The 288,358-nt window shown below is 36.3% G+C and overlaps 1 long non-coding RNA gene and 1 pseudogene across 1 annotated transcript; one reads left to right on the top strand and one right to left on the bottom strand.

Annotated features, from left to right (window-relative positions):
- The first annotated feature begins 76,768 nt into the window (after positions 1-76,768).
- On the top strand, positions 76,769-77,608 carry LOC101021824 (annotated as a pseudogene).
- A 23,057-nt stretch (positions 77,609-100,665) lies between these two features.
- LOC110742792 lies at positions 100,666-244,656 on the bottom strand. The gene is made up of 3 exons (XR_002520874.2): positions 243,082-244,656; positions 204,019-204,097; positions 100,666-100,739 (listed from the first exon to the last, which is right to left on the bottom strand). It is a non-coding gene; the product is annotated as an uncharacterized LOC110742792 (long non-coding RNA).
- Positions 244,657-288,358: the final 43,702 nt, after the last annotated feature.

Here is a 288,358-nt window from a genome sequence, read left to right as displayed (position 1 = left end):
ATTTGGATTTATGTTTATAGGTACAATTAACATTTATTATAGAAACATAAACAGAGCTAGAAAACATCCTAAATATATAACGTTAAACTCTACATTTAACAAGTAATGCCTAGGAAGATAAAGTCACTTATTTCAATGATACACAGCAAAGTAGTAGCAGAGAAAGAGCTAAATATACCTAATCTCATGTTATTTTTTCCCAACAAGCAGCCTCTCACCTGGATATGAGGGTACTTAAATGTTCTTATGCAGATCATTTGAGTTGTTAAAAATAAATATACAGATGAACTAATTCTATACAAGTCCTTCATTAACACAATCACTTTTCTAAGCAGCACTGAAGTTACAGAGAAAAGTTTACTAATCACCACAACATGTTACTACTGCCCCTTGAGTGCCAATGCATTACTGAAACCATGGCCACTATTACAAATCATTTATGCCTAAAACAAAGAGCATAAACAGGAAAACTCTTTACTAACATGAAGATATTGCAACTCTCATTTTCTTTACTAACTCACTGTAATGGAAGACTTCAAAATCTAAATTAAAGGCAATTATTAATAGGTAAATCTTACCATAAATATAATTACTACTCCTGAAAAGAAATGGATTCATCTTAAAATATTCACAGAAAAGGTAAATTTGTGTATATTCCTTACCATAACAGCTTTACACACACACACACACACACACACACACACAGTCATCTGGGTGATGCTTATTGACAGCTCTTTATTCTGTGAACTCATTTCTCACAATCTTCTTAAGTCATCTTCATAATACAGAGATGTGAATGAGTTGAAAACATGGACTCTATGAGAAGACTACCTGATAGTCTAATAGGTATATCCCCAATATGCCTTTGTGTACTTTTCTCAGTTGCGATACTTATCAGAAACTTCCGAATCAGTAAAACAGATGATTATTTAAATTTCATATGAGGATAAACATTGCATTTGTAACTCCTAGGGTCCTCAAGTTTCTCTTTTATGGAAAGAGAGTGCATCTCCTTGGCAGGAGCAGTTCAGATTGGTTCGTTTGTTTTTCATATGTGGCTAAGCAGCTAACGTAAAGGTGAGAATCTGAAGATAGGGCTCTTCGTTACAAGTTTTCTCTAAACAGTTTTTATAACTTTGAATAAAAGACTGTACCTTTCTGAGCATTACTTTACTTATTTATACCTATTACGGTGTTTGGGATGTGATAATTTCTAATTCTCCTTCGAAGTATTCATATTCTGAATAATATTTTACCTCTAAATGGCATTTATGTACTACACACTTTGTAGTTTACTTAGTGCCACTTTAAAATTACCTAATTCATATCAGAATGAGGATAAGTTTTACCTAGTTATCCAAATCCAAAATTTACTTTTCCACTTTTCCAATGGTCCATAAGCATACTAAAGAATATAAAAAATTTAAAGAGCAATTCTTTGAGTTACAGAATACTGATACAAGAATTTAAGGATTTTCTGATATTATGAACTAGTTTATTGCACAAGAAAATGTTATTCAATGAAAAAACACTCTATTAATTTACCTTATATTTTAAAAACTAAGATTTTCTCTGCTAGCTAATTCACTTAAAATAATGAAAAAAATTAAGTTGACACTTCTTAGTTATCTAACGGGGTTAGATAATTTCCTGGAATTTCATGTCAGTTCCCCTTCTGTCCTAACTCCTTTTTCTATCCACAGGAATGGGTCCCCACAAGCAAGTGACACTCTTTCCTCTAATATCTGCTAACTTGATGTAGCTGAATCAATCACACTCTTTCCCCCAAAGAATGTAGAATTAAAATTGAGAAACTCTTTTTCAGCTTCATTCAAGTCTTTGGAAATAGATGTAAACTCATAAATGTGGAGGAACCCTAGTCCAGCTTCTCTGAGTACTGGAATCAACAGCTGGCACAGAAACAAAGATGAGATAGACACATAGGGAGAAGCAGAGATCGAAGACAGAGAAAAGATTTCAGCAGACGTTAAGGATCCAGTTTCTGTCTCTCCTAAAGAACAAGCCTTTTTTTTTTTTTACTATTAGATGACATGAGATAATCCAGCAGCTGTTTAATACATATAAAGAAGTTTCAGAATCACCAACGTGAAATAAGTTGGCACTAAAAGTATGATTTATACTGATTATAAAACTATGCTCATAATATATAACACAAATGAATCTCTCTAAGGTAGAATTATCAGTAATATCATCAAAGTAACATTTAAAGTAAAATTTTAAAATATGTTTTATTATAGTTTGTTTCACCAAATTTTTGCAGCTTTACTCACTTTAAACACAGTTCACTTTTAATTTTCACTATGTTATAAAGAAGATTAATTTACATTTTACATTTTGCTTCCTAATGTTTTCTAGAATAATAGACTTTCTACTCTCAGCCCCTTGGTAGATATAATAAGAGTGTTTCACTGCCTATGTTTTAAGGCAATGTTCAAATTAGCTTACCTACTCTTTTCATCACATCTTATGTTTTAAGAGCTCTGTGAAGCAATGAAAAGAGTATAATGGAACCATAGATCAAGGCACCTCATTCATTAACTTTTAAAATATCACCTCATTTATTTAGTCTTCCTCTGGAGTTTCTCTTTTAATATGTAGCAATTTTATTAAACCTCCATTTAAGCTAAATGAGAAAGAATGACATACTTTGCTACAATACCTATAAAGACGATATTCTTACATCTAAATTTACTTTAGGCAGGACCATTACAGTGTAATCACGACATCTGTTTTTGTGTGTGGGGGAAGAATACTACTTGCTTTGAAATTTATAGCACACCAAATAGCTAATACAGATTCTGGCCATGTGAGAAAACTTTGATGAAATTACTCCATCTAAGGGAACAAAATGGGTGAAATTAATGGATTAATGGCAGGCCAGCGTATTTGAAAGGTGAAAGCATGCTTTAAGAAGTCTGAAGGAAGAAAATCCTGGTATCAAATATAATTCATTAAAAGTAACACTGCATGTTGTCCTGTAATTGGGTATGTTTGAGGCTCCAGACAAAAATCAGTAACACCATATCCTCTAAATTAAAGAATAACTATCATAGGATGCAATACATCACCTTGCAAATATAATCTCTTTTGTCATGAAAATATACATGTACTCCCAGAACTTTGGGAGGCCGAGGCAGGTAGATCACGAGGTTAAGAGATCGAGACCATCCTGGCCAACATGGTGAAATCCCGTCTCTACTAAAAATACCCAAAAAATTAGCTGGGTACAGTGGCAGGCGCCTGTAGTCCCAGCTACTCGGGAGGCTGAGGCAGGAGAATCGCTTGAACCCGGGAGGCACAGGTTACAGTGGGCCGAGATTGCGCTACTACACTCTAGCCTGGTGACAAAGTAAGACTCCCTCTCAGAAAGAAAAAGAAAAAGAAAAAGAAAAAAGAAAATATACATGTACTCTGGGAGAGAGTTTGAGAAAGCAGTAGCTTAAGAAAGAATGCTACAATAGCATCCCCTTATCTGTGAAGGAAATGTTCCAGACCACCAGCGAGTACCTGAAACCGCGGATAGTATCAAACCCTATATATGCGATAACTACTAATAAAATAGAAGAATTAAAACAATATGCTGTAATATAAGGTATGTAAATGTAGTCTCTTTTTCAAAATATCTTATTTTACTGTAGTAACTTATTTTCAAACTCTGGTTGATGGTGAGTAGCTGAAACCTTGGTGAGTGAAGCCATGGGATAATGGGAGACTACTATATAAATCTTTAGACTTTTACTAGGATATTCCTAGTAAAATATCCACTTCACAAAGAATGGAAAAATCAATGGCCTATAGGATTTACAAGAAAAGTCTGAAGGGGAAAAAACACTTTCTATTATGACATATTAAAAAAAAACCCATAAATACTAAAGTAATCCAGTGAATATTATCTACTATCTTATTCAATAGTAGGAAACAAAATTGACAATCAGAAATTCAACTCTACTCTCCCCCCAAGCCCCACCCCCAAATTTTTATATAATGATCTCTTCCTTTTACTAGCGACTAGATCATGTCTTTTCATGTTAAAATTCTATGAATTTTCTACTACATAACTTCTCAGAAGTATACACATGAAAAATTATATTTAAGGACAAAGTAGCCCCAATTTCTGATGACAACCATCTTTTCCTTATGCTAGAAAGCCCCCATTTCTTCTTTAACAGGACACAGGAGAGTTTTTACCCACTGAGCTACTTTCTACAGCTGGATAAAAACTTCTCCAAACTACTACATTTTACTTTTTAGTTCACCCATAAATAATAATGAGCTATTCAATCATAAGGAAGAAAAACCTGCCAGCTCCACCCACATTCTGAGATTGTCTTTCGAATTACAACTCACTTGCCCACTTTTGCATGTGGTTAGTTTGTTTCACTGAAAGTGTGTGTGGAAGTTTTACAGTTTGCTATGCTGTGAGTGGAGAATGATCACTCACAGAATTTAATGCTCAACTCAGATTACATTCTAACCACTTCAGAGAGGGGCATTCTGTGTTTACATGGACAAGGGTCAGGTACAAACCAGTAACAAAACATGTTTCTTCCTGCAGTCAATTCCCTACCTACCACAGAAACATCACACTGAAAATCCGAAGCAAGCTATGAACTTCTCTCCCCAACACTCCAAAATGTAGACTGAAACTTTCCACCCAATATGATTTCTTTTACTGAGAATTTATTCTTTTCACATCAAATATAAAAACAAAGAATTTTTATTTTAGAGTTTGGTTTTCAATGCAAAATTTAACAACATGGATACTTCCAGAAAAGCATACTGAAATAAACTCTAATTGGAAAAAAAAATGAACAAAAACTAGATAATTGTTTCTTTCCCAGGAGCAGTGTTTCTCAAGCTTGGCTGCACATTGGAGTTACCTGGGGAGCTTTAAAAAATACTGTGGCCTGGGCCCTACCGTCAAATATTTATATTTAATTGGTCTGTGGTGTCTTTGGCATTCGAATTTTGTAAATCTCCCCAGGTGATTCTAATGTGCAGTCAAGATTAAAAAGCATTGTGCTAGAATGCAGATGAGTGCAAGATTATATTAATCTTTCAAGTAATTGGAAAAGTTTTATTGGAAATAAACAAGACTAAAGGTTATCTGATGCCATTCTACAGTTACTGACATGCTCATCATTAAAAATAAGAAAAAAGCAGTAAAATATGGTTCAAGTAAGATTATAATAATCAATCTATATAAATCCCTTTAATGTTATAATATGGAATAAGATATTTAGTAAGACTATGTATCCATGGGTGAACAACCCAAATTTCAGAAACATGCCTACATTTAAATTGCACTAATTCTCCTTTGCTACCTATGGAAGATTATGAAAGAAAAATCCCAGGTTTATTTTTGACAATAATATTGTCCCACATATTAACTTTTTCCAGAGAATTACCAGGAATTGTCTGGTGTCAACTAAAAAAATACTTTTCAGAATTATAGGATGAGCAATGGCATTTGAGATGCCCAGATTATTATCTACTTTATTATAATTCAGAAAAAAATTAAGATGATTAATAATCCTGGATTCTGAAAGGAGTTTAGTCAGAATTAGGAGCTATCAGGGTAGCATTAATTTTATAGAAAAAAAATGAATTGGCCAGGCACCTGTAATTCAAACATTTCGGGAGGCCAAGGTGGGTGAATCATCTGAGGTCAGAAGTTCGAGACCAGCCTGGCCAACATGGTGAAACCGAATGTCTACTAAAAATACAAAAATTAGCTGGGCACGGTGGTGCATACCTGTAATCCCAGCTACTCGAGAGGCTGAGGCAGGAGAATCACTTGAACCTGGGAGGCGGAGGTGCAGTGAGCCGATATCGCACCGCTGCACTCCAGCCTGGGTGACAGAGCAAGACTCTGTCTCAAAAAAGAAAAAGAAAAAAAAAGAAGACAGAAGAAAATTACATTGTACCTTATCCAAATGAATCTGGCAGATAGTACAGTATTGTACAGAAGATTAGTCTCCTCCACGCAGTGAATACTATGTGCCAGAAAAAAATATATATATATACGTTTTATATATACATTATAAATTATAAAAATTTTATATACACATATATATTTACTAATGTGGAAGGAGCTGCGGGATGTATTACACCATTTCTTTTAAAAATACAGAAAAATATTTATAGTTTGCTACCCCTGTTAAAAAGGTGAGAAACCAATACACTGCATATTCACATTTGCTTGTATTTGTTTCACAAAATGTTGGAAATATACCGAATAAACCAAGAAAAATCATGGAAAGGGGCTGGGCACAGTGGCTCACGCCTGTAATCCTAGCACTCCTAGCACTTTGGGAGGCCGAGACAGGTGGATCACCTGAGGTCAGGAGTTGAAAACCAGCCTGGCCAACGTGGTGAAACCCCATCTCTACTAAAAATACAAAAATTAGCCATGCGCGGTGGCTGTTGCGTGTAATCCCAGCTACTCCAGAGGCTGAGGCAGGAGAATCACTTGAATCCGGGAGGCAAAGAGATCGTGCCATTGCACTCAAGCCTGGGAGACAGAGTGAGACTCTGTCTCAATAAATAAATAAATAAAAATGGTGGAAAGGGAACATCTCAGTATACATTTGTATATAGTCTGGGTTTTGAAAAATTAAAAAGTATCATTGTTATAATTACATATTAAAATTAACAAATAAAATAACGTGAATCCTCATGCTGATATTTTAGGGTTTTATTCTAAGTATTCATGGGAAAATATTAAAAAGAGTCTGGTAAAAAAAAAAAAAATGAAGGCAATAAATACAGAAGATGGTTTTTATAGGCATCTTGTACAACAAGAGAATATAGGTTGAACACCCCTAATCTGAAGATTCCAAATCTGAAATGCTCCAAAATTTGAAATTTTGAGTGCTGACACAATGCCACAGGTAGAAAATTCCACATATAAGTACTTGACACAAACTTTGTTTAATGAACAAAATTATTTAAAATATTGGATAAAATTAACCTTGGACTATGTATATAAGGTGCATATGAAACATAAATGAAATTTGTGCTTATAATTGGGTTCCATCTGGAAGATAGCTCATTGTGCATAGGCAAATATTCCAAAATCCAAAATCCAAATCACTGTTGGTTCCTAGTATTTCGTATAACAAATACTCAATCTATACTGTGAAGGCTTAGAAAAAGGAAGAGGAGGAGGAAAGAAGGAGGAAGAAGAAGGAAAAGAAGAAGGAAGAAGAGGAAGTAGAAGACGAAGAAAAGGTTTGTGACCTAAAAAATGTTTGTCTGTCTCCCAGGCTGGAGTGCGGTCCCGCGATCTTGGTTCATTGAAACCTCCACCTCTCGGGTTCAAGGGATTCTCCTGCGTCAGCCTCCTGGGTAGCTGGGACTACAGGTGCACGTCACCATGCCTGGCTAATTTTTGTGTTTTTAATAGAGACGCAGTTACACCATGTTGGCCAGGCTGGTCTTGAACTCTCCACCTCAGGTGACCCGCCCACCTCAGGCTCCCAAAGTGCTGGGATTATAAGTGTGAGCCACCAGGCCCAGCCTGTCATAAATTTTTAAATAAAAAAAAAGCAGGTTCAAAAGAAATATGAGATACGATCTCTGTGTAAAAAAGTAAAGGTACATACAAAGTGATAAATAACGGTAAGCTTTGTTCATTGAAATTTCATAAACACTTTTCCCTGGGACATGGCAATAGATTTAAGTTTCATATTCTTTTAGCTTAATGTCCTTGGCTCCACCCACCACATCCTTGGCTGGTGTTCTATCTGTTGGACTTTACTGAGCATCCCTCTTTCTTCAGGGGCCATGACTTTCCCTCACTTTTTTTTCCCACTCACTTGGATTCTGGAAAAAGCCTCAGGCCACAAGAGCACTAGACAGAAAACGTCAGGAAACACAGATATGAGATACATCTAGGATTTGGAGAAAAACCAAGATTATTCCCCCTCTGTGTCTTCTGTTTTGCAAAAAATGGGTGTCATCCTGGACAGTTTGCCACAAAATGATGATGAGACATGATGAGCCACAAGACGAGACGTGGACTAGCTTGAAGTTGGTAGTTAAGTCCTCAGGATGGAATGCTGGTAATGTGTGAGACAGTAGGAACAAGTAGGATTGACTGTTAGGATTCAGCTCCCTTGTTCCTGTGTTACCCTTCTCATCTTGGGCTTCCCAACCACCATAATTGCTCTGGAACAAGATGAGACTTGACTATGAATTAGGAATTTGAGAGAGAATCTCATAGCAGCAGAGAAATTAGTAGCTGAATTTGCTGGGGCAATAAGGTGGACATATATAAGGTTTTGCTTTTGAGTTCTCTTGGCCAAAAGTAGGTTTTACTCAGGCAAGCGCTTGACTCCTAGTCTCCTTCCAAAGCTAACTCTACTGTGAATCAGGAGGTAGGAAAGTCAAATAAACAAAGCAGTAACCATGTTAACTTTTCTGACCAAAGGCAATCTAAGGAGAGTTAGAAGCTAAACAATATTATGGTGGAGAATGTCGTAGAAGTTCCAAAAGTAGTCTATCAAAGGCTTTTGAATAAATATTAGGCTTTCAATAAAATTTTGTGACTGCATCTCCTGATGACTAATCATTCCAAATGTGAAAACGTTTCATAGGTTTTGTTTACAGTGCAGGGCAAAGTCAAACCTGAGTTTCATACAAACACGCTCAGCAACTGCTTAATGAGATTTGACTGTACAATAGTGAAACTGAACTTCTCTTTAGTTACAGACTGGCTCTGAGACAAATTCTTTAAAAGGAATTGAAATATCAGCAGTCCCACTCAACTGAGGACATGTTTCCTAAGGTAAACGTAGGACGGTGCTCATTTGGTGTGGAATGACTGAAAAAGAGTCAGCCTCATTGTGTGGTTTGCAAACTTGAGCACATCAGAATCGCCTGAAGAGCTTCTTCAAATACAGTAGACTGGGCCCCATCCTCCACATCTCCTGCTTCAGTAAACCTGGAGTGGGTCACAAGAATTAGCTCTCCATGAGTTTCTAGATGACACTGATCTACTGCCCTGGGGAACACATTTTGGGAATCATTGCTTTAGAATAATATTACCTTATTGTCTACATAGATATATTTTTAGAGGATTTCAAATTTTTATGGGAATTATTGGATTGTATTGTTTTTATTTTGATCATCTGCTAAAAGACATATTAACATTAGCAGCTTTTCATCCCCTAGCCAGGTTACATCCAAGTTTTTCTACGGAGTTTAAGTTGCAAGAATTTATATTTGTATGTGTAATCATATGTGCACAAAACTATTACTAGTGTTAATGTCTAGAACAACATTTCTCAAACTGGGTCATTAAATGTATTTTGAGGGAACTATTAGTCTCTTTTAGAAACACTAGCAAGGGTATAAATCAATGTAATTGATAAAGAAAACACATGAACATTATTTTTCATACATCTATAGCTCATTGTTTTAGCCAGTACAGATAGTAAAGTGGCATTTAAGAGTATGCTTTCCAACTATTTCATGTCAAGGTACACAGAGAAATTTAAATTTATTTAGGACCGTTTTGGGGGAAGTGAATGGAGCTGCTGAGGTCAGAGGAGCTAGCCTAAGGGCTCTCACTGTCCTGTCCTGACTAGCCCACAGGGAATAGAGGAAATTTCTCAATGTCTTAGAGTATTTTTATCCTATTTTGTGTGGGTCGGGTAACTTTTGTTCCAGAATTACATAATAAGGATGCCATATCTAGACTTAGGTATTTAAGATTCGATGGCCATTGCAGAAGTAATACATCACAACACGTAAAGGCGGACAATTTTTCAGGATCTCTTCAGATTTTACCACCCGCCCCACATTCTGTCCTTGAAAAGTGGGAGTACCTTCCTGTCGTCATGCCCCCAGCCCTGCATCTATCCACGTGGTGTAATAAACCTTAGTCATTGGCCAGGCGTCGCGGTTCACACCTGTAATCCCAGCACTTTGGGAGGGCAAGATGGGTGGATTACAAGGTCCTGAGTTCGAGACCAGCAGGACCAACATGGTGAAACCCCTTCTCTACTAAGAATGCAAAAAATAGCGGGGCATGGTGGCGCACGCCTGTAATCCCAGCTACTAAGGAAGCTGAGGCAGGAGAATCGCTTGAATCTGGGAGGCAGAGGTTGCAGTGAGCCAAGATCACACCATTGCACTGTAGCCTGGGTGACAGAGTGATACTCAGTCTCAAAAAGAAAACAAAAACAAGTTAGTCATTGATAAGACTGTCCTCTATTCCTTGTAAATGTTAAAAGAGAAAATAAAAGATGCAAAATATTAAACTAGTTGCTACTGTCCAATGGTGATTTTTCTCCAAATGGTTCAGTGTATAGTGTGTCTAGAAATAACTATTAATCTCTTCTCTAACCAACATGGTTTGAGAATTGAATTGTGTAGGATAACATGCATTTTCACATGAAAATATTCCAAAGTATGCATACACATTGCAGCGAAATGTTTAGTTTGCAAGTAAATTTTTATAGCAATAAAATTTAGCTAATTCAAAGGAATAACATAATTTATCTTTGATGATTTGGGAGAAATGCCAAGATTTTACATAGCCTCAAGCTAATGCTTCCTGAGTAAACATCATAGACCAGAAACCAGTCTCCAAAGCTTTATGTTGTCTTAATATCTTTCTGTGCTCAACAATCCTGTCAGGTAGATACTCTTTACTATCATCATTTCATAAATGAAAGAAAAAAAACTTGTGATACAGTAAGGTTATGTAACTTGTTCACAGTCACACAGCTTGTAGATGGCAGGGCTGTAATTCAGACCTAAAAACCAAGTCAGGCTCCTGTCATTTTTAATCGTCACCCAAACACTCCAGGGACAGCAAACAAGAAGGTGCTGATTGAAGGCATTTTTATTATCTATATTTACAAAAAATACTTAAGATACCGGGGGTGACTACGTAAATTATGGACGACTGTGGAGCATGAAGCGTGATGAAGACACCAACATCAGTTGGTATATCCGTATTTATTGATGGAAAGATGGCAATGAACTGACAGTAAAAAAAATAAATAGATAAAGTAGAACAGGTTATCAATCAATTTACAGAATGGGTTCATATAATTAACTTATAATATAAACACTTAAAATATAGCAAGTTTTTAAATACGGATTTTCTTTCTTTTTTCTTTATTTAATTTAATTTTTTTTTTTGAGGCAGGATCTTTGTCACCCAGGCTGGAGTGCAGTGGTGTGATCTCGGCTCACTGCAACCTCCACCTCCCAGATTCAAGCAGTCCTCCTGCTTCAGCCCCCCAAGTAGCTGAGACTACAGGAACATGCCACCACGCCTGGCTCATTTTTGTATTTTTTGTAGAGATGAGGTTTTGCCATGTTGGCCAGGCTGTTCTTGGACTCCTGAGCTCAAGCAATCTGTCCCACCTCATCTCCCCAAAGAGCAGGCATTACAGGTGTAAGCCACCACACCCAGCCTGAATGGGATCATGTTAATAAAAGCATCTGATAGCTATACTGATAGTGGACAGATACAGTCAGATAGTAAGGTAACACTGGATTCTTATTTTCTAAATAGGATTTATTTCTATAGTTCTATTTTTCTGAATTTTTGGTAATAGTTACATGAATTATTTTATATTTAGGAATAAGCATAATTTTTTTAAAAAGGTGCTCCAGTCATCAGTATGCAATATTAATTGCAAACATTTATTGAGCACTTACTATGGGCCAGGGAATGATCAGACAGTTGTTCATAGGAAATCTCATTTAATCTACCTTTAAGAAAACAAAAATGTTGGCCCAGTGCAGTGGCTCACTCCTGTAATCCCAACACTTTGGGTGGCCGAGGCAGGTGGATCACTTGAGGTCAGGACTTCGAGACCAGCCTGGACAACATGATAAAACCCCATCTCTACTAAAAAAAACCCAAAATTAGCTAGTTGTGATGGCTCATGCCTGTAGTCCCAGCTGCACAGGGAGGCTGAGGCAGGAGAATAGCTTGAACCTGAGGGGTGGAGGTTGCAGTCAGTAGAGATCACGCCACTGCACTCCAACCTGGGCAACACAGCCAGACTCTGTCAAAAAATAAATAAAATTGTTGAAGTAGGTATTATTAGCCTTTCCATTTTACAGATGAAGCAGCTGAGGCCTAGAGAGATTCCACAATTCCTCAGTGTTCAAATGCTAGCAGCCTGAATCCTGAGTAAATGTTCTCAGTGACCACAGTGCAAGGATCTGCAGTTCTTGGGATATGGTTCACAAAAGCCTTCTATTGCAACATTTCTCCTCAGGATGCTCAGTATTATACGCCAGGTATCAGGCAGGACCTTGGAATTTTAAAATAAAATCATTCATTCGACCTGTCGCCCCCCAAATACATTAATTCTAATGAAATCAATCTATATTTATACAGTATTTGAAATATTGGTGATTAATAAGGATTGAACAAAAAGAAAAAAAATAGTACGAATGAAAGAACTCAAGTCTGGAAGCCAAAAACAGAAAGCTGTTTCCAAGCACTTAGGAAACTAATTTGGCTGGGTTGTTTGCATCCAAACAAGGAATGTGTTCATTTACAAATGACTGGTCTCTAGTTTGTTTAACACCTAAAAATTTAGAAAATATATCTAATCCCATTTTCTGACTTCCTTCCTTTGTCTGTTACATATTTTCATGCAATAAAAATAAATGAAACTTCATTTCTGTAAGGTGTTTATCATTCAGATCTGTCACTGACAGGCTGATATGCAAAATCTCTCTCTCAGTGCTCTCTCACTGTGAATTTTCTCTCTTCCTTTGCCCATTATGGCTCAGTGGGAGGCTGGGCTGTAATTGCAGGAAAGCTATGCGGTACCTAAAACACATTCCGGCATTTCAGGTTCCGATAATAAGCTAATAAAATCATTAAACTTTTCTTTCTACATTTCTACAATAAAAAAATCCATTTCAAAAGAAATATTCCACTCCAAAACCATTTATTTATTTATTTATTTCATTTACTGTTTCTCTGCTAAGATTTGGCTGGCTTCACTGAACTTTCTCCCTTCCTTTTCTTTTTGCACCCTGGTCACTGTGGGTAAGCGGGCAACACGGAGCAGGAACCCAAGATTGACCCATACTATTCACAGAAGGTATATGATGAACAACTGGGCCCATATTCAAAGCATCCTAGCTTTCCCTCCATCTTTCCCTGAATCTGATTTCAATATAAATATGTAAAAAAATAATAGTCATCTTTAATGCCACTGCAGGTAAAATCACTCAAAAGTACAAATTTTGTGTAAAGTTTTTCAGTGATTTTTTTTTTTTTAACGTGAAGTACTGTAGATTCTGGGAAGGTGCGCAGTAAAGCTGGCTTTGGTGGGATACAATTGTTTCAAACACTTGCCTCTGACTTCATTCTTTAATGAACATCTCTGGAATCAGTAATTACTGTGGGAACACATCTTTAGAGCTATTCTCAAAGAGCAAAATTGGCAGAGGTTGGTTTTATAAAGTTCACAAAATGAATGGTGCCTTATTGCCATAAACAAAGGGATTTTTAACAGCCAGTTTTAAAATACCGAGCGAATTACTGATAAGTGAATCAGTGAATAAAGATAAGTCTTTAATTGACAAGAAAATGAAGGATTAGTCTAATAGTGCATTATAGCAATATGCCATGAATTCAAACTTAGGCCTTCTTCTGTATTTGAACTCAGTAATTTAAAAGCTCTTTAAAAAAAATAAATAAATAAAGACTATTTCTTCTAAAGCATTTCTGCTTAAAATTTTCTAAAATGTGTGGTCCTAGTATTCAATCCCAGCATGAATCCTCCAAGTGACTATCATATCCTCATAACTTTGTACACTATTTAAGGTGACATTATAGTATAGAAAATGTTATCTATCATATCCAAATACTTCTTATATTCAGGTATTTTACTAAGTACTTTCTACTTTCTTGTTTTCCATGTTGAATTAATTAATTTAATAAATAGGGATATAAACCCTGTGTCATAATGTTTTTGTTTTTATTTCTTCTCTTACACCCTAAAGATTTGATTACTTTTAAAAAATTAGTCATATCAATATTTAGTATATTTCTTTAAAAGGGTAACAAAATACATGTTTTTCAAAAGCATTTTTTCAAACATAAGATTTTCACTATTATTAACATTAAGGGATTTAAGCTTTTTAAGAACGTTCTCAAAGTAAGATAAATCATTTATTGAACAACTACAATTGAGGTACCAGGTATACATAGTAAGACACTCAAGGAACGTTTAAAAATGAGGCATTTATTTATGTGCAGATGTCTTTTAGTTTCTTTTACTCAGCCAATATCCTTAAAATGGAAAATAAAAAGACAACAGGGAAGGGAAAAAAAAAGGAAGCAAAATAATAAAAACAACAATGGGCAGTTACTGAGTGCTTACGAGGTCCCAGCCCTGTGTTTAGCACTCAAGAGAGCTACGATTGTGTTTAGTTCCCGCTACAATTCCAGAAGGCAGTTATTATTCCCATTTTACGCACAAGAAAACTGAGAGCGTAAGATTCCCAGCAAATTTTGTGAAGTCTGGTTTTAAATCCAGGTGTATTTAACTGCCCCACTCAGTGCTAGATACTCCCGCTAGGCATAACCACATGGTCACTTATTTACTGAAGAACGAAAACAAAATCTGCCTTCTCAGATTTCACATCTCATCAGAACTCAAGGGAGACCACAACAAAGCACTAGAGTGAAGTGATTTACCCAGGTATCTGGGAGTGCTGCTGTCATCGCTGCCACACTAAGAAATAAGAAGCATTTCAAGGAGAAGATAGGTCCCAACACGAGACAGGTTTGCTGAGAAAAGGGTATCATATTCTTGATTTTGTCCTTTCTCAAAGGGTAAATGTAAACAGGAAATATCAGAACAGCTAAATGTAAACAAATATTTGAGGAATTCTAAAGTTGTTCTAATAACTATGGAAAAACATTTTTTAAAACATTCATGTTAGTAAAAATACAGAATATTGTTATGGTTATTATAGCCAGAATGTATCATGGCTCCACTTTTATAAATACTATTAAAAAGTGGCATTTATATCACACTTCTTATAATATTTCAAACATCACATTTGCTGCAGTGTTTTGTCATTCTTTGTAGCACAATTTAAAATCCACTCCAAAATGGACATGTGACTTTTCTCTTCCATGTATAACTGAGAACTTTTTCCATTTAAGATAATTTGTGAAGCAAAAGTAAGCTGTCACACTATGCAAACAATATATAATAATTTAACACAATCACATAACATTTAATAGGCAATAAAATATCCTAAAACTTGACCAATATTTCTAATATTTATAAATTGCAGGAGGGTGACTACCTCAGCAGGCTACACAACACTAAAATAATTAATTCTTTCTTTTCACTGAAAATTCCAAATGTTCTTCTTAAATAAGAGATATGATAAATGCATTTCAATATAAATAACTTGTTGTATCAAATGTGTAAGATCTTATCACAAATAAAGATAAACGATAGGCATACCTCGGAGATATTGTCAATTGGGTGCCAGACAATTGCAATAAAGCAAATATCACAATAAAGCAAGTTCCATGAATGTTTTGGTTTCCCAGTGCACAAAAAAAGTTATGTTTACACTATGCTGTAGTCTATTAAGTGTGCAATAGCATTATATCTAAAAAAAAAAAATGCACACACCTTAATTAAAAATATTTTATTGCTAACATATTCAAACAATCATGTGAGCCTTCAACAAGTTATAATCTTTTTGCCGGTGAAAAAGATGGATACCAGAAGCAGTGGGTTTTGGCTTCCCGCTCCCTTCCTCTTTCCCTGCGTCATTATGGTTCCCAACCGCCCCCGACTCTTCTGTTCCACTTTTCCACCAGCCTGCACCCCTGCCACAGCCTGGGACCTCCTCACGGGGGCCTCAGTGCTGATGGCTGCTGACTGAACAGCTTAGTGGTTGCCAAAGGTTAAGGTGTCTGTGGCAAATCCTAAAATAAGACCATGAAGTTTGCCACTTAGATTGACTCTTCTCTTCATGACAGATTTCTCTGTAATGTTTAATGTTGTTTGATAACATTATACCCACAGTGAAACTTCTTCCAAAAATGAGAATTAATCCTCTTAAACTGTTGCTACTTTATCAACTAAGTTTATATCATATTTTAAATCTTTTGGTGTCATTTCAGTAATGTTTACAGCATCTTTCCCAGGAGTAGATTTCATCTCAAGGAATGACTTTCTTTGCATTCATAGGAAGCAACACCTTATTCATTCAAATTGTGTCATAAAATTGTGCAATTCTGTCACAGCTTCATGCTCCACTTCTACTTCCAGTTTTCTTGCTATTTCTACCATATCTGCAGTTATTTCCTCCACCGAAGTTTTGAACCCCTCCAAGTCATCTATGAGGATTGGAATCAACTTCTCCCAAACTCCAGTTATGTGGATATTTTGACTTCCTACCATGAATCATGAATGTTTTTAGTGGCATCTAGGAGAGTGAATCCTTTCCAGAAGGTTTTCAATTTACTTTGCCCAGATTCATCAGAGGAATCATGATATATGCCAACTGTAGCATTGTAAAATGTATTTCTTATGTAATAAGATTTGAAACTTGAAATTACTCTTTCATCCATGGGCTGCAGAATGGATGTTGTGTTAGCAGGCAGGAAAATAACATTAATTTCCTCATACATCTCCATCAGAGCTCTTGGGTGACCAGGTGTATTGTCAATGAGTAGAAATATTTTGAATGGAATCTTTTCTCTGTGTGTGAGCAGTGGGTCTCAACAGTGGGCTTAACATATTCAGTAAACCATGCTGTAAACAGATGTGCTGTCATTCAGACTTTGTTGTTCCATTTACAGAGCACAGGCAGAGTGGATTTAGCATAATTCTAAATGGCACTAAGACTTTTCAGAATGGTCAATGAGCACTGGCTTCAACTTAAAGTTACCAGCTGCATTCGTCCTTACCAAGAGGGTCAGCCTGTCCTTTGAAGCTTTGAAGCCGGGTATTGACTTCTCCTCTCTAGTTATAAACATCCTAGATGTCATCTTCTTCCAAAAGAAGACTGTTTCATCTACATTGAAAATCTGATGTTTAATGTAGCCACCTTCGGCAATGCTCTTAGCTAGATCTTTTGGATAAGTTACTGCAGCATCTCCACTAGCACTTGCTACTTCAGCTTGCACTTTTATAAAGATGGTTTCTTGCCTTAAACCTCAGGAATCACTCTCTGCCAGCTTTCACCTTTTTTTCTGCAGTTTTTTCACCTCTCTCATTCTTCAAAACGTTGAAGAGTTGGGGCCTTGCTCTAGATTAGACTTTGGTTTAAGGGAATGTTGTGCCTGGTTTGATCGATCCAGAGTACTAAAGTTCCTCCATATCAGCAATATGTCTGTTTCACTTTATCATTCATGCCATCACTGGAGTATCACTTCTAACTTTCTTTAAGAACTTTTTCGTTGCACTCACAACTTGGCACACTGTTTGGTCAAGAGGCCTAGCTTTTGGTCTGTTTCAGCTTTTGACATGTCTTCCTCATTACCATTAATCTAGCTTAATCTAGCTCTTTAAGTGAGAGATGTGTGACTCGTCCTTTAACTCAAACACGTGGAGGGGATTGTAGGGTTATCAACTGCCCTAATTTCAATATTGTTGTGTCTCAGGGAATAGAGAGGTGCAAAGAAAGAGAACGAGATAAGGGAACGACCAGGCTGTGGAGCAATCAGAACAATTATTGATTAAGTTTGCCCTCTTAACGTGTCTGCGGTTCGTGGTGCCCCAAACCAATTCCAATAATAATATCAAAGATCAGTTATCAAAGACCACCATAGCAGATATAATAATAATAAAAAGGTTTGAAATATTGAGGAAATTACCACAGTGTGGCACAGACACACAAAGTAAGCACATGTTGTTAGAAAAATAATACCAAGAAAGGAGGGAGGGCAGGATGGCTGACTAGATGCAGCCAGGTGAAACAGCTCCCACCTAGGGACTGAGACAGATATCTTCCTAACAGATCTGCAGAGTGAAGGCACCAAGAGTGGAGAGAAGACACAGAAGCTGAGCTGAAGGGAAAGAAAACTGGAAACCTTGCACGGGGATCCCGTGCACCGGGACTGATTCTTGGCTCACAATGGCTCCAAGGAAATGGATGAGTTGAACTGGCCAAGAGCAACCCACTCTCCCCACAGGGCTCTGGGGCTCCAGCATGAGGAGATCCCTCCACCATCATGGGCACTTGAGCTGGCAGGGAGAGCTGCTTAGAGAAGTGGTAGGGGCAACAAGCCAGCTGATGTGGAGCCCAGAGAGTTTGATGGGAGAGCATCTATAACGTAGCACAGCCAGGGACAGTCATCCCCCTAGATTCGACTTGTTCCTTTAGGAGACTTCAGCCCTAGAGGAACTGTCAGACCTGAACTCTGCAGGGCAGTCTTGACCATCAGACAGACCCAGGACAACCTGAGCATGCCTTGGTTTGCTGCCCTCCTTCAGGGCCCCAGTCTGGCCATGCCTCCTGGCACAGCAGTCTCGATTGCCCTGGGGACTCACAGCATAGCTTCTGTGCTGGCGGGCCATGCCTGACTGGTGGAGAGTTCCAATGGAGTGGCCCCTGCAGACACACACCAGCCCACAGGCTCCGCCACCCACATACTGTAGATTCCCCTAGGCCCAAGCAGCTCCTCACATTGCTTTGCTGGCTCACGTCCGTGCGAGCAGATTTTGCTTTCCTTGCCCTGCCAGTACATGGGAGTACAGACCATCTCACCTCCCCCCACGGACCACCATTGCAGATGGAACATTTGCAGGCACAGAGCCAGCCATCCCTGCCCCTGCCAGCTCCCTGCCCTTGCACTAACACTGAACAGGGAACAGCAGAATTCTCCCGTGCCCTGAGGGATCACTCTGGCTTGCGGGGCACAGAAAAGGCACCTAGACCTGTGCCTGGAGGCACCCTGTCCCCAAGCCAATACCACCTACAGCAGGACCTTGCACACAGTCACCAGCAGGGGCTCCATCCCCTCCCCAGTTGCACTGCCTTTGCCACTGTGGTAAACATGCACAGGAAGGCAGGCACCCCAATACCCACTAGTACTCTGCCACAGCTATTGCTACTGCTGCTGTGGACATTTACAAAGGAGGATGAATCCCACTGTTCCCACACTTCGAAACACTTTGGCTGACACCACTCACTGGAGTGTAGTGACTACTGGTCTTAGGACACCTCAGCCCCTCCAGCGCAGTGGATTCCTAACCTCAAGGAGCCGGAGAACAAAGTCAGGGCCCAACACAAGTCCCCCAAAGTTAGCACACAGTCCAGTAGTTGGGAGCTGACCACTGGTCCCCTAGAATCTTCCAGAAATGAAGCAAGTTGGCGGAATCCACCCTACACCACAATCAAACCCTCAAGGTCATAAAATATAATAAAAGAAAAAGAAAATAATCCAAAGTTCAGCAGTTTCAAAGACTGAGGGAACGTCATGCACCCAACACAGCAGCACCCAGATTGATGGGGCAAGTTCTTAGACACCTTCAAAGAGAATTAGACTCCCACACAATAACAGTGGGAGACTTTAACATCCCATTGACGATACTAGACAGATCATCAAGACAGAAAATTCACAAAGATATTCAGACCGGAACTCAGCACTGGATGAGATGGACCTGATAAACATCTACAGAACTCTCCATCTAAAACAACAAAATAAACATTCTTCTCCTTGACACATGACACATACTCTTAATGATCACATAATTGGAAATAAAACACTCCTCAACTAATGCAAAAGAACTGAAATCATAACAAACAATCTCTTGAACCACAGTGCAATCAAATTAGAAATCAAAGATAAGAAATTCACTCAAAACCATACAGTTACATGGAAATCGAATAACCTGCTTCTGAATGACTTTTGGGAAAATAATGAAATTAAGGTATACATCAAGAAATTTTTGAAACCAATGAGAACAAAGATAGAACATAGCAGAATCTCTGGGACACAGTTAAAGCGGTGTTAAGAGGAAATTTTATAGCACCAAATGGCCACATCAAAACGTAAGAAAGATTTTAAGTTAACAACCTAACATCACAAAACAACTAGAGGAACAAGAGCAAACAAACCCCAAAGCTGGCAAAAGACAAGAAATAACCAAAATCAGAGCTGAACTGAAGGACATAGACACCCAAAAAACCATTTGAAAGATCAATTAATCCAGCAGCTGTTTTAAAAAACAAATCATTGGCGGAGCAAGATGGCCGAATAGGAACAGCTCCAGTCTCCAACTCCCAGCGCGTGCGACACAGAAGACGGTGATTCTGCATTTCAGCTGAGGTACTGGGTTCATCTCACTAGGGAGTGCGGGACAATCGGTGCTGGTCAGCTGCAGCCGACCGAGGCTGAAAGCAGGGCGGGCAGCATGCCTCACCTAGGAAGCACAGGGGGAAGGAAATCACGCACCTAGCCAGGAAATGAGACCCACACAACTTACCTGGAGAAAATCAATTAACTCCCACCCCAATACTGTGCTTTAAGCAAATGGGCACACCAGGAGATATTATCCCACACCTGGCCGGGAGGTCCCACGCCCACAGAGCCTCACCATTGCTAGCACAGCAGTCTAGCGATCTAACCTCCAAGGCAGCAGCTGAGGCTGGGGAGAGGCGCCCGCCATTGCTGAGGTTTAAGTAGGTGGCAAAGCCGCTGGGAAGCTCAGGCTGGGTGGAGCTCACAGTAGCTCAAAGGAAACCTGCCTGTCATAGCCAGACTCCACCTCTGGGGACAGGGCACAACTAAACAACAGCAAAAGCAGCAGAAACCTCTGCAGAGGCGCCAAGCGACTGTCCTGAGCGGCTTTAGAGAGCAGTGGATCTCCCCAGCACGGAGGTTGAGATCTGAGAAGACAGACTGCCTGTTCAAGTGGGTCCCTGACCCCTGAGTAGCTAACCGGGGAGACATCCCCACTAGGAGGCAGTCTGATTCCCACACCTCTCCACAGGGTGGAGTACACCCCTGAGAGGAAGCCTCCAAAGCAAGAATCAGACAGGTACACACTCGCTGTTCAGCAGTGACTTCTATCTTCTGCAGCCTCTGCTGCTGATACCCAGGCAAACGGGGTCTGAGTGGACTCCAAGCAATCTCCAACAGACCTACAGCTGGGGTCCTGGCTGGCCAGAAGAGAAAACCATCAAACAGGAAGAACACCCACACCAAAACCCCATCAGTACGTCACCATCATCAAAGACCAGGGCAGATAAAACCCACAAAGATGGGGAAAAAGCAGGGGGCAAGAAAGAAGCTGGAAATTCAAAAATAGGCGTCTCCCGGCAAGGAGTGCAGCTCATACGTAGCGGATCAAGCTGGATGGAGAATGACTTTGAGATGAGAGAAGAAGGCTTCAGTCCCATCCAGGAAACTTCTCCAGAACTAAAGGAGGAGTGCATTACCAGTCTAAAAGAAACTAAAAATCTTAAAACAAAGTGGAAGAATTGATAGCTAGGTAGTGTGCAGAGAGGTCATAGCGAAAGAATGAAAGAGATGAAAACCACTTGATACGAGAAATGCATGACAAATGCAAGCTTCAGTAACCACGACTCGATCAACTGGAAGAAAGAGTATCAGCGATTGAGGATCAAATGAATGGAAATGAAGCAAGAAGAGAAACAAAAGGAAAAAAGAAAAATGAACAAAGACACAGAAGTATGGGACTATAGAACCAAATCCCGTCTGATTAGAGATTACCGCAAAGTGAGATGGAACCAGTTGGGAAAACACTCTTTCAGGATGTCATCAGGAAGAACTTCCCCAGCCCTAGTAGAGACGAGGCCAACAGTTCAAATCCAGGAATACAGAGAGCATACAAGGCCTCTCGAGGAAAAACAACTCCAAGACACATAGTGCCCGATTCACCAAAAGTTGAAATGAAGGAAAAAATCTTAAGGGCAGCCAGAGAAAAGGTCAGGTTACCCACAAAGGAAACCCATCAGACTAACAGCAGATCTCGGCAGAAACTCTACAAACTAGAAGAGAGAGTGGGGGCCGATATTCAACATTCTTAAAGAAAAGAATTTTTCAACCCAAATTTCGCATATCAGCAGCCAAACTAAGTTTTCATAAGTGAAATAAAATCCTTTACAGATAAGCAAATGCTTGAGATTTTGTCACCACTAGGCCTGCCTTGAAGAGACCCTGAAGGAAGCACTAAATGTGCAAAGGAACAACCAATTACCAGCCATTGCAAAAACAAACCAAAATGTAAAGACCATTGAGGAGAAATTTCGGAGAAACTGCATCAATAACGAGCAAAATAACCAGTTAATAATATCATAATGGCGGGATCAAGTTCACACATAACAATGTGGCAATAAATGTCAATGGACTAAATGGTACAATTAAAAGACACAGACTGGCAAACTGGATGAAGTCAAAGACCCATCAGTCTGCTGTATTCAGGAGACCCATCTCACATGCAGAACATACATAGGCTGAAAATAAAGGGATGGAGGAAGATTTACCAAACAAATGGAGAACAAAAAGCAGGGTTGTAATACTAGTCACCCTCACAGTAAAATAGGCTTTAAACCATCAAATATCAAAAGAGACAAGAGGAGGCCATTGCATGGGGATCAATTCAACAGGAAGAGCTAGCTTCGTATATATACTTAATGCAAATCCAGATTCATAAAGCAAGTCCTTAGAGACTTACAAAGAGACTTAGACACCCATACAATGTGGGAGACTTCAGCCTCTGTCAACGTGAACAGACCAACTTGAGACAGAAAGTTAACAAGGATATCCAGGAATTAGACTCATCTCTGCAGCAGAAACCCAGACCCTAATAGACATCTATGGAACTCTCACCCCAAATCAACAAATATACATTCTTCCTCCAGCACCACATTGCACTTATTCCAAATTGACCACATAATTAGATAAAAGCACTCCTCAACCAAATGTACAGAGCAAGAAATTATAACAAACTGTCTCTCAGACCACAGTGCAATCAAACTAGAACTCAGGATTGAGAAACTCAATCAGGAAACCACTCAACTACATGGAAGCAGAACAACCTGCTCTTGAATGACTACTGGAATTTATAGCAAAATGAAGGCAGAAATGAGTACTCTTGCAAAGAAACAAAATGAGAACAAAAGATACAACATACCAGAATCTCTGGGACACATTTAAAAGCAGTGTGTAAGGAAAGTTATAGCACTAAATGCCCACAAGAGAAAATAGGAAAAGATCTAAAATTGACACTCTAACATCACAATTAAAAGAACTAGAGAAACAAGAGCAAACACATTCGAAAGCTACCAGAAGGCAAAGGAAATAACTGAATAGACAGAACTGAAGGAGATAGAGACACAAAACCCTCAAAATCAATGAATCCAGGAGTTGGTTTTGAAAAGATCAACAAAATTGTTGACAGACTACTATGAACTAATAAAGAAAAGAGAGAGAAGAAATCAAATGACGCCAATAAAAATGATAAAAGGAGATATCACCACCGACCCCACAGAAATACAAACTACCATCGGAGAATGCCCTATAAACACCTCTCATAAAATAAACCCCAAGAAAATCTAGAAGAAATGGATAATTTCCTGGACACTTACACTCTTCCAAGACTAAACTAGGAAGAGAAGTTGAATCTCTGAATAGACCAATAGCAGGCTCTGAGAGTGAGGCAATAATTAATAACCCTACCAGCAAAAGTCCAGGACCAGATGGATTCACAGCTAGCAATTCTACCAGAGATACAAAGGAGGGAGGAGCTAGTACCATTCAGCTACCAGAAACTATTCAATCAATAGAAAAAGAGGAATCCTCCTAACTCATTTTATGAGGGCCAACATCATCCTGTGCAAAGCCACCAAGAGACACAACAAAAAAGAGAAATTTTTAGATCAATATCCCTGATGAACATCGATGCAAAATCCTCAATAAAATACCCAGCAAGCAGTTCAGCAGCACATCAAAAGCATCCACCATGATCAAGGTGACTTCATCCCTGGGATGCAAGGCTGGTTCAACATTCACAAAATCAATAAACATAATCCAGCATATAAACAGAGACCAAAGACAGAACCACATGATATCTCAATAGATGCAGAAAGGCTTTTGTGAAATTTAATAGCCCTCCATGCTAAAATGCTCAATAAATTCCGGTATTGATGGAATGTATACAAAATAATAGAAGCTATTGTAATAAGCCACAGCCAATATCATACTGAATGGGCAAAACTGGAAAAATTCCCTTTGAAAACTGGCACAGACAGGGATGCCCTCTCTCACCACTCCTATTCAACATAGTGTTGGAAGTTCTGGCTAAGAGGCGATCAAGGCAGAGCAAAAATAAAGGGTATTCCACAGAGATTAGGAAAACAAGAAGTCAAATTGTGTCCCTGTTTGCAGATGAGCATGATTGTATATTTAGAAAACCCCATTGTCTCGGCCCAAATCTCCTTGGCTGAGAAAGTAGCAACTTCAGCAAAGTCTCAGGATACAAAATTAATGTGCAAAATCACAAAGCATTCTTATACACCAATAACAGACAAACAGAGCCAAATCATGAATAATTCCATTACAATGCGGCACAAGGATAAAATATCAGGAATCCAACACACTAGGGATGTAAAGGACCTCTTCAAGGAGAACTACAAACCACTGCTCAGTGGAAATAAAAGAGGAGACTTCACAAACAAATGGAAGAACATTCCATGCTCATGGATATAAAGGAAGAATCAATATCCTGAAAATGGCCGTACTGCCCAGGTAATTTATAGATTCAATGCCATCCCCATCAAGCTACCAATGAGTTTCTTCACAGGGAATTTGAAAAAACTGCTTTAAAGTTCATATGGAACCAAAAAAGGAGCCCACATCTCCAAGACAATCCTAAGTCAAAGGAGAACAAAGCTGGAGGCATCAGCTACCTGACTTCAAACTATGCTACAAGGCTACAGTAAACCAAAACAGCATGGTACTGGTGCCAAAACAAGGAGATGGACCAGTGGAACAGAACAGAGTCCTCAGGGAAATAATACCACACATCCTACAGCCATCTGATCTTTGACAAACCTGAGAGAAACAAAGAAATGGGGAAAAGTTTCCTGAAGCTAATAAATGGTGCCTGGGAGAAAATTGGCTAGCCATAAAGAAGTAGAAGCTGAAACTGGATCAGCCTCATATGAAAATTAATTCAAGATGGATTAGGGGACAAATGTTAAGACCTAATACATAAAATCCTGAAGAAACCTGGTAGTACCATTCAGGACATAGAGCATGGGCAAAGACTTCATGTCTAAAACACCAAAAAGCAGCAAAGCCAAAGTCCCGACCAAATGGGATCTAATTAAACTAAAGAGCTTCTGCTTTTGTAAAGAAACCTGCATCCAGGTGGTGGGCAACCTACAGAGAATGGGAGAAAATTTTTTGCAATCTACTCATCTGACAAAGGGCTAATATCCAGAACCTGCAAGAACTCAAACAAATTTACAAAGAAAACAACTATGAAAGTGGGCAAAGGATATGAACAGACCCATTTCTCAAAAAAGAAGACATTCATGCAGCAACAGACACATGAAAAATGCTCATCATAAAGCTAGCCATCAGAGAAATGGAAATCAAACCACAATGAATACCATCTCACACCAGTTAGAATGGCCGATCATTAAAAGTCAGGAAACAACAGGTGCTGGAAAGGATGTGGAGAAATAGGAACACTTACACTGTTGGTGGGATTGCTGAAACTGGATTCAACCATTATGGAAGACAGTATAGGCGATTCCTCAAGATCTAGAACTAGATGTACCATATGATAGCCATCCCATTGCACAGGTATACCCAAAGTTACTAAATCATATATATAGAACACATGCACGCGTATGTTTTATTGCGGCACTATTCATAATAGCAAGAGACTTGGAATCAACCCAAATGTCCATCAGTGACAGACTGGATTAAGAAATGTAGCACATATACACCATGGAATGCTATGCAGCCATAAAAGGATGAGTTTGTGTCCGGCTGTAGGGACATGGATGCAGCTGAAACCATCATTCTCAGCAAACTATCACAAGAACAGAAAACCAAACACACGTATTTCTCACTCATGGGTGGGAACTGAACAATGAATCACTTGGACTCGGGAAGGGAACATCACACACCCAGGGCCTATCATGGGGGAGGGAGGGAGGGATTGCGTGAGGAAGTTATACCTGATGTAAATAGCGAGTTGGTGCTGACAGAGTTGTTGGTGCAGCACACCAACATAGCACAGTATATGTAACAAGCCTGCGTACCTAGGAGCTTAAAGTATGTAATAATAATAATAAAAACAAATCAATAAAATAGATTGCTAACTAGACTAATAAAGAAAAGAGAGAAAATTCAAATAAACACAATCAGAAACAACAAGGGGATATTACGACTGTCCTCACAGAAATACAAACAACCATCAGAGAACATTATGAACACCTCTATGGAAATAAACTAGAAAACCTAGAAGAAATGGATAAACTCCTGGACACATACATCCTCCCAACACTGAACCAGCAAGAAACTGAATCTCTGAACAGACCGAAAATGAGCTCTGAAATTGAATCGGTAATAAATAGCCCACCAACCAAAAGAAGCCCAGGACCATACAGATTCACAACTGAATTCCACTAGATGTACAAAGAAGACCTGGTACCATTCCTGCTAAAACTATTCCAAAACACCGAGGAGAAGGAACTCCTCCCTAACTCATTCTATGAGGCGAGCGCCATCCTGATACCAAAACCTGGCAGAGGCATAACAGAAAAGCAAACTTCAGGCCAATAACCTTGATGAACATCAATGCAAAATCCTCCAAAAAACACTGGCAAACCAAATACAGCAGCACATCAAAAAGCTTATCCTCCATGATCAAGTAAGCTTTAGCCTTGGGATGCAAGGTTTTTCAACATACACAGATCAATATATATGATTCATCACATAAATAGAACTAAAGATAGAAACCACATGATTATCCCAATAGATGCAGAAAAGACTTTTGATAAAATTCAACGCCCCTTCGTGTTAAAAACTCTCAGTAAACTAGGTATTAAAGGAACATACTTCAAAACAATAAGAAACACCTATGAGAAACCCATAGCAAACATCATACGGAATGGGCAAAAGCTGGAAGCATTCCCCTTGAAAACGTGCACAAGATGAGGATGTCCTCTCTCATCATTCCTATTCAATATAATATTAGAAGTCCAGTCAGGGTTATCATGCAGAACAAAGAAATAAAGGGCATGTAAATAGGAAGAGAGGAAATCAAACTATCCCTGTTTTCAGACGACATACTCCTACATCTACAAAGCCCCATAGTCTCAGCACAAATACTCCTTAAACTGATAAACAATTTTAGCAAAGTCTCAGGATACAAAATCAATGTGCAAAAAGCACTAACATTTCTATACACCAACAACAGTCAAGTGGAGAACCAAATCAGAAACACAATCCCTTTCACATCTACCACAAAAAGAATAAAATATCTAGGAATACAGCTAACCAGGGAAGTGAAGGATCTCTATGAGAACTACAAAACATGTTGAAAGAAATCAGAAATGACACAAACAAATGAAATAATCTTCCATGCTCATGGATAGGAAGAATCAGTATCGTTTAAATGGCCATACTGCCCAAAGCAGTTTTTAGATACAATCCTATTTCTATTAAACTACCATTGACATTCTTAAAAGAACCAGAAGGAATTATTTTAACATTTGTATGGAACCAAAAAATAGCTCAAATAGCCAGAGCAATCCTAAGCAAAAAGAATAAAGCTGGAGACATAACGTTACCTGACTTCAAACTACACTACAGGGCTACAGTAACCAAAGCAGCATGGTACGGTATAAAAACACATATATAGACCAATGGAACAGAATAGAGGATGCAGAAATAAGGCCACAAACCTACAACTATCTGATCTTCAACAAACCTGGTAAAAACAAGCCATTGGGAAAAAACGTCCTATTCAATAAATGGTGCTGGGATAACTGGCTAGCAATATGCAGAAGACTGAAACTGGATCCCGTCCTTAAAAACAAATGTAAAAGTCAACTGAAGATGGATTAAAGACTTAAATGTAAAACCCAAAACTATAAAAACCCTGGAAGCCAACCTAGACAATACCTTACTGGACATAGGAATGGGCAAAGATTTCATGATGAAGATGCCAAAAGAATTGCAACAAAAGCAAAAATTGATAAATGGTGTCTAATTAAGCTAAAGAGCTTCCAGGCAGCAAAGGAAACTAATCAACAGAGTGAACAGAAAACCTACAGAATAGGAGAAAATTTTACGAACTACGTATCTGAAAAAGCATAGTTTTTAACACCCAGAATCTATAAGGAGCTTAAACAAATTTACAAGAAAACAAAACAAAAAATCTCATTAAAAAGTAGGCAAAGCATATTAACAGACAATTCTCAAAGGACAACATAATGTGCAGTCAGCAATCATTAAAAAATTCAACTTTGGGAGGCAGAGGCGGGTGGATCATGAGGTCAGGAGATTGAGATCATCCTGGCCAACATGGTGAAACCCCGTTTCTACTAAAAATACAGAAGTTAGTTGGGTGTGGTGGTGTGCACCTGCAAGCCCAGCTACTTGAGCAGCTGAGGCAGGAGAATCATTTGAAGCCGGAAGGAGGAGATTGCAGTGAGCAGAGATCGCACCACTGCACTCCAGCCTAGTGACAGAGCGAGACTCCATCAAAAGAAAGAAAGAAAGAAAGAAATGCAAATCAAAACTACAATTAGAAACCATCCCACATGAGTCAGAATGGCTATTATTAAAAAGTAAAAAAAATAACAGATGCTGACAAGGTTGCAAAGAAAAAAGAATGCTTACACTATTGATTAAAGTATAAATTAGTTCAGCCATTATGGAAAACAGTGTGGTGATTCTTTTAAGACCTAAAGACAGAAACATTGTTCAACCCAGCAATCCCATTACTGGGTATATACCCAAAGGAATATAAATCATTCTCGTATAAAGACACTTGCACACATATATTCACTGCAGCACTATTCACAATAGCAAAGACATGAAGTCAACCTAAATGCCCATCAATGGTAGACTGGATAAAGAAAATGTGGTTCATATACACCATAAAACAGAATGAGACCATGTCCTTTACAGGAACATGGATAGAGCTGGAGGCCATTATCCTTAGCAAACTAACACAGGGACAGAACACCAAATACTACATGCTTTCACTTTTAAGTGGGAGCTAAATGGTGAGAACACATGGACACATAGAAGGGAACAGCACACACTGGGTCCTATTGGAGGACCCAGTAAGCCGGAAGGAGAGAGTGGATCAGCAAAAATAATAAATGGGTACTAGGCTTAATTTCTGGGTGATTAAATAATCTGTACAACAACCCCCCGTGGCACAATTTGACTTAGCAAACTTGCACATGTACATGTACTCCTGAACTTAAAAGTTACATTTAAAAAAGAAGTAATGACACTACACTTGCTTGACAGAAGGTCACCACAAACCTTCAATGTGAAAAAGATAATCCACAAGATCTGCTAATTGATAGAGCAAAGTGCAATAAAACAAGAAATGCCTATATTGGAGGGGAAAAGAAAATTTCATCTTGAAGAAAGAGGTATGTCCCCAAAATGCCAAAGACACTAAGAAAATTATTTTGAATGTTGAGTAAAATGGGCTAAATACATGACACACCAAAGTAAATAGCCATTTCATGAGACAGCGGAACCCAGTTGGAAATACAAAACTTACTCAATAGGACAATAAACAGTATACATAGAATAATCTTAACAATAAATGATCTTGATATGGTTTACATTTTAGCTTTATACTTATCATCTCTCAAAGTGAAAAACATCCTGAGTTACTGAGTAAAAAGTTTATTTGTGGAAATATTGTGTTTCTTCCCCATCACTTAGTCATGGTGCTAATGGTTGTGCAAAGTAGCCAGAAGCTGGATATACGTTGAAGATAGTCCCAGAGGAATTTTCTGTTGAATTCTATCTATGTAGAATGTGAGAGAGGAAGTTGTCAAGGATGATCTAAAAATTTTGAACTGAAGAACTGCAAGGAAGAAGAAGATTGCAGAGGGAATAGATTAGAGGGTGAAAATAAGGAGTTTGATTTTGTATGCTGCAAGTTTGGGTCTCTATTAGGGACCTACGGGAAGAAGTTGAGGATGTATATTCTCAACTTTGTCCATCAAGAGAGACAGATGAAAACAGAAAAGTTCCTCTATTGTTAGTATATTTGATTCTAAAAATTTATTCCTAATTCTATTTAACAACTATGAATTAACACTGAAATTGAGCTCTGCTCTGGCTCCCAGCTCAAAAAGCTTGTTAGTTAAACAATTAAAAATTGAATCCTTTCAGATGAGCAAGAGAAATAAAGTGCAAATTCAGGGCTACAGAGACTGAGTATGTGTAAGTTGGGGAAGAAAAGGCAAAATTGCCTGATGGGATCAAATTTGTGTTAACCATCAGTCAGATCAGGGGTCAGCAAAGTATGACTGATGGGCCAAAGCCAGCCTAAGCCTGTTTTTGTAAATAAAGTTTTATTGACCAAAATCATGCCAATTTGTTTATACATTATCTATAATGACTTTTGCTACACAATGGCAGGGTTGTTTAGGTGTCCTACAAAGCCTTAAATATTTACTATCTGACCTGTCATAGAAAAAGTTTACAGACCTCTGAACTATAATCAAAGTACTATGACGTACAGTCAGCCCTCCTTATCAGAAGGTTGTGTATTCACAAATTCAACCAACTGTGGATCAAAAATACTTGGAAAAATGAAGGCATTAAAAAAAAAAGATACAACAGTAAAAATAATACAAATTTTAAAAACAATACAGTACAACAACTACAATCATGCATAGAGACTTAAAGACAGAGACATGTTCTAAGAAATGCGTGATCAGGTGATGTTTTCACAGTGAAATTATCATAGAGTGTATTAATACAAGCTTACATAGTAGCCCACTACATATCTAGGCCATACAGTATAGCCTATTTCTCACAGGCCACACACCTGTACAGCATGTTACTGTACTGAATACAATAAGCAATTGTAACACATGGTAAGGATTTGTGTATCTAAACATAGAAAAGGAACAGTAAAAATAAGTGGATATGTGTCCCCATCTAACTCTCATTGTAATCCCCAGTGCTGGAAGTGAGGCCTGGTGGGAAGAGTTTGGGTCATGGGGCAGGTCCCTCATGGCTTGGTGCTGTCTTTGCCATAGTGAGTGAGTTCTTGTGAGATCTGATTGTTTAAAAGTGTGTGCACCCCCCTCTCATTCACTCTGTCTCTTTATCTCTGTCTCTGTCTCTTTCTCTTGCTGTCTCTTGCTCCTGCTTTTGCCGAGTGACATGCCTGTTCTCCCTTGAAAGCTCCATGCAGATGCCAGCACCATGCTTCCTGTAAAGCCTGCAGAATTGTGGGCCATTTAAACCTCTTTTCTTTATAAATTACTCAGTCTCAGATATTTCCTTATAGCAATACAAGAACAGCGTAATACAGGCATTTACCATGAATGGAGCATGCAAGCCTAGAAGTTGCTCTGCGTGAGTCAGTGAGTGAGCAGTGAGTGAATGTGAAGGCCTAGGACATTTCTGTACAGTACTGTAGACTTTGTAAACACTCTGCACCTAGGCTATGCTAAATTCATTTCATTTTTTTCTTCGACAATAAATTAAACCTAGTTTACTGTAACTCTTTTATGTTACAAACTTTTTAATTTTTCAGCTTTTTTACTCTTTTGTATCAACACTTAGCTTAAAGCACAAACACATTTTATAGCCATACAAAAATATTTTTTCTTCGTTTACTTGTTTTATGATTTTAATTTTTTATGTTTTAAATGTTTTTCTTAAAAACTAAGACATCAACAAACACATTAGCCTAGCCCTGCACAAGGTCAGGATCATCAATATCACTCTCTTCCACCTCCACATCTTTTCTCACTGGAAGGTTTTCAGGGACAATAACAACAATGAAACTATCATCTCCTATGGTAAGAATGTCTTCTTCTGGAATATCTCCTGAAGGACCTGCCTGAGGCTGTTTTACAGTTAACTTTTTTTTTTCATTTAAGTAAAAAGAGTACACTCAAAAATAACCATAAAAGGTTTAGTACTCTAAACACATAAACCAGTAACATAGTCGTTTACTATCATTACTAAGTATTATGTACTGTATATAATCGTATGTGTAGGTTTATACCAGCATCACCACTAATACATGAATAATGCATATGGCTACAAGGTCACTAGAGAATAGAAATTTTTTAGCTATATTATTATCTTATGGGGCCTACATCATATATGTGGTCTGTTATTGAGTGAAAAATTTTGTGTAGCACCTGACTGTATTTACACAGTATTTACATTGTATCAGTTATTATAAGTAATCCAGAGATGATTTATGGTATATGGGAGGATGTGCATAGGTTATATACAAATACTATGCCATTTGATAGGAGGGACTTGAGCAAGCTTTATTTCGAACCTCCATTACAATCTGAAAGAAAAAGCGCATATAAAAATATTTCTCACTATCACCATATGAGGAAGATCCAATTGCTTCCCCAATTTTTTACTGTGAAAACCGCACCACGAAGAGTTAAGTAATTGTCAGTGATAACATAGGCAAAATAGGGCACAATGAAGCTTCAAACTAGGTAGAATAGCTTGAGAGTCCATGCCTTTAATCCCTATTCTATATGCACATTATTCTCTCTCCTTTTACCCAAAAGGAAAATGAGGATCAGGGAGATTAAATATGTTGTTCAGTATTACGTGGGTACCAAGTAGTAAAGCTAGACTTCAAAAGTAAAGCTAACATGCCTTCCATTTTCCCACGTAATTATTTCACTATATTAACCCTAAGGAGATAAAGAATTTTGAAGGTTAATGGAAGAACATTATAATCATATATGGGTTGGAAAAACACACAAACTTGCAAGAAAAAGGAGCTCATTTCAGTCCCAGGAAATAGATGATTTGTCTTATCTTAAAACAATGGCAAGTGGTTTCAGTTGTTAATAATAGCAATGCATACAATAGAGTCTAATTTAGAATCTTTAAATAGAGTCTTTTAAAAAACTTTAATTTTTAAAATAAGGCAAATACACAATCTGAGGAGTATCTGTGACACTATGGATGAGATCATATCTAGAGTATAATGGTGGCAGGATACTCCTTAACAAAAACAAAGCAAAAATGAGATTTCTTAGAAGTAATGTAGAAGAAGGGATTGGAATTAAGATTCACCTGTGAAACACAGAGAAGTAGAATGACATAATTTCCAATAAATGATCAAAAGAACAGAAGTGACATAATGGTGTGAGCAAACTGCAAGCTCCATAGTGATCAAACCAAGGTATCTGATGTTTTCCTAATGCAGAAAACCAAAATGTCCCAAAACAAGATATGGCAGTGATAAGAGTTTTCAAACGTTTGACAGTCTATTAAAGTCCAAATGCTTCTATAAGTGACTCATTTGAACCTGCCTCCTTCTAGCAACTGTACAGTCAACAAATATTCACCATGTGCCTGGCCTTGTCTTTAAGATGGTTGGTGTAACACACTTCAGCCACTAGGAAAAAAGCTTCAAAAAGGTCAGAGAAAAAGCAAATGTGAAACCATGATAAAATGCTAGCACAGATTATTAAATTGCTGAATATATAATAATTAAGTTTATTAAATAAGTGTATTTGAATAATAAATGCTGCTCACCCAGAGGGAAGTTGCCTGAGCTCTAGATCTTGGCTGAAGTGATTCCTACTCTGCAGAAACTTTACAGTGGAACTTGTGGGCTACCATGCTCAAATCACATGGCACTGCTACTCCTTAGTAGGCACTCCTAGTAATCAGTAGTAGGCACTCCTACTAATAATGGAGACGGTGATATAAAAGGCCGCCTAGGAAAGATTATGAACTTCCTAGGCAGATAGTGAAGGACACTGACAACTTTGTAAACTTGGGTAAACCTCTTAACTCCTCTTAGCCTGTTTCCTTATTTTTAATTGAGATAATGACGGGTTCTAAGTAAAAATATTTTACCATGTAATACAAAATCATATTTCCTAGCACAAAAATACGGTTGACATATTTTTGTCAAAAAATTGGATGACATGCATCTGGGGCTCTATAAGAGGAAAATGAAAGGGGATGTCAACTAGATCCTAGCTCGCAGTGTCTCATGATCCATCATAATCACCTTTCTTTGTGTCATTTAATAATCACCTGTAGACTGTTAATTCTATGCCAGGCTCTGTCCTAGGGACTTTACAGATATTAACTCATTTTAGCCTCATCAATATTTGTTTATGTGTACTACATTTTACATTTTGACACCTGACAATCGTGAGGACAATTATATCCATCCGGTATGCCAGAGACAAGAAACTACCAGGTAGTTACAAATGCATTAATTCAGCAGTCCCCAACCTTACTGGCACCCGGGATCAATTTCACAGAAGACAACTTTTCCATGGACTGGGACTGAGGGGATGTTTTCGGGACGATTCAAGAGCATTACATTCACTGCAAACTTTATTTCTATTATTATTACATTGTAATATATAAAGAAAGAATACGACTCACCTTCATGCAGAATCAGTGGGAGCCCGAGCTTACTTTTCTGCAACTAGATGGTCCCATGTAGAGGTGACAGGAGATAGTGACAATCACCAAGCGTTAGATTCTCATAAGGAGTGTGCAGCCCAGATCCTTCACATGTGCGGTTCACAATCGGGTTCACACTCCTATGAGGATCTAATGCTGCCTGTGATCTGACAGGAGGCAGAGCTCACGTGGCATTGCCAGTGATGAGGAGCAGCTGTAAATACAGATGAACCTTCCTTTGCTTGCTCATCACTCACCTCCTGCTGTGTGGCCAGTTCCTAACAGACCAAGGACCAGTACCAGTCCATGGCCCAAGGGTTGGGGACCCCTGCATTACATTTCTAAATTCAAGTTTTGTGAAAATAGCTTTGGGGTCTATCATAAGGTACTTGTTCCATAACTATCTCAAAACTAAACAGAGAGGTAGAATTTTTCCCCAATTGAAAATAGACATAATATGTATACTATCAGACTCCATAATCTGATAGATAAGTCTCTGGTATTAAGGCCAGGATTCTGAATGCTGTGTTATCCGTTGCATCACAGAATTACATCATGTCTAAGTGAACAAAACCTAGTAGACAGGAACAGTCAATCTGGTATTTTGTTAATGGTCAATTTGAATAATCCCACAGTTAATTTCTTAGGTTGTGGAGAAATAGACCTGGGAAAAATGAATCTGCAGGGTCCCAGAGAGACACACCATGCAGTATGGCCACAAACTTACTTTGTGACTTTAGTCAGTTATCTCCAAACTTCTCTGTTCCTTCTTTTGTAAAATGAAAGTCATATGCCCAAAGACAATTTCAGGAATACAAACTGGAACAGAATTAAGAAGTCTCCGGCCTGGCACAGTGGCTCACGCCTGTAATCCCAACACTTTGGGAGGCAGAGGCTGGCAGATCACGAGGTCAGGAGGTCAAGACCATCCTGGCTAACACGGTGAAACCCCGTCTCTACTAAAAATACAAAAACTTAGGAGGGCTTGGTGGCGGGGGCCTGTAGTCCCAGCTACTTGGGAGGCTGAGGCAAGAGAATGGCATGAACATGGGAGGCGGAGCTTGCAGTGAGCCGAGATCCCGCCACTGAACTCCAGCCTGGGCGACAGAGTGAGATTCTGTCTCAAAAAAAAAAAAAAAAAAAAAAGTCTCCAAACTTCTCAGTTTGTGATGACTCCTGGAGAGATGCTAGACAACATAGGATTTGCTATGCTGTGGCACAAAACAACCCCCAGATTCGAGTAGCTTGATACAGCAAATGTTTCTTTCTTTTTCATGTCACAATGAACAAATGGCTCTCCTCTTCCTTTTACAACTCAGAGATCTCCTTGCTTCTATCTTGCAACTTGACCATTTTAAAACCTTTGTTTGCTGCTTTGCAGATGACAAAGATTACTGAAAATTTATCCTGGTTCACTTAACTCCTTCATACTGGACGACAAACATCCCTTGGATTTATGTCCTGCATTTGTCACATAACCCCAACATAGCCACAGCGGATGCTTGCAAATAATGATGAACACAAGGAATATTTGATTAGCACTCATGATCTCTTCCAGGACAGATGAATGAATATGCTCAAATTAATATCAGTAGCACATGCCAGTTTCAAGACCAGAACTCAGGAATTCTGGCTGCCAGTTCAATGCTCCCTTCAGATAATATGTGGTTAATACACTAATATCTCCAAAGGCTTTAAAATTGGTGAAGGAACAATTCTTTCTCATTATAATAGCTTGCATTTCATAGAAATTTCTTAAAGGAAAAAATAAAACTTCTTCAACCAATACAGAAATATGTACCATTAATTAGCTTACTAGCAGGGTTACAAAAATCTGCCTACATTTCACTATTTTACGCTATTCCAGAAACTATATCCCAAAAACTGTTGTACTGTGGTTCTTCTTTGAAAAGGTCCAATCAAAGCCCCAATCCAGAGTACACCTACTTGGTATTCCATCCTCTGCAAGTCAGAGTGTTTAGAGTGGAGAATCTCCTCGTGTGAATGCAATAGACTAATAAGTTGAGCCACAAAGTATGCAGATTCCTCAGAGGTATTTGAAAGGTTTCTAAAGCTTTCTAGGCTAAAATGTTGGATTTTTAAGATCCTTTCTTTAAACCCGTAATGAAGGAATAAATCCCATTGTGTCTTGGTGGATGGCTGCTTTCCCTCAAGCATTCTTGGCTCCAGCGGTTCACGTTAGAAGCCAGAGGTGCAATTAAGACTACTGCACATTTCAAGAAAATGTGGTTATCCAAAATCTGGGTTATAATAAAATCCTGAGTTGATCCCATGACTTGGCCAAACATTTATTATTATTTTTTTTTGAAGAGTAAAGCTTTTTACATAACTACAATAAAGGATAAGAGAGGACAAGAAATGGGTAGTTGTTTTTCATTTCACCATACTAGTATGTTGGGAAGATCTTTCTGCCTTAAAAAAATAAAAAATAGGGCCGGGCGCGGTGGCTCAAGCCTGTAATCCCAGCACTTTGGGAGGCCGAGACGGGCGGATCACGAGGTCAGGAGATCGAGACCATCCTGGCTAACACGTTGAAACCCCGTCTCTACTAAAAAATACAAAAAACTAGCCGGGCGAGGTGGCGGGCGCCTGTAGTCCCGGCTGCTCGGGAGGCTGAGGCAGGAGAATGGCGTAAAAACCCGGGAGGCGGAGCTTGCAGTGAGCTGAGATCCGGCCACCGCACTCCACCCTGGGTGACACAGCGAGACTCCGTCTCAAAAAAAAATAAAAAATAAAAATAAAAAAATAAAAAATAAAAATAGTTTCCTCATCCTTTCATTAATCCAGTCAAGAAAATAAGTGGAAAAGTGTATACCTGTGGTGAATGCCATCAACACATTCCATCTCCCACAGTTAACTACTAGTTCATTTTCTGCATTTTTTGACCATAGCAACTCTTGAAGTCAACATGCAAGTAGTTTACGAGAGGCACCTCTGATATTCTAGTAAAAATGCTCGTCACTACCTCCTCATTTCTTTCAAGACAAGGAAATTCAATATAAAGACTGAGCTTTTTCTGTTCAATTTTGTTCCTCTATATGCAAAGAGCAATAGTTCTATTAACCTATCTTCTAATGGATATCCTGAAATCTCTAACACATGTTCACTTTCTAAATAGATTGTTTCCACTTTTAAGCATGGAAAAAAGTACCATTGCGGGCTCCCGGGCAAAATGGCCGAACAGGAAGAGTTCTGGTCTGCAGCTCCCAGAGACACCAACACAGAAGACCGGTGATTTCAGCATTTCCAACTGAGGTACCAGGTTCATTTCACTGAGACTGGTTAGACGGTGGGTGTAGCCCATGGAGGGTGAGCAGAAGCAGGGTGGGGTGTCACCTCACAGGGGAAGCACAAGGGGTTGGGGAATTCCCTCCCCTACCCAAAAGAAGCCTTGAGGGACAGTGCCAGGAGGAACGGTGCTATCCGGCCCAGATATTATGCTTTTCCTGCGGTCTTCGCAATCCACAGACCAGGAGATTCCCTCAGGTGCCTACACCATGAGGGCCCTGGGTTTCAGCACAAAACTAGGCGGCCTTTGGGCAGACACCAAGCTAGCTGCAAGAAGTTTATTTCATACCCCAGTCGAGCCTGGAACACCAGCAAGACAGAAACATCCACTTCCCTAGAAAGGGGGCTGACACCAGGGAGCAACAAATCCCAACCCCACGGAGCCCAGCAAGCGAAGATCCACTGGCTTGAAATTCTCACTGCCAGCACAGCAGTCTGAAGTCAACCTGGGACACTAGAGCTTAGTTGGGGGGAGATGGGCGTCTGCCATTACTGAGGCTTGAGTAGGCGGTTTTCCCCTCACAGTGGATACAAAGCCTCAGGGAAGTTTGAACTGGGCAGAGGCCACCGCAGCTTGGGAAAACCACTGTAGCCAGACTGCCTCTAGGCAGGGCATCTCTGAAAGAAAGGCAGCTGCCCCAGTCAGGGGCTTATAGATAAAATTCCCATCTCCCTGGGACAGAGCACCTGGGGGAAGGGGCGGCTCTGGGTGCAGCTTCAGCAGACTTAAATGTTTCTGTCTGCTGGCTCTGAAGACAGCAGAGAATCTCCCAGAACAGTGCTCGAGCTCTGCTAAAGGACAGACTGCCTCCTCAAGTGGGTCCCTGACCCCCATGCCTCCTGACTGGGAGACATCTCCCAGCAGGGGTCGAAAGACACCCCATACAGGAGAGCTCTGGTTGGCATCTGATGGGTGCCCCTTTGGGACAAAGCTTCCAGAGGAAGGAGCGGGCAGCAGTCTTTGCCGTTCAGCACCCTCTGCTGGTGATACCCAGGCAAACAGGGTCTGGAGTGGACTGCCAGCAAATTCGAGCAGACCTGCAGAAGAGGGCCCTGACTATTAAAAGAAAAACTAACGAACAGAAAGCAATAGCATCAACATCAACAAAAAGGACGACCACGCAAAACTCCATCCAAAGGTCACCAACATCAAAGACTAAAGGTAGATAAATCCACGAAGATGAGGATAAACCAGCACAAAAAGGCTGAAAATTCCAAAAACCAGAATGCCTCTTCTTCTCCAAAAGATCGCAACTCCTTGCCAGCAAGGGGACAAAACAGTATGGAGAATGAGTCTGATGAATTGACAGAAGTAGGCTTTAGAAGGTGGGTAATAATAAACTCCTCCCAGCTAAAGACACATGTTCTAACCCAATGTAAGGAAGCTAAGAACCTTGATAAAAAGTTAGAGGAATTGATAACTAGAATAACCAGTTTAAAGAAGAACTGAAACGACCTGATGAAGCTGAAAAACACAGCACGAGAACATCATGAACCATTCACAAGTATCAATAGCCAAATTGGTCAAGTGAAAGAAAGGATATCAGAGATTGAACATTGACTTAATGAAATAAAGCATGAAGACAAGATTAGAGAAGAAAGAAATATCGGACTATGTGAGAAGACCAAACTTGCGTTTGATTGGTGTACCTGAAAGTGACAGAGAGAATAGATCCAAGTTGGAAAACACACTTTGGGATATTATCCAGGAGAACTTTCCCAACCTAGCAAGACAAGCCAACATTCAAATTGAGGAAATACAGAAAACACCACAAAGATACTCCTCGAAAAGAGCAACCCCAAGACACATAATCATAAGATTCACCAAGGTTGAAATGAAGGAAGAATGTTAAGGGCAGCCAGAGAAAAAGGTCAGGTTACCCACAAAGGGAAGCCCATCAGACTAACAGCAAGTCTCTCTGCAGAAACCCTACAAGTCAGAAGAGAGTGGGTGCCAATATTTGGCCTTCTTAAAGAAAAGAATTTTCAACCCAGAATTTCATATCCAGCCAAACTAAGCTTCATAAGCAAAGGAGAAATAAAATTCTTTACAGACAAGCAAATGCTGAGAGATTTTGTCACCACCAGACCTCCCTTACAAGAACTCCTGAAGGAAGCACTAAATATGGAAGGGAAAAACTGGTACCAGCCACTGCAAAAACAAACCAAAATGTAAAGACCATCGACACTATGAGGAAACTGCATCAACTAATGGGGCAAAATAAACAGTTAGCATTATAATGAGAGAATAAAATTCACACACAACAATATTAACCTTAAATGTAAATGGGCTAAATGCCCCAATTAAAAGGCACAGACAGACAAATTAAATAGAGTCAAGACCCAGCAGTGTCCTGTATTCCGGAGACCCATCTCATGTGCAAAGACACACATAGGTTCAAAATAAAGGGATGGAGGAAGATTTACCAAGCAAATGGAAAGGAAAAAAAAAAAAGCAGGGATTGCAATTTCAGTCTCTGATAAAACAGACTTTAAACTAACCAAGATCAAAAAGACAAAGAAGGGCATTGCATAATGGTAAAGGAATTAACGCAACGAGAAGAGCTAACTATCCTAAATACATAAGCACCCAATACAGGAATATTCAGATTCATAAAGCAAGTTCTTGGAGACCTACAAAGAGACTTAGACTCCCACACAATAATAGTGGGAGACTTTAACACCCCACTGTCAATATTAGACAGATCACTGAGGCAGAAAATGAACAGAGATATTCAGTACTTGAACTCAGCTCTGGACCAAGCATATCTACAGACTGTCAATAGACATCTACAGAACTGTCCACCCCAAATCAACAGAATATACAATCTTCTCAGCACCACATAGCACTTCTTCTAAAATCAACCACACAATTGTAAGTAAAATACTCCTCAGCAATTGCAAAAGAATGGAAATCATAACAGTCTCTCTAATCACAGTGCAATCAAATTAGAACTCAGGATTAAGAAACTCACTCAAAACTGCACAACTACATGGAAACTGAACAACCTGCTCCTGAATGACTACTGGATAAATAATGAAATTAAGATAGAAATAAATAAGTTCTTTGAAACCAATGGGAAAAAAGAAACAATGAACCAAAACCTCTGGGACACAACTAAAGCAATGTTTAGAGGGAAATTTATAGCACTAAATGCCCACAGGAGAAAGCAGGAAAGATCTAAAATTGACACCCTAACATCACAATTAAAAGAACTAGAGAAGCAAGAGCAAACAAAGTCAAAAGCTAGCAGAAGACAAGAAATAACTAAGATTGGAGCAGAACTGAAGGAGATATAGACATGAAAAACCCTTAAAAAGTTCAACGAATCCAGGAGCAGATTTTTTGAAAAGATTAACAAAACAGACCACTAGCTAGACTAATAAATAAGAAAAGAGAGAAGAATCAAATAGACACAATAAAAGGTGATAAAGGGGAGATCACCACTGATCCCACATAAATGCAACCTACCATCAAACAATACAATAAATGCCTCTATGCAAATAAGCTAAAAAATCTAGAAGAAATGAATAAATTCCTGGACAAATACACCCTTCCAAGACTAAACAAGGAAGTAGTCAAATACCTGAATAGACCAATTACAAGTTCTGAAATTGAGGCAGTAATTAATAACCTACCAACCAAAAAAGCCCAGAACCAGATGCATTCACAGCCGAATTCTATCAGAGGTACAAAGAGAAGTTGGTACCATTCCTTCCGAAACTACTTCAAACCATAGAAAAAGAGGGAATTCTCCCTAATTCATTTTAGGAGGCAAGCATCATCCTGATACCAAAACCGAGCAGAGACACAGCAAAATAAAGAGAATTTTAGACCAATATCCCTGATGAGCATCGATGCAAAAATCCTCAATAAAATACTGGCAAACCGAATCCAGCAGCACATCAAAAAGCTTATCCACCATGATCAAGTGGGCTTCATCCCTGGGATGCAAGGTTGGTTCAACTTACACAAATCAATAAACGTAACCCATCACATAAACAGAACCAAAGTCAAAAACCACATGATTATCTCAATAGATGTAGAAAAGGCCTTTGACAAAATTCAACAGCACTTCATGCTAAAAACTCTCAATAAATTAGGTATTGATGGGATGTATCTCAAAATAATAAGAGCTATTTATGACAAACCCACAGCCAATATCATACTGAATGGGCAAAAACTGGAAGCATTCCCTTTGAAAACTGGCACAAGATAGGGATGCTCTCTCTCACCACTCCTATTCAACATAGTGTTGGAAGTTCTGGCCAGGGCAATCAGGCAGGAGAAATAAATAAAGGGTATTCAAATAGGAAGACAGGAAGTCAAATTGTCTCTGTTTGCCGATGACACGATTGTATATTTAGAATAACCCATCATCTCAGTCCAAAGTCTCCTTAAGCAAATGAACAACTTCAGCAAAGTCTCAGGATACAAAATCCAGTTGCAAAAATCACAATCATTCCTATATACCAATAATAGACAAACAGAGAGACAAATGGGTGAACTCCCATTCACAACTGCTACAAAGAGAATAAAATACCTAGGAATCCTATTTACAAGGGATGTGAAGGACCTCTTCAAGGAGAACTATAAACCACTGCTGAAGGAAATAAGGGAGGACAAAAACCAATGGAAAAACATTCCATGCTCATGTATAGGAAGAATCAACATTGCGAAAATGGCCATACTGTCCAAAGTAATTCATAGATTCAATGCTAGTTCCATCAAGCTATCATTGGCTTTCTTCACAGAATTAGAAAAAAACTACTTTAAGTTTCATATGGAGCCAAAAAAGAGCCTGCATAGCCAAGACAATCCTAAGCAAAAAGAACAAAGTTGGAGGCTAAAGATTTAAATGTAAGACCTAAAACCACAAAAATCCTAGAAGAAAACCTAGGCAATACTATTCAGGACATAGACATGGGCAAAGGCTTCATGATTAAAACACCAAAAGTAACTGCAACAAAAGTCAAAATTGACAAATGGGATCTAATTAAACTAAAGAGCTACTGCATAGCAAAAGAAACTATCATCAGAGTGAACAGGCAACCTACAGAATGGGAGAAAATTTTTGCAATCTATCTATCTGACAAAGGGCTAATATCCAGAATCTACAAGGAACTTCAACAACTTTACAAGAAAACAATAAACAACCCCATTAAAAAGTTGGTGAAAGACATGAACAGACACTCTTCAAAAGAAGACATTTATGCAGCCAACAAACAAAAGAAAAAAAAGCTCATCATCACTGGTCATTAGAGTAATGCAAATCAAAACCACAATGAGATACCATCTCATGCCAGTTAGAATGGTGATCATTAAAAAGGCAGGGAACAACAGATGCTGAAGAGGATGTGGAAAAATAGGAACCCTTTTACACTGTTGGTGGAAGTGTCAATTAGTTCAGCCATTATGGAAGACAGTGTGGTGATTCCTCAAGGATCTAGAAGTAGAAATACCATTTGACCTATCAATCCTATTACTGGGTATATATACCCAAAGGATTATAAATCTTTCTACTATAAAGACACAAGCACACATACATTTATTGCAGCACTATTCCAAGAAAAGACTTGGAACCAACCCAAAGGCCCACCCATAATACACTGTATAAAGAAAATGTGGCACATATATACCATGGAATACTATGCAACCATAAAAAGAATGAGTTCATGTCCTTTGCAGGGACATGGATGAAGTTGGAAACCATCATTCTCAGCAAACTAACACAGGAACAGGAAACCAAATGCCCCATGTTCTTACTCATAATTGGGAGTTGAACAGTGAGAACATATGGGCACAGGGAGGGGAACATCACCCACCAGGGTCTGTTGGGGCATGGGGTGCAAGGGGAGGGATAATATTAGGAGAAATACCTAACGTAGATGATGGGTTGATGAGTGCAGCAAACCACCATGGTACGTGTATACCTATGTAACAAACCTGCACATTCTGCACATGTATCCCAGAACTTAAAGTATAATTTTAAAAAAGAGAAAAAGAAAAAAGTACCACCACTTAGTTTTGTTAATCTGAGATAATTCTGTGTCAATAAAATTGGGATTTGCTGGTAATAAAAACTCGAACTGATAAACTTAAAGTTTGATCACATTTTATTTTATTTGCTTACTTACATTTCAATATCACACGGCCAAATTTTATTTCTTATTTATCTTTGAATTTTGTGTCCCTAGCACCCTGGGATCAGTTTTGAGGAAATATACTTTAATAGATTAATAGACAGTTCTTGGTCTATAGAGAAAATAATGTGTGTTCATTCAGAAGTAATAGTGTAATAGTGAATGACCATGTCTACCAATGTAACTAGTTCTACTTCCTTCATGATAAATTTAAATTTACAAGGTAAAAAAATAATTTTTAATTACTAGAGATATAAAGCACATATAATTACATAGCCTATATATAAACATATAGCCTATGCTAACCAAACTAAATGTTTTTAATTTGTAAATAACCAATAGAATGTTAAAGGTAGAAAAAACCATTGAGAGCTTCTAGTTCTTTCCATTTAATGAAAGGTAAGCCCAGAAAGGAAAAGATCCCAAAGGCACACAATGAATTCACAGCAGAATCTAAATCCAAACTTGGGTAGTATGAATACAAAGTCAGTGCTTTGTTTTTCATTCTATTTATTTAAATATGATAAAATATGTGAAGAATTTATTCACATGTATACCAGATGTCATTAATTTTAATTTATGTGACCACATAAGGTATTAATAAAGGACTCTCAACAAAAATATTTGAAGGGGTCATTAATCTTATTTAAATCTTGGATCATAATACATGGAGAATTCTATTTTTTAAATTGTCAATATAAAATATTTGCTGTGTTAGAAACAAAATTAGAAGACACTTATTCAAGAGATGATCTGCTCTTGTTTTCAGAGTGGTAAATGTTAAATTCTACATTTTTGAGCAAATTTATTTATCAGTTTTAAATTCTACAGACATATTTACAAGCAGAATATTCACATATTTATTAATATTTTTGTTTCATGCTGAGAATGCAGAAGAGCATTATGATAATATCCTTAACTTGATACATCTAATTTTTATACATGTGCCCTATGTTTATAACTGCAATATTTTTGGCATAATCTTAAACAGATGGTGGGGTATTTAATGATGCCTCTGGGTAAAAATCAATAATATCTGAAGCCAGGCTTTATGAATTCATAGAAAGAGAAATGTGCATCTTCTATCACTTCAAACACTACTTTTGAGTTTGTTTTCTATTTATTTTTATTACCCAACAAGGAATTTTTTTTAATAAGGATTAATAAAGGATTTTGTTTAGGATCAAAAAAACATTTGTAATACAAAAGGAACTTACATCTGAGATTTTTCTCTAAGGACTACAAACCACAGTTTTCTTTGTTTAGGGTGTATAATATATTTATAGCTTTATGCCTCTCCTTCTACCTTTGCATATAAATTCTATGCATGATTTTCAACTCATATCCAGTGATAAGATGCTGCAACGGTTTTTAAGTAATAAGGGACTTGCGACTCAGGAAAATCATTTCATTTAAACACGACCTAAGACCATGTAATACTGAAAGAAAGCCTTTTACAAAAATAAATGAATTAAAATATATCTGGAATTCACCAGAATAGCTGCTTATTTTAAAATCAAATTAACAATAGGCAGTTAAATATAAAAGGTTGTTGTATTTATATAATTAAATATGTCTTCTTATTGCTTTGGAAGCATATGCAGTGATTTTCATTTTGCCATTTAAGAATACAAGATAATTTTTTAAAAACATAATACAAGACAGTTCGATGTATAAAAATCTCCTTGCAATGTGTTTATAAAATCTTCTAAAATTACCTTTGAGTAGATGTTTTCTTTCAGTGAAGAAAACATTACACTAGTCCACACAAAAGAATTATTTTCTAACTTGGGAAACACACATGTTTCATGAAAGTCACTAGCCTGTCTCAAGGTTTAATTGAAACCAAATGAAGTCTAGTAAAACTAATCAAAACCAAACAAGCCTTGGGCTACGTGAAGAGCTTACTGCTGGCAGGTTTCACCTCGAGTTATAGCTCTTGAAGATTTGGTTAGAATACTCCAAAATCAAATTTTAAATGTTGCCATGCCTTCTGAACTAGACACAAAATTTCTCCCAGAAGTTCTATGAATAGGTAAATTACAAATGCCACCTTATTACCTCAGAGTTATACTATGACCAGGAAGAAAGGCAAACTATGTTAAATTAATTAATTGAAAGTAGTGGATGATAAAGAACGAAGTTTTCCAGGTAATAAAATCTATATGTTATATTAATACCACTCATTAAACAGAAATTTCAAGAAATCTCAAAAATCTCAATGCATAATTTGCAGAAATGAGGTCACAAGAGCTGAAATCTGAAAAGTAATGCATGGGTGGGATAGGAATCAGTAAAAATTAGGAGAAAAAACAAACTAGGGTTACTGGGGGGAGTACCAGATCTGAAGCTGAACAGGGCCATGTGACTCTCAGAGTCTTGCACTTGAGTTTTGCTACTACTAAACGAGAGTAGTGTTTCTAACTCTTACCGTATACTTCTCTCAGATGTAGTCATGTAAAGAGTAATGCAAACGGAAGTTATCGTGAAAGCATAAAGCAGATACCAGCAAGTATCTGTGAACTAAGGAACAGAAAAGATGATCACTCCCAAATTACTGGTTCATTAATTACATTTTCCTCTTTGTATTTGAAGGCATACAAAGAACTGATAGAGAAGCAGTGATTTTAGCTTTGATAAATAAAAATACAAGTATTTTGATGCATTGTGCTGCATGTTAAATAATAAGAAATTTATTATCCTCTGAGTAATGCATGTCTTAAGCGAATACCTATGCAATGTTTCAACAGAATAGTAAGTAATATGACCATTTGCTGAATAGAATACAAATGTTACATATAAAAGTGATTTAAGAGACTTGGTGTTGCAATATGGAATAGGTCCAAGAACCATTTTTCATTCCATGCACTTGGGCTCCTGCCAGGTTACTTTAAAAATTATGGAGTGTTAAAAAAACAAATTGACATAAAATAAAACAGGACTGTCCTAAGGGAAAATAATAAAATTTTCCTTTCAAGCAGTTAGATAGATAATCTACATTTTTGACAGTGAAGGAACAAAGAAATATGATTGAGACATATAGTAAAGTTTATTACCAATAATTTGATATGCTTATCCAAGCTTTCTGGTTAACTGAGGACATACTATGCCACTGTCACTTTTATTTATAATTTTAAACTGATGACAATCTAAATAATTTAATAATACATTTTATCACTTTCTTTATACTAGTATAATGCACTAATAGTTATACTACTAAGTTAGTAATTTAATTTTGGGTAACTTAGAATATGGTCTTTAGCTAAATGCCATTGTATGTACCTTAGGGCCAGATTTTCACTAGTTACTTTCCAATTGCTAATGCGTTATATAAATTTAAAATTGCTAAACAGTCACTCTAATTATGTACTCAAACTCAACTGCATTTGTCCATAATAAGTTCTCTGGCCTTGTAGTATGCATTGAACAAGAAAAAACAGAAAAAAAAAAAAAAATCTCCAAATAGTTCACTGGAAAGAGTACACAAAAAACTCATAAAATGTGCTCTTTTGGGTGTAAGCAGAATACTTACTTATTAACAGCCTTCATTTGATCTTAAATGAATAGATTTCAAAGTTAATGTGTTTTCTGAATTCACTGTCATTGGTGACATTAGGCCTATCTCCCGGTGTGTACAGGGACTAAGGAAAATGATGATGTGTTGTATCCTCGTTACTCCAACAACTTCTATTAAAGTGAAATTACACTGAAAAGAGAATATCACGAGCTTCTCCCGATGGTAGGCTAGGTATTCAGATCAGTCCTCCTGCTAAGAACAACTAAAAATAGCTTGATAAGCTATTAAAAAGAATTATTTTTTAATGTATCAAATAACTTATAAATTCAAGATGAAATATGGGATGAGATCCAGGAAAGGATGAGAACTCATAAAACCACACCCAGGACTTAAGGCTACTTTTGCATTGAGGCTACTTATCAATATAAATAAAGAGCTGAGCAACCAGTAGCGAAAATGCCTTGCAGGGGTCAAAATACAAACTGAGGTGTCCAAAATCCTCAAAGACTGGCTCTATTAGGTTTAGAAGCACTCCTAAAGCATACAAGGATTACAACTCCAAAGGATTGCTTCCTAAGAGGATAAATGAACCAGAAATAAACCACCCAATGTGCATACTTACAGCTCAGGTTTGCATTATAAAGGCCTAGAAAATGTTAAGCCTTGAAATGGGATTACAGGCGTCTAGGTTTTCTAGCACCTCTAAACATGTAGCAAAAGCAAACCGAAATCCTCTGTGTAGAAACATAATATTATACTGGGCCTCAATACTTTTCTAAAATGTTTTCTCTAATACAATGTCTAGCCCACAGTCAAAGATAACTAGGTACTCAAGAGAAAGGCACCATTTATAAAACCCAACAGAAACGTATACAAACACTTTACATATTGGAATTATCATATAATAATTGTAAAAGAATCATTCTCAGAATTTAAAAGAAAATAAAAGCCAAGCTGGAAAAATGTAACAGAGCATTTTCAAATGACGTAGCATATTTGAAAAAGAACCAAATAGAATGTATAGAACTGAAAAGTATGGTAACCAAAATAAGAAACTAGATGGATTTGAGAACAAATTAGATCCAATTGAAGAAACCTAGTGAAATGCGAAATAGTTAAGAAAAAAACTATCAAGAATATCAAGAATAAAGCTCAGAAAGACAAAAATATAAAACTGTTGGGGAAAGGATCTGATACATTAAGGATACAATAATAAAATCTAACATATATTTTATTGGAGTTTTCAGAAAGAGAGAGAAAGAACAATGTATAAGCAATATTTAAGTAGACAGTGACTGAGAATTCTCCAGAATTAAAAAATATATCAATCCACAAATTCAAAAACCTAATGAAACCCAAGCAAATAAAAAGCTGACAAATCATAGTGAAATTCAGAAAACTACAAAGAGGAACTCTTAAAGATATATCTATTTATATGATATGCTTCTATTTATGTATATAAATAGATATGTCTATTTATAAATTATATACACATGGAGAGAGGAAAGAGAGGCATAAATAAAAGACAAATTGCTTTCCAAAGATTAATGGCTGACTTATTTACTGGAATCCAGAAGACATTTGGAAGGGTTTTTTCAATGTACTAAAACAAAAAAATATTTCAATTGATTATTTCATAAAATATCTAATGAAAAAGTCTTTCAAGAATGAAGGTGCAAGAAACATTTTCAAAGAAACAAAAACCAAGAGACTTTACAACCATCAAGCCTTTATTAAAGGAAATTCTGAATGATAGACTTCAAGCATAAGAAAAACACGGCTGACTCTTGAACAGCAGAAGTTTGAACTGTGCGGTCCACTTACAGGTAGATTTTTCTCAACAAACACAGTTGTTCCTCTTATCGATATTCCAGGGTTCCTCAGCTACAGGATTTGATTATTCTGGGATTTGGGTATCCACGTAGGGGAGAAGGGAGTGGTGTTCCTGGAACCAGTGCCCTACCAGTACCAAGGATGAATGTAATCCCGAAGCCCAAACAGAAGCTCAAGAGAGGCAAAGAGAAAGGGAGCACAAGAAAAGGGATGAAGGTGAGAATTTTTAAAAAACTACCCATCAGAACTATGTTCCTTACCTAGGTGAGGAAGTAATCTGTCCACCAAACCCCAGCGACACACAATCTACCCATGTGACTAATCTGCATAGGCACTCCCTGAATCTAAAATAAAACTTCAAAAGGAAAAAAAAGAAAAAGAAAATAAAGAGGGATGGAAATGTGAATAAATATAATTAAACATTGACCTTGTAAAACAATAATAAAGGTGTTTTATGTAATTTATTTTTAAAAAATACGAAATTAGTCTCAGGTTCTTGCTTTCAAGATGACAAAGAAAAGAAGGAACCATGTCATGCCAAAAAGAGGCACAGCCACATGCAACCTATTAGCTGCAGACACTGCGCAATGTATACCCAAGGACAAGGCTACTAACAAGTTCGTCATTCAAAACAGTAGAGGCTGCAGCTATCAGAAATTTCCAAAGGGAGTGTCTTCAACTCCTGTGTGCTTCCCAAGGTATATGTGAAGCTACATTAATGCCTGAGTTGTGCCATTCATAGCAGGTTAGTTGGCAATGGATCTCATGAAGTACTGAACACACCCACCATGATTTAGACCTCCTGGTGCTGCCCCATGACCTCCAGCAAAACCCACGTAAGGAGCTGAATCCTTAGGGATTGAAGAAAAACAGTCCTCTGGAAAAAAATAAAATGGAAATTATAGTTTATATATAATTTACATATATATGTATATTTATAATTTTTATATATACATATATAATATACATATGTATGAAACGAAATATTTCCATTTCACACCATATAGATGAATTCCAGACTGATTATATATGTAAATTTAAAAGGAAGAACAATAAATGTTCTAAAAGATATAGAAGAGTATCACTAGGACCTCAGAGTAAGAAAAGACCTCAGCCAGGTGTGGCCGCTCACGCCTGTAATCCCAGCATTTTGGAAGGCCCAGGCGGGTGCATCACTTGAGGTCAGGAGCTCGAGATCAGCCTGGCCAACATAGTGAAAACTCGTCTCTACATAAAACACAAAAATTAGCCAGGAGTGGTAGCGGGCGCCTATAATCCCAGCTACTTCGATAGCTGAGACAGGAGAATCACTTGAACCTGAGAGGCGGAGGGTTACAGTGAGTCAGGATCGCGCCACTGCACTCCAGCCTGGGGACGACAGAGTGAGACTGGAAAGAAAGAGAAAGAAAAGAAAGAAAGAAAGAAAGAAAGAGAGAGAGAGAGAGAGAGAGAGAGAGAGAGAGAGAGAGAAAGAAAGAAAGAAAGAAAGAAAGAAAGAAAGAAAGAAAGAGAGAGAGAGAAAGAAAGAGAGAAAGAAAGAGAGAGAGAAAGAAAGAGAGAGAGAGAGAAAGAAAGAAAGAAAGAAAGAAAGAAAGAAAGAAAGAAAGAAAGAAAGAAAGAACTTCTTAAACATTACCAGAAAAACTAACCATTAATTTAAAAATTGAGTAACTTCATTACATTAAAATTAAGTAACATTTTCCAGAAGGCGTCCTTAACAAATGAGAAGTCAAGCCTGCTGTCAAGGAGAAGATATTTGTAACTCAAATAACCGACAAAGGCTTACGTCAGGAATATATAGTGAGCATCTATAAATCAATAAGGTCAGGCAACCTGATTTTGTAAAAAGGGAGAAGGGACTTGAACAGGCATTTTATGGATATCCAAATAGCCAATAAGCATACTAAAAGAAAGATACTCAACTTCACTCATAATGGGGAAAATTCTAGTTAAAAAAAAAGCAATGAGCTACTACACTCACCAATACAGTTGGCTCATGTTGAAAAATCAATCATTAAAATCTGGCACGTAAACATTTTAAAGGGAAGAGATATTATTGAAATTTGACATCCATTTATGATTTTTTAAAAACTCAACAAATTAAAAACAAACAGGCACATTCTTCCATCCAACAAAAGGTAGCTACAAAAGGAATTTTCTGCAATTACTTAATGCTAAATCTGCAATAGTAAGACATTAAGACAAGACAAAGACATTCATACCACCATTTCTAGTCAACATGTCAGTATTGATAGCTGTCAATATTTGCAGATGATGTAGCTTTTTGAAATAGAAAATAGAAATAATCTACAAATTGATGGAATTAATAAGAGTTTAGCAAGGCCTTTTTTAATAAAACCAGTATACCATAATCAATTTTAGTTTTAAACATCAGTAACAAAATATAAGGTACAACTTATCACAGTGTAAAAAAAATTAGGCAATAAGAAGAAAATCCAAGAAAAGATATGCACTAATTCTATGGGATAAAGTTTATGGGGAGAAATTAATTATGTAAGTGGAGATATACATCATGTTTGTGAATTACAGACAATACAGATAGTCAGTCCTTCACAAATTGATCTGCAGACTCAATGCAATACCAACCAACATCACAACAGATTTTTTGACTACACAGCTGATTCTAAAATGGAATGAAATTGAAAGAGCCATGAAGAGGTAAGCACGCTTGCATGCAAATAAAAATGGGAGAGCTAGCTCAACTGATATCAAAACTTACAATAAAATATATTAATATTAAGATACTGCAGTATTAGCACAGGGAACAGTACGAAGACCAAGAGAAAGCAATAAAGATCCTGGGGAACAAACTGATACGTACATCGACCTTTTATTTAGGTGCCTGCATAATAATAAGGAAATAACTGCCTTCTCAGGGTACACTGTTGGCACAATTTTTAGAGCTTACACTAATATTTGGGGAATCTTTTTGTGTCTTAATGAAAATGGTCTTTAAAGACTCTCCTTAGCAAATGCCTATATTACAATTATGCTCATTCTCCTAAAACAGCTCTTTTGCTGTGCTGTTAAAATCAGGTAAATACTCTAAGTTATAATAACACTATCAACAAAAATCAGGTATGTAATTTTGAAAGGGTAGAAAGTTTAGAAAGTCATGATGATGCCATCTGGTATAGATTATTGCTATAAAAGTATTTATCGCCATAAAGATATTTTATAGGTGCAGCCTAAATAATGTTCAATAAATAAAAAACTATTTCAAAATGATTTTATTTTTTACCCACTACCTAGATTCTTACCAAAGGAAGAGCAGCATTAAAAATTAGATGCTGTACCCCTCTTTCTAATATGTAATTGGAAAGCAGACTGAAATAATGCCTCAAGGTTAACCTTCAAAAAAATCTATTTTAATACTTTCTTTATAAAATTTTGTAATACGTTTCTTTCAAATTACTATTAATATCATTAGTTCTTATTAAAAATGTAATATACTGAGTGTTAAAGTGAATACAAGGTATTAAAAACAGATAAAAATTTTTAAAATTGTATTTTTATCATATTGGCATTAATTTCCATATTTGGTGACTCAAAAACTAGTACTGTAGTTTTGAATTGAATATATGTAGTATATAATATAAATACACTTTTGTTTCAATTTAGTCTTTTCCACTAAATTTTCATCATATTAAAATGTTAAAAACTTGATAAATTTTTTAAACTTAGAGAAAACTTAAAGAAACAGACTTTTTGTCTTTCACATTCAGGCAGAATGTGGACTTTGACTTTATAATACGAACGGCTTCATTTTTTTAATTCATTAGATATGATCCACTTTTATCTTTTCTAAAAACAAAACACCCAGTGTACTTAATTATCAGTTATTAAATAATTTTAATTATTTATACACTTAACTATTAATTAAGTATATTAAAACCATATGAGGCAATAATTCTACTGAAAACTCTTGAAAATTTCTAAGTCACAATGAAAATTTCTAAGTCGGATATTGTTAAGGAGTTGTTGATGTTAGAAGTGGTCACTGCAAATATATGTCCTACTTTTAGGAAAGAAATACTGTTAGAGCTCTCTTCACGTTACAGAATTAGCACAGAAATCTGCTTCCAATTAAAGAAACTGTGGGAGAACCCAGCTGTATTTAAAATTTGGCAAACGTATTAAACTGTGCTCCAAATGCTTTGGTTTCAGCAAAGCCTATAAAGTATTTTTTCATGTCTTTTCCTCCTTAACTTTAAAACACATGTCCAGAGAATGGATCTGTCAGCCTCTCCTTCCAGTTACAATGATTAGAAAAAATTTCAATATTCAATGCCTGTAGTGTTTTCTCTCTCTAACACACTCAAAGAGTGGAAAAGAATATTCATGAGGTCACCTGTGTAAACCAAAGGATTTATATCTTGGTTGTCAGAGTGTTTACAAAATGATTCACTTTTACATAGAACCAAGAAGCTAAGTTTTGCCAACAGCTGATGGTACTCAAACCATGAGTGGTTTGGATTTAATCTGAAAAATAAAATCCAAGCAAACAAGAAGATTGTTTCAGGATAGTTTTAAAGTCGCCACAACTACTTTTTATGACCCATGCAATAACATTTTGAAAACTATGATTCTACATCAATTTGGTTATGGAGAAAATGTTTTCTAGGGATACTAATGCAAATATACAAATTAGAAGGGTTTTTGAAATTAGAATGAACAGAATGAAAATAGTGTGAAAAAACCACTAAAAGTAATCTAGAGGATTTTTTTAAAAAGTCATAGAGATCTATCTTCAGAACTTACATCATCCATTTCCCTTTTAAAAGTAGAAGAAATCAGCATGTTTCTCTTTCATTAGCTCACTCAGTAACAATTCTTCCATGTTCAAGCTTTAGTAATAGAAAGTTCTAGAAAAGCAAGAGTTTTTAAAGTGCAAGTAGACGTCACACCTTTAAGGTCATATTTCCTAGCTTTAAAAGACCATCCATAAGCAGAAGCAATATCTTTTCTCCCTTAGAACAGATGGAGCACAAAGTAATACAATTAGAAATTACTAACACATCTATAGAACTTACTGTATGTCAAGCACTATTCAAAATATTTTACATACATTAACATATTTAATCCTTCCAACAATCCTATGAAGTAGATACTGCTGTTATATTACCAATATTCTACACACAGAGACAAATAAAGGTTAGACACAGACAAATTAAGTAGAATGTGAAACCAAGTTACTGCATTGTACAACTGGAATTCAAACCCAGGCACAAGTTCTTGAGCCTTTAAACACTGTATTATGATATAAGGAAGCATGACAAAATCAGGCATAAATAGATTGTTATTATTAAGCTCTTGGACCTCCAGGATATGATTTAATCTATTGGAATTTCAGTTTTTTTCATGTGAAAATACCACGTATGGCATAGAATTATTTATATTTTAAAGAATGTGAGTTCCCAGAATATATTGAATACATAGTACATATCAGTTCTTACCAATACAAATTTTTCACATGCCTATTATTCACAGTTCAGTCATAAAACAATGCAGGATTCCTGGTTTAACCTGGAGTAGTAAACATGTTTTTTTGCTTTTTTTGTTTTTTACCTCCTTTCCCTTTAAAAATTCTACTAAAATGTCTGTCAAAGGGTTTAAAACAAAAGAGTGAGGGTCCCGTGGAGGACAAGAAAATGCCAGAGAAGAAGGCAACAAATAGGAAATTTTAATAAAATAATGAAGCTGAAAAGAAGGTAGCCAAGTGGTGAAAGGCAACATATAGAAGAAACCTCAAATCTAAACATCCAAAAGTATAAAGAAAACCAAAGGAAATCATCATAAACTACATGCCCAAAAAAGGCTCAAAATATGAGACAGGGTGAACCCTGAAAACAGAGAATAAATATGTGAAATAGAAAATAGGGAAACTAGTTGAAAATCTGTGCAAAAAGCAACTAGATTCTTTGGTGATCAGCTCTCACTAGTCTCTTCTTTTTCAAAAATGGAGGACTGCTCGATGGCAGGGCTGAACTAAAAGGACACTAGACTCAGAACCAGTGCACAGAGAGGAAGTCTTGGGTGCCATCTGAAAACAGAGAAATTAAATACAACCTTATGCAGATTGGTGGACCTCCACACCACCAAACTCGCTTATTACTAGGATCTGAGAAAAGTGGCAGCCATGCTTATTATACCAGAAAAAAAAAAAAAAGTAAAGAATCATCTGTTCCAACATGGACCTTCAAGGAATGTTATGTAGTTTCTGATAGTTAAATTCCAACAAAACCAATGCACCCCTGGCCAATTATTCTAAAGTAAAGATCTTAACTTAGTATTTTCAGCTGAAAAGCTGGAAAAAGCTAGTAACTATGCCATGGTAAGCATCTAGTAAAAGTTAAAAGGAAAATTGTATGATTATTGAGTGTATAACTTTAGGTTACTGCTGTCTAATAGAATCTTACATCAATATAGGAAAAGATGGAAATTTTTTTGAATCTGTGCTGTTTGATAGTATTGAGCAGTTGAACTGTGGCTACTGCAACCGAGGTACTGAATATCAAACTTCGTTTAATTTGCATAATTTACATCTAAGTAACCACAACTAGTTACTGCTTACCATATTAGACAGCACAGCTCTAGTCAAGGATACCGGAAAAAGTCAAAATGGCGGTGCTTCTTGGCTGCTTGTTGCCGCTTTAAAAAAGGTCTCAAAGAAATACATTTTGCAAGACTTACTTCATTTGAAAGGAGAGACAAAAGAGAATACAACTTTGCTAAAAAGTATGTCTTTCATCCTGTTACCTTCAATTTATATTGGCTGAAGACAACTTCATTTGGCGCCTCTCTTAGAAAACTAGCCAGCTTCTGTATCTCAAACAGCAAAAGATGAGATGGGACTCCCAAGTGCCTCTCAGTCACATTGCAATTTGTTCTCACAAGGAAAGATTTCAGCTGAAAGATAATTAAAAAGACTGTTCTCTGTTTCAGGTGGTTTCAGAGTGTAACTTTCATTAAGTTGATCTTTTGAGTGTGTTACACACATCTCTTTTGTCATTTTTATTTCATTTTTAGTTTTTCCTCTCTAGATGATTTTGTTTTGATGGTTTCTGTTGAAATATATTCTATTTTATGATTTTCTCCATTTGCTATTAAAACTATTTATTGATTTTTAATTTCAGTATTGCATTTTTTCAGCTCTTGAATGTCCATCCGAATCTTTTCATTGACAGATTTTTTTCTTTTTCTCTTTTTTTTCTTTTATTTATTTACTTACTTACTTATTTTTATTTATTTTATTTTTTTTTGAAACGGAGTCTCACCTTGTCACCCAGGCTGGAGTGCAGTGGTGCAATCTCAGCTCACTGCAGCCTCCACCTTCTGGGTTCAAGTAATTCTCATGCCTCAGCCTCCTGAGTACCTGGGATTACAGGTGTGCAACACCATGCCTCACTAATTTTTTATGTTTTTAGTAGAGATAGGGTTTCACCATCATATACAGCATTTGTATATTAAAAGTCTACATCCTTCACTTATTTTCCACCCTTTCCTCAATTTTTATTAACATTTTATGTTTGTATTTATTTATTTTGAGATGGGGTATTGCTCTGTTGCCCAGGCTGATCTGGAACTCCAAGGCTTAAGTGATCCTTCCTCCTCAGCCTCCTGAGTAGTTGGGACTACAGGCATGTGCCACCATGCCTGGCTAATTTTTTTAAAAAATTTTTGTAGAGATGGGGTCTCCATGTGTTGCCCAGGCTGGTCTTAAACTCTTGGGCTCAAGCCATCCTCCTGTCTTGGCCTCTGATAGAGTTTGGCTGTGTCCTCACTCAAATCTCATCTTGAATTCCCACATTGTGTGAGAGACTCAGTGGGAGGCAATTGAATCATGGGGGCAGATTTTTCCCATGCTGTTTTAATGATCATGAGTAAGTCTCATGAGATCTGATGGTTTTAAAATGGAGAGTTTCTTTGGGAGGCCAAGGAAGGTGGATCATGAGGTCAGGAGATCGAGACCATCCTGACTAACACAGTGAAACCCCACCTCAACTAAAAATACAAAAAATTAACCATGCATGGTGGCTGGTGCCTGTAGTCCCAGCTACTTGGGAGGCTGAGGCAGGAAAATGGCACCAACCCAGGAGGTAGAGCTTGCAGTGAGCCGAGATTGTGCCACTGCACTCCAGCCTGGGGTGCAGAGAGCGAGACTCCCATAAAAAAAAAAAAAAAAAGCAGGGAAGTTTCCCTGCATAAGCTCTCTTCTCTTGTCTGCTGCCATGTGAGATGTGCCTTTCATCTTCCGCCATGATTGTGAGGCCTCCCCAGCCATGTGGAACTGTGAACCCAGTTAAACCTCTTTCTTTTGTAATTTGCTCAGTCTTGGATATGCCTTTATCAGCAACATGAAAATGGACTAATACAATCTCCAAAAGATTACAGGCATAAGCTGCCATACCTGGCCAACATTTTAAGTATAATTAAAATAATTATATGTTCTTAATTAATTTCAAGTTCCTGTTTGTTACCTCCAATATCTAGATCATCTATGGGTCGGCTCGGATTATATTTTTTTCTCTTTATCATCAGTCATATTTTCCTACCTTTTTACATATCTAGTAATTGTTATTATATGTTGGAAATTGTCAAGAAAGAACCACAGAGGCTCCATATGATGTTATCTTCCATTAGAGAGGGTTCCCCGTTTCCTTTGTTAGACAAATGTAAGAAGGAACTGATGATCACAACTAATTAGAGACTGAACACTTTTGGGATTTGGTAATAGTTTTGCTAAGACTCTGTTTACATCTGATTAAATCCTACTCCTCAGCCATGGTGTCCTGAGCTTTTGATAAATAGTTTACCAAGTATTCTTCTCTTCATCCCTGGAAGATTTTAAGACCAAGCTCTGCTGTCACAGGTTCCAAGGTCAGCTCTTCAGCCACTTGACCTTCAATCCTGGCACTTCTATTCAGAGGGAGATTAGCTGTGTGCTTGAGTAAGCCACTCTCGCTCTTTGGTGATTTTTTTTTTCCTTAATATTCACAGATCTGTAGAAAATTTTGTTTTCCCTTTTGGTCTGGCTCCTTGACCTCTTGAGTAGCCCCAGAACTCAGCCATGTGTTAGAATCCTCTCAAGTTTATAACTTGTCAGTCAGCTTTCCATGACAACTAACAGCTTTGTTGATTTCTTTTTCCTTAATCGTAGCCTTGGCTGGCATTGAGCTTATTCCCTGCCCTGATTCAGAATTGGCCAACGCCTCTAGGAAGTTTTAAGCAGCTGGTGATCTTCAGATCACTTCGGAATGGTTCTGCCCTCTCTGATGTTGAGTCCTCACTGTTGTATTATATCTTTACAAATGTTATTTTTGCAATTTGTCATTCTTTTCCTGGCAGCTGTAATGTCGGCTGTGCGTTGGTAGCTGGACAGGACTAGTGAATAAACAAGAGATTACAGACTTAATATCTATGGTTAAATAAAATCTTTGCTTGTGCTTACCTGCACATGGATCTGACTGAAACTATTACATTTTGATGGAAATTGCCTTTTCAAAGAAACCACAAGGGAAATTTTCGAAAAGCCTGTGTCTTTTAAACTTTCAAAGCAATCTCTAGATCTCCAAATCTGTACTAGCAGGAAATGGACTGTGAAATTTGTCTTTTCCAAAGAAGGGGATATATTCTAACACTCACCTAACAGGAATCCATAGAGACTAGTAGAAAAAACAAACAAACAAACAAAAACTTCCCAAATGGAAAATCCAGGAGCCATGGAAAAAACTAAAACAAAAGAGTTACCCCACAAAGGCAGAATAATGATGGTCGGTTTAGGAAGAGCTAGAACTGACTGCTCAGCAGGACTTGATAACTCTAATGAACCAAGGACTTTAGTTTGTATCATATTCTTGGCTTTTCTGAAAAGAAGTATCTTTGTGGTATTCTGTCCCACTATACAAGTGACTGTGTGTAAGTCAGGGGAGGAGTGATTAATAACTCACCTTTTAGTTTATACGTTGCCAGAAAACAATTAGATTTAACTGGCCCAAAAGAGAGAATTGTACATTCTTGGAGCTGTATCAAGTAATATAAAAATATTTTGGATTACTGTATGTCCAAAAGTATGTTTTAAATGTATCAAAAAAATAAATAAATGACTCATTTGTGTATGAGTGATCAGGCTAGGAGATAACGGTATTCATCAACCAATACTCATTCGCTCATTCTACTCTTTGAGTAACAGAACCCCTAAATATTTATTGAATGCAGGGCAGCTAGGAAAAGCTATGCAGATAAGGAACATCCTCCTGGATGTGGGGCAGAAGAGGTCTGTGTCACTGCTGGTAACTTTGACTTCTTCCTCCCTTCCCTTGTGTTGGACTGTGGTTGTAGGGATGAGTTTTGACTATTCAGACAAGGAAAACACTTGGTGAAGCAACAACATAGAAGAAATTTGGGATCTTGGGTGACCTCAAGGGGCAGAGCTTCCCTCTCTATCCCTTCCCTCCCCTGTCGCATGCAGCCACAGCAGGTTCTCATCTTGCACTTTTACATGAGGGAGACATAAGATTTGTTTAATCCATCACCCCCTTATTCTCTTTTAAAATAATGTAAACCAATATTCCACTTAATATATAAGCTTCGTAGAATTATGTCTTGTTAAGGTATGTGTGATTTATTTTGATATAAACCAAAATTATATTTTATAAGAAAATAAATGCTGGCCTGAAATAATTTTGAAGGCATCAAATATTTCTCAATTATATCTAATTATATTAATGCTACTTTACTAGACTAAATATTAATATGCTGTGTATACATAGACATAATTCACAAAGCCCTTTCACAGATGCCTACATTAATGTACATAGTATTATTTATTAAGAATTATATTCATGGTTATACTAAAGACTGATAATCTTGCAAGTATTGTTGATTGCAGAATACCTAAGCTTCAATTGCCTACAAAGGTAATAGGATGGTAGTGGAAAGAGCCCAAGACTTGGAAGGGAGAAGCACTGGGTGATTCCTCAGTCCACCCGTGCCACCTCCATCAGCTGTGTGCCTAAAGTAAGTCATAGAATCTCTTTGAACCTCAGTCTTATTATCTACATATTGAAGATGATAATCTCCCATTTATTTCACAGGATGAAATCAATCAGGTTCCAATGAAATAATATATATGAAAGTAATTTATAAAGTGTTGCTAACTAAACATGTAAATATCAGAAGAGAAATGAATAATAACTCAATAGACAGTAAGTCTTTCAAGAAAAAGCTACTTCTAGAACAGAAATAAAACTTAATCTCTGGCAGAAAAAGAGCAAAAACAAGGGGTAAAAAAGCTAGCTGTAAGAGTGAAAAGTAGATGTCTAAATTCAGATAAAAGATTTTAAAAAATAAAAATTCTAAAAGTAACATTTAGCTGCATGAAATCAAGCAGCTCGTTTCTCAAAATAACATCGATCAGAAATTCTAACTGATATCATTGACTATCAATTAAATATTTTAAGATTTTGAAAATATTTAAATACTTTCAAGATTTAGGACTTGCTGGGAGCTGTAAGAGATACTTGATAACTTATGAAAAGAATTAAGGAAGAAGAATTTGTTAGAAAACAACTATTCTGCAGCTAAAAATGTTAATTAGCCAAGGTAATTTTAGGTTTAGAGACTTAGACACTTCAGATTTTTTTCCTCACTATAAAAGCAATGGAATACTATGAAACAAATACAAAATATATGAACATGAAGAGAATACAGCCTTAGAATGTGGGCAATTGTTATGAAAAGAATATTTTACAGTAGCCACATAATCCACTTAATAGAAATAAGAACCACAATGAAAATTGGAGATAAGGAAACAAAAGCAAAGTTAAGACTCTATTTGGTTCCTTATTAAAGTAAAACATGTAGATTGCATTTAAAAACAAAAAAGTATAAATTGAATGTAAGAAAACGTCTTTCTCTTAAAAGTTGCCCCAAGATACTATCTCACAAAAATATATCTTTATTACATTAAAATGTTAATCCAAATAATGAAATTGAACACTAATGGCAGAAATAAAATGCACAGAAATTACTTTTCCAAGTACATTTTTCTAAGTATGTAATTGTTATTGATCTTTTATAATACTTTAAAAACAGTAAGGTTTAATCCACAACACAAAGAAAGTCTTTGCATATTTATTTTCAATGCTTTTGTTCCCTAAAACAGTCTTTATATCCAATAATCAATTTGCTTTCAGATAATTCTGTCATGGGTAGAGTAAATATGTCATTAGATCTTAAAACTTATTCATTTACTCATTTACTCTTGAATTTAATTATAGTTTATGCAGTTAAGTTTGATTTCTTCTTATTAGAGAACCATGGGAAATAATATTAATAAAAAATAAGAAATCATTTTTCCTTGCAAATATTTCTAACTCTTCAAAACTAAAGTGTTTTAAAATTAAATTTTTAAAAATTGAACCCTGAACAACTATATTTACATTGTCACAAACAACCCTATCATATTTCCTAAAACACATCATGCCTTTACTGATTTCACTGGAAAAGTTTCAGTGATATGACTAGGGTGGTCAGTCTGTTTACCCTCATGTCATAAGATTTTTTCCTTTCTTAGTTGTTTTTCTTTGGAAAAAAAATGGTGCATCATGTGAATAGAAAGAACAAAATAGGAATACATTTTCTCATGAATGCAAACTTCTGTTTTTATCTAATAAGTTATATCCAATTCTTCAGAAAATCCCCTTAGCTCCTCTTTCAAAATATACGCAAATTTAATCGTGTCTCATAAACTTCACACCACCACCATAAAACATACGGCTGTTCCATGACACCAGCGTGATTTGCCTGATGTTGCCTTAGTGTGCTAGGGCTGCCATAATAAAATATCACAGACGAGGTGAATAAAATCAATCTATTTTCTCACAGTCATTGAAGCTGGAAGTTCAAGACCAAGGTGTTGGCAGAGTTGGGTTCTTCTCAGGCCTCTCTCTCTGGCTCACAGATGGCCAACCCTCACATGGTCATTTCTATATGTGTGTGCCCCTCTGATGTCTCTTTTGTGTGTCCGAATCTCTTCTTATAAGGACACCAGTCAGATTGGATTAGGGCCAATCCTAAGGGCCTCCTTTTAACTTAATTGTCTCTTTAAATTAATATCTCTAAATACAGTCTCATTCTGACGTACTGGGGATTAGGGTTTTAACATATGAATTTGGTTAGGGGCTGGTGAAACAATTGAGTCCAAAACACACATATACAAAAATATATATGTTTAGATACAGTTGATTCTCATTAGTTGCTGTAGTCATGCACTAAAAAGTTATTGCAAATGCTGAATGAACAAATATAGAGCCATTGCTTCTAGGGAAAATACAGGGTTAGGTTTCAGTAGCTGGTCACATTTTTGTCAAACAATCAATTCATAACCTTGTTTTGTGTGTGCTTCTGTTTAAAGACACCTTATTTAATATATATTTCTCACAAATAATTCATGGCATGGCCTTTGAATGATTTAAAGCCTGAGCTTTAGGGGCCATTTGCATTATATAGGTTTGTTTGCTGATGTCATCATAAAACAAGCAGTCTGATCAGCGTTATGAACCTGTTATTTCACATGACCCTTTTATTGCGTAACACAAAGCAGGTATTTTTTAATTCTTAAGCCTCCTTATCTGCAGAACCTGAATCTCATGCAAGTTTAACATTTTCTGAAATCTGTGAGTCAGCCAGCACTAGCCCAGAAGAATTTAACATTCTCCTGACCCCGGGTAATGCGACGATAAATTTCGATAGCCTTTAGCCTCACAACAATGTTGTTCCATATGCTTTTCTACTGGTCATCATCTTACGAATTCACAAATTTAGTTTTTTTCCATAGCTTCACTACATAATATAAGTGTTAATTTATCACTTACGTGGTCTGATGTGCATATTAGTGAATTTCCTCTATTTTTTGGACACACTGCATTGTTGATTCATTAACATTAAACTCATAATCAACAGTTCTATCACTCATATCTGAATGAAATTGACCTAACACACATAGTTTCGCTGTAAGGCACATCACAGCTTCTTGCACTTAGCAACACTAGACAGCACTTCAGCACTTTGCATCAGGGCAATTTTAAATAGCTAAAGCCCATGAAAATGCAAAAAAAAAAAAAAAAAATGTGGCACCAGATAGACTGCGATAAGGACACTTGTTTACTGCATGAGAGCTAAAACCAGAAAGCAAGGCAGAGAATCACTTTGTTTGAACATGTGCATTGTGTATCTCACATTTTTCAACACTTTGTACACGCACGTATTGTAATGCATATATGAGGTATAGATTTGGGGGTTATTACCAAGTAGGGAAATTCACAAATATGAAACTTGCAAATATTGACAATCAACTGTGTGTGTGTGTGTCTCCCTAGTTTTACCCTCACTTCTGCTTCTGTGGTCTACACTCAGTGCAACAGCCAGAATGACTCTTCTAAAATATGTCAGATAATGTCACTTCTTCAGATCCTCAGAATAAAAGTCAATGTGCTGACAGTGGTCTCCAGGACTCTCCGCAGTTTGGTTATTTCTTTGAGTCCGTCTCGGCAGCTCTTCCTCACAACCATGTTGGCCATTTTGCTGTTACTTAAACTTGCCAAGCCCTGTTTGGTGTCAGGGCCTGCCCTTGCTATTCTCTTTCATGCAAAGCCTTCCTCCGGAGAACTGCATCACTCTCTCACCTCTGTTAAGTCTCTACTCAAGTGTTTCCAAACCAACCTGTTTGAAATAGCCCTTCATTCCAATCCCTTTTCTCTCTTTCTTGCTCAATTTTTCTCCATTGTACTTATCAGCATATCTCTTTATATGTTTTACTGGTACATATGGTGATCATCGTTCTTCCTCCTGTTTGCTTCATAAGGGCAAAGAGCTTTTTCTTATTTGGATTCACAGTGTCTAGAATATTGTGAAATCTCAGTAAATATTTGTTGAACAAATTATTGAAAGAAAGAGATGTATTATTTAAGTTAAAAGTGAATGGAAGAAGGGAAGAAGAAATACAACCTTGTAGAAAATATGCAAACACTCATAAATTTTGTTCAAATTCACTTTGTGTTTTAAGGTTTGTTTGGATCAATCCCTTTCTGGTTAAGATGTAAAATTGAAAAGTCAGAAAAAAATGGCCAAAATAAAGTTAGTGAATTGGTGGAAATGTTTTGGTCTGACTTTCTAACTGAATACAAATGAATTCAGATTTTACTTGAATACACTATGGTTTGAATGTGTCCCCCAGAGTTCACGTGTTGTACAGTGAATCCCCAGTGCAACAGTGTTGGGAGGTGAGGCTTTTAATTGGTAATTAGGTCATGAGCGCTCTGCCCTCATGAATAGATTAATGCCCTTATCATGGGATTGGGTCCACTATCACAGGAGTGAGTTCCTGATAAAAGGATGAGTTTGGCTTCCTTCCTCTCTCTCATGAGAACTTATGCTCTTCTGCTGTTCTGCCTTCCACCGTGAGATGACACAGCAAGAAGGCCCTCCCCAACGCCAACACCTGGCTATTGGACTCCCACCCTCCAGATTGTAAAAAATAAATGTCTTTCCTTTATATGTTACCCAGTCTTTGATATTCTGTTATAGCAACACAAAACAGGAAAGATGTATTCCCCCATCTTCCCTTTCTTTTCTGTTGTTTTAGAAAGATAACACCTTGCAAAGGTCTTTGTTTTAAAACCAGTAAATCAAACAAAGAATCTCCCAGTTTATAGCTATAACTGATAAATACAATACTATTTTTAACTTATCAAAACACAAATCCGTAATGAATTAATTCACTAGACTTTAGAAAAAAATATTTTGCAAAGATAGTTTCTAGAATGACATATCTATTATGGTTTATCCTGATATTGTACTTCCAAAAACCATCATGTTAAACAAAACAACTGTAGTGTCTCTTCAATCAAATTGATAAATATATCTCAGTCAACCACTGTCTTCAATCTCATTCTGCTTTCTCTATTTCTGATCCTGTAAGAATCATGGCAATCTCTTTGCTTGAGCTCTATTTGAAAACAAACAAAATGGGGTTCTATTTTATAAATTTAAAACAAAAAATAGAGTACGCTGAAAAGTGCTTCATGCAAAAGAGCATATTTAAAGGGGTTCTTAATCATACGTTTGTAGGAACTTAATCTGAAAACCAATGTCTATATCTCATATTGTTTGGTCAATATATAAGAAACTGACAGACTAAATTCCCAAGGTCCAATTGTTTTAACTAAAGTCTCAGTTTGGGAAAGCAACAAAGTTAGCAGATTATCTTCTTCATTTTTATGTTGTTTTCCCCTCCTTTTACAGTTTAGTGATTTCCAAGACCACTAGATATTTCTGGTCTAGCATAATAAAATTTTATTTTATTTTGCTAGGAGGAGAGGGGTGGAGGTTCTATGGCAAAGAGTGAGATTTATTTTCATTGTATGTCTGTTCATATATTAATTTTTCAATAATAAAATAATTATAAAATAAATAAGGCTATGAGGTTAGGTGCCTTGGGATTTTCAGTTAATAATCAATTGCTGTATGATAAGAAAGTGAGTAAAAGTTTTGAAAGAAAAAATATATTTTCAATATTTTTGTTTCATGTTGGTGTAAAGAAATGCAACTGATTTTTTCTACGTTGATTTTGAATTCTGCAAATTTACTGAATTCATGTATTAGTTCTAACAGTTTTGTGGAGTCATCAAAGATTTCTACCTACAGGGCTATGTCGTCTGCCAAAAGGGATAATTTTGCTTCTTCCTTTTCACTTTGGACAAGATTGGAAAAATCAGTATTGTTAAAATATTGGTACTACCTAGGGCTATCTACAGGTTCAATACAATCTCTATCAAAATTTCCATAATATTTTTCACAGAAATAGAAAAAGATGCTAATATTGTATAGAAGTGCAAAAGGCATTGAATAGTCAAAGCAAACTTGAGAAATAAAAACAAAGTTGGAGGCATTAAACTGCCTGATTTTAAACTATATTACAAAACTATAGTATGTAAAACAATATGGGCTGGGCACTGTGGCTCACATCTGTAATCCCAACATTCTGGGAGGCCAAGGTGGGCATTTTGCCTGAGGCCAGGAGTTCAAGACCAGCCTGGCCAACATGGTGAAACCCTGTCTTTACTGAAAATACAAAAATTAACCGGCTGTGGTGGTGCACACCTGTAGTCCCAGCTACTCAGGATGCTGAGGCAGGAGACTCTCTTGAACCCAGGAGGCAGAGGTTGCAATGAGCTGAGATTGCACCACTCTACTCCAGCCTGGGTGACAGAGCAAGACTCCATCTAGAAAAAAAAAAAAAAAAAAAAAAACAGTATGGTGCTAGCATAAAAGCAGGCACACAGATCAATGGACAGCATACAGAGTGCAAAAATAAACCCAAGCAACATATGATTAACTAATTTTCGACAAGATGACACGATAGGAAAAGGATAGTTTCTTCAATAAATAGTGATGAAAAAACTGGATATCCACATGCAAAACACTAAAATTGGACCCTTATATTATATCATATACAAAAAATCAAATCAACATAAATAACAGATCTAAATGTAAAACCTGAAATTATAAAACAAGAAGAAAATTAGGAAAAAGCTCCTTGTGACTGGCCTTGGCAACGACTTTTTGGATATTACACCAAAAGCTTAGGCAACAAAAACAAACAAAACAAGACAAAACAGGTAGGATGGCATCAAACTAGAAAGCTCTTCTGTATGGCAAAGTAAATAACTAAAAAAATGAAAAGGTAGCCTACAGATTGGGAGAAAATACCTGTTAAGGGGTTAATATCCAAAATTTATAAAGAACTCACACAACTCAATTTAAAAAATGGGCAAAGGACCTGAATAAACATTTATTCAAAGAAGACATTCAGATGATCAACAAATATATGAAAAGGTGTTCAACATCGCTAATCATCAGGGCAATGCAAATCAAAATCACAATGAGATGTCACCTTACACCTGTCACTGTTGGAGAAAATATAAATTGGTGTAGCCATTTTGGAAAACAGTATGAAGATTTCTCAAGAAGTCAGAAAGAAAACCACCATATGATCCAGTAATCCCTCTGCTGGGAATATACTCAAATAAATGAATACTCAGTATCTCGTAGAGACAACTGCACTTCCATGTTTATCATAGCACTATTCACAATAGCCAAAATACAGAAATAACCTAAGTGTCCATGGACAGATGAATGTACTAAAAAATTGTAATGCACACACACACACACACGCAGAATTGAATATTATTTCATCTTAAAAAGGGGGATCTTGCCGGGTTTGTGACAACATGGACAAACCTGAAGGATACTATGCTACATGAAATAAGTCAGACATAGAAAGAAACATATTGCATGATGTCACTTACATACGGAATCTTTTTTAAGTCGATGACATAAAAACAGAGTAGAATGGTGGTTATCAGTGAGGAGGCTAGGGAGGAATGGGGCGATGTAGATCAAAGGGTACAAAATTACAGTTATGTAGGGTGAATGAAGATAGAGATGTAGTGTACAGAATGAGAATTATAGTTAACAATATCGTATTTTGAAAATTGGCTAAAAAGGATTTTAGATGCTCTTCATATACATCCCCCCAACACACACGGTAATTATGTGAGATGATGAATATGTTATTTGTTTGATGTAGTAATGCTTTCATTATATATATATATATCTCAAAACATTATGTTATAAACTTTATATAATAAAAAAGAAGGTAAAGTGAGAAATGAGAACTTAAATTCATAAGACATTTAATATATATTAGGGATTATTTTGCTAACTTATTTTATTCAATCCTAATAGCATTTCAAGCTTATGGTATGACTCCACTTTAAAAAGAGAGAAAAAATGCTGTAGCAAATATACACAAGGGAATCACACAGAAGTTCATTCACTCAGTGGGAATACTACTTTACACCAGTAAATGTATAAATGACAGAATGGTCATTCTTATGTACAAATGGCTGAACAATGAATGTATAAATGTCTAGAGGATCATTCCTATGAGTGTGGGATTTTGACAGGCAGTCAGTGAAACATTTCCGGTGTCTGCTGCCAGATTTAGTCTTCCATTTTGATACTCATTAGTCTCATGAATTAGAGTAGAGAAGAGTGTAAAGAAGACAACAAGGGAAATCAAAAATTGCTTATGTGACAAAAGAGTCGGGGATTACTTAGATTCAATAGTCATAAAAATGACCCAATCTAACAAGATAAAATTTAATAGAAAAAAGTAAAATTGAGCTATTAGAATTTAAAAAATAAGATTTCAAGTATGCAGAAAGGCACAATTGAGTAAGTACCAATGACAAGATTTTTAGTAAATTTCAAGTTCATTATTGGTCAATAATATGATGTGTGGATAAAAGGGCAACAATATCTAGTGAAAACTTCAAGCCATGCAAATAAAGATGGAATGGCCACAACAAAGAAGGTAAAAACTTCATGTTCATAGGCCTTAGTAAATCACAAATAAAATATATGTTCCATTTGGAGAGATTTTGACAAATTGGAATGAACTTTGCTGTTATGTAAGAGATTCATACATTCTAAGAATTGTCAATATTTATGATTTCTGAGCTTTCTTGCAACTCATAATCGTTTGAAACTTTCACCCTATGCAAAATTATCTTTTGTTACTATTATGATCATCAAAATTTAAAGTATTACTTCTATAACTGTAACCTAATGGTCTTTACTTAATGCCTTATCAGTTTCAACCTACTTTTCAATTGCTCTGGCTCTATATGAGATATAAGAAAGGAAAATCTCACAACCTGATAATCTGTACAAATGAATTTGGACAGACTTGTATTAAAACTTACATATCAATTAATCTGAAGAAGACGAATGATGACACTTGACAAATATGAGACCAATATGAAATTTTTTAATGTTATATAGGATTATTATAGATAAAATATTAAAGAGAAACTAAAGTTTCATCTTCAAGCTTGTATAATGAAACAATATTGAAATAACAATACAAAATATCCTTCAATTGAGTCTTTGCTCAGATGTCACCTACCCTGACCACCTTATTTAAAACTACAGATATACTTTCCACTTCTTCCTTCTTAGCTCTTACTACCTTTTCACATGATATATTATGTACTTATTATTTTCTATTTATTCCTTATTGTCTGTCTTATTTCACTAGCTTGTAAATTCCATGAGGGCATTGTCTGTTTACCAATGACTCTCAAGCATGTATGAATGAATAAATATATAGTATTACCTTATAGTTTTCTAAATGCTATAATTACTGTATTTGTTAAAGTTCAGTTTCAGAGAAAAGAATCCACGGTTGGTATTTTCAGCCCCAACTTATGTATCACAGGGTGTTAAATGACTTAGAGAACCACTGGGAGAAATGAAGAAAAATATTCGAGGCAGAACCGTCAGGAAGAACTCCTAAAGTCACAATTCAGAATTGCACCTTGGAGGAAACTACTGCCTCTTCTATGATAGAAAGCTGTCTGGAAAATTGGAAAGTTTCAGTTTAACAGCTGGCTTCAGGATCACAACATCACTGACATAATTTGTTAGCCACCAAGATTAGTAAGCTGACAGCACAGCGCCATTAGCAACAGGAAGCTACTTCTACTATTTCTGGATTCAGAAACCTCTCATGTTTTCTAGATTATATACATGCCTTTCAAGAGGAATTAACATAGTCATAGGGAACAGTGAAACCAGCAACTCATTCTGTCTTTCTGAATTTGTAATATTGCTCACTTTTTTCTACTTATCTGCTCTGTTTGTCTTTGCCAAAGACTGACTTTTCTGTCTCCGGTCCACCTATAAGAAACTAGAGCTTTTGCCCAGGATAAACCACATATTAAGCCACAAGACAAAGTCTCAAAAAAATTTTAAACATCTAAATCATATCAAGTATCTTCTCAGATCACAATGAAACAAAATAGAAATTAATAACATGATGAAATTTTGAAACTGTACAAATGTGTGTAAATTAAGCAACATAATCCTGAACAACAATTGATCAATGAAGAAATTAAGAAGGAAATTTAAACATTTTTTAAAACATATGGAAACACAACGTACCAAAACCTATGAGATGCAACAAAAGCAATGCTACAAGGGAAGCTTGTAGCAATAAACACCTACATCAATAAAGTAGACAGATTTCAAATAAACAACCTAATCATGCACCTCAAGAAGCTAGAAAAGCAAGAAAAAACTAATCTCAAAATTAGTAGAAGAAAAGAAATAATAAAGATCAGAGCAGAACTAAACAAAGTACAGACTAAAAAAAAAAAGAAAAGATAAAGTGAAAAGTTGTTTTTTTAAAAAAGGTAAATAAAATTGATAAACTGCTAGCTAGACTAAGAAAAGAGAAAGAAGATTCAAATAAGGTCAGAAACAAAAAGTACATTACATCTGATGCCACAGAAATAGGAAATATTATTAGAGACTATTATAAACAACTATATGGCAACAAACTGGAAAACCTAGAGGAAATGGATGTGTTCCTGAACACATAGAACCTACCAATATTGAACCAGGAAGAAATAGAAAACCTGAACAAACCTTTAATGCGTAGCAAGATTGAATGAGTATTAGTCTCCCAACAAAGAAAAGCCCATGACTGATAGCTTTATTGCTGAATTCCCTCTATGAGGCCAATATTAGCCTGAAAACAAAACCAGACAAAGACACACACGTGTAAAAAATCACAGGCCAATATCCCTGATGAATATAGATGCAAAAATCCTAAACAAAATACTAGCAAACTAAATCTTTCAACATGTTAAAAAGATAATGCACCAAAATCTAGAGGGATATATCCCAGGGATGCAAGGATGGTTCAACATAGGCACATGAGTAAATCTGATACATCAAATCAATAAAATAAAGGACAAAAACATATGATCATCCCAATAGATGCAGGAAAAAGCATTTGATAAAATTAAACATAAATTCCTGATAAAAACTTTCAATAAATTAAGCATAGAAGGAAAATATCTCAACATAATAAAGGCCATATATGAAGAACCCATACCTAACATTATGCTGAATAGGAAAAAGCCAAAAGCCTTTCCTCAAGAACTGGAAACAAAATAAGAATGCACACTTTAACCACTCCTATTCAATGTAGTACTGAAAGTCCTAGACAGAGCAATCAAGCAAGAGAAAAATCACAAAGCATACAAATTGGAAAAGAGGAAGTCAAAGTGTCCCTCTTTGCAGACAACATGATCTTATATCTAGAAAAACCTGAAGACTGCACCAAAATCCCTTAGAACTGATAACAAAATCAGTACAATTGTAGGATACAAAATCAAAACACAAAAATCAGTAGGATTCCTTAAAATCAATAATAAACTAGCTGAAAAAGAATCTGGAAAGCAATCTCATTTATAACAGCTACCAAAAAAAAAATACCTACGAATACATTTATCCAAGAAGATGAGAGAACTCTATCAGAAAAAGTAGAAAACACTGACGAAAGTGATTGAAGAGGACACAAACAAATGGAAAGATAGCCCATGATTATGGACCACAATAATTAATATCATGAAAATGACAATCCTACCCAAAGCAATCTACAGATTCAATTCAATTCCTATTAAAATACCAATGATATTCTTCACAGAAATAGAGAAAACAATCCTAAAATATGCACGTAACTACAAAAGACCCTCAACAGCCAAAGCAACCATAAGCAAGAAGAACATAGCTAGAGGCAATACGCTATCTGTAGGGTGGGAGAAAATATTTGCAAACTGTGTGTCCAACAAGGGACTAATATCAAGAATATGCAAAGAACTCAAATAATTCAACAGCAAAAAGTAAACAAATAATCCTACTACAAAGTGGGCAAAGGATCTGAGTGGACATTTCTCAAAAGAGGACATAAAGATGGCCACTAGGCATATGAAAAAATGCTCAATGTTTCTAATCATCAGAGAACTGCAAATAGAATGGCTACCAAAAAGACAAAAAATAATAATAATAAATAACAAATGCTGGCAAGCTCTTATATACTGGGTATATATTATACTCTTATTCAACTGTTTTTCTTAAGATTAGGTGTTGCCTTGTCCTTTTTCTAAGTGACTTTATCCAAGATTACCTCCTGACATTAAGTGACCAAGGTTTTTTACATGATTCCCAGGATAGTATTAACAACATACCCTAGCACAGCTGGTCAGGGAAGGATCACAAATATAAAGATCATAACTGGAATAAACAATTATCATCTGCATATCTTGCTGAGAAAGAAAAATAATACCATCACCGCCAAATAAACTTTAAAGGCTGGGCAGGAAATAGAAAAGCATGCAATAAATTATTTTAATTTACCTGGATAATTTTTAAAGTAACTGTTTTCAAGAATTCTTTCAAATTTCCATATTTTAAAAATCTCTTCATTGCAGCTTAGTCAATTCCCAACTAGTAAATCATTGTAAGAAGAACATGTCATCCATATCATATATGAGTTCAAGATTTAATAGAAAAATGCAAAAATTGGACCCCAACTACTATCAATTTTTGAGTCTGTTTTCCTTTTGTTTTTTTAATTATAAAAAAGCAGTAAGAACCCTATTCTTCCTTTAAATAACTTTAGAAGAGACAATAACCACAGCTGATATTAAGAAATGCAAATAAGAGATGACTTTAGGAAATCTATCAATCACCATACCCGATATATGTCGGTATCTGAATATTAGAACAATGCACTTTTGCCCCATTCAAATCCTGGTATAAAGTTGGACTGTATAAAGACTCACAAATAGTCAACACATGAAACTACTTGGTTTTGGTGCTTGAGACTAATATAAATTTTATCCAACATTGAAAGCTGAAAGGCTCAATAGCCAGCTCAAATACCTTAGAAAGGAAGTTTATCAATGCAATCCCACACCAATTACATATGCTAGGTGGTTTTATTAACCATCATAATGAATCTCCCTTAAGGCTGACTCCTGCATGCCCCCAAATTAAATGGATCCTACCTGTGCAGCTCAGATTCCCATTTCATCAGTTTTCCAAACATCCTCTAAACACCTAAAGCTTTTAGGTACTGAGTGCCTACTTAATGGATTCTACAATGATGAATCTTCTCTAGTAAATGAAAATGTATCTCTGCCTAAAGCCAAACATATCAGAACAAAATGAATGTAATGTTCTACCTTAAACAAAGCAACACATAAAATTTTTAATGTGGTTTGTTTTACTATGTTGTATAGTGTATGTTAAAATGTGCAATATGTGAAACTCTATCACTGAAACAGTTACTATTATTCATTTCAAAGAAAAATTATTATGTATGACTTTTAGTTAACACATAAAATCACATCAATAAATAAAAATAGAAAATATTTTCTTAGATTGCTTTTCCTACAGAAAACTATTTTATTGGAAACTCCTGAGCATGAAACACTTACATAGCATTCTTTCATAAAGATTATTTTAGCTTATGGCTTCTTAACATAGCATTCTTTTATAAAGGTTATTTTAGCTTATGAGTTCTTAACAACAAATATATCCTGAGTACCTATTCTGTACTGGGAAAAATTCTAAATGTTGGCCGTAAGTACCCAAATAGGACAAACATATTCCTGGTTCCATGTAATGGGGAGTACTCATACATATATTATACATCTATGTCACATAGGTACATGGATATGTGTGTGTAGAAAACGTAGGTATTTTTGTGAAACTTTTGTTGTAGGCAGGTGTGTGTATGTATGTGTATGTGTACTGATTGATAACACAAATATCTTACTATAATGATAGCCAAAAACACACCAAATCTGATTATCTAGTAAATGAATGTGGCTAGAGAATATTTTCAGGAACATAACCATGAAGATTAGAAATATTAAGGATTTGAGGCAGCCACCAAATATGTTTAAGCAACAGGGATGCTCAAATTTTCATTCGTAAAACATCTTTTAAACAGTGTGTGGTGAATCAACAATAGGGAAACAGAACACAAGTGGAGACACCAATTAGGAGGTTATAGTTCAGGCTGGGAATGATAGAAGCTAGGAGAGAAAGCAGAGGCAGAGAGGGGTGGACGCCCTGCAGATACATCAGGGAACTTGAGATGAAAAGACTTTTTAAGAGACACACCAAAGTGTACATACACACAAACACACACACACATACACACACACACACACAGCCCAGAAAGAAAAGGAGAGAGGAAAGCAGAAAATTAGAAAGTAAAAAAGGAAAACATGGCATATCTCAAGCATCATCATACTTCCCAAATTTGTTTAGGATGTATCGTTGCCAAAGTCATGCACAGTAAAGGCCTCTGGTTATGGAGGTGTAATATTAATATTCGTCACTAGCTATGGAATAAGCACAGCAAGAGACTTCTTTTTATTTCTGCCAGAAATTACTTATTTTGAATCACAATGAAAAGTATCTATCCCTCCATCCGATGTAAAAATGGTGGCAACCACAGTTTTTGTTGTAGCTCTCTCCATCACAGACAAACCCAAGCAGTGAAAAATGTTGTTCCCAGAAGGTTAGAAGGAAACAATGGCAATGTGAATCACCATTGTCACTTCCACAGTTATTGATATCCTTACTACAGACAACCACATCACAACTCAGGAACACACTGGACAAAGACCAAAGGTGCTTCTTTTCTATTACATTTAAAAAGAGAATCCAAAAAAGTGCAAGGACCCAGACTTTACTAACTGGAAAGAAGATGAGCATTAGGAGGATTGATCACTCCAAGAGTTGAGCCTAAAAGATATAAACCAGTTCTTTTTCTTAAAGACAACTCATTGACTTTAGAATTTGAGATGGAGAGATGGCACGTTTGGGAAAATATAAGCATGCTAATCACTATAACAATTCTAATGAAAAGTAATATATGTGCAAAAAAATTTTTCAGTCATATACAACTAAACTATGTGTACCAGATGTTTTAGCCAAGAAGGTTACTAAATTTATTTGTTCATGAGTGGCTAAAATAAAGGCACAGTAGATAGTGATTCAGACTGGATTCTGGAGACAAGCTCTCTGGGTCAATCTTCTGATCAGTTGTTTAACTTCAGGCAAGTTGCTTCATGTTTCTAAGCCTCAGTTTCCTTATCATTTTTCCATCACAATTCTTTGTGAGAACTAAATGAGGTTCAATCATAAAAACATAGTCTAGAGTTTGGTACTTACTAAACACTCAGTAACAGTTATTAGTAGAAATATAGCTATTATTATTGGAAAAGAATGTGACATTTGTTCATTCAACAAATATTTATCAAGAATTTACTACTAGAAATAAGGCTAATGTGATGGTTAATTTTACATGTCAACTTGACTGGGTTAAGGGATACCCAGGTAGCTGGTAAAATATTATTTCCGGTGTGTCTGAGGGTGTTTCTTGAAGAGCTTCTCGTTTGAATCAGTAGACTAAGTAGAGAAGATCTGCCGCTACCGGTATGGATATGCATCATCCAATCCTTTGTAGGCCCAGATAGAACAAAATAAGCAGAGGAAGGGAAGAATTTAGCTCTCTTTCCTTAAGCTGGGACATCCAGGTTATGCTGTCCTTGGGCATCGGAGCTTCTGATTCTCAGGCCTTTGGGCATGGAATTTATACCAAGGAGGCCCCTGGTTCTCAGTCATTTGGCCGTGGACTAAGATTTACATAATCAGTCCCTCCAACTCAAGCTGAATTACAACAATGACTTTCCTAGTTCTCCAGGTTTCAGATGAAACATCATGGGACTTCGCCTCCATAACTGTGTGGGCCAATTTCCATAATGCATTTCATTTTATCTTTTTTTTTTTTTTTTTTTTTTTTTTGAGACAGGAGTTTCACTCTGTCACCCAGGCTGGAGTGCAACGGCATGATCTCAGTTCACTGCAACCTCTGCCTCCCAGGTTCAAGCGATTCTCCTGCTTCAGCCTCATGAGTAGCTGGGATTACAGGCATGCACCACCATGCCCGCCTAATTTTTAGTAGAGATTCAGTTTCACCATATTGGTCAGGCTGGTCTCTAACTCCTGACCTCATGATCCTCCTACCTCGGCCTCCCAAAGTGCTGGGATTACAGGTGTGAGCCACTGCGGCTGGCTCATTTTGTCTTCTATCTATCTATCTATCTATCTATCTATCTATCTATCTATCTATCTTACTGCTATTTATCATATTGATTCTGTTTCTAAGGAAAGCACTAATACAGCTCAAAAATATTTTTACATTTTAAAAACATTCGGACTGCAAGTGGAATGGTGCCTCCACTTTGTCCTCCAGCTGAGGCAGCTGTGACCCCATGGCAGGCAAACCCAGTGGCCTCAGCTGTGAGCACAGCAGTGGGAGCACCCCCATCCGGAGACCACCAGATTATCTCTTCCCAAGACTTCACCATGGTGACCTACAGACAGACCTGAGTGTGGCCAGTGTATTCCTCCATTGTATGCTGACCTTGGCATAGCTGTCAGAGATACTTTCCACAAAGGAGTTGGCTCAGGGTTGGTGAAACTGGATGTGAAAAAAAAAAGTCATGCAGTGGCACGGAATTCTCAACATCTGCTTTATCTAATACAGACACTGGTAAAATTACTGGGATGTTGGAGGCCAAATATAAATGGTGTGATATGATCTGACTTTCACAGAAAAGTAGAACACTCTGGGAACAGAAATCACAGTTAAAGACCAGGTGTTTCAAGGTTGAAACTGACATTAGATACTACCTTCTTACCAAACACAGGAGAGAAAAGTGATAAGATCAAGTCCTCCTGTTACAACGAGAATGTATACACTTTGGTTGTGATGTTGACTTTCATTTTTCAGGACTTGAAATCCATGGTTTGGCTGTCTTTGGTGATGAGGCTGGCTTGCTGGGTACCAGATGACCTTTGACAGTGTCAAAGCTGACAAGGAATAACTTCTCAGTGGGCTTTATAGGACTGGAGGCTTCCAACTACACATGAATGTCAGTGATGGGACAGAATTTGGAGAATCAATTTATCAGAAAGAATGTGAAAATCTTGACACTTCAGTGCATCTTACTTGGACATCAGGTACCAAGTGAACTCACTTTCGTATTGCAGCTAAGTATCGGTTGGATCTCACTGCTTCCATTTCTGCAAAAGTCAACAACTCTAGTTAATTGGAGTGAGCTGCTCTCAGACACTGAACTGAATAAATACGGTCGACTCTGGGAGATAGGAAGAGCATTAATATGGGAGGCCACAAACTTGGGCTTGCCTGGAGTTAAGAGCTTAATCCAGCTGAAAGAAACCTTCAGGATATCAGAAGATTCGACCTGAGTAGATTTTCAAAGTGACCAGCAGGGCTCCCCACCACCCAACAGAAAAAGGTCATCACAACTAAGAAAGATCTAAACAAGAGCTGTGTTTTAAATATTTAGACAGTTACTTGATCCCTGGTTTATAGATGAATTGATTATCTATCTAGATACCAATGCTGCAATTGTGCAGTCACATATACATTATTTAAAGATATGCAGGCCTGGTGCGGTGACTTATGCCCGTAATCCCAGCACTGTGGGAGGCCAAGGCGGGCAGATCTCTTGGGGCCAGGAGTTCAAGACCAGCTGGCCAACATAGCAAAACCCTGTCTCTACTAAAAATTACAAATATTAGCCAGGCATGGTGGCATGTGCCTGTAGTCCCAGCTACTTGGGAGGCTGAGGCACAAGAATTGCTTGAACCAGGGAGGTGGAGGTTGCAGTGACCTGAGATTGCGCCACTGCACTCCAGCCTGGGTGACAGAGTGAAACTCTGTCTCAAATAAATGAATAAATAAACATTTAGGCCAAGCGCAATGGCTCATGCCTGTAATCTCATCACTTTGGGAGACCAACATGGGTGGATCATCTGAGGCCAGGAGTTGGAGATAGCCTGACTTTAGTAGAGCCAACCAGTCTCTACCAAAACTGCAAAAATTAGCCAGATATTACAGGTGGTGTGCACTTGTAATCCAAACTACTCAAGAGGCTGAGGCAAAAGAGTCACTTGAATCTGGGAAGCAGTGGTTGCAGTAAGCCAAGATTGAGGATAAGATTAATAGCTGATTACACATTGCAGACAAAGAAGGTCAATGAAATTGAAGACATTATATAGAAATTATTCAACATAAAGCAAGCACAGAGGAAAAAGTCTGGGAACTAAAGTGAACAGAAAATACATGACCTGTAAGACAATATTGTATAGTCTAACTTACATATAATTGGAGTACCAAAAGGAGAAGAGTTAGAAGGAACAAAAAACAGATTTTTGAAGAAATAAAGGCTAAGAAATTATCAAACTACAGATACAAGCAGTTCAACAAGTCCCAAGCAGAATGAAACTGAAGAAAAGCACATTGAGACATGACAAAATTAAATTGCTGAAAATTACTGCTAAAGTTAACATCTTAAAAGCAGTCAGAAGAAAAAAAGACACATTGCATACTGAAGACTGAAGATAAGAATTACGGCAGACTCCTCAGAAAGTACTTAAAACTAACACAATAAAGAAAAACCTTTAAAATACTGAATGAGAAAAAGAAACTGCCAACCTACAAGTTTTACCTAGTGAAATTTTTTCAAAACTGAGGGGAAATTAACACTTTTTTTTTTTTTTTTCAGAAAAAACAACCACTGAGAGAATTAACCCTCAACAGAGCTGCACTACAAGAAATGTCAAAGTACATCCTTTAGACAGAAGGAAAATAAAATCAGACAAAAATCTGTATCTGTACAAATGAAGGAAGAGCACTAGAAATGGAAGTAAAGTGGGTAAATGTAAACATTTTTAATCTATAAAATTAATTGTGTGCTTTAAAAATATATTGTGGTGTTTGTAGTATACAGAGAAATAAAATTTTCACCACGAATAGTAGAAATGATGGAAAGTTTGAAAATAGAAGTATATTGTTATAAGGGTCTTACTGTACACATGAACTGGTATAATATTAGGAAAAGTACAACTGCAAGGTAAAGATGTATAGTATAAACCCTAGAGTATCCAATAAAAAACACAAAAGTAAAACTAATGGTAAAAATAAAATAAATTTTAAAATCTTAATCAAAAATAAGGGAAAAAGAAAAAAAGGAACAGGAATGGATGAGACAAGTAGAAAACAACTGCAATATCATGAATGCAAACACAACTATACTGAAAATAATGATACATTTAAATTGTCTGAACATCTCAATTAAAAACAATGAAAAAGCAGAGCTTGTCAGATTGAATCAAAAAGCAATACCTAAGACATTATCTAGAAAAAATCTATTTTAAATATAAAGACATATAGGTTAAAAGCAAAAGAATTAAAATAAATACGCAAAGCAAACATTTTTAAAAAGAAGCTAGAGTGCTCATATTTATATAAGACAAAGTAGAGTTTATAACAAGAAATGTAACATAAGGGGTACAAACTTTAAGTTATAAGATGAACAATTTCAACAAATGTAATATACGGCTTGGATGGTAATAGATGTGTTAACTAATTTCATTGTGGTAATCACTATATCATGTATACATATATAATAATTGTGTTGTACACTTTGAATATTTACTATCTTGGTTGATTAAATACTTTTTTAAAGAGAATGATATTCATAATTTTGAGGGGATCAATTCATCAGTATACATAAAAAACCTTAATGTGGGTACACTAACACCAGAGGTTTAAAACTGATAGAAATTGAAAAAGAACTACACATATCCAAAATCATAATTGAAGATATGAACACTTCTCCCTCAGTAATTGATAGAAAGAGAAGGCGGAAAATTAGCAAGGGTATAAAATGCCTGAACAAAAAGATTGACCAATCTCAATAAATTTAAGAAAATTGAAACCGTATGAAGTTCTGTGGTCACTAAAGAATTAATCTAAAAATCAATAATATTTGGAAAATCATCAGGTCTGAAAATTAAACAACACATCTATAAATAAACCATAGGTAAGAATAAATTAGATAAAATGTAAGCTGAATGAAAACATGCTGTATGAAATTTGTAGGATGCAGCTAAAGCAGTGCTTTAAAGGAACTATATAGCATTAATAAAGATCTAAAAATCAGTGAGCTAAGATTTCACTGTAAGAAACAAAAATAGAAAAATTAAACCTGACGTAATTAGAAGGAAAAAAATAATAAAGTTGAGTGAAAAAATCAAGAAAAAGAGAAAAAAAAAGTAAAGCAATGAAACTAAAATTTGGTTTCTTGAACAGAGGAAAAAAATGCTAAAGCATTAATTGGATTAATCAGAAAATAAAAGAAAACACATAAATAACCAACATCAATAATGAACAAATGGACGTAAATACAGATTTTACAGACATCAAAATGATTAAAGGTAATATTATGAGCAAACTATAGGCTTATCGAAATCTTGGATGTAATGGGCTAACTCCTTGAAATACATACACTGACAAAGTATTCCTCAACAAGTCACAGATAACTGGATAGATAGCCTTACAACTACTAAACAAATTGAATTTATAATTGATATTCTTCTTACAAAGAAAGCTCCATGCCTAGATGACACTGGTGAATTGTAAACATTTAAGGAAAAATAATATCAATTTTGCACACATGGTTCCAAAAAATAAAAATAAAATACTTCTCAACTTACTTTATCAGTCCAAATTACCTGATTTGAAAACCAACCAAAGGCAATATTTGAATAAATGAATAAACACATAAATACATGCATACATATTTACATGAAATGGACCTATAAGTCACCTAAACATAGTTGTAAAAATCCCAAACAAAATTTTAGTAAACAATATCCAAAAATGCAAAAAAAGAAAAAAAAAAGCACATTATCTCAGCCCTATGAAGGTTGATTTAATATCCAGTAATCAATATAATCCACCATATTATTATACAAAATAGGAAAAACATATGCTCATCTCAACAGATAAAGAATAAAGCATTTGATAAATTCACAATTCGATCATAATAAAATTTACCTGCAAACTATGAATCGAAAGAAACTTCTTCAACCTGATAAAAACATCCACCAAAACTGGCTAACATCACTTTTGTGAAAGACTGAATGATTTCCTCTAAGATCAGGGGCAATGTGAAGAGATTTGTTCTTACCAGGTTTTTTCAAAATTATATTGGGAGTCCCAATTCGTGCAATAGGGCAAAAATAATATGATTAAAAGTAAGATAAATAAATAAAATGTCGTACATGTTGGAAAGGAAAAAATGAAACTGACATTATTTACAGATGAGATGATCATTTATGTTGAAAATGCAAAGACACCCATAAAAAGTGTTACCTGGAACTGAGCATAGTAAAGCCAAAGAATCCAACATGAAAACACAAAAATCAGTTATGTTTCTATATAGTAGCAAGGCTCAACTAAATTTTAAATTAAAATGTCTTTTAAAATAGAATGAACAAACAAGAAGCCTACAGGGATAGTATACTTACTAAGCTTCATGCTAGACCTGCATATTAAAATCTCCAAAATATTGCTTGGCAGAATTAAGGGACAGCTAAAAAAAACAAAAAAACAAAAAACAAAAAACAAACAAAAAAAAAGTGTGAGAGGGATATCATGTCCATGAATTACAAGATGCAACACTAGAAAAGGTTTTAATTTTCTCCATATATATCTATGGCTTATGAAATCCCAATGAAAAGTTCAGCAAGCGTTTATGCAGAAATTAACAAGGTGATTCTAAAATTAAATGGCAAGGCATAGATCCAAAATAGGCTTAATCTCTTAAAAGAACAGTGTTGGAAAATTTACACCACTTCATTCTAAGATGTATTATAAAGCTAGAATTATCAAAGCAATGTGGTGTAACAATTGACATAAGATCAATACAACAGAATAGGTAGTCCACAGATATTATCCATTTATGTATTTATTTTGATTTGATTTGATTTTTTTATTTTTTGAGACAGAGTCTCACTCTGTCACCCAGGCTAGAGTACAGAGGCACCATCTCGGCTCACTGCAGCCTCTCCCTCCTGGGTTGGTTCAAGTGATTCTCGTGCCTCAGCATTCTGAGTAGCTGGGATTACAGGCATGTACCACCAGGCCTGGCTAATTTTTGTATTTTTAGTAGAGATGGAGTTTCACCATGTTGGCCAGGCTGGTCTTGAACTCCTGACCTCAAATGATCTTCCTGCCTCGGCTTCCCATCAATTTATTTTTTGAAAAACATGTCTAGGTTATGCAACAAAGGACACATAGTCATTTCAACAAAGAATAGTCTAACGAGTATTTATGCACAAATACAATGAACATTGACCCCGACTTCACATCGTATACATAAATTAACCTGAAATGGTTCATAGAACTAAACATAATAGATTACACAACATGTTGAAGGAAATATAAGAGAAAATCTTGGTGATGTTGGCTTAGGCAAAAAATCCTTGGACAGGACACAAAAAGTGCAAATTATGAAATATCAATTGTTAAACTGGACGTCATCAATATTGAAGGTTTTCCTTTTTCAAAAAACACTGTTAAGGTAATAAAAAGTCATGCCACAGACCAGGAACAGCAGCCGCAGACATATATATGACAAAGGATTTAAGTCATATATATTTAAAGAATTCTTAAAACCCAACAGAAAGAAAAAAGATGCAGTAAAAATGGGCATCCTGAAGAAGATTCTCGAATGGACAATAAGCATGAGGAAACATGCTGAAAGTATTAGTCTAGAAAGTATTAGCCTAGACGACACTGGTGAATTCTAGCAAAGATTTAAGGAAAAATAATATCAATTTTGCACACATGCTTCCAAAAAGTAGAAAATAAAATACTTCTCAACCTACTTTATCAGTCCAAATTACCTGATTTGAAAACCAAACAAATGCACATTAAAGCTACAATGAGATACCACTACATACGCATTTTAGAAGGGATAATTTTTTTTAATGACCGATACCAGTGGTTGGTGAGGTGTGAAGCAAGTGGTATGTGGTTGAGGGAATTGCAAATGGAAGCCAATTTAAAGAAAAAACACCTTGTAAGTTACTTAAAAAGTTTAGCATGAACTTAACACGCAACCCAGCAATCCCATTTCTACACAAGTAGCTATGATAAGTAAGAGCTTTATCCACAAAAGCCTTATGCTGTAATGTTCACAGAACGTTATTCATAACAGTCCCAAACTGGAAGCCATCTCAATGTCCACCCACTTGTCATATATGCAGTTAATACAGGAGACTGCTCAGCAGTAAATCAGATGAGCTACTGATACCCTCAAGGATCTGAGTAAATCTCAAAAGCATTACGCTAAATAGAAAAAGCCAGACACAAAAGTCTGTACACTGTGTTATTCCATTTACATGAAATTCCAGAAAATGCAAAACCGTAATGACAGAATGCAAATCAGTAGTTGCAGAAGCTGAGGGTGGGTGGAGCCGATTGACCACAAAGGGACTCAAGGGAACTTTCCGGGTGATTGAAATGTTTTCCATCATGATTATGATGTTGGCTACATGACTATATGTATTTGTCAAGGATGCAAATTGTACACTTAAAATTTGAGTATTTTTATTATGCATAAACATGAAAATAGAGTTGATTTTAAAAATATTTACCAAGACAGTTCTAGTTAATCCTTGCAGTCCCTTTATAGGTTAAATTACTATCATTACATAATAAGAGAAGCAAGGTTTAATCTTGGTTATATGGTTGCTGAGTGGTGAAAACAGAGCTATCCCCTTAAATATGTTTCTTACTCCTGCACTGTAATCTAAATCAAATGCCTAAATTAAGTTAATGCCATCTATATCCATTGATATAAGGAGCCAAAAAAAGACCAGTGATTCAATTAAGATAAGCTCTAACTCTAATGTCCTCCTTCTTCAATAAACCATATTAGCTCTACCATCTTAATCATTTTACATCATTTACATACAAATAAAAAATCTATATGTATATAGATAGTAAGTTCCAGGAAATTGGTACCATACATAAACAATATGTTGCAACCTTCCAAATTTCTCTAATTTTACTACAAATATAACCTGTACCAAGGTTTCCTCTCTTTTTTCTTTCAATTTTATATTTGATAAATTTTAAAAATTTTGTTTGGCTTTCTCTTTTCATACAAATCAGAAATGTGTTTTAATTATTTTCTGAAGTATAAAACAAAGGGAATAATTTTCCTTTCTTATAAATCCAGTTAAGTTTATTAAAAGATGACATAGGAATGTTTTAGCACAAAGAAAACAGAATTTGTTTGTAACATGATGTTCCTAGTCTCAATAAACAGGCCAATAAAAGGTATTTTTTAGTGTTTTTAACATTCGCCCCATAAATTCCATTTATTAGAATTACATTCTTGAAGTTAACCTGTCAATCTAAAGTATTCACCTCTTGGAAGAGCAGGCTATTTGCTTCCCAGGAAAGCTAAGCTGTACTGTTATCTGAAGTGTCAGAGCAAAGAATTTCAAAGGGAGACAGCTGCAGAATCCATTTCAGAGCTCCTTGATCTCTGGATTGGAGCGTATACATACACTTCTAAATTGTCTAAAGGGAAATTTAGAGTTTACGTTTGGAATATTTAAAGGTAATTTGTTCTGATAAAGGTGATATCGGGAAGCTGTTAGTCCAAGAGATAATATCTATTTAATGTGGGTAAATGCTGACATGTTAAACTTCAACCCAAATTTGTTTTGACAAATATTTGTTCAACATATGCTATTATATAGAAACTACATAAAACTATGTCTACCAAAGTGTCCATCTTGTTGGGGACAAATGCTAAAATATGTAAAAATAATATGATATGATGTCTGGATTTACTTCAAAATAACATAGGGGGAAAATGGATAGGACAGAACTCACAATTGGTTAATGTCTATTTGGACTGGTTAATAGCTGCAGAGTAGTTTGATATACTATTATGTAATTTTGGCATTTTTCAAAATCCTCCATAATAAAAAATAAAATACCAACACAATTAATACAACTGAAAGCTGCATTTGGAAACCACTGCTTATGCTGAAATGACAAACACAGTTATGTCCTAAAGCTCTTTGGCAAGTTAATTATTGAAAACCAGACTGCACTTTTCATTTGATTTAATGTTTTACATACATGATGATTAGGTTCCTGAGTCCATCCACAGAAACCTAGAAATGTTTATTTTAGATGTACTCATCACAACACTTTCACTAAGTTATGGATTCAAAAATATTTTGTGGGCCGATCCCATTACATGGGGATGTGGTAGCTAACATCCTCATATAATGATATTTTCATGCCGTATTATGTTCCACAGAACTGAAAAACAAAAAAGAAATTTAGTTGCACCAGATAGGTGTTTTCCAAACTGTCACTGATCCTTCTAGCCTGATAGACACATGATACAAGATATCATCTAATTCAGCATAATATGTGAATGAAAAGATACACTATAAAGAATTGTAATGAAACAAAAGATATAAGCTGAGACTGCCCCAAATAAACCAGGACCTGTCATCACCGTTTCTACAAGGTGAATATTTACATGTTCTTATGCTGAAAGAGTTAATGTGTCACAGAAACTTAATGATAATTTGCTAGTTCCACAACACTATTACTTTACAAATAAAATCTGAGAACTCTAAGATTGTACACTGATTTTTTAAAATCACAAACTACAAAATATTACTGCCTTTTTCCTTCTCTTACTGTATGGATTTACAGCTTACATTTGCCTACAGGTTCTATATGTTCTAAATGATTTCTCATATTTTAGGCAGGTTAAAAATGATTTGGATGATAATCTCAATTCACATCTTTTGTACTGTTTACCAAATCTCATATTATTTTCCTTCTCCGGAGTACAAGGAAAGAGTAGATTTCTTAGCCCCTAAACAGTTAGGTGGCGCCATGTGACTAATTCTGGCTCATGAAGTGTGACTAATTCTGGCTCACAACATTTAGCTGCACCAGATACATGTTTTTCAAACTGTCCCGATCAGTCTGGTCACATAAACATATGATACAAGATATCACCCAATTCAGTGTAGTATTTGAATGAACATTTAAGTAATGAACACTTAAGTAATGGCCCATCTCACTACTTGCTTGAAAGAATGTCAGCTATGGCAAAGACTAGCTAAGTCAGAAAAATAAAATTAAATTATAAAACCAAACTTCAGGGCCAGGAGCGATGACTCACGCCTGTAATCCCAGCACTTTGGGAGGCCGAGACGGGCGGATCACGAGGTCAGGAGATCGAGACCATCCTGGCTAACACGGTGAAAACCCGTCTCTACTAAAAATACAAAAAATTAGCCGGGCGAGGTGGCGGGCGCCTGTAGTCCCAGCTACTCGGGAGGCTGAGGCAGGAGAATGGCGGGAACCCGGGAGGCGGAGCTTGCAGTGAGCTGAGATCGCGCCACTGCACTCCAGCCTGAGCGACAGAGCGAGACTCCGTCTCAAAAAAAACAAAAAGCAAAAACAAACTTCATATATTTTCTATGGTAGTCAGGAGAGTCCAGGTTATGCAATGGTAACAAATGGATCATGAAATTGTTCTAAACAAAATGTCTTAAATTATAATATCATCTCTCTTTCTGGTGTCGTGCATTGAGATAAGCAAAACTTTCATCACAGCCCTCTCTGAAATAAACTACATTCTGAGGAATGATACCAGTGAGTCTGGCTCCTCTTCCTCAGGTTAAACGTTTCAGTCACTCTGATGCTTTTTGATCAAATTTCATTAGCCAGAATCTAGTCACATGAGGGCAACAAAATAGAAAGGGCTTTAGAATCTATGATTCACTGTATTAACTATACTCATTATAAGATGTAATATGAGTGAACATGAGCTAATGTGGGAGAAAGACATAGTAGGTTTAAAATCTAAAAAGCGGGTATGACTATACTTTAAAGAATTTGGGATACAGTAATATTTGTATGACTATAATGGCTGCTGCCCTCCAACTCAGCATTTGGTGGCATGTGAATTATTATAAAGAGTGATAATTAAAAGATTCAGTCTACTACTTATATATAACAGATTGTGACTAACCATCTCTAAAGTTCTAATTTGGGAATTTTTCTCTGATATTTACAATGTAATACAGGCAAGTCACTTAATTTCTTTTTTAGCTTTATACTGTCCTTAATAATGAAAATAATACTCTTTTCCACAATGCATTAGAAATAGATAGTATCTCATGGATAAAATTGAACCAGTGAGGTAGGAATTTGAGTTTAAAGTTAGCTTTCGTCTTTAATTTCTCTTTTTATTTTCTTCTAAGGACTACATAATTGGCAGTTTGTATAACTCTAAATACCTGTGCCTCACAGCTCCTTCCTAGGAAAGTTGCCGCAGACAATTCTTTTTCACTAGACAAGTCTTGTGTCACAGGACTCTGGCTTGAAGATCAGACTTAGTTCTCAAGGTAAAGATGATTGTGTGGTCAGATAATCATATCATCGAGCATTTGAATTGGGGTCACTTTGAGAGTAAAATGGGGAGCTAGAGCTATCACTAGTTTCACCTGGAAAACAGGCATAAACTTTGACCTTTTATGTTGACTATTTGATATGGTTTGGCTGTGTCTCCATCCAAATCTCACCTTGAATTGTAGCTTCCATCATTCCCAAGTGTTGTGGGAGGGACTCGATGGGAGGTAATTGAATCATGGGGGTGAGTCTTTCCTGTGCCATTCTCATGATAGAGAATAGGTCTCACGGGATCTGATGGTTTTATAAAGAGGAGTTCCCTTGCACAAACTCCCTTGCCTGCCACCATATAGGACGTCCCTTTGCTCTTCCTTCATTTTCCGCCATGATTTTGAGGCCTCCCCAGCCATGTGGAACTGTGCATCTATTCAACCTCTTTCCTTGATAAATTACCCAGTCTCAGGTATGTCTTTTTAGCAGCATGAGACAGACTAATACACTATTTAAAGAATAAGCTGTCTTCAGTGGGATCTAACCAACTCAGGGGACTTAGCAAGAGACAGACCTTAAGGGGTGATCTGTGTACAACTACAACAAATTGACTCAACCAGTTCTTCTTTCCTGGGGAGTATAAATAAGTGGTATCCAAAAAGAGGAGCTGAGGCAACTTCTGGGAGGCTCATTGTTGGCATGAGGGTACCAGAGCTGTTGGGTTCCTGGAGGACCTGCTAATCCCAAAGGATGGTGTTGCTCTGTGCCTCCATGAAGCTACTATACCTTTAACCTTAGGATTATGAAGCAGCTTCCTGAGATACCTCACTTCCCTAGCTATCCTTATCACAAATTCCCATCATCTAATATAATTAGAAAGCATCCCCTCTCTGCAAAGTTAAGAGTATACACAATGCAGACTATCATTGGAATTTCATTGCTGCGGAAGGGAGTGGGTGTTATGGGATAGAGAAATGAATGACCAGGTCATTGTAACTTTTGGGTAAAAAATTAGACTTCCAGTGAAGCTGTAAAATCAAGACTGTATGAATAATAAATTTAGATGCTCATGAAAATGTGTTCATTTGAACATTATGCAATTTTTAAAAATTTCTATAATCAGAGCAAGTAATATTTTTTTACCATGCACCATAAAGACTGGACTAACCAATAGTAATGTCTTGAAAACAGAATACCAAGTGAAAATTCAGAGGTTGAAAAAAAATTTTAAGTTTAAAATATAAGACAATAGAATTCTTCTAAAATTTGTGTAAGTAGTCCAAATACATGCTTTTAAATATTAGACTAAAGATTGTCAATATCAAAGATTTGATCTACTGCCATCTAGTGGAAGTTTAATTTGTATTAATTTATTAATGGCTGAACAAAAGAAGCAAAACCAAAACAAAACGAAAACAACAACAACAAAAACAGTCTCGCTTTCAAACTCTAGGCAATGTAAACAATTATCTACTCTAGTGGCTTTATTCTCATGGAGTTATGAGGCTGTAATGAGGGCATCTTAGGCATCACCTAAAGTGCATGAGGAGTACAAGAATACAGCTCTGAGGTTCCCAACCCTAATCCAAACAGGGTCATTGCACTTTCTAAAAATATTTTGGGATTCTGAGTCTATTTTATTTAAGAGAGAATTCTACTTTAAAAAAAGTTGTTGAAAGTCCTGATCTGGTCTCCTGTCCATCATATAAATTGATAAACCAATAAACACTGGTTTTCCATTGTCACACAAATGACTAGTGGCATAGCTAGCAATAGAAATGAGATCACCTGATTCCTATTCTCATTGAAGTAATTTTGGAGTAACAAATAGACTTCAAGTCCAGTGATCTTTCTTCAATAGCACAAAGAGCTTATTTCCTTTAAAAATAGATTTTTCCTTGGTCGTTATTTAAAATACTTTGACCCAACTACCTCCCCTGCACCATTAGAACCCTGAGTGGGAACAGAATCTCAAAATAAATGAATGGAAATGAGATCATGGCTGTAAATGGTAATTATATTCAGTCAAAAACACCTTTAGAGTTAGTTTAGCACTCCCTAAAAATAACAATTAAAAAATAGCTTATGGAGGATATTTCCTCTCTTCTCCTTTAAATTTATGTGATGTCCAAGGTGGACAAAGTACTTTTGGAAAAAAAGAAAAACTATAGCTTTTTAACATCATTTTATATTTTATGAAACATAAAATTATCAATTCTGCTGGACTGCAAAGAAGTTACCCTACTTGTCCCAAGTGAGTTTGAGTCTTTTCCCAGCTCTCCTGACTTCCTGTCCAGCAACAGAATGGTTAAGTAAGAGATACAAGAGGAAACAGGTTTATGGGAGGTGGCTATTATTGTTTTCTTCATCTGTTTGCTTAGGATGAGTGAAAGTTGGTCATTTTTGAGTGCTGGGAAGGAACAGCTTGTTGAAAGGAAGGTGATGATACAGGAGAAAGATCATCGACGGAACAAATTCCATGAGGATTTAAGAGAGGGTATAACCCAGAGTATGTGTGGAGGGAAGAGATACTACTTCCCAGGAACAAGAAAGGGCATCCGCATCTATGACAGCATTGTCACTTTGACATATCTCACTTCAATGTACCACAAAACATTTTTAAGAAATGACATTGACGTATTCATATTCACTTCTACATATATCCTATATCGCCTCATATAATTTGCGAAGTTGTAATTCAAAAATATCTAAGTTTTTAAATGCTGTCTTATCAATTCTTTCTTCCTTTATTTTTCATCTAAATGTACATCCCTTATATCATACCACATAATATTTTCTCTCTTCATGTTTAAAAACAAGATATAAAATTATTTATATAGTGAAACTTCAATATTATTCAAAAAATATATATTTTTAGAATTTGTGTAACTATGGTAATTTATAAAGAGCAAAATAACTAAATATTTCAATTTTCTTTCATATAACTCTTAAATTTTTCAAATTTAGAGCAGAGAAAATATTTTTATAATCAAAACTTTAAAAATTCAAATTTTAAAAAATCTTGTTTTTTTTCTGAGTCTATCACAAACTGCTGTGTAAATCTGAGCAAGTTGAATACCATTTCTTTACACATTTCCTGGGCACATTTAGAAAATAAAGGAATTAATTGTCTTAAGTCTATGTCAAACTCCAAACAGTCCTGGTTTTATGATACAATTGTTCTCATTTTAAATATGTACTCTTAACATATAAATTGCTTAAATATGTATTCTTAATATATAAATTGCTTATTATTTTTATGCACATAAGTCATTTATAATTTTAAAATATTCGTGGGCTTTATGAAAAGCCAAATAACAAGAGAAGGTGCTTCCACACGAGAGAAATCACTTGAAAAGCTCCAGGATACATTTAAAAAGATGAATTTTATATATATAGGCAAAAATGACAATAACCTGTTCTCAGAGAGAAAAAAAAAAGTTTCCAAAAACAAATAAGATAATAAATTTTCCATGTACATCTGTGTGTTAGCTAGAACATAAGAAGATCTCAAGGTATTAGAAATTTGGATTTCTGAGCTGCTTTTTGACTAAATAGAAACATAAAAATCATGGGCAGCTGGCACCATCAACTCCAGGAGGGCCTAAGATCTCAGGTAAGCTACTGAGTGAGAGAAAGAAAAACGTACCAGTAGGAATTCATGGTATAAAGTTAGCCTACATCATGGAGCAGTCGAATGAAAACAGGCTGGGTTTTAAATGAAGCCTTCCTTTTGTCAAAGCAATTTGTATGAGAGAGCAAAATGTCATTGGTATAACTTAATAAATATGTGTTATTACCCTATAAAGGACCTCAGAACACAAGCGTTATGAGCACATCGGACTTTGTCTATTTGCTTTACTGCTGTGTCCCTCAGTGCTTATAGCAATGATTGGCACATAGTGCTCAACTAGTATTTGTTAAATGAATTGACATGCTGGACTTCTTCCTGCTGTTAGTCTAGACTAGAGTACTAATGAAATCTGATGCTCAAATCTGATGAGTTTAGATCAACAATTACTCATTGCTTGTCTAACACATATCAACAAAATTATCTATCCTTGTAGTGACCACATTTGCAAAACCTAAACTCACGTTGCACAATCTGCAAAGTACAAATACTTTCATGATAACAACAGATTCGCATATCTGAAAATATAATTTTTACCAAAACATTCAGAAATTAACTTTGTATTATAGAATGGCCACATAATTTCTAATGAAAAATGGGTCACTGTTGAAAATGAAAGAGGGCACCATCAATAATTACCCTGGTACGGTAGGCATAAACTAGACATACGCCTGGAGAAACGGGTTATATGGCCTCTCCAACAGCCCCCATGCTGAAGCCTATCCCTAGAGAAGTGATATGTTAAAAACCCACTTTCTCAGCCCTAGAAAAATCAAGTAACTAACAAAGGGGGAAAAAAAACTAAAATAAGTTTAATAAAAAATTTTTAAAGACTCCTAGACCATCATGCCAGGAAGGTAATAGAAAAGCTTAACTCCACTGCAAAATGAATATCTTGTAAGAACTGAAAAGCTAAATAGATCTTATTGCACCGTAATGACATGCAAGACTATCTCCATTGACGTTTAATAGGATGTTAGCTAATTGCTGTTAAATCAAAGGAGAAACAGGGTTTATTAAAAGGCAATGTTACTATAAGATACCCAAACAGAATGTGTAATTTCTCTGCTTTACTATTTATATACATAGTTCAAACAACAGGTACACCTACAAAATAAAATATCATGGCAAAATTCATTTGATCATCATCTTCATTATTAGCACCATGAGAAAGCATGGATAAAACTTGAAGGGAGTAATAACAAATTGTAATAGATTAGATGAAATTGTAAAAGCATGGTAAAATTGGCACATAGGTGTTCAAATATGATGCTATTTCTAGTATATTATTTTTCACCTTAATGAGACACCTGAAAATTAGTTACATCGTTACTATTAATCTAAACATCTTCATGCCTTTGAACAGCCCTCTGCCTCAATCACTGGAAACCCTTACTGATGCTCTTCACTACCCAAATACGTCAGTTTCTCTCAGAGGTGGGGAAAGACAGAGATAGAGATGGGGGTGGAGAGAGGGAGAGAGCTCATGAACCTCTTTTTAAAATGAAACTATTTTTAGTCTCAGTCATTCCCAGGTTAAGATGAGAAAGAATTCTGATTTAATTAACTTGCATTCACAATTCCCTGAAATCATTTGAACTAACGGGGGTATTAATGAGAAATATTTTTAAAGAATCTTGTCATTCTCTATTCTATAGAATACATCATACTAGAGTTTGTCTCCTCAGAAGCTTGCATTTTATTGAAGTCCTGTTGCTCTCACTGACTTTGAAACACACACTTGAACAGACTTCACAAAACCTACAGAAGAGAAAACCTAACAGTACTCCACAGGTCCTCTTATTTAGCCCATACAATTATCTTTCCAGTAAGTCATTACTATCCCCATTTCATAATAAGAAAACTGAGGCTTGAGCACTTACAAAGGGTTTTAGGTCAGGTCTTCTAATTAGAGTCTATTATTTTCTTCCTGAGTACAATGGATATTGTTAAAGGAAAATCTATGTGTATCAAGTATCTGATTCTTGAACATTAGACACTTGCACTGTGGATTAATTGTCTTTACAGAATGCCACTAACTAGGAACCTAACCTCTGATCATTCTAGGGTATCATGGTCTAAAATATTAGCTCTACCATGGAGCTTTGCAAAAATCAGAATAAATGGTGTCGTGCATTTTTACATGTGACTTAGGGCATTTGTATTTTCTGATATATGCACCAAGCAATGAAGGAAAAAGTAGAATCAATGAATTGAATATTATTAGTTGCCTGAAATTATAAACTTACATAGATATTATTAAAATAACAATCTTTTTAAACAACTTTTTAAATGAAACCAATATTTGATGGGATAAAACTGATGATTATAACAATGGTTGACAACTTGTTCAAATAAAAGAAAAACCTGGTTAAAGAGGTGGAGTAAAATTAAACTTTAAAAGTATTTATGCAAGCATAAATACATCTCTGGTATAGCACTTTACACTGTATTAACATGTATTTAAATGTATACAAACACATACTCTCTAACTACATTCTATACTTTGAAGAGCAAAGAACATGAATTTATACATCTTTATAACACCATCCTTTGCAAAAATGCACTAGAATCCTCACAGTCTTTTAAGGTAGGTACTACTGCACAGATGAGAAAACTGGGGCCCAAGGAAGTTATGCAACTTGTCCAAGGTTATATATCTACTCAGTCATGAAGTTCAGAATCAGAATCAGGCATTTATCCAGAGATGTTATGCTCCTAACCACTTCTCATAGGGCCTCATGGAGTTCAGTGATCACTAAGTAGTCATTGACACTATTATCTCTAGTTTTCACTGTGTAAAAATTAACATTCTGAAAATAAATGCTTTAAGTACTTTACCGGTACTTAAGTACTATACTTTAAGTGCTTTCCCAGTAAGCTCATAAGCAATGAAAGGAACTGCTATGTTAACTTTGAATCTTTCCCACAAAGGTAATTATTAGTAATGAGAACATCAAGGAATCTTGGGGGAAAAAATAATATCAAATTCTAACTGTACCAGAGATTAGTATAAGGCACAGACAAAATCAGAATATGATCCTTAAACCTGCTATTGAGGTCTTTACACCACATCCATGGGCCTAGGGGCCCCCAGACACAGAGATGACAGTCCTCCTTCACCCTGCATTCCTTAAACCTTCCATGGAGCACTGCATTGAGTTCTAGGTATCAGGATCATAGAAGAGGCACAGACACAGTGGAGTGCCGTGGAGTGGAGTTTCATTCAAATGAGAATCATAGGGGTCAAAACTTTTGCTTTTCTGGCTCTTTTGAAAAGAGGGTACCATAAATTATGTAACCAAACTAAACACTTCAATTATACATGAACATATATTGACATAGTGTTTTCATTACGAACATTAATAACAATGTTGCAGTTGGAGCTCACAAGAGGCTCATTTTATTGCCTGCACAGTTTCTGGCATATGGTAAGTGCACAACATTGTTCAAGAAAGAAATAGAAAATTGAGAAAAAAAAAACTGGACAATGTTTCATCAGGAAGGTAAGAAACTACACAATTCTGTTTTCTCCTCTCCTTTCCCCAAATTAAGCTGATTCTCTGAAAGTCAACTACTTTCAGCTATGCCCTCTAGTCTTGACCACTATAGATAAAAACTAGAATATCTAGCATTAGGCATAAAACGTATTACTATATATTCAGTAACTGTAAGATTCTTTTAACGTCCTGTGGATTGCCGTGGGTTGTAGATACAAGATGTGTAACCAAGAGTGAGAAACTGAACTACCTTAAATGTCTGGATAGTCAGGGTCTAAATGAGCCAAAGTGACATTCTGCAACTGTCAAATTAATAAGAATTAATTTTCTCATAAAATAGGTGATATATTTAATAAGTAAAATATCTAGGAAAAAGAGGAAATGGAAACATTTAGTCTAATACTTATTTTTAGTAATTCAGACTTACAAAGACATTTAGTAGTAACATGATCTTACATTTATCTGGTATGTCACTGTTCAGAAATTGTTTCGGTATGTATTACCTAAATGATCTGGTTGGGTGCAGAAATACCAAAATATAAAGAAAATATTAATGTAGATATTATTGCAAAGTCAATAGCTTTCAAACTGAGCTATAAAATACTAAGATAAAAATATATGTGAACATTTAAAAAAACTGAACCAGATACACCATTTATGAATGCAATATATATAAAAAATCTGTTTCTACAGCAAACAGCAAAATCACAGGTACTGATTCTTCAGTTTGGAGTGATTAGGAATGCGTGCTCTCAAGTCAGAATCCTTCGTTCAAATCCCTCTTTTGCTGCTTGCTAGTCATGTGACTTTGAGGAGTGGCTTCGCCTTTTTGAAACTCAATTTTCTCATTTTTGTAAAATGAGGATAGTAATAACACCAAAGGATTGATTTGAGAATTGAATGAAAGAACGTGTGCATAGTACATAGCGTAGCATACGGCATATAGCGCAAATATTAGGCCCCAGCAAATATTAACCATTAACTCATAGCCTTTTGTTCCTCCTCCTAGTTCAGCAACCAGTTACAGAGCGACCTCACTGATTAATAACAAGATGTGTTATCTTCAGTTCATGGAAATCCTCAGTAAACACCTAAATATACTGATACTGCTTTTAAATCATGTTGTAAGGGCTAAGCAGGAAAAAAAGGCAGAATATGCAAATGTTTTAGGCCAGTTTTATCTATTTCTTTGCCATCTTACAAATAAACAATTCTTAATCACAAACTTACTAGTTTTGCTGTATAAGCCTAGGCCCTAATATTTACTCCCACTTTCCTAATTCAATCATTTTGGAATAAGGATCATGCAATTATGATATCAATAAGTACCAGTATGGGAGGGGGTGTTTCATTATTTCTATCTTGTTTATCGTTACTTTAATAAATTTAGAAAAATAAAATAGTATTCAAATGCAAATGGCTGTTAGTTACCATGTCTCAAATTATGATGTGAAGTAACATTTTCTTTAAGATGCTTTACATTTTCTCAGTCACTCTCTGAACTCTTAACTGGAATTTTCTAAATAGAAGATGCTGAACAGAGTCCTACTCTTTATATTGTCTTTGAGAAACATTCATTTCTAAGTGGGTACAATTCATCTCTCAGTATTTATAAGGTCCAGAATTATATTTTTAAATAATTGGCTAAATGCAAATATCTCATCTTTGGGTAACTGGAGACTTAAGCAGAATAAAAAAGATTAAGAATAACAGTATAATTCATTGGTTAAAAATGTTCAAACTGACCCACCCAAATCTATTTAACCAATCCTGCCATTAAGATACAGTATCTGTGTTGGCCGAATTCAAAGCTAGCAAAGTGAACCCAGATATCATTTCCAATTCTACTTCATCATAACCATAATTATTTTTAAAGAACACTAATACAAATGATTATTTATTGGAACCAATCGCATTATTGTAGGATAGTGGAAAAATACAGCTCAATAAGGTCCAGTCTCCCTTTTTTCCCTATGATATGTGAATTCTACATACAGTATTGGATTACATAAGTGAGTGTAATTTAATTTATGTTAGTACTATAAAATTGTATAATCCTATCTTGCTAGTTTTTAACATGAAGTTTATTTGGTAGAGTAAAAAAATACTGACCCTGTCTTTCTGAATTCTTGATACCAGTCTCAGCTGTCCCGGGAACTTGAAAGTACGCACTTTTAAGCAAGATACTTTTCCTCTCTAATACTTTTACAAAATAAAGACTTCAGATGATTTCAAGCTCTGAAATTTCTATTTTTCCAGATACAAAAGTAAAAATATATGTATTTTCTAATTATTTCATTCTCTTCTCATAAAATGTAGCGAAAAATATTTTAAAATATATTTTTAAATCTAAAAACAATTTCAAACATTAACAAAAATATCATTGTTTGCCAAAACATTAATTTCCCCTTAGCAGTAGTACAATAACCAAAAGTATAAACTTAAAGAGATAACTAACATAAAATCAATCATGTTTCGGCATCATGTTATCAGATTATATCAAAAACATCTAGAAATCACTCAAGATTATTCTACTAGTTTACAGATTTAAAATATATACATTACTGATAACACTGACGTAGGATTCTATATTTCCTGATTTATTATTCTTTGTAAAGCATTTCAACATTCCATGTTAATTGCTTACCTTTTCCAAGTAATTTTTCGTATCATTAACAGTAGAGCTGGATACTGTAATTTGCTTATCATGGTTGCTTGAATCTACATAAATTTCACCTATTTTTAAGTTTTTAAACACCAACTAAGTTGGCTTAATTTTATATTTAATAAACAAAATGATTTGCATTTTCCTTACGACTGGCTATTTAAGAAAAATAATACAGAGACCATTTAATCTGAGCTTTATTATGAAGGGCCAGTGAAATAAAAGGCTTAACATTGATGAGGTAAAGCTGACATCAACTGGTACATAGTGGTAATAGTTGACAACAATAATCGTAACCCTGAAATTTGTATGACCCTCCCTCTGCAATCTGTAACGTACTTATAATTCATTAATTAAAACATGGATTTAAACCTTAGGAGCATCATTCATTATTCTTAGAGCTGGGGGTGGAAGAATTCAATGTGGTCTCTGTCCCCAAGGGGCTTTCAGTCTACTGGCAAAGATATATACACATGTGGCCCCACAGCAATACTGACTGGCATACAGGCAATAAAATGGGTGAAGAGGGGTGGAGAAGTGAGAGATTCTGGTCATGGTGATTCGGAAAGATTTCACAGAAGAGGAGACATTTAACCTGGTCCTTGAAGCAAAAAAGGATCTAGACTCTTAAAAAGTGGGAAGGCATTTCACACAAAGAGAAAATCTCTATGCTGGCATTGTCTTTAATTTTTGAATGTAGGAGAAAAATGGAAAGAAATTAAGTGACCTGATCAAGGTGATAACAAGAGAAAGCATCAGAGGCACACTATAATTTTTAACTCTGGGGTCAGAACGGTTCCTGTGATATTACATTGCTTCCTTCTCGAGGTGACACAATTTCTCTGCTTTCACAGTCACCTTCGCCCCCCGTTTATTTCTCCACGTTGCTGCGCCCTTTACAGGACCTTGCTAGGATGTCCACAGAAAAACACAGAGGCAGCCACATCTTCATAAAACACATTACATTTCGGCTGTGTCTAAAAATCAAATGAACACATGTAGGTATATTTTTGGCCCCCTTTCCTCACCATTCTCCATCATTTCAAAGGAATGGGAATTTGCGCTGTCGCCACATGGCACACTCAATAAAATGTTGATCCATTCCTTTAAACCTTCCATTTTTCTACTTCAGTTTGTCAAGTGATCCCAATTCCAAGAAATCATAATTCACACTGTGCGGGAGGTTGCAGATTTTTGGCTCTGGAGGTTGTGCAGATGTTATTCCTTAAGGAAGACGATCGTGATTGCCTATGTGAGTAATGGCTGTGAGTCGGCTAGAAGCCAAAAGTTCTCTTATAGCAGAATGTATAAACCATTCTCCTACTGAAAGAAGGCCCCCAGTAGGATAATATATTATTACACATGATTCAAATTACAGGATCTGCAGCAGGGGAGCTCGTGACTGATTCGGGACTGTCGCCCCCTGAATACTGATGATGGGATGATGGAATGCTTCATGAATTAAAAGGGCCATGGTTTCCCATCTAAATCCTTCATATGCTTTAAAAAGTGACTATGCCTATCATTGCACTCTCTAAGCTTCTTAAACGAATCATGCACTATTATGAAACCCTTGTCAATATTTTTTAAATTCCATGTTTTTGATTAATTATATTCAAAACATCCTTTTAAAAGAAAGACAACGAAACTTCACCTTCTCTGCTAGAAAACAGTGTGCCTTTAACGCAAATATGCAATAAAGATATGACTTAATAGAAATTGCATTGAAGTGTGACCCAGTTTTGCTCTCTGGGATTTTATAAAGCAACCTGAAATCTTCACATGCCACATGTTCCAGCCTCTTTAAGTTATCTATAGAACAAATGACTTTATCCCTGACAGCTAAATATAAATGTGCAACGCAAAATTGTATTTCCAAAGGTTTTCTGCAGATAAATGAACTCGTTTGTGAACATTATTTCATTTGATCTACTTTGGTTATGTAACAATCCCATAAATTCGCTAAAGGCATTACATTGCGAATGGAGACCAGGCATTTTTATAGAAATACTAAGGCAAATGTTAAATATTATACATTTTAAAAAACAAACTGTATTACGGCAATAAATTCTGAAATAATATGTAAGCTGGTCCCTTAACTTCTTTTCAAGCTGGTTCTTGTATTCAGTTTTTCTAGTAAATGGATGCAAATCAGGTGCATTGTGCTGGGGTGGGAAGGGGGAGATTTGTCCAGAAATGACCTCAGTTCTATTCATTAATAAAATGACAATGTTGGCCGAGAGCAGTGGAGAATGAAATATAACAAGAGTGAACTTTCCTCCATGTGACAGATGCACATCAGTGCTTTTTGGATAAAGCACTGTATGTAAAATGGCCACTGCAGCATAAAATCTGGAAACGTTAAAGGATGTTCTGAGACACAGATTGTTTGAAAAACCTGCAACTTCCATGGCAATGCACCCCTTATTCTCTGTTACCTTGTACAATTCTGAACCCCAACTTGGAGAAGCATGTATTCATTCATAAGAAGAGGGATCAGACAACACAAACAGAGGTTTGATGTTGTTAAGAATTTTTTTTTTAAGAAAGAGAAGATAATTTTTGCAAATTCAAAACAAAATAGAATTGTAACCAGAATCACTTTCAGTGACGGCAGACACCAATGGGGTAAAAAAAAAAAAAAAAAAAAAAAAAAAAGGTAAAAGCCATCGGACAGAATGTAGCCACATTTTTGCATAGCGGTTTAAATTATGCCAGCAGAATAATTAATGGAAGGACCTAATATGGAAAGGGGGGGGGTGACAGGAAAGGGGGAAGGCTATGTTAAACAAAGTTCATTACTGCATGATGTAAATGAGTTTCTCACCAGTGATGTCACTGATTGGCTGAGCTGCAGAGCTGGCTTCGAGCATGGCCGGATTGGCTGCTAGCTCTTCTGGTGCCTGCCTGCTCGGGCAGCGGTTGAACCAGATACTTTCTGTCTCTCTTGTTGTCGTTTGAAGCAAATCTTGTTCAGCCCAGCTGTGTCTCCATAGTAGTGGCACCCTAAGAGAGAGTCTCCCTCCTGCTTCCCACAGCTCGTCTGTGAGGCGGTCGCTGCTGTGAAATACCAGCCCTTGGCACCAAGCCCAGACAGCGTTCTCAGATCCATCTATAACACACATACAAAAAGAAAAATAGGAAAAAAAGCAGTTCTTTCATCTGAATTGCATCCTAAGGAGGATTAAGAAGGCTTCTATTGCTACTGATGTGTGTTGCTTCAATTTGATGGTTAAAATAGTTTTTGAAATACAGTATCTTCTCATCTGCAGTAGAACACCATTGGTTAAAATTGGTTAAAAAGACGGGGGGAACCCCCCTCTCCCATGTTTACCTTGATTACAGAAAAATAATTCTTCATTTTCTTCCTAAGCACCGTAACTGATGTTTTTGGTCCCCTACCAGAATTTTAAACTCTCACCGGATTTCTAATTACAGCCGAGTCATTATTTTTCAGGTTAAGACAAGGGATCTTAATTAGCATTCTTTTTTAGCTATGCGAAATGAGACAGGGCATGAAACAGAAACGATCTATGGAGAGGCAGAGAGAGAGAAAGAAAAAAATCTGTGCAGCTTTTACAGTTGAGCTGACACCCCCTCCTTCCCCGCTCTCCCTCCACCCGCCTTGCAAAAAAGAATGCAGTCATATGAACTTTACCAGACAATGGAGTACCTACAGGCTCTCCCCTAGACAAGTCCTTTATAACCAGCCAGTGCTATGTGCTGCAGACAGTGGCCAATCGGCAGGCTCCTTTCTGCAGCCGGGACACAATAGGTGCATTGGCCACACTGTCCTCCTAGACCCTGACAGCAGTTCAGGTTCATTTATTGTACACTGGAAGGCACATATGTCTTTAATATTCACTGCGAAATTATCAGTGCGACTGCCTTTATTTCACCATAATTACATCAACCTAATTACCGCGCCCAAGCTGCAATAGCACTGTTTGCACAGAGTGGTGCATAGCCATGCATGCCGTAAAAATATGCATGGACATGCATGCTTATTTCAATAATAAAATCCGCCAATTTTCTTCCCACAGCTTCCTCCAGAATACTTCAGTGGAATATAGCCATCGCTTTTCCCCTTCAAAAGAAAAAAAGCATGTGTGTGTGTATTTTATATATATATATATACACACGTACATACATATACAAATAATACATATTATTTAAACATTTTCTTCGTCATTTATTGGAGTGAAGTATGGGAGTAGAATCTAGTCACTACATACAAGGTCATTAAAGACCTAAGGCATTTCCCCCCATTACCAGGCATCAGAGTGAAGGAGTAAGTGAATCTGCACGAATCATTATAGCCATGACTACAAGCCCAAGCCGATTTATTTAGAGTCTAACCGTCATGCACATCTGCATATGCCTAATTTATGTATTTTCATATTACATAATTATGTCATGCCTTGAAACATTGACTCAAAATGCTTGAAAAATTAAATCTTAGCTTTTTGTGTATTAGTTCAGCAGAGTTAGGCACGGTCTGTGGTAGAAACTGTCTGCTTTTTAATTTTATTTTATGCATGTTGCATTTACATATTCATGAACACAAAAGCTCTTATGACCGCTGACTCTGCAGCAGGGGATGAAAAGGCACGATCCCGCATACAGACGTATTAATTTCTAGGGGAAGAATGGCAGCCTATGATGACCAGAAAGAGAAGATGTTTGGGGGTTTCATTTGGGGGTTACCTCATTATATAATAAATGATGTCGCTAACTCGCCAACGAATGTTGAAGGATAATAAACTTGGAAAGTAAAGCCAATTTGTATTATTCGTGGCCATTCATCCACACTGTAAAAAATAAAAATAAAAAATAAGCATTTTGAAATGCAGGCTTCTGACTCAGGTCTTTGCAGGTAACATAAAGGGGGTGTGCTCAGAAGCTGCTCATGATTTCATAATTTACATATTTCTTGCTCCAAATCAGAATGCTAAGCTTTAAGCTTTGATTATTTTCTAAGTCAGAATTTTACCAGCGTTTACCTATATCTGTTGGTGTATTTTGATTTCTAGCTCATGATTCTGTAATAAGGATCGGAATTCATCATGAACGTAGGCACTTTAGGAGAAACAGTAACCTATTTATACTCATAGGGCTGTATGTATATAACATATACTCATTCCACAGAGAAAGAATCCCAACCATTTTTTATACATTTATATTTTGTAGTCCTGGTTTTAAATATATGTAAAATTTGTATCATAAAATGTATTCAAGTTGCTTTTGAATTTTATTAGCATTTTAAAAGAAAAGCACAGCTCTTCTATCTATACTTTCCAAAAATCAAGTTTTAATAGGAGGGATGGGGAAGGCAAATTCCTAACTAAACCAAAAGATCATAAGGCTCAATCATAAACACACAAATAATATAAGAAATACAACATTTTTATTCCTGAACTGCTACACACATTGAAATCAAAATACCTGAGATCAAATATGTAAATTAGTTACTTGATAGATAATGTGAAATCCTTTTTTCTCTAAGGGAATGCAGGAAATTTCAGAAAAAAGCAAAACTTATGCAACTACTTGCCTTGCCTTTTTGGTGATTTTCCTATTAAAGGCAAATTTGTCTAAATATTTGAATTAATCATACAAATTTACTAGTAATCAAATTAAATTATGTGGACCTCATTCCTCTCTCCCCCCTCCCTTTCACACACACATATATACACACATATGTGCACACACACATATATGTCATACATGTAAATACACATATGTATAAAATTGTGGCTGTCCTTTTTATTTCATAAGAATGTGCAACTTTTCCACCCACTCATCTCAAGTCTTCGATCTGACACTGAACAAGAAAAAGCTTAGGAAAATCAAAGAGGTCATACTTAACTGTGAGTTGACCATTTTGCTAAGTAAAAATCAAAACAGAGTTCAAACTATCATAATATCACATAGATTTAGATCCCACTAACACATAAGTTGTGTTTGGAAACTACTGTTAATCAAAGAATTTTACGGAATATATTAATTTCATAAACAAGATTAGTGGATGATTCATATCTGACTTGCTTAACAAAATAGCATTTGTAAACAAACACTAAAAGTATGGGAGGCCTTTCTTAAGTACTACAATTCATTAAACCAGACAAGCTAGGCTTCCTACTTAGAAACAGTCTGCCATTGAGTTGCTAGACATACTTGAAAAAAAAATGCATTTCTTATGGTATTCTACTATCCAGTTTTTACTAGCCCTCCAAGACTCCAAACATAAATTGCAATGATGAGATTTTAATATACTACTCAAATTTGAAATAATTTTGCAATAAAATTGCATTTGGAATCACTTTACTAGATAAGTTAAACAAAAAGTAGACCTTAGAAATTTAAACCATCAATTTTATACAGGACTTCCAAAGAAAATTAGTAACTAGTTAGCGTATTTCCACCCTATCATGCTGCCATCCTTTATTAAAATACGATTCTGATCCGCTGCTGCCAGGATATTTTTAATTGGTTGAGTTTTACTATAGATAAGGAATTTATGACCTCCTCCCATAAGATCAAAGACATGCATTTATAAAATAACTGTATGGAGAATATGAGCATCATCTGTGTTCCCAGGATGAAGGAAAGCAAACTTCTTTACAAAGATCAAAAGCCCAACCTGAGACGTACAATCATGATGATCTCACCAAAAGAGTGAAGTCTGCACAAATTGGCTGTAAGAATGTGAAATAGCAGCCAATCGCATTAACTTTATGAATAATACAATGCATTCTATAAGAAGAGTGAACTTGAAACGAGACATAAAAATAATAAAAAGCAACGTGTCTGTCTACTCATTGACTTATTCTTAGAAAAAAAAAAGAAAACTTAGTTTTAGTAAGTATGGAAAACATTCATCAACATGAAGAGACCACTGTTTATCCCCCGTCTACAAAATGACAAGCATTCAGATGACAGAACAAGATGCAGCTCATCATCATAATGGCTCTACCCCACTGGGTACTTAGGGATAAGGAGAAGAAATTAAATTTACCAATTAATTTATCTCATTGCTTTTTGGATTTCAACTAGCACTACTTTTGAAGTCTATTAATCCTCTTTATAGTGACATGATAGATGGTCCTCCAAAATTTTCCACATCCTGATCCCTCGAAACTACACGTGTTACATTATGTAGCAAAGGAAAATTAAGGATCCTGATGGAATTAAGGTTGCTAATCAGTTGACATTAAAATAAAGAGATTTTCCTAGATTATCTAAATGGATGAACTATGATAAAAGTATTGCTTTGGTGGGAAACTGGTGAAAGTACTAAATTCAGGTAGACCAGAAAGAATGTCAGAGATGATATCATGAAATGTAGGATAATGTCTAAAATAATAATGTAACAATTTATTACTATGAGGCTAATAACAAGATAAATAAAATTTAAAAATTGATTAATCAGCTAACAAGAAATAGCAAATTAGAAGAAAACAATCACAGGTGGAATCAACTAAAAGACTTGAATCACAAGAGTGTATGATTACTAAGAGTTCCATTCTTATATACAAGTAACCACATTAAATATATTCATAAATATTCAACTCAAAGGTTTTTAGACTGAGTAGTAAACATCAAGTATCTAGGACTGTGTGCTGTGTCTATAAGTAGACAAACTTCATGCAAATATAAATTGTATTTAGAGATCCAGACTGAAAGTAAAAAAGATGAAGAAAAAAATCCCCAAACACTACATTTAGAAAAAAGAAACAGATTATAATGATATGAGACAAAGAATTGAAGGAAAAAAAGATGGTAGAAAACAAACAGGGCATTTTGTAACAACAAATACATCAATTAAATAGGAAGATATGACAGTTTACATTTATATTAATCTAATATCATAATTTTATAATATTTTAGAAAAAGCTGGACATCTCCTAGAAGGATTATTTTAAGAACAAAATTAACCAATATGACCTTATCACCTTTTTATAATTACATGCAGAATATTATTTTCACAAATACTTAATTGAAAAAGATGTTGGACCATAATGCAAACACCAGCAAATTTCAAAGGATTGTAATTATACCATATATTTTATCGGACCAAAGTAGAATTAAAAAGATAAACAGTTACAAAGATAATTCAAAAGTAAAACTATAAAGATAATTTGAAAATAACAGTTATAAAGATAACTCAAAAATGTCTACATAATTGAAAGTTATGTAACATATTGTAACTAACCCATGTGTCAAAGAAGAAAACAAAATGAAAATTAGAAAATGTTTTTAGCTGCATAGTAATAAAATAAAACCTGCCAAATTTGTGAAATGCATGTAACTGTAACAGTGATTTAAAAAATATTTATAGCATTAAATGTATATATTTTTGAAACACTAAAATTTAAGCTTTTATTCTAAGAAGCTAGAAAAATAAAAACAAGTTAATCCCCATGAAAGTAAAAGAAAAAATGAATATTAACTGCAGAAATCAATGAAACAAAAAGTAGTCATAAAATAGAGTAACGCAATAAAGAAAAACAGTGGTCCTTTGAGAATAATTTAAAATAATAAATTTCTAACCAACATATGTCATGAAAACAGAGCAAGATAATATCAACATCAGTAATGAAAAAAGAGAACATGGCTACAGACACTAAAGGCATTGAAAAGGTGCATAGAGGATATTAGAAATAGCATTGCACCAGTAACTAGAAAACCTACATGAAATGGATTAATTCTGTAAAAAATACAACTTACCAAAATTGGCACACCAGAAAACAAAAAACATGAATAATCACATATTCAACCTGAATTAAGCACCTCCCTAGAAAGAAAACTCCACGACCAAATGGCTTTACTGGTAAAATTTTTCAAAAATTTAAGATAGTCACAATACCAATCTCATACCAAATCATTCAGAAACCAGAGAATGATGGAACAATTGCAAACATTTTGTGAGTCTGGCTTAACATTGATAATAAAACCTGATAAAAATTTTACACACAAAAAATGAAAACTACAGAACAATATTTTCATAAATACCTAAGCAGAATTCCTGAACAAAAATTCGTGCATGGAATTCATGTATATATAAAAGAATAAAACATTCTGACTAAGTAGAGTTTATTCTAGGACTGAAATGTTTTCATTTTTTTAAAATCATCGGTATAATTCATCGCATTAAATAATGAAGAAGCAAAACCATGCAACCTTCCTAATAGATGCTGAAAATGTATTTGATTAACTTTAACATCTGTTCAAGATAAAAACTCTTACCAACCCAGTAAAATAAAGATACTTTCTTAGCTTATAAAAGATAGATAAATACACTCCAGCCTGGGGGACAGAGCGAGACTCCATCTCAAAAAAAAAAAAAAAAAAAAAAAAAAAGATAGATAAATAGATAGACAGATAGATTCTTAAAAGTAAAATATTGAATATTTTTCCCCTTAGTTCAGAAACAAGACAATAATCTCCACTACTGTCACTTATGCTCAGCATTGTGCAGTTCTTAACATGTAGGAAAAGTCAAGAAAAATGATATAAATACATCAAAGTTTCATGTAAAATTGTCAATATTTGGAGATGACTTGATATCGCATAATGGAAATCCAAAACATACAAATCAATTATTAGAATTAATAAGTAAATGTATCAGAATATAAAGTCTAACTACAAAAATCAATTGTAGTTTTGTATACCAAAACCAATTAAAATATTAAAAATTTAAAATTCCCTTTTAGCAATACCATAAAAATAAAATATTAGGCAATAAATCAACAAAAAGTGCAAGACAGATTGCTGTAAAATATTACTGAAAGAAATTTTAAAGAACCTAATAAATCAAGATATGTGTCATGTTTGCAGATTCTAATTTTTTCATATTAGAATCACATCAGTTCTGTCCAATTGATCAATAAATTCTATCAAATCAAAATCAAAACCACCACACGTTTCGGTGAAAATTAATAGTTGATTCCAAAATTTATACATAAAAGCAAAAGGCTTAGAAGAGCCAAGATAATATCAAGACTTCTATATCAGATATCAAGAATTGCTATGAAATTAAACTAATTAAGACTGTATTGTATTTGTGCAAGGGCAGACAAAAAAAACAGCACAAAACAGAATAGTGTTCTAAAGCAGATCCACTCATAAACAATTATCTGATAATATACTATAAATATTATTTTTTCTCTTTTTTCAGAAGTTTTCCAGTGATTGTGTTAAACAATTAGATATATATGGTGTTTAACACCCTGTATAAAAATTAATTTATAGTGACTTATAGACCCAAAATTGAAAGAAAAAATAAGAAAGCTTCTATTTAAAAAACCTAGGACAGTTTTTTTATAAGCTTGGGGTAGACATATGTTTAAGAAACAGCAAAAAGTGACTAGCCATATGGTTAATAAAAGAATAATAAATTACACTGTATAAAATTAGAAAGTTATATTAATCAAAAGTCACCATTTAATAGAGTAAAAAGGCAAGTGCAAAAGATTGATTGCATTAATGTCCCCAGTTTTTCATGCTTTTTCATGCAACTTTCAATTCCTCTTATTAAAGAGGTAGAGATTTTACTCCAACCCTTAATTTTGTATCAACTTTCTGATTTGCTTTGGCCAATGGGATGTTAACAGATGTGACAGACAGCTAAAGAAAGCTGAAAGAGCTGACCATTTCTGCTTCTGCTCTTGTTCATCTGCCATGGTTATAAGAAAATACTCAAACTTGATTTCTGGAAAATGAAGTACGTGGAGTACAGCTAAATTGCTTCAGTTTCACCAGATACGGCCATGCTAGATCAGTCAACAGGCAGCCAACCCAGACATGTCAATGAGTCCAGCTAGTAACGGTAGAGCAGCTTGTTTTCCCACCGATGACTGCAAATGCACAAGAAAGCATGAAACCATCTGAAACTTAGAGAATCTCAAGTTAATTAAGTGCTATTGCTCTATGACCCTGGATATTTTTTATTGTCTGTTTTTGACAATATTATGAACTTATATAGCAAGAAATATATTGCAAGAAGGTTCAGTCCATGCAATATATACAAAGGGGTCACATCCAAAATATATAAAGAATTCCTAAAAATAAGTAAAGAAAAAAAATGTAGGCAACCCAATTAAAAATGGGAAATAGAAACAAGCAATTCACCAAGGATATAAAAAATTTAAGCTACAATTAGATGCGACTACATAGCTTACAAAAATGCAAAAATTCAGAAGATTAACATTACTGAGAGCAGCAGTGGCCCATATGAAGCCTCTGCTGCAAAGACGCTGGCTGCAGCAGGGAGAGGCACAGCTGGGGCTGCGTGCTCGAGCAGAGCTGGTGGGAGCTGGGAACAGGTGGGAGTTTCTCCCCCTTCTAAGTTGGTGGGGTGGGAGCCCGCCCACCTGGGCATGGCTGCAGCCACCTAACCACGGCTTCAGACCTAGGGCCCAGGAAGCCCCCGTGCCCCTGCAGGCTTGGAAGTGCCTGCTCCCACTGCCTGGCATCTCCCCACTCCTGGCACCCACTCTGATATCAAGCAAATTTGTGGCCAAGCCTGGGCACTGTCATGACCCAGCCAGGCATGCACATGCTTAGGGTGGCATTGACATGCCAGCCCCCAGCCACCTGGGCCCTCTCTGGACTTTGGGCACCGAAGAGCATGGGAAGGAGGGCGAAGTGGGGCTTTGGGCAACTTGGCAAGGGCACAAACAGCCTGGGCATCATAAATGGCAGCAGGAAGCAGACAGGTTCCTGGACAGAAATGGGCAGATCCCCAGTAAAACCCCACCTTCAAGCCAGGGATGGCCTGAAGCCTGGGGGCTAAGCTGCCAGTTCTGCAGACCAGAGTGAAAACTTAAGGTGCTTTCACCAGGCCTGCCCATGGTCACTCACGAACCAATCAACATGCACTTCCTCACCCTCTGAAGCCCATAAAAACTCTGGACTCAGCCAGACTCAGGCAAACAATGAGATGGCCTGCCTACAGATAGGAGCTACACACTCCAGGTTTCCTCTCTGTTGAGGGCTGCAGAAACATCAGGACAAACTGCCTGGGGATAGAAGCCACCCACTCCAGGTCTCCTCTCCACTGAGGGCTGCAGAGATGTCAGGATGACCTGCCTGCAGATAGGAGCTACCATTTCTGGGTCTCCTCTCCATTGAGAGCTGCACTCATCAGGACAACTTGCCTGTGGAAAGGAGACAGCCACTTGGGATCTCCTGAGAGCTGTACTATTGCTCAAATAAAGCACATCTTTGCCTTGTTCACCCTCCAGTTGTCTGTGTACCTCGTTCTTCCTGGATGCAGGACAAGAACTCAGGATCCATCAAATGGCAGGACAGAAAGAGTTGTAACACAAGAAGGGCTGAAACATGCCCCTCACTTGCCATGTTACAGGTAATGAGGAGGAGAGGAGAGAGAAGAGCTGTGGCCTTTCAGGGAGTCCAGACTTAGGAGCTCCCTGAGCCAGGGCTATAACCCCCTATTTCGGGCTTTGTGGTTCCTGGTGTCTCCAAGCTTCCAGGTGCCACCATGTTCCCTGGTGCCTGCAGTGGAAGCCTCTCATGGTACACATGGTCCAGCTGCAGCAGGGAGCCAGAGCCCATGCCAGTGCCTGAAGCTGCCCACCCCACAGCAGCTCACATGCCTAGCTGTGTGCAGTGGCTGGACTCTGCATTCACTCACTCATGTATTACTCACTTCTCTGTGCCTGGCTTGCCCTTGGCAGACATGGAATCTCGGCCAGTAGCAAAAGCCAAGCACAGCCTACTAGGCTGAGTGGGTGGAATGAGCCCAGTGGGCTCAAGCAAAATGTGGGCAAAGGTGCCACTGGCCACAGAGGTGTCCAGCTGGCAAAGCAACAACCCAGGAAGCCCATGACAATATCAAGTGTTTTCAATAAAGTGAATCAATCAAGCCTCTTGTACTTTGCTAATTTGGCTATGAATTAGTACACCCACTCTTTGCCAAGATCAAAAAAATCTGTATATACACCAAATGATCCAATAATTCTACCTCAAGGTATACAGCCAAGCAAAACAGAACTGTATTTCTACCAAAAGACATGTATAGAAATATTTGGGAAATAGTCCAAAAGTGCATCATGATAGAATGGACAAAATAATTGTGCACATAATAAAAATGGGTGAACTATTTCCACGTTAAACAACACAAACAAAATGTTGAGCCGAAGGAGTCAGTCACAAAAATATATATACCATATGATTCCATTTATATGACACTTAAGAACAAGCATAACTCATGTATAGTGATAGAGGTCAGAATAGTGTCTGCCTTTGTTGGGGAGAAGAATATTAACTAAAAAGGAGCACAAGAGAATCTTCTGGGTTCAGGAAACCCGGATTTTATATCCGAATCTGGGTGGCAGTTACACAAGTGTGTGCATGTGTGAGTTTTTATCAAGATGTACATTTAAGATTTTGACAGTCTACTGTATATATGTTACAATCTAATATAAACTTTAAAAAAATCTAGTGGAAGATGTTTCATCAAAATGAAAGAAAAAAATGCAAAAGAGGGAGACATGAGATGCCAGTGTCATGGAACTCAATATAGAAGAGAATTGAAGGAAATCACCATTTCCTTCCAAGATAAAGGGAGATTCCAGAACATTTGTACTCTAGACATGGAGAGGCGGCTTGTCCAGATGGCAGCAGTGTGACTCAACAGGTAAAGATCATGGCAGAGATGCCTCTTGCCATTGTCCTGTTTTCTTGTACTGAGGAATTAATGTCAGCTTGAACCTTGTCTTTTTATGGGTTGATGAAGAGTCTGTTTTCCTTTTTGTGACCTGTTGCCTGATCACCATCCTCAGTTTACTCCACACAAGTGTCCTGCCTTGACGTTCTCCTGAGAACTGGAATAGGCCTTTCTGAGCTACGAATAAATTATGGTACCCACTCCCTTAGTTCATATTCCTGAACAGATGATCGATACCTGGGCCGGGAGTAGCTTTTTCCAAAATGAGTAAAATAATCTCTAATGTTTTAAAGTTGCCATATATTACATGTAATAAAACACAATCCTAACTTACATAATCTTAACATTAGTCCAAAAAACTTGTCAAAAATACATATTAGATGAAGTACCATCTGTAGCAACACTACCATTCATAAGTGTATTTTGACATAAAACTTAATAAATCATGTATAATACTTTTCTCTTTTTATTTAATGTTTTCTGTGAAATAGAATGAGATTTTGAGCACATTGGTTTTTTCACAATATTTACAAGATTATACCATCTCAAGTTCTGTGTAAATGACACTTAGCAATCAAACAATGTCATAAAGGAAATAAGATAGTTATCTATACACAAAAACGTTGACAAAATCCCCTTAAAAAGCAGAGCACAGAACAATAAGTATAATTCTGTGTACAAGTGTGCACGCATACATGCATGAATACTACATTTATAATCAGAATTTTAAAATATCTGGGAAGATACCAACCAATGTGTTAAGACTTGCTACTCCTTATTAAATGGGTTGGGAAAGGAAATGGGGACCTTTTCTCTTAACTGTATTTTTAATAACAAATATAAGTACACAAAATGTTAAAAAGAAATGACACCAAGCATATGCATCATTTAGCAAAATGATGCCAAGTGTACAGATATTCAGGAACATTTGGCTCATGTTTTTCCCACATTCTTGCAGATGGTGAAGACCATGTAGACACTTCCTCAGTTAATATTTAATGAGTGTTTACATTTGTGGCATCTTTCTTCAATATGGAGTTACAGAGATTAAAGAACTTCTCCACATTACATTCATTTCTTTCTTGAAAAATTAACTGTATATTTCTGAGGTGAAAATTCAATTAAAAAATAGCAAAGTAATGCAGTAAGAAAAGCACAGGCTTGAGATGAAATTTATTCATTTATAAAACAGAGATCAATCATCAAACCTATTTTAGAATGTTGTCACAATGATGAAATAAAGTAACATGTTAAAATATCCTCCTTGGTGTATAGCCCCCAGAAATGTACTCGATGCATGTCATCTTCCTCAGTCTCTCTGATAATATCCTAATCTAAACAGCACTTAGAATAAAATCATTTTTTGTGTAGTCCCAGCTACTCCGGAGGCTGAGACAGGAGAATTGCTTGAACCTGGGAGGTGGAGGTTGCAGTGAGCTGAGATCTCACCACTGCACTTCAGCCTGGGCGACAGAGTGAGACTCCGTCTCAAAAAAAAAATGACTTTTGCTGTTTATATGATGCAGAATTTTGAAGATCAATATACCCTGGTGGTGGGGAGGTATTTTTTTAAAAACTGAGAAAACTTTAAAATTCTTTTAGCATTAAAAATACATATGAGATAAACTGGTCCCTGCTGTGAATTCTTCTAAGGCAGATATAGTTCAGGAAGCAGATGCAAATCTGGCTCTTGCATTGACAGCCTCCCACCAATCTTATGGAAAATGTGTGATTCTCAGCTGAATTGACAAGGTAGAATTTGGCTAAAGGTTATCTTACAACTCTGAATTTTGAGAGCGATGTTAACTCTTCCAGGACTTTTTTTTAACTGTTTATCTTGGTAAGAGGTTGTTGATACTAGCATCCATCCAAGTGTCTCCATCGAAAGCCACCACCATACAATCATACGTTCTTTTTTCAAACCACCCAACTCTGGCCCGCAGTGGATAAAGCTTGCAGCATTATACATAAAGTAGTTATATATGACAATTATTCAATTCAGTTCTGCTTCGCCTGCTGGGACTTGGGTTCCTACCCTTGGCAGATAGGAAAGGGGCCATGGTTGTGGCCAGCAGCGATCCAGGCTACTTGTCTGCTGTGATGAGGAATGGCAGCCCTGAACTTTCCTCTTTGGTGAACGCTTACCTTTCTTCTTCACTGGGATTTGCCTAAAACAGGACTTGCTCAAGTTCATTAAAGCCTGTCTCTGTCTAGAAGACTTCTTCTCCAAAGGAGAACACAGCTGCTTTACTCTCCCTGCAATCAGAAAATTGGTGTTTGATCAGCTAAATTAACTTTTCTTTCAACTACTTCTTTCAGGAGGTATCTCTACATGAAGACTCTCAAAAAGCAAAATCTCTGCATACATAACTGGAGCCTCTCTCAGATGACTTCATGAATCACAACACAGACTTTGCTCCCTTAGGAGCTAGTGGAAACTGTATCTTTTCCTAAACCATGGTTCAAAGAATGGCCCTTAGCCTTGCCAGTGTCTTCTAAGCAAGGACACTTCAATTAATCTCAGTTCTAGTACAGTTGGAAGAAAAATACTACATTTTCAGGTGTATTGATATGCTGTCATCAGATAATGAAAACTATGTAACCAAAGATCTTTCTCTTTTTGCCTGTAATGCCAGAAAATGTGAAGCGAAATTTGTTGCACAAGTGTTATAAACTGTGCTATCTCTGCTTCCATTGGAGGGATTTTTTTTCTCTCCCATAAATGTTTCCTCTTATTCAGTGCTTTAACCTCTAATCTCTCAAGTCTTTTTGTTTTAACAGGTTGGTGGATGTATCATTAGTTTCCCATTGCTGCTCTAACAAATGTTTGCAAATGTATTAGCTTAAAACAAGCCAAATTTATCATCTTACAGTTCTGGAAGTGAGAAGTTCAAAATGAGTTTTTGTGAGCTAAAATCAAAGTGTTGGCAGGGCTGTGTTTCTTCTGGAGGCTCTAAGGAAGAATTTGTTTCCTTGCCTTTTTCACCTTCTAGAGGGCACCCACATGCCCTGGATGGTGGCCCCTTCCTCCAGATTCAAACCCAGGAGTGCTGCATCTCACAGACCATTCTTCTCTAGTTATATCTCCCTCTTATGCTGAAACCTTCCACCTCCCTCTTCTATTTTTAAGGATTTGTGATTACACTGGGTCCACTCAGATAAACTCCAATGTAATCTCAGCATATGCTGATTAGCATCCTTAATTGTATCTGCAATTCTAATTCGCCTTTGCCACATAATGCAACTTATTTCCTGGTTCTGGGGATTAGAACATGGACATCTTTGGGGGGACGTTATTCTATCTACTACAGGGGGCAAATCTTAACAAAAAACAATTAATACTTGGCAAATGTATAAAATTTGAGTTGAATGATAATCTAGGGTCAATAACAACCAAAATCCCCTTTTGAAAGCAGTGGTCAGCATGAGTGGTGAGATAATCGGACAGAAATCAGCCTGAGGAGGGGCAATGGAGGGTGAACTCAGACAGCTGGAGAGACCTAGGAGACAGACCACCAGGCACTAAGAGAAAGGACCAGGACATCAAATGCAGACAGGTCACTCTCTGGGACCTCCTCCTCTACCAGACCCAGGATTTTTGTTCTCTCTCTCTCTCTGGCCTCAATCCCAGGCCTTACTACTTGCTTGTTGTATGCTAGGATTGAGGGAATATGCATGCAAATACTAGACAAAACATCTGAGGGAGGCCTTCTCCCACAGTACTGGTGGCTGTGTAATAGATGTTCTTAATTACCAAGTGCGTAAACTGAGCGCTATGTACTTTGGCAACCTGTTTAGAGTTCTTACCCGCTTGCCAATGACACGTAGCTGCTGAATCCAAATATGAAAAAACTATAGATAGATTCAAGGACCAAAATTATGGATATGCCATTGAAAATGTATGGTAGACTAGTCCAGGTGTGGTGGCTCATGTCTATAATCCCAGCACTTTGGGAGGCTGAGGCGGGCAGATCTCAAGGTCAGCAGTTCAAGACCAACATGGTGAAACCCCATCTCTACTAAAAATACAAAAATTAGCCAGGTGTGGTGGCACATACCTGTAATCCCAGCTACTCAGGAAGGTGAGGCAGGAGAATCGCTTGAACCCAGGAGGCACAGGTTGCAGTGTGCCAAGATAGCACCATTGCACTCCAGCCTGGGTGACAGAGCGAGACACCATCTCAAAAAAAAAAAAAAAAAAAAAAAGAAGCAAAAGAAAAGAAAATGTATGGTGGACTATTAAGGGGCCTAATGACCATAAACCCCTTTTCCTTCATAGATATTTTTATTTTCTTTTGTTCCTGTAGAAATTTACTACAGATTCGGTGGCTAAAAGTAATATGCATTTATTCTCTTGCAATTCTGGTAGTTGAAAATCTAAATGCATCTTAAAGAACTAAAATTAAAGTGTTTATAGGACTGGTTCCTTCCAGAGACTTTCAGGAAGAATCTGTTTCCTTGTCTTTTCCAGCTTCTAGAGGCCACCTGCATTCTTTAGGTCTTTACGTTCTTCTCCATCTTCACATACTTCACTCCAGCCTCTGCTTCCATCATCCCATCTCCTCTGAACTTCACTCTTTTAAAGACCCTGGTGATTACACTGGGCCCTCTGTGCAATCCAGGATAATCTTATTGTCTCAAGATTCTTAACATAATCAACATAATCACATTAGCAAAGTCTGTCTTGCTATGTAAGATCATTAAGACATGGACATCTTTGGGAGGCTACTGTTTTGTCTACCACAGTGAGGTAACCATGATTTTTAGGTTGGTGCATGGCCAGATGAAATAAAGATTACATTTCACAGCCTATTTTATAGCTAGGTGTGACTATGTGACTAAGTTCTGGCCAATAAAATATAAACTGAAGTGTTCTATAAAAATGTCAGGAAGTGTGTCTTCCATCCTGATGGCTGAAATGCAGATGCAATGGCTGGAACTTCAGCAGTCATCTTGGATTAAGAGTTCACCTTTACGGTGGAAGCCATATTTAACAGAACAAGATGAAAGCAATTTCAGCGTCTTTTGGATACCAAAACAAGCCTGAAATTATCTCTCTGCTTTATGAATTTGAGAAAGAAATATCATTCTGTCTTGTTTAAATCACCACTATTTGGATTTTTCTATTACTTATAACCTGATTTAATGCTAGCACAAATATATTTTGCATTACATATTAAACTTTCATATTTCATATACACAGAGGCAATATATTTCATTAGCTCTGTGTATATAAAATATTTTTTCATAAGTAGAAGGATTTTATCATAATGACAGTTAAACCGTAAATAACTTCAAGGGGATATTTTTATAAGCAAGGAACCAAAAGGAAGTCTCTAGATAAAGTTGGATTTAGCAAAGTTAAATATAAATTAATATCATTGGTTCATTTCCTGTCACTATGCTGACCAAAGGAAAATCCCAACAAATGTATAATTTCAAAGGATTGATCTAAAAGTTAGCACCAAATATTGACCAAAGAAAAATGTCAATTCAGAAAGACTACTCTAGGAGGCTTTGCGCAGATCTTCTGTCTCCTTGATGAGATCAGCTTAATTCATCTTTTTAATTCATGTGCTTTAAGAAAAGCTAAAATTTAAAAATTTAAAAAGAAAACACAAACCTGAAGTGATCTATATTTTAATTTAATATCCTGATAGCAGGATAATAAATATATATATTGCCTGTAGCCTTTTACAGTTTATGAGCTCATAAAAAGAAATTTTTTACATTTTAGGTTAACTTAGTACATATACATTTTCAGATAGACCTTCTCAAGGCAATTATTTCTATATTCCTATGTTATACATAAACACACACACACAATCATCTCACTGAGACATGTATTGTTCCCAAATTAAGTACATGTGCATAATGAAATTCTTTCTGCTGTATATTTTTCCCAGCTCTATTCATTCTAGCTCTGTTGCATCACTGAAGAAGGAGAACAGCTGGTTACCATCTTCTTAATAATGTTTAATTTTATAACTATGTAACACATAATATATTACGTACATGTGAATACACAGACTTCTATTACTATAGACATAGTAATATTATTTATGGAAAATGTACTTTTGTTTCCCTATAAATAAATCATTCAAATATTACATCAACATACTAAGAAATTTTAAGGGCCGATAATAGAGGAGATAATATTTAGGAGAATGGGTAATAAAATATTATAGATAACCCATAGAATCAAACTTAGAGTAAAAGTGACCTTAAGCACAAGAAAAAAATTACGTGTTCACAGATCAATTTGTATAACCCCCGATATTTGACTGTTTCACATCTAATTAGATTACACCAGGAAAAACAGAATTTTGAACGAATAATGGACCTTACACTGACTGCCTCTGACTTGCATAGAAATGATGCTCTGAAAGCTTAACTGTAAGGTGGTTGTCAGAAATTCAGAGCATATTCTTGTTGTTCCTCCCTAACATTGTGTCATAAAATATTTCAAGCTTTCAACAAAGGTGAAGGCATTTTACAATAAACAAATGTATCCCACCACACCTAGCTTCTCTCACTAACATTTTATTACTGTATAATAGCTACAACATATATCTCAAAACAATTAATTATATTTTCCTTCTCATAGCAGAATGTTGTTTTAGGTCACATAAATCGAATTAAGCTTACAAGATGGCACTAACTTACACTAAGTTGTTCAACCTTTCCCAAGATGTGGTTTAAGTAGTGGTGTTGCATCTGTGTCATCAAAAACTGAGAAAACACAGCAAACAGGAGAAATAAACCACCATTGTATTATCACCAAACGCAACCACTATAAATGCTTACAAATTTTTTTCAATATATATTTTTTAAATTTTTCTGGGTACGGAGTAGATGTATATGTTTATGGGGTACATGAGATGTTTGATACAGGTATGGAATGTGACATAAGCACATCAGGGAAAATGGTAGTAATAGCAATGGGGTAATAATGCATCCCACAAGCATTTATTCTTTGAGTTAAGAACAATCCAATTGTAGTCTTTAAGTTATTATAAAATGTAAAATTAAGTCATTATTGACTATCGTCAACCTATTGTGCTATCAAATAGTAGGTCTCATTCATTCTTTCTAAGTACTTCCTTTTTGTAGCCATTAACTATACCAACCCCCAATAGCTTTGCCAGTCTCTGCTAACCATCCTTCTACTCTCTATGTCCATGAATTCAATTCCTTTTTTAGATCCCATAAATAAGTGAGAACATGCAATGTTTGTCTTTCTGTGCCTGGCTTATTTTACTTAACATAATGATCTGCAGTTCCATCCGTGTTGTTGTTGCAAATGACTGGATCTCGTTCTTTTTTTATGCTAAATAGTACTCCATTATGTGTATGTACCACATTTTCTTTATCCATGTATCGGTTGATGGACACTTAGGTTGCTTCCAAATCTTAGCTATTGTAAACAGTGCTGCAACAAACACAGGAGTACAGTGTCTCTTCAATATGCTGATTTCCTTTCTTTTGGGTATATACCCAGCAGTGGGATTGCTGGATAATATGGTAGCTCAATTTTTAGTTTTGTTGAGGAACCTCCAAATTCTTCTCAATAGTGGTTGTACTAATTTACATTCTCACCAGTAGTGTACAAGGGGTTTTCTTTCCTCCACATCCTCACGAGTATTTGTTATTGCCTTTTGGATATAAGCCATTTTAACTGGGGTGAGATGATGTCTCATTGTAGTTTTGATTTGCATTTCTCTGATAATCAATGATATAGAGCACCTTTTCATACGCTTGTTTGCCATTTGTATGTCTTCTTTTGAGAAATGTCTGTTCAAATTTATTGTCCACTTTTTGATTGAATTTTTAGATTTTTTCTATAGAGTTGTTTGAGCTCCTTACATGTTCTGGTTATTAATCCTTTGCTAGATGGGCAACTTACAAATATTTTATCCCACTCTGTAGGTTGTCTCTTCAGTTTGTTGACTGTTTTCTTTGCTGTGCAAAAGCTTTTAAACTTGATGTAATCCTATTTGTCCATTGTTGCTTTGGTTGTCTGTGTTCGTGGGGTATTGCTCAAGAAATCTTTGCCCAGACCAACGCCCTGGAGATTTTCCCCAATGTTTTCTTGTAGTAGTTTTGTAGACTAAGGTTTTAGATTTGACTCTTTATCAACATATTTTTATTTTGCTTGTCTAAGGTCTTGTGGATGTTTTCTATGATAGTAATTATCCCATATTTAGCAATTTCCATAAAATTACATAACTTTTCTTGTCATTTTAAATGAGTAATTAATATATACCTCTATAGCAAATTGAATACGTGTTCCAAAATTTACTCGCCATCACTGAACATTTGTTACTACTTTTAATGAAACATTTAGGACATTTTCATTCTTTGCTATCACAAAAATTCTGTAACTAACTTGTCTTGTGCTTCAATTTTTCTCCTTTATCTGTTTTCCTTAGATTCTCAGAACTGGAATTACTGTGTCAGTGGGAAAACAATTTTTATTTTTATTTGCCTAATTCTTAATATGTATTAGGAGCACTCTACTTTTTATCTATTAATAAGCATCCACTTTTGGTACTTACGGATGGGAAAGAGCAATGACATCTTCCCTTCTGACATTTAAGATTTGCCTCCTTTTCAGTACAATAAGATTTCTCTATTTTATACTTCTTTACAGTAAGAGACCTAACAATCCAAAAATATAGTAAGTTTTTGAGGTATACAGTGAAAAAACATGTGGAGTGAGTATTTGTTGCTACAGATAGAGATTGAAGATAGGAATATAACCATTACCTGTACTGGAGATCCACCCATATATCACAAGAGAAAAATTAGCTCACCTCTGCTGAACTCTAACGTTATAAGTTTCTATCTGACTTACAGTCCACTCACAAGCTATTAAAATTATGAAAGATAAATACATACATGCTAAATCAAAAGTAATTTATGGCAGCTTTAAGTTTATCCTACAGTGTGAGAGTTTCATAAGAGTGACGAGTGAATTAAAAGGATATGAAATAAATTATTGGGTGAGAAGTAAAAGTGAAAAACAAGTATCTGGCATATTCAATGCTGGAGAAAGCAGAACATTAACAGCCAAAGGCAGAGAAATATTGCAATCTGTTTGAGGTTATACATTCCAGGACTGATACATCATTACATTCTCTGTCTTTGATTCTATAACAATCTGTACCTATGATTAAAATCTGTGTTTTTGCACAATGGAAGATTTCTCCTAACTCATTAATAAAAAACATTGTGAATCCTGGGCACCCTTATTCAATTACAAAGTCACAAAACAACTTTTGAAAATCCTTTGAGTGACTACCTTCAGAGAAATGGAAAGCTTATTTTATACATGGCTCACCGGAAAAATCTCCTCCCATCCCAACACCACAAATGCAGGCTCAGTATAGCGTATTACATCATAAAATATTACATTAAATCTTGGACACTACACTGCCTATGTACATCTACCCTCACGCCCAAAGTGCATCATTAGAATTCAACCATCACTACCTAAAATCTAAACATATTTTTTAAACATTTTTATGACTACATCATATTGAAGGGCTGTTAATGCCCCACTCTATGGGCTGTTTCCTCATTCTTAATGGAAATTCTAATCGATTACTTAATCTTGCCATGCTTTTGCTAAGTGTATTAATATGTTTAGGATGTTAAACTGAAGGGTTCCTTCTCATCTGCTGAAACATTATACTTTCACCAGGTTGACAGATTAATTTCCAAGAAAAAACCATTAGCAGTAGTCTCCTCCCTGCTATTAACGTGACGTATGAAATGAAAATAATTTGAAACAGCTGGATGAAGACTTCCCAGGGTAATACTTAGGGACTATGCTCAGTGTAACATGAATCCATGTTATTATGTTGGAGTAAGGTTTGCTATAAAGTTTAAGGCTTGATGTAACTTTTGGAGAACTATCTCATGTTACTAGAATGGAATGTATAGCATTTGAGAGGAGTTGCGGTTCTCTACTGATCTTAGCCAAGCACTGAAAAAAGAGACTAGAAACTGAGAAGTGACTAAAAGGATAACAAAAAGATACTTGCTACACTTTAGTTATAATTGCCTCTTTCTACAAATATTTGTCATTTTGCTAAACTAAATTATATTTTAGTTTTTTTCTATTTAGAAATTGCTAAGCATGCTAGTTTACAACAAAGCGATATGAGAAATTCATTTCCTAAGACTTAAATTATTACAAACCAATTTTATTCTTTAGAGGGAAGCACTGAATTCTTAAACCTTAGAGTTGCACATTAAAATATTTACAGATTAATTGATAGGATGTTTAGTATTTGCTTTTAAATTACCCAGCAGGGCTGGGGGATTGAGTAAAGTAGAGATGAAGTCCAATCAGCCACGTGCTGATAATTGTGGAAACTGGGGGATGAGTACATGAGTGTTTTTATATTTTTCTATTTCACGTATTAATCACCTATAAAATAATGGTCTTATTAAATTATTTTAAAGTTAAGATCTCCATATCATTTTTTTAAAAACCACCTGCTATAGATAGAACGTGTCCCCCTCAAGTTCATATGTTGAAACCTAATCCCCAATGGGAGGGCAATAGGAGGCAGGACTTTAGGGAGGTGATTATATTCTGAGGGTGGAGCCCTCATGACCGGGATTAGTGCCCTAATAAAGGGGTCCCAGAAAGTTCCTATGATAAGAGCTTTCACAGAGGCCCCACCTAAGAACCAGGAAAAGGGCCCTCACCAAACACCAACTCAGCCAGTGCTTAGACCTTACCCTGCTCTTTAGTCACTTAGGAGAAATTACTAAAAGGATTTTAAAAAAAGATATTTGTCACACTGCAAACATAGTTGCCTTTTTCTACAAATCTTTATCATCTTGCTGAAATCAATTATATTTTAGTTTTTTTATTTAGAAATTGCCAAGCACACTAGCTTACATCAAAGCAATATTAGAACTTCATTTCCTAATACTCAAATTATTACAAAGCAATGTGACTCTTTAAAAGGAAGCACTGAATTCTTAAACCCTAGCACTGCATGCCGAAACATTTCAAACACGGACCCTGTCAATGCCTTGATCTTAAACATCCAGTCTTCAGAACAGTGAGTAATACAAATGGTTACGAGTCATCCAGTTTATGGCATTTTGTTATAGAAGCCCAAACATAGACACCACCTCTAAAAATAGCATATGTAAATATATGTGGAGAGACAGAAACAAAGAAAAGAATATCCAAAAAGCTAGACTTTTTCCTAATACATACAAAAGACAAGAAAGGGCTTGCTGCAGAAAGCAAAACCCAAGACAGAAAAGGAAAACTAAAAATGTCCATGTCAACCAAAGGAAACTAGAGATCAATAGTAAATTTTTTTTTTTTTTTTTTTTTTTTTTTTTTGAGACGGAGTCTCGCTCTGTCGCCCAGGCTGGAGTGCAGTGGCGCGATCTCAGCTCACTGCAAGCTTCGCCTCCCAGGTTCCCGCCATTCTCCTGCCTCAGCCTCCTGAGTAGCTGGGACCACAGGTGCCGCCACTTGTATTTTTAGTAGAGATGGGGTTTCACTGCGTTAGCCAGGATGGTCTCGATCTCCTGACCTCCTGATCCTCCCACCTCAGCCTCCCAAAGTGCTGGGATTACAGTCGTGAGCCACCGTGCCTGGCCGGTAGAATTTTAGAAGTAGTTGAAACTATAGAAATTCTCTATTCTGATTTCTTCTAAGCAAACTGCATCCAAGAATTACAAAGTGACTTGTACTCCAAATAGTCAGTGGTTTGTTTCTTGATCAACAAAAAGTTATCAAGCACACGTTATTGAGCCAACCACAATAGTATATGCTGAAGATATCAAGGTGATAAAAATAAAATAATCGCCTCTTCTAAAGAAGACAGATGATCAAAAAATTAGACTATGTAGACGAAATAAGGCTGCAGAGTTATGAATAATACTACGGAGGAGAGAGAAAAGCCTAATTCTTCATGGCAAGATTATTGCAGATTTATGACAGCACTGGGAATACAACACTTGGTTTCTTACCCGAGTTTGAGGTTGCCTTTGTCAGAAATCACTTGGTTTGGAAAGAAAAAAACCCTACTCAAACTAAATTTTTAAAAACATGTAAGAATACAGAGAACCATATTGCAGAAATTACAGAAACAATTGCAGAAAATATAGGAAGACTATTGCAAAGAATGAGAAAACGTAAGATTTTGTGAGACAGCAACTCTAGGACCTCATCCAAAATTTGTGAGCCATACTGACATTAAGCGCTCATCCATAAATAATTACTGTGGGACGGGGAAGTGAGGCTGTTGGTGCTAAATGCTGGCCCTTTCAGACTGTGGGTGAGGTGTTCTCTCACAGAAGCAAGCCCTGAATGGTAACTGTCTCTTGGTGAAGGGCTGTTTCCAAGGCTTTCTTTAAATTATAAATGTGTTATGGGAATTAATAAAACCCTAACATAAAGGTCTCTGAATCTGCTAAAAATGAAAACTCTCCAGTAATATTAAGTTACCTCATGTTAAAATAAGGTTGTTCTTTGAAACAAAGTTCAAATAATAAAGCACTACCATTTAAGAGAGAGATAACGTTCACTGTTTTGCCAAAAGGAGGTTGGTGCATACTGTTGGTCGATAAAGTTACACAAAACAAAAAAAGCAATAACAACAACAACACAACAACAACACAAAAATAGGAGTAAGTTTTGACTCATCTTAATGAAATCTCCTCAACCCCAATTCTTTAGTATTAATAATTAGAATTTAGTTATATAAAGATACAAATGCTATGTTATACTTAATCTTTCTAAAGCCTACAGAATTATATGATGTTGTATTCTAAAAAGACAGTGATTTTCAAAACAGACCAAAGAAAGTTAGTTTTGCCTATACACTGATTTCAACTAAATAGAGCTTGAGAACAAACAAGGGTTTTTTTTAAAAAGAGTATTTAAAATCAAATATACTTCATTTTATTTCCCAGGAGCAGTTTGGTTGACACTTCCTTAATACTTCAGGCTATGAAACATGTATTTTAAAGTATTTTGCAGCAATAATGAGACCACAGGAGGAATTACGTGCACAAGAAATAATCTCAGCCTGACAGAAAGGGAATTAGAAAGAATTCCATGTTAGGGAAGAGATAACCCTGAAACATTGTTTTGCTGATAAGAGTATGAGAATGAAGTGATTTTGTATGTCCTTTTCTCATTTACTTTTCATTTTCATTTCTCATTCTTATTCATTCATTTCGACAATTAGTAGTAATGGCAAGATAAGCAATTAAGGCAAGACAAACTGTGTCACAAAAAGGACATTATAAAATAAGAACACCAATAAAATATTTGAGGTAAGTTAAGTCATTATCCCGACATGTCATGCTACAAAAGTTTCAGAAAGTTGCCCAGGCAATTCATGAAATGAAATTCTGGGAATAAGAGAAATGTAAGAACTTGACTTACAAACTCTATGCTAAAAATTAACTAAAAAGACCAAATAGAAGCCAGAAGAGAAAGGGAAACTCCTTCAATCCTGGATTTAGGAAAGTATAATATTAAAACCACATGTCACAAACTTAAAAAAAATTTATCAGATACAACACAATTTGAATCCAACTGACAAAACATAAGCTGAAACAGAACTCCTTTTCCCAAGGAAGTACTTTAATTTTATAGTAAATAAGTGGAGGTAGTTTTATCAAATTCCACTAATACCCCTCACAAACTTGGAGGAATAAAACAAGAATGTTACATAGGACATGGGAGAGACAGTCATCCAGCCTTCCCACCAACCTTCCAAGGGTTTGGCAGGTGTGGAGGGGTACACATCTTTCAGACCGCACTGAGGGATGCCCAAATAACTGGTAAGACATTATTCCTGGGTCAGTCTGATTGGATGTTTGTGGAAGGAATTATCATTAGCACTGAGTAAAGAGAATTCACTCTCTCCAATGTAGCCAGGCATCATCCAATGTGTTGAGGACCTAAACAGAATAAAAGGCAGAAGATGGGTGAATTCTCTATTTTTTCTTTCTTTCTCTGTCTCTCACTCCTTAAACTAGGACATGTATCTTCTCCTAAACCCCAACATTGAATCTCCTGGTTTTTGGGAATTCAGACTCCAGGATTTACACCAGCATCCACTTCTCCCCACCTGGTTCTCAGGCCTTCATACTGTAACTGGGATTTATGCCATCTGCTCCCCTGGTTCTTGGCCTTTTGGTGTGAGATTGAATTATACCACTGCTTTCCTGGTTCTCCAGCTTGCAAACAGCAGTTTTGGGGACTTCTTGGACTATGCAATCACAGGAACCAATTTCCATCATAAATCTCTCTATATATGTGTCTACTATTCATTCTTTGGAGAATTTGAACACTCCATGCCTGGTCCCATAGCTCTGTTCCCCTTATCAACTACTTATTGCAGATACTTCTCAATAGATATGGCCTATTTCTTAGGCCTTATGTTTTATGTCTGGCTCACCACGTGATAAAAATAAATATTTACAGTGGCAAACAGGTATTGAATTAATTTGTAAAGGTAAAAATTTTAAATGATTATAATATAAAATGCCAACATTGACATAACTGAATGACATATGTTATACAAAAGTCAGGTGGTAAATAATAATTTTAATTAAACAAACTGAGGCACAAATTTTAAAGCATATCAACAAAATTTATGACATTGAAGGAAGGAGGGGGAAGATACGAGGAAATGTAAGCATGCTAATTATCTAGAATTCCACAGAGGAAATGAATACTATCTTACTTCTGACATTAATATGGTTGCAAAATATAAATTTAAGCATGTAATTTAAAGCTATAGAAATAGCTGCTTTCAGAACAATGCTGTCAAAAAGCTGTGTACCTTCCATTAGTAGATGACTGAACAATCACACATCTGTAGTAAAAGGTTGTATTTCCGTTGTGCCTGGGTTAGCTAAAAGATAAGTACAGGTTATTCTTACCCTCCAACCCCACTATCATGGGCAAAAACCTGTAATACATCGAGTGAACAATATTTAAATTTCAGATATATTTATTAATTTGACAGAAGTGGTGAGAAAATAGGGTCACATAACCCATAACAATAATTAATATAGCTCACAGATTAATGTATCTATATGAAAAGGATGGCATGTGAAATATTTACTTGTACCAGTAACTCAGAATGAGGAATCTTAAGGGTTATTTTCTGTCTGCCTGTTACTGCATTTCCCCACCAAAACATAAATATAGACCTTACTTACTGACAAAAATAAAAACACTAAATCCTTAGATAATATAGTTTCAAAGGATTTCAAAGATAAATGCTCCCAAATTTTTCCCAATTACGTCAACATCAACTTTCAAAGCAGCAGTTCTTTTCCATTTCCATAGTAAGCTAAAAGAGAAAAAAGCAACCACAGATTAAGAGTAGAGAATTCAAGCAAAATGGCCATCAAGCAGTCCCCTTTCTCCAAGGAAGCTGACTGACTTAGTAGTCATCTTGTGCTCAGTCATTGGCTGGGAGCAACACATAGGAAGCGTGGCCTCATCCTAAACATGGGAACACATTTTGCATGCCTTAGTTAGCTATGCTTTCTATAAATGGAGACCTGTGAATCCATGACCACCACAACATTCTTCTGAAGGCTTCTGGAAATAAGAAAGTTTCATTAATAACAACTTAGCCTGGTATTTACAAAACCTCTCCTGTTACGAAATTATTTTAAAATAAGAGTTATTTCTCTCCCATGCCCCATCCCCATATGCTGACATACACTGCTCTGAGATGGTATCAACCACTGCAAAATTAACCCCCGAGGAAGAGAAGAAAGAAGAGTGAATGTCTTTCTATAACTTTATCATCCCTAAAAGAATTATGCTAATAAAAATATGTAGATTGCTTGCCCTTACCCTGAGGCTATTTGAATCTAAAGGGGAAATTGACCTATTATATTTTCTGGATTTATTACATATGTTATCTCATACCTCTTCATAGCATTATTCTATATATGTATAATTATCTCCATTTTCAGAAATGAGGAAATTGAAGCTCCAAAGAATTGTAAATTCGTTTAACATAATCATTAGGTTTTGAATTGAGGTCTGGCAGCCTTTAAATATATTCCACTGTACTCCCTTGAAATCTTCCAAACAATTTTGGACTTAGAAAAAAATACACGGCAAATTAAAAAGGAAGTGATATCCCAGAACTTAAAGTAAGATAAAAATTTTTCTACAAAAGGAAGTAAAATGTACTCAGCAATAGAACTTAAATTTCTAAAAGACACATAAAGAAAAAATCAGATAATTCTTTTGCTATAAAAATTCTGAGAGAATATGAAAATAAATTTATTATATAAACTATGAAACAGAGATGAAATGTACTATTCAGCAATTTATCAATATGTTATTTATGAGTCTTTATGAATCTATGTATGTAAGATGAGAGTATAAAACACTCACACCATAGAGTTGATTGAATTAACACGTGTGTAGTGACTTGCGATGGGCTAGCTAGAGTTCGGCAGACTTCACAGGCGGAAGGCACAGGCCTTCACAGGACTGCTCTCACTCATCTCAGACACTAGCCACAAGCTTATGAGTTCCAAGGCCACCAGCACTTCTGACCAACAAGCTAAACATTCAGGCGTTCCTACCCTCTCTTCATGCTCAATCATTTAATAGACTGACAGATAATTCAGGGATGTCCTATACATATAATTACAGTGTTATGATGGCACAAATAATACAAATCAGGATCAACAAAAAGAGGTGCATAGGGTGAAGCCTGAGAAGTCCCAGATGTGTAGCTTCTGGTATCCCCTCTCCCTACAGAGTCAGGACACATCACCATTCCAATCACTGATGTGTAACAATACACATTGTTACCCAAGGAAACTCATATGAGCTTCAGTGTCTAAGTTTTTATTGGAGTTCTATTTTGTGGGCATGATAGATTGAATTACTGGCCATGTGACTGAACTTAATCTCCAGTTCCTACTCCCCTCACTGGAGGTCAGGCTAATATCACATGGTTCAAAGCTCCAACTCTCTAAAATCATGGTTAGCCTTTCTGGGTTGGCCAACACCATCCTGAGTCATCTTGTTAGCATAAACTATGAGCCCACCATAAGTCACCTCATTGACATAACCTATCAGAACATACCATGAATAGCAAAAACACTCCTGTCACTCAGGAAATTCTAAGGCTTTAGAATATAACTCCCAGGAACTGGGAACAAAGGCCAAACAAAATTATTTATTATACATTAATATGTATAAAGCACTTTAATTGGTACCTGACATATTATTATTATTCTTGTTGTCCATAATCATAGGATACTAATTTAGAGTAGAGTTAAAAGTAGGTCCATGATTTAACTGTTAGCCTCATAGACAGCTGAGGATTTGGGTTAGCTTTGCTAGGATTTTTTAGACTTGTTACATTTTTACTTACAAATTGAGTTTCCAATCAGTGTTTCCCAGAACATTAGTGCCATGCCTTGTCTGCTTAGAGTCTCTGCTCTTGGGTTCAGAATGACTTTTACAAGTCAAAATAGGTTTCAGCCTGGACTAAGTTTACTTGGCTTTAAGACAGGATACATGATAGGCCACATTGCATGAATGGCAACAACAAATCAGAGGAATTAAGAGACTTACTTCATTGCTAGGAATTGGTATTCTTAAAATCTTTCTTGCGTATTAATTAAAGGAGTCACAGGAGCAGACTAGACCCTAGATTATTGAGAATTCATCTGTGGTTACTACATTCCAGACCATACATTTGATCCTCATTGCTGAAATTGTTTATTGAGTAACAAGTATCAATGAAATACTACCATACTGGAGAATGAGGGCCAGTCATGTGAATATGAGGAGAATGTTATGAATCCTACAAGGTGTAAAAGCTGAAAGGGCCGCCAGAGCATGTGGCTTCCATGAGTTGAGGTGGCTCATGCTCATCTTGTCTCATCTCCTGAGACTATGTCCATCTTAGCAATGAAGTAAGTCTCCTAATTCCTCTGATTTGTTGTTGCCATTCATGCCATGTGGCCTACCATATATCCTGTCTTAAAGCTAAGTAAACTTAACTCAGGATGAAACCAATTTTGACTTGTGAAAGTAAATCTGAACCCACGAGCAGAGATTTTGCTTGAGCAGACTGGGCATAATGCTTATGTTCTGAGAAACACTGTTTGGAAACTCACTTGTAATTAAAATGTGACAATTTTACAGAAATCCTAGAAAAGCAAACTCAACAATGCAGTGATTAGATGCTCTCAATGGTAAGAAACCCACTTCAAGTGAGTTTAAACATAGAAAGAAATGTGTTAACCCACATGATATGGTTTGGCTGTGTCCCCACCCAAATCTCATCTTGAACTGTAGTTCTCATAATCCCCACATGTTGTGGGAGGGACCAGGTAGAGAAAATTGAATCATGGAGGTGGTTTCCCCTATCCTGTTCTGATGATAGTGAGTTAGTTCTCATGAGATATGATGGTTTTATACAGGGTTTTCCCCTTTGCTGGGCACTCATTCTTCTCCTTGCTGCCACCATGTGAAGAAGGACATGTTTGCTTTCCTTTCCACCATGATTGTAAGCTTCCTGAGGCTGTCCCAGCCCTGCAGAGCTGTGAGTCAATTAAACCTCTTTCCGTTATAAATTACCCAGTCTTGTGTGTGTCTTTATTAACAGCATAGAACAGACTAATATACCACACAAATGAAAAGTCTACGAGTAGTGTAGACTTCAGGTGGAATTCTATCTGAGTTCTAGCTCCATCTTCTGCTCTTCCTCCAAGGAGAATTCCTCCTTCATGTGCTTACTGGGTTTGTCAAGGGTGCAAAATTGCTGCAGTGTTTCCCAGTTATAAGAGTTTCTCATAAAACCATCCAGAGAAAGAATAAACATGTTTTGATGTTTAAAAAATCAAAGGAAAGTCATGGTCTTTACTTTGCAGAAGCAACATAGATGCTGCCCAACCGTGAACCAATCGCCATGGTCGGAGGAATATTAAGCACTAATGGCTTAGGCCCAGACTCCATGTCCACTGTTAAACCAAATATTGCTGCATGAGGAATTAACTTGTTGGGCTGGGTTTTATTTGTTTCAAGGATGGAGATGAAAGTAGATATATAATGGCTTTTTCTTTCCTGCCCAAGTTTAGAAACAAACGAAAAATAAAACACAAGAGATGGACCTATGGAGACGTAAGCCTTTTTACTGACTGGCTGGATAGGGAACATGGTCTAGTTTGTGGGCAAATGAATTCAATCACATTTCAACTACAGATGTCTGGAGAGCCTCATTGAGACAAAGCCTGTACTACTGAGTTTATTCCAAGCTGGCTTGCTGAGGGGAGAAAACCTAATAAGAAGAAATAAAACTGAGTGGAGAACACTTACTTTATTTTTCTACCTCATAATCAGATGTTATTCCTTTTCCTTAAGGAGGACGGAGTGAGAAGTGGGGAGCATTATTCCACCTGAATTCCCTCCACAAGGAAAAATAAAGCCAAGAGCTGGAAAATGTTTCACCTTTAGTTGGGGTTAATAATGGCTTACTCCTCCAAAATCACGTAGTTGGTAATCTGATGTCTTGTTAACAATGAGTACAGAAAAACTGATGCCAGGGAGTTCACTGGCTCTGTCCACTGCAGAGAGTATGAAAATATATCATGACAGAGACTTCCTAAAAAACATGGAAGACAAGTGCACCTCTGTTCCCTCCCTAAACCTGACTAAAATGATGCTCAGATAGTTTAAAAAAATAAAATCATTAACCTACAAGGACAAATAAGATGAGAAAACAAAAGCACTCTAATAAGACCAATAAATTTTTGAAAGCTGACTTAAGGATGCAATAATAGTAACAGATAGGTAAGTGAATTCTTGGAGAGAAGCCAGGATAAATAAGTCCATTTGTGCCATAAAACTCCAGAAAAGCTCAGGAATTGAAGGTAACCACTATCTCCAGAGGACAAGGAGTAGGGATGTGGGGCAGGTGGGAGGCATAAAACGGGAAGATTGCTTTAAAAAGTCTGAAACAAAAGTATTCAAACCCCAGGTTCCTTTTTCAGTCTGTACAACAAAATTGTATTCTTCAGCTTTGAGAGTTCTAGATAAGCTGTGCCATAGAATAGAGAAACCGCTGATAAAAAAGACAAGAAGCTGGATGGTAAAAAGGGAAATAAGTGAAAGTCTGACTGTTAGATCATGAGAACACTCCTCCACCTGGACACCTACATCAGGCAGGAAGTGTTGGGAAATCTGACCAACCCACAAGAAGTCACGGGCATCCCTTTCTAACCATCCTTCAGGAAATGCAAGAAGTCAGTAGGCATTGCTACAGCAGACAGAGTTCCCATAAGCATTTGGGCTTAAGGCCATGAAATATTTGAGCAAATCTCTAACCTCATTGTAGCTATTTTTCCTTCTGCTTCATTGCAGATCTTTAAAAAATGATATATGAGATTTAATAGAATGACAGGCTAATCTATTATGACCTAGAAAATTTAGCTCAGAAATCCCACAATTGCTCAATGGAAGGACATTCTCATGATAACTTGCCATGATAGTGTCTACCCTGAAGCAACTGTTAACATATACTGAAAGGAAAGTATATACCTACAGGAAAAGAAGATGCACATCATTTTCAAGAAATCAAACTATTACATGTAATTAAATGTATGAATGAGACAGGATAATAATATAACACTGAAAAAAAAAACACTCAGGCCAGGTTCAGTGGCTCATGTGGATAATCCCAGCACTTTGGTAAACTGAGGTGGGAGGATTGTTTGAGCTCAGGAGTTCGAGACTATCCTGGGCAACATGGCAAAACCTCATTTCTATAAAAATATTACCTGGGCCTGGTGGTGAGCACCTGTGGTCCGAACTACTTGGGGGGCTGAGGTGGGAGGATCGCTTGAGTCCGGGAGGTGGAGGTTGCAGTGAGCTGAGATCACACCACTTCACTCCAACCTGGGCAACAGGGTGAGACTTTGTCTCAAAAAAAATAAAAAAATTAGGCCTTGTGCAGGGGATCACACCTGTAATCCCAGCACTTTGGGAGGCTGAGGCAGGTGGATCACTTGAGGTCAGGAGTTTGAGACCAGCCTGGCCAACATGATAAAACCCTATCTACTAAAATAAATAAATAAATTACATAAATAAATAAATAAATAAATAAATAAATAAATAAAAGGCAGACGTGGTGGGTTGGTACGTGCCTGTAATTCCAGCTACTTGGGAAGCTGAGGCATGAGAATCGCTTGAACCGGGGAGGTGGAGTTGCAGTGAGCAGAGATCTGCCACTGAACTCTAGCCTGGGTGACAGAGTGAGATGCTGTCTCAAAAAAATAAAAAAAAATTTAAAAGTATCTCATCACAACAGTAATTAAAGTAGCAATGTTTTTTGTTAATACTTTTTTTAAAAATTATACTTTAAGTTCTAGGGTACATGTACACAATGTGCAGGTTTGTTACATATGTATACATGTGCCATATTGGTGTGCTGCACCCATTAACTCACCATTTACATTAGGTATATCTCCTAATGCTATCCCTCCCCCCACCCCAGGACAGGCCCCAGTGTGTGATGTTCCCCTTCCTGTGTCCAAGTGATCTCATTGTTCAATTCCCGCCTATGAGTGAGATCATGTGGTGTTTGGTTTTCTGTCCTTGTGATAGTTTGCTGAGAACGATTGTTTCCAGCTTCATCCATGTCCCTACAAAGGACATGAACTCATCCTTTTTTATGGCTACATAGTATTCCATGGTGTATATGTGCCACATTTTCTCAATCCAGTCTGTCAGTGATGGACATTTGGGTTGGTTCCAAGTCTTTGCTATTGTGAATACTGCCGCAATAAACATACATGTGCATGTGTCTTTATAGCAGCATGATTTATAATCCTTTGGTTATATACCCAGTAATGGGATGGCTGGGTCAAACAGTATTTCTAGTTCTAGATCCTTGAGGAATCACCACACTGTCTTCCACAATGGTTGAACTAGTTTACAATCCCACCAACAGTGTAAAAGTGTTCCTATTTCTCCACATCCGCTCCAGCACCTGTTGTTTCCTGACTTTTTAATGATCGCCATTCTAAGTGGTGTGAGATGGTATCTCATTATGGTTGTGATTTGCATTTCTCTGATGGCCAGTGATGATGAACATTTTTTCATGTGTCTGTTGGTTGTATAAATGTCTTCTTTTGAGAAATGTCTGTTCATATCCTTTGCCCACTTTTTGATGGGGTTGTTTTATTTTTTTCTTGTAAATTTGTTTAAGTTCTTTGTAGATTCTGGATATTAGCCTTTTGTCAGATGAGTAGATTGCAAAAATTTTCTCCCATTCTGTAGGTTGCCTGTTCACTCTGATGGTAGTTCTTTTGCTGTGCAGAAGCTCTTTAGTTTAATTAGATCCCGTTTGTCAATTTTGGCTTTTGTTGCCATTGCTTTTGGTGTTTTAGACATGAAGTCCTTGCCCATGCCTATGTCCTGAATGGTATTGCCTAGGTTTTCTTCTAGGGTTTTTATGGTTTTAGGTCTAACATTTAAGTCTTTAATTCATCTTTAATTAATTTTTGTATAAGGTGTAAAGAAGGGATCCAGTTTCAGCTTTCTACATATAGATAGCCAGTTTTCCCAGCACCATTTATTAAATAGGGAATCCTTTCCCCATTTCTTGTTTTTGTCAGGTTTGTCAAAGTTCAGATGGTTGTAGATATGTGGTATTACTTCTGAGGGATCTATTCTGTTCCATTGGTCTATATATCTGTTTTGGTACCAGTACCATGCTGTTTTGGTTCCTGTAACCTTGTAGTATCGTTTGAAGTCAGGTAGTGTGATGCCTTCAGCTTTATTCTTTTGGCTTAGAATTGTCTTGGCAATGCAAGCTCTTTTTTGGTTCCATATGAACTTTAAAGTATTTTCTCCAATTCTGTGAAGAAAGTCATTGGAAGCTTGATGGGGATGGCATTGAATCTATAAATTACCTTGGGCAGTGTGGCCATTTTCATGATATTGATTCTTCCTATACATGAATATGGAATGTTCTTCCATTTGTTTGTGTCCTCTTTTATTTCCATGAGCAGTATTTTGTAGTTCTCCTTGAAGAGGTCCTTCACATCCCTTCTAAGTTGGATTCCTAGCTATTTTATTATCTTTGTAGCAATTGTGAATGGGAGCTCACTCATGATTTGGCTCTCTGTTTTTCTGTTATTGGTGTATCGGAATGCTTGTGATTTCTGCACATTGATTTTGTATCCTGAGACTTTGCTGAAGTTGGTTATCAGCTTAAGGAGATTTTGGGCTGAGACGATGGGGTTTTCTAAATATACAATCATGTCATATTCTGTTGATTTGGGGTGGAGAGTTCTGTAGACGTCTATTAGGTCCACTTGGTGCAGAGCTGAGTTCAATTCCTGGATATCCTTGTTAACTTTCTGTCTCATTGATCTGTCTGGTGTTAAAGTCTCCCATTATTATTGTGTGGGAGTCTAAGTCTCTTTGTAGGTCTCTAAGAACTTGCTTTATGAATCTGGGTGCTCCTGTATTGGGTGCACATATATTTAGGATAGTTAGCTCTTCTTGTTGAATTCATCCCTTTACCATTATGTAATGACCTTCTTTGTCTCTTTTGATCTTTGTTGGTTTAAAGTCTCTCTTATTAGAGACTAGGATTGCAACCCCTGCTTTTTTTGTTTTCCATTTGCTTACTAGATCTTCCTCCATCCCTTTATTTTGAGCCTATGTGTGTCTCTGCACATGAGATGGGTCTCCTGAATACAACACACTGATGAATCTTCTCTTTATCTAATTTGCCAGTCTGTGTCTTTTAATTGGAGCATTTAGCCCATTTGCATTTGAGGTTCATATTGTTTTGTGTGAATTTGATCCTGTCATTATGATGTTAGCTGGTTATTTTGCTTGTTAGTTGATGCAGTTTCTTCCTGGCATCAATGGACTTTACATTTTGGCATGTTTATGTGGTGACTGCTACTGGTTGTTCCTTTCCATGTTTAGTGCTTCCTTCAGGAGCTCTTGTAATGCAGGCCTGGTGGTGACAAAATCTCTCAGCATTTGCTTGTCTGTAAAAGATTTTATTTCGCCTTCACTTGTGAAGCTTAGTTTCGCTGGATATGAAATTCTGGATTGAAAATTCTTTTCTTTAAGAATATTGAATATTGGCCCCCACTCTCTTCTGGCTTATAGAGTTTCTGCCGAGATATCTGCTGTTAGTCTGATGGGCTTCCCTTTGTAGGTAACCCGACCTTTCTCTCTGACTGCCCTTAACATTTTTTCCTTCATTTCAACTTTGGTGAATCTGACAATTATGTGACTTGGAGTTGCTCTTCTCAAGGAGTATCTTTGTGGCATTCTCTGTATTTCCTGAATTTGAATGTTGGCCTGCCTTGCTAGATTGGGAACGTTCTCCTGGATAATATCCTGCAGAGTGTTTTCCAACTTGGTTCCATCACTTTCAGTTACACCAATCAGATGCAGATTTGGTCTTTTTACATAGTCCCATATTTCATGGAGGCTTTGTTCATTTCTTTTTACTCTTTTTTCTCTAAACGTCTCTTCTTGCTTCATTTCATTCATTTGATCTTCAATCACTGATATCCTTTCTTCCAGATGATCAAATCAGCTACTGAAGCTTGTGTATGTGTCACATAGTTCTCATGCTATGGTTTTCAGCTCCATCAGGTCATTTAAGGACTTCTCTACACAGGTTATTCTAGTTAGCCATTAGTCAAATCTTTTTTCAAGGTTTTTAGCTTCTTTGTGATGAGTTTGAACATCCTCCTTTAGCTTGGAGATGTTCAATCGTCTGAAGCCTTCTCTCAATTCGTCAAAGTCATTCTCCATCCAGCTTTGTTTTGTTGCTGGCGAGGAGCTGTGTTCGTTTGGAGGAGAAGAGGTGCTCTGATTTTTAGAGTTTTCAGCTTTTCTGCTCTGGTTTCTCCCCATCTTTGTGATTTTATGTACCTTTGGTCTTTGATGATGGTGATGTACAGATGGGGTTTTGGTGTGGATGTCCTTTCTCTTTGTTAATTTTCCTTCTAATGGTCAGGACCCCGAGCTGCAGGTCTGTTGCAGTTTGCTGGAGGTCCACTCCAGACCCTGTTTGCCTGGGTATCACCAGTAGAGGCTGCAGAACAGCAAATATTGCAGAACAGCAAATATTGCTGCCTGATCATTCCTCTGGAAGCTTCCAAGATGGCCAAATAGGAACAACTCTAGTCTACAGCTCCTAGCGTGACAGATGCAGAAGATGGGTGATTCCTGCATTTCCAACTGAGGTACCGGGTTCGTCTCACTGGGGCTTGTCGGACAGTGGGTGCAGCCCACTGAGCGAGAGTACTGCCTCACCCAGGAAGGGCAAGGGGTCAGGGAATTCCCTTTCCTAGCCAAGGGAAGCTGAGACAGATGGCACCTGGAAAATCAGGTCACTCCCACCCTAATACTGCTCTTTTCCAATGGTCCTAGCAAATGGCACACCAAGAGATTATCCCATGCCTGCAGAGCCTCACTCATCGCTAGCACAGCAGTCTGAGATTAAACAGTAAGGTGGCAGCAAGACTGGGAGAGGGGCGCCCGCCATTGCTGAGGCTTGAGGAGGTAAACAAAGCGGCTGGGAAGTGCGAACTGGGTGGAGCCCACTGCAGCTCAAGGAGGCCTGCTTGCCTACATAGACTCCACCTCTGGGGGCAGGGCACAGCTGAACAAAAGGCAGCAAAAACCTCTGCAGACTTAAATGTCCCTGTCTGACAGCCTTGAAGAGAGTAGTGGTTCTCTCAGCACGGAGTTTGAGATCTGAGAACGGACAGACTGCCTCCTCAAGTGGGTCCCTGACTCCCAAGTAGCCTAACTGGGAGGCACCCCCCAGCAGGGGCCGACTGACACCTCACACGGCCAGGTGCCCCTCTGAGATGAAACTTCTAAAATGGCAATCTTAATTTGAAAACATAAATGAGAGATATAGGACCTACTTTGTGAAAGCTATAAAGCTTTATTGGAAAGAAATTTTATACTTTAATAAGTAGAAACACATAATCATGCTCCTGGATGGAAAGACAGTCATACATAATTTTGGACTTTCCCAAAATAATATGAATGTTTAATAAAATCACAACCAAAAAGGATAAACTCTTTTTTAGACTATAGCCTTCAGATGACAAATTTTATTTGGATTATTAATTAATAAAAAATATTTCAGAACAATATCAAACAAGGGAGAAAGTAGACTTAGCAAATATTAAAATACATGCTGAGCAATCAATAAATGAAAGAGCATGGTACAAAAATCAATATATTACATCATATTGAAAAGTAGGAAAAACTAAAAACTGACCCATACATCAAAATAAAATGTTTTTAATTAATATATGCATAGGTAATTCTTTTCCCAGTTTAAAAAAATCTATACAGACTATGCAAGCCAATCGCATCCCATCCCTAAATATACTCTGAAAGTGCAACATGTCATTATACAAAGCATTAATAATATCTGGAATGCCTCAAATAGAATAAAACTGGACATTTAGCCTATCGTGGCAGTGCTAAGTAGTAGTCAATAATCTTTGAACTGTCTAAGAAAAAGAGGTATCTGCTGCCCCCAAAACAAATGAGACTATAAAATTTTGAAATTTCTGAGTTTTATCCATAAATAAAAATTGAAAAAAGCTAAAAAAAAATCTAGAGCAAATGTAACAGGAAAAGTTTAAAATTTAATTATAATTATTTTACAGATAAAATTCAAGATTCAAATGGGCAAACTCCAGAACAAACAATTCACAAAACAAAGAATATTATTTTAATAAGCACATGTTTAAAATGTTTAACCTCAATTGTACCTCAAATGCTAACTGTAAACTCAGTCATATAATTGCTTATTGAAGGAGTAAAATTAAATTAAATGATGCATGCTTTGGCAGAAAATATCTTAAAATTGGCACAATCCAGAAAAAATAAACATGTCCTCTTTTAAGGATGACACAGAAAATCATGAAGCATTTCATTAAAAACAAAAAAGCACTAAAAAGAGGAACATGAGTCTCAGTTAATGAAAAAAGCTAAAATCATAATAAAGTAATTTACCAACACATGAAGTAATTTGGCAGTTACTATAACTGCAAAAAGAATTCCCATGATTAATTCAAATCAATGCAACAAACATTTAATGTTTACTTAGTTTGTGTTAGTCATTGTTCTAATGTTATAGAAAAGTAAATAAATACAACAGTAATAAATACACTTTCCTAGTTCTCCAGGAAGTTAGGATCTCCTTTGAGTCTGGAAGTGGGACAGTAAAATGAAAAGAATAAAGAAAGTATAATTAAATAAAATGCATAATAGTGGAGAATAACCAAAACTGATATACATACTGTATTATGAGATAGAAATTGTTTTAAACTCTTTTTTGAAAAAGTTTGGCATTTCATATAATGAGCCATAAATATTTCCAAACCATTTATTCAGTAATTCTATTTCTGGAAATGTAGTCCAAGAAAATATATTCAAAAGGAGAAAATATCATAATGCAAGGTTGTTTAGGCAGTACAAAACTGGAAAGTGTTTCTTGGAAAATTGGTTATATTTAATAATAATTATGAAGACCATAGCAACCTAGGGGAAAATTTTAAGACATATTTAAACAAAAACGAGATGCATAAGTTTAGTATTCTGACAAATATGTTTAAAAGTATCCATTTGGAAAAAATCTGGAAGCAAATAACATAGTAGAGACACATATGCTAGGATTCAGGGTAGCTTTCATTTATATTCAACATTTTATTGCTTGCCAAAAATATAGACTTCCCCTGGGCAAACATTCTCTCAAGCTGTTTAATGCTATTGGATTCTTTAATAATTAAGATGTTGTAAACAAAGGAGTTTTAGACCCTTTGCTAATACAAATTTTAGAACCCTAGACTCCCACTGTTCCATTTTCCCAGGGATTCTTTTAGATTTACATCTTAACAAGTTAACCAGTTAACTGCTGGAGAACTGGGTAACAGAGAAGATATTTAAAGAGGGAGGGCCTCCGAGGCTTTGGGTAGCCCTTCATTTAGTCCCTTGAAACTGGATTTCTGTCTCTTGTCCTTCCAAACCTGGACTAAGATTGGAGGACTGAATTTCACCCAATATTAAAGAATCAGAGGCAAAGTGATTTTGTCCAATTATATGGGGAAAAGGAAAAGGGGGAAGTGGAACACCATATTAGGTGTTGTGTGTATAGGAAAGAAAGGATAAAAATTTATATATAGTTAAGAAGGTCATTAATTCAAAAAATTTACTGTGAATAATCTGAATATCAGACAATAACATGGACTGCACTATGTCCAGAAACAGCCCCGTGATCCACTCCTAGTTAATTCATTATAAGAGAGGACACAGTCCTTTCCTTACACTCTCCCCATGCCCCATAGCTCGGTCAAGTGAAATTTCAAAAAAAAAAAAAAAAAATCCTAATATTTCACAGTATATTTCTCAAAGCTCTAGGTGTTCCACATTTAACAGCCCACATTAGGCACATGTGGTCCCAACTAAATTTCCCTCACTTAGTAGGAAATACTAATTTTGTAAGAAAACCATTTTTCTGCTTTCTCAAGGAAACAACTAAAATTAAAACTCAATTCAATTTACATTAACAAACCAAGCAATTTCATACCATCCTTGCAGATTCAAGTGCTTTTTCATTTTTTCCAAGACAATGAGTGAATAATAAATGACTTAACTTTTTAAACTAAAGGGTCAATCTGTTGTTTTATGTCATACGGTCTCAGATCACAAATAAAGTCGACTTTGTGACAAAAGGGGGCAATAGGATTTTGATGCGCTGGAAGTAGAAAACATTCCAGATTGAAGTGATTAAGAAAAAGGGGTTTACAGGTTTTCTTCTACTTTGTTGATTCAGGGAACAATACTTGGTGCAGAGTGATTCAGGGTTTAACGTGCAGGCGATATAGCAGCAGGGGATGCAGCTAGAAGTATAGGCTGATAGCGGGCCACAGTGGGTACTGCAGGTTAACTCAGGGTGTTTACACTGGATGTGACCAGAGGCCAGACTCAACTCCCCTTTCATTGCATCACCCAGACTTCAGGGCTGCACCTGTCAGGCCTGGGAGCATACCATTGACTGAGCCAGGAGGTGTTCAAGAAATCAGCCTACGCCAGACTGTGTATGATATTCCCTGACCACACAGACAAGATTTAACACATGCCCATGACGCAGTCTGGAACAAGATGCAAGATGCGAGGGTATCTTGCACAGTTATGGGGATGAAGTTTAACTGCTCTGGAAAAAAAGCTGCTAGGAGATAATCTTTCTTTGCTTGTCATGACATGAGGATGACCCCTGGGATTGCTTCAACCATTTTGCCACCAATACGGAACTCTACTGCTGAGGAACTAAGTCCTTATGGAGAAGAGCAGAGCCAAAGGGGTTAGAGAGAAATAGGTGGAAATGCCGGCTGAAGCCTGCCCCAAGTCCCTTCCTGTCTCTGGACTCCAGGTACAGGGACCAATAAGCTGAGTGATATTAAGAATATGAAACAACCTGTATAGTATGATATATATGTACATATAAGCCAAAATATAATAAACTATTCATATATGTGTACATATATACTATGAAACTTTTTTTTTTTTTGAGACAAAGTCTTACTTTGTCACCTGAGCTGGACTGCAGTGGCGTGGTCACAGCTCCCTGAAACCTCCACCTCGCAGGCTTAAACAATCCTCCCACCTCAGCCTCCCAAGTAGCTGGGACCACAGGTCTGTGCCACCACGCCCGGCTAATTTTTGTATTTAGTGTAGAGACGGAGTTTTGTCATGTTAGCCAGTCTGATCTCAAAGTCTTGAGCTCAAGCTATCTGCTTGCCTCAGCCACCATGCCCAGCCTGAAACTTTATTAAGTGATGTATGCTGTAACTTATAAATAACTCACAGTACATATCCCTCATCAAATCATTCTAATAACTTCTAAATTGCTTCTTGATTTTTAGAGTGTTATGATCTTTTCTTTGATGTGACTGCCTCTAGCTAAATAATATCTCTTTTTCAGTCATGATTTGACATAAGAAACTACATCAACTCCTTCCAAAAATTCCTCATAAAATTTTTAGTTATTAGGTAACATAGTCTAAACAGATAGGGAATTTTTCTTCACACACGAAATGTAATTAATTTTACTGGATCTTGTCTACATGTCTGCTAAACTACCAAAAATTATATTGAAAATGTTTCAAGTTTTTATAGTACTCTGATTTTTACATATTAAATTCATGTATTAATAATTCATAAGGTATTTATTAGAATATCATATTTAATTACTTAGCCTAATTTTGTAGGTATGTTAATCTTAAAACTACAAATCTACCTAATATTACCTGGAAAATGTCAGGATCCAACAAATACAAAGGTCATAAAATTTATTAAACATTTCATTTGTGATATCAGTTTGATGTGATTTAAGTGTATGTAACAGTCTTTTTATTATAACTATTTTGCCTCAACTGTTAAATCATATGCCTTTATTTTTACATCTTTTCTTTCACAGCATTACTTAGTTTTATAGATTTAATCACTTTTATCATGCATTAATCTGCCAGCTTTAACAAAAATTTTTCAAGTTAAACGAAGTAGTGAAAGCTGTAAAACTATAATAATTTAAACCCAAATTTGTTTTAGAAAGTCCACTTTCCAATTTCTTAATTATTTCCACTTCACAATTTCTATTGAATATTCAACATTTGATAAAATTTCCAAACTATATTTGCTATTCTAGTGAAACAGGCTACAAATAGAGGTACATGATTCAATTTTCATTAGATCAATTCCCCCAGCCAGTTAGTACATCATTTCTCTCTGATGTTCATCTAATATATGATAATAGTATAAAATCCATCAAGAAAGGAATTTAATTTTATTTACATCTTCTATCGCCTCACCCAGAGATAATTGAATATAATAATGTAGTGCTAAATAAAAATATCCAAAAACTTTTATGAAAGCTTAGCCTAAACTCCAACCTGTCCTTCAGATTATGTTAACACAACTATATGAAAATATATCATAAGATTTGTATGCAAATATTTGCCAATTATTTTTCTTGAATAAAGAAAATAAAGATTGATATATTATTATTTCTGGTATTTCTTTTGGCTCCCTGATGAATAAGAAAACATAAAACTATTTTCAGTCTTGAATTTCACATTTTAAGTTAATTATTAATCATTTTTATGTGAAATAATTGAAGCTTCATCAGTGATAATTGAAATTCTACTGTCTTGATATACACATTTTTCCAAAAAAGTGGGAAAGTTTCATAAACTGTTTCCAGAAGTATGATTCCAAGTGAGCCATAAATCTAGACTACGATAATATGCACATAATATTATTTTTGTTATGCTCTATTAATATTTTATATCTAGAAGTGCTTGAATATTTCTAACCTAAAATGAAGTTTGGATGGTACTTTCTAAATGTTTATATTCTTTATTGATATTCTTTTTAAAAATGTTTGGAAGCTGATATTATTTCAAGTGCGTTATGTGAAACTGATTGATGGGATATATGAAATGTAATTGATAACTGATTGATGATCCACCCCATCTTTTTTCTTTTTAATTAAAAGACAGGGGCTTGCTATGTTGCCCAGGCTGGAGTACAGCGGCTATTCACAGGTGCGATCACAGTGCACTGAACCCTTGGGCTCAAGTGGCCCTGCTGCCTCAGCCTCCAGGACTACAGATGCACACCACCATGCGAGGCCAATTTTCCCCTTTGATGTTTGCCAATTTTCCCTGTTTGATGTTTGCAAATTTTCCTCATTACAACTATGAACTTTAATGGAACATGATCAATTCTAATGAAATACATGTGTTAAGCACTTTCATCTTTTATTGACACAAAATTTAAGCAATTTTAATGCTCAAAAGCAATGATAAGCTACTTATACATTTGTTGAAATAATAGTTTTTATTCAATAAATGCAAATGATTTGTTACATTTTATATTAATTCTTGACATTATCAAAATATATTCCACTTTCTGATTTTTACCTAGCATCAGAAGATGGCCCAGTAGGCAATTTATTATTTTATTTCTTTATATTTTTGCTGTGTTCTCACAAATTCTAAAGATTCATGTTTATTACGTAGGCATCTATTGCTATCCAAACTCTCAATTATCCCAATAAATTCCTATAATGAGTATGTGTAGTTCCAAACAATGGCAATTGTTTAAAGGACAATGAAAATGCTGATTCTCCTAAAACATAGAACACTTTTTAGAGAATGCATATGCTGCTTACCATGACAAGATTACACCAGGTGAGTGGAACTGCGAATGTTTCGGATCTCATTCCAAGAAGAGGATTATTTATCAATAGCATCCTATAAGTCACGTGAATCAGTACGTTTATTGTAGTTTGATTGTTATCAATGATCTCACCACTTCACCACTCCATTCATCTGTGTGTTTGGGGCATGTAACTTTGCAGTGCCATCCATTTGTCTCTGGAATCCACAAAGTGGCTTGACAAATATAGGCATCTGCAAGCAGAGGCTTGAAAAACACATGAGTGACTAGGCACGTGCTTGCTCCTCTGCCTTTACTATGAGAACATACTTGGACTAACTTTCTACAAGATGAGACAGGTGGAGCAGAGTTGAGTTACTCCAGTTATCAAAGTCCATGCCAGCCCCAACATATGTGAGCAAGGCCAGCCAAGATCAGGAAAGACACCTTAGCTGGCATGTAGCTAACAGCAGCCACATAAACAAACCCAGGTGAGATCAGCTGAGCTCACATGAAAATACCTGAATCTCATAAAACCATAAGCTAAATAAATTTTATGAATATATACCACTGAGTTCTTGTGCCACAGGCAGCAGGTGCAATTTCATCTACTAATTTCTTTTTATTAATTAATTTTACTACTTATTTAAGTTACTTTTATACTTTTTAGCAATCAGTGAAAAAGTATTTCAAGTTTTTAAAAACTACTCTTCCTATCCCGACAGGAATTGGCTAACCATCAGTCCAACCAATGAGTCTCATAATTTAGTGCTGTTTGAGTGGGTTTTCTGTTACCTACAGCCAAAGACACATAAATGATGTAATTTTTGCTTTCATTCTGTCTGCAATGAAAATGCACTGGGTGATGGCAACACTTCAAAGTCTCACAAGTATAATGGCTAATACTTTGCCTTATATTTTCTTTGCATATGCTTTACCCAGAAGCAAATTTTCCAATTTGAATACAATTATCTCATTTTCTTGCTTGTGAGCCAATAATGATTATATGGCTTTTAACAACTGAGAATAGTCACAATCACTGGGATCAACATCCAATGCAGTAAGATGATGTCAGTAGAAACTTTAATAAAACCAACTTCAATTTTATAAATTTGATAGGTATTGAATCAAAAATATCTGGGAAAAGGGTCACAACACAGACTTTATAAAGAATTATTTAGCAAATTGAAAATTAAAATTTGTGCTGCAATCTCTATATCTTCTAAGAGGAAATAAACCTGACAAATATTATATTAATTCTAGGAAAATAATTTGGAAAAAGATTCACAGCAAAATGTGACTTGTTTTAATGAAATGACATCAAATTAGTAACTATTTCATTGGGGTAAGAGGAAACTGGGTTTTAAAATGTTGCACTTAAATTTAAAACGAAATACTAATTATCTTTTACAAACTAGCAAAAATTTACAATGATATAAGCCTGGCTGATGAAGGCAGCAAAACTATTGATAGGGCAAATTTTTACCACAGTTTTGGGAAATAACTCATCACTACAAATTATAAGGCTTAAACATATTTATTCTTTTTAATCAAATAGGTTGTATCAGTTAGTTTTACTGTGAAAACCACTTCAAAACTTAAATAAAATGACAACAATTTATTATTATTCTTTTAATTGGGTAGTTCTGGTCATGCTGGGCTCACTTGTGCACTTGTATCTCGTGTCAATCAGGGAGGTGGCCGTGCTTCTGCAATTGGCTGACAATCAGCTAGAGTGAGAGGGGCAAATGAGTTCTGAACCTCCAGCTGGAAGGAGTCCAAGAATCAGAGCAGAAGCTGCAAGACCTCTTACGACTTAGGTTTGGAACTAGCACAGTTGGCATTCCTGCTCTGTTTATTTTATTTAATTTTTTTAAAGACATCTTTTCCATCTGGGCTGGAGTATATTGGTGCAGTCATAGCTCACTACAGCCTCAAACTCTTGGGCTCAAGTGATCCTCCTGCCTCAGCCTCCCTAGTAGCCAGGACTACAGGCATGAGCCACCATGCCTGGCTATTATTTTTTAAAGATTTTTGTAGAGACAGTGTTTTCCTGTGTTGTCCAGGCTGGTCTCAAATTCCTGGCCTCCAGCAATCCTCCCACCTTGGCTTCCCAAAGTACTGGGATTACAGATGTGAGCCACTGCACATGGCTTCTGCTGCATTTTATTGGTAAAATCAAGTTACAGCTTCTGATTAAAGTAGTGGAGAAACAGGCTTCGCTCTTGATGGGAAAAATTTCTCAATGACATTGCAAAGGGGCATAAGTTCAGGAAGTATGGAAAAATCAGGCCTATTTTGCAAACGACCACATAGATTCTGACAATATATTCTAAAGAATTATCTTAAATATGAAAGCTGGAAAGACTTAAAGCACAAAGTCATTTATTGCAGTAAAATTAGCAGAAACAACTCCTCGAACTCTTTAGAAAAATTATCACACATGTCATGAAAAGTTGACTTTGTGGAATAATAATGAGATAATATTTAAAATGTGAGGAATAGATACATGTGTTATGAAGTGGAAAAAAAACAAAAAATGCGTGAAAGTAGTAAGATCACAGCTAAATCAAACTTTTTAAAAAATATGGCAAAAATCTGCATATCAAAATATGTTTGGGTAGTAAGGGTGTATATTTTTTAATCTGCTTTTTTTTCTGAATTTCATCCTTCTGTATGTTGCACGTGTGGTTCCCACACTATTGGATATACATTGATGAAATGTTATCACCCCTCAGCCATTCTTTTAGAGCAAATTTTAAAGATGAAATATTATCACCCCTCAGCCATTCTTTTAGAGCAAATTTTAAAGATAAAATGTGGAAAGTAACATCACACTTCAGAGTGCGGAAAGGATGTTTTCAATTTATTTTCCAAGTGGGAAGTGACCCAAACCCCCTGGCACACCAAACCAATCCTGACACTGAAGCACCCAGAGAGAACACAGGTGTAGACACTGTGCACCGTAGACAGAAAAGCAGAGAACTTCAGTAGAGAAGAGCCACAATACTCATTGAACATATTAGCCAAACCTCAAGGCTATTCGCTGCTCAGGACTTGATTTTTCAAGCTCTACTTTGGGGAAAGACATAAACAAAAACTGAGAAAATTCTGTTATCGGTGACTAAGGTCTTGGAGCCAAAAGCACTCATTAAGTCCAGACCAAATCACACAAATTACTGGTGGAGAAAGGATTAGAGGCACAGAAAAGGAAGACTTTGGCTACTCCAGTTAAGAACTATAAAGCTATGGCCGGGTGCGGCGGCCCACGCCTGTAATCCCAGCACTTTGAGAGGCCAAGGCGGGTGGATCACGAGGTCAGGAGATCGAGACCATCCTGGCTAACACGGTGAAACCCGTCTCTACTAAAAATACAAAAAAAAATTAGCCAGGCATGGTGGCGGGCGCCTATAGTTTCCAACTACTGGGGAGGCTGAGGCAGGAGAATGGCGTGAACCCGGGAGCGGAGCTTGTGGTGAGCCGAGATCGCACCACTGCACCCCAGCCTGGGAAACAGAGAGACTCCGTTTCAAAAAAAAAAAAAATTATAAAGCTCTGTGCTGAGAAAAACATAAAAATTCTGTATATATGTTTAATAGCTAGTTGAGTACAATAATATATAAGTATTATATAGAGCCTGTTTCCAAGTACAGTCCTAACCAACAAGTTAGGAACTTGTGAAGGGGTAGGAGGTGGACAACAGTTGACCTATAATTTTACTACTGTGTGCCCATTGTAATGAATAGATGGACCCTCAGCATCTTTTTTTTCTTTTCCTTATCTAATGTATACACTCTGTCATGTTAAAAATGGTAGAGAACATGGTCTTTCAAGATCCTTTCTGGCATCAAACTTCTACAATTTGATGATTTGGTTTAGTTAAACGGTGGGGCCCGCTAACCGTCAGATCCCGTGGGGACAGCTCACTGACTCCTAGGCCTGCTTACGTCAGGATCTAGAAAATGAGGAAGCAAGCACCTCTTCCTGGGGACCTTTGTCTTATTCTGAGAAGCACGATCGAGTGTTCTATGTATAGTTCGACAAATAGACCATATAATTCCTCACACGTTACGCCCTAGGCAGGGACAAAATTAATCACTACATTATGTTACCTTTATAGACAGTCCTCATTATGTTACCTTCATAGTCACTCCTCCCTCATTAGTTTCCCCTTTAGTCCCTGGACCAGAAACTGACAGACAGCTCCTACTTCTCAAAGAAGGAAGCATTTTTCTATCCATGGCATTGATCCTAATATTCTACAATTCCAGAAAACCATACTTATTGTGACAAACTAATGCATGTTAGTCCACGGTCATTCTAACAGTGTGACATAAGTAGTTAAGAACCTGATAATTACACTGCAGTTTGTGGTAATTTGTTATGGCAACAATAGGAAACCAATACACATGACAAAACCATGTTATAGTTGTGAGCTAATGCAGTACCAGATGTATCTTCCATGTATCTACTTACCTTTTCTGTTTAGGCCTTTGGAATAGACTAGACCAAAGTTTGAAGTCACATAGAGTAATATTTCCTCCTGAGGCCTAGTATTAGAAAGTGCTGCTTATATTTTATTTCTCTGAATGAATTTTATGGGAAAACTCATGTAAGAAAGAGTGACAGAAAAAAATAATAACACTCTTCAGAATTCAGAGACACACAAAACGAAGTCTTTCCAGGAAATAAAAATAACTAAGAGCAACCAGTCTTAATATATATATCAAGATACGCAAAGGAGACATAAAAATGAAACAAAACAAACAAAACACAAGAGAAAGGAGCACATTGTTCTATGTCTTCTTTACATTTTTATTATATCCTGTCTTACAGTAATCTCTTTTGAAAGATACACTTTCATAGATAGACCTATTTTATTAAATAGAGTAGTATCTTTAGTTGTTTAACTTTTTTGTGGGTTGCTAAATTATACTTATTTAAATTGACCAGTTCATTTTTATGCCTACTGAAATAAACAGGCTTAAAATATTTACCTTTTCTCATTAAAATAATTTCAGTGATTGTTTTATACGCTCTGAGTATATTCTTCCAGGAAGGAATTTATTATTTCTTATACGATGTTGACTTTAGAAAAACACCCATCATCTAAAGTTTATTGATTATATAAGGAACATCATATCAAACAGACTAGAAACCTTAAAATTAGTTTGGTAAACTTCAACAATCATTCTGTCCAACTAGTCATACAGAACTTATATGATAGGGGAGAAAAATTGTATTTTGATGATGTAATTGAAACAGAACAAAGGCATTTTTAAGTAGCCAAAATTGAATTTCTGACCTTTCCTACAAATTATCTAGTTCAAAATTCTTCACACTGAAGAAAGTAACCATTTTTCTCAGCCAACCCCACTTTTCTATACAGATTCTTCTTACAGGCCACATCATACATCAGTAAATCATGTTCTCAAATAGTCTCTGAAATCACTCAGCAGAAGGGGCACTGAAATGTTGGACTCCACTTATTTTCCTAAATGTATGATATATTCTTGCCTTTTTTTTTTTTTTTTTTTGAGAAAGAGTCTCGCTCTGTTGCCCAGGCTGGAGTACAATGGTACCATCTCGGCTAACTGCAACCTCCACCTCCTGGGTTCAAGCAATTCTCCTGCCTCAGCTTCCAAAGCAGTTGGGATTACAGGCACCCACCACCACTCCTGGTTAATTTTTGTATTTTTAGTAGAGACGGGGTTTCACCATGTTGGTCAGGCTGGTCTCGAACTCCTGACCTCAGGTGATCCGCCTGCCTCAGCCTCCCAAAGTGCTAGGATTATAGGTGTGAGCCACCACGCCTGGCCTGTTCATGCTTTTTCTAAGCAACCAAAAAAAAAAAAAAAAAAAGCTAATCCATTGCTAATATGACTGTCACATAAAGATACCATAGATTCAAGTTACACAATTTACACCTTTTATTGGTCATAAGTCACATACTAGCATATTTTCTTTGTGATTTCATTGATTCGAAACCAAAAATATATGTTACCTCTTCTATTGGTAAGCCAGGTATTATGGCAATCTTTACTAAAAATAATCTTAAGTGTTTTATCAGAAGTAAAAAAAATTGTCAATGCGGTTTATAAATTAATATAAAATTTTAAAGTGATCATTTTAATTCACAGACTTCATCAGAATGTTGAAAGATTGTGTTTTATTTAATTTTCTGTGCACACCAGATCTTCTTACTTTATGTGTTTATGTCGGTTACAGATACAGGAAAAAGCATGTGAATGGGAAGGATAAGAACAAAGGAGAGAGGAGGAACATGATCCCTGAATATCTTTGATGACATCAAAATGAGTATGAGCTTGATTCTGTAGGCAGTGAGAAGCCTTTAAAAATGCCTTTTTTAAAAAAGAGTAGCATGACATATTTATATTCTAGTAAACTCACTCTGGAAGCAATGAGGACTATAGAACAGAGGAGAATGATCCCTAAATAGGGAAAAGAGTCATGGGAGATATGAGGAAGTTCTAAACTGGTAGCAGAAGGAATGGAGACTGGAGACAAGCCCTGAATGAGTAAAAATAGTAGACTAGAGAAGATAATTTAATCCGGGACTTAGAACAAGGAAGGATAGAATTATTCACCCTTTGTGACTTGGGTGGCTAGTTGGAAATGTTCATTGACATAAAAAATAACAAAAGTCAGAAAAAGTGTCAGGGGAGAGGGGTGGAGACAAAGAGTTGGATTTGACAAGGCAGGATTGCATATGCCTGTGAGTATCCAGCTGGAAAAGTCCAATAAACCATATGGAAAATTCCTGTAAGTTAGAACTTAGTAGAGAAGTTGAGGATGGAAACATAACTTTGATGATTACAGTTGACTGAAAATCTCATGGGAGAGAAGGATATTGGTCACTGGTGGTTGGATAATTGAGAATATATCCAAGAACAATCGCCTCGATGTCACCAATACTTGGAGAGCAATTAAGTTTTCAAAAAAGACAGAGAGAGAAAAGAGAAGAGAAGCCAACAGAGGAGTCTGAGAAGGAATTAGTTGGAGGATGGGTAAGAAGAGACACAAGGCATGGGATATTCTAGAAGCCAAGAACAAAGGGTAAAGATGACAAGAGTGTTCAATGCTGTCAAGTACAGACAGGCCAGATATGATGAGGATTAAACAGAATTCACTCAATCGATTTTTTATATTTTCATAACATATTGTCTTTTGATATATAATCTTGCTAATTATTCAGGCAGAAATACTTTTATTTCTGTTTAAAAGAATAAGAGACAATATTTTTGATGCATCATCAAACCCATTTTGAGTATCATGCTCCTTTCTCCAGCTTTCTGACAATCTTTAGTAGAAACAGAAATCCTGGACTCTTCATTTTTAGTATGTGTTTCAAAAACTCACCTTCCACTTATTAGACATTCAGAATGATTCAATATTCATGATGTCTTGCTTATCCAAGTGCCAGTTATGAGTGGAAACTATAGGACAAATGTCAGAAAGCATTTCATAGACTTGCCACAACCCCTGGAGGGGAGCTGGCATGGAAAGTAAAGTAGCTGGTCTTACACGGGGAATTAGAGCCAAGAAACCCAGCAGTGGGGTCAGTAAGAGGTGATGTAGGGAAGTGGAGCAAGTGTCGCTAAGAATCACGCAAAGCAGAGAGAGAGGGATGAAAATGTCAAGTAGAGAGACCACTGAGCCCCAGAGTGAGTTGCAGTTCGAGCTAGAATGCCTGTTCTAGTCCTGAGGAGATTCCATTTCCAGACCCTTAGAATCTTGTAAGAAACTTGCCTTTACTTGGAGGTAAATTGAATGAATCTGTTCCCTGCAACCAAAGCTTAGAGATAAAAACTGTCATGACAGTTGACAGGCAGGGAAGATAACTTCTAGCTCTGGAAGGAAATAAACAGGCAAATGAATAAAACAAACTCAATGAATAGATGAAAGCTGTCCAGAGGAGGTAAAATGTGAGCTAAGTCTTAGATGTACTGATCTATTTGACAAGTTGGTTGTGCCAATATGTCTATCTTTATGATGGGAGTTTGAGAGCATTGAGATTAGGCTTACAGTCACCAATTCAAAGTGTATTGCGTTTACGAGCTTGATAAATATTTCCTCATTGAATAAAGGGTATGGAAGCACAAAAATTTATCACAAAAATGTTTTCTTCAGTACAGCTCAATATGAAAATAAGGGGTTTGATAATAAAGACAATTTTAAAAACCATTAACAAAGATGTCTCTCCATATTCCCTCCGTGCTGTAGTTTAATAAACCACTTTCACATAAGAAATTCCCCAACATTTATCTGAATGCTGTCGTACCACCCTTTTATTCCACTGAAGATAAAAAGAACAAAAATCAGCACCCCAAACTTTTTAAAACATGTGCAATATATGATTAGTGTCATACTGTCTTTCCCAGATTTAAAAACCAACCAAATAAGCAAAAAGGCATAGTCTCACGAAGCCAATTTAATTTTTTAAATTTCATTGGCTTGGAAGATCATATGTAACTACTAGAAAAATTTTAAAAGCTAAGCAAAACAACTGCATAAACAGGAGGACTTATAATGGGAATACCTAAAATTCCTGTTCAGTAATGGTGTTATTATTGAGGTCAGTATGAGTATCTCCCCAAAAATTCTAAATATATTGTGTCATGTTCAATAAGCAAAAGTATTTTGTTTTCTCATGATTCCTTAGCCAACAATGTCATCCCCAAATATCATGGCATAGGGGAAAAGTGGTAGTGGTTTAATTTAGATTTGATTTATGTGCTGTATCATCAGGAACACATAAACCTGCATAATAAACAGCATATGTTGGCCTTAACCAAGCATGTGGATTCTGTTACACAAAAAGCAAATGTTCAAGTAACAAAATTAATATTAATGTGTTCTGCAAAACCAAAGTCTGGAGCTACTTTTAGTAGAGTTGAGTAATCACAGACCCTACTGTAGGCTAAATCTCATTTATTTCACATAATGAAAGAGACCCGATGGTCTTCAGTATAGAATTTAGGTCAAATGCCTAAAACTAAGTTTGGTATTCTCTATATAAAAAGTCTCTCTGTGAGAGAAATACATTTTATAAAACCTGTAATCACAATCTTTATTATATAGTAGATAACCACCATTGTTACAAAGTTCTTCCAAGCCATATTCAGTCCTGTGTTCTAGTTGCTTCACCTCATTTAGGAATGCTCAACTGCAAAGATCATAAGAGGCAACAATAAACCAGGAAAGAAGTTCTCTTTAAGGACAATCATGGACAAGGCAGGCAATCATGGCAGGGAATCATGTCCAATTTTTCCCAGACCTTTGCTACTAGAGGCTCATTTGCAATCATTTAAGACTCATGAAAATTAAAAATGAATGCCTAAAAATTATTCTATAGCTACCTCAAGAGGGCTAGATTTCCTGAAATCTCATATTCTAATTTCACTTTTGATCTCCAGAATCACATTTCCTCATATACTCATATGTCATATGTAGTTTTTTCCATATTTATTGCCCCTCTTCTCAGGTCTACCATTCTGAATCTCATTCTGTCTACTGTGACAAACAGCAGTTGTCAAAATACCACTCTCTCCCAAGATAGAACATGAAACTTTTATTTTTATTGTTTTACTTTTCATAATATAATTTCTTCCTACAATAGGCTTACAGCCAACCTGCTTAGAACCAAGTGTTCCCTTGTTGATATTTCTCTGACATAGAAATAGATCTTCCCTTTTAATATTAATGTGTATTCATATTTTTTTTTAAAAAAGCATAGAATGAACCATCTTGGAGTTTCCTGTAGTTTTATCTAACAGAAGAGGGTTTCACATGTTTTGCTGTGGTCTGGGTGTTTGTATCCCTCCAAAATGTTTATGTTGAAACCCAATCACCAATGTGACAGTGTTAGGAGTTGGGGGCATTGGGAGATGATTAGATGATGAGGGAAGAGGCTTTATGAATGGCATTAGTGCCCTTTAAGAAGAGGCCCCATTGGGAGGCCAAGGCAGGCCGATCATGAGGTCATGAGATCGAGACCATCCTGGTCAACATGGTGAAATCCCGTCTCTACTAATAACATAAAAATTAGCCAGGCGTGGTGGCGCACTCCTGTGGTCCCAGCTACTTGGGGAGGCAGAGGTTGCAGTGAGCCGAGATCGCACCACTGCACTCCAGCCTGGTGACAGAGTGAGACTCTGTCAACAACAACAACAAAAAAAATAGAAGAGGCCCCAGAGAACTGCCTGGCCCCTTTCACCACATGAGGACACAGTGAGAAGGAGTCACGTATGAACCAAGCAATAGTCCATTACCAGACCCCAAATCTGCCAATGGCGTTGACTTGGACTTCCAAGCCTCTGGGACTATGAGAAATAAATTTCTGTGTGTTTAAGCCACCCAGTCTATGGTAATTTATTATAGTGGCCTGAATGGACAAAGACACATATCCAGAGTCTTTCCTCGTCATCAAACTACACAAACAAATCTATCTCAAAGTTCTATATGTTTAACCTCATGTAAACACAAAGGGTAGAAAAAGAAGTAATCTGAGAAATGACTTAAAGCCTCCTATGTTTAGTTATTAACGAAGTAAAAAAAGTTGCTAATAGCCTAAAAGGCATTGCTTTAAATAATTTCCTAATACCAAATGACTCTTTTAAGGTGTCACTTGCTCAATACTTTAAAAACCTAACGCCATCCACTGCTGACGCCTTATGTCAAAAACTCAATTGATAATGATGCCATTCATCTCTTAAAGTAACTTATTTTTTTCCACAGATTAAGATATATATACTTTCTACAAAATATTTTAAAGAAATAAAGAAGAGTGTGAGAAATAAAGATAGCTTGTGATCCTTTACCCAGATATAACTTTTTCTTTTGACTTATTAACTGTTACAGTGTGCATGTGTGTATGAGGAAGATGATCATATATTTATATCACATCTCTTTTCACATACTAACAAATATATCTTTTTAAAAGCTTTAGGTTCGGGGGTACATGTGAAGGTTTGATAAATAGGTAAACTCATGTCATGGGTGTTGTACAGGTGAAATAATGACAACAAATCCAGGTATTAAGTCTAGTACCCAATAGTTACCTTTTCTGCTTCTCTCTCTCTCCCAACCCTCTACTCTCAAATGGAGACTCTCTCCCCACTAAGTGCATTTGTACATCATTTAATGACTTCATACTATTCCATTGTTGGCCTGTTACAATTTTTAAATTGACAATTAGGATGTTTTTGACTTTTCCATATTGAAGACAATGTTGTGATGACTATAGGTGAAAACATATCTTAGTTCAGAAGCCCCATCATTTTTTGAAGTGGAATTGTTGAGTCAAAGAGTAAGCACATTTTAAAATCTAAACTATATTATCCAGCTTCCTTCCAACCAATATTACATGGGTGCATTCCTTGCACTCTTCCCCATTCATTTTTTTGTAGAGTCAACATTGATTGCATGCTTAAAACGTACTGGGGTGTGTATGCGGTAATAGACAAGGAGATACAGGAGGACTAAAACATGGTTCCATCCAACTCCTTTCAGAGCTCATAGTTTGGTAATAGGATATACACATAATTTCAATGTAATGTCATAAATGGCAGAGTTTTGGTGACATGTGCATAGTTAATTAAGGAGGATAAGTAACATTTATGAAACATGTGTTATGTACCTTCACATTTGTTACCTTATTTAGTAATAATAAGCATTATCAGAGATCAGTCTTATCATTTTTATTCTACCTAGCAAAACAAATTGAAGACTCAGAAAACTAAGTAACATTTACAGGCTTGGCTGCAGTAACCCTCTAGCTTTGTGGCCTTTAACAAATGAACTTATCTAAGACTCAGTTTCCTTATCTGAATAATAAAAATAAAATGAACTTCAGGATTTCAGCAAGGGAGGAGTCAATCAAATGAGAAATCCTGCAGAGCATTTAGTACAGTGTTTGGTATCTAGTAAGCTCTCAATAGATGTTGCTGTCATTAATACCACTGCTGCCTCTACTAATAATCCGGCTACAAAACAGAGAGACCACTTTAAAAATAACCCATTTCATAATCAGAAATATTTTACTTAATGTTCTACTTAAATCTCCTCAATGCCCTTTAGGGACATTTGACAGTGTAAATCTTTCTTCCTTAAGTGAAAGAATTGAAATGTCTTTAATGTTTTCTGTTTTCTATTTACTGATCTTTTAGTTGTTTTCACAAAAATGCCGCTGTCTTTTAAAGATGTATTACAGTCCTGCACTTGGCTTTGAGCATCTGAAGAAGTTATAAATTGAGTTTCTAAAGCAATCTAAAATACATTTTTTAAATGTTCCAGCAAAATGAGTGATTAGCATACATGTCATTACCTAAGGGCAGGGAGAACAGACTGTGTTCAGTGGAATCAAATAAATTATTGGTATAGAGTTCTGAAGTAAATAAACATCTTTTAATGACTTCCATTTCAGCACTTCTCATTTATGTAAATATGTAAAGTCATAAGAGACATATTCTGAGCCTCTCAAGTAACTTATTAAACAAAATTATTTTTTCTATTAATTGTTCCAGAAATTACTTAGAGTCCATGGCACAGCTGGCATTTGGAACTCTTGCCTTAATTTTGATAATGTTTCTAAATAAAAATAAGTGCGCTGTTTTTGCTTATTTTGTTAGTTAAACAGAAAGATTGGGTTGAGAGACACAGAGGGAGAGAAGTTTAGTTTGAATTTATGCTTTCAATATTCAGATTAATCAGCTAAAAGCTTCTATTTGGGTTTTGGAGCACAGATAAAATAGCCCTCAAAGTGAAACTATCTCAATCATCTTCAAAATATAAAGATGTTTCTCATTAAACACATAAAAATGCAGAGAAAGTATCTGCCAAAAAATACTCCACTAAGCAGCAGTGAGGAACCTAAGAAAGGTGAACGCCAATATTTTGAAAACTTACCACTCGAGCCATCTGATTGCCTTCCCTCTCAACCCCGTCCATCTACCTATAGCTAGTTCCATGGCGTGTTTCTTTAGTAGGCTCATTAATTGTATCAGTTGTTTTCATTTCAAGTTTTAGGATGAAAAGTATTAGTGAAATATTTGTCCCAAATTTCAGTGTGCTTGCTCTTATTTCCAATGGTTTAAAGACTTTGTGGATCACTAAGCCTTAATTACTACTATAGCAAATAAAGTCATTTAAATTATCTCGACAAAGTGTTATCCTCAATGCAATATTACAATAGTCCCTCCTGATCCTAGGAGGATGTGTTCCAAGACCCCCAGTATATACCTAAAACCACAGATGGTACCAAACCTGATACATACTGTGTTTTTCAATCTGATGATGAGACAGAAACTAAGTGACTGAGGACTGAGTAGGCTCCACAATGTGGATATGCTAGACAAAACGATGATTCATGTTCTGGGCTGGATAGAACAGGATAGCACAAGATTCCATCATGCTATTCAGAATGGTGCGCAATTTAAAGTTCTAAATTGTTTGTTTCTGGAATTTTCCATTTAATATTTTTGGATCGCAGTTGACTCTGGGTAAAACTGAAACCTCAGAAAACAAAACCACGGATAAGGGAGGACTACTGAATTACACTTAGAATTCGTGGGATGCCGTGAAAAAGAGCCATTCTACCTACCTTACTAGGAAATACATACGAATGATTTGAAATTAATGTAATTTAGGGAATAAAAAGTAAGGTTTGTATGTGTTTCTACAATCATTATTGGCATGGATATTGGATTTTTAAAGCTACTTACAAGTGCAGATGCAAAACAGCATTACAAACCCACTACTAAAAATAAATAATACTCACTTTTCTTTTCCCCATATGAACTACTCTTAAGAGATCTTCTTTGACCAGAAGAGAATCTTATCATCTGATTGTAGTAAACATTCTTTTTTTAGAAATGAAACATCAACCTTGCAAACGCAGTATCAATAAATTCACTATTACATGAAGGTTGAAGAAGGCCAGAAATGTCTAGCTCAATGGGAAAAATAAAAAGACATTTTCTCTAAGTGTCATACAGTCCTGAAATGACTTTAAAGTCAGACCTATTTCCAGTCCTGTAAGACATAAAATGTAGTACTTGTGTCAAGTGGATTTTCGAGTGGATTATTTATTTCCATCTGTCTCATATTTATGGGCAGGTCGAGTGCAAGATCGGAGGCTGCTTGAGAGAGATAAAAAGATAGACTGTACTCTAAAGAAAAGAGCAAAGTTTAGACAAGAAAATAAGACTCAATGTTTGTAAATTTAACTGAAAAACTTTGGGAATAGCTATAGTTTTTCACAATTCAGGCAATTTCACGTATAGATTTTAATTTGCAAACATGAAAATTTGACAATCCCCACATTATTATATAAAGAATATGTAGAAATGATTGTTTATAGAAACAAAAATGATCTGCATGTACATATCATTTATGTATTTAAATATAAGAAATACTTATATTTAAGTATTATATATTAAATATAAGAAATACTTTACAGTTCAGTTTTATCTGTTTAGTTTTACTTTCTTTATTCCTATAAAACTAAGTTTCAGTTTCCCAAGTTCTCCTTCAGTGAACACTATTCAGTTTGAGAACTCTCATTTACCTTTCCTAGAAAACTCCAATCTTCATTACAGTTTGTACCAACAATCAAGCAGAAAAGCAAATAATTTGATATAGTCATATTTTGAATAAAGGTTCTTGACTTATCGCCACACATTAAACCTGTACATAACTTATATTAACTGCAGATCTATATCCTTAGAACTTTTTAATTAGTGAATGGTTTATTTCCCTAATGTAAGCACTGTTAGTTCAGATTCTTATGAAAAATTAAAGAAGTTACTCTGATGTCCTTAGATAAAACTAAATTAACTTAGAAAATGAGAAAAGCATAATTAAATCAGGTACTATGTAGCATTCTACCAGTCCATGATTATAGATGAAAATAATAGCTTGTACTAAAAAGAAAATACGTACAGCATTCATTGGTCTTTTGGGGTAGTTAACATTAAAAATGGGATATTTGGGCCGGGCATGATGGCTCACGACTGTAATCCCAGCACTTTGGGAGGCCCAGGTGGGTGGATCACCGAAGGTCAGTAGTTGGAGACCAGCCTGGCCAGCATGGCGAAACACCATCTCTACTAAAAATACAAAAATTAGCCAGGAGTGGTAGCAGGTGCCTGTAATCCCAGCTACTTGGGAGGCTGAGATGGGAGAATCACTTGAACCTGGGAGGTGGAGGTTGCAGTGAGCCAAGATCACACCATTGCACTTCAGCCAGAGCAACAAGAATGACGCTCCGTCTCAAAAAAAAAAAAAAAAAAGCGGGGATATGTTTAGAATCAAATAATTTGTGTCTTACAATTTATGAACAATTGTTGAGGGCATGAAATACAGTTTTTAGGGGATCAGAATTTGCTGAATAGGACCTTTCATCGTTCTTTTAACTTGAACCTATATTAAGTAGTCTTTATTCTGAGCAGCCTCTGTTTTCTTATTTAACTGTTCTGCACCATTATTTACCTGGGACTAATGCCAGGTAAGCTTTTCAAATAGAGAACTTGTTGTAACATTGATTTTTTTTAAATGTTAACTTCATATCTCAATGGCTTCGTGCAACAAAAAATCTCTTCTTGCACATGTGTCTGGCTTGGGTTAACAAAGGTTTCTTCATGGTGTTTTTGGAACCTGGGCTGAGGGAGACTTCCCTATCTTGTGATGCTGGAACACACAAACACACACGGCTTTAACGCTTGCTATAGCAAAGGAAGAGCTTAGAGAACTCACAGCCACTCTTAAGAGAAGCACTTCATTTCTGTTCACAGCTCGTTGGCAAATTTTGTCCCTGAGTACTTCAAAGAGTGTTAGGAAGTTTTCAAGCAAAAGGAGAAGAATCCATTATGGTGAAGACTATTAATCTCTACCACCTCTTATTCATGAATTTTCAGTTCGCTATTCTTCTGACGCATAACGCATACTCGGCACCTGCACATGGGAAACAGCCTGAAGTCCATCCAGTCAGTCCCTGAATCTCAAAGTCCAGAGCATCTACGTGAAATGCAATAATCCCTTCCAAGCCCAGAGCGTGTTTCTGTTGGTCTGGAGACCTCTAAATTTAAAAGCCAAATTGTCTGTCCTACACACACACACACACACACACACACGCACGCACACGCTAAATGAATGCGTGGCAGAGCCAGAATATAATAATACTCACTTTTAGAAAGCAGAGGAACAGGACATATGCCTCAGCTCATTTAAATCCTGAAGTCCTGCCGAGCGCAAGCGGCAAAGGCTCCCCACCTGTATGTGGCTTCTGTCTCTACCCTCTGACAGGTTCTTTTTTTTCCATTCCCTTCTGCGACTGTAACTGAAAATAAGACTCCACAGCTCTGCCAGCCCCGTTCTTGCTCACATAAGCTTCTGTGCACAAAGGTCATTTTCAGCCTCATATGGTCAAAGGCTTCCTCAGTCCACACGTGTGGTCGTTTTGGCAGCACATTGCTCGCAAATGCTTAAGAGGCTTCTTCTCTATCCGTTTCCAGTCCCTGCCCTGTGCCAGTAACTACATCCACGCTTTCAAATACCTAGTTTTTGGATCTCCTGGAGAGCTCTTTGTTTTCTCAACCCCATGTCACTTTCTCTCAGTTTGATGGGGTGACCTTCAACATACCTGCAATAACCGATGGGAAGGCCTCACTATTAAGGACTTTAGTCGGCCGGGCCGGGTGGCTCAAGCCTGTAATCCCAGCACTTTGGGAGGCCAAGACGGGTGGATCACGAGGTCAGGAGATCGAGACCATCCTGGCTAAGACGGTAAAACCCCGTCTCTACTAAAAATACAAAAAACTAGCCGGGCGTGGTGGCGGCGCCTGCGGTCCCAGCTACTCGCGAGGCTGAGGCAGGAGAATGGCGGGAACCCGGGAGGCGGAGCTTGCAGTGAGCCGAGATGGCGCCACTGCACTGCACTCTGGGAGACAGGGGCTCCGTCTCAAAAAAAAAAAAGGACTTTCGTCAACTTAAGGTCTTTAATCAACTTTAGTCAACCAAACAGTTGTATTGAATGCTCTGTAAAATCCCTTTGCTTACCGCTTTGGGTCAAGAGGCAGTTGTTTTTTTCCCATGGTGGAGGAATCCACATTTCTAGATCCTCTTTGTTTCTTCTCATTCCTGCTTGTGAGCCAGCTGATTCTTTCCTGAATTCATTTTTGTTTTAACACCACCTTGCCAAACATAGCCAACAGCAGTTAACGTTTACTATTTTGGTCCTAGTTTCCCCCTTTCACCCAGGAGCTGAAAGGTACCTAGGTCTATGGTCTGCCTTCCAAGTCGTGACTATCACAGTTTCACCAAATGTTTTACTATCATGTAATATTAATTTTCTTCTTTGCCTGCTTCAGGGTCGACATTCTCAACATTTGTCCACTGCCTGCTGAGTACATATGAAGTATTTTGTGATAGCAAAACTCAATTTCTAAAATTAATTTCTGTGTCAGTGAGAATAAATAGGATTATACTGTGGTAACAAATTAATCACAGAATCTCAGTGGCTTATGGAGGCATGGGGTAATTTCTTGTTTACATGAAATGTGCAATTTATGTGGGAACTCTGCTGCATATAGTCATTCAGGGAACCAAGATACTGGTTGTATCACTGTCAGTCTGCCATCTCAACTTTTGGATCCTGAGGTGGCCAGATCAATAGGAATTGACAATCATACTTTTAAAATGACACACGGCACTTCCTTTCAAAACCTTAGTATACAATTAGATGCATGCCCCTGCCCTAAAGGCAAGGGAGGTTGGGAAGTCTTTACATGTGCTTAGGAAGGAGAGAAATAATGGTTATCATGGGGGCTAGTGATTTCCATCTCCCTGTATTTATAATGTTCAGATAAACATGAATAAGCCATAGCAACATTATTTGATCACCACCATTGTGGAAAAACATTTTTCAAAATATTGAATTATGACTATGAATGGAAAGAGTTTGTTTCATTTCTTTTCAATTATAAAAACACCTAGTGACAAATAACATATGCAAGAAAGCTATATAACATCTAATTGGCTCTTAATTTAAAAACCTCCTTCATAACTAATGATCCCACATTGAAAACAGACCATTGAACAATAGCAAAGTCAGGAAATAGTAAGAAGTGGGGCAGGACAATGGAGAAAGATAGTCAAAGGAGAAAAGTAATCAGGGTAAAAAGGATAGTGGCAGCCCTGCTAAGTTATTGGACACTATAACCATCATTCCAGCACCCAGGGTTCTGAGAAATCAAAAGAGGAGGAAATAGGAATCTCATAGAGATGAAAAACCGTGCGGGCCTAATGAGACAAGCAAAATACTTAAAATATTTGCAAAAATATTTGAAAAGGTTAAAATTTTTACTTCATAAATAGTTCATTCAAATTGATGAAAATATTTTTTATAAACCAGCTCTCTAATACAACCTCTCTACTGATTATAAGATTTCTTAATGTTATGTGGGATACCATAAACTCTTTCTGTAAAGTCTGAGAGTAAATACTTCAGGCTTTCCAGGCCATAGAATCTCTGCCACAACTACCTGATCCTTCTGTTATAACAACAATCACAAAAACATAAACAATAAAATATGTAAATCAATTGGCATGGTTATTTCTCAGTGAAACTTTATTTACAATAATAGGTAGCAGGTTGCATTTGGTCTGCAGCTCAGAGTTTACAAACCCGTTGCTCTAATAAAAACAAGGGCAAAGAACTATAATAGGATTTTGAACAAGAATAAACTAGGCAATCAATAGAATAAGAAAACAATGTTCAACCACACTAGTAATTAAAAAAAGTAAAGGAACGTTCTATTTTGACCTACAACATCACAAATTAAATACCATAATACATGGCTAGAGAGGAGAGGATATTAACATAAACTTCACAAACTATCTGAAGGCCAAATTCATACATATTATACATATAATATATTAATATATAATAGGAGTATATATAATATATAATTGTGTGTATATATACATATATTTTTCTTATATATGTAAGAAATATATACATTCATATATGTATTTCTATATATGTATGTATATACAAAGAGAGACAGACTTAATTAGAATTAGGAATTCTTGCTAAGGACATGTGTTTGGTTTGAATTTTTTAATTCTAATTAGTCAAATGCTATTTATAGATGAATTAGGAGCAAGATGATAATTCTAGGTTGCCATAATAGTGGTTTATTTAATAATAACTATGCACTTTCATAGCCTCATTATTTACCAACGGAACAAAATGGTAACGAGCGCAAAAAGTTCTACAACCTCTCTACTGATTATAAGATTTCTTAATGTTAGCAGCTTGAGGTTCCCTATTCAGTTCCCTTGTTACCACCTTCCTTCTTCCTATGTATTGAGCAGTTTTCTGAAGAAATCATATTAAGCAAAAGCTAGAAGCATGTACTTTTACCCGTAGGACTGTCCACCTTGTATGAGAAATCATAATGTTCCCATTTGTCCCTGAGTCTAACAATCTTCGGATAAAAATATTTCCATAGCACCTTTGAACTGTAAGCAGAGTCATTACCAAGTCTTGTGAGTACTTGAAAAATGAAGATTCCACTAAAAAGTAAGAATTGTTCCCAATATCTTCTCAACTTTTGTAAATAAATGGAAGCACAGGTTTATGAAGTGTCTCATACCTAATAAATCCTTTTTCTCTTTCTGAAGTTACCTTTTTTCTTCCCTGATCACAAAAGCAATACATGGATCACTGACAAATGTTACAAAGAAAAAATTAAAAAGAAACAATACTACATAATGCTAGTACTCAGAGTTAATTACAGAGGGTATCATGACGAATACTCATCCAGATTTGTGTGTGTGTGTGTGTGTGTGTGTCTGACAAACTATTTTTTCATTTCATTTGCTCTATTTCACTTAAAACAGCATAAACCATTTTAATGTACATAAGGAAAAACGAACTCCTTCACTTTTAACCAGACTGCATTCCACTGGAAGCATGCACCATAAAGTAGTTACACAATCTTCTACTTGTGGACATTGAGCCCGCAATACTATTTTCACTCTTACACACTCTAATGTGAGCATCTCAATATGCATTTGGGTGAGGTTTTCCTATTAGTTCCCCTAGGATAAATTCCTAGAAATGCAATTTTCTATGTCTAAGAACCTCTAAATTTAAAATTTCACATTATATTAACAGATTAACCTTTCGAAAAGTTGTAACAATTTACTGTCTTCGTAAGTTTGGAATATGAACATGTTTAAATAAATCACGGTACTTCTACAGACTGAAATGCTATGTCGCAATAATTAATCATATAGGAAACTATGCATGGGACTATATCAAGTTAAACAAGATACAAGATACAATAAAGCATACCAATGATATATTACCATATAAAGTACAGTTGTGTGTGTATGTGTGTGTGTGTGTGAAGAGAACACATGACAGAAAGTGCCACAACTGAGGAAAAGGCTTAAAGCAGACTTCTTTTATCTTTTTCTATATTTGTTAAAATTTCTACAATTTACATATTTTACTTGTGATCTGAAAAACAATCTTAAGAAATATTGGCAGTCGGCCAGGCGCGGTGGCTCAAGCCTGTAATCCCAGCACTTTGGGAGGCTGAGACGGGCGGATCACGAGGTCAGAAGATCGAGACCATCCTGGCTAACACGGTGAAACTCCTCTCTACTAAAAAATACAAAAAACTAGCCGGGCGAGGTGGTGGGCGCCTGTAGTCCCAGCTACTCGGGAGGCTGAGGCAGGAGAATGGTGTAAACCCTGGAGGCAGAGCTTGCAGTGAGCTGAGATCTGGCCATTGCACTCCAGCCTGGGTGACAGAGCGAGACTCTGTCTAAAAAAAAAAAAAAAAAAGAAAAGAAATATTGGCAGTCACAAAGCTAAAAATAAGTCTTCATATATTTTGCAATTTACCTGATATTGAACATAGTATTGTAAATCAGAAAGCCCTAAAATTTGCTCCAATCTGTAATATTTAAACATGCTGGACTGAAATACATTTGCCCAATAAAGAACTTGTTAATTCATGAAAACTCTTCATGCCTAATAGCAAACAGAACGAAACCTTTTTGTTTTTCACTGAGAAAGCAAAAACAGGGCAAAGCAGTGAGGTCCCTAAAATAGACTGAAAAGCCCTGCTCTAGCTATAAGTTCCTGGCTGCAGGCATTTTGGAAAGTACTTTGGAGGGGAACAAATCCATTAATAAAGTTTCAATACTTAGAGTGACCTTTGGGCAATTCCAGATGTAGACATGGAGATATCCCCACAAATAATAAGAAAGAGCCTGCTACAAGAAGTGGTAGTCCAGAACAGGTTTGCAAGAGGCTAGAATTACGTGGAACCCAGAAAAGAGATTCAGCGGAAAAGAATCCAGATTCTTGATGAAATGTCACCAAAGATTCATTCTCTTATAAGAGTTTTTACCAGTTCCTTATATTTCCTCCAGGAACAAGGAAATACATGCCATTCTATATTTCTTGATAAGATGATGGTTTTATCAATAACTAGTCTTTAGGTTGCACTTATTTCCAATCTATCTCTATGCTAATTCTTTTGTATAAATTAAATTATTTAATCTTCACACAAACCCAGCTTAGTAGAGACTATTATTCCCATTTTATAATTAGAAGATGAAGCAAAGAAACTTAAATAACTTGAACAAAGTCATCTACCTAGGATAGTGGTCAGTAAACTTTTTCTTGAAAGGCCAGAGAGTGAATATTTTGGCCTAGCAGCCATACAGTCTCCATGGCAACTGCTCAACTCTGTTGCTGCATAAAGAAAATGCATCTATAGACAATACTTAAAACAAAAAATATAGCTGTGTTGCGTAAAGAATTGGTGGGGCCACTGACTATGGTTTGCCAACTCCTGATCTAAAAAGCAGTAAACCAAGATTCAAACTCAATTCCATGCCTTTGATAACTAAACTGCCATACAATAAGAGAAAATAAAATAAATACGGTTCTCTTTCTACAGTGTGGGCGGGCTCACTAATTCTCAAATATTATTTTGGCTGTCTACATAGTCCTATTCTAAAGAAACTGACCAGGTAATGTGAATTGTTACTTGTCATGATTTAGTGGACGAAAAAATTTGGATGCCCAGGGAGCATAAACAAGGTAGGTAGCTCCCTTAGCAGAATGTGAATGTAACAACATTATTTCAGGGTAGATGTGTAGACCTGAAATTTGAACAGTATTCAGCCTTCTAAAATGAAAGTGGGGAAAAGGAGCTGATTTTGAGCTCTTTTTAATACAGAAATATCTAGTTTAACAAGTCCTATGATCTATATTTTTTCTTAATTTCAATAATACTGTTACTTTGTAAATTTATCTCACAAATATAATAATAATGGACAATATAGCTATACATGCTTTAAGTTTAAAATTCAAAGTATTAGGGAAAGATATTTTAATCATATCTAGTTTTTCTTATATTTGTAAAGCAGAGTTGAAAAATAATCAATGTATTGGGTCAGTCATTTCATTTTTTAAATAATAGTTTTCACCAGAATTTATTTGAGAGTCACATCTAGGAATACAGCCTGACTAAAGATAACATAAGACTTCTACAATAATTGAGAGGCTATATCATCTATGGGCAAAAGAAAAAAAAAGAGTCATAAAATTTAAATTCTCAGTCTTTACATTATTCATTACCTGAGCTAATTATTTCCAAATCTGAACCCTCCACAGGAACATGGCAATCATATCACCTGTTAGCTTACCAGGCTTAGTCTAAAAGTTTTATGAAAAAAAATCATAAATGATTTTGAAAATTTAAAACACTGTATTCACGAAAGTAGTCTTCTAAGATTTACAGTTGATTCTCACAAGGAGAAAAAATCTTTGTTTTCTTTTTCCCCTCTCTCCTTCATAGATCTATAATCCCTTCCACCAGGAACAGAATGAAGAAGAGACCAGGAGCTCTCTTTGCAGTCTCATCCTTGTGAAAAAGCAAAGTAAACTCACTATCACAGCATCATTTCATTTTTCAGGACCTTCTAAAATTTTCCTTACCATTAATAATCACCAACATAAGATATAGTCATTCCTAAATATACAATCCACAGCAGGTCCTCAAATAAAATCACTTTGTTATAATGTTGATGAGAAAAAAACTGATTCCTAGCTGGGGCCACTGTCTGAATGGAGTTTGCACATTCTCCACATGTCTGTGCGAGTTTTCTCCCCATCCTCCAGTGTTCTCCCATGCCCCAATGCTGTGCATGTGGGGTGAACTGGGATGCCTACATGGTCCCAGTCTGAGTGTGTGTGTGTGTGTGTGTGTGTGTGTGTCAGTGGGCCCTTTGATGGGATGGCATCCTGTCTAGGGTTGGTTCCTGTGTTGTGCTCTAAGCTGTCCCCATAGGCTTTGGATACCTATAACCCTGAACTGAAATAAACGGGTAAATAATTATCTTACTTGTTTTTATTAATCTTTCTTAAATGCATACATTGCTCACATTTATTATAATATTTAATATTAGAAGTGTTTTAGTCTTTAGTTAAAAGTTTGCAGATGTTTTTGTGATCAAAATGTGCTGTAGGAACTTAACTCTTATTTATACCAAGTAGCCTATGGGAAAATTGGTTTCCCTATGCATCTTTTCACTCAGTCAGTTTCCAAGAGCCTATTAACAATATCAAGTCAGTACTTACAGTACCAGATTCCTAGAGCACTTTCTTCAGAATTCTCAGGGACTGAAGACTAAACAATGATAATATATGCGGAACATCTGTATAAGTAGTTTACACAAACCAGTTGACTAAAATTTTGGCTCGATTTCTCAGAAACATCATAAAGATACTGTAGTAGATAGCGTTACTTTTGGCAAGTGTTTACAGCCCAGCTTTGAGGAAGGATTATACTCCCTCACTCACTGATATCAGCCTTGGTAGCATGACTTGAGAAAAGTAGGCAGAAGTAACATGTGTCACCAGCAAACAGAAATTTCAAGAGCCACTATGCAGTCTGGCATTTTCTTTTTTCTCCTATTCTATGAGATTAGAATATTGCAGAGAAGGGCTGATCCATGAACTGGGGTCCAGAGTGGTGACAACATGGAATCATCAACCCAGAGGACCACACAGCAGTATGAGAAATAAAATAGTGTTGCTGTAAGTCACTGATATTTAAATATCAATGATATCAGTGTGATCCAGTAATAGCAAGTGACTTAAATATCAGTGACTAATAGCAGAATAACCTAGGCTCCCTAAGTGACTAATTAATAAAATGTTAAAGTCCAGTTACCCTTTGTACTTTGACACTTTAATTAGAATAATTAACACAATTGGGGCGGCAGCATAAAACGTCTTATTTATTCACAAAGAAACAAGCATTTGAGTGTTTCCTATATGTTAACAGAGTTGCTTAAAACAGGATATAAGATCCAGTTTTGTCTGCACTAAACCACAAAGATGTAAGGGATTCAGAATCAAAGAAGGATTTTTAAAGTTATTTATAGGATAGGAGAGCATATAGCCAAAGAATCACATCCAGAAACAATATTGGGCATTATTTAGAGATTGGATATTGGGATGGTCACTATCCTGTTGTATAGTCACTTTTTTCTTTTTTCTTTTTTTATTTTTAACCAAGAGACTTCAAAATTGATTTCAATGCAAAAAAAAAAAAAAAAAATGACTCTCAACATGTATCAGCAAAACTCAATACATTTTCTAAAACCAAAGAATGAAAATAAATATACTATTTCCTGTCTAGAAGCTAGGTCTTCGTATTACACAGATCGTATCAAGATCTCTGTTTTTAATAAAAAATAAATTGTGTTATCAGTATTTTTTAAGCATAAAATCTTTAATATCTGGTTCAATACATGAAATATATGACTTCAGGGATAACATGAGATACTGGGCAATTTCAAGAAATTATCAGCGTAGCCTCAGGGATACCCTGCCCTCTACTGTCAGTACTTTAATTTTGCATCTTTAACTAAATAGTTATTAAATCACTTCACTGAAAATCAGTGTTATTTTTTTCTCTTTATGCTTTGGTGTATAAACATTGTTTCTGTTCTATTAGTTGTTTTCTTATAAAATTTAACATAATGTTTCACTTACATATTAAATGTAATCTTTTTTTTTTTTTTTTTTTTTTTTTTTTTTTTTTTTTGTAGAGGGAGCCTCGCTGTTGTCGCCCAGGCTGGAGTACAGTGGCGGGGTCTCTGCTCTCGCAAACTCTGCCTACCGGGTTCCAGCAATTCTCCTACCTCCTACCGCCACCACGCTCGGCTAAGTTTTGTATTTTTAGTAGAGACGGAGTTTCACCAAGCTGGCCAGGCTGGTCTTGAACTCCTGAGCTCAGGTGATCCACCTCCAACAGTGCTAGGATTACAGGCGTGAGCCACCGCGCCCGGCCTAATCAATCTTTTTACACTACTTCTGAATAATGAAAGGAACTCAGAAAGCTTTCATCTAATCAGCCATTTCTCAATTTATATTCTCTTCTTTCGTATTTATTTTTCTTGATTTTTATCCCGTTAGTTTTTAAATGTTGTAATTCTTTTACCTGGTAAATGTTTCCTTACAGTTACAAAGCCGTATCTATTTTATTTGCTCACCGTGTCTTCTTGCATCTCAGACTTCCTTTGAAGTCATTTTATTTTTTATGTGGGTTTGCTGATGAGAAATGCCCCCTTTATTTATTTTTCTGCAAAAATCTTGAGTTTATCTCTCCTTTTTAAAGGCTTGGAGATAGAAAATTCTAGACAAACAATTATTTCCCTTCACTACTTGAAAATAATATTCTCCTATTTCTAGCTTCCATTGTTGCTGATACTGCTTACCACCACATTCCAACTGCCCTTTCTGACTGGCCCAGCTTAGCAGGTTTGCAATAAATTATCCCGCTAACAACCTCGTAGACTAGCCAAGCTCTTGTTAATGCCAGTTTGGGGCGGTTTTTTGCAGTTTTGCTAGGAAATCCCACTTTTTCGTTGGCTTTCTACTTCACCTGTGTTTCAACTTCCTCAATTCTATTTGGTTTCTATTTATCTGTCATTTGCTTATAACTTCCAGGACTTCCCTACAACGTGATCTCAAATGGTGGTTTAAAATATATGCATATTTATAATGCACTGTTTACATCATCTGCACTTATGTCAATGAAGAGTAAACATGTTCATGAACCGTCGTTCAATATTTTGCATCATCATAGTATTCTGGATATATATTAATGGTGGTCTTGTAAACAGTAATATTCCATTTTTTTAACTCACATGTTTGTCAAAAAAAGAATCATTTTCCCAATATATTATACTCATTTGCAAATTACATACATGTTCTACCATAAATCTTTTATTTTTTAATTTTATTTTAAGTTCTGGACACACGTGCTTCTGCACATGCAAGTTTGTTACATTGGTAAACATGTATCATGGTGGTTCGCTGCACCTATCAACCCATGCGAGGTATTAAGCCTCGCATACATTAGATATTTATCTTGATGCTCTCCCTCTCCAGCTTCCCTCTGACACGCCCCAGTGTGTGTTGTTCCCCTCCCTGTGTCCATGTGTTCTCATTGTTCAGCTCCCAATTATAAGGAGAACACGTGGTGTTTGGTTTTCTGTTCCTGCGTTAGTTTGCTGAGGATGATGCTTCCAGCTTCATCCATATCCCTACAAAGGACATGATCTCATTACTTTTTATCTACCATGAATTTTAACATAAAGTAGTAGGAAAATATATTTTCATTTTTAGAGATATAAATTTGAATACCATATATGAAAGCAATGTTTTATATATTCTTAAGTGCATGTCCCACTGGGGGTCTTAGAAGATGTTACGTATTCAGGGTATTTGTGGAGCAGTGATCCACCTGACAGTAGAGCTAGCTATGTGCTTTGGACACCATATATTTTCACAGCTTTTTAAGTAATGCGGTAAAATAATCTGAAAAATGCACATATTTTGTTATTGTCTTTAATTATTAAATATGGTGCTACTCAAAAAATGGTTAGGTCACAAACAGTATACAAATATAATATTAAGTAAAATCTTACCAATAGTCAAACCACTTCTCATTAACCTAAAAATATTTGTCTTATAGCTGTAATGTGTTTGTATTATATTAGGTGCAGATGGTAGAGTGGAAAAAGATGGTCCTGGTAAGGTCATAGGTTGTAAAATCTCTTACAAGAGACTAACTGTTATCAAACCTGTCCAGTAAAGTGTGATGAGTGCTAAGATAGGAAAAGTACAGCACATTTTGTGAGTACTTAGTTTTGGAAACATTTTTAAAAGACCCAGGCTCTTACAATTTGGCTTAAGAGTACACTTTAGACAGAACTTTGAAAAGTGTCTGTTTTATTTCTTAGCCTGGAGAATCACATCATAACTCATTTGTTCTCCTGCAATATTTGAAATCTTAAAGGGACACTAAAAACAGTTCATAAAAAATTAAAACTCATGAAAAACGTTAGTGATGGTTTACAAACAAAGCTTGGTACAGATAGTTGCAAGTCAATATAATCTTGAAATTGCATTTCTTGTGATAGATGTGTTCGCTCAAAGTAGAGTTTATTAGAGATTCAGAAAATCGTACAAATATGTTTTGGTTCCCCGAAATCAAGAGAGTGAGAATATAGCAACTAAAAAATAGGTAGAAGGTAAAGTATGAATTAAATATACTTTTAAAAGTACACTGTACCAGTTTAAAATTTAATTTGGTGTTAACATGATCCAGCACAAATTTAAGAGCATCATATATTACAAGATTATCATGATTAGACACTCATTAAAATGGATGTTCTATTTCAAGTACTATACCTAACAAGCATCATCTTGCAATAAAGGGAGATGACCCATTTTCTGGCTGTTCTTTCTCAACACCAGGAGGTTAAGGTACCAATGGGTGGCGCATACACACACTCACAGAGTTACACAGTCATGTATCTGGGAGTTCGCTAAGTCAGAAAAAAATTACAATCCACTTTCCTGGCATCTAAGATTTAGCTAATCTTATGTAATTGAAAGTATCTAGAAACACTATTAAGGAGGTACACATTTGTATAAACTTTTGTGGTAGAACATTTGTCTACATAGTTGAGTTGTGTTTGTGGCTAGCCACACCTGGCTGTGCTCTTATCTTGGGGGTACATTATCACAGCCTGCCTAAGAGTATTTCGGGAGATCTGAAGCAATTGTTATTAGAACCAGTCCTTAAGTGAACTAAGAAGTCCTAGGTTTGAGGACCACTCTTCCTCTGAATCTATGGCTGTGGACAGGCCCTGAACCTGTGAGCTATTGGTCACGAAGTCCAAAGACCTAAATTAAGATCTCTGAGGCTCTTTCAGCTCAAACATTCTGTGTCTCTGTGTGGTTTCTGCTAACACTGATTGAGTCTTAAGGCCACAAGAAGTCCATTTTCCCAACAAAATTTTTTTGAGTACCCCCAGTGTAATAATTCATTATGTTTATTCATTGCGAGTGCATATTCAAAGGATTTATAAGGTTGGTAGCAAATGGGAATGGTCGACCAGGGCAAATGAGGAATACACATCTATAAATTTCTATAACTGGTATTGTCTAGTATTAGTTCTTTAATTTTTTTTTTTGCATAAAGTAAAAAAAACCAAAGTCATCTGCTTATTCTGCAACTTATTCTTACTCAAGTAGTAAGTTCCCAGTAACTTCTTGATTAATCTCTGTACTAGCTTAAAAATAACCAAGTAATTATTCAGCATATGGAGCTTTTACTCTTTTTACTTCAGACAAAACTCTGAAATGGATTTCTTAAATATAAATAAGAATTTTACAAATCATTCTCACTTTTATTCCCACACAATTACTGTAAAAGAATGATTAAAAAATAAAAATTAAAACATTTAATCCCAATACAAGAGCAGGCAAGTCTCTCATTTTATTAATATAAGACCACATCTGTCATTTTTATGTTGTGTGTTTTTAGTAAGTTGGTACATGAATTATTGGTAAGAAATTTTTTCTTGAGGAAAATGACTTTTAAAATGAATCTTATGTGGAAGAATATATTGGATAGGAAGGTGTAAGGCAAATCCCCAAAGAGAAAGCTGTCTGGGATCTTAGGTATGAATATTAAAAAAAAAAAAAAAAAAAAAAATCTCCTCATTTCACCTTTTTCCTGAGGGCCAGATTGTTCTGTGAAGCGAATCCATTCCAATCTGAATATATTTAATATAAATGAACATTATAGTAAATGTTAACAGGGCCAAATTCTGCTACCACAAAAATTTTAAAACAAATAATCACCATAGGGAAAACAGTCATACGCCCTGGCTTATGGCTTATGCTCTGTTGAGTTTTTAAAATATGTTACTTGAAATAATTCTGTACAATTTTATCAAGTCCTTAACACTCATTACTCCAGTGGTTTTTTAACTCTTTACTATGACTCCCAGTAAAAAATTCATTTAATATCATATATATAAACATACACACATAACAGATTCATAATGTTTCATTAAAAAAATGTCTGTTCTTACTACCTACAGTAGATAATCGGGTATTATCCTCCTATTTCCCTTCTATTTCATTTTTTAAATGCTATTTGAGTACCAGTTAATTGATTTTGCCACATACTATTATCGTGTGACCATCAATGTATAACAGAAAACAATAGGGATAAAATATTCTCCCCATGAAAACAGAGAAATAGAGAATAAAAAGGAAATGGAGAAGAGAACGGGAAAAGAAAGGAATAGCTGAACATTATAGAGAAAAAAAACCTGCCCTCGTGAAATGGATATTTCCAAGGAGAAAAAAAAGTGAACTAGAAGAAGAAAAGAAAATTCAGAAAATGGTCAGAATTGATCTCTAGAGTTTGAATGATTCATACATCTTTGAATATTTTCCTCCCACATGTGTGAAAACTAGTAGCTCCACAGATTAAACATGACCTTTGCTAGATTCATAAACTATGTCCAAGCTACAGGCTGATAAAAGAGAAGCTACTCTTATGATTTTTAAAATTATGGCATATTAATTTTTGCAAAATATGAAGAATTTTTTATCTACAAATGTAGAGGAGTTAAGAATCCCATTTCATTCAGTAACTCTGAGAAGTTAAGGGTTTTCATAATAATGTGTAAGTTCCTATGTGCTCGACTACCATTTACTGAGATAAGCCAACAATTCTGCAAAGCAAAGGTTTCAGAGTTGGAGGATCAAGTTTTGTGTTTGAGCATAGGTTTTAGCACTTCTTTTTTTTTTTTTTTTTTTTTTTTTGAGACGGAGTCTCGCTCTGTCGCCCAGGCTGGAGTGCAGTGGCCGGATCTCAGCTCACTGCAAGCTCCGCCTCCCGGGTTCCCGCTATTCTCCTGCCTCAGCCTCCCGAGTAGCTGGGACCACAGGCGCCGCCACCTCGCCCAGCTAATTTTTTGTGTTTTTAGTAGAGACGGGGTTTCGCCGTGTTAGCCAGGATGGTCTCGATCTCCTGACCTTGTGATCCGCCCGTCTCAGCCTCCCAAAGTGCTGGGATTACAGGCTTGAGCCACCGCGCCCGGCCTGGTTTTAGCACTTCTATAAAAAGAATAAATTACAAAATGACCAAACAAAATATGGTCATTTTGTAAACTAAATTCTCCTCCAAAATGTACCTAATCCTTAACCAATTATAGTGCCATTATACACTTTACACATTGTATACTGTATACAAATATATTGTATACTCTATACAAATTTATTGTATACAAATATATTGTATACACTATAGAAATATACATCATATACTCCCTACAATTATAGTATTATATAGAGTTACAAAAACTTTTCCATAAGAGAGTTCATTTATAACACAGATATAGTTCTCCTTTATTCTAAATAGCCTTCCAAATAAAGATCTTTCCATTTAATTTCCCTACTGTAAAATACTTGTCCAGAAGAGTTGACTTTTTACTTGCCTATTACTTCTTTAGAAATACCCTCTTTTGATCTGCAAGGATTCAGCAAATATCTTGAAATCTACCATAACGAAAATAAATGTTATTTATTTGGTTATCTTTTGAAATTAAATGAGTCGGGACTTGCTACTTTGCAGATATTTCAGTGCATCAGTGGTCATGCTTTTTCTTCTGTTGTGCTGAGACACGGATGTAAAAACATCTATGCCCTGGTGCATTTCATGATCTTCATTATTAATTATTTTCTAGTTACTCTACTTACGTAGTTCTCAATCCTAGTCTTAGATTAATTTTAGCTGTGCAACTTTCACTGCCACTAAAACGTAACTTCCATGAGAGCAAGAATGTTTCCTGCTGTTTTTGTTTGTTTGTTTGTTTTTTGTTGTTTGTTTTTGAGATGGAGTCTCGCTCTGTCGTCCAGGCTGCAGTGCGGTGGCGCCATCTCCGCTCACTGCAAGCTCCGCCTCCCGGGTTCCCGCCATTCTCCTGCCTCAGCCTCCCGAGTAGCTGGGACCACAGGCGCCGCCAGCTCGCCCGGCTAATTTTTTGTATTTTCAATAGAGACAGGGTTTCACCGTATTAGCCAGGATGGTCTCGATCTCCTGACCTCGTGATCTGCCCGCCTCGGCCTCCCAAAGTGCTGGGATTACAGGCATGAGCCATCGCACCTGGCCTTTGCTGTTGTTTTTAACAGTCTTAACCCCAACATCTAGAACAACGCTGGGCACATGTTACTCAGAAATTGTTCGTTGACTAAATCAATGAAAAGTTTCACCTTTGACTGCACTGATTCTTTAATCTTTTTTAAAAACTGTATGTCCAATATATGGGTTAATAATCTCTAAACCCCCTTCCAGTTCTAGAATGCTGTGATTCTGGTAATTAGTCCCTTGCCCCGCCTTGCTCCCACAGCACTCTATACTACTTGCTGATAACATGACCGTTTTTCATAATCTGTTTTCCCAAATTAGACCAAGGGTTTATCAAGAGCAAGTTAAGTTTTTATCTGTTTCTTCATATCCTCATGATAATATGCCATGATGCCTGGCACTCATGTTGTTAGTTATTCAATGAATATTTACTGACAGAATGAATGAGACTTGTATAAAATAATTTGCGGGGGGGCAGGCATGCTGGGAAAAGGAGAATGTTTATTTTTTTTACATCCACTGGGCATTATTTCTACAGTAGGTTATTGAGAACTTTTTTAGATTTTTCACTCTTCAATCTTGAAACCCAATCAGTATTTTTTTTTCTTCTTCTTCTTCTCTCTGATGTTTTCCTTGGGGAACTGCAAAAGGCATCATATCCTCTACTGCACTGTTAGGAAATTAGCAGCCTCATTTATAAGGGCAGAAGCATATTAAACTCTGCCCAAGTAAATGAGAACCTACCCTAAAGCCTTCACCTGAATTTCCCATTTTAGGATTTTATTTTAATATTTTTTTAAAAGAGAAACAAACTGGAAAATACCTATTATGAAACATCATTTTACTGCATACGTCAATCACAGTGTTTAATGAAAATAAAGAAAAAGACATAACTTTGTACATGACAAATTTCATAGAATCTTCATTTTATTTATATGTCTAATCTTAAGAAAATGACAAGAAATGTTACATTTAGTTTAATTATACATCTACAACAAAAATTCATACTTTATCACTCACTGCAGTATAAAATATCAACATTCTGTTAAAATAATGAAGTTCAAACATATTTGAGTTTATCATTCCTTTTTGAGTTATCATTCCTTTCCTAAAACTTACTTGCAACAGAATAAATAAATTTATTAACAGTATGACTGTTCTTCTCTTTGAAAATGAAAATATCACATCGTTATTGAAACAAGAGTCAGAGTCTTTAGTTCATGCTTTGTTCCTTAACTTTCCATAACTAAAAATATTGATCCACCCAGTTGTATGCTCCAGATATATTCAAAAGGGAAAAAAATCAATTATAGCACTAATAATAGCTACCTCTAAACATACTCCTAAGTTAAATGAAGATCTGACTGGAATTCATTTTACTTGTAATTTGCACTCAAAGTTGAAAGAAAGTTAAAGTGTAAGGCTTTTTCTGATAGAAATTTCTTTTGACATTCAAAATGGTCATCATTACTTTTGGGATAAATTTTGTGTTTTAAATCACAGTTAGGGAAAGATGGAATCAGACACCTTTGAAAACATTTTTTCTAAGTCAAATGATGCTATGCTTTCACGAATAATTGGACTACTCAAAGCAGTATTTTCCAAATTTTCTAAAATGATAAACTGCTGTCATATAATTTTCATCTGAATAGTTCAAGCATTTTGCTAGTAGAAGAGGGGACTCAGAACCTCCTTGAGAGGGTTTCTCATACCTATCTCACGGTCTATTAGATACTTATACATCCTATAATCATTTACTGAGCAATTTCTACTATAGTATATCATGCACTGTGCTAGGCCCAAAGGTTTTAAAACAACCATCCTGGTTTCCTTGTACAAGGAATGAACAGACAACGAATTAAATAAAATAAATGCTTACTAATACCTGCAAAGTGTGTTCCGCAGTTTGGTCCAAGTTTTGTTGGGCCTGAAACTTACTCAATTTGAAGAAGACTTCTTTAAGAAAGAGAATATAAACTTACAAATATAAAGTTACACATGTATGTGAATATTTAGAATAAAAAATCATAAAATTGTGAAATTTAAAAAGCCCAAAATATCACAATATCAACCAACTCAGTCTTTTCTTTAACATAATATCTGAAATTTAACAATTATTGATAGTTTAGGAAACTTTCATCTTCACAACTTATTGGTAGTTATGAAAATTTTTGTGATTGTTCTCCAGTTTGGGAAAGTTATCGAGTTTCTTTCATATAGATAAGATTTCAGGTATTGCAAATGTTCCTCCTGCACATCGACTGAGTTGTCAAATGTCGGAGTATGTGAGTATGAAAAGAAGTTGACTTAGTTAACATGCTGAGTTGACAACACTTATTAGCCAGTTTGTCATAGACCTCTTCATTGCTTTGATGTCATTAGGAATTTCATGTTATCCTCATTAAAGTCAATAATCACATTTAATCAGCAATAAATTTAAGTCTTTTTCCATGGGTTCAGATGACTCATTCCTTTCCGCTAATTTAATTATCTAATAATACTCTAGCCATTCAGTTCTATTATCCTGAAAAAATAAATCTCTCTCTTCATGACTTATTAGTTTAGTTATGATTTAAACATGTTTTGATGCAATTTGCTTCTCATTATTTAAAAAAACTGATTAAATTTATTCCTGACCTTTTTTGCTTTTGTTTCATGCTCAATTAATTTTTCTGCAAATTCATTTCACTTTTTAAAATATGTCTCAATCATCTATAATTTCTTATGTGTTGCATCAAAACATTCCAAAAAGTATTTTCAAAGCGCAGCTATAAGTTTCGCCTTAGTCTTATCCCAGAAACACTCTACTCGTTGCAATGAGTAGAATGAGACTCAAATCATAACTATTTGAGTTGAAATATCTTTTGCATCATAATAAATATGCATTTATTTTACATAAAAGTGAAAAGAAAAATTAATTGTGCCTGTGGAAGATGAAGGAAGGCTTCATAAGGCACATGAATACCGGAGCTGACTTTTGAAAAAGTAACTCAGTATTTAACAGGCAAGGAAGATTGTGGGCAAGAATTTGTGCAAAAGCTCAAACCCTGCCAGGCGCGATGGCTCATGCCTGTAATCCCAGCGGTTTGGGAGGCTGAGGCAGGTGGATCACCTGAGGTCAGAAGTTCGAGACCAACCTGACCAACATGGAGAAACCCTGTCCCTACCAAAAATACAAAAAAAAAAAAAAAAATTAGCTGGGTGTGGTGGCTCATGCCTGTAATCCCAGCTACTCCGGAGGCTGAGAGGCAGGAGAATCGCTTGAGCCTGGGAGGTGGAGGTTGCGGTGAGCAGAGATCATGCCATTTACTCTAGCCTGGGCAACTCCCATCTCAAAAATTAAAAAAAGGACATCACAATCTTTCTCTTCCTATTAGTTTCCAGTATTCCCATTTTCCTATTTTCACCTATTCATATCCAGTAGCAATTGTGGTTATTATAACACAAGGACAACTGAAATAATCCAGATGAAATACAAAGTTCTAGATGAAAATAGAATAAAGGCAATTTAAGATTTTTCATTTGTAAAAGTAAAGATCATGAGAAGAATATATAAACGTGAAGGACATATTCATTTACAAATCTAGGATGAGCCCAAAAGGAAGCATGTCCTTGAACCTTGAAGAAAACATTTTTTGGAAAATGAATACATACTTCTACTCATCAGCTGGAAACTCCTGAAAGGTAATAGATATGAAAATAAAGAGTGTCAAGAAAACTGTAGAAGACCTCATAGATAAGAGAGCATTATCAAAAGGAAGTCATACCTTTGAATTTCAATCTCTACTCTTTGTGATACAGATCAAAGAAAAATGCTGCCATCCTCCCCACACGAGTGGTCCTCCCCACACGAGTGATCCTCCCCACACGAGTGATCCTTCCCACACGAGTGGTCCTCCCCACACGAGTGGTCCTATTAAAGTTGGAGACTCCTGAGTTGGATGAGCTTTTAGGATGGGCCATATGATTCTAGTGTTCTTAGTTTCTCAAACATCTTTAAAGCCCCTTGGAAAATAAACAGCAGTAGCTAGCCCCAAAGCTTAGAGACAAATACATACCTCCTACATATCTCCCTTTCTGAGTAATGAGTTGTTAATTTTATGTATCAACTTGGCTGAGCCACAGGGTACACAAACATTTGGTGGCACATTATTCTGGGTGTCTCTGAAGGCGTTCTTAGACAAGATTCACATTTGAATCAGTAGACTAAGGAGAGCAGATCACCCTCCCCAGTATGGGTGACCCTCATCCGAGCCGTTGAGGATCTGAATAAACCAAAAGGCTCACCTTTCTGTGAGTAAGAGGGAATTGCTCCTGCCTGACTGCTTGAGCTGAAACATTCATCATTTCCTGTCTTCAGACTCAACCTGAAACGTGGGCTGTTCTTGGGTGTTGAGCTTGTTGGCCTTTGGATGAGAACTATACCATCTTTATTCCTGGGTCTCTAGTTTGATGACTGCATATCTTGGGACTTCTCAGCCTCCATAATCTAAGCCAATTCCTTATAATAAATCATATAGTATATATTATCATATATGTTATATATACTCTATACTATAATAATGTATAGTATTTATGTATTATATAATATCATATATAAACATATATGCTATATATAATTATAATACATGGTATGTACATAGTATGTATATAATTATATATAATATATATCATTATATGTTAATATCTATACTCTATCCTTATAGTATATAGTTTATATAATTACATATACTAAGTGATTTATAATAAATACTACATTACATCATAATACATAATATATAATTTATTATATATACATGATTTATTATATAGTAATATATAATGATATATAAATATATAATAAAAATATATTAATATATAATGTATCATGGGTATGCTGTATGATTTTTTATGTATTAATATTAATCATACTATGTATGATTTATTGGGTCTGTTTCTCTGAACATTTTAGTTCTGTTTCTCTGGAGAACCCTGATTAATACAACTACCTCTAAACAAGATAGAATTCTATAAGTTAGTTAAGATAAGCATGTTAACTGAATATTCCTATATATTTATTCTGGTGTGTATGTTTGGTATTTGCTAGTTCCCATAGAGCAAAAAGGAATAAAGGCAAACCTCATTTATAAACATGCAATTGGGAATGTGAAAGTTGGTCCTCTTTACAGCTAAGAAATTGCGATGCAGTAAGTTTAAACACTTTTTCAAATATACACAGCGAATAAGTGGCAAAACCATCCTTAGCACACCTTTCCTGAGTTCTAGGCTAGCATTCTATCCTTTACGCAGGCTTCTCAGTTCACATTCGTTCTTTGCACACTTCAGTGCTTAACATTTAAAATGACCTCTGAAGCTAACTCATACTTCCCACTTCATTTACTGTGTACCAATTCTTTCTTTAGAATGCATCTATTTGCCTGAATAAGCCAGATTCTTGGTCTAGACAAGGAACATGTGTATGCGTTAGAAAGAGGTATGGCAGTGAAGGGCCAGAAGAGAAGAATGTCTGTGGCTCATGAGTGTCTGTCACAGAGAATGGTCTGTAATCCACCCTGAGGTGGGAAGGAAGTAGGCATTGAGATGGCGCCAACATGCTCACCTGCAAGGAAGGCTGGGAAAAAAAATGCCAAGGCCTACAGGGAGGGATTAACCTGGTAGCCTCTTTAAATCTCCTCATCTTCAGACAGGGCTCTGGAAACCTGAACATGCCATACTCAAAGAACACGTCCATCACGAAGAAACACAAGAGTTCGCTTCAAGAGGTTTTCCTTGGGTATTTTTACATGAGGCCCTCAGGGTCCATCAGCTAACTGCTTTGGGTAAATTTCACCACTAACTCTGTTCAGTGTTGACACTCTTGGAAGTCTCACTCAATACATAATGATACACAGGCTTGGCAAACATAAAAATAATAAAATAAAATAAAATAAAATACAACCTGTAAATTGTTTTTGCAAAACATATCTGCTTGCTTCAGAAAAATATCTAGAAAGAAAAAATAAGACATTGATTCAGTTTTCCTGGATAGCTTATAAAGCTAGATAAAAAAAACAAAACAAAGCGTTTCAAAAACATTCTAATTTCTAAGAAAGCAAATAAAACAGTCATTTAGTTGTGTTTGTCACAACTAGCTATACTTCTTTATCAAATTTATAACAAAAGTTGTATTTATATAACTGGTATTTTTAATGCATTCTTCTATGCATGCATAGAAGTCTATGGATTTGAGCACAATTTTGCTAGTTTAAATTATTACAGACTTTTATAGTTGTATGCGTTTCCCTATCCTTGGTCAGAAATACAACATCTACCACCTATTACAATTGTTCCTAAGGGAAAAATCAATCTTTTTGACAATGAAATAAGTCATGACAATTTCCATGAACATCTGCTGATGAAAAGCAAGAATAGCCTGTTATGTGTCCCCACCACATAGAATGGACCAGAGGGGGCAATATCCTAGTGTTTGCCTAGGATAAATCAGTCAGATTTTATGAGTCCTTGTGTAGATCTCTTTGCTCTGCCAGAACAAGCCACATGTTCCTAAGGGGATTTCATAGACCTCCAGGTGCTGTTGAGCAGCAGTTCTGCTTGTCCATAGACAGGAGGGTCAATATCCAAGATTATCTATAGGAAGTATTTGACCTATTCTATGGTCAGTAAGCTGTCTGGGATGTATTAGGAGAGCTAGTTACAGGTGTCGCCAATTCTATGCTCACTTCTCATGTCTCTCTCTTTGTGGATGGACAAGGGATAAATGTGGGTAGGCTTACAAATGGAATCAAATGCCTAGTCTGGATGGTGGTGAGATATCTAAGAAGAAAATCAATTTTATTAGGAGTAAAATGTTCAAATACGAAGAACAAACTATACTGCATAAAGTTATTTTTCCAGAAGGCTGTGGTGTTTAAAGTGGTCTGCGACACCTGGATGTTTATTTTCTGGCCCACCGGTGTCCTGAAGCCACATCATATGAATAAATTCAACATAAATATTATGTCTTAACCAATTAGATTTCACTGAAACTTTCCTTTCCACCTGATGCTAATTTCCATTCCTGCTCATCATATCAACCACTTAATGGAACCTGTCTATCAGTTTCTCCTCAGGAGTTGTAAATATCTGACAGTGGAAATTGATTGCTAAGTGAAATTACAAATTATGCAGAAGATGTGAGAGTTCATAAAGTTCATGAAACTGATTTTGGAGGACTGTTTTTATTTTATGGACAGAAACTGGCAGTGAAAAATTTAGCTGGCTTACTCTAGTTAACAACTGAGGAAAAGACAATTGCCTCGAAAGCAAATGCTAACTATCAAAAGATTAAGAGTGAATTTGGGGAAAAGTTACGAAGTTTCCATTTTTTTAAGATGATTCTCTTGATAATTATAAAAGTCACATGTGAAGTTAAAGCCCACTTGGGTCTTCAGAAAAAGTCTATTGTTTTTTAGTAGCCATAAATGTTGAAAAAATATAATCTGGTGAGTTTATTCCCTTTCCTTTTGTGATCCAGATAACCTGCAGGAAACTTAATTACCAAATAACTCTCCCCTATGCAGAATCCGTTTTCAGCTTCTTCATTCAATAATGGAGAGGAGTCTTTCTTACAAAAATGAAGTGAGAACAAAACTTTTACTTTATAGCCTGAGAGGTTCACTCAACCACAGTTCAAAACATAGAACAAGACTGAGAGGAGATAGCAGAATATCAGGGTAAAAGATGAACAAAAGGGAGATATATAGTTTGAGAACCATATTTAGTATGACATTTATTTAAAAATTTCCAAAGCCTACAAAAAGTATTTCATAGTTCCATAGGAATAAATAATACAAACCACAGAAAATAAAGCCATAAAATCTTTTTCCTAGGTGGTAATATGTATATAATACAGTGATTTTGACAGGGTTTATCACAATCAGAAAGAAAGAAAATTTGGGAATTGAGATGTATGTTTTTTAAATAAGAGGAAAAAAATCCTGGTCTTTACAAACAGAAAAGAAAGTATTTTACTGGTAGGAGAGGAAAAATAATAAAATCCATTTGACCACATCTATTCACTCTCACCTTTTTCTCTAATAAAATAACAACTGTGCTGTTTTAAAGGTGGTAGATTTATATTAACATTTCCCTCCCACCTGAACACAAGCCTAAGCTGCAGGATTAACTCTTTATCTGATAAAGGACGGCCAGGCAGAGGCTAACACACACACACCTTCTTTGCAAGTTCAACCTATGTTTAAGAATTTCTAGTGTTTAAGTCAAGTCATGTATTTATGTTGATCTTAACTATATTTATAAAAATGGAGTAGAATTCTTCCTTTGATTCTATAATTCACTCTGAGTTCTGGGAGGTTTATATAAAGGTCAGCTGTTGTAATTGTTCATTTATTCAAGAATGTAGTTTAACATTTTTATTGAGATCTTGGTATTCTTGATATATGAATGCTTATTTTCCTCTAAAGCCTTTAAACAGACTAGGAAATAGCACAGGGTTTAAGTAATATAATTTCAAAGCTGGAAGAGAACTTAGAGATGATTCGGTTTCTTCATTTTTATAAATATGAAAACGAAGGTCCGGAAAACTAGAGTTCAAACTCATGCTTACACAGCAGTGCTGCAGGGTACAAAGAAAGACTGCAGGATTTGGAGGCACAGGCATCTGAATTCAAATCATTACTCCACCATTTAAAACTGTGGGATGGATATTGGGCAAATCATTTAACCCTAGAGGAAGATACTTTGATGTAGTTCATTAATTTACTCATGCACTTCAGTTTATCCATCCATAAAATTGGGACAATAATCCTGGCTTTCAGGGTTACTGATAGAAATGTAGATAATGTATAAAAGCTTTTAAATGTTAACCACAATCAATCAAGACCCTACCTCTAAAAATAAAATGAAATAGAATAAAATAGTATAAAATAAAACAAAATAAAAATAAACAAAATATTAGCTACTATTTTAATTTACTAGAAGAAATTTCAGAAACCTTGTATCTCAGGGTTTTTTCTCTTTCTAACAAAGAATATAATGTCAATACTAGCTTTAAAAGTCGGATTCATATTTTTTAAATCCCTTTAGTAAAAAGCTCCTATTTCCTGGTACTATCCTCCAACAATGTCATAATTAGGCCAAGATTATTATATATATTTTTTACATTGAATGGGTCTTAGCAGTAGACTCAGAATAATCCAGAAAAAAAGAGGCAATTAATTCAGGAAGTGCTGTACACTATGGCTGTAGACTTGAGAGAAGGAGAGTTCGTTGACACATGAAAGGTTTCTACAGAAAATCCTCCAGTAAGGAAATCTGTTTATATTAGCGTCTCCAGTTTCTTTGGCAAAGGTAATACATCAGATCTATTAATACCTCCGAAGACTTGTGCTACTCGGTCAAGCCCCACCCCACAAATGGCTTATGAAAATGTGGCTAGAGGCATCAGTTTACTGAAACGATTAATCAAACATAGTGTCTTTAACTCGTTTTAAGTGTTAAGTAAAGAAAATATCAAGTCTATTCATTTATTTTTATTTTGAAAATTTCACACATGGGATGAGGAAGAGGGACAAGTGGGAAGAAACTGCTGAATGGGTACAAGGTTTTAACTTGGGGTGATGGAAATGTTTAGGAGCTAGATAGGGGTGATGGTTCTACTGCATTGTGAATGCATGAAATGCTATTAAATTGTTACTTACAAATCATTTATTATGTAGATTTCACCTCAATAAATCATTTTTTTAATTTTTTACATACATAAAAGATTTCATTTCAAAATATTAAAATCTAAATATTTCAAGTGGTATATGAGAAACCAACAAAAAGTTTCACAGAATTAAAACATACATTACCAACTCAGAGCAAGCTTTCTTAATGGTCTCTAAAATGTCTGTATTTGTAAAAATAAAAATCGATATTTCTTTTAAGCTCTGAAATTCCAGAAACTATATAATAAAGTCAATACTATAAAAAGAGGAATTTTCTACAGGTAGCTAGTATTTTACAGGCAGATTACAAACCATCACAAAACATATATTGACAGAGATTGACTGTGGCTGCTGTAACTTAATCTCAGCATTCTGGTGATCTCAAATCTCTGGAGTCTCACTTCATGGTTTATGGTACAGTTACATCACAATCCCTCAATAGAATTACAGCTTTGTCACTAATCTCTCCCTATCAGTTATCCTGTAAGGAAGGAAGCTGGAAGGCACCACTAGAAAGAGGCAGTGGCATGAATGATTGCATTCAGTCTCTTTCCACAACAATATCTGTAAGTCTGGGAGTGATAAATGGCACCCAAGTTATAAATGAGCAACAAGGTCAGTAGCACCAAGCAGCCAAGAGTTCAAAGAAAAGTCACAATTCTGACGGGTTCAAGAAAAGGCCACATACTGCTGGCCTGTATCACTAGAGATAAATCCTCCAAGATGCCTTACTGCAATTACAAAACAGAATTACAAAAGGCCGTTATTGAAGGGCTAAGATTTTTGTCCAGAAATCGAACAAAGAACACTGATTATCATAAAAGTCATTCTTTTCCCAGAAAAATCTTGTATTTAGCATTCTCTGACCAATCAAGAATCCTAGTGAAAAGTATCTTCAAGGTGTCAAATAATTCTTTGACACTGAAAGATGTGTAACTAAATAACACTGTTTTCTTTGTTCTTGATCTTTTCTTTTTGTTCTCTTAAATACATCTATAAAGAATCCAGAAGAGACACGGAGAGAAATGACCCTTCTAGAACTGTTTATGGCTGTGTCTTCCTTTCTTTAAGTATTTCCTTAGGTTAATTGCATAAAATAAAAATGAGATCTTTTCTTATAAACCAAAATACACAAATCTTATAAGAATATAATGAATAAAAACCATTCACAGAGTGTTGTAATGAAATGTCATCTGAGAAATCCTTTTTTTTTTTTTTTTTGCCATTTATGTAATGAAGATCCAGAAAACTTGAGGGTCTTTTGAAGGTCATGTCACTGGCAATTGGCAGATTAGAATTAATATCACTGGGCACCTAAAGGCTACTCTTACTTTCTTTCCACTAAATAGAAGTTCCCTCAACTAGGTAGCTGCTATCATCAGTCCTGTAACATCTAGGTCTCTCACTGAATGGGCCATAGTTCTCAATTTTGCATGCGCTATGGATTTATAATTGATTTCAATATTCTTTTTTATTTCTCATTTATTTGTTCATGAGGATCAAGACTAATTGGACCATATTGACAAATTTGCTAGCCAATTGTCATGCAACTGGGGAAGAGTACAAGAAGGGACCGTCATTACAATCTTCACCACTCCTCAGAAAAAGAAGCTTTATACAAAAGAACTCTTTAAGAGATTAAAAGAACAACTCTCAACTTTTAGTCTACTTCCTCACTAGGTGAGTCGCCATCCCCCTGCAACAATCCTGGAGCTTTTCCTCCTAACCTGTGAGCAGCCATGTTGGATAATAATATTAGGGTAACGATTTTCATGATGTTTTCCCCTTAAACATCACAGAACATGAAATGTCAAAAAAAATGCTCATGGCACACAGCAATGGAATTTTAAGAACCATTTTGTATACATTTGCTTTTAAGATTCAAGATGATGTCACAAAATATTAATGATGGGACACCAACATGAGAATTAGAATAAGCAATGGAATAAAATTATCAGTGCTAATCAAAGGACACAAGAGTTCTTATTATCCCAACTGGCAGACAATCCAAGAATCACATGTCCAAAGACTATTTTTAATGTCGTTATTTTGAGCATGTCTATTATTCTGGAAAGAATTCAAACTAAATATTGAAATTTTACAACGAAGCTTTGAAGATTGATTTTCTCCATTGTGTCCTCTAACTGCCCTTTCGCCCCTTTCCAACTCACCTGGAGAACACCTCTCACACCACCATTGTGATCAGGCCCCAAGAATTTCTGCTGACTTGCTGACTCACAGCTCCTTTGCATATGTACAATAATGCTGCTTCAGAACTATCTCTTTTTTCACTATGCTAAACTTGAAAAAACATAGCCTGACTATTTCAATCAAACACATCATTAGGAAGCTAGATTATGAAAGAGATTTTTTAATAGATAATGAAAAATGTGGGTGACGAATAAAACGCCACCCACATCCAAATACACGTAAGATTTACAAAAAGTTGTCCTCTGATGGAAGAGTAAGATGAATAGAAACCTCAGTCACTGAAGTATTCCACATACTCTGGATTCTAGGAGGAGTGTAGTTCAATGCAAATCTTTCTACAACCACTTCAAAGAGCCTCTAAATTCTTTCCTTGTGCTGGAATGCTCTAATGATGGCTAAAAAAACCAAGTTGCAGGTGCTTAATCACCTCCCTGGTCAAAAAGGGAATAAAATAAAGCAGACCTCAAATGCCCCCAGGGCTTCTTTTGGCACCTTTTGTTCAATTTGGGCAAGTTTCTTCAAGAATAAGCCAAATGTAGAATTAATCATCGTTTTCTTGGTCTGTGAAATACATTGTTCATGCTAATCTATCTTGTAACCAGTGCTGGGTGCATGCCTGTCCTTCCTTCTGCTCTGAGCTCCCAGTCGTTTATCTGTCTGTCCCTGCTCAAGTGTCATGGTAAAGTGCTTCCTTCAGTCCTTGCTAAGCCAGGAACTCCATGTTCTGTTGTTGTGGGGAGAGATCACTAATAGAGATACAGCCTGTGGGGAGAGATCACTAATAGAGATACAGCCTGGACAAAAGTATTTTTGCCTTAATCAAGATAAATATTGTAATGAGAACATTAAAGCACACACATTGCTGGCAATCTGCTGGAGCTGGGAGACTGTAGTGGATTTTATTGTAATGGTTTTTACCATAATGAAATTTAATACATTACCAGGAAAAAGCCATGCCCTATGGTAGGGAGCTGCTTATATTTCGAAACACGTTAGCGTGAAGCTACAGCCAGATCTAATAATAGAAATGAACTTACCTAAAGATGCATTGATTTTTATATTAGGTCATGTTGAGAATTTACAAAGAACATCTAGTCCATGAAACAAAAATCCTCCTGAGAACAGCATTGATTACAAGAAGTGTAATATTAGAAAAGTGGCAATCCTCTCCTCCCAGAATGGTGTGCATTCATATAATGGATTAAGTGTACTATGTAGTTTAGAAAAGGTCATCTTTCAGATAAATGATAACTTTGATAAATTTCAACAGATTTAATCATCCTTTGAGACTTGATCAAAACAACAATGAAGAAATGAATGTAAGAAAATATCTATCTCACTCATATAATTTGCTTATTGAAAACAGGGTTTATTCTAACTTCTGAACTTGTAAATATTATTTCTATTATCATGTACTTGTTCAATAAAATTTCTCACGAAATAAACTACCATCTGTTTAGTACATACTCCAATCATTAGATGGTTTCAAAAATCAGGAAATTCTCTCTTAAAATACCTGGTAAGAGAAGAGATAGAGAATTAAGACAGTATTTCATCATATGCTTTACAAAACCCAGAGATCCTCTTTTCGATACAAAAGACTAAAGAGGGAGAGTTAATTTTTTAGGTTCACGTTTGACAATGGAAATCAGCATTCATTCAATCAACTTATTTTATACATGTGTGCATGTACACAAAAAAAAACTGCAAACATTTCTTCAGAATAGTATATTTTAGTACATTTCTGTGTTTTCATTATTCTAATGTATGTTGGTCACTCACACTTCTTATCATATTCTTAATGTATTTTGTTTTCAAATATTAGGTTACAGTGTTTATTTCTTTGAGAGTATGTCTCTCGAGAATGTTTTTAATCTGTAAGGATTTCTGGTACTCCTTTTTCTTTTTTCCCCAATATTACATTGGCATAAGATTTGACTTACCTTTTTCTATTGCTCTGTTTTAAGTAAAACAAGTTTTCACGTCCTTTTAGAAAAGAGTGATGAGCCCTGTTAGCATTTCCAACTTTGTGGCTCTAAAGCGCCCTCTGTTGTTGTTTTCATAAAGTGGTAAAGACTGTAAGGAGTCCTACTTTCTGAGACCTGCTTCCCCTCCTTCTCTTTTTCAGTTCTACAGAGTTCAAGGGAGGCAAACTACAACCTGTGTATTAAATACGAACCTTGGGCCTGTTTTATATTGCTCGCAAGCTAAGAACATTTTTTAGGCTTTTCAAGAGTTGAAAATAAAAAAGGAAAGAAGAGAGAGGGGAGGAAATAAATATAGGAGACCGCATGTGGACCCCAATAGACCTTGCAAATTTACTTTATGGACCTTTACTGAAAAAGTTTGCCAACTCCTGACTCCCGGACCAACATTTTCCTTTGAGCTTGCTGTCACTATCCTGGTCAGTTTGAATTCTAGTCCTAAAAGTGTCTCCTATTTCAAAGCTTTGACCTGGAAGAGAGCATCTGTTTTATAGTATGAGAGTTCTTAGGATCCGTATCTTACTGTTGTCTGCATGAACCAAGCAGCAAATTAGATCCGGAGAAAGCCCTTCCAGCTTTGAGTGCTATTCTCAGAACACTGCCACACTTTCCAGTTGGTTTTCTCCCTCTGTATTTGCATAATAGAAACACTTAGGGAGAATCAAAATGTAAGCTACTGCCTCTGTCTTCCCAAAATGTCAACTTGATGTCTTTCTTTTAAACTGAAGGATGAAGAAGACTAGGAAAGAAAGGGAACATTCCTGCATTCTCATTATATAAACTAGAATGTAATTTTTTTAAAAGAGCAAGTATGTGTTCAATAAATGCTTTGTAGCTTGATTTATTGCTTCTTTCCCTCTCATCTGCAAATATTCAATTACTTTTAAAATATGTTAATAAAACAGCAAATAATTACATTTCAATTTATATACCAATCTACTGTACAATTAAGTTCCCCTCAGAGAAAGGAGAGTACTTCTAATGGGTTAATTCTACATCTCCTTTGATGAATAAAGCAGCCCATAAAGAGTTTAAGGCATTTGACTTTTTTGTTTCAGAATTACTTCTCATGTATGAAGTATAATGAGAACCTCCATAATTAAATATATTCTATGATAATTCATCCACAAATAACTCTTCAAATTTTCAAACAAAATATAAAAAATAACTCTGAGGAGATCCCTGAGAACAATCAAGACCAGAAAGAAACTGGAAAGCATTTAACTCTTTATTGAAAGAACCAAGGAATTACAATGGTTCGGAGAAGAGACCATGACTTCTAGGGTGATTGTCTTGAGAGGGTGGCATTTTAGGCAGCTTTTGAAAATGAAAAGCTTTGAATTTTGATAATTTGACATGTTTGTAGAGGACATTCTAATACATAAGGCCATGTTAATAAATGCTCACAAATCAGATAAAAGAACAGCTTGCAAGTTCAGACACTCTATATTATACAATTATTCTTTGGCCAAAGCTTCTGTAATTTGATTTTATGTAAGTAAAAAACAATGAATTTCATAGTCAGTCACAACTAAACCTCAATATGTTAACATTATTAAAACCAAAGAATCAAGTCTTAATCACCAGCATATCCAAGAAATTCCTCCTGATTTACTATTTAGACATAAAAAAGAAACAAAAGCATACAAAGACATGAAATTTACCCAGGCTACAATTCATGCACCACTTCTCAAGGGACAAGAAACTGAACTGTTATTGAGCATCTTCCATTTTATCAAGCTTACTGAGAAAGTAATTAATGTGTATCCTTATTTCATGTATATGTCTACTGTATGCAAAAAACTATTCTAGATACTGTAGACAATGTCTCCCTTCTTAAAGAAGTTTGCATAGTAGTAAGGGAAACATACACATTAGCTCAGGGAGGCATGAATGAGATCTCTGCATTTATCAGTGCAATGTCATAAATATCCCTGGCTATTCAGAAAGAGAAAACATTTTCCCTTCCTCCTGTCTGATTTTCATTCCTTTCTTCAGAATTCCCATAGTAGTACTGTTCCTCTATTACAGCACTTCTTAAACTATATTATAATTATATATTTGACTTGCTCTGATAACATAGCAAGATATTACAGGCAAAGAATTAGCCATCACCATGCTTTGCCTCTCAGAAGTTTGGAAGTACATGAATTCCATCCTTCAATAAATACTTTATTTATTTACCTATTTTTATTTATTTATTTATTTATTTATTTATTTTTTGAGACAGAGGAGACAGAATCTTGCTCTGTCACCCAGGCTGGAGTGCAGTGGTGCGATCTCAGCTCACTGCAACGTCCGCCTCCCGGGTTCAAGCGATTCTCCTACCTCAGCCTACTGAGTAGCTGGGATTACAAGGGCGCACCACTACGCCCAGCTAATTTTTGTTTCTTTAGTATAGACAGGGTTTTACCATGTTGGCCAGGTTGGTCTCAAACTCCTGACCTTATGATCCACCTGCCTCAGCCTCCCAAAGTGCTGGGATTACAAGGTGTGAGCCACTGTGCCTGGCCAATAAATACTTTATTAAAGAAGGAATAATGAAATGAATGCTAACTTTAAAATAAATAATTTTCGCACTTTACAAAGAAGACAAAAATTTAAAGCAACCTTGGTAAATAGTCTTAAAATATTACATTTGATTAGTTGTCATAGTAGGTTGAGGGAAATAAGGGGAAGCAGATGACTAGTACCAACAGGCAAATAAATAAATACAAACATAAAATAAATAATTTTTATAAGTCCTTATTTAACAAAGGAGAACCATCATAACCATAGAAATTACAGTGCTCTAGAGTAGAATGGCACCCTAAAACATCAATTCTTTTATCTTCTTAATCTGATCTTAACAGTCCTCTCTTAAGGCATTTTAAACATTGAAATTATTTTTAAACATTATATACTGCCAAAGGTGACCTATAGTTTATTTTGGCATTATATGTTAAAGTTCAATTACATATTTGTTTTTTCTTTCATAGTCTCGCCATTTCCCCATTATAGAAATAAGAATCTTTCACATATGGGAACTTTTTTTTTTTTTTAAATAAAGGTCCCATGTCCTCCTTAAAATGAAAAATAATCATAATGAAGTTTATGAATTTTTCCCACTTCTTCTCTCTAATCATTTCTGTAGCACAAAGACAAGTAGATGCAGAAGCTATAGTCAAATATGCCAATTCTAAATCCTGTGTTCTTCCATCTGCTTTTCAGCAAATCCACTTCTCTCAAAGCAATCCCATCTACAAAAGGTGAGGCTTGTGGGTCCATTCTGTACAAAGACCATTCAGCAATGATAAAGGCCCTACTTATTTTATTAAAAACTCTCCTGAGAGACTCACATGGTTTACCCTTTCAGTCTTAGCCAAATTTTAGTGAGTAAAAATAATTAGTATTCAATTGTTGTAAAGACTCACCACCTGTTGGAAAGAGATTTCTGTATTCAGCCTGTGCTGTCCTTCGAAACTGCATTACCTGTTAATAGCACGGTCATTAAACGAGGGGTCAGTCAGCTCAGTTCCTGTATTTGTAAGAGAGGGGCTTTCGAGCTAAATGATTTGTTAGTTTGTTTCCAGCAATAGAAATTGTTGATCACATTATTTTTTCTCCATAGAACAAGAATCTCTTGGAAAAAAATATTTATTAATTCAAAATTTTAAATATATTAATGAAATATTGTTCTATTCCAGAAGTAACAGCTCATAAGATTTAGCTTATAAGATAAAAGCACACGAAAACATTATAGCAATGTGCTGAGTAACACTGAATTCTTATTAATCTAACTTATTATTGTCTAGATAATAGTTGTAGTTCTGTAAGTGATTATGACAGCTTTTATAATGCTGATTGTTAGGGATAATTATGTTATTGTTGTTAAAACAAACTGATGCCAATATCTTAACCAGGGGTTAAGTAAGAATATATAAATGGATGGTATTTATATGTTTGTAGAAAGCGTAAGAGTATTATAGGAATGTGCAAAAAGATGAGATGTCTGATGGGAGATATTTATTAGTATTTCTCATCAAGTAACAAGCCTCCAGAAATAGTGACCTGCTCAGATCTCAACCTCTGCAGAATCAGATAAGGAACCTTGAACACACTGGAAAGTAACTTTCCATGTAGGTTGTTATAAGACACCTAAATGGATAATGTGTCTTCTAAAACAGCATGTAGTATATATGATGGATGCACGGCATCTCCACATATGACAGGCTTGCATATGCCTCCTATATTATAAAAAGATAGTACTTAAAATCTGCAGTGTCCATAGGAGCATCCTATCAGTACCATACCTGAAGTGACTTACTACTTTATCCAGATTGCAGAGTCTATTTTGTTAAACTAACTCGAAACTAAATGAGAAACCATGTGGGTGGTGCTGCTGGCAGGGGTTGGGCAGGGGGGTAATCTGGAATTTGGAGATAAATAATTCTCTTTACATTGTAATTTTTTGTCCTGAGGTGATTTCCTTAAACTTTTCTCTTTGAGGTTGCATGCTGTAAAATACAAAAAAAAAGTAAACAATAATAAAGTTTTGTTTTCTTTAACTTGACACACTCTTCACGTCCCATTAAAGATGCTGGCTTTTCGAGATGCTTGTATTTAGCAAAATTGGATGCTATCTGTAGTATTATTATGTTCCCATCTGAGTAAAATATAATAATAATTAAAAATTTTACAGGTTAAAATATGCAATGAAAAATTACATTCAATTATCTTTCTAAATGTAAAAATGAAGATAGAACCTCCTAAAAATATTTATTTTCAAAGAATGATCTAATGACTCATCGGATTTTCCATTTCTCTAATTGAAACGATCAAGTGAGGAAATTGGTTTCATAGAAACCAGTTTTTGGCTTGTTAAGATGATGATCTAGCAGCTCATAGTTTTCTAGGTAGTAAGACTTCACATATCCATGTAGAACTCAAAAACCTGGCACTATGAAGTACCAGAATCACAGTAATCCCAGCAGACAAAAAACAGAAAAGTAGGCACTGCATATACTTTTAAAAAGAAACCTGACTTCTCACATTCTTTACAGAGAAGGTCTTAAACCTTTGCAAGCTGACGATTTACACTTCCTTTAATATGAAGCTAGTGACGTTGATTAGGTGATCGAAGCAATTACTCCTGCTAAAATAATAACATGCTAAATGCTGACAAAATGTCGAAGGACACTGACCAAAACGGTGACTTTTATAATTTTCTGGTTCTAAAAAAGCAGGCTTAATAAAGTTTGTTTCATCCTTTTCTTCAGTTAACTGTATGTATTGCTCACAGATCACGAAGTCAAACATTCTGTCATTTACTGATGAAAAGAGGAAGTTCAACTAAGTTCAAATGAGGAATTTATTCAAGAAGGAAGTTCCGGGTCAGAGTAGATTCGGCTTAAATGCCTCATATTTTTATATCTAGAACACAGTATAATAACTGATTACAAATATTAGCATAAAAATAAATAAAAGTGACATTGTTTCACGAACATACATAGAAAGAAGGAAATATAAAACATGGGGGAAAAAAGTTAGCTACTTTCTAAAGAAATCAAAATGATGCTGTATTAGTCAAGGTTTCCTTAGAGGGACAGAACTAATAGGAAAGATAGATAGATAGATAGATAGATAGATAGATAGATAGATAGATAGATAGATAATTAGAGAGTTTATTAAGTATTAACGACCAGAAACCCACCCGATTAAGGGTGGATCTGCTTCCACAGTCCACTGACTCAAATGTTCATCTCTTTTGGCAACACCCTCACAGACACACCCAGGATCAATACTTTGTATCCTTCAATCCAATCAAGCTGACACTCAGTATTAACCATCACAGACGGTTTCCAGTATTAGCTGGGGAATACCAGAATATTTTAGAGTTGGAATATAAGCTTACTTATCAAATCCTCTCTTGAAATTTTAATTATTTTAATTATTCATTACATTTCATGTTTCAAATGAATGTCAAGAAATTATTTTAAGTAAATGTGAATCCCAAAGTTGAATTAAAATATAAATTCCAAAGTGAATAAAAATAAACTCCTATAGCACAGTAACCTATTTTTCTAAATTAAGAGCTCTCAAAAGCAGAATTTTAAATCATTTGCCCCAATCTTCAAACATAGAAAAATACCATATTAAAACATCCTTCTTTCATACTGTTTTCTGTCAAGCTATTATATAATAGCTTGTCATCATTTACTTGCCAATGTTGAACAAATATTTAACACTAAAATTATTTTGTAGCATGCCATGGTCATCCCAAATATAATTCTTACTGCTGAGGACTTTATCATGTAATAGAAGACAAACTTCTTCAGCTAATTTTTTTTTTTTTTTAATACGGCATCTTGCTCTGTTACCCAGGCTGGAGTGCAGTGGTGTGATCTCGGCTCACTGCAACCTCAGTCTCCCAGGTTCGTGCAGTTCTCCTGCCTCAACCTTCCAAGTAGCTGGAATTACAGGCATGCACCACCACGCCTGGCTAATTTTTGTATTTTTAGTACAGACAGCGTTTTGTCATGTTGGCCAGGCTGGTCTTGAACCCCTGACCCCAAGCAATCCACCCATCTCAGCCTCCCAAAGTGCTGGGATTACAGGCATGAGGCATCACGCCTGACCCAGCTACATATACTTTTTACCCAAACCCACTCCCTCACATCTGACATATCCTATCTTTGCCTTTCCAAATATTACAGATGCATTCTCTTGCAATGATGCTTCCTTGCCTGTTTCATCTGAAATAAAACCCTCCTGCATGTTGAAATACTTGGCATAAACTCTCTTTTTACCTTAGACGAATGCTGTCTCTCCCCTGAATACACCATTTTCTCTACAAAAAGTTCTAAGTTCTATAGGTATAAAAGCTTCTATACTCAAGTAATCTAGGTTCTGTTCTATCCCTACACAAGGAGTGTATATAGACTTGGAGAGGGAAAACGTAAAAGGAATTGATCATGCCATTATTCAAACTGTAGGCACACTCCTCACCACTTGTAATTCACAGTGTGGTGGATGATGATGATGGTGGTGATAGCTGGACAAAGAGGAAAGGAGATACTTCTCCTCTACATGACCTTGATATTGCTTCACCCATCATTCCCCCAAAAAGAATACACAGTAGTTTCCAGTGGTAGAGGAAGCTGTTCTTCATTGAAATTTGTACAGAATCCAAGTATGGGAGTCAGATTAGCAAAAACAACCTGAGCCAGATAACTGGCTCTGATGTGCCACAGATTCTCCAGGAATCCCCATCTGAGACAGTGATGAGATCCCACTTCCCCTTCAGTGTCTTATAAATTTTGCAGCTTCTGTCACCTATACTTTCAAAGGCTTTTCTCCATCCGGTGTCTGCTGGTATGCAGTGGAGACAGAGAAGCCAGGATCTCACTGTCTGTTGGTTGGGGATATGAGGTTTTCCGCCTCAGGATGTAGCTTGAATTATCTAAAGTATCTAAAGGGAAGCATCTCTCACGCTATGAGAATTAATTTCCTTGAAATAATCTAAGTAAGGCATTAAAATGTTTCCTGCTCAGATAAGTTAATCTCCAAGAATGACACCAACAAATTCTCCCACCTCGTATGCACGTGCTACTCTTCACATCAAGAGGTGAAGCTGATGTCCTGTCCCCTTGAATCTATCTTTGGGACTAGCTTTAACCAATGAAATGCACCAGAAGTGATATTCTGGGACTTCCCAGCTGAGGCCTTAAGAGAAATGTCAGCTTAATTTCTCACCTGCTGTAAGAGGCTCAAGCCACATGGAGAACAGGAACATACTTGTCAGCAACCCCAGCTGAGCTATCAACCACAACAACTGCCATCAACATGAGGCAGCCATCTTGGACATTCTTGCCCATCCAACACCCCTCTGGATGTTGCCAATCCATCATGTGAAGCAGGTGAACCACTCAGTTAAATGCAGTCAACTCCTCAGAATTATAGCAGCTGGTAAAGCTGATTGTTGTTTTAAGCCACTGTGTATTGAGATAATTTAACATAATTTTGACCTTATATCTCAGGAGATTATTAAATGCATAAAGTAAAAAAAAAGTTTTAATTAATTTACTATGACTGCCTCTATGTACTTTCATGCCAAAATTATTCAACAGTAATGTTAAACCAGAAAATAAATCATTACATTGAAATATGATTCTATATAAATTGAAAGTGATTAATTAGTTTATGTTCTTGTACTCCACACAAAATCATTACGTTTAGGTATTTTTAATGCTTAACAATTAATTGGGACTTCAGGAAAGGCCAGTAACTAACATTGTTCTTAGCTGCCCAAGTTCTAAATTAATTGAACAATAAGTAAAGGAGTTAGCCCATAAAGAGAAAAACATAATTTTTATCATTGAGAAAGCCCATATTGAACTAAGTGGTCACACGGAATAAAATCTCAAATTCAAAAATTAGATAGAATTACCCATTCAGTGGCCAAGTGTGGTGGCCCACACCTGTAATCCCAGCACTTTGGGAGGCCGAGGTGGGTGGATCACAAGGTCAGGAGTTTGAGACCAACTTGGGCAACATGGTGAAACCCCGTCTCTCCTAAAAATACAAAAATTAGCCAGGCATGGTGGCACACACCTGTAGTCCCAGCTACTCAGGAGGCTGAGGCAGGAGAATCATTTGAACCTGGGAAGCGGAAGGTGCAGTGAGCTGAGATGATGTCACTGCACTCCAACCTGGGCAACAGAGCAGGACTCTGTCTTAAAAAAAAAACAAAAAAAAAACTATGACTGCATAGTATTCCATGGTGTATATGTTCCACATTTTCTTTATCCAGTCTGTCCTTGATGGGCTTTTGGGTTGGTTCCAAGTCTTTGCTATTGTGAATAGTGAATATTATTCACAATAGTGCTGCAATAAACATACGTGTGCATGTGACTTTATAGTAGAAAGATTTCTAATCCTTTGGGCATATAACCAGTAATGGGATTGCTGGGTCAAATGGTATTTCTGGTTCCAGATCCTTGAGGAATCACCCTGCTGTCTTCCACAATGACACTGTCTTCCAATGGTTCATCTATGTGGTTGCAATGGTAAGATTCCCTTTCTTTTATGGCTGGATAATGTATCATTTTATATACATATATGTATGTCAATATACATACTATATTTTCTTTATTCATTCATCCATTTATGGATACGGGTTACTTTTGTATCTTGACTGTTGTGAGTAATGCTCCAATGAACATGGGAGTGTCCACTGAGATACTGATTTCATTTACTTTGAATATATAACCAGAATTGGGCTTGCTGAATTGTACAGTAGTTTTAACTTAAATTACTTTTTAGGAACTTCCATCTTGTTTTCCATAATGGCTGTACCAATTTGTATTCTCACTCACAGTGTGAAAGTGTCTCCTTCTCTCCACACCCTTGCCAATACTTGTAATCCCTTGTCTTTTCAACAACAGCCATTCTAGCAGATATAAGGTTATATTGTACTGTGACTTTGATTTGGATTTTTCTGATGATTAGTGATGTTGGGCACTTTTTCAGGTACCTTGGACCATGTGTATGTCTTCTTTGAAGAAATGTCTATGCTGGTCCTTTACAAAAAGTGGGTAAAGGACCAGCATAGCAATGGTATTCAATAATTACCACATTATTATTATTACTATTATTATTGCTATTGAGTTATGTGAGTTCTGTACATATTTTGGATATTAAATCCTTACCAAATATATGGTTTGCAAATACTGTTATCCTATTCTGTAGGCTGCCTTTTTATTTTATTGATTTTATTTTTTGGCTGTGCAATTTGAAGTAGTCCCACTTGTTTATGTTTGCTTTTATTACTTGTACTTTTGGTGTCACACGTAAAAAAATCATTGCCAAGACCCATGGCAAGGAGCTTTTCCCCTGTGTTTTCTCTTTTAAAAACTAAAAATGGCATTCTAGTCTATGCCTCAGACTTCTATAAATTCAGCTTAGCCTAGAAAACTGAACAACCTACACAGTCTCCAACTCAGAATACGGTGACCCTATCAGAAAACTTCCAAAAAGGCAAGCTATCATGAGCTGGCTGCACTCCTCTTTCTTATTCTTTCACATTTATATCCCACGTTGTCCTCTGAATATGCAAGTTATGTCACAGGTCCTCTCTTAATAAGATATATCTAGTAATTTCTCCAGAATGGGAGAAGATGGTACTGAGCCATCAGTACATAGCCTTTTACAAACAGAATTCATCTGCAGCTCAATTTGAGAATAAGGGTATAATCTATGTTCAATTATGGGAGCATGAATCTCTAACTTTAGCTTACTTAGTACCTACTGCCAACTCGGATTAGTAACCCAGAGGCTACTCAATAAAGTAGCCTCATTTGACTGCCAGGGAGGACCTGGATCCTGGGAAATGCTAGAAACCTTAATGAGACAATTAAAATAAAATAAAAATCTCTGGTCCCAAATTTTTTTTGAATTTAATCATTGCCTTTTTCCTATTGTTTTTGTTCTATTTCAAATACCTGCTACACTAATCATAGCCGTTGCTACATGAACTTATGTTTGTCTCAGCAAAAACATCAATAATCTGCAGCAAAATGCACAGCATTTTATATCTGCATGATGATCTAAAAGATTAGTTCGTACCAATTAATGAACTAATCATCACTTAACTCACATATGGCTCGCTCATGTAATAACTAAAGCAATCTTTGGGATAGTGAACCGGCTGGCAAAGAACCAGACTTGAAATATGACAAACCCGGGAGAGGCAACCCAAAGCAGGAAACTGGAGGCAGTAAGGTGTCGGCTAATGCCATAATGCCATGGTCAATCATCTGGTAGGTTCAGCTGTAGCCAGGTCAGCTAGATGGAGGAAAAATGTGAAGCAGAAACTTGCTTATTATAGAGGTGCAAGTTGACTAAAAACAGAATAATGCTACTCAATAATTACCACATTTTCCCCCAACTTCTCCCTGACCAGACACACATACACTCACATCTAATAGCAAACGGCTATCTGGCATGAAGGTCTTTGGTCACAAGACAGCAAGCAGAGTCCAGCAAATGTAGCCTGGGGAAGAGCCCTAAAAACACTCTGAAAATCTTCACTTCGCTTCCCTCGGTCTCAATGATGTTTTCCCCAAAGGATTAATTAAGGTTCTCCTTTCAGATCCAAGAACCCTTCTAGGTTACCAAGAGATATTCTCTTTTTCTCAGACCAAAAACAAATGTTTTAAAGTATTTAAAACTAGGAAAGGGGGAAAAAAGTTATTTTCAATCTTTGTAAATGTCTACTTGCATTCACATTTTTTCTCTCTTCTCTAAAGTTTTTTGTAACATGTGCTAAAAGTAAACCACTTGGCAAAAAAAATATATATATATTTATAATATCTATAATTTAAATATAAATATATAATATATATTATAAATATAAATACATATTTATAAATATAAATATATAAATATATATTTATAAATATAAATATGTAAAAATATATAATATATAATATATATTTATAAATATAAATATATAAATATATATTTATAAATATAAATATATAAATATATATTTATAAATATAAATATGTAAATATATATTTATAAATATATAATATGTAAATATATAAAAATATATAATATGTAAATATATATTTATATTTATATATTTATAAATATAAATATATAAATAGATATGTATAAATATATATATATTTAAGTCTATAGAACAAAAGAAAAGCCGATTGAGGAATGTTGCCCGCTTCCACCTCTGAAACATAGTAAGCTACCAACTCTTGTTATATATTGTCAGCTATGTCACTGCATTTACAAGAGGAGAAATGGGACATGTTCTAAAGGCAGAAGGATTTAGACTAGACATTTGTATTTATACAGCACTATTGACAAACTGTTAAGCTTCTTTGTAAAAATGACTTACATCAAGTCAGTGTCAAAATTGTTGTCATGAAGCAGTGCATACAGCTGGCTCTCGTCCCTAAATTGCCCTTGTTACACATTTGCTTTCTTTGTCTTTTCATTTTATTTTAACCCTATAGGTTAATTTTGACTTGTCCTCTGCCTAAAACCCCATGATCACCCCATTGCCTTTCACCGCCTGAAGACCGAGGCCCTGTCCTGAACCCTACCCAGCAAAGGAGACCTATGCCTACAGACAGATCAATTCTATGAATAAGCATCACTGTCTACTTGGCTCTCTGTATCCCCTGCTTTCTGGTTTACTCACTATGGACTTAACTGGAAATGACATTTTTCTGCCTTGTAAATTAGACTGCATCACTCCTCAAAAATTGAACCCCTCAACTCACTATCCCTTTACTGTCAACTGCAACTTAGTAACAACTCCTATGTCAGTTCTTCCCCAGAGAATAGGTTCTGTACTACCACCTAGCTCCCTTCAACTGTATCCCACTGGAGAAAAAAAAAAAAAAATCATTATTTGAGCATGAGTCACCCCAAGACATGACACTGTGATAGGTAAAAATTCTAAAGATGTCTCCCACAAGATACCCATCCTCTAGTTATTCAAACATGAATCTAAGCACTACACTACACTAACCTTAATAGCAGATACAATTAAGGTTACTGTGAGAATACAGAAATCTGAAGTGCTTTTTCTATTATTATTCACTCATTCAATACTTCTGACACCAATGTGAGGGGGCACGGGGAGGGGGGCATTCCCACCTACGCCAGGCAATTCCACAGAGGTATCTGCAGCAGACACTAGCTGGCTGTCCTCTAAATCAATTCTGACACTATCTACCTGGAAGCAACATGAGATCCCGCAGGTTGAGGGCTCAGTCCCATAAGACTGCCACTACCTTTCATGCCAATCACGAGCCTCAGGTTGTTTTACCTTTGCTTCTGACGAACTAGGTTCCCCCAACTGCTTTCTTGGGTTCTATTAATATACTACAGCAAATGACAGCACTCTGCAACACACATACATTGGTTTATTATAAAGAATATTTCAAATTATATTGTAATATTATAATACGCTATTGCAATATTATATAATATAAAATTGCAATAATACCAAATAGAAGATGACGAAGAATACGGATGAACATCCAGATGGAAGGGAGGCATAAGGTGAGGCATTTGGGAGGGGACACGGAGCTTCCATGCCCTCCATGGGTGCACCACCCTCCCAAATCCTCCAAATGCTCAGCTATCCCCAAGCCATCAAAACTCAGTCCTTTGGGGGTTTTAATGCAAGTTTCATTACGTAGGTGCGATTGATTAAACCACTGACCATTAGTGGTCAACTTATCCTTTACCTTCTCTTCCAACCCGGAGGTTGGTGATGGGATTAAAGTTCCAACCGCATAGTCATAGCTTGGTCTTTCTTGTGACCAGCCCCAATCATGAGGCAATCTAGATGGCCCCAATGAACAGGCATCTCATTAGCATAAAAAGGACACTCTTACCACTCTGGAGATTCTAAGGATTTTAAGAGCTGTATGCCAGGAAATAGGACAAAGACCAAATATATATTTCACAGCATCACAGTTACTAATCACCTTAAACAGGGAGCTTATCCTGGATTATCTGGGTAGGCTCAGTGAAATTCCATGGTCCTTTAAAATCAGAAAAGAAAGGCAGAGAATTGGTTTTAAGAGATGGAGTGATGGGAAAAGAGGAAGAAAAGAGAAAGTCAGAACAAATCTAATCTGAAGAAGGATTTTACTTCAAGTTGTTGCTGGCTCTGAGATACAGGGGCCCACATGCAAGGGCCTGAGAAGGACTTCTAGGAGATAAGAGCAAGCCCCAGCTGACAACCAGCAAAGAAATGGAGACCTTGGTACTAAAACCAGGGAACTAGACTCTGTCAACAACCTGAAAGATCCTAGAAGCCAGTTGTTCCCCAGATAACAGCCCAGACCACTGACGTCTGGGTGTGGTCAGCCCAGACCACAGCCACTGAATCCTGGCTGTGTGGCCTATAGAACTGCAAGATGATAAATTTGTGTTGTCACTAATGTGGTAATTTGTTATGGTGGCAATAGGAAACTATTACAGATAAAATTTACTCATACAATTGTTTGTGAAAAAGAACTATTTCTTATCATTCTTGCCACTACTGCACTACTAGAAGCTTTTTTAAAATCAAACATGTTTTAATTCATTAGACATTTATTGAGAGCCTCCTATATCCAAAGGTCAGCAGATAAGAGTCTATGTATCTATCCTGTCTATGAATGTATCCTGTGTGAAAGATAAACTGGCCCCCATAGGATAAAGTATAAACAATTTAACAGCACACACAGCGTTCAATCATCTGGCTTCTGCTTATCCTTCTCCACTTGTCCTCTAAGACCCAGCTAGACATAAAATCAGCTGCTTTTTAAGCCCTTGATTTCCTTTCATGCCACTGAAACTTGGAACTTGCAGTTTCACACCTCAAATATGGCTTTTTCCTCTGTCTAGAACACAGCTTCCTTAGATATCCAGAGGGCTCTCTGATTCCCCTTCTTCTAGTCTTTGCCGTATTTTTCTGTTTAAAAGACCCCTACTCTTGAGCACTCTATTGAACATTGAAAACTACTACCATTTTTGCATTCTTAATCACCCTCATTTCTGCACAATTTCTGTTCCATAACATTCAGCAACTTCTAATGTACTATATTTTTACTTATTATACTTGATGAATGTATTATATCTATTAGGTGTTATCGCTGTATTTCCCTATTAAACATAATCTTCACAAGAAAGTGAGTTTTATTGATTTTGTTCACAATGAATGAAAGTGACTTTCATTGATTTTGTTTGAATCCCCAGCACTCAGAACAGTGCCTGGCTCAGAGTAAATAGACACATTATCAATATCAGTGAAGCGTTGAATGAATCTTATCGACACCACATATTTTTTCAAAAGTTATTCATAAGACAGAGTCTGATAGAACCCAGTAAGTAGGTGTCTGTGTAAAGTGGAGATCTAAAAAGTCCACAACTTACCTTGCTCAGCTCAGGAAGCGGGCCTAGGACTTTGAAATTGTCAAGTATCTCTTATATCCAATCTTCTTCTTGGACTGGTCTGGAAATACGGAAAGCATTGCTCAGCAGGTATTGGTAAAATGAGGTCAATCTTGTATATATAAAATCTTACCAAAAATCAACACCTTTCAAATTCCTAAAAGAAAATAGGACAGTTTATAAGTCTCACTCATAAATTCCTTTCCCTAACTCTCCCTTTATGTTTTGAAAAGTCATAAAAATTATGCTTAATTGAATGAAGTATTTATGACTTTTCTACTGCCATTCCGTTGGCTACGACTTCCTTTCTGAAAAAACTTTCAATTCATGACTTAACATTTTTTGTCTTTTTTTCCTCAAACCATTTTTACCTTGGTGTTCATACGCTAGAAACACAGAGATGAAAAGTAGTAAAAATTAGAGACAACCTTCTCATTGTTCCACATACAAGTTGTTCACCTTGAGATTATTATTTAACATTTTCTAATTGTTGATTGATTATTCTAAGTTGCACCAAGAAGAAAACAGTTTGCAAATAGCTGTTAAGCACTTACAAAGCCACACATTGCTCCTCTAACGTGCGCCAAGGCCACAAATTGATATTTATAAAACTTCAAATGTGTAAGGAGTTCTTCTGGGATATGTGGCTGAAAAGTACCAACACTGTCTGTGACAAGGAGCTAGTGTGCTTACCGGTCAAGAAATTCTAGGTCATGCTGGCATCGAACAACATGCTTAAACTTGTCCATTTAGTAGTCTACAGTTTGCCAACTTTATAAAGGAAAGGTTTATTAAGGAAAAAATTTCAGCTGCTCCTTCTTTAGCTTTCTGTATCTTGTCCAAAGCAGTTTTGCCAAAGCCAAAAGTTTAAGGGCTGGGCTCAATTTCTCCATTTTAAATAGGGACCACAAATAAAACTGTCAACCAGTAAGAATAAATGTAGTGAGCTTTTTGCTCAAACTGGTAGACTTCACTTGGTTAGCAATGCCAGAGCAAATACATCCATAGGGCCGATTCAATGACTGACAAATTTTGACTTGATCCCAACAACAGCAAGTGGAAAAAAATCAGTCCTCAAATCACCTCATTGTGGCTTTGCATGTGTTAAGTTATGCCTGCTGCTGCAACCTAAATAACAGCTATTTCAGACATGTTTTCATCCTAAAAATCCTAAAATGAATCTAATCACATAATTTCCCATCTAACAGCACAATACGCAAACATAACCAATTTTCCTATAAAAAGCTGGAAGCACAGCAGATAAGCAGAGATAGTTTGAAATTCAACATAGTTAGGCATGGGGAAACAAAAACAGCAATTTATTTCAAAAATGCATGAAGCAATCATTTTTAAAAAGCTTCAAATTCACCCAACAAATTTCATTTCTAAAGGTAATCTTAACAGTCTGAAAAATTAGTATTAGATACTTCAAAGGATACTCATAGTAGAACAATTGCTGTGATTGCAAAAGCATCTGATTTTTGCCTAAGATAGTAGTTATCAACACTGAGCGTTCGAATCATCTCTGCCACATAGGCCCTAACACAGACCAATTAAACTAGCGTTTCTGGGAGTGAGGTCCAGATGGTTCTAAACTCCAGAGCTGTAAACTGAGGTCTACAAGAAAAAGGAAGGTAATGAGAATTGTGAGACAATGTTTTCTAAACTTGCCTGATAATAATCAGTGTGATGCTTCCTAACACATGCCCGACCTACTGATGCACAATCTCAGAGAAAAGGCATGGAAATGTATTGTTAAACAGAAAATTTTAAAATAACTAAAAGAGTATAATGGATTATTTATCACACAAAGGATAAATGCTTCAGGTGATAGATACATCATTTACTCTGATGTGATTATTACACACTGTATGCCTGCATCAAAATATCCCATATACCCCATAAATATATATACCTACTATGTGCCCACAAAATTAAAAAAAAAAAAAAAACCTCAATAATACTTATCATCAAGAACCTGATCAGGGAGGATAATGTCACTATATAAAGGCTTTAGCAAAGCTCTGTGGAAAACACCTAGAAAAAAAACAAAAACAAAACAAAACAAAAAACGGCATTTAACATGAACTTCAAGGTTTAAGGTCTGCATTAACCAAGGTAAATTGTAGGACAATCAAAATTCTCAATGCATCAGTAGAAATCCAAAAAAGGTCGAGAAGATGAGGGAGTGGTCAGAGACACAGGGGCTACTCCATGTTGGAGGATGGGGCAGAGATTTTTTTTTTTTTTTGAGACAAAGTTTCACTCTTGTTGCCCAGGCTGGAGTGCAATGGCGCGATCTCGGCTCACTGCAACCTCCCGCCTCCCAAGTTCAAGCAATTCTCCTGCCTCAGCCTCCAGAGTAGCTGGAATTACAGGCGCCCGCCACCAAGACCAGCTAATTTTTGTCTTTTTAGTAGAGATGGGGTTTCACCATATTGGCCAGGCTAGTGTGGAACTCCTGACCTCAGGTGATCCACCCACCTCGGCCTCCCAAAGTGATGAGATGACAGGCGTGAGCCACCACGCCCAGCCGGCGCAGAGGTTTTATGGGAAGAACTAGTTTGGAGCAAATCTTCTTGTGTCTTCTTCTTGTCTTCTTTTAAAGTCACTCTCTTCACATCAAATGGCGATTTCCGTTCCCTGTCTTTCGTTGTGTTGACCAGAGCCTGAAGCATCTCTTCAATAGCAGTTAACTCCAACCTCACAAAGCCTGATGATACACATGGTTTTGTCTGGTTAATATTATACAAAACATAGTCCTTGTAAGTATCCCTTTAAGTGGCTTCATTTTATTCAGTGTGTTTACTCTGGACTGTTTTACTATTTCCTTTGTGTAACATTGGGTATTTTTTTAGCATTCTTCTAACATACCATAACACAAAGAGGACAAAGGCAGGCTTTTCCACTGTGCCATCAAATGACCTGCATAATTTTGTCCCGTGAGTTCCCAGGACATTAGTGGTAATGCCCAGTGGAGCAATGAAGCCTGGTGGGCACAGCAACGTTCCATCACAATCTGGTGGGATATGGTAGCACCAGTAGGATATGGTGACACCAAGGACTATGTGGCAGGGAACACAAAACATCGTACTAGAACTAATGAAGTAACGACTAGACTATTCTCAGACATAACTTTGTCACCATTTGAACAGAACTTGAAGTTCTATCCAGAAGGTGAAGACAAAAGCCAGAAAAATCAGAGAGGTTACCACACTCACATCTGCACCCACAAGTAAACGAGGTTTGAGGATACCTGAATGTAATGAAAGTTTGATTTTTGTTTTCTAAGAAGGATATAAAATAACACATACACTACAATTCCAGTTTTGTTAGAGGAGCTTAGGTGTCTATTTTTAAACTTTAATAATATAGAAGACATGGTTGATAGTGTTTTTTTCTAGGTAATAGGATTATAAGTTATTTTTAGGGATTTTTATTTCTCCTAATTTCATTTTCTAAATATTCTACAACGAATACTTATTTTTACAATAAGACACAATATTAAAGTTACAAAAAAGTTGTGATTGTTCAAAATTAATTACAAGATATTTGTGGTTTCATAAAGCCTCATCATCTAAGGTAATTTACTGGTTTAAGCCTTTCTCATACCAACAGCTTGTTAAGGAAATAAGTATGCATTTATGGGACTCAAGTTATACCTCCACCTAATATGATAGAGGAATAATTAAGTATTCATGATCGGAATACAAGGACAAGGGTAGCTTTTTCATTGTTATTGTTAAGTAGAAAGACTTTTCTATAATAATTACCCACGATATGGGTTAATATTTTTTCTCTGTAACTTTATTTTGTTAATCTAGCCTGTTTTGTGATGTATGGCTATTGTCAACATCATTTACTGTGAATAAACACAAGATTCAAGCTCATTAGTTTTGAGACCCAAATCTTAGTCCCCCTCAACTGGCCAGCACATTCACCATCATAGGGAAGGGAATGGTATATGTTGAGAACATTTGTTTTAGTTAAAAATTGTACCTTTTAAAAGCAGAGTAAAAAATATTTGGTTCTATTCAATATTCCCTTTTCAAAAACAAAACAAAACAAAATTTCATAATATGTTCCACCACAATCAATCTTTGCATATTAAATATAATGGATTACCGTTTTGAGCTTAGTTAAAAACAGCTCATATATTTCAATGAGTAATTATTAACAAGAGTCCAAAATACTCATCAACTTGTTACATGTAAGAATCACATGTAAGAAATGCCATATCTTGGAAATTTTCATTATAATATATATTTTCTCTTCATCAAGCAAACACTGAAGTTTTTATAGTATTCACAACCCAAAGTGATTTAAGGGAGAACAATTAGGTGCCTGAATCACAGTACCATCAACAGAAACAATCTGTCATGACGCTCAAACCCTAAGTCAGGTGTCGGGCAGAACCATGAGGTAGAGAATTTACCTGCATAGCATCATAAATTAATAATTATGTATTTTTTCCTCTTCTTTCTTTCTGATAGGGTACACTCTGAACGGGTGTGCCTTCATTTCAGAGCCAGTAGGATAACAGTGTTCATTGACTTAATTGCCTGGTAAAAATTTAATGTAGCTAATTTTATTATATAGAGACATATATAAAGACACAACTAAAATGTTACCATTCAAAGCAATAAAACTAAAATATATAGCATACATTTCATTATGCTGGTGATGAATGCCTATTTTATATATACATTAGCAGAATATTTTTCTGGCCTCATTAATTCCGAAGAGGAGTTTTCAAGATGGCAGTCAAGAATATCCCCACTCTCTGACAGCAAAAATCATCTTCATCATCATCGTCATATTCCTTATCATCATCATAGTATTCACTATCATGATCATCCTAGATACAGCAAATAATCTATAACCGGAAGCCACCATCTGGAATCTTGCCATTGGCTTAGGCCACAGCCATGGCACTTTCCTGCTGTGTGAAGTTAGCATTTTAAGCACTAACCTCCAAAATGAAACATAAAATTAAAGTGGAAATCAGCTAAGATGTTTAAATTATTTTATGAATTTATCTTAAATCATAAGACTACAATAAAAGACATATATTTTACATATGTGCTTTTTTTATTGCTTATTGAGAAGACAAAGGTCAGTCTGCAGCGCCTTCTGAGTATCTGTGAATATTGTCATTATTGGTCTACTATTACTAAGTAGCTGCTCATCTGAAAACAACTTAAAACTACGGAGTTGGACATATAAAATGTTGGCAGTCAGGTAAATATCACATCTAGCATTGAGAATAAAAACGGGTAAGTATAACAACAGAGAAAAAAATGTGAAGAGATTTGCTGGAACTCAGTCACAAGCAATACAAATAGGTGGAAAATAACTGCTGCCAACAGAACTGAATGTTCTGTAGTTGTAAGAAATTTTATTGAGCTGTAATTTTAAGCAAAGACTGTGACAAAATATGTGCCCAGGAGGCATGCTCCAATAGAGACAGGCACTTGAATAGTGACTATAGTGACAGGTATTTGGAGAAGTACAGTTGAAATCCAAAACATAATGCTCATCAGTGAAAATCGGCCTTTATAACCTGATCTTAACATACACATTACACTTACCTCTCAAACCATGCTCATCACATTAAAAAAATAGAGTGTGTGTGTGTGTGTGTGTGTGTGTGTGTCAGGATATACTTATTATAAGGGGCTAGGCTACAGCTGTGTTGTACATTGCTTAAACATTAATATTAAACTAATCTTTGTTAAAAGAATTCATGGGGAAGAGTCAACCAAGAATATACAGATAGAGGATCAATTGAAGTATAGTAAATGACTAAACACGGAATAGTGAGATAATTAAACAACAGTCAATAACAAGGAACTAGACTTCCTTTTGATTCACGGATACTAAATGAAAACCCAGAATCCATAAGCGAAAACAGATAAAGAAGCAGTATCCACAGTAATACTCCCCACGTGCTAGCAAAGTTCAGGAGGTAAAGCAGAGAGAGAGAGACAGACAGAGAGAGAGAGAGAGAGGAGAGAGAGACATCCAAAAGGAAGATCTGCTGACTGATATCAGCAAATAAACCGCTTACTTGAAATTCCTATAAATTGTAAGCTATTGTTCTGTAATAATGCCTTTCTTTACTGTTTTGAGGTTTCATTTTAGTAAATGTATATAGATGTGCAATTATCACCAAAATCCAGTTTTGGAACGATTCTATTAACCCAAAATTGTCCCTCATGCCAGTATACAGTTAATCCATGCTCTTGCCTTAGCTCCAGGCAAACAGCAATCTGACTTCTCTCTCTATAGTTTTGCTTTTTCTGGAATTTCAGAAAAATGAAATTACACAGTATGTAGTCTTTTGTGCTCGCCTTTTTTCACTAAGCATATTGTTTTTGAGGTTTGTGTAGGTTGTTGCATGTATCAGTAGTTCATTCCTTTTTATTGGCAAATAATGAAATACCACTGTATTGATATGTTACATTTTATTTATCCATAAAATAGTTGTTGGACATTAGGATTTTTTTATTCGAGGGATAGTATGAATAAATGCTGCTATAATATTGAAGGAAGCTAGAATATGAAAAATAGTTGAACTAAAGACAAGATGCCGGGGGATCTCTTAGCCTTCCCTCTGTTTAGCCTAAATATTGGGGAGAAAGTTACAAAGATAAAAGGTCTTCCTATTCTCTCCCCCTTTCCCACCTAAAGGCAGAATGTAAATTTTCCTTTACTACGGACAATGCTTATAGGCTCAGAGAGGGGCACCAGAGGAATCTGCAAGCAGACTTTACTTCATTAGTTTCCCCATAAATCCATTTACCCACACTTTCCAATCTTTGAAGCCTGGGACTGCTTTTCTTTCCTTACTTAATGTTTTCATATCTTCTTTGGTAAAATATCTACTCAAATATTTTACTAAGGATTTTTATTGGGTGTTTTATTATATTATTGATATATTATAAAAGCTCAGATATAATTTTTCCAAAACTATCACTTTTCTTATTCCTTCCTTAATGGTATAATTTAAAGATCAAAAGTTTTTAATTTTGTTCAAGACCAAGCTATCAAATTTTTGTTATGAATTATATTTTTGATGTTATATCTAGGAAATCTTTGGTTAACTCATGGTCATGAAGATTTTCTCCTGTGTTTTATTCTAGAGGTAGAATAGTTTTAGCTATGGTATTTAAGTCTATGGTACAACACCATATATTAAAAAGACCAGATTTTGCCAGTTTAATTATTTTGGCACATTTGTCAAAAATCAATTGATACACATAATGTTGTTAAGATGGAAATACTCATCTACAGATTCAACACAATCCCTATCAATATCCCAGCTATTTTTCTTTTTGTAATTTGACAAGCTGATCATAAAATTCATGTGGAACAGCATGGAATCCAGAATATACAAAGCAGTCTTGAAAAACAACAGACTTGGAAAAAATCACATTTTCTAATTTTAAAATTTTCTACAAAGCTACACTAATCATAACACTACAGTACTGGCTTCAGAATTCACATATAAGTCAATGGAATTAAACTGAGAATCAAGAAATAAGCTCTTACATTTATGGTCAGTTGATTCCAACAAGGGTGTCAATAACATTCAATAAAGAAAGAAAAGTATTTTCAACAAATGGTGCTGGGACACCTGGATATCCACATGCAAGATACATAGAGTTGAAATTTGTTTACATCATGCATAAAAAATAACTTAAAAGAGACCATAGACCTAGGTCTAAAAATAAAAACTACAAAACTCTTAGAAGAAAGCATAGGACACATCACGATTTTGGATTAGTCAAAACCTAATTAGAGATACAATGCCAAAAGCCCAAGAGATAGAGGACAAATCAGATAAATTGAACTTTATAACAACTAAAAGCTTTTGTACTGCACACTACATCATTAAGAAAGTAAAAAGACAACCTACAGAATGAAATGAAATATTTGTAAATCGTATATATGATAAGAGAATTAAATTCAACATATATAAAGAAGTTTAATAACTCAATAATAAACAGACAAATACCCCAAGCAAAAAATGGGCAAAGGATTAAGCAGACAATTTTCCAAACAAGATATACTAATGACCAATAAGCACATGAAAAAATGCTAAACATAATAAGCCATTAGATATATGCAAATCAAAAGCATAATGAGATACATTTCACACCAACTGGAATAGCTATTAATATAATTAAAAAGACAGATACTAATAATTATTAAGATGTGGAGAAACAGGAACACTCAGAAACTGCTAGTTGGAATGTAAAATTGTACAACCAATTGTTTGGCAGTTCCTCGAAATGCAAAATATGGAGTTCCCATATGACCCAGTAATTTTACTCATAGGTATATATCCAAGAGAAATAAAAACATGTCCACACAAATGTTCACATCAGAATTATTTGTAACAGCCAAAATACAGAAACAACTCAATGTCTAGCAACTTATAAATGGATAAAAAGATACGGTATATCCATGATGTATTAGTCAGGGTTCTTTAGAGGAACAGAACTAATAGGAGATATATATATACACACACACACACACACACATATATATAATGTATCTCATCATACTTTTGATTTGCATATATCTAATGGCTTATTATGTTTAGCATTTTTCATGTGCTTATTGGTCATTAGTATATCTTGTTTGAAATTTGCTCCAAGCACCCTTGCCCATTTTTGTTTGGGGGTATTTGTCTTTTATTATTGAATTATAAAACCCTTCTTTATATATGTTGAACTTAATTTTATCATATATGATTTTACAAATATTTCCCATTCTTCATCTCTGTGTTGTCTTTTACTTTCTTAATGATGTAGTGTGCAACACAAAAGCTTTTAGTCGTTATAAAGTTCAATTTATCTGATTTGTCCTCTATCTCTTGGGCTTTTGGCATTGTATCTCTAATTAAGTTTTGACTAATCCAAAATCAAGATGTGTCCTATGCTTTCTTCTAAGAGTTTTATAGTTTTTATTTTATATATATATATATAGGAGTTTATTAAGTATTAACTCATATGATCATAACGTCCCACAATAGGCCATCTGCAAGCTGAGGAGCAAGGAGATCCAGTTCAAGTCCCAAAACTGAAGAACTTGGAGTCCTACGTTCAAGGGCAGGAAGCATTCAGCACAGGAGAAAGATGTAGGCTGGCAGGCTAGGCCAGTCTAGTCTTTTCACGTTTTTCTGCCTGCTTTATATTCTAGCCCTATTGGCAACTGATTAGATGGTGCCCACCCAGATTAAGGGTGGGTCTGCCTTTCCCAGCTCACTGACACAAATGTTAATCTCCTTTGGCAACACTCTCACAGACATATCCAGGATCAATACTTTGCATCCTTCAATCCAATCAAGTTGACACTTAGTATTAACTACCACACATGCAATGGAATATTATTCAGTCATAAAAAGGGGAATATTGTATAATGTGGATGAACCTTGAAAACATTGTAAGTTAAAGCAGCTAGTGACGAGGACTGCATATTGTTTGATTCTGTTCATATTACATTTCCTAAACAGACAAACTAGAGAAAGATAGTATATGAATGGTTACCTAGGTCTGAGGGGATTGGAGGTAGGGAATGGGAAATGACTACTGGTCAGTACAGGATTTCTTTGGGGGACAATAAAAGTGTTCTAAAATTGACTGTGATGATGGTGCACAATTCTATGACTATGTGAAAATATATGTAATTGTACACTTTAAAGGGGTAAATTGTATGTTATATGAATTATATCTCCTTGAAACATTTTTTAAAAAGTAAAGAAAAAAAATCAATGGGCTCAAGTTGATCCATAGGTTAATGTAATTTCTATCGAAATCTCAGTAATGTCTTTTGTAGACATAGACAAGCTTATTCTAAAATTTATATGGGGCCAGGCATGGCAACTCACACTTGTAATTCCAGTGCTTTGGGAGGCTGAGGCAGTCGAATCACCTGAGGTCAGGAGTTCAAGATCAGGCTGGCCAACATGGCAAAACCTGGTCTCTACTAAAAATACAAGTATTAGCCAGGTGTGGTAGTGGGCACCTGTAATTCTAGCTACTCGGGAGGCTGAGACAGAAGAATCACTTACACTCAGGAGGTGGAGGTTGCAGTGAACCATGGCACTCCAACCTGTGTGAAGCGAGACTCCATCTCAAAAAAAAAAAAATTATATAGAAAGGCACAAGCAGCCTAGAATAGCTAAAACAATAATAAGAAAGGAATAAAATATGATGAATAAGTCTACCTGATATTAAGGCCTACTGTATAGCTCTAGTAATCAAGAGAGTATGTGATACTGGTTGAGAGATCAAGGGGAATACAAAAGAGAATCCAGAAATAGACTCACACGAATATGCCCAATTGACTTTATGAAAACGTGCAAAAACAATTCAATGGAGGAAGCATTTTCAACAACGGTGCGAGAACACTGGGCAGCCATAGGAAAAAAATTAAACCTTATCTTAAACCTCACACCTTAAACAAAAATTAAGTCAAAATGGATCAGGAACTTAAATGTAAAATTATAAAACTTTTATAAAATAAAAGAAAATCTTTAGGATCCAGAATTAGACAAAGAGTTCTTAGACTTGATAACAAAAGAATGATCCACAAATAGAAAAATTAAGAAATTGGGATGGCTGACTAGAAATAGCTAATGAGTATAGCTCTCATGGAGAGGAACAGAAGGGGCAAGTAAATGAAATACAGCATCTTGAACTGAAACATTCAGGTACTCGCATTGGGACTAATCAAGGAAACAACTACACCTACAGATAGTGGAGAAAAGCGAGGCAGGACGATGGCCCACCTGAGAGTGACATGAAGCCAAGGAGACCTCTCCTACCCAGGGAGGTGGTGGGTGAATGTGCAACCCCGGGAACCCATGTTTCTCCAATGGATCTTTTCAACTCTCGGGTCTGGAGAGTCCCTCATGAACCCAAGCCTCCAGAGCTACATGGAGTCTCAGCAGTGCAGCCACTCAGGCACGTGCAGAGACCCACGAGCTTTAGATACTCTGGTTTTCCATGCTTCCTGGCTAAAGTAGTGGCAGCTTCACCAAAGCAGGATGTTAGATCCCCATATACACTCCCAAGAAAGAGGCTGAATCCAGGGGGCTGAGCAGCAACAGCCTGCAGGGCCCACTTCCATGGGACCTCACAGGGCAAGACCCATTGACTTGGAATTCCAGTCAACCACCAGGATCTTTCTCAAGACGCATAATCCTCAGATTCTCCAAGGTCAAAATGGAAGGAAAAATGTTAAAGGCAGCTAGGGAGAAAGTACAGGTCACCTACAAAGGGTATTCCGTCAGACTAACACTAGACCTCTCAGCTGAAACCCTACAAGCCAGAAGAGACAGGGGGCCAATATTCAACATTCTTAAAATCAATTCCAACCCAAAATTTTATATCCGGCCAAACTAAGCTTCACAAGCAAATGAGAAGTAAGATCATTTTCAGGCAAGCAAATGCTGAGGGAATTTGTTACCACCAGACCTGCCTTATGAGAACTCCTAAAGGAAGCACTAAATACGGAAGGGAAAGACCATTACCAGCCACTACAAAAACACACTGAAGTACACCGACCAGTGACACTATAAAGAAACCACATAAACAAGTCTTCAAAATAAACAGCTAATATCATGATGACAGGATCAAATCCACACATATCAATAGTTACCTTAAATGTAAAGGGGCTAAATGCCCCCAGTTAAAAGACACAGAGTGGCAAGTTGGATAAAGAACCAAGACCCACTGATACGCTGTCTTCAAGAGACCTATCTCACATGCAATGACACACATAGGCTCAACATTTTAAAAATGGAGAAAAATCTACCAAGCAAATGGAAAATTTAAAAGCAGGGGTTGAAATCCCAATTTCTATCAAAACAGACTTTAAACCAACAAAATAAGAAAAGATAAAGAAAGGCATTACATAATGGTAGAGAGTTCAATTTAACAACCAAAAAAATCGAACCACTCTAAATATATATTCACCCAAAATGGGAGCACCCAGATTCACAAAGCAAGGTCATAGAGGCCTTCAAAGAAACGTAGACTCCCACACAATAATAGTGGAAGACATGAACATATGCAGAAGACTGAAACTGGACCCATTATTTACACAATATACAAAAATAAACTCAAGATGGTTTAAAAGATGTAAAGGTAAATCCCAAAATTATAAAAACCCTGGAAGATAACCTTGGCAATACCATTCTGGACATAGGAATTGGCAATGATTTCATGACAAATACACCAAAAGATATTGCACCAACAGCAAAAATTGACAAATGGGATCTAATTAAACTAAAGAGCTTCTTCAGAGCAAAGGAAACTTTCAAGAGAGTGAACAGACAACCTAGAGAATGAGAAAAAGTTTTTACAAACTGCATCTGACAAAGGTCTAATACCCAGCCTCTATAGGAAACTTAAACAAATTTACAAGAAAAAACAAACAAACAACCCCATTAAAAAGTGGGCAAAGGACATGAACAGACACTTTTCAAAAGAAGACAAAATGTGCAATCAGCAATCATATGAAAAAAAGCTCAACTTCACTGATCATTAGAGAAATGCACAGCAAAACCACAATGAGATGTACTACCTGACATCAATCAGAGTGACTATTATTCATAAAGCAAGTTCTTAGAGACCTACAAAGAGGCTTAGACTCCCACACAATAATAGTGGGAGACTTTAACACTCCACTGTCAATATTAAATCAATAATAAATCAATAATAAATAAGTAATAATATTAAATCAATATTAAATAAATAATAAATCAATATTAAATCAAGGAGACAGAAAATTAACAAGGATATTCAGGACTTGAACTCAGCTCTGGACCAAGTGAACCTAATAGACATCTACAGAACTCTCCACCCCAAATCAACAGAATATACATTCTTCTTAGCACCACATCACACTTATTCTAAAACTGACCACACAATTGAAAGTAAAACACTCCTTGGCAAATATAAAAGAATGGAAATCATAACAAACATCATCTCAGACCACAGTGAGATCAAATTGGAACTCAGGATTAAGAAACTCAAAACCACACAAAAAAAATGGAAACTGAATGACTGGCTCTTGAATAACTACTGGGTAAATAATGAAATTAAGGCAGAAATAAATAAGTTCTTTGAAACCAATGAGAACAAAGACATAATGCACCAGGGGACACAGCTAAAGCAGTGTTCAGAAGGAAATTTATACTACTAAATGCTCACAGGAGAAAGCAGGAAAGATCTAAAATCGACACCCTAACATCACAATTAAAAGAGCTAGAGAAGGAGGAGAAAACAAATTCAAAAGCTGGCAGAAGACAAGACATAACTAAGATCAGAGCAGAACTGAAAGAGATAGAGACACAAAAAAACCCTTCAAAAAAATCAATGAATCCAGGAGCTGATTTTTTGAAAAGATCAACAAAATAGATAGACTGCTAGGCAGATTAACAAAGAAGAAAAGAGAGAAGAATCAAATAGATGCAATAAAAAATGATGAAGGGGAGATCACCACTGATCCCACAGAAACACGAACCACCATCAGAGAATACTATAAACACCTCTATGAAAATAAACTAGAAAATCTAGAAGAAATGGATAAATTCCTGGACACATACACCCTCCCAAGACTAAACAAGGAAGAAGTTGAATCCCTGAATAGATCAATAACAAGTTCTGAAATTGAGGCAGTAATTAATAGCCTACCAACCAAAGAAAGCCCAGAACCAGATGAATTCACAGCCGAATTCTACCAGAGGTATAAAGAGGAGCTGGTACCATTCCTTCTTAAACTATTCCAATCAATAGAAAAAGAGGGAATCCTCTCTAACTCATTTTATGAGGCCAGCATCATCCTGATACCCAAACTGGGCAGAGACACAACAAAAAAAGAAAATTTCAGGCCAATACCCTGATGAACATTGATGCAAAAATTCTCAATAAAATACTGGCAAACCGAATCCAGTAGCACATCAAAAAGCTTATCCACCATGATCAAGTTGGCTTCATCCCTGGGATGCAAGGGTGGTTCAACATATGCAGATTGAAACTAGACCCCTTAGAGACCTAAACAGAACCAATGACAAAAACCTTATGATTATCTCAATAGATGCAGAAAAGGCCTTCTATAAAATTCAACACCGCTTCATGCCAAAAACACTCAATAAACTAGGTATTGATGGAACATATCTCAAAATAATAAGAGCTGTCTATGATAAACTCACAGCCAACATCATACTGAATAGGCAAAAGTTGGAAGCATTCCCTTTGAAAAGGAGCACAAGACAAGGATGCCCTCTCTCATCACTCCTATTCAACATAGTAATGGAAGTTCTAGCCAGGGCAATCAGGCAAGAGAAAGAAATGAAGGGTATTAAAATAGGAGGAGATGGAGTCAAATTATCTCTGTTTTCAGATGACATGATTGTATAGTTAGAAAATCCCATTGTCTCAGCCTAAAAACTCATTAAGTTGATAATCAACTTCAGCAAAGTCTCAGAATACAAAATCAATGTGCAAAAATTACAAGAATTCCTATAAATGAATAATAGACAAACAGAGAGCCAGATCATGAGTGAACTCTCATACACAATCGCTACAAAAAGAATAAAATACCTAGGAATCCAACTTACAAGGGATGTGAAGGACCTCTTCAAGGAGGACTACAAACCACTGCTCAAGGAAATAAGAGGGGACACAAACAAATGGAAAAACATTCCATGCTCAAGGATAGGAACAATCAATATCATGAAAATGGCCATACTGCCCAAAGTAATTTATAGATTCAATGCTATCCCCATTAAGCTACCATTGACTTTCCTCATAGAATTAGAAAAAACTACTTTAAATTTCATATGGAGCCAAAAAATGCCCGTGTAGCCAAGAAAATTCTAAGCAAAAAGAACAAAGCTGGAGGCAACACACTACCTGACTTCAAACTATACTACAAGGCTACAGTAACCAAAACACCATGGTATTGGTACCAAAACAGATATATAGACCAATGAAACAGAACAGAGGCCTCAGAAATAACACCACACATCTACAACCATCTGATCTTTGACAAACCTGACAAAAACAAGCAATGGGGAAACGATTCCCTATTTAATAAATGTGTTGGGAAAACTGGCTAGCCATATGCAGAAAACTAAAACTGGACCCCTTCCTTACACCTTATACAGAAACTAACTCAAAATGGATTAAAGTCTTAAATGTAAGGCCGAAAACCATAAAAACCCTAGAAGAAAATCTAGGCAATACCATTCAGGACATAGGCATACACAAAGACTTCATGACTAAAACACCAAAAGCAATGGCAATAAAAGACAAAATTGACAAATGGGATCTAATTAAACTAAAGAGCTTCTGCACAGAAAAAAAAAAAAACAAAAACAAAAACAAAAAAAAAAAAACTGTCACCAAAGTGAACAGGCAACCTACAGAATGGGAGAACATTTTTGCAATAGAGAAATGTGGTACATATACACTATGGAATACTATGCAGCCACAAATGAGAACAAAGTCATTTCTTTTGCAGAAACATGGATGGAGCTGGAGGTCATTATCCTTAGCAAACTAACACAGGAACAGAAAATCAAATACTGAATGTTTTAACTTATAAGTGGGAGCTAAATGTTGAGAATGCATGGATGCATAGTGGAGAACAACACACGCTGGGGTATCTTGGAGGGTGAAAGGTGAAAGGAGGAAGAAGATCACAAGAAATAACTAATGTGTACTAGGCTTAATACCTGGGCGTTGAAATAAACTATGCAACAAATCACCGTGACACAACTTTACCTATGTAACAAACCTGCACATGTATCCCTGAACTTAAAAATGAAAGATTAAAAAAAAAAATAGACCAAATTGTAATTAAAAACATTTTCTATGTTAAGAAACTTAGAAGACAAACTACAGATTGGGCAAAAGTATTTGCAAACTCCTTATCCAAAGTATTGCAAACTGCTTATCCAATAAAGGTTTAGTATCTAGGATATATAAACAACTCTCAAACTCAACAGTAACAAAACAACCCAATTAGAAAACAGATAACAGATATGAATATATATATATATATATATATATCCCATATAGAGAGAGCAAATAAGTATAGGAAAACATCATTAGCAATGAGGGAAATAAAAATTAAAACCAAAGTGAAATATCAGTACATACCTCTCAGAATAAATAGAATAAAAAATAGTGACATCAAATGTTAACAAGCATGCGAAGAAGCAGGATCACTCATACATTGCTGAAGGGAATGTAAAAAACATACAAACACTCTTTAAAACAGTTTGGCATTTGTTGATGCAACTAAACCTGTAACCACCATGGGATCTAGGAATCGTATTTTTGGGCATTTATCTGAGTAAAGTATAGTACAAAAAGCTGACTTAGAGGAAAAATGGTAATGGGACAGAGGCTGCCTTTGTCAACCATAACCATTCTTCCTTTATTCTTTAACTTCAGTTCAGTCTAAATAGTTTTTATTTGAATGATTTGTACAAAAATAGATGGATACAAGAGTGGGGAAGAAGAGGAGTGACCTTTATCTTAAATCGTAAAGTGAATTTCAGAAAATATTTGTTTTGCACAGCACTTAAATTCTGATAGTTCAGCAAATAAAATATTACATATGGAAAAAAATTGAATGGCAAAATGCCATGAATCTGTATAAAGATGTTATTGTTTATAAAATCAATACTTTATGCTAGAATTTTCTTTAAAAACATGCATGAGTTTAAAGTTATAGGACTTCAATTGCCTAGGATATTTATTGCACATGAGTCTTTAGTTACTAAAATTTGCTAGTATCCATAGAAAATACGACTTCATTAGTTACTACAATTATCTGGTATATTCTGATTTTATTAGCAGGGATTCTACTAGGAAGATGTATTTTAGTGATATTTTTCTGGAAAGAAAATATTTTGGGACACAGCGCTGCTTTCTAAATTGCTACCCATATGGGAGAGACCCCAAGTTTTAAAATCCAATAGGCAACGTTATGGGAAGTGACTCACATTTGGTTGAGATAACATTTCTTACTTTGATGTTTCTTCATTTATATTGTTCCTGAGCTTTAGTTTCGGAACAACACACATTTCTTTTGCATGTTTTTGTAGTATTCATTCTAAATAGGTTAGTTCTGTAAACAAGTTCAAGTGCCTTTACTGGTTTTATAAAAATACTTTTCTAACAATACAGTTTGAGGGTTGAAAATAATTGTGGAGAAATTTTAATATGCTCTTCCATTTATTTGTGAAAAAACCATTTTGTCAATAATTCAGACAAAAGGAAATGGGGTAACCACTAATCACCCCCATCCATGTATCTCCTTTATCTGCATATCTGCATAGATATTTATTAATTACTTGTGATTACATGTTTTCTTTTTCACCACATTCTGAAGGCCATGGGAGACACATTAACACACACTCTTTTCTCTTACACACTCTTTTCTCTTTGCAAACTGATCACGTGAAGCTGATGACTATGTTTAGTAAACGCCACAAGATTTGCTCATCTTTGAACACTTGGAGTGGAAGGAGTTACTTTCAAGTGTGTTTTCAAAGGCAGCAGGGCTGAAAGGGCTGACCAGCAGCCTGGTGAGGAAAGCACTGAGTATCCCACTGTCATCTTGACCCTGATGACCCCTTCATTTCACTTCCCTAAGCTGCAAAAACACAGAGAGCTGTGTTACCCTTGCTTACCCAGGGACATGAAAAGGAAATCTTGCAACAAAAACAAGTGTGGGAGGTCAGATGTGGCAGTAAGTCTTGTGGAAAGAGGTGAGTTGAGAATCGGAGGACCCGTTTTCCACTCATCAGGACTATGTAACTACAAACAAGTCACACTTTCATTTCTTTATTACAAAATAGCCACAATGACTATAAAAAGTGTGCATGCTTTAAGAAAGGAATATTTCTAAGAGTCCTCTAAAATCTAAAGACTGAATTAATTTAATGTATTACTATAAGTACCAAATAACAGAATAAAAAGGACTGACTTCAAAACTTGTCTTTTAAAATTTGAATAAGAGCTAAATAATCTTTTATTTATTGTCAAGGCAAGTTTCTTTTAGTCAAAGAAGTTTTCAGGTTTTGCTAAAACAAACAAACAAACAAAACACACACACACAAAAAAACAGATTACCAAAAACACAAATAAAAGAACTTCTTAAAGTACATTAGATCTTAGAGATCGAATAACTTTTAAAAACAAGATTGTGATAACACATTGAAGGAATGAAAATCCGGTGCATGCAATTCTGTCAAATGGTTTTAAAAAGAGAGAAAATGTTTATCCAGATATGACTGGAACTTCACAAAAGACAAACATAGAACATGGTATCAAGCCAAATGATATCAAGTTACACCCGATGAATTAAGTTTTGTGAAAAGAGAGAAGGGCCTTGGGAAAATTTATCATGGAAATAAAGACATGCAAACTCTTTTGTTCATTCTGGGTTCCTGCCATGAGTATTTAAAGTTTGCAGTAAAGTGTTGAAACTGTGAGATATAAATAAGAGATGAAACTTTGTAAATATGCCACTAAAGAAAATGTAACACTTATTTTTAACCTTAAAATATTTATTAAGTAGTATTAAATTCCTTTGTTATTTTCAAACTCATAGTTTTAATGGCTCTTTAACAAATGAGCTATTTAAAACATATAGTCCAACAGATAACACACACATTCCAGCAGATAAGGTTAGAAATACAAACACTTTCAAATTACCTTCCTCTTTTCTTGATCAAAGACTATAAAATGTTACATACTTGCTGACCATTCCTTCTCAATATTGATAATATAATCAGAAATAGTTTCTTGTTTTATTTTCATAAATACTTAAGGAAGACATTGAGGCTTTAACATTTTTAATGTGGATGATGTTTACATCATACAAATATATGACACAAAATCGTTTTCAGGTAGAGTTTAAGTAACTTGAAATCAAAACTGAGCTGAAAGGGAAGTGACTCTCAGTTTCGCCCACACTATCTAAAGGCTGATACTGTTCTCTTTTCCTAGCTGGACTGTTTGCTCTTTCATAGAAAAGAGAACTATGCAGAAATTGCATTTAAAAATGTGTGTTGCAACTTTATAAAGGGAGGATAGGACAGAAAACCACTATGGGAAGACAAAACTATAACAGAGAATTGGAATGCAAAAACCCAGGAAAACAAATCTCAGTACTTAAACATTATAATACATCTTTTACCACAGTAATTATATAAACTAAAATTAGAATCTAGTTTTTGCCCAATTATAAGACACAATTATAATTGAATTTATGCCATGGTTAAGTGCTATTCTACCTTACACTACATCATCTATACTATTGCACAGCACTTATTCCCAGTGTTAACTGTGTGTGGAAGGAATAGAAGTCTTCGGCAATCTAAGCATGCAGTCTTTCTCAATTGAGTGAGTTAAATGGTACCAGGAAAAGGGTTTGATATGGTGTCAAAATGTGAGATATAAAAAGATGGCTTGTATCTGTGAGGTTTTTATTATGCCATTGAATTAATAAAGACTTTGAAGAATGAATCAGTCTTTAAAACTCATCTATTCATGGATCTGTAGAGACAAAGGTCATGGTGATTTCTAACCAAAATTAGCTAAAGCGTTATTTCTATTACTTTTCTACTACACTCACTGGTGTCAAGAAAGGAAGGAAACTCATATTTCTGACATCTGCCAGATTACAGGGACTTTCAAATGTTTCTCATTGAGTCCTTTAAACAATCTTATGAACAAGGTTTTGTTATTTTTATTTTGCAAATGAGGAAACAGATACATAAGCAATTTTCCTAAGTAAATCACAAAGCAGTTATTCAAATTCATTTAGTTTAAGAAAATTTTATGGCAAAAATGCTGAGAAAGTGTGATGGAAAGAAAATTATAGAATTATAAGGTTTTTATGTAATTTTTTTCAAAACCTGTGAGCCATTTTCAGAATATAAACCACACTGCCTAAAGAAGGGTCAATAGTTGATTTACTCTTCATAATCTATACATCTGACAAAGGACTAATATTCAGAATCTACAAAAACTCAAACAAATCAATAAGAATAAACCAAACAATCCCATCAAAAAGTGGGCTAAGGAGATGAATAGACAATTCTCAAAAGAAGATAAACTAATGGTCAACAAACATTTGAAAAAATGCTCAACATCACTAATGATCAGGGAGATGCAAATCAAAACCACAGTGTGATACCACCGTACTGCTGCAAAAAACAACCATAATCAAAACTTATCATACTCCTGCAAGAATGGCCATAATCAAAAATAGAAAAACAGGAGATGTTGGCATGGATGCAGTGATCAGGGAACACTCCTACACTGCTGGTGGGATTGTAAGCTAGTACAGCCACCATGGAAAAGAGTGTAGAGATTCCTTAAAGAACTAAAAATAGAACTACCATTTGATCCAGCAATCTCACGACTGGGTATCTATGCAGAGGAAAAGGAGTCATTATTTGAAAAATATACTTGCACACTCATGTTTATAGCAACACAATTCACAAATGCAAAATTATGGAACCAATCCAAATGCCCATTGATCAATGAGTGGATAAAGAAACTATGGCATATATATATATGTGTGTGTATGTATATAATGGAATACTACTCAGCCATAAAAAGGAATGAATTAACAGCATTTGCAATGACCTGGATGAGATTGGAGACTATTATTCTAATTGAAGTAACTCAAGAATGGAAAGCCAAAGATAATTTGTTCTCACTGATATGTGGGAGCTAAGCTATGAGGACACAAAGGCATAAAAATGATATAATGGATTTTGGGGACTTGGGGGGAAAAGTGGGAGGGGGGCAAGGGATAAAAGACAACAAATATGATGCAGTGTATACTGCTTGGATGATGGGTGCACCAGGATCTCATAAGTTTCCACTAAAGAACTTACTCACGTAACCAAATACACCTGTACCCCGATAACTTATGGAAAATAAAATAATAAACTAAACTAAAATAAAATAGTTGATTTACCAAGCAGTTGGTCTATTTCAGAGTCACCTCAATACAAGGAAAAACCGACCATCAAATATAGATAACTACCTTTTGAAATGATGGTCTATGTTGTTCTATGTATAATTGGCACTAATGCAATCTACATGAGTTTTTTATCAGAGGCTCTATGTGGTCTGAATATTGTTTTTAGATTGTTTACTTAACTGTTTTATTATCATGTCGATCGTGATCTAAAAATCTTCAGTTGCATAAGCACCAATACTGCTTTCCGGTCTGTATTTCTTTATGTGGAAGCTCTAATGATACCACCTTACTTGTGTAGGCTCATGAGAGAACAGACACCCACATAATACTTAACTGATGCATTTACACAAAGTAAAAGCCAAATTATATCAAGTTATACCATATGAATTAAGTTTTTTGAAAAGAGAGAAGGACCTTGGGGGAATCTGTTTATCATGGAAATGAAGACATGTTAAATATTTTTTAATATACTGTAGGAGTTAGAATTACACTCTCATAACAAGCAACAGTTTAGTTTCAGGAAAAGAAATCATCTGTCACATTTAAGTTAATTTTATATGAATATCATTGGTTTTGTCATATTGTTTCCATTTAATTTCCAGCTACATTTTGGATTTTACAATTATAGAAGAATTATAAGAACGAATGCCTCCCTTGATTACTGTACATAAATAGCATCATGAAAACAACATTATAAATCAATTCTCAGAGATTGTGAGTGTATTTCTTTCTTTAAAGAGATGTAACTATTTTTAAAGAAAGATTAGTCACATTGATCTAAACTGTATTCTTCCAGGACTGTGAGCCTGGTAATTGGCTGCATTTTAATCAAAAGACACTTCTTTGGTAAATATTTTTGCCTGGAGATCACCTATTATTGTACAGCCTGGGAGCCAAGAATGGAGTTTCCATTAAATGGTTTTACGTTAATACCATTAGACTTTTGGTGAGAACATTTGCTCAAAGAGTGAAGAACACTGAGAGCAATATCAATTATGAATTTAAAGACAATGTAAATTATTTTGAGTGACTTTCTTTGCCTCTTGATGAATGGACAAAGATCACTAACACTGTTCAGTCCTTGTTCACTGGACGAGTCATGCTGACTTTTGAGGTGACTAAAGAATTAGCCTCTACAAATAGTCTATGTGGAACAAATACTGGCAATAATATTTTCAAATAATTTGGGAAAACATTAACTTGGTACAAACTGAAGTGGAATCTGCAAATTTTACCCACTAACATTGGTAAAAATATATGTGGAGAAAGACAATTTTACAAAGCTTGTGAAAATGTAGAGTACTTAAAGACTCTAGATGTATACCGTGTTATTCAACAGCTAGTAATTTGCAGAAGATATTTAAGTCAATCCTATGTTATTGACTAGTAGTTTCAATTGTGAGCTTCATTTGCTTTCATAACCATCATCAGTTCTGTGAATTTTTGTCACAAGCAGGAACCGAATATCCCGATTTTCCTATCAGTTTGATAATTTCATGGTGGTAAAGTTTTATCGTGAATTTTTGAGGTGAGGATTGAGATCGAAATTTTTCTGAATGAGGAGGACCACCCTTAACCACCATTGGCAAATACTGGATGCTTTGGAGAGCAGCTTTTGCTGCAGACTTCATAATGTGTCTTAATGAATTCAATCTAAAATTACAGTGTTTATATGCAACACTTATAGTGTGGTAGAATTATTTTAATAACAACTAACTTTGTTTGAATCACAAATAAGTCTAGCTGTTTTTTACATTTACCAAAAGTAAAAAAAAAGCGAGACCTCCAGGCACACAAAAATTTGCAACACGTATAACTTCCAAACTGAATCTACATTTCCAGGATTGTTTTTCTGACCTTGAATATCTGTGCAAAGGGAATTTCCATACTTCCAACTCCAGTTGTGCAGTTGAGGAATTGCCATATCATCTTCAATTGGAAATAATTATAATATAATGACATGCTAAAAGGTAAATATTAAGAGAAGAATCTAATATAATTTTTTGAATGCATTCCCAATGATGAATATGCTCAATTAAAATCATATGTTTGTGGATTGACATCTGTATCTGGTAGTAACTATCTGTGTGAAAAGATCTTTCCAAAGATGAAATACATAAAATATCATTACATATCTGCATTAACAGATGAACATTTGCAATCAATTTTCAAGACAGAAACACTAACATCAAAACTCGATTAAGTGAAGTGTTGGCTCCCCTAACAAAAAAACTCAATTCCTCCCATTAGTAAATCTACATTACAAAAATGTTTGCTAAATCATTATCACATTTTAAATTTCATCAATGAAATAATTCATAAATATTTTTATTTAGTGTTATATAAGTGCTTTTATAATATCCTAGATTTGTTTCCCTTGGCCTGTAAAATCTAAAATATTTATGATGCGGCCTTTTACGGAAAGTTTGGTGACCCCTGTTTTTGTCTCTTTGTATTGTTTTTCTGGCCTGCATTATATCCATATTGAAAACTTTAGAAATACGTGATTAATATTATCACATTTTTATTCTCAAGCAAAATGTCATAGCATGATATTTATCTTTCAAAGTAGAGTGTGGTGACCCAAAGACCTATCTAAACTTATTTCAGAGCTGAAGAAGAAGGATCATGGATTGAGCTGCTCAAAACCAAATAAATGAAAGACTTACTATGGATTTTGTTTGTTTCACAAAGATTGTTAGGAAAAAAAAGAGCTGGGAAAAGTGAATGCAAATAATCTAATGATATTATGAATTTAAAGAAATTTGCCTGGGTGCATGAAGGAAAGGATAAACGTTTAAAAAGAAAAGGTAAGATAGTAAAGGGATTTAAAACAAATTTTTAACAATAAAGAAGTTAGAATACTGACAGTATGACTTTGAAATTCTTTAGAGCTTACATAGTTTGAAAATAAAATCTGTAATAACAAATAATTCTAGAACTTGTTTTAAACCTGTTTAACCACTGACTGAAACCTCACTTTAATGATCAGTCCTTTGTAATCAGCACAAAACAAGCTGCTAATGTTAAAGATAACCTATTCCTGCCTCTGTCATCAGTATATCCCAAAACAAAACCTTCAAAAATCCCTATCTAAGCTCAACAATTTACTTTATTCATCAAAATTATTATTGACCATTATGGTTCTCCCTTAATTAAGCAATAATTATAGCTGGTTGTTTTTAGATATTAATATTAAGTGACAATCATATCATTTGATAGTCTTGAAGGTATCACCGGATTTTTTTGGAAAGTGTTACCTTCTTTATCCCTACTGCTAAAATTAAAATGTGAGAGGAGAAAGATAATCTAAAGAAAACAATGTTAAACAAAAAAGATCCTGGAATTGCTGCATATGAATGTCCAGAGGACAAATGATGACAAAATGAAGAAAGGGCTTCCAGGTAAAGACCAAAGCTAGGACACCCTCAATAAAAGACGGTCAAAAGATAAGGCCAAAAATATAACTGTAAAATTCTTTATTAAGACCTTAGGACGACTAAGGATTATGACTTGAAGAACCATTCAGTCAGATAACAGGGAGTCTAAAAATCTAAAGAGGATTGTCCTTCAGCAATCTCACCAGAAGCTCAAGGTAGAGAATGGCCTAATTCAAAGAGATTTTTGGATGCGGCTTTTATCTAATGAACAAAGTATTTAAGATGTTTATTGACAGAAACACTGCTTATGTGAACTGAAAGACACAGAAACAGTACAAAGCGATTAGAGGCCTTTGGACTCCCAGACTTCTACAAGCAGAAAGCAGGCAGAAAAAACTACTCTGCTGCAAATATGAGAAACGTTTTATTGCATAGGAAGGATGATTCTGAAGACCAACCAAGAGCCAAGAATGTGGATCTAAGAGCTATGGCATATTACTCCCAGGCCTTGGGTCTTAAGTAGCAGTCAACTACTGCCATGCTGCATTGTAGAAATTATGTAACTAGTAACTCCTATATGCCTCCAATTTCACCCTTTTTTGAACAGGACGATCAATAGCAAATATTCTGTGCCTTTCCAGCCACAGTATGTTTGGTGCATTTGGCTCACATAACTTCTCTCTAGTTCAGATAAAGAGGAACTGTACAAGAGGAGATGTCCTTAAGGAGTAACATCTTAAGGGACACATCCACACTTACATCTGATTTACATAATGAGATTCTGGACTTTGAGCTAATGTTTCAATGGATGGGAGGCTTTAGCAGGGCACAACTGTATTTTGCATATGGTGAGGATTTGGTTCTTTGGGAACCAAAAGATAAATGTTTGTAGCCAAGACGACTTCTAAAGATCTCATTCTCTGGTACTTACATTCTTGTGTAGGACTCTTCCGCATTTTATAGAGCTAACCAGGGAAACAAAAAGAATAACCACTGATATTTCATTCTAAGAAGAAAATAAAGGCACATCAACCCAGAATTCTCTACATAAAAGTATATTTTAAAAATAAATACAAAATTAAATATTTCAGACAATAAAAGTTTAGGGAATTCATTGCCAGCAGATATACACAATGAGAATTATTAGAGGAACTACTTCAGGCAGAGATAAAATAATATCAGATGAAAACTAGAATTTATACAAAGGAATAAAAGTTGCCAAAAATGCTAAATATGTAGATAATTACAATTTATTTTCTTTTACTATTTAAAAAATGTCTTTAAAAGATAGTTATCAACTACGATCCAGTAATCCCTATTCTGGGTATTTATTCTGGGTATTTATCCATAGGAATTGAAAGAAAGATCTTGAAGGGATATTTACACACCCACATTTATTGAAGCATTATCCACAAAGGCCAAGAGATATAAGCAACTCAAATGTCGATCAATGAATGAATGAACAAATAAAATGTTATACACACACACACACACACACACACACAGTGGAATATTATTCAGTCTTTCAAAGGAAAGAAGTCCTGTCACATGCTACAACATGGATGAACCTTGAGGAAGTTATGCTAAGTGAAGTAAGCCAGTCACAAAATGGCAAATACTGTATGATTCCACTCATATGAGATATCTAAAAGAGTCAAATGTATGAAAATTAAAAGTAGAATGGTCATTGCCATGGGCTAAAGGGAGAGGAAAATCAGGAGTTGTCATTAAGTGTTTAGAGTTTCAGTTTTGCAAGATAAAAACATTCTGGATATTCTTTGCACAACAATGTGATATATGTAACATTAGTGACTTGTACACTTAAAAATGGTTAACACAGAATATTTTCACGTGTATTGTATCACAATTAAAATAGTTTAAACGATAATTGACAGGTTAAAGCAAAAATAGTAATAATGTATTATGAAGTACTTATCACAAAAACACTTCTGGAAAAATTTAACAAAGTAGGAGCAAAATTCAAACATTGAAAACTATAAAACTATGATGTGAGAAATTAAAGATTTTCTAAGTAAGTGGAGCTAGATACCATGTTTGTGTATAAGAAGAAAAAATCTTGTTAAAGGTCAATTCTCCTCAAATCAATACACAGATCCAACATAATGCCAAGTAGAAAATAACTTGAGGTGGAAAGCAGTAATTGAAAAGACTCAAAAATTAGTAATAAAATGTAAAAGGTTTTGTTCTTTTGGCTTAGGATTGTCTTGGCAATGCAGGCTCTTTTTTGGTTCCATATGAACTTTAAAGCAGTTTTTTCAAATTCTGTGAAGAAAGTCATTGGTAGCTTAATAGGGATGGCATTGAATCTATTAATTACCTTGGGCAGTATGGCCATTTTCATGATATTGATTCTTCCTATCCATGAGCATGGTATGTTCTTCCATTTGTTTGTGTCCTCTTTTATTTCACTGAGCAGTGGTTTGTAGTTCTCCTTGAAGAGGTCCTTCACATCCCTTGTAAGTTGGATTCCTAGGTATGTTATTCTCCTTGAAGCAATTGTGAATGGGAGGTCATTCATGATTTGGCTCTCTGTTTGTCTGTTATTGGTGTATAAGAATGCTTGTGATTTTTGCACATTAATTTTGTATCCTGAGACTTTGCTGAAGTTGCTTATCAGCTTAAGGAGATTTTGGGCTGAGACGATGGGGTTTTCTAAATATACAATCATGTCATCTGCAAAGAGGGACAATTTGACTTCTTCTTTTCCTAATTGAATACCCTTTATTTCTTTCTCTTGCCTGATTGCCCTAGGCAGAACTTCCAACACTATGTTAAATAGGAATGGTGAGAGAGGGCACCCCTGTCTTGTGCCAGTTTTCAAAAGGAATGCTTCCAGTTTTTGCCCATTCAGTATGATATTGGCTGTGAGTTTGTCATAAATAGCTCTTCTGGAGGCATCACACTACCTGACTTCAAACTATACTACAAGGCTACAATAACCAAAACAGCATGGTACTGGTACCAAAACAGAGATATAGACCAATGGAACAGAACAGAGTCCTCAGAAATAATACCACACATCTACAGTCATCTGATCTTTGACAAACCTGACCAAAAAAAGAAATGGGGAAAGGATTCCAAATTTAATATCATGGTGCTGGGAAAATTGGGTAGCCATAAGTAGAAAGCTGAAACTGGATCCTTTCGTTACTCCTTATATGAAAATTAATTCAAGATGGATTAGAGACTTAAATGTTAGACCTAAAACCATAAAAACCCTAGAAGAAAACCTAGGTAATACCATTCAGGACATAGGCATGGGCAAGGACTTCATGTCTAAAACATCAAAAGCAATGGCAACAAAAGTCAAAATTGACAAATAGGATCTAATTAAACTAAAGAGCTTCTACACAGCAAAAGAAACTACCATCAGAGTGAACATGCCACCTACAGAATGGGAGAAAATTTTTGCAATCTACTCATCTGACAAAGGGCTAATATCCAGAACCTACAAAGAACTCAAACAAATTTACAAGAAAAACACAAACAAACCCATCAAAAAGTGGGCAAAGGATATGAACAGACACTTCTCAAAAGAAGACATTTATCCAGCCAACAGGCACATGAAAAAAATGCTTATATCATCACTGGCCATCAGAGAAATGCAAATCAAAACCACAATAAGTTACCATCTCACACCAGTTAGAACGGCAATCATTAAAAAGTCAGGAAACAACAGGTGCTGGAGAGGATGTGGAGAAATAGGAACACTTTTACACTGTTGGTGGGACTGAAAACTAGTTCAACCATTGTGGAAAACAGTGTGGTGATTCCTCAAGGATCTAGAACTAAAAATACTGTTTGACCAAGCCATCCCATTACTGGGTATATACCCAAAGGATTATAAATCATGCTGCTATAAAGACATGCACACGTATGTTTATTGCAGCACTATTCACAATAGCGAAGACTTGGAATCAATCCAAATGTCCATCAGTGACAGACTGGATTAAGAAAATGTGGCACATATACACCATAGAATACTATGCAGCCATAAAAAAGGATGAGTTCATGTTCTTTGTAGGGACATGGATGCAGCTGGAAACCATCATTGTCAGCAAACTACTACCGCAAGAACAGAAAAGCAAACACCGCAGGTTCTCACTCATAGGTGAGAATTAAACAATGAGATCACTTGGACATAGGAAAGGGAACATCATACACCAGGGCCTATTGTGGGGAGGGAGGAGCGGGGAGAGATAGCATTAGGAGATATACCTAATGTAAATGACGAGTTAATGGGTGCAGCACACCAACATGGCACGTGTATACATATGTAACAAACCTGCAGTTGTGCACATGTACCCTAGAACTTAAAGTATAATAAAAAATAAAAAAATAAAAAATAAAAAAAATGTAAAAGGCATAGAATAGCCAAACCAATTTTTTTAAATGAAACAAAATTGAGAGTTTTATACCTGATTTCAGAACTTATAATACACTAGAGTAGTTAGACTGTTGAATTGAGAGTAAGAACAGATAAATAGAAAGTCTAAAAATAGGTTCACATATCATATAATCAAATGATTTTCAAGAAATATACCAAGGTGTGATGGTTAATACTGTCCACTTGATTGGATTAAAGGATGCAAAGTATTGTTCCTGGGTGTGTCTGTGTGGGTGTTGCTAAAGGAGATTAACATTTGAGTTAGTGGACTGGGAGAGGCAGATCCACCCTCAATCCTGGTGGGCACCGTCTAATCAGCTGCCAGCACAGCTAGAGTAAAGTAGGCAGAAGAACTTAGAAGGACTTGACTTGCTGAGTCTTCTGGTCTTCGTCTTTCTCCCTTGCTGGATGCTTCCTGCCCTTGAACATCAGACTGCAAGTTCTTCAGCCTTTGGGCTCTTGGACTTACGCCAGTGGTTTGCCAAGGGCTCTAGGGCCTTCAGCCTGCAGAAGGCTACACTGTTGGCTTCCCTACTTTTGAGGTTTTGAGACTTGGACTGTCTTTCTTGTCCCTCAGCTTGCAGATGGCCTATTGTGGGACTTCACCTTGTGATTATGTGAGTCGGTACTCCTTAATAAACTCCCCCTCATATATACATCTATCCTATTAGTTCTGTCCCTCTAGAGAACCCTGACTAATAAATATGGTAATTCAACAGGGAAAGGATAGTTCTTTCAATAAACAGGCCAAAACAACTGGATATCAGTTTTGGACAAATTATTCTCAATGTTCATCTCATACCATGCAGGAAAATGAACTTAAAATGGATCACAGACATAAACGTAAAAAGACTCCATCAAATTTAAAAGCATTTTCTCCTAGAAAGATACAATTATAAAAATAAATATGAAAGCCACAGGCTAGGAGAAAAAAAATCTGCCATACATATATCCAACAAATCACATGCATCCAAAATATATAAAGAACATTTATAATTCAATAGTAAAATAAAATATTGAAAAAGGTAAAAATTTGAATAGACACTTCATAAATAAAAATACACAAATGGCCAAATAAACCTCCAAAAAGATACTCAACATGATTAATAATCAAAATGATGCAAATTGAAACTCTAATGATCTAACCCTACAAACCTATAAAATTGATTAATAAGACAGATGCTATGGCCTGAATGTATCTGTACTGTATGATTCCATTCACATGAGATTATACAATTAGCAAAACAAATTTATAGTGACAGAAAGCAAGTTAGTGACTACCTGGTATTAGGGGTGGGTGGTGAGGAAGTAACTGCAAAGGAACAGAAGGGAACTTTTGTGGATGATGTTCTATATCTTAATAAGATTGGTGTTTGCACAGGTATATATTTTTGTCGAAACTTATAAGCCAAGAGAATGTTTGTCTCATTTTGAAAAGATGGTATATTCTCATCGAGAATTAATAAATATAATAATTTCAGGTGAAAGAAAGCCTGAAATAGGAGTAAGAAGTGGCAATTTGAGGCTACAACCAGAACACACATAAATATATTCCCATATTTAATTCTCACATTAATCCTAAGAATTAGGTAGTTCAATATTGCTATTGTACAGATAAGGAAACTGGAGCACAGAAGAATATTGTAATTCACCCAAAATCACAAAGCTATTACATAGTATGCCTAGGAGTTGATCTTGAGTGGAACTGGGGAGCCTTTTGTCCTTATCCATTATGAAATAAGGAACGTCTGTACATCAGGGTGTATAACTACTTTATGCAATTTCAAGGCTGTTTATGGCAACTACATTTCTTAAAAACTAATAGACATTTAGAAGACTAATGTATTCAAAGCAGTAAATCATAAGAGATCCTTAATTGCTTTTGCAATATGATTTAAATAATAAGTAGATATGTGCAGTGGATGCAAAACTCAGTATAAAAATTCAGATGTGCACATAATACAATTTTATTTTTCTATACTAAGTTTGTTTTCTATTACCAGCTTCCAAGCAGTTAGATCACAACAATTTAATATCCATTGAATGGCCTTACCATTGGGTTTCAAATGCTGGGGTGGGTGAGAGGAGCAGGGCATCTGGCCCCTGTGTCATAATCTGTACTTGCATCTCCTGAGATCTGCTGAGAAATCCACCATTCATTCTGGTCTGTAGATTTCTGTCCAAACAGGTCACTGCTAAGTCATTGGTCCCCTACTCACAAGGTTTCTTCAGGTATGCTCTCTCTGTGCTGACTCCCATGAGATCATCCTCCTTTTCCTCCTCACACAGCCAGAGACTTACAAGATGAGGCAATCTGTAATCTCTCATTGTTTCCTTACTTCTCTTAGTTTCAGGAGATATTCGTACTTCTCAGGTATCATGCTGGGATGTGAGGAAAGCGTGTTATCTTAAGTTTGGGAGAGATTGTTGTCCATCTCGTTTAGCAGAGATAGTTGTCCATCTAAATCCATTTTGTCTTTTTCCTGGACAAAGATACCATATTTTCTTGTTGTGGGGTGTGAACAGGTAACTGAGTGTTAGCCAATGGGATATGAGCAGAAATAATTGATACCACTTCCAGTCCTGGCCCCCACACCTCCACCCACACGCCCCTGTGTTATTTCCCCTTCTATTGTCATGGCAGCGACGAGCAAAGCCCTCAAGATTGCAGAGACACAAGCTGTACAAGCTGGAAAGGACCTTGCTTCCTGAATGATTTAGAAAGCCATCTTCTGGAACACCCGATAGGAATGATACTGATCAAGAAATAAACTTCTCTTTTTTGTCTAGCCATTACTAGATTGAGTCTGTTATTATGGGCTAGTGTATATTATAACTAATATACAGACCCATCTGATTAAGTATGTTAAACAATGGTTTCTCTTCTGTAAGACTGATGCCTGCATGGGCTGTACACAGGCAAGGAAGTAAGGCAGCCCTTCTGTTACAATCCCCTAACCTATCTGGAGTGTCTGAATGATCCCTTATGCAGGAGAGGCGAAGTTTCCCTTCTCCAAGGGACTCCCATTATTTATTCACTTGTTGCTTCACCATCTTACTCATCTCTTTTCTTCAGCTCCAGGAAACTTTAATACTTTGATAGGCAGAAAGTGTTGTGTTACTCATAAAATACTCCTAAAATAAAACACGTGGTAGAGACTAAAATGTCAGTAATTTAATATTTGGGAAATAAGTAAGGATATAAGTAATACTGTAGTTGATTAACTGGGTGAAAAGCAAAGAGTACAAAGAAAAGCAATGATGAGGGAATCTCTTTCATCTTTTAATATTTCATAATATTACCCCATGACACTTACAGTTCTTTGTCAACTGGACCAAATATCCAAGAACTGTGTTATCCCTTACGGTCTCAGTAATCAGCTTGAGTCCTATCTAGTATTTTAGGGACTGTGATACTTGAAAATGACCTTTTTTTTTTTTATAATGAGGCATTTAGTCAATGCACAAATGCTAGTGAATACCTACTATATGCGAGTCACTGATATGGGTGTTAAAATGTAATGAAATACCAGTTACCTCTATTTTCTTCCAAAATGCAAATACTTATTGGAGGTAACCCTCGTCCTTCAAGCATGACCCATACTGAGATGATAAAACTAGACAGAGACCATTGCAAGATTCTGAAATTCTTCACAAATGTTCTCATGAAGTTACTGATGTGCCCCTACTGATATGTGAAGAGGTAAGTGTAGTTCTCCTTGCATTGTTACTAGAAGTCAATTAATATCATGAGCGTTTCAAGTCCAGATCTTGACTTAAGGCACTTGCCCTTATCTCATCCCCTTTGCAGAGAGTATTCACAAGGTTTTGTGATACAGGACTCGGATAACGAGTGAATGAATGAATTTCATTCAGTGAGTGAAATTGCCTCAAACTCTTTCAGGGCCTGCCTCACTTTTTAAAGTGGAGCAAAAAAGCACATATTGAAACTATAGATTTAGCACATGGTTGAATAAACTATAGTTTCCTGATTGAATATGCAGAGTAAGTTCCAACACTGATCCAAGGTACTATGTTGGGTGTTAAGTTTTGTAAAATAAGTATTTACTGGTTTCTCTGCCATGATTTTATCTTGTTTTTAAACATCGATTCTTATTTCCCGAAGTCTCACCCCAGCTGGGTAAATTGAGAGAGCACGAAATGAGTATCAGGTATGATTCTAATGTAACAAACATGGGAATTGTGACTTCAATGCCAGAACATCGGAAAGTCGAAGGATAGGGGATTTTTAGATTTCTTGAAAATGTCCTTCTAAAAACAACTTAATTTTCATGGATTGGAATTTTTTTCTTTTTTTTAGATAGATGCTCAGGCTGGAGTTCAGTGGCATGATCTCGGTTCACTGCAACCTCTACCTCCTGGGCTCAAGCAATTCTTCTGCCTCAGCTTCCCGAGTAGCTGGGATTACAGTTGTGCACCACCGTGCCTGGGTAATTTTTGTATTTTTAGTAGAGACAAAGTTTCGCCATGTTGGCCAGGCTGGTCTTGAACTCCTGACCTCAGGTGATCCTCCCACCTCAGCCTCCCAAAGTGCTGGGATTAAAGGCATGTACCACCACACCTGGCTGGATTGGGATATTTTGAGTTTACAAGCAGTGGGCTAACATAAAATCTCAGAGCTCGGCCGGGCACGGTGGCTCACACCTGTAATCCCAGCACTTTGGGAGGCTGAGGTGGGTGGATCACGAGGTCAGGAGATCAAGACCATCCTGGCTAACACAGTGAAACCCCATCTCTGCTAAAAATACAAAAAAATTAGCTGGGAAAGGTGGCGCTCTCTTGTAGTCCCAGCTACTCGGGAGGCTGAGACAGGAGAATCACTTGAACCTGGGAGGCAGAGGTTGCAGTGAGCCAAGATCATGCCACTATGCTCCAGCCTGGGTGACAGAGTAAGACTCCGTCTCAAAAAAAAAAAAAAAAAAAAAAAAAAAAAAAAAAATCTCAGAGCTCACAAGTCTGGTTAAACCACAAAATCTGTCTTGAACGAAATTTCTGGTGACACCAAGCTTTACATTGCTTTTTCCTGAAACCATAATGAGAGAAGCCAAGTTTGCACATGGGTAGAGAAAAAAGAAACAAATGAAGTTTGTTTACCACACAACCATAAAAGCAGGCAGTCACACTGTGTGCCAGATCCACCCAGGCCTTATGCAAAAATCCTGGAGAAAGATTCAGTGAGCCACAATCCATCGTTCAGCCAGTTTGTCCCCAAAGATTTGGGCATTCGTGTCATTTCGTCCTGTTCCCAGATCAAGCTGAGGGACGGGCTGCTGTTTCTCATGGCCCGGTAACAAGATGCAGATGAACTGGGGAGGAAGAGAGTTCTTACTTCTGTAACCAGTTACAGGGAGAAGGCCTGGAAATGATCACCAGACCAACTCCAAATTACAAAGCTTTTCAGAGCTTATATACCTTCTAAGCTATATGTCTACGTGTAAGTGTGCACTCATCTGAAGACATAAGTGATTCACTTCTTTTCATCTATAACTAAGGTCTGGGGCCTGAAGACCTGCTTCTGAAGCCTCAGTGAATTGAATCTAAATGGGTCCAGGTGCTGGGGTGATTACCTTTATCTTGTCTCCTGCTAAATCACGGAGGTTTGGAGAGTGTCTTCAGACCCCCAATACAATTCGTTTAAACCTAAATGGGTCCTGTTAGGAATTCCTTCATTATTTCGTCATGCTTTAAGGCCCAGGAAAGGCCTAGGCAACACTCTTGATGGGCTTCTGTTACATTCCAGCCTTTGTATAAGGGCACTGGCTTTTTCAGCTTTTGATATTTAACTTAACCACTCAGTTAGTGCTGAAGCCGTTGTCACGGAGGCCTGCGTTAGTGAGACCTGGCCTGCCACATCCTGGGGGAAAGCATGGGGCAAGTCTGCATATTGGAGGACAGTGTGGCCGTGGTTGTGGGAACATGCTGTTACCATTGCCCAAGTGCGGTTTCACCAGATTCAGTCAAATCAATGGCCTTCCTCCTCCCCCTTCTTTGTTCTGTTGTTGCCTTTTTTGGTACCTTTCTTCCATCCTATTCCCTTATAGCGAAAGCTTTATTTTCTTTTAATATTTCTACTATGGATCACTGAAAACTCTTTCTCATTTTAGAAACATGGAGAGGCACTTTTCCTTATTTCTCCCACTAAGTAAAGCTAAATATCTTCAATGCCATAGATAAAACAAAATAAGACGGCTCTCAAAGATGGAGAGCGGACAGACTAGCTAGGGACTATGGACCCGAGGAATGGTGCCATGATGAGACGCCTGAGGCTCATATATTATATATATATATCTGCCTATAGTTTCTAGATTTGAAGCTGAAGATGCCTCCAATCAGGAAATGCTAATGGTCACAAACAGTAGCGCTCTATGAAAGCCTGTTTTTCTCCACCGAAAGTGTAAGAAAAAAGGAAACTAAAAAATAACAGCTCGCATCCAAACAAATAGCACAGAAAAAACTGTGGTCTCACACCCTCTCAGATCAACAAAGGCGGCGTAGGAAGACTAGGTTTCCACTCTGACCCAGCTGTTCCCGCACCCTGCACACTCCACTACTGCTGGGTGGTCAGAGAAGGCTGAGCGGGGATCTGAGAAATTCATCTCCATCAAACAGTAAGAAATCCCACCCCACTCTGCAGGTGTCAGCAAAGAGCACACAGGGAGTCTGGACTTCCACCCTTTTGCTGTGGCACTAAAGCACCTTCCCCTCCACCCTTTAGTGGCGTCAGAGGAGGCTTAGTGGAGAGTCCAAACTCTCCCCACTGCTCACGGAAGGGTGAGGCCACTCCTACTCCTGTCCTGTGGTGTCAGTGGAAGCCGTGAAGAAAGCAATAAGAAGGCATTCCAGCCAGGCACGTGTCAGCAAAGGTTGAATAGGACAGCTAAATTCTCACCCCTACTCAGAAGTAATGAGGTACCCCCTCCCGGCCACCTCCCTCCAGCATGGTGTCTACAGAGGCCTAGTGGGGAACCTGGATTTGGTTCTCACATGGCAGTGATGAAGAGATCCTGCCACATCCCCTGCTAGCACCAGAGGAGTCTATGGAACAGAGGTATGTAAGATCCAGTCTCACAACATAACACACAAAATGTCCAGGATACAGTCACCAATGAATCCTTGTACCAGGAACCAAAAACATCTCAACTTGAATGATAAAAAACAACCAATAGATGCCAAGAACAAACCGGCACAGATGGAATTATCTGACAAACAATTTAATAGTCGTTATTATGTATCAGATTTACCATAAATGTTGGTGAAGTGGGACAGCTCAATATAGCAAATGAATTATAAGTCCCATTTAATGAAATGTATTTATGCAAATGGTCACCCAGCACCAACAACCACTGAGAAGTTAATGACAGCGGGCCAGGTGCGGTGGCTCACGCCTGTAATCCCAGCACTTTGGCCGAGTCAGGTGTATCACTTGGGATTAGGAGTTCAAAGACCAGCCTGGCCTGACCAACATAGTGAAACCCTGTCTCCACTACAAATACAAAAATTAGCCAGGCGTGGTGGTGCACGCCCGTAATCCCAGCTACTCAGGTGGCTGAAGTGGGAGAATCATTTGAACCTGTGAGGTGGAAGTTGCAGTGAGCCAAGACGGCACCAATGCACTCCAGCCTGGGCAACAGAGTGAGACTCCACCTCACAAAAAAAAAAAAAAAAAAAAAAAGTTAATGACAGCAATTAATAATGGCTTTTTACAACATGAGACTGGAATATAGGTTAAAAACTTAAGAATTAGGGTCAAAAATGTATGTGTTCTACTCCATGTATACCAATTATTGTCAACTGTGTTATGGATTGGGGTTTGTTTGTCCACATTCATTTACATATTTTCTTTCACCATCCCTTACAATCCCTGTACATAACTCCCGTAATCATGTACAAGTGCTTATATACCTAATTGCTTGTAAATCAGGATTATCTAAATATTGTCAAACATAATTATGAATATTATTGGTGAGAATGGAACCCTTAGAGACAAGTGCCCATCAAACTTTAAGTTAAATAGTTCATTAATTTTCTAGTTGCTCTGAACTAGTTTTCTTCCTTAATGAGTTCTTAGTATCTAGTTCCTTGAAAAACAAGGGCGAAAAGGTTTTATTGAATTTGATTGTCTTTAATATACCATCTCACTATAAATACTGCTTCTCTCTCTCTTCTTTAGTCAGTTTTTATTGAGTCTTTATTTATGAGATAATGGCATGATTCAAAAGCAATACAAGCCTTTTTACGGAATATTTTCCCCTGTGAGATAAGACTATAAAAGTTCTTGTAAACCTTTCACTCTTAAAAGCAAGAATTGGATGACTCCACTGAGATTTCAAAACCGTTGAATATCTGAAATTGCATGGCCATTTGCCTTAACATGATTTTTTCACCTGGTTTTTATTTTCAAGAGAAAAAAAATTGTGGATGACTAACTTTTCCATTAAATCAAATGTAAAAGGATAAATGTATCTCTTTCTACCTTTACTGGTTTTATTTGAAGGTATCTGAATCTAAGGGATGAATGTTGTTAGGCAAAAGTGGTTTTCTAATTTTAATATTTAAGTAAACGAAGACAGGAAGCTTTTTTCTCTTAAATGGCAGTTCCAACATTCTTGTATTTGTAAGAAATTATTGTCTTATAAAACAAATACAACTGACTGTGTTATGAATAACAGTTCTTGAAAATTGACCGAAACACGGGAAATGAAACTTTCCTACCCTGGACTCTGTAGTATTACCGAGTTTTATGAGGTAGAGTACACAAATTATAATTCTTTCCAAATTAGTAAACCTCAAAAATGTAGGAAGCAGAAAATTACTTGCAAGCAAAATGAAACCAGTATTTGCAGTAATTAAGAGAGGAGGAATTTGGGAGGGGACTAATTTTTAGAGGGGGATCTCTATTACTTAATTAAATAATAACTCTACTCCAGAAAATTTCAAAAGCAGTTTCTGCAATAGAGTTATAGAGTGGCCCATGCTCCACCCTGTGGTATCTGAAATATCCACTCTTTCAGCTACACGGTTTAGGCAGATATATCAGATGCAAACACTTCAGCCGTACTCATGCTGTATTTTCTTTTCTGCTTAAATTACAAAATGATTGTGCATGATTTGAAAACATGGTAATGATATTTGGAACCTCCCAAACCTTTTTAAATTAAATTTGGGATATGCTGGAATCTTATGGTAGAAGGTAAACTCTAGAATTCTTAGCACAAAAATAAACTCAATTTTATAAAACATTCATTCTGATGATAGGATTTCATTATATTTTTGTGGAATACACTGGGAAAGAGCAAGCCATGACTTCAATTTAATTCCTCTTTGATCGGTTCTACAGCCACTGCAAAACAAACTCTGGACAATAAAGATTCGGAACATTACAAGTGTAGTATGAAATGACGAGATTTCTGCACAAATGCCTAAGGGGTGACAGCTGTCTGAAGTTCTAATAATGTTCAAGCCCACTTGGGAAAGAGTTAGTTTTCCTCTAGATGACATCTAGAAGCTGTTATTTTATAGTAAACTCCTATAGTCACAGAGAGTTATAAATAGTATTTTGAATTGGCCTCTCCGATGAGCTCTGTGATATCACTTCAACAGCTTTTAAGAATGATTTTACAAAGAGAATTTTTTAAATGTTATGCAAGTTAAATGACATTAGAAAAAGTAGAGTCAAAACAGAAATACTTCTAGAGTCGATTTACATAGTACTTTACAATTTACAATGTATTGTAGATGCGACCTCAACACATGGCATGTTTATTCCTATCCAATCAGGTTAAATGGAATACAACTCCATGTCTTAGATGATTCAGCAATACACCAAAATCAGCTTGGCTCAAACCATGCAAATACTATCTCAACTCAATTTTTAAGAAACCACAGACATTCCCCCTAGGGAATGAACTGTTTATGACCAGGCAGTATCTTTTATTTTTTAAAGAAATTCTCCAATAGAGCATATTCACAGGCTAAAACTGAGAATTCTGACACTTTCACTGCATAAATGTACTTAAATATTTCAAAGGAATATTCCAAAAACTAAACATTAACTAGATTCTTGTTTATGCAGTTTAAACAACTATATGAAGCCATATGTAAAATTTTACTCTTCTGCCTGGTTGGATAAATCTGTGAATTCCAAGTCTTGCAAGACCCCTTGTTTTCACTTAGGAAAAAAAATAAAGCAATTCTACTTACTTTGTTCAGTTACCAGTTTATTTCCTTGCAGCTCCAAATCCATCCTCCATTGCTCTGCCTGTGACACTGGAGCTAAACCTTATAAATATTTCTCCTCTGTCAGATGCCCAATGTTAGTGTTGTCAGCAGATGGCTCTAGGAAACACTGAAGGAAAACAGGGCTTGTTTCCAGTGTTTTTCTCTGCTTGCTCCTATGATACACAACATCTAGCAGGGCACAGAAAATGCATTAGGGCCACCCTCCAGTGAGCTCTGCTGTATGGCGACTTTTCACAGGCAGCTTCCCCTGGCATTTCAGAGGACAGCTTCCCTTCAAGCAGCTTACCAGCAAATTCCATGAAGCAACTCTCCCCTGTGGATAGTTTCCCAAGCATCCCAGAAGGCAACTTCTTAGCAATTTCTGCTGGCAATAGTCCTCAGAGAACTTTTCCACTAACCAATGGGACATGGTCGTGACCTCAGCCTTTCAGATGGCAGAGAAGGGTTCTTACTCCAGATTTGTTTCTCCTTTGATGCTCTTGCCTTAGGCCTACAGGTAATGGCTGTTTCCTATATCTGCAATTCCGCTATTGTTTAGAGTTCTTTTTTTCACTTGGTAAGCAACGGAGGTAGGTTGTAGTTATTATTTTTTTATATTAAACTTTCTCTGTTAAAATTACAATGTGGGTCCTGTATCCTAATTGATCCCAGAATGATATACATCTTCAAACAGTTTTAAATTCAATAATAATTAATGGTACACATATAAATTTGTTTCAAAATAATGACATAAAAATGTAGGAAATCCAAAATATTAGCTTAACAAAATAAGGTCCCACAATCTTTCTTTAAGTAGACATTATTTTTAAAGTATCCACTCATGGCAATATAAATATACCATCTAATACAATACATGTATCTAATCTCTAGTGTTTGGAAGGAAATGTCCTGTACTGAAAATACTGTGAAATATCCACATCAGTATTGATATATTAAAATGCCAAGTGAAAATGAGATCAATTTGTGTACTTTTAAATAGAAGTAGATTTGATTTCATATTAGATTACATAATTCAAAGCCGAATGAATTTACCAGAATGAAAAGCTGCTCCCTATCATCAATATGGACATTTTAAAAAGCACATAGGTCAAAAGAACTAGGTAATTTTTAGAGATATTAAGGTATTTCCATGACCTCAATAAATATGTAGGTCAACACTTCTCTTTATAAATTACCATTCAACTGTGCTATTCCTTCCTCTCCTCTAGGTGCAAAATTCCCTCAAGATATCAGAACTTACTTTCACAACTTCCTATAGATTTAAGATTATTTAGTTGGAAACAACAGATATTTATGATGTCTGTATTAGTCAGTTTTCACAGTGCTATAAATAACTACCTGAGACTGGGTAATTTATGAAGAAAAGAGCTTTAATTTGCTCAGTTCCACAGACTGTACAGGAAGCATGGCTGGGGAGGCCTCAGGAAACTTACAATTATGGCATGGAGGAAGGGCAAAGGTGGAGCAAGCACGACTTTACATGGTGGCAGGAGAGAGAGAGAAGGGAAAGTGCTACACACTTTTAAATAACCAGATCTGATGAGAACTCACTCACTATCACAAGAACAGCAAGAGGGAAATCCATTCCCATGATACAATTGCCTCCCACCATGCCTCCTCTCCAACACTGAAGATCACAATTCAACATGATATTTCGGTGGTGATGTGGTTTGGCTGTGTCCCCACCCAAATCTCATCTTGAATTCCCATGTGTTGTGGGAACAACCTGGTGAAGTAATTGAATCATGAAGGCAGGTCTTTCCCATGCTGTTCTCTTGAGAGTGACTAAGTCTCATGAGATCTGATGCTTTTAAAAATGGTAGTTTCTCTACACAAGCTCTTTTTTTGCCTTCTGCCATCCACATAAGATGTCACTTGCTCCTCCTTGCCTTCCAACATGATTGTGAGGCCTCCCCAGCCATGTGGAACTGTGAGTCTAATAAACCTCTTTCTTTTGTAAATTGCCCAGTCTAGGGTATGTTTTTATCAGCAGCATGAAACTAGATTAATACAGTAAATTGGTACCAGTAGAGTGGGGCATTGCTGAAAAGGTACTTAAAAATGTGGAAGCAACTTTGGAACTGGGTAACAGGCAGAGGTTGGGACAGTTTGGAGGGCTCAGAAGTAGACAGGAAAACATGGGAAAGTTTGAACTCCCTAGAGACTTGTTGAATGGCTTTGACCAAAATGCTGATAATGATATGGACAATGAAATCCAGGCTGAGGTGGTCTCAGATGGAAATGAGGAACTTACTGGGAACTGGAGCAAAGGTGACTCTTGTTATGTTTTAGCAAAGAGACTGGTGGCATTTTGCCCCTGCCCTAAAAATTGGTGGAACTTTGAACTTGAGAGAGATGATTTAGGGTATCTAGTAGAAGAAATGTATAAGCAGCAAAGCATTCAAGATGTGACTTGGGCGCTTTTAAAGGCATTTGGTTTTATAACAGAAGCAGAGCATAAAAGTTTGAAAAATTTGCAGCCTGACAATATGACAGAAAAGAAAATCCCATTTTTTGAGGAGAAATTCAAGCCAGGTGCAGAAATTTGCATATGTGACAAGGAGCTGAATATTAATCCCCAAGATAATAAGGAAAATGTCTCCAGGGCATGTCAGAGGTCTTCATGGCAGCCCTTCCCATCACAGGCCCAGAGACCCAGGAGGAAAATAAGGTTTCAATGGCCAGGCCCAGGGTCCCCATGTTGTGTGCTGTCTAGGGACTTGGTCCCCTGAGTCCCAGCAGCTCTAGCCATGAATAAAAGGGCCAAGTTACAGCTTGGACCACGGCATCAGAGATTGGAAGCCCCACGCCTTGGCAGCTTCCATGTGGTGTTGAGACTATGGGTGCAGAGAAGTCAAGAATTGAGGTTTGAGAACCTCCACCTAGAATTTAAAAGATGTATGGAAATGCCTGGATGCCCAGGTAGAAGTTTGCTGCAAAGGCAGGGCCCTCATGGAGAACTTCTGTTAGGGCAGTGCAGAAGGGAAATGTGGGATCAGAACCCCTACACAGAGTCCCTACTTGGGCACCACGTAGTGGAACTGTGAGAAAAGGGCCACCATCCTCCAGACTCCAGAATGGTAGATCCACTGACAGCTTCCGCTGTGCACCTGGAAAAGCCACAGATACTCAACGCCAGCCCGTGAAAGCAGCCAGGATGGGGTGTATACCCTGCAAAGCCACAGGGGCAAAGCTGCCCAAGGCCATGGGAGTCCACCTCTTCCATCAGCATGACCTGGATGTGAGACATGGAGTCAAAGGATATCACTTTGGAGCTTTAAGATTTTACTGTCCTGCTGAATTTTGGACTTGCATGTGGCCTGTAGCCCATTTGTTTTGGTTATTTTCTCCCATTTGGAATGGTTGTATTTACCCAATGCCTGTACCCTCATAGTATCTAGGAAGTAACTAACTTGCTTTTGATTTTACAGCCTCATAGGTGGAAGGGACTTGCTTTGTCTCGGATGAGACATTGGACTGTGGACTTTTGAGTTAATGCTGAAATGAGTTAAGACTTTGAGAAACTGTTGGGAAGGCATGATTGGTTTTGAAATGTGAGGATGTGAGATTTGGGAGAGGCTGGGGCAGAATGATATGGTTTGGTTCTGTGTCCCCACCCAAATCTCATCTTTAATTCCCATGTGTTGTGGGAAGGACCTGGTAGGAGGTAATTAAATCATGGGGGCAGGCCTTTCCCATGCTGTTCTTTTGATAGTGAATAAGTCTTAAGAGATCTGATGGTTTTAGAAATGGGAGTTTCCCTGGGCAAGCTTTCTCTTTCTTTGCCTGCTGTCATCCATGTAAGATGTGACTTGCTCCTCCTTGCCTTCTGCCATGATTCTGAGGCCTCCCCAGTCACGTGGAACTGTGAGTCCAATTAAACCTCTTTCTTTTGTAAATTACCCAGTCTCAGGTGAGTCTTTATCAGCAGCATGAAAATGGACTAATACAGGTGGGGACACAGAGCCAAACCATATCAATGTCCAACCTAAGCAAATATAAAATTTGTTTTATTCATAGGTTCTGATAATTAGGGGAAACTTTTTAAGTAAAATTTTTAAAGAAAAAAACTAGAAAAAGTTTTATTTTGATAGTGGTGGGCAGTTTACACGATTGGCAGGAAGTCTAGAGAACTTCAGGAAAAATCTGGATCAAGAGTTGTTCTAGAGTTCCAGGCAGCAGGCACAACTTGATCATCCTGCAAAAGATAACTGCAGAAAGTAATGAGATCCAAACACCCTCTGTCTTTACTCCTCCTCTGCTTAAAAGTCAAAATCCTTGGAAGGTAAGCCCAATATCTGAGGTTTAGGTCATATGCCTATTCCTTGCTTAGAGAACACAAGCACTGTAGTTTTTAATCTAAAAAATTGGGAGAGTTAACTAACCCAATAGAAATCAGGATGCTATTAGCTGGAGTGGGGTGAAAAGAAATAGGGTGATCAAAAAATCTTGTCACCACAAAAATATTTTAAGTCAAGTCTCTCATTCCTTAAGCACCACTGATAACAGGTAAGGCACACAGAAGGAATACTCACAAACAGTAATTGATTGTAATGGGTGAAAGTCTGATAAACATAGTCTCTTGTGGATCTGTGTTAAAAGAGGAATGTGGAAACACCAAAGAAGATTCTGAAGAGGCAGACCATCTTTGTATGTTCTCCAATGCTTTTTCTCACAGTGAAATAATATCAACCTTTATCTCATCAGAACAAAAGTATCAGAGATGCTAATGCGACATCCACTGCTAAAGAGCCATTTTCCCCTTCCAAGAAGGAAAAAGAAGATCTACTGAATGCTTTATTGTCCTTAGCATTTAAGGTCAATTAAATGCTCAATGACCATGAAGAGTCACTGTCAGTCATTCATTTCCTATGACTCTGTAACAAATGATCACAAACTTGGTGACTTCAAACAACAAAATTATTTTCTCTCATAGTCTGGAGTCAGAAGTTCAACATCAGTTTCCTTGGCTGAAATCAAGGTGTTGACAAGGTTGTGTTCCCCCCAGAGGCTCTGGAAGACCATTCTTTATCTCATCTAGTTTGGATGGTACATGGCATACTTTTGCTGCATCCACATTCTCTAATCTCTGCATCCATCTTCACATGGTCTTCTTCTTTTCCATCTTCTCTTCTGTCTCAAATTTCCTTCTGCCTCTCGCTTTTAAGGGTACTTGTGATTGCATCTAAAGTCCACTCAGCTAATCCCGGCTCATCTGCAATGTCAAGATCCTTAATCACATCTGTAGAGTTGCTTTTTACTTATGGGGTAACATTTTATAGTAAGCTGAACATTATTCAGCCTACTACATCATCATCCAGATGAACATCATCCAGAGAGCTTGGACTGTTTTTCTGGATATAAGAAGGGAATGAGAATTTGCATTATTTTCCTTGAGTAGAGGGTAAATGTGTTTTATGGCTGAAAATAAAAGGATTGACTACAGAGAAGCTGCCCAACCAGGTTGTACATTTCCCTGGCCCCATTAGCACCTAGAAGTAGCCATGTGACTAGTGTTTGTCTAACAAAAGGTGAGTGAAAATGATTGGTGTATGTAACATTGGGCCAAATAATTTAAGAAGCTACTGTGCCTTCCTAACAGTCTCTTTTTCCTTCTGCTGGTTGGATTAATAATATGAAAAGGAAATCGTAGAGATACAACAAAATGGATGAAACTGTCAACCCAAATAACAACCAGAAATAAAGACTTTCTTTAAAAAATAATATTTGAGAAAAGGCATTGCAATGGAAATAAGTGTCCCATGATAAACTATGTGTACATTCAAGGAAGTGAAAACTATGGATGACAGAGACTTAGAATAGCCGTAGTTAAATATTTGATGGAACTTAAGCAGTAGACAAGGAAATTTGGTTATTTTGTGGCATTCAATATAATAACCAGAATTATGACTAATGACATACTAGATTTTTAAGAATATTATATAATTTTATGATCTTCATATCAATAACATACCCATAAATGTAATTTAAAAATGTAACATCACTTATCATTTGACTTTCTTTATACAATTACTAAATAAACTTAATCACTTAATATCTCTACAAGATGAGAGATATGTCTGTTGATCCTCTTTAGGGCCCAAGTGAAATATTCCAAAGTAATTTTAAGGCAGAAAGACTTAATTTAGTTATTTTAATATGCAGAAACCCTGTCAAAGATTACAAAAGGTTTAAAACACCCCACCAAGAGAATATAACAGGTATCTGTAAAATAATAGTCATTTTTTACCCAGAGTGATAATGAAATACTTCAAAAGCAATATAGAAAGTTATACAGATATTTAAAAAAAAAAAAAAAAAAAAAAGCCTTGAACTTTTTAAACCTCAGTTTTCTTAACTAATCAAAAAACACAACAAAGAGAACATGAAACATAGGAAATTATCTAATAAAACTGCCAAGTCTTTGTTTTTTAGGCCATTTGCCACTAAGATAAAAAGAATTTTCTCCAGTGTTATTGTTTCCCTTCATGGGAAGCTAATTTAAATAAGTTAGAAGCCAAACCTGATTAAAAGGTACTTGAATTTCATTGCACAGGAAAAGCATGTATTCAAGATTATGAGTGTATACCATATTATATGGGAAAAAACAAGTAATACCTTAAGCAGAGAAATTCATGGTTCTTAGTAAAATAAGAGGAAATTTCCTGGTTACATAGAATGACCTGGAATTTCATATCCAGCCAAACTAAGCATCATAAGTGAAGGAGAAATAAAATCCTTTACAGACAAGCAAATGCTGAGAGATTTTGTTACCACCAGGCCTGCCTTACAAGAGCTCCTGAAGGAAGCACTAAACATGGAAAGGAACAACCGGTACCAGACACTACAAAAACATGCCAAATTGTAAACACCATCGATGCTAGGAAGAAACTGCATCAACTAACGAGCAAAATAACCAGCTAACATCATAATGACAGGATCAAATTCACACATAACAATATTAACCTTAAACGTAAATGGGCTAATGCCCCGCCCCAATTGAAAGACACAGACTGGCAGATTGGATAAAGAGTCAAGACCCATCAGTGTGTTGTATTCAGGAGACCCATCTCATGTGCAGAGACACATATAGGCTCAAGATAAAGGGATGAAGGAAGATCTACCAAGCAAATGGAAATAAAAAACAAAAAAGCAGGGTTTGCAATTCTAGTCTCTGATAAAAGAGACTTTAAACCAACAAAGATCAAAAGAGACAAAGAAGGCCATTACATAATGGTAAAGGGATGAATTCAACAAGAAGAGCTAACTATCATAAATACATAAACACCCAATACAGGAGCATCCAGATTCATAAAGCAAGTCCTTAGAGACTTACAAAGAGGTTTAGACTCCCACACAATAATAATGGGAGACTTTAACACCCCACTGTCAATATTAGACAGATCAATGAAACAGAAGATTAAAAGGATATCCAGGATTTGAACTCAACTCTGCACTAGGAGGACCTAATAGACATCTACAGAACTCTCCACCTCAAATCAACAGAATATACATTCTTCTCAGCACCACATTGCACTTATTCTAAAATTGACCACATAATTTGAAGTAAAACACTCCTCAGCAAATGTAAAAGAACAGAAATCACAACAAACTGCCTCTCAGACCACAGTGCAATCAAATTAGAACTCAGGATTAAGGAACTCACTCAAAACTGCTCAACTACATGGAAACTGAACAACTTGCTCCTGAATGACTACTGGGTAAATAACAAAATGAAAGCAGAAATAAATAAGTCCTTTGAAACCAGTGAGAACAAATACACAATGTACTAGAATCTCTGGGACACATTTAAAAAAAATGTGTAGAGGGAAATTTATAGCACTAAATGCCCACAAGAGAAAGCAAAAAAAATCTGAAATCCACACCCTAACATCACAATTAAAAGAACTAGAGAAACAATAGTAAACAAATTCAAAAGCTAGCAGAAAGCAAGAAATAACTAAGATCAGAGCAGAACCAAAGGAGATAGAGACACAAGAAAACCTTCAAAGAATCAATGAATCCAGGAGCTGGTTTTTTGAAAAGATCAACAAAATAGACAGACTGCTAGCAAGACTAATAAAGAAGAAAAGAGAGAAGAATCAAATAAACACAATAAAAAATGGAAAAGGGAATATCATCACCAATACCACAGAAATACAAACTATCATCAGAGAATACTATAAACACCTTTATGAAAGAAACTAGAAAATCTAGAAGAAATGGATAAATTCCTGGACACATACACCCTCCCAAGACTAAACCAGGAAGAAGTTGAATCTCTGAATAGACCAAAAACAGGTTCTGAAATTGAGGTAATAATTAATAGCCTACCAACCAAAAAAAGTCCAGGACCAGACGGATTCACAGCCGAATTCTAAGAGAGGTAAAAAGAGGAGCTGGTACCATTCCTTCTGAAACTATTACAATCAACTGAAAAAGAGAGAATTCTCACTAACTCATTTTATGAGGCCAGCATCATCCTGATGCCAAAGCCTGGCAGAGACGCAATAAAAAAAAAGAATTTTAGACCCATATCCCTGATGAACATTGATGCGAAAATCCTTGGTAAAATACTGAAAAGCCGAATCCAGCAGCACATCAAAAAGCTTATTCACCACGATCAAGTCGGCTTCATCTCTGGGGTGTAGGGCTTGTTCAACATAAGTAAATCAATAAATGTAATCCATTGCATAAACAGAACCAATGACAAAAACCACATGATTATCTCAATAGATGCAAAAAAGGCCTTCGACAAAATTCAACAGCACTTCATACTAAAAACTCCCAATAAACTAAGTATTGATGGAATGTATCTCAAAATCATAAGACCTATTTATGACAAACCCACAGCCAATATGATACTGAATGGGCAAAAACTGGAAGCATTCCCTTTGGAAACTGGCACAAGACAAGGATGCCCTCTCTCACTACTCCTATTCAATGTGTTAATGGAAGTTCTGGCCAGGGCATCCAGGCAAGAGAAAGAAATAAACGGTGTTCAGTTAGGAAAAGAGGAAGTCAAATTGTCCCTGGTTGCAGATGACATGATTGTATATTTAGAAAATCCCATTGTCTCAGCTCAAAATCTCCTTAAGCTGACAAGCAACTTCAACTAAGTCTGAGGATACAAAATCAATGTGCAAAAATCACAAGCATTCCTATATGCCAATAACAGACAAACAGAGAACCAAATCATGAGTGAAATCCCACTCACAATTGCTACAAAGAGAATAAAATAGCTATGAATCCAACTTACAAGGGATGTGAAGGACCTCTTCAAGGAGAACTACAAACCACTGCTCAGTGAAATAAAAGAGGACCAAACAAATGGAAGAACATTCCATGCTCATGGATAGGAAGAATCAATATCATGAAAATGGCCATACTGCCGAAAGTAATTTATAGATTCAGTGCCATCCCCACCAAGCTACTTTCTTCACAGAATTGGAAAAAACTATTCTAAAGTTCATACGGAACCAAAAAAGAGCCCGCATTCCCAAGACAATCCTAAGCAAAAAGAACAAAGCTAGAGGCATCACGCTACCTGACTTCAAACTAAACTACAAGGCTACAGTAACCAAAACAGCATGGTACTGGTACCAAAACAGGTATATAGACCAACGGAACAGAACCGAGGCTTCAGAAATAACACCACATATCTACAACCATCTGATCTTTGACAAACCTGATGAAAACAAGCAGTGGGGAAAGGATTCCTTATTTAATAAATGGTGTTGGGAAAACTGGCTAGCTACACGTAGAAAACTGAAACTGGATCCCTTCCTTATACCTTATACAAAAAGTTAACTCAAGATGGATTAAAGACTTAAATGTAAGACCTAAAATCATAAAAACCCTAGAAGAAAACCTAGGCAATACCATTCAGGACATAGGCATAGGCAAAGACTTCAAGACTAAAACACCAAAAACAATGGCAGCAAAAGCCAAAATAGAGAAGTAAAATCTAATTAAACTAAAGAGCTTCTGTACAGCAAAAGAAACTATCATCAGAATGAACAGGCAACCTACAGAATGGGAGAAAATGTTTGCAGTCTACCCATTTGACAAAGGGCTAATATCCAGAATCTACAAACAACTTAAACAAATTTATGGGAAAAAATTAAACAATCCCATCAAAAAGTGAGCAAAGGATATGAACAGACAGTTTTCAAAAGAAGACATTTATGTAGCCAACAGACACATGAAAAAATGCTCATCATCACTGGTCATCAGAGAAATGCAAATCAAAACCATAATGAGACACCATCTTATACCAGTTAGAATGGTGGTCATTAAAAAGTCAGGTAACAACAGATGCTGGAGAGGATGTGGAGAAATAGGAATACTTTTACACTGTTGGTGGGAGTGTAAATCAGTTCCACCATTGTGGAAGACAGTGTGGCATTTCCTCAAGGATCTAGAACTAGAAATACCATTTGACCCAGCAATCCCATTACTGGGTATGTATCCAAAGGATTATAAATCATGCTGCTATAAAGACATATGCACACGTATGTTTATTGCAGCACTATTCACAATAACAAAGACTTGGAACCAACCCAAATGTCCAGCAATGATAGGCTGGATTAAGAAAATGTGGCACATATACACCATGGAATACTATACAGCCATAAAAAAGAATGAGTTCATGTCCTTTGCAGGGATATAGATGAAGTTGGAAACCGTCATTGTCAGTAAACTATCGCTAGGACAAAAAAAACAAACACCACTTGTTCTCACTTATAGGTGGGAATTGAACAATGAGAACACATGGACACAGGGCAGGGAATATAACACACCAGGGCCTGTTGTGGGGTGGTAGGGGGCTGGGAGAGGGATAGCATTAGGAGAAATACCTAATGTAAATGACGAGTTGATGGGTGCAGCAAGCCAACATCATACATGTATACCTATGTAACAAACCTGTACGTTGTGCACACATACCCTAGAACTTAAAAGTATAATAAAAAAATAAAAGTACAAAAAAAAAAAAAAAAGGAATGATTCAGACAAGAAAAGTTAAATATGCAGAATTAAATTTTACTTAGGGAAAACATTTCTCTAATGTGTAAAGCTGCCATTCAGGGGATGCTTGAAAATTTTAAAAAAACAGGCCTGGCACAGTGGCTCACGCCTGTAATCCCACTTTGGAGGCCGAGGCAGATCACTGGAGGTCAGGAATTCGACACCAGCCTGACCAACATGGTGAAACTCCATCTCTACTAAAAATACGAAAGTTATCTGGGCTTGGTGGCACACACCTGTAATCCCAGCTACCTGGGAGGCTGAGGCAGGAAAATCGCTTGAACCTGGGAGGCAAAAGTTGCAGTGAGCCAAGATCGTGCCATTGCACTCCAGTCTTGGTAACAAAAGCAAAACTCCATCTGAAAAAAAAAAAAAGAAAATTTAAAGAAACAGATTTCAAATCAAATCAAAACCTTTTGTAAATTTTATTACAAACAAATACTTTATGAAATCTTTGTTGTTCTAACATAGAGACCAAATGTTTAGTTTTAAATCAGCATATACTTTTACCAAAGCTTAATCTTTAGAAAGACAAATAATTTTTAAAATTGTGATCAAATTGATCACATGCAAAATTTTCTTTACAAATTTATTTTTCACAAACTTTTTTATTATTTAGACATTTCACAGCATGCTTAGACTTTTTGTTGTGTCCTGCATTTTATTTTTTTTAAATAACCAGTCGTTTTACTTGGGGACAAATTTATCATAGAAGATACTTTTTCATGCAAAAATTTTCAACTTTTTTTATTCTTTATCAAAAATAAGTCTTTTTATGTATAGCTATTTAAACATCTCTCTCATTTACTTACTGGATTTTTATTGTTTTATTTTTTCTAATTCCATAGTTTGCAACAACCTTTAGCAACTGCTGAATTTAGATATAATTATTTTTCAATAAAAAACACATATTTGTCTTATAATTTTTTAAACAAAAACATATTTTAGTTTTTGTTACATTTTGAATACAGAATTATATATTAATTATAGTTTTTAATTCTCAGTAATACTAATTTTAGTAAAAACATAAGAACAAAGAAATTTGAATTGCTTATTACATGTCAATATTTTATATACAAGAACCACTTTATAACTTTAGAAACATGCTTATTATAACATACTCTTCATGTTAATTGACCCAAATATAGCCTTTTATGACATTTAAGAAGCCAAGGACATAGTTATATTTATGTTCAGTAATTTATATTTTAATATTTTATTGATTTGAAAATGACTCAGACATTTAACGAGTAACATTTAATTTAACATAAATTTAAGATATTTAATTACATAAAAAGTCATTTATAAATGTTTAACCAATTTACATGTGTCTAATTTTTTGTTTTTATTAACCATACCTAGATTACTTATAAAAACTGAGATATTAGACAAAATTGATCATAATTTTAAGCACTTTGACAGCCTGTGAATATCAAGCGCTTACCTAAGTAAGAAACTTAAATATATGGGTGCTTTGTCAACAACTCAGAAGACACAGTTGTTGTAATTAAACCAGCAATATTAATATTATTATGCAAAGATTATTCTGTTTGTAGGCTAGGTTTATAGTTAAACCAGTTAAATCATTTATGTTTAGCAGAGACAAATATAAAACTGGCCATAAAAAAACAGGCAAAAATGTATGCTGACAATTTTGAAGACATTTCTATTTTTATTTTATTATCAAATTTAAAACCAGATTATTATCAAAGATTTATTAAGTCGCAGGAACTAAAAGGCATCCTGGTTAACAACTACTTATTTACCTTGTAGACACAACTTAAAACATGTATAAACACAGACATAAATACACAAATAAAGATAGCTTTCATTGTAGAATTTTAGTGATGACACAGTATAACCTGGTAATGCAACTTCACTAGTTTGTAAAAGGACACTTGGATCCAAGTTAAATTTCTGACAAAATGAGACTCGTTCGCATGACAAAATTTTATTTGTTCCAATAGGTAATCTGCTGAAAGCTGTGGACCAAAATTTTGAATGAAGTACAGCAGTTTGAAACAAGCTTCTTTTACCCCTTTTTCTGCTTTCAGTTTTAAAAAAGTTTAGAGTTAAATATTCAAATATTTACGTTTTAGCTAAGATTGGCTGAATTGGGTAATAAACAGAAAGCCTGCATATAGCCTTGAACTTTTTCGTAACAAATGGTTATTTTGTTTGCAAGTTTGGTTTGCTTGACTAGTCAAGGCAAGTGGGGAAGCATTTTACAGATACCTTATATTACTGCTCAAGATACTGGGCTTAAGATTTTGACTTGTCTTTTGTGATAGTCCTTGTTATTAGGCATTTGTGCAAAACAACACTCATTTTGGCCGGGCGCGGTGGCTCGCACCTGTAATCCCAGCACTTTGGGAGGCTGAGGCGGGAGGATCACGAGGTCAGGAGATCGAGACCATCCTGGCTAACATGGTGAAACCCCGTCTCTACTAAAAAATGCAAAAAATCATCCGGGCGTGGTGGTGGCGCCTGTAGTCCCAGCTACTCGGGAGGCTGAGGCAGGAGATGGCGGGAACCCGGGAGGCGGAGCTTGCAGTGAGCCCAGATCGCGCCACTGCACTCCAGCCTGGGCGACAGAGCGAGACTCTGTATCAAAACAAAAACAAAAACAAAAACAAAAAAAAGAACACTCACTTCATGGCCTTCCCTGGCTCTATTTGTTGGAGTTTTTAACACCAGAGACTTCATTTTGATTCTAACAATTTTATAAAACTGAATCCGTCAATAATTACATGGAGAAAAGCTATCTGTAAATATATCCAAACAGGACAAACACAAAGAAAACACATATCTAGAAACATTTCGGTGAAAATGGAAACATTGAAGAAATATAATAGTTGTCCCTTATCCAGAGCTTTACTTTCCACAGTTTCAATTACCCACAGCCAACAATAGTCTGAAAATATTAAATGGAGAATTTCGGAACTAATTCATAAGTTTCCAACTGTGTACTCTTCTGAGTAGCATGATGAAATTCATAACATCTGCCTCTGTCTCACACAGAACATGAATCATCCCTTTGTCCAGGGTAACTTTACTGCATCCTCACCTATTAGTCAATCAGCAGCCATCCTGGTTATCAGACTGACTGTCGTGGTATCCCAGTGCTTGTGTTCAAGTTACCTTATTTGGCTCAACAGTGTAAGATTAGTGATGCTGGGCCGGGTGCGGTGGCTCACGCCTGTAATCACAGCACTTTGGGAGGCCGAGGCGGGCGGATCACCAGGTCAGGAGATCGAGACCACGGTGAAACCCCGTCTCTAGTAAAAATACAAAAAAAAAAAAAAAAAAAAAAAATTAGCCGGGCACGATGTTGGGCGCCTGTAGTCCCAGCTACTGGGGAGGCTGAGGCAGGAGAATGGCGTGAACCCGGGAGGCGGAGCTTGCAGTGAGCCGAGATCTCGAGATCTGCCACTGCGCTCCAGCCTGGGCGACAGAGCCAGACTCCATCCCTGCCCCGTGCCAAAAAAATAGATTAATGATGCTGGCATTTTAGATATGCAAAGAGAAGCTGCAAGTGCTTCCTTCAAGTGAAAATTGAAAGTTCTTAACGTAAAGGAAAAAGAAATTGTATGTTTAGGGCTCTAAAATGTCTGGGTAAGAAAGAATCTTTTATCTGTGAATTGTGAAGAAAGAAAAGTCATACTATTTTTGCTCTCACATCTCTAGCAAAAAACTACAATCACACTGCATGATAAGCGTTTAGTTATGGACAAAGGAATTAAATTTGTGGGTAGAAGAAGAGATGACCGGAAGTGTGTTCTGATGGACGGCAACTGAGTGTAGTGTTATCTGCAGTTTAAGGCATTCACTCAGTGTCTTGGAACATATCCCCACCATGGATAACAAGGAGCTACTGTAAAGAGGATCCTCAAATCATTAGAAAAGACAGATCATCTACAAAGGCATGATAGGTAATTAATGATGGATTAATGATTGACAGATAGATGACAGAATTTAGCCAAGTGTGGTGGCGGGCCTACTATGTCCCAGCTACTTGGGAGGCTGAGGCGGGACAATCACTTGAACCCCAGAGGCAGAGGTTGCAGTGAGCCAAGATCACACCTTTGGCAACACCCTGATTCAAAAAAAAAATAAAGAAATTTCAAGAGGAACAAAGGAAGCAAGAGGAAAGTGGAAAGTACTTAAAGTGTTGAAAGAAAATATATATCCCAAGAATTGTGTATATAGCCAAACTCTATTTCTAGAACAAGAGCAAAGTAAAGGCATTTTCAGAAACCAAACCTTTGAAAGTTTATCATCTCAACTAAATGAACTTCAGAGGTACATCAGAAAAGAAAGTTGATTACAGGAAGACAGCTGGGACATAAGAAATACTGAACAAATAAAATAATAAATGGGCCAGGCACTGTGATTCATACCTGTAATTCCAGCACTTTGGGAGGCCAAGGCAGGAAGATCGCTTCAGTCCAGCAGTTTTCAGACCAGCCTGGGCCACATGGCAAAATCCCATCTTGACAAAAAAATGCTTTAAAAATTAGCCAGGCATGGTGGCGTGTGCCTATAGTCCCAGCTACTAGGGAGGCTGAGGTGGGAAGATCACCTGAGCCAAAGGAAGTCAAGGCTGCAGTGAGCCGTGAACACACCAGTGAACATACCAGTTCACTCCAGCCTGAGTGAGAGAGTAGGACCCTGTCTGAAGTAAAATAAAATACATATATAAATATAAAACAAGTTGTTTGTATAAGTTAATAAGAGTAATATCTAATTTTGGATGTTTAAAAAAATAAGGGAACTAAAATACTGGATGGCTAGAGTACATGTGTTGCAATACTACTGTATTTGAGGCAGTGGCCAGTTATTAAATGTAAGCATACATTCTTAAGTTAGATTCTACCTCGGGCTACAGTTAAGACTTGGTTGAGGATGTCAATTAAAAGAGATGACCAAAAACACAATCTTTTGTTATAAAATATATTTATTTTCATTCAACAAGCTGAGTAATCAATCAATTAAGCAAACAAGCTATGACAGCTGATAGGGATGGGATGTACTACCTTATGCTATTATTTGGTCATTCTGTTTCCTTAGGTTGTTTATTCCCAGCTGACTCTTTGTTCACAAGAATTCTCTATCCCATCCTGTGTTAGGTGGTCTCAGTAACTTCACTTAACTATTTCCAGCAAGATCAATGTACTCCAGAAAGAGGCAGAGACTATAATGTTGTTCTTGTCTAGTGAATGGCAGGCTAGGCATTACATGCCAACTAGAGATGGGAGCATATTTGACGTGTCTTACATTCAATTTTGTTGTTGTTGTTTTTGAGAGACTAGTTCTCACTATGTTGCCCAGGATGGTCTTGAACTCTTGGCCTCAAGCAATTCTCCCACCTTGGCCTTCCAAAGCTTCGGGATTATGGGCACAGACCACTGCACCCAGTCTATCTTATATTCTATTGGTTCATGTTTACATCAAACTTATCATCGCCTTTAGATTCAAAGTAAATATTGTAGAATAGATGTTACTTATTTAAAAATTAAGTTTCTAACAGGATTTATCCGTATCAATTTTTTTCAGAACTCTAGAGATTAATCAGTCAGAAAGATTCTACTGATGATGGAGTGACATTCTATCAGAGCACTCACTTATCAGGAAGCAACTGTAAAATTTAGACGTAATACCAAAAGGCACTGAAGAAGGAATGAAAGCAGACAGGCTCAGATGAGGAACACACCCTCCAGGCAGGATAGTGGAGTGGTATAAATTAAACATCTATTTCCATGGCTTTTTAGGCTAGGGTTAATTAGTCTTTGAGGCCACCCAGCAGTGTGGCAAGTAATTGTGAAAAAAACCCCACTGTGTTTCTGCCTGGAGGAAACAAAAAACTGATGCGAGAAAAATACCACTGAAGTAGGAGAAAAAAAAAACCTGAAAGGGAAGAAGCCAGAGAAAAAACTCCATCTCCACATCTGCAACTCCTGAACAGATGATAAATGGCTCCCTCCTCTCGAGTTTTCTTCAGCACAATATCCAGCCCTTCAGCTTCTATGCTCTAATCTCTGTCTTCTCAACCCAACAAGGCCACCACACTCTGCTTGCGTTCCTTTCTGTGAGCGAGTAAGGGCTTAGGTCTGTCCTGGTCATGCCACAGACATACCCATGTATATGGCCTTGTAGATCCCCCGGTATATATCAGAGGTTTTGATAAACCCCATAAGGACATCTCATTCTCCAATTAGGTAGTTTTCTAATGCCTTCAAATTGATAAATGCACTTTATTTTGTACATCTGTGTCTTTGTTGTTTTTTTTTTACAGAGAATACTACTCTGAAATAACTGATTATACCATCTTCAGAAACAAAAACTCCCCTCAAAATTTTCTTTCGATGTTTTCCGGCCAGTCTCTTATTTGCCCTAACTAGTATTGCCAGCTCAGTCGGCTAGGTGTGAAATAACTGCTGCTGTTTTTGTTTTGTTTTTTGTTTGTTGGTTTTCACAAATGCTCTGGACATAGTGTTAGCGGTGGAAGTTATCCGGGTTAACAGTGGCGAATACGTATGAGTCTGCAGCAACCTCAATTCTTGCCTTCTCAGAACAAAGAATTTCACTGAGGGGCATAAGGCAGAAAAAAGACACCAAGGCAAGTTTTAGAGCAGGAGTGGAAGTTTATGAAAAAGCTTTAGAGCAAGAAAGAAAAAAAAAGTACACTTGGAAGAGGTCCTAGCAGACATCTTGGTGGTCAAGTGCCCTGTCTGACCTTGAACCTAAGATTATACATGGTGGCCTGCTTCCGGTGTGTTGCACCGGCTTTCCCTTGACTTTTCCGCTGGGGCAAGCTGCCTGCAAGCACGGTTTCCGGCTTGCGCCTGGGAGGCGAGCATGCGCAGTGTGTTCACTGGCGTGGTATGCACGCGCCTCTAAGACTGTGTTCCGTTTTCTGGTGGAATGTTCCTAGAAGAGAATGTCATACCTCTTAATGTGCATGCTCAAGCCTACTTGCCCAATTTCTGAAAGCTACCAATTACCAATTTCAGATGTTTTTATCTATTGGGAAACTGCTTTTCTCTGACGCTGACTGTGACCAATTATTATTTTAGAGAGGCAGTGTAACAATTGCCTGACCATCTCTTGATGGTCCTCTGACTTTCATGGTGGTGTGGGTGAGGGGAGTCCTCTCCTGCCCCACTCATACCGAACTAGCTACCTACTGTGACAGACCTTTCCCACTGAACAGGTTCGGAGTCAATTCAATAGAGATAAACACTGTGAATTGGACTTTCCTTGGGAACTGACAGACAAGTCAAAAAGTAACAATTATCTGGAGATGAAGCTTTTGGGGAAGCACTAAATCGATTTTGACTCCATCAGTGGTTGCTAGACTGAAAGCTTCTTTATCTCCATGGTTTTCAGAGCTATCATATAGTTGGGAGAGGGGACTGCAAATAGGGCAAATTAAAATCCCACAAAGCTTGCTCTTCTTACTTAGATTCAATAATTTTTCTCGAATAAACATTCATCAGATTTTCACAAGCCTTTGGTTAATTTCCAGAGTTCTGAAAAAGTTGATTTTGATAATTTTTCCAGTGTTTTTATGAAAAAACAGATTTTCAGAGGTCCTTACTCTATCATTCCAGAGATGTTTCTTCTCCATAGACTTTTTATTTTGCCCTTCATTCTTCTTTGCATCTCTGTCATTTAAGCTCACTTTCCTGCACTCTGAAGGTTAATATCCTTTAATACTTCCTTTGGTGTGAATCTTCTGATGACAAAATCTTTTTCAGATATTTTTGTCTAAAATTGGCTTTCATTTCACCACCTTTTCAAAGAATATTTTCTGTATATTAAATTATGTACTTAATTTTTTTTAGCAGTCTGAATATATCATTCTGTCTTCTAGAATTTATTGTAAGAAATCAGCTACCTGTCTTATTTGGCTTCTAAGATTTGCCTTTTGTTCTCTGATTGCTTTTAAGATTTTCTCACTTTTGTTGTTCACTGCAGTTTATGTTGTGCCTGGAGGTGATTTTCTTTCTATATATGCTTAGTGTTTGTAGTGTCTTTCAAATCTGTCTTGATCGCTGTCATTAGTTTTAAAAGATTCTTAGCAATTACTTCTTCAAGTATTGTTTTTCATCTACTCTCAAGTATTGTTTTTCATCTACTCTCGCCTCTCTTCCTCTTTTGGTATTCCAATTAAATGTATGTTTGTCTTTTTAAATTAAATTCCATGTTTTTATAACCTTTCCTGTATTTAAAAAAAACTTATTGTGTCTGTTTTTGTTTCAATCAGAACATTTATTCTCAACTGTCTTGTAATCCACTACTGCTCACTGCAATGGTGTCTACTCTACAATGAAATCCATTCACTATGTTTTTAAGTAACCGTAATTTTCAGTTCTTAAGTGATTCTTTATTTTACAGTGATCTGATAAATTTTTCTCTGGCCATTTAGTTTTTTGAACCTATTTATCACACGTATTTTAAAGTCGGCTTTTGATCTGGATCGCCAATGTATCTTTTTATAAATGACTGTCATTTTTAATTCAAAGTCATGCCTTCTCTTACACTAGTGTTTGTTGTCTGTTTTGCTTGAATGTGTAGGGTTTGAAGAGACCATACTGGGGTCTGGATGACGTATCTTTGCCCACAGAGGATATAGTTTTATTTATATTTTTTACATTTTAATTTTTGTGGCTACATAGTAGGTGTATATGTTTATGGGTTACGTGAGATCTTTTGACACAGGCATGCAACGTATCATAATCACATCAGGGTAAATGGCTTATCCATCATCTCAAGCATTTATCCTTTGTGTTACAAAGAATCCAATTATACACTTTTAATTATTTTAAAATATACGATTAAATTATTTTTGACTGTAGTCACCCCGTTGTGGTAGCAAATACTAGGTCTTATTTATTCTATTTTTTTGTACACATTAACCCTCTGTACTTCACCACCCCCACACCTTAATATCCTTCCCAACATTTGGCAACCATCCGTCTACTGTATCTCCATGAGTTCAATTTTTTATTTTATTTTATTTTATTTTATTTTTTTGAGACAGAGTCCTGCTTTATCTCCCAGGCTGGAGTGCAATGGCGCAATCTCAACTCACTGCAACCTCCACCTGGTTCAAGCAATCCCCCTGCCTCAGCCTCCCAGGTAGCTGGGATTACAGATGCATGCCACTACGTCTGGCTAATTTTTTTGTATTTTTAGTAGACACAGGGTTTCACCATGTTGGCCAGACTGGTCTCAAACTCCTGACCTCAGGCAATCCGCCTGCCTCGGCCTCCCAAAGTGCTGGGATTACAGGCGTGAGCCACTGCGCCCAGTCGAGTTCAATTTTTTTTAAATTTTTGTCTTCCACAAACAAGTGAGAATATGTGAAGTTTTTCTTTCTGCAACTGGTTTATTTCATTTAGCATAATGACCTGCAGTTCCGTACATGTTGTTGCAAACAACAGGATCTCATTCTTTTTAAGTGGCCAAATAATACTCCTTTAGGTATATGTACCACATTTTCTTTATCCATTCATCTGTTGATGAACATTTAGGTTGATTCCAAATCTTAGCTATTGTGAATAATGCTGCCATAAACATTAGAGTGCAGATACCTCTTCAATATGTGATTTCTTTTCTTTTGGGTTATACCCAGCAGTGGGGTTGCTGGATTGTATGGTAGCTCTATTTCTAGTTGTTTGAGGTATCTCCAAACTGTTTTCCATAGTAGTTGTACTACTTTACATTCCTATCAACAGTGTACAGGTTTCCCTTTTCTCCACATCCTCGCTAACTTTTGTTATTGTCTGATTTTTTGATATAAGCCATTTTAACTGAGGTGAGAAGATATCTCTCATTGTAGTTTTGATTTGCACTTTAACTGATGATCAACGATGTTGAGCACGTTTTTATATTTGTTATTTCCATGTCTTCTTTTGAGCAATGTCTATTCAAATCTTTTGCCCATTTTTTGATTGGATTATTAGACTTTTTTCCTAAAGAGTTGTTTGAGCTTCTTATGGATTCTGGCTGTTAATCCCTTTTCAGAGGGGTAGTTTGCAAGTATTTTCTTCCATTTCGTAGGTTGTCTCTTCACTTTGTTGATTATATCCTTTGCTGTGCAGAAGAATTTTAACTTTACGTGATCATATTTGTATATTTTTGCTTTGGTTGCTGTGCTTATGGGGTATTTCTCAAGAAGTTTTGCCCAGACCAATGTTTTGGAGAGTTTCCCTCATGTTTTCTTATGGTAATTATGTAGTTTGAGATCTTAGATTTAAGTCTTTAATCCATTTTGATTTTTATATATGGTGACAGATAGAGGTCTAGTTTCATTATTCTTTGTACAGATACCCAGTTTTCTCAGCACCATTTATTGAAGAGACTGTCCTTTTCTCAATGAATGTTCTTAGCACCTTTATCAAAAATGAGTTCACTGTAGATGTATAGATTTGTCTCTGGGTTCTCTCTTATGTTGCATTGGTTTATGTGTCTGTTTTCAGGCCACTTCCATGCTGTTTGGTTACTATAGCTCTGTAATATAATTTAAGTCAGGTAATGTGATTGCTCCAGTTTTGTTCTTTTTGCTCAGGATAGCTTGGGCTATTCTGGGTCTTTTGTGACTCCATATAGATATTATGATTTTTTTTTCTATTTCTGTGAATAACATCATTGGTATTTTGATAGGGATTGCTTTAAATCTGTAGATTGCTTTGGGTAATATGAATATTTAACAATACTGATTCTTCCAATCCATCAACATGGAGTATCTTTCCATTTTCATGCATCCTCTTCAATTTCTTGCACAATGTTTTATAGTTTTCATTGTAGAAATGTTTCATTACTTTGGTTAATTCCTAGGTATTTTATTTTATTTGTAGCTATTGTAAATGAGATTATTTTCTTGAATTTTTTTTCAGATTGTTTGCTGCTGGCATATAGAAATGCCACTGATTTTTGTTGATTTTGTATCCTGCAACTTTACTGAATTTATCAGTTCTAATAGTTTTTTGGTGTAGTCTTCAGGATTTCCTAAATATAAGATCATATTATTTTCAAAAAAGAATAATCTGACTTCTTCTTTTCAAATTTTGGTGTCCTTTATTTCATTCCTTTGTCTGATTGTTCTAGCTAGGACTTCCAGTACTATGAGTAATAACAGTGGTGAAAGTGGGCATCCTCATCTTGTTCCCAATCTTAGAGGATAGGTTTTTCATTTTCACCCATTCAATATGATAATAGCTATGAGTCTGTCATATATGCCTTTTATTATGTTGAGGTATGTTCCTTCTATAGCCAGTTGTTTGAGAGTTTTTTTAAATCATGAAGAGATGTTGAAGTTTATCAAATGTTTTTTCCACATCTATTGAAATGATCATATAGTTTTTGTTTTCCATTCTGTTGATATGATATATGACATTAATTGATTTGCATGTGTTGAGCCATCCTTGCATCCCTGGGATAAATCCAATCTGGACATAATGAATGATCTATTTAATATGTTGTTAAATTTGGTTTGTTAGTATTTTATTGAGGATTTTTGCATCAATATTCATCAGTGATATTGGCCTATGGTTGTCTTTTTTGATGTCATTGTCTTTTGTTGGTATCAGGGTTATTACTGACCTTGTAGAATAAGTTTGGAAGTATTCCCTCCTCCTGTATTTTTTGGAATAGTTTAAGTAGGATTGATAGTTCTTTAAATGTTTTGAAGGATTCAGCAGGAAAGCCATTGAATCCCACAGGCTTTTCTTTGCTGGGACACTTTTTATTATGTCTTCAATTTTTTTTTTACTTGTTATTGGTCTCTTTAGATTTTGGATTTTCTCATGGTTCAATCTTGGTAGGTTGTATGTGTCTAGGAATTTGTCCATTTATTTTAGATTTTCCAATTTATTGGCATAAGTTACTCATAGTAGCCACTAATGAGCCTTTAAATTTCTGTGTTGTCAGTTGTAGTGTCTCCTTTTATATCTCTGATTTTATTTATTTGAATCTTTTTTTCTTAGTTAGTCTAGCTAAAGGTTTGCCAATTTTATTTACCTTTTTAAAAATATTTTTTGTTTAATTGATTTTCTGTGTTTTTTTCTTTCAAATTTATTTTTGCTCTGATCTTTATTATTTTTCTTCTACTCATTTTGGATTTGGTTTGCTGTTGCTTTTCTAGTTCTTCAAAGTGGATCATTAAGTTGTTTATTTCAAATTTTTCTTTTTTGATGTAGGCACATATGTTTCCTTCTTAATTTCTTCAATTTCCTTCCTAATTTTTTCACTGGCCCACTGATCATTCTGGAGCATATTGCTTAATTTCCATGTATTTGTGTAGTTTCCAAAATTTATGTTGTTATTAATTTCTAGTTCTAGCCCATCATGGTCAGAGAAGATGCTTGATGTTATTTCATTTTTTAAATGCTTTCAGACTTGTTTTGTCTAAATTATAAGAACTTACAAAGAAAAAGAAGAAAACAATAGACTCTGGGGTCTACTTGAGAGGGGAGGGTGGAAGGAGGGAGAGGAACAGATAAGAGAACTATTGGATCCTGAGCTTAATATCTGGGTGATGTAATAATATGTACAACCCCCATGACACATGTTTATCTATGTAACAAACCTTCACATGTACCTCCAAACCAAAAATACACATTTTTAAAAAAAGACTTGTTTTGTGACCTAACATACAGTCTATCCTTGAGAATAATATATGTGCCAAGGAGAAGAATGTGTATTCTGCAGCCATTGGATAAAATATTCTGTAAATTCTATTTGGTCCATTTGGTCTACAGTACAGATTAAATCTGATGCATTTTTGCTGATTTTCTGTTTGGATGCTTTGTTCAATGTTGACAGTGGAGTGTTGAAGTCTCCAGCTATTACTGTATTGGAGTCTATCTCTCGCTTTACCTCTACTAATACTCGCTTCATATATCTGGGTGCTCCAGCATTAGGTACATATATATTTAAAATTGTGATATTCTCTTGCTGAACTGACCCGTTTTTCATTATATAGTGACAATCTTTGTCTCTCCTTATAGTTTTTGTCTTGAAATCTAATTGTCTGAGAGAAGTATGGTGACTCCTGCTCTTTTCTGGTTTGCATTGTTATGGAATATCTTCTTCCATTCCTTTACTTTCAGTATATATGTATCTTTATAGGTGAAGTTTCTTGTAGGCAATGGATTAAGGTGTCTTTTTTTAAAAAAGTACATTTAGCCACTTTTGATTGGAAACTTTATTTATATTCAATGTTATTATTGATAAGTCAGGACTTACTCCTTCCATATTATTTGCTTTCTGGTTGTTTTGTCGTCCTCCCTTCCTTCTTTTCTTCCTTCCTGTCTTCCTTTTAGTGAAGGTGATTTTCTCTAGTAGTATAATTTAATTTCTTGGTTGTGTGTGTGTGTGTGTGTGTGTGTGTGTGTATGTGTGTGTATCCATTATGTGTTTTTGATTTGAGATAACCATGAGGCTTGCAAATATTAATAGTATTTTATAACCTATTATCTTAAGCTGGTAACAACTTAACACTGTTAAGTTTATTTTATGTAACAACATAAACAAACAAGAAAAAGGAAAATAAAAACTCTACAACTGAATTTTGTCTCCCCACTTTTAAACTTTTTGTTGTTTCTAATTATGTCTTAATGTACTATGTTTTGAAAATTGTTGTAGTTATTATTCTTGATTGATCCATCTTTTGGTCTTTCTACTTAAGAGTGGTTTACATGCCACAGTTACAGTATTATAATATTCTGTGTTTTTCTGTGTACTTGCTATTACCAGTGAATTTTGTACTTTCACGTGATTTCTTATTGCTCATTAATGTCCTTTTCTTTCTGAAGAACTCCCTTTAGCATTTCTTGTAGGACAGGTCTACTGTGGATGAAATCCCTCAGTTTTTGTTTGTGAAAGTCTTTATTTCTCCTGCGTGTTTATAGGATATTTTTGCTGGATATACTACTCTAAGGTAAGAGAATTTTTTCCTTCAGCACTTTACCAATGTCATGCTACTCTCTCCTGAAAAGTCTGCTGGCAGATGTACTGAAGCGCCATTGAATGTTATTTGTTTCTTTTCTCTTGCTGCTTTTAGGATGTTTTCTTTTCCCCTGATCTTTTGAAGTTTGATTATTAAATTCCTTGAAGTAGTCTTCTTTGGGTTAAATCTGCTTGATTTTCTATAACTTGTACTTGGATATTGATATATTCCTCTAGGTTTGAAAAGCTCTCTACTATCCCTTTGAATAAACTTTCTACCCTTATCTTTTTCTCTATCACCTCTTTAAGCCCAATAACTCTTAGATTTGCCCTTTTGAGGCTATTTCTAGATCCTGTAGGTGTGCTTCATGGTTTTTTTTTTTTCTTTTGCTTCCTCTGTGTATTTTCAAAGAGCTTCTCTTCAAGCTCACTTTCTTCTGCTTAATCAATTGTGCTATTACAAAATTCTGATGCATTCTTCAGTGTGCCAGCTGCATGTCTCAACTCCAGTATTTCTGCTTCATTCCTTTTAATTATTTCAATCTCTGTTGAATTTGATAGAATTCTGAATTCCTTCTCTGTGTGATCTTGAATTTCTTTGAGCTTCCTCAACACAGCTATTTCAAATTAACCATCCAAAAGGTCTGTTTCTCCAGAATTGATCCCTGGTGCCTGATTTAGTTCATCTGGCAAGGTTACGTTTTCCTGGATGGTCTTTATGGTTATGGATGCTCACCTGTGTCTGGGCATTGACGAGTTAGGTATTTATTATAGTCTTCATAGTCTGGGCTTGTTTCTACCCATTTTCCTTGTGAAGGCTTTCCAGACATTCAGAAGGACTTGGATGTTGTGACCTAATTCATATCTGCCTTAGGGGGCACCCCAAGCCCAGTCATGCTGTGGTTCTTGCAGACTTGTAGATGTACCACTTTGGTGGTCTAGGGAAAGATCTGGTAGACTTCTCTGAATTACTAGACATAGATCTTTTTCTCTTATTTTCTCACAAAGAGTCTTTCTCCATTCTGAGCCACCTGGAGGTGAGGTGACACAAGCACCCCTGTGGCCACTACTACTGGGACTGCACTGGGTTAGACCTGAAGGCAGCACAGCACTGTGTCTCATCCAAGGTCCACTGTAACCACGACCTGGCTACTGCCTATGTTCACTCAAGTCCCTGGGGCTCTACAAATCAGGTGATGGCAAAGCCAGCCAGGCATGTGTCCTTCCCTTCAGGGCAGTGAGCTCCCCCAAGCCTTGGGCATGTCCAGAGGTGCTATCTGGAAGCCAGGGTCCGGAGCCAAAAATCTGAGATGTCTACCTGGAATTCTATTTTACTGCAGCTGAGCTGGCCCCCAAACGATGAGATGTAGTTCTTCTCACTCTTCCCTATCTTTTCACGGGCAGGTCCAGACATTCTGTCCAAGAGCCAAGGCCTAAATCAGAGATCTCCAAGAGCCCATTTGGTGCACTACTCCCTTGTGGCCACGCTGGTACCTGAAGTCACCAAGTCTCAGTCTCACCCCAGGCCCACAGCATACTACATGGATATTACTGCTGCTTATACAGGGCCTAAGTGTTCTTCAGTGAGTAGGTGATGAATCCTGCCAAGACAGGGCTCTTCCCCTCAAAGCAACAGATTCCCTTCTGATCTGTGTCTAGAAACGTCACCCAGGAGCCAGGGCCTGGAAATGAGGGTTCATGACTCTAACTAGTGCCCTATCCTATTGTGGCTGAGCTGGTATCCAACATGCAGGAGAAACCTCTCCTTACGACACCCCCACACCCTTCTCCTCAAGTGGAAGGAAGGGGTTTTTGGAGCCCCAAGCTGTGCTGCCTGGGGTTTGGGGGGTAGTGGCACAAGCCCTCCCTTAGCTATCCTGGCTGGTGTCTCCGTAAGTTACATGCCCCCCTCCACCGCCAAGTCCAGTGGTTCTGAGCCCAGTTCAGCACCTGGATTCACCTATACTAGACTGCCTTTCAAGTTAATTTAGGGCACCAGAGCACTCTAGCCTGTGGCAGCGAGTCTTGCCAGAACTCAAGTTCTGACCACCAGATAGGCAATTCCCCTCTGGCTAGGGCTGGTTTAAATATTTCCAACATGGGTGAGCATCAGCCCAGTTCAGCCTGGTTTCACTTTCTACTATGACAGGGTAGCACTGAGTTTAATGCAATGTCTCACAATTGCTGTGTGCTTCCTCTCCCAAACACATAGATTCTCTCTTCATGCCACAAGGCTGCTCATGGGGGATGGGGGAGTAGTGGTGTCCGTGATTAAAGACTGTCTTTCCTTTCTTTCAGTGATATGAAGTTAAAACTAGGTAAAACTGGGTAGTGTGAAGTGCTCACCTTATTCAGTGATATGAAGTTAAAACTACGTACTGTGAGTGCTCACCTTATTTTTGGTTCTTATGAAAGCGATTTTGTGTGTGTAGTGATTAAATCTGGTGTTCCTGTAGGTGGGGGGACAACTGGTGGAGCCTTCTATTTGGCCATCTTGCTCTGCCTATCAGGATTTAGTTAGCATGCAATTCTACTAGAGGCAGTAACAAACCCAGCTCATATTAATATTGGCAGTCATTGAAATGAGCCAAATCTAAGCTTTAGTCCTTTTGAGGGCTGGCCTATTTTTGTTTACCTGTAGTTATACAGCATAACCCTTCATGGTGCCAGCAAAATGTGTTTTCCAAGCCCTCTCATCATGGATGGGTACTAAATTCCAATTTTTGTTCTCTCCCAGTCCCCTGGATGCATGAGTCAGTGGAAAGCATTGCTCAGCTTCCCCACCTCTGAACTGCCTCTTTAGAAATTAGTAAGTGCATTCAAAAGAAAAGCAGTACCTGGTGTTGAGGTTATCCATCTGAGCTTCCATTCTTTTCTGCATTCTAGCCCCGCAAATCTTCAATCTTCATTACTCAGGTAGTTTGCCAATGCCTTCAAATAGTTATTTGTACTTTATTTTGTACCTTTGCTAGTTTTTTGTTTGTTTGTTTTACAGGGAGTATTGCTCTAAAGCAACCGATTATATCATTTCATGGAGAAATAAAAACTCCACTAAAAATTTTAGTTCTTGACTGTTTTTGAATCTAAATTGTAGGATACTCCCCACAGAAGTCATTTCTCACCAAAGGATATAATTGAAATTTTTATGGAATTCAAAGAAAAGAATGCCACATCATAATGTTGGTCTTCTGATGCCACTACTGACCACCTTGATTACAATCAACTGGGGTGCTTGCTAGAGATGTACAATTTTAGGCTCTGACTTGGACCTATTGACATAATCTCTGTTAGTAATACTCCCACAACTACATTCTACAAAACTTCTCTTTCATTTTTAGGCAAAGAAAAAATATTGAGGACATTTGCACCAAGGGAAGAAACTAAAAAGAAGATCTATTAGTTTTCTAGGGCTGTTATAATGAAGTACCACAGTCTGGGTGGCATACATTTATTTTCTCACAATTTTGGAGCCTACATGTCAAGATCATGGTGTCAGTGGGGTTGGTTTCTTCCAAGGTCTCTCTCCTTGGCTGGTAGATTGTCTGTCTTCTCCTTGTGTTTTCACATGGTCTTCTATCTCTGTGTCTCTGTGTAAATTTTCTCCCTTTATAATATGCCCATATTGTACAAGGGCTTATCCTAATGACCTCATTTTAACTTAATTGTCTCTTTAAAACTCTATCTCTGAATATAGTCACATTTGTGGTTACTGTACTAGGGGTCAGGACTTCAAACAATGAAAAGTTTTTCTTTGGGGAAGGGGGAACAATTCAGTTCATAATACCGGAGGTAATGAACCTTGACTCCCAGGAAAAAGTATTGTTTTTCTCCATACATGGAAGGCCATTAGAATTTAGAATCAAATTCAGTAGCCCCCAGTGAGCTTTCAGAAAATGGTCCTTCAAACCACTGCATCCCACACTCAGTAATAAAGTGAAGAAAAACTTTCCTAAAGAATGTCAGTCTTATTGCTAGCGTTCCTAATATTGCCACATTTCCTGCCCTTTCAAAGGTCTAGGTGTTCAACATTTCCTTGAATGTAATGAGATGTCTCAGAATTCTAAAAAAACTTTTGAAAACGTATTACCTTAATTTTTTAACTTTTAGAAAAAAATAGAAAGAAAAAAATCTTTTAAGTTCTCTACCAGACTTTAAAAAATGAGTGAAATATTTATAATTTTTTCAAAACAATTTACATCATTCCATTAAAAATCAACCCATGGAGAGGACAGATCTTCAGATTCTTGACTACTGAAGTATCACAAACACTAAATTAGCGAAATAACAGATTTCACACTGAAGTCACCTAATCTCTGGAGTACAGGGAGAGTCAAGGAGAATTATTTAAACTTACATAGCATCACATTTATTCAATATGTATTTACCAAACACTACAATATATAAGCATTTTGGTGATCACAAAACGAAACAAAAGAACCTACTAATTTGCGGGTCATACACGCAAAAGGCTTATGACCCTGCTGGGAAGACACTAAAAACGTGGAATGTTTTATGGACTGTTGAGAGTCATCCTTGCACAGAGGCCACACTACTGTCTGAGTTGTAACTATCAGAGCACATGTTGTATTGGGAAAGTAAACACAAAGGTTACTAAAATGTAAGGTAGAAAAATTAGAACTACTTACAACTCAACTAGAAATAGCCAAAATTCCAAAAAGGTGAATTATTTATGATGTACAGTTTTTGAAAAGGGTAGCCAAAAATAGAAAATATTTTGCGTGTAAATAAAGTAACAGTAATTATAATGACAGATCCTGGTTTGACTTCCAAGACCAGTACAGTTTTTTTTTTTTTTTTCATATATCTAAGATATGAGAGTAAAAAAAGATCCTGAGAAAAGATTTCTCTAAACATTTTGGCCATCTCATTGTTCTTTTGACTATGTAGTATTGTATCATTCTAGAGAATAAAAGAATAAAACTGTCAGTACATATTTTCTAGTAAAAATGTGAATTGAAGAAATATACAAGGAATTAAGTTGTTTATAACAGTGTCATCTCATAATAAAACCAAAACACTTTTACAATGAAAGTACATATACTTAAGTAAACACATTTGCACTTTCTTTTTCCACTTTATTAAATAAATTTAAAAAAATTTCCCTAAATACAGTATTATGACACCACCTACTGGGAATTTAGAAGACAGCAATCAAGTTATCTAAGTATAACTATCCTTTTTTCAACTGCAAGCATTTAAAAAATATCAATAAAGTGATCAAAAGAATGGCCAATATATACACACTGGTGACAGCATAGAGAAATTTAACAAAATTATTAGTAAATTTTCATGTTATGGAAGCCTCTAGCTTAACCATTTGTTATTTTGAGTACTATTAGGTGAACTAGTTTGGATTAATAAAATTAATAGACATGTTTATTAAACAAAACACTCATTGACTAATCTATAATGAGAGACAGTTGCCTGTAAGATGAATTGAGTTCTGTTTCTGCATCGGTATTCCTAAGAAGCCGAATCACAGTAAATTATGTGGGTAAGTTTATGGAAGAGGTTGGTCCTCCAGAAGCAGAGATTAGAGCAGTCAGCATCTGTGGACAGAATTAGGAAAGTTAGGATTGGGCAGAGAGAGAAGTACAACTATGATGATCAATGGCATGGTCAACCCAGTGAAGGACTCTAGGGCATATGTGGCCCCGCACTGAGCCAAAGTGGCTTGACGACTTACTCATGCATCCACGGGCCCAAGATGTGGGTGACCACAGGAAAAGCATGCCCTCTAGTGACCCTCTGCAGCCGAGGTAGACCCTGAAGGACGTGCCAGCAGCAAACGCTCCCTTGAAAGGGGATCTGGGAGGTTCCTCTCCCAGACCATCTCAACATGAAATTAGAGAGAGGCTCTAAAGATAATGTAGGCCCCATTTTTGTGATGATTAATTTGATAAACATGATTATATTTGTCATGCTATTTCTTTCAATTCTTTCAAAATTTTCTTCCTGCCGGGCGCGGTGGCTCAAGCCTGTAATCCCAGCACTTTGGGAGGCCGAGACGGGCGGATCACAAGGTCAGGAGATCGAGACCATCCTGGCTAACACGGTGAAACCCCGTCTCTACTAAAAAATACAAAAAAAAAAAACTAGCCGGGCGCAGTGGCGGGCGCCTGTAGTCCCAGCTACTCCGGAGGCTGAGGCAGGAGAATGGCGTGAACCCGGGAGGCGGAGCTTGCAGTGAGCTGAGATCCGGCCACTGCACTCCAGCCTGGGCGGCAGAGCGAGACTCCGTCTCAAAAAAAAAAAAAAAAAAATTTTCTTCCTTCCCTATGCAAAACTGCTGTCAAATTGAGACAAATATTCTTACAGCATCCAGCATCCACATCTGAAATAATTTTTTTATGGTAAATTTCTACAAATGTTTATATTTACCTTTTGGTCCCAGCTTATATATATCAAGTAACATACCATGTTCCTCAAAGCCAACACTTAACAATTAAACTCAGAAAGGATTTAATTTTGTTACTGCCAGGTCCTGGGATCACTACAGACCTGGAGCCAGTTAAAAGTACTCATTTTGAGATGTTTCAGATTATCTATGCAATGTCAATTCTAGTCTCAAACCCACATAACCAAATACTCAGCTTGTGTGAATTGCTCCCTTCATCCAGAGTAAATTATAAAAACAACAACAACAACAACAACAAAAAACACACAAGTTGTTTTCTTGTCTTTTTTGGGGAGAAACTTTTCTCCCTTTTTCCTGTTAAGTTTGCCTTTTGCATGGGTCTTCGGCTCTACGTTTTTTCCCCTGCTTATTCAACAGAATTATGTTTCATTGCCCAAAGATCCAATTTATAGTGGGAGGACAAGTTGTTAAATTTTAAAATGTAAAATTGTGAAGAAAGTTATTTAGGATGAAAATTAAAATTACAAAAAATGACAAATACCAAAAGATATCATTAAATCCAGTAATCTTTATAATTTTATTCATTTTTGGCAACACCCCTTCATACGTTAACAATTTTGTAAAATTTTCTACAGGGAAATTGGAAAAGTAATTTATTCTTCCTTTTAGATCAGCTGGTCAAAATGATTTCAGGTTTCCTTGATTCTTGACCATTAAGAATATTGTTTCCTTTCTTCTTAGTCTAAGGAATGCATTAAAACTGTTTCAATATTAATATTTTTTTCAATCCTGTGTCTTGTTAATAGGAGTGTTTTCCAGCTGTACAATGCATGCTTCTGGGAAAATAACTCCCCACTGAACTCTTGAAGCCACTCTGACATGCCTTCGTCCCCACCATTCTGAAATAACCCTTCTCAAGATTGCCTACTCATCTATCCTCATTTTACTCTGAAGCACTTCACATAGGTGCCTACTTCTTACGTTTGGAAGAATTCTCCTAAGAGACACAGACTTTCCTACTTCATTCAATATTCGTCTCTATTTCCTTTGCAGATTTTCCCTCCAACATAGAACTTTTCAGTGCTCCTCAGAACTCAAGTCATAAGCCCTCCTCTCCTCTTTGCAAAATCATTCCATTACATGGTATCATGAATTTCCTGGGCTATAAATGCATCTCTGAACTGATGATTTATATTTGTATTTAACTTTGTGTCTCCAAGGGACAATCCCACTCTAAATCCCAAGTGTATAACTTCAACTGCAAACTTACAGATTACAAAATCGAGTATTAGAAGCAAGTCTAGCCACTCCCAAATATCCCTTTCAAACCATACATCTTCCCTCCCTCCAAGTAATGATTAATCTAACTTATATGGCAATCCTTTTTTGTTTTACCATCCATGAGTGCATTCTTGTATCTTTTGGGTTTACCTAAGGTTTTTTTGAACATTAAGTAAATTATACTATACGTGTTTTTGTCTTCACTCAATAGTGCATCACCCCTGTTGATATATGCACTGTGGTTTGCTCTCTATTACTGTACAGTATTCCATTATATGAATATAGTACAGTATGTTTACTCTTGATGGATATTTGTTTCCAGTTTTTGCTAATACAAACTATGCTTCCAAGAACATTTTGTACATGTAAAATGATACACGTTTCTAAATATCTTTAGAAAAAATATTTAGGAATTGCTGAATATACTCATAACTTCATTTTTAAAAGTAATCCAAAGTGGCTGGACTGACTTCCACGTACACCAGTATAATGAGTGTTCCCACTACCACATATACTTCACCAACACTTGCTAGTGAGAATGGCTAAATGTTTTTTCAGTTTACATGTGTTTGGTAGTATCTCCTTGTGGCCTTAATTTGCATTTTCTTGGCTGCTAAGACTGAACACCATTCCACATTGATGATGATGATTATTTTTTTGTAAAGAGTTTAAGCCTTTTTTTGTTCTAATTATCAGGCACGTTTGTATTGATTTAAACGTATGTGTGCTAGGTTTTTTTTTTTTTTAATATCTACTTTGTGGCTTCTCACATTTTCAAAACCTGCCAAACTCTTTCAAAAACATTGTAGTTATTTAGCTGCATCCACTTGTATTTTATGGGTTATGAACATGCTTTGTCATCAATTCTTTTGAACATGATGTCTATGGGTTCTTCTTTAACTAGCCTATTTGCTTCATTTTTTATGAAACTATCTGGGGGACATTTCAGAAAGCATGTCATAATTATTTTACTCAAGCTCCAAGTCCATTCTTTATGTAATTTTGTTCTTAATGCCTTGTCATCTTGCCTTGCATGTTGCAAATAGCTTCTCCCACTAAACTTCCATCTTTCCACCGTCATTAGGGAATCTTAATGGACAGAATATTTAATGTGGTTAAATTTGTCAAAAATGTTCATCATGTTTCATTTGTGTGTGTGTGTGTGTGTGTGTGTGTGTGTGTGAAGAGATTCACTGTTATTCCAATATTTAAAGATACTCTCCTATGGTATCTTCTATGAGAATTATAGATTTCTGAGATTTAACCATTACGGAACAGTTGGTATCTGAATAACTTTCCTGCCATTAATAATCAAAGTTGGATAAAAATATATGAAGCAATTCTTTTCAGTGTCTGGACAATGGATAGCACAAGGCTGCAATACATGAGAGCAGTAAAGCACACCAGGTAAACTTTCCTCCTGGAGACATTTTCAAACTATGCGGCAAGGGAAGTACAACCCACGCAAAAAGCAGTTGACTTACAGTGTGGTATTTCCAGACCAACAGAGACGCCTAAGCACCACACTGTCACCCTTAGTTTTAATTTTCCTGAGAAATTGCCTAATTTCCAAGAAATCATACGACTACCATGAAAAATGATTTCCATCAATTTTTAAGATGGTCAATAGTTGAGTCTTTGCTAGTCCAAATTTTAAGTTAATTCTATGTGTTATTCTTGAAGTGTGAGTACAGGGACATATATAATCAGTATTTTATTTCCCTACAAGCCTCCAAAAGAAGGGCTAGGCAAAAAAATTAGCCCTTTTTCACTTAAAATATTTATGCTAACATAAATGTTACATAGACATCTCACTTTTCAATTAAGTTTTTAATTTCTGAAGTGGTAAATATTAGCAGACATACCTGCCAACATAAAAGTTCTTTGAGACCCTTACTAATTTGTGCGAAGAAGTTCTGAGATTAAAAAAATGAAAATATTCAATTAGAAAACATTTTTGTAAAGGGGGAGAAAAAAGGAGCACATTCATAAATACTATAAGAACATTAAAACACATTAAGATATCTGACTAAAGAAAAATAAAAATAATCTTAAAGCTCTACTGAGGGACATATGAACTTAATAGAACAAACAATATTCTTTATGAATAAGAATATTAATGTTGAAAAGGTGCCACAATTTCTCTATGTGAACCATGCAATGTCCTATGTATCTACGTATCCTGTATTATAATCAGAATACCAATAGAATCTGTATTTGAAGGAAGATTAAATAATTCAACAGTTTATCTGTAAAAGAGTATGGAATTATGAAAGAGATACAGGTGTATGTATTGGGAAGTAATACTTGACCTATTAGGTATGAAACCTTGTATTAGTTATAAAACAAATATTTTAAATACATATTCAAACAAGAAGCAACAATAATTAAATCAGTGAAAGTAGCTGAATAGACACAATAGAACTGAATAGTATTTGTAAGTATCAAATATAAAAATGATTATCTACTGGAAGTTACCTATTAGATCAACGAGGAAGAGCAGGAATTATTTTATAAATGGTATCATGACAACCAGATAATACTGACAGAAAATGTTGACTATTTCACTACTTTAAGGTAACTCTCAACTGCATTAAAGACTGATCTAAAAATGAAATCATAAAAATATCAGGAGAAACATGAGTATTTTTATAACTCTGACCAGAGAAAATTCTAAACATTATACCTAAGGCAGAAATACTAGAGCAACAGATTTGACTATGTAAGAATGGTCATAACGCAATAATAAAGAAATTAATTGTAAAAACATTTGCGACGTGTGTAATAATGATTCCTAATAAATGGGCTACTGCCAAGTTACAGACATAAACACCCAAAAGAAAAAGTGTAAAGGATGTATACAAGAAATACAAATAACCAATTAACATACTGGAATATACTCTCACTAAAAATTTTGAAATGCGAAGAATACACTTTTGGCTATCAATAAAAAATATTAAAGATCAGTAATATTCTGTTACCGAGTGTATGAAAAAACAGTCTCATGCACTATTGGTCGCAGTGTAAACTGTAACAGCTTTGGTGAAGGGCAGTTTGAAAATGTAGCTCAAAATTTTAAATCTACATATTCAGTGACACAGACAGAAATTATACATTGAGAAATTTTAGTGGAAAGACAAAGTGCGTGAGTATACAGAGACATATGTAGCAGCCTATGCTCTATGTCCACAGATAAATAGTAATGGAGCATTCTCCTTATAATCAAAGACTATACAGCAGAAGAGAGGTAGATGAATACACACTTTCTTGGAAACATCTGCATTTATAAACGTTTTATGACATTTTGAGTTGTGTACATGTATATGCACAGAAAATGTCCACAGGCATGAACACAAAAATGTTAACAGACCCTAACTCTGGATTTATAGATGAATTGGGGTGAATTATTACTTTTGTCTTATTATCTAAGTTTTATTTTATATACATACCACCTGACAGATTGTGTGGCATGTGGTAGGCACTCAATAAATGGATGGACATGAACACCTGATTATAATATGCATTCATCCACTGTCAATTTTAAAAGTTAAGCACTATATAGCAGCATTAGTCTCATTTAATAGAAAAGAGTAACAAGATTTCAATTCGAACCAGTACACTTATTCTTGAGGGCCCAGAGTGTCTCTACAAATTCCTGAATATCTGGCGTTTTAGGGATTATCTTTATCTTTAGATAAAAGTGAGTTTATCTTTAGATAAAAATGAGTCTCTGAAGGAAACCAGTGTGCTGGTTCTTCATCTGTTGTTTCTCAGCGCCGGTTCCACCCTTCTGTCCTCTGCTCTGTGTGCTGGGGCCGGGACTCTGCAAACTACACTTCTCTGACCCCTCTGACTGCTGCTTATTAGGTTCTACCGGTAGGAAGTACTAGAGGGAAGTTGGAAGGAAGATGAAACAAGATCTAGTTCATCTCTGATGGCTAGTCCTATCAGCTTTGTAATAACGGCAGCGAATGCCAGCCTTCAATTGCTTCGAAACTTCTAGAACTGTCGTTACTGTACCCCTCAGAATTACCATGAGCGGATAGGTGGTGAGCCTCCTCAGGGGTCTGAGCACTAATGCCATGATGACCCTTTTTGGAGCTTTAAGGCTCTGGCAACCCTAACTTTTTCCCATTTGTTTTCTTACCCTTAGGACTAGCAGCTGCATCCTACAGTTGTGATCCCCGGGTTATTCTCTAACGCCTCTGTACTCACATCTCCTCTGTTGAAATATGTAGTGTCAACTTTCCTGAGTGGACACATGCTGGTAGTGGTGCTTTCTGCAGAGCAGACATAGTCAAGTCATCAGTTGCAGGATCAAGATAGAGAGACATAAATGCTGAAGGCCAATCTATTAAGGTTAGCGTTTGGGAGGTGTCTGAATGTTAAAAGGATGTATTTAATACAGAAAAACATCCACATCAGCAAAGGTCTGCTGGGGCAGTTCTGTCCAATGAAACTTCCTGTGATAATCAAAATGTTCTAAAATGTTGTCCAATATAGTAGTCCATAGTCACATGAGGCTATAAGCATTTGAAATAAAGCTAGTATCACTAATTAACAGAATGTCCAATTTTATTTAAATTTAATGGCTAATGAAAACTGTATTAGTACAGGTCTAGGGTGACTGTAGGGTCAGAGAACCTGCAAGACTGCACCTCTAAGTTTCTAGTTATTTTAACAGGTGCTAGGATTACAAAAACAAGAGATACAATCTCCTATAAGAGCTCAGTCCAGCAGTGGAAGACAGACATACAAAACAAACCACTTTAAAAGATTATTCTGTCAACAGTGTGAAGATGAATTTCAGGGGCAAGATCAAAGACAGTGCTACTCAAGGACAAATCTAACAGTCAAATTAAGAGATGGACCTCATCAGCCATAGTACTAAGGAGTATTAAAAAATCTGACACGTTGACACTTGGTAATCAATGGCAAGTAAAAGTAGAATTCAGAATAATTCATTTTGGGATTATTACATCATTTCATCAAGGGAGTATGAGACAATCAGATTTGGAAAAAAGTGATGAATTCAGATGTGCCAAGTCGAAAGTGTCTGTGAAACATCCAAGTATATGTGCTGAAAAGACAACTGCAAATATGTATTGGTTTAGAACTCACGTGGGTATGGCTAGAAAACAAAGACTTGTGGGCCGGGCACAGTGGCTCACGCCTGTAATCCCAGCACTTTGGGAGGCCGAGACGGGCGGATCATGAAGTCAGGAGATCGAGACCATCCTGGCTAACACGGTGAAACCCCGTCTCTACTAAAAAATACAAAAAATTAGCCGGGCATGGTGGCGGCGCCTGTGGTCCCAGCTACTCGGGAGGCTGAGGCAGGAGAATGGCGGGAACCTGGGAGGCGGAGCTTGCAGTGAGCTGAGATCGCGCCACTGCACTCCAGCCTGGGCGACAGAGCGAGACTCCGTCTCAAAAATACACACACACACACACAAAACAATGACTTGTGAATCATGAAGGCAGAATAAGAAGACAAACTAATAGATACAACTAGAAAAAGTGAAAAGCGTCAGAAAGGGGCCAAGTACCAAACCTTGAGCACAACCTAAAGAAATAGAAAGAAAGAAAAAAAAAAAAAGACTAGGAATGCAGGTAGAGGATGGAAGCCAACGATCCTCAAAACCAGAACAGGAGTAAACAATGCTGACAAACTATAAAAAGGGCTGACAATTATTGAATACTTAATGTGGCAGGCAGTTTCTAAACATTTTATATCTAGAAACCCGTTTAATCTTTTAAAAAATCTTCTAACGTGCGTTGTGTCATAATGCCCATTTTACAGATGAAGAGTCTAAGGCACGGAAAAGTTAAATCACTCATTCAAGGTCAACACGCAGCGAATAAACAGCAGAGTCAGAATCTGAATCCAGGCAGTTTGGTTCCAGAGCCTGCACTGTTAACCATTCATAAGAGAAAAATCCAGTAGGGACTGAAAAATATTTTCATGCAGCTTTGGCTAGAGCACACGTCAAAAAGGGGCATGGTCTATGGCCGAGAGAACATCAGCAATCTGAAGACCCCTGCCCTTTCATGTGACATACGGTACTGTAAAAAGCAAATTCCTCCACCCTACTGTAGCTAGGCTCAATCGCAGTCTCACAGTAGGGCCACAGGTAAATCTTAAAACTGGAAAAGCAACTATCTAAACTCCAGTTCTCACATTAAAAGCCCTGTAATACATGAGAGATAACATCCGGAAACTTTAAAGAAAAGAAAAAGTTCCTCATATGCTTTCGATGCACAACTAGGTTAGGAATACTGGTCTAGATTAGGTGCAGTAGCTTGCACTGTAATCACAGCGCTATGGGAGGCGGAGGTGGAAGGATCACTTGAGTCTAGAAGTTTGAGACTAGCCTGGACAATGTAGTGAGACTTCATCTCTACAAAAAATTAAAAAACACAGCCAAGCACAGTGGCTTGCACATGTAGTCCCAGCTACTTCAGAGGCTGAAGTGGGAGGATTGTTTGAGCCAGAGAGTTGGAGGTTGCAATGAGAGGAGACTGCACCACTGCACTGCAGCCTGGGCATCAGAGCGAGTCTGTCTCAAAAAATTAAAAATACAAACAATAACTCCACAAAACAAATACAGCAAAAGAATACTGGTCTAGCTCCACATTACTGAAAAAATAAGAGCCGTCTGCTAGAGGGAAAACATGTTGTATGAGTTAGTCTGGGGGAAAAAGTGAGCTTTCTGGATTACTTCTGTAGAAGAGCACACACACTCCCGAAATAACGGACATATGTTGAAATTTGTAAGCTCATTTTGTAGCACATTCTATTTCTATTTTCTACATAATATCAGGTTATCAATGTTTATCCCTTTATTACATGCTGGTTAACAACTAATTAATTGAATTTATAGATAGGAGGCACAAAGTTGAGAGAGGATCATACCTAACATCTCCAGTTTTCTTGGTGAGGCAAAGAAAAGATCATCCAGCATCACAGAAGCTGGCATTGACTAGGAGAGGCTGGGGATGGGAGTGAAGGTCTCAAATACCCACTGAGAACTGTACATGGAACGAATAAGGATATTTGAAATTTTGGTGTCCATGTGTGTATTCTCTCCAATCATGCCTCATTTATTTTCATTCTAGTATTATCAGAGGTATGTTATTTCATTTTATTTTAAGTCACTCCTACAAAGCTAATTAGAAAAAGAAGAAACTGGAGGTTGGAAAGTACTAGGGGAGGACAGGGGGAAAGGATGTCTAAAATAGATGAAATTTAAGTTTTGTAAAAACAATGACCCTCTCCCCTCTTCTACCACCCCCCCCCCCCCCAAAAAAAAAACCCACCACCATTTAGGTGTATATGCTGGATAAGGATATCCAAACATGGGACAGTATGTGGCCACAGTGGTTGGCGCTCATTAACTCTAGGCTGGGAGTGGTATGGGAGACGAAGAAGGGACATATGATCAGTGAGAATAAAAACACTAGCAAAACAGAAACATATTCATGGTATAATGGCAGGTGAAACTGATGAAATAACCTTATCAAGAAAGACCAAGAGTAAACATGGAAATAAAAGTTTGTTCAACAAGAACACTGAGCTGATTAGATGAATGCATTATAAGCAATTTCTAACTGGGATTGCTGTACTTTTAATCCAGTTTTTAGAAAAAGTAAAATAAAGCATACGTAAGAACAGACCACAGATATTTGCGCTGTATCTTCAGGCTGAAGAGAAGACGTTAACAACCATACTCTTGTTTCTGGAGAGGAGGTACATAAACTGGGCGGTCACATACCATTTTAGACTAAATTGTCCCCCCGATTCATACATTGAAGCCCTAACCCCCTAACATGACTGTGTTTGGAGACAGGGCCCTTAAAGAGGTAATTAAGGTTAAGTGAATTCATAAGGATGGGGCTCAAATTCAATGTGACTGGGGTCCTTATAAGAACTGGAAGAGAGGCCAGGGATGCAGCACACCGAGAAAAGGCTAAGTGAGGACACAGAGAGAAGGTGGTGGTCTGCAGGCCAAGGAGAGAGGCCTTAGGGGAAATCAAATCCACCAACAGCTTGATCTTAGACTTCCAGCTTCCAGAACTAGAAGAAAAATTTCTGTTGTTTAAGCCACCAAGTCTGTGTTATTTTGTTATGGCATATCTTAGCAGACTAGTATATATATTTTGGATGAAGTTATCATGGGCACGACAAATGGTATTTAATGTTATTTACAATGTAAATGTTAAAAAAATCAAACAAGAGTATTCCCATTCACTGTCCACCTCCACTTCCCCAAGCATCCACATTTTTATTCGCTGGGAGAATGACAGGACCCAGAGGCAAAACTCAACAAGTTTAAATCATAAAATAAAGATACTGAACTTTTGGAGAATCAGATACCTACCTTATTCTCAATTAAATGTAAAACTAAGCAAAATAAATGAATAAATAAAAATAATTAGATACTTCCTTGAAATTCCAAGTGAGGGAAACACAAAAAAGCTTCCAACAAACAACAGATCATAAGTGAATAAAAATTAAACAGCATCAATTTATGGGCCACAAATGCTACCAATAGTTTCATTTAGTGCAGTGGCTCCGAAACTTTTAGTAAACATCAAAATCATCTGAAGGACTTGTTATAACACAGGGTACACGAAGAGTTTCTGAACTGGCAGCTCTGAGGCGGGACTCAAAAATTTTCAATTCTAACATGTTCCCAAGCTGCTGAAGCTGCCCACTGATCTGAAGAACAGACATTGAGTACTACTACTTTAGTGTATGGTCGCTGTTGTATCGTAATGGATGTGAAACGTATTAGAGGGGTCCCTACAAGTTCATTCATGCATACTGGTCTCCTGAGATATCTGAAGTTCTATCTACATGAATTCTACCCTGAATTATTGCAAAATGTAACTTTTTTGGGGTAGGAAGGAGTACCACAGTAACCAAAATGAGAGTCATTTAAATCAAAATGAGATCTGCTATGGACAACAGTTCTATGAAGTTTCAATTCTGAAGTTATTAGCTGTAAGTTATATTTAACATGGTAAATTATATAAAGAAATTTCATATACAACTTACCAGCATCTCTGGGACACAGCTAAAGCAGTGTTAAGAGGGAAATTTATAGCACTAAATGACCATATCAAAAAGCTGTAAAGATCTCAACAACCTAACATCCCAACTAAAATAACTAAAAAACCAAGGGCAAACAAACCCCAAAGCTAGCAGAAGACAAGAAATAACCAATATCAGAGCTGAACTGAAGATAGAGACACACACACACAAAAACCCTTCAAAAAAATCAAACAATCCAGGAGCTTTTTTTTTTTTTTTTTTTGAGATGGAGTCTCGCTCTGTTACCCAGGCTAGAGTGCAGTGGTGTGATCTCGGCTAACTGCAAGCTCCACCTCCCAGGTTCACGCCATTCTCCTGCCTCAGCTTCCCGAGTAGCTGAGACTACAGGCGCCTGCCACTATGCCCGGCTTTTTTTTTCCTTTTTGTATTTTAAGTAGAGACAGGGTTTCACCATGTTAGCCAGGATGGTCTCAATCTCCTGACCTCGTGATCTACCCGCCTCGGCCTCCCAAAGTGCTGGGATTACAGGCATGAGCCACTGTGCCTGGCCAGAAGCTAATTTTTTGAAAAAATTAGTAAAACATGAGACCACTAGACTAATGAAGAAAAAAGATTCAAATAAACACAATCAGAAATAAGTGGGATGTTACCACTGACCCAACAGAAAAACAAACTACCATCAGATAATACTATGAACACCTCTATTCACATAAACTAGAAAATCTAAAGAAACGCATACATTCCTGGACACATACACCCTCCCAAGGCTGAACCAGGAAGAAATTGAATCCCTGAACAGACCAATAATGGGCTCTGAAACTGAGGCAGTAATAATAGCCTACCAACCAAGGAAAGTTCAAGACCAGGTGGATTCACAGATAATTCCACCAGAGGTACAAAGAAGAGTTCATTGCTATCATTGCTCCTGAAACGATTTCAAAAAATTGAAAAGGAGGGACTCCTCCCTAACTCACTCTATGAGGGCAGCATCGGCCTGATACCAAATCCTAGCAGACATACAACAACAAAAAAAACTTCAGGCCAATATCCCCGATGAACATCGATGCAAAAATCCTAAACAAAATACTGGCAAACTGAATACAGCAGCACATCAAAAAGCTTATCCACCACGATCAAGTAGGCTTCATTCCTGGGATGCAAAGTTGGTTCAACATACAAAAAGCAAAATAAATGAGATTCATCACATAAACAGAACTACAGACAAAAACCACATGATTACCTCAACAGATGTGGTAACCACATGATTACCTCAATAGAATAGCCTTCATGATTACCTCAATAGAATAGCCTTCGATAAAATTCAACATCACTTCATGTTAAAAATTCTCAATAAAGTAGGTATTAAATGAACATATTACAAAATAATAAGAGCCACCTATGACAAGCCCTCAGCCAACATCACAGTGAATGGGCAAAAGCTGAAAGCATTCCCCTTGAAAACCTGTGAAAGACAAGGTTGCCCTCTCTCATCACTCCTACTCATCATAGTATTGGAAGTTCTGGCGAGAGCAATCAGGTGAGAGAAAGAAATAAAGGTATTCAAATAGGAAGAGAGAAATCAAACTATCTTTGTTTGCCGATGACATGATCCTATATCTAGAAAATCCCATCATCTCAGCCCAAAAGCTCAGGCTGATAAGCAACTTCAGCGAAGTCTCAGGACACAAAATCAATGTGCAAAAAGTGCTAGCATTCCTATACACCAAAAACAGGCAAGCCAAGAGCCAAATCACAAATGAACTCCCATTCGCAACTGCTACAAAAAGAATAAAGTACCTAGGAATACGGCTAATAAGGGACGAGAGGAGCTCCTCAAGAACTACAAACCACTGCTCAAGGAAATCAGAGCGGACACAAACAAATGGAAAAAAATTTCATGCTCATGGATAGGAAGAATCAATATCGTAGAAATGTCCATACTGCCCAAAGCAATTTATAGATTCAGGGCTATTCCCATTAAACTACCATTAACATTATTCACAGAATTAGAAAAAAAACTGTTTTAAAATTCATATGGAACAAAACGAAACAAAAAAGCCAAACCTGAATAGCCAAGGCAATCCTAAGCAAAATGAACAAAGCTGGAGGCATCACACTATCCAATTTCAACTATAGTACAAGGCAACAGTAACCAAAACAGCACAGTGCTGTTACAAGAACAGACACACAGAGACCAATGGAACAGAATAGAGAACTCAGGAATAAGACCGGGCACCTACCTATAGCCATCTGATCTTCTACAAACCTGACCAAAAAAAAAAAAAAAAAAAGAGAAAAATATTCCCCATTTAATAAAAGGTGCTAGGAGAACTGACTAGCCATGTGCAGAAAATTGAAACTGGACATCTTCCTTACACCATATACAAAAATCAACTCAAGATGGATTAAAGACTTAAATGTAAAACTCAAAACTATAAAAACTCTAGAAGAAAACCTAGGCAATACCATTCAGGACATAGGAATGGACAAAGATTGCATGACGAAGATGTCAAAAGCAATTGCAACAAAAGCAAAAACTGACACATGGGATCTGATTAAAGAACTTCTGCATAGCAAAACAAAATATCAACAGAGTAAAAAGACAACCTACAGAATGGGAGAAAACTTTTACAATCTGTGCACATGACAAAGGTCTCATAGCCAGCATCTATAAGGAACTTACCATATTGACAAGAAAAAAAAACCATTAAAAAGTGGGTAAAGGACATGAACAGACACTTCTCAAAAGAAGACATCCATGAGGCCTACACATGAAAAAAGCTCAGTATCACTGATCATTAGAGAAATGCAAATAAAAACCACAATGAGACATCACCTCACACCAGTCAGAAAGGCTATTATTAAAAAGTCATAAAAACAACAGATGGTAGTGAGGTTGTGGAGAAAAAGGAACACTTTTACACTGTTGGTAGAAGTGTAAATCAGTTCAACCATTGTGAAAGACCCAAAGACAGAAATACCATTTGAGCCAGCAAACCCGTAACTGGATATTACATAAAAGGAATGTAAACTGTTTTCTTATAAAAATGTGCACATGGATGTTCACTGCAGCACTATTCACAAGCGCAAAGGCATGGAATCTAACTTAAACGCCCGTCAGTGATGGACTGGATAAAGAAAACGTACACCATGGAATACTATGCAGTCACAAAAAGGAATGAGATCATGTCCTTTGCAGGGACACAGATGAAGCTGGAGGCGATTATCCTGAGCAAACTAACATAGGAACAGAAAACCAAACACTGCATGTTCTAAGTGGGAGCTAAGTGATAAGAACATATTGGACTCAATGGTGGAAGGAACACCACACACTGGTGTCTGGCAGAGGGTGGGGGCTGGGAGGAGAAAGAGGATCAGTTAGAATAGCTAGTGGATGCTGGGATTAATACCTGGGTGATGGGATCATCTGTGCAGCAAACCACCATGACACATTTACCTATGCAAGAAACCTGCATATCCTGCACATGTAACCCTGAACTTAAAAGCTGGATATTAAAAAAAAAAAAAGAAAGAAA

The sequence above is a fragment of the Papio anubis genome, chromosome 4, assembly GCF_008728515.1.
Source record: "Papio anubis isolate 15944 chromosome 4, Panubis1.0, whole genome shotgun sequence".
In the NCBI taxonomy this organism is placed as follows: Eukaryota; Metazoa; Chordata; class Mammalia; order Primates; family Cercopithecidae; genus Papio; species Papio anubis.
Note: the sequence above shows the minus strand (reverse complement) of the source record. Positions and strands in the feature narration are given on the sequence as shown.